Genomic DNA, 288,358 nt, shown 5'->3' with positions numbered 1-288,358 from the left:
GGTGGGTAGGGGGTCCCATAGGGTAGCCAACTTGAGGGAGAATGCCCTTGCAGGTCCTGGCTCTGGGGTTTAATGGGCTGTGACTCGGCCCCAACCTGGCTCTTTCCCCAGGGCCAAGTGTAATGAATCCTCAGAAGACACCAAGGTGGGTCGGGCTTGGCAGATGAGAGGGGCTGCGGATGGAGTGTCTAGAAGTGAGAAAAGGCTGGGGCTGGCAGACAGGCTCAGGGAGGCCAGGGGCGTGTAGAGCCACGCTGAGCAGCCCGGGAGCGCACACCTGCTGTGTGAGCATCTGGGTCCCCGTGTGCACACACTGTCGGACAACGTGACTCCTGGTCAGCCACCCTGGCAGGACAGACAGGGATGTGCAGTCACAAGCAAGAGGCTGATGATCTTGTAAGAGAGTTTCTCACAAGTAAGCAAGGCCGATGACAGTGAAAGAAATGGGAATATTTAACGAGGCGTCAGTCAACGCTGTATGTCACAGAGGAGGGAATTGCAGTTCAGAGAGAGGAAGTGGAAGGTGATGGAGCCAGAATGGAAACCCAGGTCTTTCTAACTCCAGGTAATGAACCCAGACTCCATAATTCACACATATCCTGCTCTTTTTCTTTGGGAACAGCACAGGGTAGGGGAAATGTGAGGGATTGGCATGGATTGGGGAATTGTAGTGACGTGTTATGACACAATGACTGTAAGGAATCAAGCCTGCAACAAAAGCTTAATAAATGGGAGAACCTCACTCTCCCTTCTTAGAGGCTTGGGCCATGAGACATCCATCTCTGAACCCTCATGAGGCCAAATACAGAGAGGGGACACTCAAAAGCATGTGTTGTCTGCTTGATGTATCTAAGACTCAGTAACACCAGTCCCCCCCACCATTGTCATTATTACTGATAAACTGTCCTTCAGTATCTCCCATCCCTTTCTTCCAGACAAATTTTAAAATTATTTAATTCCAAATTATGTTTGAATTACAGATGCAATTGTGCTAATTTTATAAGAAAATTAGGAAAACTAAACATTTTTAATAATATGCAGCTGAAATATCCGGGTACATGATTGGTCTCTATCACTTCTGTCTCTTTGTTTGTCCCAATAAAATGTTATAGTTTCCTTTGCAAAGATATAGTGTAATTTTTATTAAGTTAGGCACTGATGATTATAGTATAGGTAATTTAGTTCTATTACGAATGGAAGCTCTCATAATTTTCCAGTTAATTATTGCTGGTTCAATGAGGTGATTTTTATCGGAGATATGTCTATTTTGTTTTGGCTTCTTTATTAAGCTCTTGATATAAGAATATTCCTAGTAACTGCACCATAACAACGCAAAACTGGAAACAACTCAAATGCACAGCAAAAGAGGAATGGACAATTAACTGTGGTATATTTATGCGATGGAATACTGCAGTTAAAAAAGAGAATTAACTTGTGACCCCTCAATCTCATGTCGAGTGAAAGATGCCAGACCAAAAGAGCAGGGCCTCTATGATTCTATTCACATGAGGTTCAAGAACACACAAGACTAATCTAGGATGATAGAAGTCAAAATACTGGTTGTTTGTAGAGGGATGTTGACAGGGAAGGAGCAAGAAGGAACTTCTGGGTTGATGAAAATGTCTTGAATCTTGATTTGGATTGTGGTCACATGAGTGTTATACATTTTTGGTTCATTTTGCTATGTGTGAATTATACCTCACTGAAACAAACACACACTTAAAATTCAAAAGAGGGTGACACTGACTGGGAAAGAGCATGAGAGAAACTTCTGGGATGTGAAAGTGTTCTATATCTTGGTCTAGATGGTAGATACGTGAGTGTCAACATAGGTAAAAATTCATCAAGCTGAACAAGGACGTTTTGTGGATTTTGTGTATGTTTTATCTCAGTGATAAAAATCTTAAAGGTAACAACTTATTTCTTCACCGAATTTTTTGAACTTTCTTAGTATGCAATAATAATATTCTGCCTTATTTCCCTCTGATTTAATTCATATTATTAATTCTGATTATCAGAATTTTTAAAATATTAAAAATTTAAAAAAACTGTTTGTAAAGGTATTTATCCATGATATTATGATATTAATATCTTTCTCCACCAAAGGATTTTATAACCAACTTGAAAGGCAAATGAACAACTAGGATAACACATGTGCACTGCATAATATCATTGAAATAGAGCTTAGAAGTCAGTATGAAATGGACAATCTCCTCAACAGAATATTGGGAAATGCCCTGAAAGTGTAATTTATAAAAGTGCAGATATCCATTAAAATATGAAAAATGTTTGATCTCAATAATAAACAAAGAAACAAACAAAAAAATATGTTGAGTTGGAGGAGACCATTTCTTCCAAAGCTCTCATTTTGCAGGTGGGAAAACTGAGGCTTAGAGGCCAAAAGTAACAGCAAGAGAGTGGCAGAGCTGGCCCAGGAGCCAGAACTCTTGGTTGCCAAGCGGGACTCAAGTCCTTTGCAGCAAGCTGGCTCCAGAACAACCTCTGCTCTTACCCCACCAGCCTTCAACAAATATCTGTTCTTCTCCAACCCTCAGTTTCTCATTTGTTGAAGGAGCATAACTGTTCCCTGGCAGGGTTGGGTGATGGGAGGAGAAATGTATGGTGTCAGGTTGGGCATTCAGTGATTTGTTTTTCTGTCCTTCTCTGTCCCCCCACCAGCCCTGTAACTGGCTCGTAGATAATCCTGACCAAGGAAATGGTCTTCTAATAATGTTTAGTGTCCTTAAAATCATTTAATCTAAACCACAAAATAAATGTAAAGAAAACCAGAAAATTTCTGATTTTTACCATGATGCTACACCAATGCTTTTTTAAAATGTCAAACACTAAATTCTTTCAAAAACATTTTTTGCTGCTCCTATCTGTCTGGTGTCCTAAGCATATGCTTTGTTTTTCTGTTGCATAGGCCCACTCTGCCAAATAGAAATTTAGGGAAGGGAGTACTTCAGTGCCTTGGGATGAGCAAATAAACCTCAACTGGTTGATCTGTCTTATGACCTCAAGTAGGTGGGGTAGCCTGGACTCACTGCTGAGTTACCCTGGGCTCAAGGCGATAATCCAGCCCTGCTGATAGTCTAGTTCTGGTGCTGTCACCCACTTACTGTGTGACCTTGGGCAAATCACAGCCTGCTTCTGAGCCTCCCTTTTTGTATGCCCCATCTGTATAAGAAGAGGGTTAAAGTAAAACTTTTCATTTTGTGATTCAGTAAAAAAGCCAGTTCAGAGAGCTGCCTTCTGGTCCCTGTCTCTGGAGCCCCAAGCTCCTGAGAAGGGTGGTGGTGCATCATTAAATGGAAAAAATCAGGGCCTATTACAGTCCCACAAGTATTCCTAGTCTGATGAAGCCACAGACACACAAATAGACAGATAACCCAGTGTGATCATAGTGATGACAGAAAAAAAGCACAGGAACTGTGACAGCCCAAAAAAGAAGCCTGCAAGCCAGGCAAGATCAGCAAACGCCTCTTGGAGGAGGGTATATTGGAGCTTAGTTTGGAAGAAGAACAAGACAAGAACAAGAAGTTGCCATTTGACTACGGTAAGGAGAAATAAGCTTACAAGAAGATAAGCTTTGAATGGCAGGCTAGGGAATCACTTTCTTATGAAAAATCCTTATGAACACTGGATGGGAGCCAGGACACTGGGTTTAAGACCCAGCTCTGCTATGAACTTGTTGGTAGACCTTGAGAAGACACTGTTTCTTGACTTCAGACTCAGCATCTGTCTCCCCCACTGAATAGAAATGGTCCAGAGGTGGGAGGAGGAGGGGTACAGTTGCACTTCATGGCTCTGAATTTCTGCCCCTCAAACCCCAACTCAGCTTAACTCAGTGACCTTAAATCCAAAATTGACTTCTCTGACCTCTAACAACGTGCAGGAAAATAAATGTAGTTTGCATCAACTTGGGCATGAGAGACACCTGGTGATTGGTTTAGGCAGATGGGGTTTGGTCAGCTGAGGGTTAACTCTTTTAAGTTGAGGTGCAGGAGTTTTGCTTTCCTTCTTGTGAAATGGGAGCTGACCTCTAGAACAATTGTTTTTTTCTTTTAAGGAAGCCTTCACAATGGAGTGGCCTGTTCCAGGTGTCTTTCACAAAGACATTTTACCAGCCTTCACTCCCTAACAGGGAATCAGGCCACCCTCCACGTTTAAAAGACCAAAGAACAAATTGAAATTTATGGTTGTTGCTGACAATATCATCTTAGAAATGAAGAAGGAAAGAGAAAATCTATGCCCCAATTTGTCCCCACATGAAAACTTAAGCTTCCAGATTCTCTAGGGGACATAGTATAGAAACTAAGGAGCCCTGGTCTTGGAGTCAGAAGCCTGGGTTCAGGTCCTAGCTCTGTGGCTGACTGGCTGTGTGATCTTGGGCAAGTCCTTGCCCCTTTTGTCTATGAAGGAAAAAAAAAGCTAGCTGGACATTTCTAGGTTTGGCATTTTTATGATTCAATGGCATGAAAGACATTTTATGAAAAGTAAGATCAGAGAGGGAGTAATCTCAGAATCATATTCCCAGAGAAGAAAAGAGCAGGTGATTAGCAGTCCACTTTGGAGAACCCCTCCTCCCTGGAGTTCCAATTCTTCACATCCTTCTTGCACCCACGTTTCTCCAATTTACTAAGAAATGTGATTCGTGTAATTTATCCAGATTTGCCTAATTTTTGCAGTGAAAGTGTTGGGCTACCATGACCTACTATGTCCTACACAGGAACAGAAGTCCAGACACCTAACTTAAAAGAAGGCGAGAAGAACCACTGCTCAAGATATACAAGAGAAAAATAAGCTTAATAACTATGTGAGCAAGAGCATGTTGCTAATAACCTTGGAGAAAGTAGGCCTCCCAAAACAACATGGTGGAACTTTGAGCAAAAGTAAAGGCATGAGTTTAAGGACTTGACTTAGGAGATCTGACATCCCAAACTAGATACACAAAATCTAAGATGAAGACTAGCGGAAATCTTTTCAGAGAATTTTTCACAATCACAATTCAACAATCTACTGTTTAGATCTGATTTTCCTAGTAAAATGTAAACTCTAAGAAGATAGGGACTTTGCTTGCCTTCTTCATTTTCATCACTGTATCAACTGAACATTATGTCTTTCATTGGGTAGGTTATTAGTTAATTAATAATTAATGTTCAACAAAAGCAAGGAGGTAGAAGTTTTGAGTTCACATGGTAGGAGTCAATACCACAGCTGGTTGTAAATACCATGTTTATATTTTGACTAGAGAGTAAATATCATAGAATTCTCATTCCAGAATCCTTTGCTTCTATGGTTTCCAGATATTCCAGTGTCCAGATGTTCCAGCTGCCCATCTCCCAGAAATCCAGCTCTATCTCACCATGGAGGCTACAACCTGTAATGGATCAGTGGGTAGCTCACCAGTCTTCTACCTGGTGGGCATCCCCTCTCTGCCAGAGTCCCTCTTCCTCCCTGTGTTTTTTATTTTTCTCCTCTTCTATCTTCTTATCCTCATGGGTAACACCCTGATCCTGGTGGCTGTGGTGGCAGAGCCCAGCCTCCACAAGCCCATGTACTTTTTCCTGATCAACCTCTCAGCCCTGGACATCCTCTTCACCACAACCACTGTCCCCAAGATGCTGTCCCTATTTCTGTTTGGGGACCACTTCCTCAGCTTTACTTCCTGCTTATTGCAGATGTACCTCTTCCAAAGTTTTACATGCTCTGAAGCCTTCATCCTGGTGGTCATGGCCTATGACCGCTATGTGGCTATCTGCCGCCCACTGCACTACCCTGTCCTCATGACCCCACGGACCAATGCTGCACTGGCAGCCAGTGCCTGGCTCACTGCTCTCCTTCTGCCCATCCCAGCAGTGGTGAAGACCTCCCACATGGCATATGACAACATTGCTCACATCTACCACTGCTTCTGTGACCACTTGGCTGTGGTCCAGGCCTCCTGCTCTGACACCACCCCCCAGACCCTCATGGGCTTCTGCATCGCCATGGTGGTGTCCTTCCTGCCCCTTCTCCTGGTGCTTCTCTCCTATGCCCACATCCTGGCCTCGGTGCTTCACATCAGCTCCCGAGAAGGACGCTCGAAAGCCTTCTCTACCTGCAGCTCCCACCTCCTGGTGGTTGGTACCTACTACTCATCCATTGCTGTAGCCTACGTGGCCTACAGGGCTGACCTGCCCCTCGACTTCCACATCATGGGCAATGTAGCATACGCTATTCTCACACCAATCCTCAATCCCCTCATTTACACTCTAAGAAACAAGGATGTCAAGGCAGCCATTGCCAAAATAGCATGTCTCAAGGCCCAGTCTGGGATAGGAGCCCTTGACCTTTAGATGCAGCTAATTCTGCTCTCAGGATACCCAATAACAGTGGCCAGCACAGATTAGGAACTCAATAAATATTCCTGAATAAATAAATTAATGAATATAGAATGGTAAAAGAAAATTCAATTGAGCAGACGGCTTCAACAGTGGTTATCATATTTTGGTCCAGGGCTTTCCCCCTGGTGCAATGGAATGATGTTAATCTTTATATGATATCTTGAATTGTTGTACAAGAATTTCACTACTTCACAATTCAAAAAGCCTTTTCTAAAAAATCTGCATGACAAAAAAGTCTTTATAAGCAAAGTCAAAAAACAAACAACTTACATCACAGGGAAAGGGCAAATATCCAAAATAGATAAAGGGTTCCCAAATTTTTAGAAGAGAAAGTCTAACATTCCAATATAAAAATGTGCAAAATATGTGAAAAGACAGATTACCCCCCCCCAAAATGCAGCAGTCTTTAAACAATGAAAAAGTATTCCGTCCACTGTATAAAAATATTGATAAAAAGAACACAAATTAAAACTGCTCTAAATGCCATTTTTCACATAATCTCATTAGCAAAAATCCAATATTTTTGTGATATGCAAGTAGAAAATCAGAACTGTTATAAATTGCTTGTGAGGATGCAAATTGATAGAGCACTATGGCAATACCCACCTGAGGTGTATATACATTTTCCCTTCAACCCAATGATATCATTTCTAGGAATCTATCTCAAAAATATACTGGCAATAATTCAGTAGGCTACTCATTCATCAATAGGGGACTGGTTGAAAAAAACTATAAAAAAGTACAATGCAGCTATTAAAAGGAAGTGATAAACTCTCTATGTACTGATTTGGTATCATCTAGGATATGCTAAGTGAGAACAGCAAGCTACAGAGCAGTCTTTTTGTAAGAAAGGAGACAATTTGTCTAAATTTTCAGAAAAACCTAGAAGGATGAAACCTCTGAATTAATAAAGATGGTTACCTACAAGGAGAGGGAGGGAACAGGGAGGAGGGGACAGGAATGAAAGCAAGACAAACTTAAATGTACAATCTGACTTTAGATGTATGTACAATTTCTACAGAATTAAAAGAAATCAAAGAGAAAAAAACACAATTCTCCCCCTATTTAAAATAAACAGAAACATTTGACCCTGGATGTCTGTCAAATTAATGGCCTGATCATGAAGAAAATTATTGTAAGAGACATTGAAACAGTGCTTTGACTGTACATCCTAAGAGGGATATAATATAAAAACAAGAAAAATCATAAGAACAACTTAAAGCACATTGAGAAGTCTTTTAAAAATGTTATAGTTTTACTTAAAACAGATTAGATTTAAGTTAAATAGTTCTATTGCCATTTAAAATATTTCATTTTGAAATAATTTTATATTTACCGGGAGTTACAAAGATAGCACAGAGTTTCCACCTACCTTTCATCAAGCTTCCTCTAATTTTAACGTCTTATATAACCATGGTACAGCTATCAAAACTAAGAAACTAACATTGGTAAAAACGTAAACTGCAAGCTTTATTCAAATTTCTCCAGGTCTTCCACCAACGTCCTTCTTGCATTCTAAGATCTAATTCAGGATACCACTTTGCATTTCATTATCATGGCTCCTTGACTGACCGTTTCTTGGTCTTTCCTTGTCTTTCATGACCTTGATAGTTTTGAAGAGTAATAGTAAATTTAAATGCAGATTATTAAGTGAAAAAAAGCCAATCTGAAAAGGCTACATACTATATGATTCCAATTGTATGACATTCTGGAAAAAGCAAAACAATGGAGGCAGTAAATACTAGTGGTTGTCAGGGGTTGGGGCAGGGGAGGGATGAACTGGCAGAGCACAGGGGATTTTTAGGGCTGTGAAACTATTCTGTATGATACTATAATAGTAGATACATGTTATTATCTATTTGTCTAAACCCAGAGAATGTACAACACCAAGAGTAAACCCTAATGTGAATTATGGACTTTGAGTGATAATGTGTTATATAGGTTCATGGATTATAACTAATGTACCACTGGAGTGCAGGATGTTATAGTTGGGGAAGTTGGGTGTGGGGGAGAGAAGGGGGAATGGACAGGGAATATATGAGAATTCCCACTCAATTTTGCTGTGAATCTAAAACTGCTCTTAAAAAATAAGATTTATTAATTTAGTTGAAAGAGCAATAGTCGGGTATTTTGTAGAATATTCCTCAATTTTATATGTCTGACATTTTATCTTTAATGGATTGAGTTTATGAATTTTGGTTTGATTGAGGTAATATGCCCTTCTTGCTACATCATATCGATGGACAAATGCCATCAATATAATTTATTAACCTAGGACTAGTTTTGTTGGGTATATTGTTAGCTTGATAAGAAATGGATAGGGACTTTCCTGGCGGTCCAGTGGTTAAGACTGCACTTCCACTGCAGGGGGCATGGGTTTGATCCCTGGTTGGGGAACTAAGATACTGCATGAAAAAAGAAATGGATAAACTGTTTACCAAAGTGGTTATACTGTTTTGCATTCTCACCAGCAATGAGTGAGAGTCCCTGTTGTTCTGCCTCCTTGTCATCATTTAGTATTGTCTGTTTTTAATTTTCACCATTCTAATAGGTATGTAGTGGTAACTCAATGTGGTTGTAATTTTTTTTTTTTTAGTACAAATTATTTATTTATTTTTATTTTTTGGGGGGTACACCAGGTTCAATCATCTGTTTTTATACACATATCCCCATATTCCCTCCCTTCCTTGACTCCCCCCCCCCGAGAATGTGGTTGTAATTTAATTTAATTACACTTCCCTGTGACAAATGATGCTGAGCCTCTTTCATATGCTCATTTTCCATCTATATATCTTCTTTGGTGAAATCTGTTCAGATTATTTGCCCATTTTTAACCAGATTGTTTTCCTGCTGCTGAATTTTAAGAGCTCTTTATATATTCTAGATACAAGTTCTCTATCGTTTATGCGATATGAAAATAGTTTCTCCTAGTTGGTGGCTGGTTTTTGCATTCTCCTAATGGTGTCTTTTGCAGAACAAAAGTTTTTAATTTTGATGAAGTCCAATTTATCAAATTTTACTTTATGGGTTACACCGTTTGATCATATCTAAATACTCATTGATAAAGATCATGCAGATTTTGCCCTACAGAAAACAAGAAGTCTCTAAAATTGATCTTCTAGAAATTTTATAATTTTATATTTTCCATTTCAGTCTATGAACAATTTTGAGTTAATCTGAGGTAAGGTGAGGTTTAGTTGAAATTTATTTTATTATTTTATTTTACTTTATTTTATGTATAGACATCCAGTTGTTCCAGCACCATTTTTTTTCTTGGTGTATTTCTTTTTTTTTTTTTAAGCTCTTTATTGGAATATAATTGCTTTACACTGTTGTGCCAGTTTTTTTTCTGTACACCAAAGTGAATCAGCTGTATTTATACATATATCCCCATATGCCCTCTCTCCCACCATCCCTATCCCAGCCCTCTAAGTCATCACCCATCATCGAGTTGATCTCCCTATGTTATGTGGCAACTTCCCACTAGCTATCTATTTTACATTTGGTAGTGTATATATGTCAATGCTACTCTCTCACTTCGTCCCAGCTTCCCCTTCGCCCCCCACCCCATGTCCTCAAGTCCATTCTCTACATCTGCATCTTTATTCTTGTCCTGTCACTGGGTTCATCAGTACCATTTTTTTGATTCCATATATATGAGTTAGCATACAGTATTTGTTTTTCTCTTTCTGGCTTACTTCTCTCTGTATAATGGACTCTAGTTCCATCCATCTCACTACAAATAACTCAATTTCATTCCTTTTTATGGCTGAGTAATATTCCATTGTATATATGTGCCACATCTTTCTCCATTCATCTGTTGATGGGCATTTAGGTTGCTTCCATGTCCTGGCTATTGTAAATAGTGCTGCAATGAACATTGTGGTACATGTGTCTTTTTGGATTGTGGTTTTCTCAGGGTATATGCCCAGTATGGGATTGCTAGATCATATGGTAGTTCCATTTTTAGTTTTTTAAGGAATCTCTGTACTGTTTTTCATAGTGGCTGGACCAATTTACATTCCAACCAACAGCCAGCCCCATTTTTATAAAGCCTATTCTTTATTAAATTGCCTTTGCACTTTTGTCAAATATCAATTGATTATAGTTATGTCTATTTCTGGACTCTCTGTTTTGTTCCTTTGGGATATATGTCTATCCTTTCACCAATACCACAGCATCTTGATTACTATAACTTTATACTTACTGTTGAAATTGGGTAATGTGAATCCTTCAACTTTGTTATTCTCTTTCAGAATTATTTTGGCTATTCTAGCTCCTTAGGATTTTTTTTTTTTTAATAATTGGAAAACCACAGGCTTTTTATTTTTAAGATTTATTTTATTATTTATTTGTTTTAACTTTTGCCTGTGTTGTGTCTTTGTTGCTGCACACGGGCTTTCTCTAGCTGCAGAATGCAGGGGCTACTCTTCTTTGCAATGCGGGTCTTCTCATTGCGTGGCTTCTCTTGTTGCAGAGCACCGGCTCTAGGCTTGCGGGCATCAGTAGTTGCAGCACGCGGGCTCAGTAGTTGCAGCACACAGGTTTAGTTGCTCTGTGGCATGTGGGATCTTCCCAGACCAGGTCTCGAACCCGTGTCCCCTGCATTGGCAGGCAGATTCTTAACCACCGTGCCACCAGGGAAGCCCCTCCTTTGCTTGTTGATATAAATTTTGGAACCAACTTGCTGAGTTTTGATTGGGATGGTGTTGAATCTACATATCAAATTTGGGGCATTTGACATTTTGACAATATTGAGTCTTCCAATTCATCAACATGGGTATCTCTTCATTTATTTGGATCTTCTTTGATTTTATCCATCAGTGTTTTGTAGTTTTTAGCCTGTAGATCATGCACATATTTTGTTAGGTTTATATTTAGATACATTTTTTGTGTTAGTCTATTAATATGGTGGGCTTTTAATTGATTGATTTTTGAATGTTGAACAAATTCTTTATTCCTGGGATGAATTCCACTTGATTATGATGTATTATCCTCTTTAAATACTGCTGAATTTGATTTTTGAATATTTTGTTTAGGACTTCTGCATTGACATTCATGAGGGATATTGATCTGTAGTTTTCTACTAATCTCTTTGCCTATTTTGATATTAGGTTAATGCTGGCTGGCCTCATAAAATGAGTTGGGAAGTTTTCTCTCCTCTTCTATAACCCGGAAAATATTCTGTAGAATTGGTATTATTTCTTCCTTAAATATTTAGTAGAATTTTCCTATGAAACCACCTGTGCCTGGAATTTTCTTTTAGGGAAATTTCTTTTTTTTTTTTTTACTACAAAATCAATTTCTTTACTAGATATAGAAGTTTTTCAGTTATCTATTTATTCTTGAGTGGGTTTCGGTAGTTCGTGCCTCTCAAGGAATTTGTTCATTTCATCCAAATTATAGAATTTATAGGCATAGAGTTGTTTGTAGTAGTCTCTTATTATCCTTTTAATGTCTGTGATGTCCCTGCTTTCATTCCCAATATTGGTAATTTGTGTCTTCTATTTTTTTTTCTTGGTCAATCTGGCTATAAATGTATCAATTTTATTGATTTTTCAAAGAATCAGCTTTTAGTTTCATTGATTCTTCTCAGTTATTTTTCCGTTTTCAATCGTATTGATTCCTACTCTATATTTATAATTTTCTTTCTTTTACATACTTTGGGCTTAATTTGATCTTCTTCTTTTTTTTAATTAATTAATTAATTTATGTGGCTGCACCAGGTCTTGGTTGTGGTGTGAGAGATCTAGTTCCCTGACCAGAGGTTGAATCTGGGCCCCTGCATTGGGATTGTGGAGTCTTAACCACTGGACCACCAGGGAAGTCCCTGATCTTCTTTTCTAGTTTCTTAACGTGGAAGATTTGATTGTTGATATGGGACTTTTATTCTTTTCCAATATAAGTATTAAACTCTATAAATTTCCCTCTAGCTACTGCTTTAGCAATTTCCTACAAATTTTGATATATTGTACTTTCGTTTTTTTTCCAACTCAAAATGTGTTTTTAATTTCCCTTGAGACTTTCTAAATCCTGGAGCACTTACCAAGCCTCATCCACTTGGATAGGGCTTGATTCCAGCCTCTGACTCTCCAGCATTATGTGGCTGCTAAAATCTTTCTGCAGCTCTGTAACCTCCCAGCTGCTGTATTCTTCTGGGTCTTGAAGCCTTCCCTGTACATGCACATCTTAGGAGTTGGTCAATGACTTGAAGCGAACTTGTACACACATTCTGAATTTCCTTCTCGGCAGTACTCTCCTCTCCAACATTTTGCCCTTTAATTTCCAGTCTTTTTTGGTAATCCAAATTTCCAACCTGCATCTCCCCCGCCTAGCAGGACTTTAGTTTTCTAATTGAGCTCTATTCTCCAGTCCTGCAAATTGGGAAATGCCCTCAGGTAAAAATCTGGGGTCAGGTGGAAATTACCTCACGAGCCTTCCTACCCTCAAGGATCACAGTCCTTCAAGGCCTGACATTGGTTGTTCTCTGAAGCCTTCAAACAATTGTTTTACACATTTTGTCCAGCTTTTACAGTTGTTTTTGGCAGGAAGATTAGTTCCAAAGAAGGTACTCTGTCATAGGCAAAACTTAAAAGTCCTCTTTGAGGTTTTGAGTTTTTACACTATTGATAGGAGAAACACGGTGCAGCCCCTGGGAGTTTAGAGTGAACCATGCTTTTTTTTTCTGTTAATAACTATTCTCCTTTTAAGAAATAATTCTTGGCCCTAGTGCAGACTGAAAACCTGACAAGGAATTGACCATGGGTCCTGAACAGACCCTTATGAATTGGGTATTAACTTGAACAAACAAAATGTAAATTGGATATGTACAGAAATATCCCATCATCAAGTGGAAGTAAAGTAATAAATGTTATATTAGCGCAAGAAGATCCTGAAGGCACAAGGCAATTTCATGAGTCAGGGTTCAGACTTCCATGATGCACCGTCTTGCTACATTGATACCTTCCCATCAACTCGGCATACAGCCTCATGGGAAATTCCCTATAATCCACTCCCTCAAGAAGAAAAAATTCAGGCCTGATTTACAAATAGTTCTTCAAAATGTGCTGGGACCCAAAAGTGGACTGCTGCTGCATTACAGCCCATTCAGGAGGGCTCTGAAGGATTAACAAGAAGGTAAATCCTGTCAGTGGGCAGAACCTTTGGCAGCACAACTCGTTTTTCACCTGATAGGTTCATCTCACCTGGAAGGTAAAATGGAAAGAGCTTTGGACCTATACAAGTTTATGAGCAATGGCTAAAGTCTTTACTGAGAATGAAGGAACTTAGAACAAGATAAGAGGATTGGTGAAGAAAAGGTCTGGAGAAGGGTTAAGGTAATAGACTTCTCAGAATGGGCACGAATTATGAAGATACTTGTGTCCCACGTGATAATTTACCAAAGGGTATGCAAGGTAAAAAACCTCTCCAAAATCAGCAAAAGTAGGCAAAATTAGGTAGACAAGATGATTCACCCATGGATAGCAATCAAACTCATAATGAGAATGAAGGCTACAGCATTGGCATAAAGTTCTAGGCCCCTGAGAGCTGTTAATAACTCTCTTCTCATTATCAGCAAAGCCTAGGGACAAATCCTACCCCCACCCCTCATATATGCTCTAGGACATGCCAGGGAGTTGATCCCTGAGGGATGGTGGGCCCTCGAGGGAGGACCATCTTGAGGAAAAGTACCCCAGGAGGCCTACCTGGAAGGCAGGAGCTGAGGGTTTAATAGGTCATGACTCAGCCTCTAATGAGTCCTCACATGGAGACACCACAGGAAACACCAGGATGGACAAGGCTTAACAGGTGAGCAGGACTAGGGATGGAGTGTCCAGAGACAGGAAGAAAAAACTGGGGCGCAGAGACAGGGGCAGAGAATGCAGGGTCTATACACCCAGGCCAGGGAGCAGGAAGACTGATTGGGTGTGCACAAGAGGCAGATGCCTGGAATCCAGGTTGGCTCTGCACACATGGGCTGCGGGACCCTGGGCCACATATCCTGGCAGGGCAGGGCAGGGAGTACACTCACAGGTGGGATTCAAACCATATCCTCATCAAGTCATTTTCTCCCACAGGAAAGCAAGGCTGATGACAGCAGTAACCATTGGAAGCACCAGCATACTTTGAGCACTTAGCTGTTCCAGGCTCTTGTGTAGCATTATCTAAACATTCTCTCTGCAAGGATGCACAGCAACCCCAGGAGGTCACAGATGAGGGAAACAAGCTCAGAGAGGGGAAAGTAATTTGTCCAAAGTCATACATGAAAGTAGGAGCTGGGATTGGGGTCCAGTCCTTTTTGATTCACAAGTGCACACACTGGACCACTAAGGCCCACAGGACATGATGAAGGTAAAGCCTCCAGCTGGCGGCAGGTGCTCACTAGGTGGGAGAGCCCTCACCCTCTCCCTTTGGGGCATGGGCCATGTGACACGTGCTCTGGCAGACACAGAGGGGACACTCAGAAAAGGGTTCATCGGATTGGAAACCCCTCAGAGATCGTTTTCTCCAAACCCCCCGCTACACAGATGAAAGAGCAGAGGCTCAGGGTCCCAAAGTCACAGCAAGCAAGTGGCAGAGCTGGCCCAGGAACCCAGACCCTTGGTTGCCAGGCGGGGTTCTTTTATAGCAGGCTGGCTCCTAACAACCTCCGCTCTCACCCCTCAGCAGCCGTGGCCTTGAACAAGGGCCTATCCTTCACCAACCCTCCGTTTCTCATGTGTTGAAGGGCATAACCACTCCCCGGCAGGGTTGGATGCTGGGAGGAGATGATGTATGTCAAGTGCAGCATCAAGGTGGACACAAGGTGATTGGTTTTTCTGTCCTTCCCTGTCCCCACCTGCACTGTAACTGTCTCGTAGATAATCCCAACAGGGAGGACCTGCTGGGGCAAGTTCTTTGCCCTGGGAAACAGCAGCCTTTAGGCCATAAGCCCAGGACTGCATCACTCAGGTGTAGTGTGTAATCCAAAGCCACACAAGAGCCCTAACCTGTAAAACAAGTGTAAGAAGTCCAATCAAATTTGGATATTTCCTGTTATGGGCTAGTTGAATGGTGCTTTGAAAGATCAAATGTTAAATTCTTTCAGAAAGTATTTTTGGTGCCCCTGCTATGCTGGTGATCCAGTATGCCTGTTGGATGATCTAGTACCACCTGGCAATGAAAAGCCATGTGCCACCTCTCCACCGCAGTCTCAGCATCCCTACCTCCATCTGCAAAGCAGTGGGACCAGGAGGGAGGAATGGGGTAGCAGAGTTGATGCCCTCTTAGGGCCTCTTAGGGCCCCTCTGGCTTCAGCCCTCTGCTTTTCTGCCCCTCAAATCCTTTGCTCTGCCTCACTGGGACTGGCAGCCACAACTCCCTGTCTGAGAGCAGAAATGTCCAGGGCAGTGCAGAGCACGTTCACACTTTTGCTAGGTCCTGGGGTCCGACTTCTGGAACATTATTTCAAAGAAAGATTTGCCTTGCCAGACACCAGTTCATAGTCACTCCCTTCACTGTAACATGACAAAGAGCCCCACACCCAGAGACAGGATAGGGAGTACTCAACTTACACAGAGAAAAGCAGAACCACTGCACCAAGCAAACAAGGGAGAAGGAGCCATTCCCTGGTTAATAATTATGATGAGAAGATAGCATGTTGCTGTAAACCTTAGAGAAATCAACCCTCCCTAGCAATGTAGTGACAAAGATGTCACTTTTTAAAAACTTCAAGCAAATGCTAAAAGAGAAAAGAGCTTAGGGGCCTGGTTTAAGAGACCTGATATCCCCCAAAGGACCATATGGAACATCAAAGAGGGGACCAGCAGAAGTTCTTCCATAACACTGAACACAACTGAAATTAGCTAAGTATGTGATTCTTTACTTAATGTCTTTCTCTACCACTAAAATTCCAGCTCCATGAAGTTAGAGACCTTCTTTGTTTTGTTCAACGTATATATCTGGCATATAGCACATGGTTTTGTATATTGTAGGCATTTTTGCCATACTTAACTTTAAAAAGGGAAAAGGGAATTCTGGGAGAGGATGGAGACAGAACCCGTCATCTCTCTTCTAGAGTTGGTTGTAAATGTGTGGTTACATTATACAGTGATCACTATGTAATTTGCATTCCAGAATCCCTGCTCTGGTTTCCAGATGCTCCCACTGCCCACTTCCTGGGCATCCGGCTTAACCCATCATGGAGACCATAGCCTGTAACAGATCAGAGGACTCGTCAACCATCTTCTACCTTATGGGCATCCCTTCTCTGCCAAAATCCCTCTTCCTTCCTATTTTCTTCATCTTTTTTCTCCTTTACCTGCTCATCCTGGTGGGAAATGCCCTGATCCTAGTGTCTGTGGTGGCAGAGCCCAGCCTCCACAAACCCATGTACTTCTTCTTGATCAACCTCTCAGCCCTAGACATAATTTTCACAACTACCGTCCCCAAGATGCTGTCCCTATTCTTGCTTGGGGACCATTACCTCAACTTCTCTGCCTGCTTCCTGCAGATGTACCTTTTCCACAGCTTCTCCTGCTCTGAAGCCTTCATCCTGGTGGTCATGGCCTATGACCGCTATGTGGCTATCTGCCGCCCGCTGCACTACCCTGTCCTCATGACCCCACGGACCAATGCTGCACTGGCAGCCAGTGCCTGGCTCACCGCCCTCCTTCTGCCCATCCCAGCAGTGCTGCAAACCTCCCACATGGCTTTTGACAACACTGCTCACATCTACCACTGCTTCTGTGACCACTTGGCTGTGGTCCAGGTCTCCTGCTCTGACACCACCCCCCAGACCTTCATGGGCTTCTGCATCGCCATGGTGGTGTCCTTCCTGCCCCTTCTCCTGGTGCTTCTCTCCTATGCCCACATCCTGGCCTCGGTGCTTCACATCAGCTCCCGAGAAGGACGCTCGAAAGCCTTCTCTACCTGCAGCTCCCACCTCCTGGTGGTTGGTACCTACTACTCATCCATTGCTGTAGCCTACGTGGCCTACAGGGCTGACCTGCCCCTCGACTTCCACATCATGGGCAATGTGGTGTTCTCCATTCTCACCCCTGTCCTCAACCCTCTCATCTACATGCTGAGGAACAGGGATGTCAAAGCAGCCATCACCAAGATGGCATGTCCCTGGGGCCCAAAGAATGCTGGGGAACCCTGATTCATAGGTGAACTTTATTTTCTCACCAACACAAATAAAAATAGAGGGAAAGTGGGCAATTTAGATAGCCAGATAGAACAATAATTCTCAAAATACAGTCCTAGGTATTCTTCCATTGCAATAAAATAATGATTTTTTTCCTTAACAGAAAAATTGGATTGGATTTTTCTATTCAATTTTTAAGCTGTGAATTCCAAATTTCACAAGATTTGCGGTCACATTTCCATTAATTCAAACAATTTTGATTCTCAGAGACTTAAGTATTTGACTCGAAAGAAATTCAGTTTTTTTCCCTTGTATCTCTTCTTCTAATATTTCTGAATGCCCCCAGGATTGCCGACACACAGATGTGAATCAGCCTTGCCCTTTTTGCTGGAGTAGTAACTTAGAAGCCCCCCTCAAGGAAAAAGTTTGAAACTGCTACCATCTCAATCCTGTTGCCTGAAAATTCACTGCCACTACCAATATGTCAATACCAGTCACATGGGAAAGTTACCTCTGGTGTCTATGCCTTCGTAGTGCCATAAAACTAGCGCATGCCCTTCCTCTAGCTTATGCTTAGGCAAGAAGTGTCCCTTATCAAACCTGTGTGGGCACAAAGGCATTACAGTTCTTTTAATTCTAAGACACACCATAGCTTTTCCATCCGTGACAATGGGGAGCTAAGTATAGAAGTTTCCCCCTATTAGTAGTATGCTGTGCCCAGAACCTCTACTCTTTCTCAAAATACAGCCCTAGGTATTCTTCCTGGCCTTAGAAGCCAGCCCAAGCTCTTTATTCCCTTCCCCTGTGCCAAATTTCCTCTTGAAGAATGTTTTTCACCTACAGCCTCACCTGCTAATTAGCACAGGTATCTCTCTGTATTTCCCTATTTAAAAAGTAGTTTCAACTTTTGTGCATCAAATGACACGATCAAGAGAGCAAAAAGACAACCCACAATGGGGGAAAGTATTTGCAAATTAAGGGATTAATATCCAGAATATATAAAGAACTTCTACGACTCAAAACAACAACAACAACAACAAGACCCAATTTAGAAAAAGGGCAAAAGATTTGAATAGACATTTCTCTGAAGAAGATATACAAGTGGCAAATAAGCCCATAAAAAGAGGCTCAACCTTACCAGCTATCAGGCAACTCGAAACCATAATGCACTTCTACCCATTAAGATGGCTATTATCAAAAAATGGAAAATAACAAGTGTCAGTGAGGATGTGGAGCAATTGGAAAACTTGAAAAATGATGCAGCCACTATGGAAAACAATATGGTGGTTCCTCAAAAAGTTAAATATAGAATTAGCAAATGATCCAGCAATTCCACTTCTGGGTATATATCCAAAAGAACTGAAAGCAGAATCTTCAGAGACATTTGCACACCTATGTTCATCGCAGCGTTATTCACAGTAGCCAAAAGATGTAAACGACCCAAATGTCCATTGACAGATGAAAGGATAAACATATACATACAGTGGAATATAATTCAGCCTTGAAAGGAGTGAAATTTTGATACATGCTACAACATGGATGAACTTTGAAGAATTATGCTAAGTGAACTAAGCCAAACACAAAAGGACAAATATTGTGTGATTCCGTTTATATGAGGTTCTTGGCATAGTGAAATCATAGAAACAAAGTAAAAAAATAGTTATCAGGACCTGGGGGTGAGGGGAAAGGGAGAGTTATTGTTTTCTGCATGTGGACTTCTGTCTGAGATGAAAAAAAAAAGTTTTGGAATGTACAGTGGTGATGGTTGCATGACGTTGTGAACGGACTGAATGCTACTCTATGGTACATTTAAAAATGGTTAAAAGGGCAAATTTTATGTTACATATATTTTACCACAATAAAAAATATTTTAACAAATCGTTTCAAATCAGGCCATAGGTCCCAGGTTCTTGAGCAGCCCAGGGTCTGGCTGCCATTTTGTCAGATGCCCTCCTCTGGACCAATTGATTAGCTGTGGCCAGAGGAAGAGGTATAGAGTTCAATCACATGGCTTGACACAGACACAAGAATTAGTGGAGCAGTTTGCCTTAAAAAGCAGGGTGGGAAGGCAAGCATTTGAAACCTGGTACACTTAGGGGAATCACTGCCCTGTCTGTGTCAGGTAGCTGTTGTGAAGATTTGAGTGAGACTGGGAAACTTCATCTCAAATATCTCTAGACTGCGTCCACGCCTCTCCATCCCACTTCATCCTCCCTGGTGCCGATGTTACTACCTTCTCTCTACCGAAAGAGCACAGCAGTCTCTCCCCTCGTCCCTCTGCCAGTGTGCACGCCCTCCATTTCATAAGTGGCCAGAACGGGCTTTCTGACATACAAATCTGGTCACCTTACCACCCTCAATATATCTTAAAGGCTCTCTCTGATCTGGCTCTACATGACTTCTTTGACTTCACAACTCACCCTTGCCCCCCTCATGGCCATTCTAAATTTCTTTCAGTTTCCCAAACACACCAACTTCTCATTCTCCCCAATAATTCATTCTTCTCTCTTCCTGAAGCCCTCTTCCTCTTTGTGCATTTCAGCTGAAGTCTTAGTCAGGTTTCTCCTGAAACATCACTTTCTCAGGGAGGCCTTTGCTGGCACCTCACCCTGAAAAGTGAGGTAGAGGCCATTTGTATGTGCTCCCATAGCACTTTATAATTCCCCCATCAGGGAACTTTAAAATTTTTGAATATTAGGAGAAAACAGTTCTGAGCTCATTATATCTATTAGTCTGTGTGGGCTTTTTGCTTGTTTTATCTTCCCCTTTACCTCCAAACCCCCAATTCCCATTCCGTTCCCCTTTCCCACTTAAGCACCCACTCTAATATATTTGCTGTATGTCCATAAATATAAGCATATCCTTGAAAAGTAGGTAGTGTTTTTTGTGCATGTATGTATATGTTTAATTGACATAAAAAGAATTGTTACCTGTCTTCGTTTATTTCTTACATTTTCACTGAGTTCTGTTTTTCAGATCTGTCAGTGGTGCTATTTATAGATCTAGTTTCATTGGTTCCTATTGATATGCCATAGTATGCTTTCATCACATTTTACTTTTCTAGTGGAAGACATCTAAGTTGCCTCCAACTCTTTGCTATCACTGTGTCTTGATAAATGTTCTTGTGTGTGTCCTTGTATGAGTCCATAGAGGGTTCTTCCTGAAATATAGAACGAGTCAAACAGATTAGTCACGGGCATACATAAACTTCAGCTAAACATAGTACCTCTTCATTATTTGCAGATTCTGTATTTGTAAATTTGCTTACTCACTAACCCTAAAACCAATAGGCGGCACATTCAGGATCACTCAGAGACACATCCAGAGCAGCAAAATATCTGAGTCACCATGTGCATGTTCCCATTTGAGGTCTGACAAGGCAGCACTCTGCCCTCTTGTTTCAACGCATACTGTGGACAAGTGTCCTTTCCATGATCTATTTTTGCCATGTTTTTAGCATTTTTGTGGGTTTCTGGTAATTTCCCTGTTTAAATTGGTACTCAAGCATAGTGCTCAAGTGGTGTCTAGGGTTCCTAAGCATGAAAGGTCTGTGATGTGCCTTATGGAGAAAATACATGTGTTAAATAAGCTTCATTCAGGCATGAGTTATAGGGCTATTGCCTATAAGAGTTCAATGTTAATGAATAAACAATATATACTAAGTGAGGGTTCTTTTAATTAATTTTTATTGTAGTATAGTTGATTTACAATGTTGTGCTAGTTTCTGCTGTACAGCAAAGTGAATCAGTTATACATATACATATATCCACTCTTTTTTAGATTCTTTTCCCGTATAGGTCATGACAGAGTATTGAGTAGAGTTCCCTGTGCTCTACAGTAGGTTCTTATTAGTTATCTATTTTATATATAGTTGTGTGTATACATCAATCAGAAACACCCATAAAACAAGGTTATGTATTTGATCACATCAGTTGATAAAAATGTTGTGACCAGAGGCTCACAGGAAATTAATTATCTACTCTCTCCCCCTAGTAGAATGCTTGAGTGTATTTGCAGCGACTTTATAGAACATAACTACACAAATAATGAGAATTGACTGTACATACTTCAATATTGTTTCCTAGAATGGATGTGCCTTTTATACTCCCAGCAGTAATGGACTATAGACTACAGTTCCCGTCCCCTTACATCCTCACCGAAATTGGTATTATCCAACTTTCTAATTTCTTACACCTTTATCAGGCTAAAGTGGTACTTCATTCTATTTCATTTGCATCTCTCTGATTACTAATGAAGCATCTCTGTAAATAGTTGGTAGCAACTTGCATTTCCCCTTATTGCTTATTGAGAAATTGCTCATTTTCTTTGGATTTCCTGTATTATCTCATTGTTTTCAGGACTTCCATATGTTTGTTCCTTTTCAGCTTTAAATATTGCAAATATGTGTTTCAAGTTTGTAATCTGTCCTGCATTGAGCAGAAATTCTTCATTTTGATATACTTAAATCCATCACATTTTTTACCTTTTGATATGTGGTTTTTAGCCTTTCCTCACCACTATATCACAGCTATTCCCCAACATTTTCTTTCATTAGCTTCCTAGTTTGTTTTTTTTAAAGATTTATTTATTTATTTTTATTGGCTGTGTTGGGTCTTAGTTGCTGCGCTCGGGCTTTCTGTAGTTGCGGAGCGCAGGGCCTACTCTTCATTGCGGTGCGTGGACTTCTTATTGCGGCGGCCTCTCTTGTTGCCAGCACTGGCTCCAGGCGCGTGGGCTTCAGTAGTTGTGGCTTGTGGGCTCAATAGTTGTGTCTCTCAGGCTTAGTTCCTCCAAGGCATGTGGGATCTTCCCAGACCAGGACTCGAACCTGTGTCCCCTGCATTGGCAGGCAGATTCTTAAACACTGTGCCACCAGGGAAGCCCAGCTTCCTAGTTTTTTTATACTTACATCTTGAATTCATGTGGAGTTCTCTTTAAATTGTAAGATAGGAATTCTGCTTTATTTTTCTTCACATTTGAAGCTATTTTTTCACCAGTCTCTCTCTCTCTCTTTCTCTCTCTCTCTCTCTCTTTTGGCTGCACCTGCACAGCATGTGGAATCTTAGTCCCCAACCAGGGATCGAACCCAGTGCCCCCTGCAGTGGAAGCTCGGAGTCTTAACCACTGGACCACCAAGGAAATCTCACCAATCTCTCCTAAAAAACCTGTCCTTCCTTGTTGTTTTACAGCACCATCTTTATTGCTATCAACTTCCCATTCACCTTGTCTACTTCTGAGCTATTCATTTTGTTCTGTTGTCTACTTGCCTATTGGTATGTCAGTACCATATTATTATACTACTATAGCTTTGTAGCATGTCTTTTTACATATCTGATTCAGGAAGCCCCTTCTCACTTTTCATATTGTTTGAAGTTGACTATTCTTTCATTTAAATTTTGGAGTATGTTTGTAAGCTCCCTCAGAAATTTAGCAATAATTTTTTGAGACTGCATTAAGCTACTGCTCCTACTTATTTGATATAGCTCGCCATTCATTCAAATCTTCTTTTATGTCTTTATTTCAAATTTTTAATTTTTCAACAAACATGGTAGTCATTTTTTTATAGCATAAACGTCATCATTTGTGTTACTATTGTAGAAAGCATTTAAAATTTTTTTCTAGTTGTTATGCTAGAAAAAGAAGAGCAGTTTCTAGCTAGCATAGAGGTTCCCAATCATAGCCCTTGTCACAATGAATTATAATCACCTTGTCATTACTTGTGTGTATTCTCCACTAGACTCCAAGCTGTATGAGTATAGACCCTGCCTCTGCCTTTTCCATCTCTATATGCCCAACACCTCTCATAGGGCCTGGCACACAGTTGTCGCTTAATAAATAGTTCAGCCCTTGGCACGTGGTGTTATTTGACATTAGTTCCCTCCACTCTCTGAACAATCCACATCAGACCCCATGTTTATAGATGGATATACTCATGCCCAAAGAGAGAGAAGATGTGTTTCCCACAGACTCAGAGTAAATTAAAGAAAAAGCTGGAGCCACAGCTCAGGTCTCCTGGCTGAGATGCATTTCATTTCCCTTAAGCTGTCACTGCTCGTTAAGTGCCCCTTCTCTTAATCTCACAGGAAGAACAGATGGCCGATTCTTTAGTTGATGAGTAAAACCAGAGTCAAAGGTCAGTTTTCCTCGAGAGGGTCAAAGGGCCTGGAGGATGTTTCCTGGTGGCACAGAATCCCGAGCTGCCCCTCCCTTTGTTCTCATAACCTCCACACTAGTGGGTCTCGAACTTTAGTGTACATTGAAATTACACTGAGGGCTTGTTCAAACATGGGTTGCTGGGCCTCCTGCTCAGATTTTTTTTATTCAGTTTGTCTTGAATGGGGCCCAAGAACCTGCATTTCTAACACAAGTAGGCACAAGGTAGGCATTCAGGAAGCATTAGGTTTTAAATATCAACCTGCAGAACCAATGAGTTGATTACAGTACCCGTTATATTGTGCAGCATGGCCCTATAACTTTCTCCTTAATTGCAGTGGGAGAAAAACTGTTTTATGCGGAGTCAACTCTTTTCTTTTCTTTTGCCAGGTAATGAAATCCTTCCTACCCAGATTCTTTTTTGCCTTGTTGGACAGGAACTCAGAGCCTTTTTCTCGCCTTCTGTCCCTCTCTTGTTCAAGTGCCTGAAAATATCTATTGCTCTTCTCCCTCCCTATAGATTGATTATTTTTTGTGTTTTGTCCTATTTTACATTGTCTTCGATTTCTAAAGATATCTCAAAGGCTTCTTTTACATAGAATATAAATAACATACATGTATTACATATAAATGCATCAGTATCATTGTGAAGACATCTGCTTAAAACGAAACAATGACCGCCAGAAAAAGTTAAGGACTAGGTACTCTTTTGTATTACGTTTTATTATTAGCAGATTGTCTTGGATAATCTCTAGTTTGGGGGGATATTTCCAACCCCTCAACTGCTTAATTAATGGTAAGTATGGAGAGATGGTGATCAGATACCTGAATAACATGATGGAAGTATTAGGGTAGTACTGAATACCAGGCCCTAGAGAGCAGTTGCTCTTATGGTGCGTTGCAAGAGCCTGGTGCGATTCATTTGTATTTCCGTATCTTACTGGAGGCCTCTTCCAGGGCTGGGATCCCCTCCATTCCAGATGCCAGCAGGCCAGCATTCAGAGAAGACTTCATTGTCTCCAGAAGGCTCGCAGGAGTCCTGGGAAAAGGCCTGGCAAGGTGCCTATTGCCCTCTCCTCTACTCATCTGCCCAGTTATTGGATCCTATCCATGTGAGTAGTCACCACTGGAGGCTTGGGCACCTTGGCCCCAAGAAGAGGAGAAGCAGCCCCAAGAAGATGGGGTGGTATGTGCTCAGAGCGTTGCAGATACACCTTCTAGGATCTGGGGGAGACTGTGAGGTCACTAGGCAGGGGGCAGGTCAGGTTCAGGTTGGGATACCCAGGACAGAAGCTAAACTGGGGACTCTAAATCCACTGCCTACCCCAGTGCCTCCTCATAAAGGTCTGAGGCATCAAAAATGTTCTTTCCTGACTTTAATCCCTGACAGTTCAGAGGTCCCAGGGTCAAGAGACAGGTAGTCTGAACCCAAGCTTCTCTGATTCTGAAGACTCATGATTAGAAAGCCAAGTTTTCAGAGTAGGGTTCAAATATCCTAATATTCTATTATCTTAAACCATTCTTAGAGTATAAGATTCTAAAATTCTCAGATTCATGGTCTATGGTTTAAGAATATAAAATTTTAACTTAGAGACAAATATTGCAAGGAAACAAGAGTAAAAATAGAAAATTCCATGATTTTAGAGATTGTGGATTATTACAGTCTGAAATTCTAAGATCTTTAGAATCTAACTTCCAATGACTTCAAATTCTTAAATTAAGTCGCAAAGTGTAGAAATCTGGAATCTTTAGTTCTATGACTTTATACCTAACTACTGGTGGTATCTGAGCAAATAAATCAACTTTCCAGCCTGCCTGCCAGGAGATGCTTTGCACCTTCTGAGATGGTGTTCGGGGCAAACCTAAACCAAGGTCAAAGCTGCCAACTTGCTCAGTCACTTCCTGGTAAGGCCAGATTGTCTCTACCGCGAACCTCTTCTCTGCCTTCAATTTCATCACTATTGTTGGAGTAGACACCAATTACTTTTTGTGTACAGCCAAGCATCTCTTCCCTTTAGAAACTGCAGCTCCCCACTCCATACAATTCTGATGGTGTCATCAACCACACACAGCATCACCTCCCCCACCTCAAGGGTGGGCATGTGACCCAGTCTGGCTAGAAAATTCCCATACCCTGAACACAGCGACCCTTCCACACACGAGCAGAGGGACTTTTCAAGCAATAATGTACACAGTGGGAGAAGAGCATTGTGCACTCTCATCACCTGGGATTATGAGCTGTAAGGACAGTATAAATGCTGAATCAGGATTTGCTCCTGGTCAAATTTTCCATGAGGTGGAAAGAGCCAGGGCTGGCTTATCCGTGGACATAGTAGCTGCAGCGCTTAAGGCTCACCATATTTTTAGGAACCCATGAAAATGTTTTATTTTAAAATCAGAAGAAGAAAAGGAATACAATCCAGCCTGGATTATATTCATCTTTATAACAATGTAATTGTAAAATATAATCTTTTATATTTTTGTGTAGAGGAAGGAACTCAAAAAGAAAAAATACTGAGGGTCCATAAAAGTTGTAATGTGACTTTGAAAAGAATCTGTCTGAGAATGAGGCCAGCAGGGGAAAGATATCTTTGCGAGATGGAGCAAGGAGAGCAAAGTTACCACGTGAGTCTCTGGGGCAGCCATGGCAGAAACCTAACTCTCCTCTTGGACTCCCCAGTGAAGTGGACAATGGATTCTGCATTGTACTCGAGCTGGTGAGTTGGACGCTTGTTATTTTGTTGGCTTCCTAGAAGCTTCCTCTGTTTGTGGAGTTCCCCATCTTCTGCCACTGAAGCTGCCTTTACTTGCGTTCCAGCTTCCCTTGCAAGTAGAGCCCAAGCATGTGACCTAAATTCTCTGGCCCAACAGAGATTTTGTGAGCTACATAATATCCTTTAGTAAAATTCGTTGCTGATTAAGCCAGCCACAGTTGATTTCTGCTATTTACAAGACTCTACCAGATACAGCTAGTTCGAGCTGGCTTCTGTCCCTTGCAACCAAAAGTGTTCTAATGCACAGCAGAGCCCCCTTCTGCCCCTGCCCCTTTCTCAGGGGACAGAACCAATCCCTGGTGGTATCTTCCCAGCAGTCAAATCTCTTTCGTCCCTGGAGAAGGAATGGGTCAGACTGAGTTCTAGCCAGAGTGGGACCACCGAGACCAGGAAAGCTATAGAGTGCAGCTTGAAAAGTCAAGTGTGATTTCAGGACTTTCCTTTTTCTCCCTAACTCCAGCCTCTTGTTTACCTGGGACCTTCCCTCTGACACCATTTTTAGGAGGTGGAGTGTAAGAAAAAGTGCTTGTTTGTTACTTTCTCCCATCCACAATCACCACAAACATTCTTCCACAGAGACGTGTAAGAGAGGTTCCTCTCCCTCTTCCCAATGACTGAATGGAGAGAAGATAATAAGTAGGGAAGAAAAACTTTTTATCTATTTGGTGTCCTTGAAGTAGAGAACCTAATGACTGTGACAGAAAGAATATCCCAAGAAAAACAGCAGGAAAGTTCAATGAAATAAAGAACTAATTCTGTAGCACTAAATGATGCAGCATATTTCAAGAAAACTTGGTGCAGGAAGATTGATACCTATACATATCTTTTTTAAAAAAGTATTTTATTTATTTATTTTAGGCTGTGTCAGGTCTTAGTTGCGGCACGCAGGATCTTCATTGTGGTGCAGGCTTCTCTCTAGTTGCGGCACGTGGGCTTAGTTGCCCCACCGTGTGTGGGATCTTAGTTCCCTGACCAGGGATCGAACCCGCATCCCCTGCATTGGAAAGCGGATTCTTAACCACTGGACTGCCAGGGAAGTCCCAATACTTATATATATATATTGATTAAGTCCCAATACTTATACATACCATACTCCAAGGATAAAGAAAAACTATTTTGGCGCCTAGGGAGAAAAAAATAATTCTTGTATTTCTCCTCAGCATCATTCAATGTTCCAAAGAGTGAAACAAGGTCTCTGAAGTCATTCGAGCCTAAAGGCAACAGGCAAATATTCTGAAACATGAAGGAACTCAGGAAGAATGCCATCTATGAGTTCTTTATTAAAAACCTACTTCATAAAGAAATCCAGACAACCAAGAGATGAGTCCAAATAAAGAATTCTGAAATAGAGAAGCATGATAAAAGAATACTGGAGAGTACTAAATAATCCACTTAAATGCAGTACTAAGACTCAAGAACGCTTGGGATTATAACTGAAGAATAGAAATTAATGTTATAAACCTTGATAAAGTAAAATTAATTACTAACATTTTTGAGGATCCAAAGGAAGTGTGAACAAGTGTACAGAGTTAATATCTTCTAAAATTATGACTCCGATCTCTTAGTTTTTTATAAATTTTTAATTTTTTAATCACTGTGTTGTTTTTAGGAATTAATATCTCTTGAGCTGAATATACAGTTATCTAACCTTGATCGATATCTTCAGTTTCACTTCAGTTCCTTTTCCTTCTATTAATTTTAACTAAAAATTTAACTATTTATTTATATGTATATATGTGTATATATGTGTATATGTATGTATGTGTGTGTGTATATATATATATGTTTTTCAGATCATTTTCCATTATAGGTTATTATAAGATATTGAATATGGGGAGGAATAAATTAGGAGTATGGGATTAACAGATACAAACTACTACACATAAAAATAGATAAGCAACAAGGATTTACTATATAGCACAGGGAAATATTGATATTTCTAGTGAGACATGTAATAATAAAAAATAAAAGAAGCTTCATTTTGAAAATAAAGACGTTCTGTCCCAGTCATCAAACTAGCAAAACTGCAGGCTTCCTCCCACAATCTCAACCTCAAGGAGCCAAAGAAGAAAAACACCAGGATGCTGAGAAAGCTGTACAAAATCCGTGGTGTGATGAGGCTTTTTAAAACTGGTATATTGGAGGGTGGAAGTATTGATTTGGGGCAGGAGGCAGCCTTGAAAATTTGTAGGAGGAGAAAACAAAAGGGGAACTACTGGAGTTCTGCTTTGAATTCTCTACCATCATTGCCTCAGGACAGACACTGCCTGCCACCCACACCAGCACCAACTCAGAACTCCATTCCAAGTGGCCTCAGCAAAATCAGAGCAGTACAGAAGCACTTCTGAGGAACTGAGAAACAGAGGTGTGAATAACTGACTCAGGCATTTGCCTGGGCACTGTTCCCCTCCAAAACCCCGGAACTAAGTAATTACAGTCTAATTACAGCCTGACCTTAATACTGCTTCTGCCTGTGGGGCAAGGGGGTGACTTGACCTCCTGAGGACTGTCTTGTTGGGGAGGGAGAGGTTGATTGTGGTTTTCTCCAGCTGGGGCTTCAGCTGCTCTGCTTCATCCTGAGCTAACTGGGGGTGACAGAGTTTGGGTCTGGCCTTCCCTCGTATGCATTGCCTGATTGTGCTAAACCAATACCAAGAGGGGAAAATGAACTAGCAGGCTAAAATAGCAAGGCATTTGAGGTGCACAACCATTTTTAAGGGAAAACAATATACTGGGTTATATATTTCAACAATATCAGAAATATTAAAGAAGAGAGACCAAGAATTATAGTTATCTTATTAAATATATGTGTAATGACACAGCAAGACATTGGCAGTGTATAACACAAACAAGGAAACAGAAAAGATCCATACCGAAAAAGTAAAGATGAAAAAGTATAATTAGAAGAATAAAGAATACTATCTATGAAGTTAGCCAAAAAATAGATATAACTGAGAAACCAATAGGAAATTGGAGGACTACATTGAAAAAAATGCCCAGAATTAAGAAGGAAAGAATGAAGAGGCAGAAATATTTGATATTAGATATTTTTCTAAGACCCACTTAGAGATATGGAGAATTTCAACAGAGAACAGGAAATTAGGGTAAAGAACCAGATAATAATTCTAAAATTGAAAAATACAAAAACTGAATGTTAAACTCATTCAATGGATGTGTTTAACAGCAAATTAGACTGTTGAATCAAAAAATGAGCTGGAACATATGTCAGAATAAAATATCCAGAATTAGGCATGAGACAATAAAAGCATGACAAATACAGAAGAGAGTAAGAGATTTATGGAATGAAGAACGAAGGTCTAACAGGTAGCCCCAGAGGCAATGGAGAGAGAAAATGGGGAAGAAGTAATACATGAAGATCTAATGACCAAGAATTTTTCAAAACTGACTGAAGACATCAATCTATATACTCAAGTAATCCTACAAATCCTGATCAGGATAAACAGGCATATCATAATAAAGTTGCTAAAAACCAAAGACCGATAAAAAATTCTTAAAGCAGCCAGAGAAAAAAGACAAGTTTACTTCAAGGAACAACCTTTATACACAGACAGCAGATTTTTCAACAGAAGCAATGGAAATAGAAGATAATGTAATAATATTTTCAAAGTGATGATAGAAAATAATTGTCAACCAAAAATTCTATACCCCATGAAAGTATCCTTTAAAAAAGAAAAAGTCATTTCTTGACAAACAAAACTGAAAGAATTCATCACAAAGGGTGTTTCAAGCAAAAGGAAACCAAATCCTGATGATAGATGGGCAGAAACAGAGTGGGATTACACACCCACCCACCACACACACAATGTTACTTAGCAACAACTAACTCACTCCATGGTCCTTATAATGACCATCTCAAATGCTAGAGCTATTAAGAGATATTAAGCCAGTGCTAATTAAATATCCCATCCCAATTCACTACACGTGTATTGAGTTTCCTCTGCACAGGAAACTCAATACATTATTGAAAGAAATTAAAAAGACCTAAAGAAATAGAGGGATACACCATGCTGATATATTGGAAGACTCACTCAATGCTACAAAAATGTCAAAATTTCCCAAACTGATGTATATGTACAATGAAGTTCTAATAAAAATCCAAGCAGAGTTTTGTGCATGTATGTGTGGAATAACAAACTGATTCTAAAATTTAAATGTAAATGCAGAGAGCCAAGAATAAAAAAGATAATCTTGAGCAGAAGGTGGAGAGGAGGATGAGGATGAGGATGAAAGGGAAAGAAGAAGGAGGTGGAGGAGAAATAGGGAGAAGAATTTGAAGAAAAAAGTGAATCAGGAGGAGGCAGGGAGGAGAAAGGAAGGGGGGGAGGAGAAGGAGGGGTGAAGGATGAGAGAGATTTGAGGAGCATGAAGAAGATCTGATATAGCAAACAGTGCAGTAGAGAATGGGAAAGTGAGCTGACCCTGATTTCTGGGTGATTCTGAAGATCCAGTTAAGAATGGTGAGGCTTTGGGGTTAAGGAGACTCAAGTCCCCAACATCACAGAGTTTTCTGAAGAGTTCACATGCCTGTGTGGGAGAGATTATTCTCCCCATTGTATAAGTGAGCCGAGCAAGGGGTGACCAGGCTGTGTCACACTACGAGTTGGTGGTGGACCCCTAACCATAGAGCCTGCAGCAGAGCTGGGATCCTGGGGAAGGCGGCCAGAATCTGCTCACCTGGGCAGCTGAGCCAGTGTGTGGAGCTCGCTTGTGTGATCTTGAACCAGCCCCTGGCCCTGTCCTGGCCTCAATATACCTATCTGGATAGATAGAGGGTGAGATTCTGTGGTACGGGTCTATGGTTCTGGAACGCTGTCTTCTGTCCATCCCCTCTCTACACTGGGAGGGTGGCACAGAGCTCTGCTTGCATTCAAGGCAATGGAGAGGCCCTCATGGTGGGGGTGGGGTGGGGGGGTGGGGAGGTAGGAGAGAACTCAGAACACAGTGAACTCAGGAAGCAGTCAGCGATGTATGAGGACAAGGCACTCCGACAGCAAAGCCCTTCCTGAGGTAAACAACCTTCCCCTGGGCCCTGGTGGGGGAGGAAAACAAGCCTAGGCCTGGCAGCAGGAGACCAGGGCACCAGTTAAGCTTTGTCACAGCTTTGCAACGTGTCTCTCACCAAGTCCTTACCCATCTCTGAGCCTCGGTTCTGTCCCTGGAAGATGAGGGGTTTGGACCAAGATATCTTTAAAGGCCCATCTGGATGGGGTTGGGGGTGGGAGGGAGACTCAAGAGGGAGGGGATATGGGGATATATGTATACATATAGCTGATTCACTTTGTTGTAAAGCAGAAACTAATACACATTGTAAAACAATTATCTCTAATAAAGATCTGAAAAAAAAAAAAGGCCCATCTGAATCTGACCCTTTGGGATGTTAAAACTTGCTTATGGATTCAGGGATCTCAATATTCTTAAAAAGGGGCTGCCTTCAATGGACATTCTGAATTAACTACTCCCCACTGCATTTTCCTTTGAATCAAATTGGTAACATTCATTCATTCAACAAGCATCTATGAAGAAAACACTATAAGCTAAGCATAGGAAATAGATGAACCAGACAAAATTCCTGTCCTCATGGAGTCTACATTCAAGTGAGGACACAGACAACAAGGGAAGACATAAACAAGATAATTATAGCTTATATAGTGCTATTAATGAAATAAACCATCCCCAAAATACATAAGTAAATAAACCACCAGATACACGGGTGGCAGACCTGCTAATAAGTGTGACTCAGGTAGGTCACTTATCCGTTATGAGTCTCATTTCTTTCTCTAGAAGAATAACAACCCTGGGCTGGGGGAGGGAGGGAGCACAGGGTGATTTTCCTGCTGCGCTGCTGTCAAAGTGAGAGAACCCGAGTTATTGAAGGGGAACACGCCCATGATGCATGTGAGAAGAGCAGGCTCACCCTCAGGTTACAGGGGAAAGGGGAGACTGGATGGGGGAAGGGAGGAGGGAAGGGAGAAAGAACCCGCAACCAATATCACTGAGCACTTGCTCTGGGCTGTGCACTGTATCAGGGCATTTAGGTCGTTATTTCTAAGTCTCATAACAAACCAGCCATGTGGGCATCTCTGTCCCCATTTTATAGAGGAGGAAACATGTTTTGAGAGAGATGATGTGGCTTTATACAGAGGCAGAAAGGGGATTCAAGATCAGGTTTCTCTGACTTCAAATCTGGTGCTGATTCAGGTATTGAAAGATTTTAATGAGATTCAGATAAGTATAATATTGAGACTTTGCATTCTTTGGAAAGGGAATGGAAGAGATGTGTGGGAGCTGAGAAGTTAGGAAAGTCTTGGGGCAAGTAGGTTGTCAACTGGGCCTTTGAGTGTAAGTGGGTTTGAGGCAAAGAAGAAGAGAGAAACAGAGAGCATGGGGCATTGGACTAAGACCTGGTCGCTGGCTCAGGTGGCTCAGGAAAGTTGAGGCTGGAAATGTGGGCTTACCCAATTAAGAGTCCAGGGTCTGTGGATTATGGATTTGGTTCCTGGACATTCAGGAACTGTAGGAGGTGTGCAAACAGGGGAGGGACATAGCACAGAATAGAATTGAAGTCACGAGACCTAAGTGGGGTCATGGTTCCCCCACTTACCAATCGTGTGACCCTGGACAGTTCACTTCATTTCTCTGAAGCTCAAATACCTTATCTATAACATGCCTGACTTAAGAGTTGCGTTCCTCATTGTATCCTCAAGCACTTGGTCCAGGATCCAACCTTTAGCAAGTGTTCAACAGACATTTATTAAATGAATTAAGATTAAGAGCTGCCTATCCCAAAGACCTAAACATAAGAGCTAAAAGTATAACTCTTAGAACAAAATACAGAGGAAAAGCTTCATGACACTGGATTTGGCAATAATTTTTTGGAGATGACAACAAAAGCATAGGCAACAAAAGAAAAAAAAGCAGATAAACTGGGCTTCATCAAAATGAAAATCTTTTCTTCATCAAAGGATATTATCCAAAGGGATAAAAAGGCAACCCACAGAATGGAAGAAAATATTTGCAAAGCATACATCTGATAAGGATTAACATCCAGAATACGTAAAGAATGCCTACAAAACTCAACAACAAAAAAACCCCAAACAATCTGATTTAAAAATTGGCAAAAGGGACTTCCTAGATGGTGCAGTGGTTGAGAAACCGCCTGCCACTACAGGGGACAAGGGTTCAATCCCTGCTCCTGGAAGATCCCACATGCCGCGGAGCAACTAAGCCCGTGCGCCACAACTATTGAGCCTGCACTTTAGAGCCCATGAGCCACAACTATCGAGCCCATGTGCTGCAACTACTGAAGCCCACGCGCCCAGAGCCCGTGCTCCGCAACAAGAGAAGCCACGGCAATGAGGAGCCTGCGCACCACAACGAAGAGTAGCCCCCACTCACCGCAACTAAAAAGAAAGCCTACGCACATCAAAAAAGACCCAACACAGCCAATAAAATTAATTAATTAATTAATTAATTTTAAAAAATTGGCAAAAGACTCAAAGAGACATCTCTCCAAAGAAGATATACAAATGGCCTAAAGTACATGAAATGATGCTCAACATCAGTAATTATTAGGGAAATGCACAGCAAAATCACAGTGAAATACCATTTCATCCATCAGAATGGCTATTATCAAAACAAACAAACAAACAAAGAAACAAAAACAAGTGTTGACAAGGATGTGGGAAAACCAGAACCCTTGTGCATTGCTGGTGGGTCATGAATGTAAAGGCCTTGCCTAGGACCTGGCCCCTAACGAGTGCTCCGTACAGGACAACGCTACAGAGGGGCTGGTGATAAAGCACTTCATACAAAGCAACACTAAAGTTCTGTTCTTAGATGATGAAAGCAGTTCTGTGAGCATCTTTGCACTTGTACTTTTCCTGTAAGTGGACAGGGTACCCCTGAGGTCTACTCTTCCCCTCAGAGGGACCCAGCACAGGACGGATGGGCCTGCCTCAAGCACACACACACACCCCTACCTCCCTTCTCCCCACCTCCCAAGCTTCCGGATGCCCTAATTGGCCTCCAGAGAGGAGACAGATCTCATTGAAAGGCCCTAATTAATCCCTAGAAATCCAGGTCCCCACATTCTCCTCTCACTCCACACCAGCTCCCCAGTTACTTGTTCCAGACAAGAAAGGAACTTTGCAGACTCCCCAAGGAAAGAGAGACCTTGGGAGGGGGTTACACATGTGCTCTGTGCTGACTGTTGTAATGAGGCCCAGGAGACCCTGCCTCATCAAGGCAGACCTGGAACCTGCAAAAGGAGTGTTGAGTACCCTTCCCTGAGCCTATTCTGGCTGGACACCCACACCCAGCTTTGCCCCGGGCTGAGGGCATTTGTGTTCTCATCTGGCTTCCCCATGGGCATCTAATTTTGGTGTCTCTGTTCATACAGCTCTGGCTCTCCCATGGTTCTGGAGGCATGGTCTGTGTCACTGCCCTGGAAGGGCGTCACTGCTGGAGGTCCTGCCCTCACAAGAGGTATTTCCATCACACGCTTCTGCTCCTCCTTCAAGGCCCAGAGCAAACATTCCTCTGTAAGTCTTAGCCAAAGGTCAGACAGGCCACCACACCCTCCTTGGGGCACCCATGGTTTGTGGCTCCTGGCAGAACTCTTAGGACTGCGGGCGCTGGAGCAAAACTGGTCATGTGCATCTCACTCTTCCTGGCCAGACCCCAGATCCAAAAGCACATAGAAGCTGAGACAGAGGAGGCCTCTGTCTCAGTTCTACTCTGCTGTTATCTTTACTCCGAAGTGGATTCTCTGCATTGCCTTCATAGTTGTTATTTAACAACAGGTTCTGTAGTGAAATACATAAAAATTTCCTTACTGCAGGACTCCTCTGAGACTTCACTATGTTCATGACCTTTGTGAATCTCTAAGATTACAATTCACATGTACCCAGTCCAATTGGGGGAAAGATCATTTTAGAGCTTTTTTTTATACCATATGCCCAAATAAACCCTAAGTGAGTTAAAGAATAAAATGTGAAAATTGAAACTGTAAAAACTAAAGGAAGAGTAGTTGTGGACTGTGGATTCCCCAAGCCTGGCACTGAGCCTAACTCACAGTGTTCTGTCATTTTTTCCAGAATGAACACAGAATTGATGATGTCACCAATAGACAAGCTACATAGGTACTTACATATAGGAAACTAATAACCCGACACTTGAAAAAACTCCCTAATAGTGCCACCTAATGTGACATTACTTTGGGCCTGCATAAAAGAGCCTTTCGTCCAAAGCAGTGACTTGTCCATGGCCTTGTTTCTGGAGGCTGTGCCCATCCCTCTTCACTGAGCACTAGCCCTACTCAGCAGTTGCTCCTCTCTGTTTCTGCAAAACTTCTGTGCAAGTCCCTGGCTCACCACCTCATGTCACGGGGTGGAACGTGGTATGCTGGGTGGGCTCCTGGCTGGGGACCTGGGGCCTTGGATTTTGGTCTCAGGTCTGGTCCTAACATTCTGGGGTAACTGGGCAAATCCTACCCCACCCTGTGCCTAAGTCAGATAAAGTTCAGAGACCTGTGCACCCTGACGGAACAGAACCAGCAGTGAGGAGGGGGAGCTCAATCAGCAGAAGCCCCTGCCCCACCCTGAGTCCGTCCTGCTAGGCTGTCTCACCCTGGGGGGGTGGGATAGCTCAGATACTCCTCCTGCCCACACCTCTGGAGTGCTCTGTCTCTTCCACAGTACTACGGCAGCCCATGCCCCTACCCTGGACAGCAGGTGTGGGAGAAGCCCCAGCCCTGGCTCTGCACTGACTTGCTAGGTGGCCACTATCCCCTCTGGACCTCAGTTTCTCCATCTGTACAATGGGGGATTATAGGATCTGGGTCCCCTGTGGGTCGGACATTCTCTGGTTATCATCAGTAGGAGGAAGAACGTGCAGCATCATTCCCACCCGAGGCAGTGGGGGCTCCGCCGAACAGGCACCCTGCGGGGCTTGGATCTCCGGAAGCTTCAGGAGGGGCTGGAGCAGTGGCCTAGGCACAACGCTGACCCCACCCGGTGCTGCCTTCAGGGCCCCGGGGCCTCCAGGTGGCCAGTTTGGGAAGCCCAGGCCTGGTGTCAGGGCTGAAGGGAGGGCAGGGGGAGGGCCTGGGAGAACAGCTTGAGCAAAGGCATAGAGGAGGAGAGCGAGGAGGCCAGCCTGCACGTGCAGACAGCTGGGGACAGGAGGACAAGGCACGGCTAGGTCAAGCAGGGTCTTCAATGCCAAGCTGAGGGGCTCAACGGAGCGCAGCCGGAGCTGAGGAAGGATTTGGCACAGGGAGGGGCAGGCGTGGTCAGATACAGGCTTTATAAAGGTCACTCTGACTGGAGATTAGGGAGGGGGTGGCGGAGGGTGGGAGACCAGCAAAGAGGCTACTGCACTGGTCTCAGAGGAAAAGATGGGTACTGAGGTGAAAGCAGTAGCCCTAATGAAGGCGGGACGGCTGGACTTGGCGGACACTTAGAAGGGGAGCTGCAGAACTTAGCCGCAGAATGGCTCTGGGCCCGGGGCTCTAACTGCCTCCTGGAGTACGCACAGAAATCTTATAGGTGGGAAACTGAGACCTGAAGACCTCAAAGCCCTGCCCCAGGTCACAGAGCAGGAGGGTGGGGACACTGGTCCAGGACACAGGCACCTGGCTACCAGTCCCAGCTCCTCTCCCACAACAGCACAAATTATAGAGGTGAGACTATCCAGTTTCCACAGGTCTCGGACGCCATGCCTGGGAATGTGGAACATCAGGGACCATAGCAGTTCCTTCATATTTGGCAGCATTTCTGGATTTTTTTTGCCTTCCCGCAGCAGGGAGCCTTCCAGTGCTGATGTAAAAACACACAGCCTGGCTGCCTGTAGGTCAGCTCAACCCCCTCAGTCTTTTACAAGGAGAGAGCACAAAGCTCAGAGAGGGAAAGAGAATCACCTTAAGCCACACAGCAAGTTAGTAGCCCAGATTTTCCCATATCCTAGAACAGCTCTCCCATACCCTGGTAAGAAAACCCAGAAGTCCAAAACAATGGGTCTGGAGAAGCAATGGTCTGACCCAAGATCATCACAAGTGGGTAGCAGAAGCAGGACCTTGGGCCTGGGTCAGACCCCCGGGGCCAATGCAGCAGCCGACCTGCTGCCTCCCCTTCCGTGGCCTCCCCTCCGCCACTGCAGCCTGTGAGGAAGTCTGCGTACTGACTCCTTCCCCCAGCCGTCATTGTGCCCCCATCTGTCTTGCCAGGGCCGGTGCTGGGACATCTCCAGGCTGCCTTCAATTATGAGCCAATAAATATGAGATGTGCTAGGCAAGGAGGGGATGCTGGGGCCACCGGCCCCACCCCCACCACACTCCTGCCAGCCTCTGCACCAAGGAAGATTGGATTTTGTGCTGTTCATTTTTTATCTCTAGTCCATGTCGGATGGGGAGATACAGGGCATGGGCAGTGGATAATTTTATTCTTCCCCCACTATCCAGCGCAGCACTGAGATGGGGTATCTGATGTCCTCAGGCAGCCTGCCGCCCTCACCTGGGGAGGTCCCCCACTCTAAGCCACCAGCCCTGGGCTCCTGCTCTCTGCTCGGGCAAGATGACATGCAAAGAAGAAAGAGTCCTGGGTAGGAAGACAAGGGACCTGGGTTCAAGCCTTGGGCCTGCTGCTGACCCACTCTGCGACCTTGGGCAATTGTCGCAAGACATTCTGTGAGGCCCTTCTCTATGCCAAGCCCTGTGCAGGCAGGCAGGGGCCACAGAGAAACATCAGACATGCTCCCTGCCCTCAAGGAGCTGGCGGTCAACTCCAAGTAAACAGACACCATGGAGGGGTGGCCAACGTTGGCAATGGTGTGAAGGGTGAGGATTTGCCAGGAAGGGAGTGGGGGAAGGGGGAGAAAGGAGACGTTCAGGCAAAGGCAGAGGCAGAGGCAACTGCTTGAATGAAACACGGCAGAACGCTATGAGTGACCAATGTGTACTTAGAAACCCATGCATATGCCTGGGGCATAGAGTAGATGGAAGTGGGGAGAAGAGTTTTAAACAGCTGAGTATCGTGATCAGATTTGCATTTTAGAAAAATCTCTCCAATGACTGTGAAAAGCAGATTTCAGTGGGTGGTGATGGAGTATGAAGGCAGGGAGTTCAATGAGGAGGCTGATGCAATGGTCCAGGAGAGAGAAGATGATGTCCTAGATTAGAGCAGTAACAGTGAATCCAGAAATCATCACATCGTCATTAGCATCATTATGATGGATGCCACCGTTAAGTGCTGCCATGGGACAGGCTCAGTGCTAGGTATCTACATCATTGTTTCTAATCCTCACAACACTTCTTCAAAGTAGGCTATTATCCCCATTTTGTAGATAAGGAAATTAAGCCTTGGCTGAATTTAAAAGAGAGTTGCCCAAAGGCACAGAGCCAGTAAGTGGCAGAGGCGGGATTTCCACCCAGGTCTGCCCGACCCTAAAGCCCACGCTCTTTCTACTTCCTGGAAAGAAAGGCACAACTTCCAGAGAGTCTAAGAGGGCATAGAATCCATCTGGTTTCTGCGACCGTTTACATGTGGAAAACAAAGGACTGAGAGGATTCGAGGAAGCTGTGCAGGCTTCTGGCCAGTGAAGCTGGGCGGATAGAGGGAACACAGGAGGAGGAACAGGTCTGGGAGCACTGGATGGGGGTTGGAGGTTGAATTAGAGGTCAGTTGGATATCTGGATGTGGAGCCAAGCCCTGGCCTGGAGACAGAGATTTGGGAATCATTGACAAACAGGTGGTCCCAGTGGTGTGAGTAGATCAGGTCATTAGAGGGAATTGCATGGCAAATGGAAGACTGAGGCTGGAACTTTGGAGAATTCCAACCCTTAGAGGATGAGCGGCAGGAGGATTTATAGGGAATCAGAGTGGTGCAACGTGAGGTCAGCCCAGAAGGAACGGAATTGCTTCTGGAAGCTCAAGGAGTAAGTGGTTCCTGATGCTGCCGAGTGATCAGTAAAGTGAAAGAGAAAAACTGGGTGTAGGGACCAGCAGGTAGCAGGCATTAGGAACCTTGCAAAGTAGTCTTCACGGGCACAGTGTTACCAAATGGTTGGAGGGGCCCATACACACCCTACACATGGCCCTGCGGGCATTTTTTGACCCTGGCACACTAGTGAATCCTATCCAACCTCTCCCAGAAATCCTGAGTCAGGTGAGGAAAGTAGCAGTGTGAGGAAGGGAGGTAGAGGAGAGATGTGAAGGGAAGAAAAAGGAAGATTGAGGGAGGAAGAGAGAAAGGCTGAGAAATGCATAAAGACTGTCAGGGAGGTATAATAACTGAGAACCCACCAAGAAGAAAAGGAGACTTTATTTTGATGCTGTTTTCTAACAAAATTGTAGTTACCAAGGAAGAAGCCATAGCCCCCTGTGGCTGAATGTTAAGTGAGTGAAGAAGAGTAAGAACTATGTGTAGCAAGGGAACTAGAACATTGCAAGTGTCAGTTGCCTTTAAAGACATTTGGGCTGTTGCCTTTGCATTTGACTGACATGTTGGCTGGGTATAATATTACAGTGCATGTGGACAGAAAAGCAAAACTCCAGCTGAATAGAGAAGACTCGACTCAAGGGTAGTCATCAATTGGGTTGTACCAAAGTGCTCAGTGTATGTCTTTGCTCCTCTTAATCCTGATGAAAAATTTGTTGCAGAGCTACTAGAACTGTAACATGTTTTACCATTTACACAACTGATTTCATGTTTGATCCACAGGGGGTTTTTTTTAGGCTGTTGATGGGGATAAATTGTTTTCCTCTGGAAAGGTGGGGGCACAATCTCCATATGCTTAGGTCTGTTTGATAGAGTGGGAAGAGTGAAAGCCAGTGTGAAGAGGGGTGAGGAAGTGTAGACAGCAAGTGGAGAAACTCTTTCAAGAAAATGAGCTGTGCTGTGATAGTGAGGAAAGAAACAGGAGAAGCTGTAGAGTAACATAGGATGGAGGACATTGCTGAGATGGGAAAGTCGTAAACACATGGAATGCTAAGGAGTCAGTGGAGAGAGCACTTAAAGAGGGGAGGAGTGATTGACGGAATCAGTTCCTCGAGGAAGTGGGCGGGAAATGGACTTCAGGGTTTTGAACCAGAGTAGCGCAGCTCCGTGGCCACTATACTATGTAGCACAGTGGTTAAGCTGAAGGTCTAGAGAGAGATGATCTGGCTTTGAAACCTGCATCAACAGGATGGCTTGACTTTGGTAAAGCTACTTAACCTAATGCAAAAGTGTTCGTTCCTTGTTTCCAAAATGGAGATACTGACAATGCCTGTCCCACAAAGTTATTATGAAGATCAAATGAGTTGATACGTGTAAAGTGCTTAGAACAATGCCTGGCACATATTAAGTGCTTGATAAAAGATAGTTGTTAGTGGTCAGTACAAATCAGCTGCTAGCTAACTCATTTTGTAAAGCTAGAGAGAAGGGAGGAAAGATCCGTGTGGCCTGTGGAAACTCCACTTGGAAGGAAGGAAAGCTGATAGAGCTCACACCAGTAGCTTTGCTCTTGGGCTACGGATTTGGAGTTAGACAGAGCTGGATGCACCTCGTTGTACCCGTCAAACCTCAGTGTTTTCACCTGGACAGAGCTCCATCTCAAGAGGGATTGTGATGCGTTCATAACATAAATGGGTAACGCACAAAGCACAGGACCAGGTACTCAGAGGTGCTCAGTGAATGGTGGCAACTTACCGTGATCACCCCCTACACCCTGCTTCCCAGGGCCATAGGCTTAGGAAGGTGGTCTGCTGAGACGGAGAGCAGAGCTGGGGTTGGAGCTTTATGTGTGAGGAAGTTTGCTGGGGTGAAGGGTGGGGAGTGTTGGGCAGTGCAGAGGGTCTGGGTGGAACAATTGCCCCATCCCAGGTCCAGGCTGGCCAGGAGAGGCAGAGAGGCCAAGAAGAGCTGCAGGGTGAGGGCATCTGAGGTCGGAGGCCACCACGAAAGTGAAAGCATGAGGAAGGCACCAGGAGAAAGGTCTGTGGTATGAGAAGAGGTTTTCTGAGTTTCATTCAGTCGAACTTCTGAGCACTTACAGTACACCAGGTGCCAGGTGCGGCACTTTACATACCTGAGCTCATCCGACCCCCAGCCCTCATCCATTGGAGGCTTGTCAGTCCAGGTGCCTGTCCCTCCCACAGGTCTACGAGGGCCTCATGACCACCTGATCAGGTACAGACCATAAATGGTTCTGCAATCATTGGCAAGGCTGGGCAGGACAAACGAGCAGGGCCAATCAGATCACCTCTGTCACTCATATGAATCGGGAAGGATGGGGGAGCATCTGATCGTAAGAAGTGAGGATGGCCATGTGGCCCAGAGGGAGGGACCGTGGAGTTGATCTGTAGCCTTGACAGGTCATGCGTAAACAAAAGTCATGGGAGAGCAGAGCCTCTGAGGAAGGAGAAGCTGTGAGGCAGAGAGGAGAGGGGCGGAATCAGCCTAAAAGTAGTGGGAGGCGAGCAGATAGCAGCAGAGACCCATGGGCAGAGAGGTGCGGAGAGGCACAGGCCCCCAAGTGGCCTCTGTTCCCCACGAGGCCTAGGTCTGGTTCCAGTCCCTGGAGCCTCCTCCTTCCCCAACTCCCCTTTGTCGGAATGAGCTTAAGTGATTTGCTTGGTGGGGATAAAGTATATCCCCATTTTGCAGATGAGAAAACTAAGGCTGAGGTGGGCAATGACTTGTGAAGTCGCACAGCTAGCGGGCTAGGTAGCAGAGCTGGAATTAGGATCCAAGAGCCTTCCTTCTCCAGAGCCCACTGCTCCCTCTTCCTTAGCCCCAAGTAAGCCGGGGCCCCTTCTCTTCATCCCCATCTCTTACCCTCAGACCTTGTTGCTGCTCAAAACCCAGAGTCCTGCCAAGTGGGAGCAGAGTCAGATGCCAGCAGGAGGCTGAGAGGAACAGCTGGACTCGGGGCTGATTTGTTCCCCAACTCTGCCTTCCCCTCAGGGCCTCTTCTTAGGATCCCTCAACCCCTAGTCCCTTTTGAATCTCCCCATCCCACTGGGGACCCTTGGCATTTATGCAGAAAGCACCCACAGTGGCTGGGCATACGTTTTAGGGCTCTAGGGGGAGGGTGAAGGGGCTCGCAGGGTACAGGCAGAGGGGACAAAGGCCAGACCTGAGCAGTGGGGTGAGAATAAGTTTCCCCAGAGTGGGTCCCTGGTCTACAAAAGGCCCAATAATCTCCTTGGAACCTCACAGCTTCCTAGTAAAGTCAGCACTGTAATCCCCATTTTACAGCTGGGGAAACTGAGGCTCAGAGATATTAAGTCCTTCCCATGGCTACATGACCAGTAAGAGACAAAGCTGAGATTTCCCCTCTGGCTTCATGAGTCCAAGTCCAGGCACCTCCTGCTGCTGTAGCTGCCTGTCTTCCCTGGGAATCAGCTTCACTCAGAGAACAGCTCTCACCCTGCTCTGCCGTGGAGCGGCTGTGGCTCTGGGCCAGTCGCCTCCCTCCCTGGGTCTCAGTTGAGTGGGGAGGGGTCCACTAGATTTCTAAGGTCCACCCGCTTGGCTCTTCCAGTGGGTTACAGTCTCCATTGCCCGGCATCATCCAGGCCACTCCCCCTCCTCCCTAATAATTAATCTTCAGCCAACAGTCCCAGCTGCAGTGCTTTCATCATCCAATTACCGGAGTTGCTGGCACAATAAATCTTGGTCACACAAATGCAGGCAAATCTGCAGCTATTTTCATGGCCATTACTGTGCATAGGACATTGGGACTCAGGTCATTTGCCTTTTTGACGTGGAGAGCTGCTCCCCCCTCCACCTTTCCTGTCTTCTTTTATTTCTCATTGGTAGCTGCCACCCCTCCCCCATCCGCTTCCACCCATCATCCCTCTAAGCGCACACTCCTCCCTTCCCCTCGCCTATCCTAACCATGGGCAGCGGGGCCAAGATCAGAAGACTCTATGTGACCCTGGCCAAGTCAATTCACCTCTCTGAGCTTCTATTCCTTCACCTGTAAAATAGAAATAACATTACTGACCTCTTAGTGTTTTGCAAAAACTAAATAACCCAAGTGTGGCACACACCTCACTGGTGGTACATAGGATGGTTTTTGGTGGTATCTTCTATTTTTTTTAATGGCTACATATTTACTTTAATGTGTATCAGGAAAAATATAACTAATACATCAAACGTGTGATCTGAGTATTATTACCTAGGAGTCAGTGAAATTAGGTATATACATAAAACATGCTAAAGAAAAATAGTAAGAATAATACATGGATTTAGCAAAAATCATGGAGGAGGTATGAGACTGAGAGAAGACTTGGAAACCCTGAAATGACAGCTGTGCAGGGCTAACCCTGACAAATACTCGTATTTGTTCTGCTCTCCACCCCACCTTCCTGTGGAGGGGAGCGTGGGGAGCTACAGAGGGCGGGAATCTGTCCTGCTCTGAGCGGCGACCCAATCTAACCTGGGGGGGTGGGCACCTCAGGGCCCTTGATTCGTGTGAGTGCCTGTTCCGTGCAGGCCCGTGATGGGTGCTGGGGACACAGCTCAAATGGCAGGTCCCTGCCCCACCGAAGGTGCCCCGGTCTCCCTCACTTCTGAACGAACCCCTTTCAGGATCCGCCAAGGTTGCTGTCATGACCTTTACCTGACAGGATGTCGAGCAGACCTCCTTCCCCTGAGGCTCCCATTTGCGGAATTGCCGTGCAGGCCCCAAGCTGAGGACCAGAGGCTCTAAGACCACACACGCTCTGTCAGGAGAGACATGAAGCGGCATGTAGGACACATGACAGGATGTAAGAGGGAAAAGGACAGAAGTCAGGGGTAGTCTTGTGAGGAGTGCTCTGTTCGTGCTGAGAAGGTACTACCATGATGGAGATGGAGAGTGTTCCAGAGCTCCTCAGAGAAATGGCTGCATCTGATTGTGGGCAGAAAGCTCGGGGAGCTGGGAACCCGCAGGCTCACCCTGGGGTGGCCTCTGAGCAGCACAGGTACTGGGATGAAGTTTCTGATGGAGCTATCCAGGGGCAGGACTCCCACTGAGCGTGTCCCGCCGCGGTGAAGGGAACACAGAGTGGTATTCCAGGAGGGACTCAGAGGACTCCCTCCCAGTTCCTCTTGGCCATGGGCAGGCATGGAAGGAGATCACAGCAGTTCCCAGGCTCCACACAAAGAACACGCAGGTTACAACAAGGGAGGGATCCGTGGACGGTTCAGATGACCTCAGACCATGTAAGGATGATACTACCCATAGAAGGGGCCAGGCCTTGGGCCTCTGACAGAGCCAAAGGAAAACTCAGCTGCCATCTCTGAGTGAGGTCTTTGCCACGGAGTGGGCAGAGGGGAAAGAAAGCTTTTCTGTACCAAGAAAACCATGCCCACCATCTCTCAGATGACCGCAGGTCTGCCGGTCCACCAGTCTCAGAGCAGGATGGAAGCGGATCCTTTGCGCATGCACACCCAAAACTTCCTCCTCTGGAAAGCCGCCGCCCATCTCAGGGCATCTCAGTTTCTCCTTGGGGACAGCAGAGTTAATAAGTGATGCCTCAGGACAGTTTGGAAAGACTGGCAGAGACTGCTGCCCTGTCACCAACCCCAGGCACTGCTGTTTAAGATTCCAGGTCCTCTGTGGCCAGCAGGGAGTTGGGGGAGATCGCCACCTGGTGGTCAGTGTTGGCAGTGCCATGGAGCTACAGGCAAAATCCTGGTCTGGGAGACCCCAGGCTTAGATCCAGGCTTGACTTTAACTGAATGACCTTGGGCAAGTCATTGCCACCCTCTGAGCCTCACTTTTCTCATCTAAAATGTGGGATAATTATGCCAGCCTTGCAGGGCCATCGTGGGCATTAAACTAAACAACTGCGCTGACGTACCTCTCTTGGGAATGCCCCAGAGCAAAGATTTGATACACCTGGATCTTGTCCTAGTCAAACTCAGAGCAAGGGGTCAGCCCCAGGAGACAGAAGAGGAGGTGAGTGCCCCATATTCAGTTGCAGGGCAGGCATATCCTAGGCCCAGGTCAACCTCTCTCAGACATGGCAAGGAGAGCCAGCCCTTGGCTCCAGCACCCCCAAAGAAGCCAGGCATGGACTCCCCGGCCCAGAGCTCTCAGGCAGTCATGCTCAGTCCAGTCTCAGACACTCAAACCCAGGGTTTCCCAGGACCACCCTGTACTGATTAGAAGAAGGTGCACCCTCTGGGCAGCTGCAGCCTTACAGGTGCATGGCTTGCGGAGCTCTGCACTGACTGGATTTCGGGCCCTACTTGCCCCTTGGCGAGGCACTCTTGTATGACACATCAAAGCAGCAAGCAGCCCTGCCCAAAGGTATCACTTACCTGAGCCCCTGACCCTGAAACCTATCTGCCTCTAGCTGGCAGGATCAACCTCAGCTCCCCAGCAAGTATAAGTATGTCTACAGCTGCAGACCCTTATCAGGCCCCATTTGGCTCAGAGAGGTCTGATAAGGACCTGAGCTTAGTATGAGGCTTCTGCCCTCCATAACTCCTGAAGCACTGGGATACTCACTGGCCTGGAAAGCAAATATGGAACCCTACCCCCAAACCCTATCACACCCTCCTGAGAGTTGTAAGAAAGCCGTTACTCTTCTGCAAAGAGAATCTTCCCATAATGGGTGGAAGGCAGTTGACACACCAGACTTTGGCCTTAAGATTAAGCTTCCCCTTTAGGTCTTCTCTCACTGATTCCTGCTTCCACCACCACGCTGGCCTTTGGGAGCCTTGCTCTCTACTTCCAAGGCTCCAGGTCAACTGTGCTCACCCAGCCATCCTTCAATGTCAATAACCCAGTGGAAGCCAGGCTGCAGTGTTAGATCAGGCTTTAGGAAAGGTTTTTGAGTAACAGCACAAAACGTGGCATGAACCTGGATTGCTAGAATGGCAAAGAAGGTGTTCCTCAGCTCTAGCCTGGGAGCCACTTAATGGCACCTCCTTGAATCCAGGGATCACTTTAACCTAGGCTACCAGGGATCATCCTCTGGGTCACTTAGATGCCATGAAGTCTCAACCAAAGGAGTGAGGTCAGGAAAAGCGGGAGTGTCCTGTCCTGCCTGAGCCCTACCTTTGAGTTTCCAATTTTGGAGGAGCTCTACTTCTCAAAGTGATTGAAACTGGAATGGCCATTTATTCATTCATTCAACAAGCATCTTTTGAGTACCTACTATGCCAGGGGATGGAATCATATAGTGAACAAATGAGCATGGCACCTTGCCCTCAGAGCTCATACCTGTCCATAGGACTTGGCCTTCACATGAACTCCATGGCCTGGAATCATCATTCAATTTCAAAAGCAGGAACCAGAGCTTTCAAGCCAGGCACACAGAGTAGCAGGACATGCACTGCTGCTTCCTGACCATTTTCCGATGTCCTGACCCCAAAGAAACCTGGATCTGGGACCCCTGAGGAGAGGGAGTTAAAGAGAGGGGTACTGGGAAACAGTAAGGAGGACCTTTACCTTATGGCCACAAACCTTTACCTTATGGTCACAAACTGTGACCACCAAGGGCAGAACATGACAATTCAGACCAGGTAACAGGGTCGTATTACTGTCTGACTGATGGATACTAGATGAACATCAGCCATGGAGCTGGCGAGAGTGTGAGTGCGAGGTAGGTGAGTAATAGATGAAGGGGTAAGTACTGTAAGATAGTGCTACTCAAAGAGTAGTCCATGGGCCTGCAGCATCACATTATCTGGGGGCTTGTTAGAAAGGCAGATTCTCAGGCCTCACCCCAGACCTACCGAATTAGATTCTCGGGGTGGGGCGGGGAGCAGGAAATTATTAAAAACTCTCCAGATGATCCATGTGCGCACCTAAGCTTGAAAAGTACTGTTGCCTCACTGTGTGCATGTGACGGTTAACATCACGACTACAGGGGAAGAGCATAACAGTCATGGCAGTTCCCATTTTTTGAATGTCTGCTATGTGCCAGGCACTTGCTAATTTCTAAGTTTAAATACCTTATCTCACATAACCTTCACAACAACCCTTTGAGACACTGTTATTATCCTAGTTTTTAACAGGTGAAGAAATTATAGTTAACTGCCTGAGTCACGTAACCTTTACAAGGCTCAGTTTCCTTGTCTGTGGGTAGGAGACAGTGCCTTGCCTCCCTGGCTGTTGTGAGGATTAGAGACAATGTATGGAGGTCTACCCACATTGTGTGATGGGCTCAGACGTGGCACTGATGCAGCCCGAGGGACTGGCCCACAGTGGGGAACAGCAGAGCCAGTGTTGCCATCTCCAACCTGTGGCTCAATCGGAGACCTGCCCAGCGCCTGTAAGCCCCTGACCTCAGCACTGTCAGCTTCATCTGCTGTCCGGTTCTGTTTACCCATCAAGGGAACCTATGCTCTCATTTTTTATTTTATTCCTAGTTGATGACAACAAAATCTATGTTTAGGATGACTCTGGGTCTCGGAAGGCAGCTGCTCTGAAGGTTGAGGGTACTGGAGAGCAATTTCCAGCTAGATCTAGGCTCCCAAGGAGAGAAATTAATGCATTTCTCTTGAATGAAATAGAAGGGGAAGACCTTTGGTTTGAGAGGCCACTCTGGCAACATTATTGTCACCAACAGCCTGTTACTATCTGCTGAATACCCATCATGTTCCAGGGACTTAAGAGGCACTATCTCTGCTTCACACCAACCTGCAAGGTAAGCATCACTCAGTTCTGCCTCTTATCTGCCATATGACAAAAATATGGGTTTGGGATCAGATCTGACTTCATCACTTACGGGTGTGTGACACTGGAATATATCATATCATTGTTGAATTAAATGACAGAATGTATGTATAACTCAAGACACACAGTAGGCACTTTATAAATGTTACTCCGCTCACATCTTCTTTCCTATACTGTGCTATGCCGGACCCTGTGGTGGGCACGGAGAACAGCAATGACTCAGACCAAGTCCCTTCCTACTTGAGGCTGAGATTTCCCTCTTCTATATACAGACTAGGTCATTCCTTAGTAAGGGAGCAAAGGGTCTGGGGCAAAGTCAGAAGGTTGAGCAAAATTACGAGGTCTGTGGTTTGCTAAGGTTGTGATGGAGATGAGGCAAGACGGCTGTGCAGCCTGGAGTGCCCTACTTAGCGGGCCCTATCTCCCCCCACCCACCTCCATCACCCTCATTTTCAGCGTTCTACTGTCCAGTGTTGCCAAGGAAGAACAATGGGTAAAAGCTCATTTATCCCCTATTTACATGAAATCACACCATTTCCTAAACGCTTTTGAGGATTCACTAGCTCGTCAGATCCACACAACTCCTGGTGAGTGGCAGGGCCGGGAGTATGCCCCTGCTGTAGCTGAAAATACGGGTTCCCAGAGAGGGCCAGTGGCTGACACAAAATCACCCATCAAGTCCGTGTCAAGCTTGAAGACAAAGACCCTGGACTCTTGACTCCTCCTAGTCCAGTCTTTCCTCCATTCATCCCAGTGTCTCTTCTGGTAATGTACCCTTTGGTAATACTGCCAATCAACTTTAGTAGACTATACTGAAAGTTAATTTCTCATGGCTTGTAGTTCTGCTCTAGGTAGTAACTAACAGGTTGTGGTACCAATTAATCAAATTTTCTGTGAGTATGGGAGTTACATTCTTATTTTTAATTTTTTTAAAATTTTTTACGATTTATTTTTGGCTGCGTTGGGTCTTCATTGCTGTGTGCAGGCTTTCTCTAGTTGTTGCAAGAGGGGGCTACTCTTTGTTGCGGCGCTCGGGCTTCTCATTGTGGTGGCTTCTCTTGTTGAGGAGCACAGGCTCTAGGTGCACAGGCTTCAGCAGTTGCAGCACATGGGCTTCAGTAGTTATGGTTCACGGGCTCTAGACTGCAGGTTCAGTAGTTGCGGCACACGGGCTTATTTGCTCTGCGGCATGTGGAATCTTCCTGGACCAAACTTGTGTCCCCTGAATTGGCAGGAGGATTCTTAACCACTGCGCCTTCAGGGAAGTCCCGAGAAGTTATATTCTTTTGGTAGCAAGCATATACATTCAGCCCAAACTGGCTTAAGAAATATAATAAAAATCAAACAACAGTTGGGGTTATATGTTCCTGTAACAGGGAGGACCCTAGTGGATGTCATCAGGACTGTTGCTGCCCGGCTCCAATTCTTTCAGGCTTCTGCCGCATACAGGCATTGTCCACCAGCTGAGGACAAGGTAGCTGTCTGTGTTTCCAAGCCTCCAACCTCTCAGTTTAATGCTTCCAGTAGAAAAGAGAGCTTATCTGAAATGGTATTCTTTTTCCTTTGGATCTGCTATTACTACATCCCTAGGAAGGTAGGGGGAAAAAATCTTAAAGTTACTAAAACTTTAGAGAAGTTTGAAAGTTAGAATTCCCCAAAAGTGTAATAATTTATGTGACAAAGTTAAAACCATGGCATCAGCTCTTTTGTACTCTGTTTTGGTATAAGGATATGTTTTATACTCATTGGATTTATCTATGTTTTATCTACTATTTGAAATGTTCAAAAGCATCAGCTATACTAAATTTGCAACTGGTATTTGTGTTTAAGCCAGTTTAATCAAATTTGCCATTGTTTAAATATTCAAGAGGTGTTCAATGTTTTATTGAATATGAGTCTAAGAAATTGAGCACTAAAGTTTATGCAGTAGTGCACATTCATCTCAAGCCCAGAGGTCCTTCAAACATTAAGCAATCTAACAGAACACACAAAAATAAAATAGATCACTGGATTTTAAAAATGTTTCTATAAATAATGATTGTAAAACAATTTTAAGAGGTAAATTAGCAGTTCTCCGATTTTCATTTATTCTTTTATCTTTATATGACTCAGTGTTATAATGAAAGATTGGCCCATTTGAAAGTTTTTCAATAGTCAACTGGTTTTAAGAGAGCAGACTGACCTACTGATAGAACTTGAGGAGTTATGTGGAAACATCTGGTGAAATTCAGTCAGTGCATTGAGTAGTTCAATGGAACAAACAGTCAAGTAAAAATCATGAGTTAAAGCTATCACCCCACTTCACTGAGGTAAATATTTGTGGCCTCTCCAGCTCCAATTTGAGAATAATCTCAAGGTTATTTTCAAAATAGAAAAAGACGTGCAGTGACAGCACGGGGCTGGTGTCAGAGGTGATTCTGTGCATCCCAGCGCCTCCACTTAGCTAGTATGTAATATGCAGCCAAACCAGTCATGCTCATCTCTGCCCTGCTTCCCTCAGTAGGTAACTATGTTCAAAGGATCATGTGAAAATGCAAAGGATTATTATTAATGAGGTTTTCTGAAAGTAAAAGTTCTTATGAAAAGCAAGAAAGTGCCTCAAAATCCATTTTTTTGAAAGAAGTTGGCTACAAACTACATATAAGTATTAGGATGATAATCATCTCACAGTTTCCTTGACAAAAACAACAAAAATCAGAACCAGCAGCCATCACACAGGTGTAGAGAACAAACACATGCACACCAAGTGGGGAAAGCGGGGAGGGTTGGAGGGGAATGAATTGGGAGATTGGGATTGCCATATATACACTACGAATAGGAAGAAAAATACCAAATTGTACAGTCTAAATATATGCAGTTTATTGTATGTCAACTGTATGTCAATAAAAGTTCTTAAAAAACAAAACAAACAAAAAAAACCAGTAGCCATCAGAATTAAGGTCTTCATTCATCTTCCTTGTTTCAGAGTCACGGTAGTTCTTACAGCACAGAGAGCGTTTCTGGCATGTGGTAGCACAGAGCCAAGGCACGCTCAAACATGCTGAGCCCCAGCATCTCCCTCTGAGTCCTGGAGGCGTGACAGTTATAGAAAATCCAATCAGGGACAAGAGGGGAAATGCCAGCGTAATCAGAACCCCAGGTCAAGGCCTGGCTTTAGACTTCAGCTGTGATCCTAGGACATCCAGGTAGGACCAAGCTCAAGCCAGAGAGCAGCTCATTCCCAGGAAGTGCTGTGACGGGCCTGGATGCAGGCCGCCACAGAGAGGACTCATTTAGGACGAGTGTCCAGCAGGCTGAGAGTGCAAGCCACAGAGGGCCCAACACGCTCCTCCCGTGGGGAAACCTGCCCTGGCCTCTCAGTTAGCTCCAGAAGGCCAAGGGTCTTTGACTCCTTTGTTTATTCAGCATAACTTTACTGCCATCTATTCTGTGCCAGGCCCTGTGCTGGGTGCAGAGGACAGAGAAATGAATCAGACACAGTCCTTACCTTCAGGGAATTCAGAATATGATACAAAAATCATACATTTATAAATAAGTCGTTGTGATTCGAGGTAAAAAGGATGCAGAAAGGAGTCAGATGAACTTGGCCCTCAAGGAGTTCACAGTCTAGCAGAGGCCCAGGGGTCCCAACACAGGTCAGTAATATAGGGCAGCCTGCGGTAAGGACCAAAGAGAGGCTCAGGCCATGTGCTCAGGCAGCACAGGGAAGGATGACACAACAGCCACTGGATGACACAGTGGGAAAAATTCACAGCTTCTTAGAGAAGACTGAGCAGCCTAATGTGGCCAAAGTGGAAGTAATGAAACCTGCTGCCTTGGGGAGGGGGTTGTGCAGCCTTGGGCTGACCTCTGTGGGTCCCTTGGGCTACCCAACAGGCAGGGTGCGAAGGCCTCTTATCTACGGATGCAGCTGCATGGTATCCTGAGGATATCTGAGGGGAGACTGGTGACCAGGAGGAACAGGTCCAAATAACAAGGGCCCACGGTACAGGCTAGGAGCCTAGGAGGGAGTGCACCAGGAGCTAGGGAGCACGAGCAGGACCACAGGTTGAATGAGGGGAGGCAGGTCTGGGTATACACCAGCAGGGGGAGGCCCCTACCCACCGTGCCTTCCTGCACTCCCGGTGGTGGGCCATCTGTGCTGGATGGATCCCTCCCAAGGGTCCAAGCACAGGGTGAGGGCCTCTGGGGTCAAAGGACCACAGCCTACACAGCCCTCTCTTCATGCCGCTAGATTAGAGGCCTCCAGTGTGCTTTCCTCTTTTCTTCACAGCTGCCATCACCTGCCCTGTCTTTTCCATTCTCCCAAGCTGACAGTGGCTGAAATGGGCTCAGTTAGGGGACCAGTATCACGGTATGGGTCCCAGGGCCCTGAAGACCTACGGTAACTGACACTAACAGAACTGGAGTGCCTACAGCTGTTTTTGTTGGTCACTTGACACAGAGACAGTTTGAAGTTACAGGGTCGGAACTTGTCTGCAGCCTAACCAGTGCAGGCTTCTTTCCCTTCCCACACATTTTGGGGAACAGCTCCAGCCTGCTGTCATTTCTTCTTCACAGCAGCCACCACCTACACCATCTCTCCAGCCTGGGCTTCATGTCTGCACCCCTTTCTCTCCCTTCCTAAAGATGTCAGGACTCCTATTCGCCCCTCTGTTCCTCTCTCTGATCCGCATTCTGTGTTACCCCTGTTCCTAACCCTCTTTTCTTGCTATTTCTGAAATATGCACAAATCTCACCTATTAAGAGTTGCATTGCTAGTCACCAAGGAGAAGCAAACATGAAGCAAAGGGGAAGGAGAAAGGGGAGGGCAATTTCGAGATGGATGAGACTTCTTATGACAACTGGACATCTGTGGTCCACACTGGCATGTGACTTCCTTGACTCCCTTCTTGGATGATTCCAAAGAAGTCTTCGTATCCTCATTTTCTCCATCCTTGAACTCTGGTTTTAGAACTTAGCCATCCTCCCTATTCCTATCTATTTGGGTTACCATGCTCCGGAAAGCGTTGCTGAACAAGGATTTTCTAGTAGTCAGAAGGGGACTGCCCTTTCAAACCTCTCCTCTCCTCTTCCCAGTTCTTCCCTGTACCACCAACTCTGCCCCCTCCAAAACACCCACCCCCTCCACTTGCCAACTTGACAGAGGTCTTCTCTGACAGCAGCTTCAGTATATAGAAACAGAGATGAGTATTCATTATTTCACCCAGCAACTGAGTGCTACATGCCAGGCTAAATGTAAACACCCTTTAGTAGGCAACGAGGAGCCAAAAATGATTCTCAACCAGGGAATGGCAACAGAAAGGATCCTGCATCATGCATAGGCACTCAATTACAGAAATATTTAGATAAATGTATAAATGAGTGACTGAATGATCATAACTCTGTATTGGGAAGATAACTTTAGCAAATACATGAGAGGCTAAGGGGATTCTGAAAAGCCCCTCTAAGCCCTGGGCTTAACCCATATGCTAAAGTAGATGAAGTTAATCTCTACTCTCATGCTATAGGGCTCTCTACCATCTGACTGGTATGACTGCAACCCCAGCCTCCTAGGCTGCATTCCATGACTAAGACTTGCTCTCCGGGGTCAGTACTCAGCACGAAATATATTTACCTGATGACTGTTTAAGGAATTATCCTCCCAAAATAGAGACAAAAAAGATCTCTCTCACAACAGAATATCTGTCACAGTAATAGGCTTATGGGGGAAACAATCTAAAATAAGAGCAACCACCTGCTATCGACCGAGAGAACAAGCTCCAGCAAAGTTCAGCCCCAAATCTATTAGACAAAGAGGCATCCCCACTTCACCAATAGTGATTTCAGTAGGTCCAACAAATACACCTGATTCAGAGGTTTGGGAGTCCAGAGACCTTCCTACTGGGGAAGACCTCCACATGTAAAGGAGTGGCTGGACCAGGACAACGTTCTGAGAAAAACAAACTGAGAGGACTTCCCTGGTGGCCCTGTGGTTAAGAATCCGCCTGCCAATGCAGGGGACATGGGTTCAAGCCCTGGTCTTGGAAGATCCCATATGCCATGGAGCAACTAAGCCCGTGTGCCACAACTACTGAGCCCATGTGCCACAACTACTGAAGCCTGCTCATGCTCCACAACAAGAGAAGCCACTGCAATAAGAAGCCCATGTACCAGAACAAAGAGTAGCCCCCACTCGCCACAACTAGGGAAAGCCCCTGTGCAGCAACGAAGACCCAATGCAGCCCCCCCAAAAATAATAATAGTAATAAGAATAATAATTAAAATAAAATAAAAAAGAGAAACAAACTGCAAAACCCAGCAGCTTGGACAAGCTCTGGGGCAGATGACTCCAGGCACAATGAAGATACAACTAAGATAATGACATCAGGAGCTACCATCACCCCAACTTAGAGCCCAACATCTACAAGCTGCATTTATTTTCTTGAATTTTCTCCCTCTTCTAGCCCCATCAACTGTAAACTCCTCGAGGGCAGAGACCGTGGGAAGTTTTGTCCAGTGCTTTAAAGTCCTAACCCATGTCCATGTCCCACTAAGAAACATCTTAATAATGAACTTTATCTTTCATAGGAATCATGCCTTCAGAAACAGTAAGTAGCACTGACATAGAGCTTCTCATTTTTCTCCCTAGGAAATAATGCTTTCTGGATAAGGAAGGGAAGGATGAGCAGAGCTGCAAAGCTGGAGAAGGTAAGTGACCTCATGATTCTACTGTTTTGCCCAATTCCTCTAGAACAGTGAGCCTGCAGAGCTCTGAACACAATTAGAAGGATGTGGGTGTTTTTGTTATTAAAAAGAGAATAATCCACCCACATCTTCCTTTGTGCCATGACACCTGCTTGAAACCTCATACTTGGATAAGTGGCGAGTCGTTTGAAAAGCTGAGTCCTCTGAGTTCCATTTTGAGATAAGAGTCCTATATGCAGCCAGGACTTGCTGATCAGGGAGCATGCAGGCAGTCTGCCTTTCCCAGGGATGGGAAGAAGAGAAATCACAGACCCAATCCTCTCATTTTACAGACGAAGACCTGAGCCCAGAGAGTACAGCTGACATGTCCAAGGTCCCAAAGCAAGCCAGGACTACATTATGGTCTCTCAACTCACAGTTCAGTACTCTTTCAACTGCAGTAGCTATGGTGAGATTTTCATTTTGCTCTTTGGAGAAGGGGAAGTGAAAAAAGGTAGAGAGCAGAATATTACATTTCTGGACTCTCTGCAGACACGGTAGCCTCTGTTATCCTGGCCTCCACTGTCCTGGCTGTGGTGGCCTCCTACAGTAGTGCTTCTATGGAAAGTTGGGTCCTAAGCCAGTCAGCTTTGAGTTGGCTCGGAGTTCCTACCCGGGCTGGTGCAGTCCCCTTGCACGTGGCTCAGGATCTCTCGGTCTGTAAACAGGCGGAAGGCAATCTGCTCACACTCCTTCTTGGTCCCACATTCAAACAAACACCCAAACAAGCCCTCCTTCTCCAGAGCAGCCAAATCAGAGTAGCCGCAGGGCCCATAGTGCAAGATCCAGGGGCGGGACCAGCAGGCGGCCTCCAAGGGGTTCTGGTTGAGGTAGATCCCTAGGTCAACCCTCCGCTTCTTACTGGTTGGGTGTGAGTACAAGAGCCATGATTCTGACAGGGTTGCAGCTTCCAGCTCTAGCCTCAGTGAGCTGTCTGACAGAAGGCTCTGCTGAATGGTAGGGGCATCTTTGCCAGCAGGGTCCTGGCACCCATTTGTGATCTCCAGGGGCTGGAAACTCACCACACTGCCTTGGCAGCCATGAGGGGGCTCACAGAGCTGTCGGCTCAGAGCTGGTTTCTGAAAGCACTCACCATGGTCAGTGCTGAGGGCCTCCGCCCGGCACCTGTTTGGTGTCCGGGCGCTGCAATACAGTACAGGGTGGCCAGCCTTCCCAGTCACCTCTGCCACTTCGCACTCCACTGTCACCATGGGCTTAATAAGCCTGCCATGGTGCCATGTGGCTCCTAGGTCATCACTATAGATCATCAGGGAATGAGGCCTGGCTTTATAGGGCAGCCAAAAGCAAAAGAGCCGGCAACGATTGCAGTAGGCATATGCAGGGACGATCAGCCTCCCCGACTGCAGCTGGATGCCATGACCCGGGCCCACAGCAAACGTGGCCCAATGCTCCACCTCTGGGCCAATGACCTCCTTGGTCAGGTCCCTCACCTCGCTCCATGAATAGCCAGAATCCTGACTGCAGATGAAGCACAGGCGGGCAGCATTCCTGCCTGACACAATCTGCTGCTGCTCAGTGACATGACCCCGCACACAGATGAAGAATAGGTACACAGAGCCTCTCTTCTGCTCCCACACAGGACAGGGGTTCATGGTCCGATGCCCAGGTAATGTGGCTTCCATCAGTGGCTTCAGGGGTTCCCACTAGACAAGGGGAAGAGGGAGAGAGCAGGAGTGAAAGACTAATAGGAAGACATGAGGCTCATTAAAAGCATTAGTGCTTCTCAGAGATAAGAAATAAATGGTGTTAAAATCTATAACATCAAGGCCCAAGTGTTGACTGAATTCTCAAATATTACAGGATAACTTCTCAAGCTGCAAAGAGGCAGCGCTAGATATTGTATGTGCTGTCTCCTCTGTCTGAAACACTCTTCCGCACTTTGTGTACATGCCCAATTCATCTTCCAAAACTCAACGCAAAGTCACCTCCTTTATGAAGCCTTGCATGAGACTCCCTCCCCAGCCCTATCAAAGACAATCAGTGGCTTTCTTTTTGTACACACAGAAGAGTTACAGCACATGTTACATATCGTACAGGCAGACCTCAGAGATACTGCAGGTTCAGTTCCAGATCACCACAATAAAGCAATTATTGCCATAAAGTGAGTCACATGACATTTCTGGTTTCCCAGTGTACATAAAATTAGTATTTACACTATACCATAGTCTATTAGGTGTGCAATAGCATTATGTCAAAAAACCCAATGTACATACTTTAATTTTAAAATACTTTATTGCTTAAAAAAATGTTAACCACCATCTGAGCCTTCAGCAAGCTGCGATCTTTCTGCTGGTGAAGGGTTGGAAATGTTACAAGGATTACCAAAATGTGGCCCAGAGACTCAAAGTGAGCCAATGCTGTTAGAAAATGGTGCCGACTTGCTTGACGCAGAGTTGCCACAAACCTTCAATTTGTGAAAAATGCATTATCTGTGAAGCATAGTACAGTGAAGTGCAATAAAATGAGGTGTGTCTGTAATCTTTTTATGTGACTGGCTCCCTTCCTAGATTATGAGTCTTTTGAAGGTAAAAACCAAGGTATTCTAATTTTGTACTGCCAGTGCCTAGCACATGATAGGTGCAAAATAAATATTTTTGAAAAGAAAAGATACCCCCACCCCCAAAAAAAGAGAAAAGAAAAAGAAAAGCAAGGCAGACAAATATGGAAGTTTTAGGCAAAGGAAGGGAAATTTAAGACAAAGACTTTTTTCCTTCCTCTACTACTCCAGGAGGCAATTCATAACAGCATCAATAAAAACTCAAGCATGGAGTCAGAGACCTAGTTCAAACCCTGCCTTCACTGTTTATCATATGATCTTAGGCAAGTTACTCAATCTCACTTCACCTCCATTTCTTCATCAATTAAATGGTGGATGTAATAACATGCTCACAGAGGAGCTGTAAGGATAAAATGAAGTAATGCCTAATCAGACATAGCACAAAGACCTAATTTCCTTAATATATTTTTAAAACAATGTTAGAAATTAGTAAGAAAAATTTAAAAAACCCAACAGAATTGGGCAAGGAGCAAGATCAGACAACTCAACAGAAAGAGAAAAAAAAAAGAAAAAGAAAGAGAAAGGAAGGAAGGAAGGAAGAAAGAAAGAAAGAAAGAAAGAAAGAAAGAAAGAAAGAAAGAAAGAAAGAAGAAAGAAAGAAAGGCAGATAGACAGAAAGAAAGAAAGAAAGAAAGAAAGAAAGAAAGAAAGAAAGAAAGGCAGATAGAAAGAAAGAAAGAAAGAAAGAAAGAAAGAAAGAAAGAAAGAAAGAAAGAAAGAAAGAAAGAAAGAAAAAGAAAGAGAAAGAAAATGTGAAGAAAAAATACTTCACAAACTAGGTAATTTGAACCAAACTTTCTACTGAGAACTAGGACAGATAAAAAAAAATTAAGACAAAAACATCATTTGAAAGCACCAGAAAGCAAACAAGGCCATGAAGAATTATAGGCCAAGAACTGAAAGACGCTCACTGAGAGACTCTTGACGTGGTATTTTGAGTACCTTTTCCCCTCAGGCATCTCTACTTCTCAAAGTGGTAACTGAAAGGCTGAGAAGCTGAGCAATTCCTCTGATAGCCCCAGGGGCTAGAAGGATAAAAATGAGAGGCCCTGGCAAACCTACCATGCTTTGAGTTGGAACCTTAAAGGGCTAAATCCCAGAAGTACAGATGAAACTGAAGTAGACCAGCCCTCACGAACACCACTCTAGAAAACTGGTTGGCATTATCTACTGAAGTAGAATATAAACATACCCTATAATCCAGTAATTCCGTTTCTAGATATCGACCCAACAAAAAAGCATGCACATAGTACTGAAAAACACGTGCAGAATATTCAGAGCTGCAGTATCTATAGACATAATCGCTAACCTGAACGGGCAACAACAGTAGAATGGATCAATTGATTGTGTATAGTCATACAACAGAAAATTTCACTATGTAACAATGAAAATGAACAAATAAAGCTGTACACAACAATCTGGATAAACCTCAAGAATAATGAACAAAAGAAGCCAAACATAAAGAATCCACAGATTAAAACCAAGCAAAACTAAACTCTAGAGCTATAAATCAGGCTAGTAACTACCTTTGGGGAACGAGAGGGGGCATAAGAGAAGCTTCTGCGGTGCTGGAAATATTCTATTTCTTGAGCTGAGTGGTGTGTCCACAAGTGTTGGCTTTGTCAGTTCACAGAGTTGACATTTATGTTTTGTGCATTTGACACTTATGTTTCATGTTTTCTGTATCTGTTATCACTTTACATTAAAAAAAAATTTTAAGGGGATGTTAAGACTATATACTTGTATTTCCTTTTTTCCGTATGAAGAGGCACCAGAAGGATACATAAGAAACAACAGTGACTGCCTATAAGAGGCAGAGGACTGGGAATGGGATGTATACACCTTTTTATACTGTTTTTATTCTTCAGAAATATGAATGTATTACTGCCCAAAACAAAAAAATAAGATTAAAAAAATTAATTCCTGCATGAATGATCAGAGCATATTATTAAGTAAAGCTCAGATCACAGAAGCTCAGTCACAAGGTCCTTGTGCTAACTCGCATCCTACAAAAGATTCTCCTCTAAGTCTTGTGGCTAAAGGCCATTCAGTCTCTCCTTGAACTAGTATAGGGGCAGGGCACTCACTATCTCTGGGGCAGCCCATTCTATACCAAAGTGCCTTGTACACTGTAAACACTTCAAACATATGTGCCAAAGTCAACTTAATTATTGGGCAGAAGCCCGCCTTGCTCCACGAAGCTCTCCCGGATTGGCTAACGGATCAAAGACTGCTTCCTAAATCCTCTCAAATGGCTTTCCTCCTCTCTGGAAACTACATGCATGAGAAGTCCACATTGCTGTCTGATCTGACTGCATTTTAAACCGATAGAGGCAGGGACCTCAGTTCCCTGTGACTCTCAGGAAATTAAGGCTCAGAAGGCCACCAGCAGGAAGGGGCAGCCAGGCCTGTCCCGAGAAGGAGAGAAAAGGCACCCACAGAGCTGACTCCAGAGCCTCCAAGATACCACCAGAGAGAGGAGATAAAGAAAGCACTGTGGATGCCAGGGAAGAAAAGGACAACAGTGTCTGGATATGGGGACTCCAGGGAGAAGTCACCTTCTATTCTGCTCACCTTCAATGCACCCACTTCAAGTATCAGCTTAGATGCAATGCCCTACACGATAGCTTCTCTGAAACCCAACTGCATTTGAACTCCTAAGGAAACAGCCCACTCTGCATGGACCTGCCTTGTGACACTTTGTGGATTCTGGGTGGGAGTTTTGGACAGTTACATCCATGCACAACTTTGTTTTCTCTTTGCAATTTGGTTGTGCAAATTCTTCCCAAAGAGGGGTTAGAGTCTATCAACTTTTGTATCCCCTCCCTTCACAACACCCCCTGACTTAATGCCTGGTACTTGGTAGGTGCTCAATAAATGTTCGTTGAAGGGAAGAAAAAAGGAAGGGAAAGAGAAAGGAAGAAAGATGACAGAGGGAGAGAGGAAGAGAGGAAAGAGGGAGGAAAAAAGAAGGGATGGAAGGAAGAAGGATCACAGAAATGCTCTCAGATGGAAACAATACTCTATAAACAATGTATGGAGGCTCTTCTCCACGTTCCTCCAGTACATGTCTCCTCTCCCTTCCAAGAGGGTCTGGGAAGCAGATTTAATTTTCTATTGTCACCCTGGGGATAGTGCCCCTGTCTCCTTTAGCACCCTGTGGGGAAACCAATACTTCATGAAGAGCACTGAATATGTGATCTGATGAGAAGTAACAGCTGCAAACTCATTTGGATGATTAATATTGCTCAGATCAACAACCTTGAGCAGGGCCCAGGAAGATTTAAGAAATCCATTAACACAGATACTCCCTTTTGGCACAGGAGGGAAAAAAAATTATTGGGCAGTCTATGGGAAGTCAGAAGCTTAGCCATCCTTACTAGCTGAGAGCAGAAAATGACTTGGGCCAGATATGTCTAACACAAAGCTGATGTGAAGCTGGAAAAAACTGTGAACAAAACATTGAAAGCGTCAGACGCCAAATGATTTCAACCAGGTGGAGCAATGGGACATAAACAAGCTGAGGCTTGACAGAGGTAAAACAAGTCTTGGGCTTAACAATTTAGATGGAGAAACATGATTAAAGAACAGCAAATGTAATGGCCAACAGCATATGAAAAAATACTGAACATTACTAATAATTAGAGAAATGCAAATCAAAATCATAACGAGATCATGTCATATCCATTAGGATGGCTACTATCAAAAAAAAAAAACCCAAATGAAATAAGTATTGATGGGGATGTGGAGAAATTGTGCACTGTTGTGGGAATATAAAATGGTGCAATCACTGTGGAAAACAGTATGGAGGTTCCTCACAAATTCAAAATAGAATTACCACATGATCCAGCAATTCAACTTCTAGCTCTATATCCAAAAGAACTGAAAGAACGGTCTCGAGAAGATATTTGCACACCCATGTTCCATAGCAGCAGCATTCACAATAGGCAAAAGGTGGGAGCAACTCAAAAGTCCATCAACCGATGAATGGATAAACAAAATGGATAAATGAAGTAACAGATTAACATACCATAGGTTTATTCAACCTTTAAAAAGAGGGAAATCCTGACATATGCTCAACATGGATGAACCCTGAGGACATTACACTAAGTGAAATAAACCAATCACAAAAAGACAAAGTATTGCATGATTCCACTTACATGAAGTATCTAAAGTAATCAAAGTCATAGAAACAAAGTACAATAGTAATTTCTAGGGGCTTGGGGAGGGGGATATGAGTTCTTGCTCAATGAGTACAAAGTTATAGTCATGCACTGATGAATACGTTCTGGAGACCTGTGGCACAACAAGGTAATACAGTTAACAATATTGCAATGTACACTTAAAATGGTTAAGATGGAAAGTTTCACATTGGGTGTATTTTACCACAATTAAAAATGTTTTAAGAAGAACAAAAAATGTGAAAAAGTCTTGGAGATTTTAGCTGACCATCTACTTAACATTTATGCAGCTACCAAAAAAGTAAATGCTACTTTACATTAGGCTGCATTAAAAGGATACAAGATGGGATAGCTACCTCACTGCTGAGCTGGTCAATCTATCCTTGGGGTCCTAAGTTCAATTCTGAGTACCATACTTTGAAAAAAGACACTGATATCCCACACCAAGTCCCAAGGGCATTAATCACAGTTTTCAAGGGACCAGAAACCAAATCAAGTCTGTGGCCTGGGGCTTCCTAGATGGCGCAGCGTTGAGAGTCTGCCTGCCAATGCAGGGGACGAGGGTTCGATCCCTGCTCGAGGAGGATGCCACATGCCGTGTAGCAACAACTAAAGCCTGTGCGCCACAACTACTGAGCCTGTGCTTTAGAGCCCGTGAACCACAAATACTGAGCCCATGTGCCGCAACTACGGAAGCCCACGCGCCTAAAGCCCATGCTCCACAACAAGAGAAGTGACGGCAATGAGCCCGTGCACCGCAAAGAGGAGTGGCCCCCGCTCGCGGCAACCAGAGAGGGCCCGTGTGCAGCAACAAAGACCCAACACAGCCAACAAACAAATAAATAAATAAATAAATTAATTAATTAAAAGAAAAAGAGAGAGAGACTGTGGCCTAAGGAGCTGCTAAAAGAACTGAAGCTGTTGAACCCCAAAAATAGAAGACTCAGAGGGTGTGATAGATCTGCTTTCAGATATATCAAAGAGCAGTTCTCCAGAAAAGGGACTTTACCTATATAATGTACAACAGATGGACTTCCCCAGAAGGCAGAAGAAGACCAACAGATAATTATAGAGAAGTACAGATCACCTCATTCCAAAAAAGAAAAAAAAAAAGCTAACAGTTGCCACAGGATTAAGTACCTCATTTGAGGAGTTGTGTAAGTAGACCCTTAATAGAAGATGACTAATGTTATCTTCCTACTATGTAATTGCTATTATTAATTATATTTTGCAGATAACGAAACAGAGAAGAGTCAAGTATTCAAGGTCACAGCCAATAAATGATAGGTCTTGCCTGACTCCAAAGCCACGCTCTTAATCACTAAGCTATTAGTAGATACCAATGGAATACAGAAGATTTCTATATTGGGAAAGAAGTTTGGCTGATAATTCTTCTAACTTTAAGATTCCACAATTAAGGGAGAGAATGAATGTGAATAAAATAAAGACAGAATGAGTTAAGTGGACACATTTGTGAATGTGTGTGACTACTGGGTAGGGAGGTTATAGAACAGGTATGGTCTGATAAAAAATGCTTAACCACCCAACTGTCTGTGACAGAAAGCAAGGCAACATAACCACAGGCGTGGCCTGTCCTGGAGGAAACAAAAGAGATAGAACTCCAAGTTGGGCTGCAGGACACCAGTGATATAAGCAGAGGTTTGACCCTGGGAAGCCATAAGAAAGACTCCTGACAAGGTGTCAGACAGGGAAAGGAAATTCCCTAACGTAAAAACCTTCCCCGCAGCGACATGTGAGCCATCAACTGCAAGCGCAGGGGTTGCTGGCAAGGCCCGCCTTCAACAGAACAGCCTTGGCACTGTAACAGCAAGACAAGGTCTCCCTACGGATGTGAGGTTTTAATGGTGAGATTTCTGTGAATAGAAAAGCAGGGCAGGTTAGGGGGATTAAAGCACCTCTTATAAAAAATGTATGTATGTATGTATTTAACTCTCAAATGCATTTGATCCTCACTTGAGCCATCTCTGAGAGATAAAAGGCAACAGTAAGAAAAATGGGATCTGAACGAACCCTGTGGTTCACAGGCCCAAGGACAGCAACCATTCTCTCCCCCATGAAAAACACAGTAGAAATGTGCTACTCAGGGACAAGGACACCAAGCCCGGTTCTGCCACTTACTAGGTGTGTGCCTAGAAATCACGTTACTTCTCAGCCCCAGTTTCCTCTTGTAAAATGGGGATAATGATGTTTACCTCACATAAAGCACGGAGGAAGAGGAGGAGGACGAGGAGGGGGAATATGGTTGTTGTTATCTTCCCCCACATCTTCTGCTAATTGTGGTCCTGAAAAAGCTACCTACCTGTTGGAACACCAGGATCCCTCATCGGCAAAACTGGACTAACAATGCTTGCTTCTTTCCATGACTTATGAGGATAAGAGAGAACGTGAATGAAAAGCATACCACGTGTTGACCAAACCAAACAAACTGTGGAGGCTTCTAGCCAGAGGCTGAGTTCAAAGTCTGCTTTTACTGCTTTATTACAGCTGTGTGACCTTGAGCAAATAGCAACCTCTCTGAGCCTGTTTCCTCATCTGTAAAATGTGACTGACAATAAATGGTTCCTGCGTCAGAGTTGCTGTAAGATTCAGTGTGACCCTGGCGCACAGTAAGTACTCAGTAAGTGAAAGCACTGCTTTTACTGCTTTTTTTCCTCCTCAGCTCTGACACAAGGCTTTTCCTGCACTGATGGAAAAAGACACAGATGCTGACATGCTGTAAACAATGGAGAAAATGAAGTCCAGGCTCAGATCTGGGATAAGGAGTTACCTGTACTGAGTGACCACTCCTCAAGCCTCGCCTCAACACCAGGTGGAGAGCATCCTCATCCCTGCTCGAGGAGCGCTTCTCTGCAAAGGCCAGGAAGGTGTGGGTGGGGGGCACGTAGAGCAGAGCTGGGATCCGGTAAATGGTCCCTCCCTTGTTCTCCTGCTGGAACAGAGGGCTGTTGAAGGAGCACGATGTCATTTCTTCCATGATCTCTGCAAGGATAGGAGGCAGCTAAATGTGTGTCCACATTCAAACGCCGGCTTGTATACAAGTTCTGCTCTATCATTCCATTTCTGGAGATCACTGGGAGGCAAAGATGTACTCAAATTTTTTTTTTTAAACAAAGGTAACATCATGATCTCAACTGCACAAAACAAGCAATATGCATTCTCATTTAACAAGTCTATCCTCCAGACTGTGGGAATCCTACGCAGCCTGTGTCAAGTGTCTCTCCGGAGACATTCTGTATGTGCTTCTGCCAAGCATTCAGAGGTATCACCAGCCTGGATGGTTTCTAATGTCAATCTCTTGGCTTGGAGCTTTTAGGCCATTCAGGTAATATAAATATAAACCCAAATCCATATGAGGGAATGCCTGTGGTTAAGAATTCTCCGGGCAAACTTTTCCCTTCCATTAGAGCCTACAATAGGAGGCAATCTTCTTTGTCATCTCTGTCAGTAGTAAGATTTCTTTTTCCTACTCCACTCGATCAGAGGATATAGACTTTCAAAGCACCTAGCTTTATGTCAGTTCCAACCAGAGTCTAACCCAGGCAGGCCCATAGTTTCATTCACTGTAACAGCAGGTATACTAAAGCTCAAGCTTCTAGGTTACGTGGGACCAGCAAACATTTAGGGCAGCTGAAGTCAGGTAAAGGGGCTAACTTCTCCAGTTTTCAGTTTACTCTTGGTTTTTAAGCCCCTGGGGATTTTTCTTACTTCCTTGCAAATTCAACTGTAAAAGACTTTGTTATATTTATCCACCGTGACAATTACAATATCATATAGTGAGTGCTACTTTAGAGGTCAACAGGGTACCATGTAGGAAAACAGAAAAGGACAACTGTCTGGGTCAAGGCAGCAGTGGAGTTTGGGAGGGGTAATAAGCCAAGTGATCTCCTGTCTCGTATCCTTACACTCTGAGCCTGGAACATTCAGATAGGCACAGACCTCACTCCCTCACCTCCTTCAGCTCTCTTCAAACATCACCCAGTCAGTGAGGGCTTCCCTAACAACTCCCTTGCCCCTCTCTATCCCTTTCCCCTGCTCTATTCTTCATGCCACTTATCATCACCCATATATTATACTTATTTAATACACCCTACAGAACAGAAGTTCCATAAAGGCAAGGGATATGTCTGTCTTATTCACCGCTACGCCTAGAAACTTGCCTGGTTCTAGACACTCAACAAATATTCGTTGAATGATTGAATGAATGGGTAAACTGGATCTTAAAGGATGAATAGTGGGTTAGCCAACTGAAGGGTGAAAAGGAGAAGGGCAGTGGGAGTGGATATGAAAAACCTAAAGGTCACAGAAAACGCAGTCCCCTATGGGGACTGGCAGTAATCTAGTATGACTATAGGGGAGTGCAAAAGCTGTGAGCAAAGGTGGGACCGAAGGGGTCAGGTGAGTGCAAATCCTGGGAGGCTTTGACACCTTATTAAGGTGTTTGTCACACAGGTAGGGAGCCACTCAACAGTTTTTGGCAAAGGAATGCCAAGATCAAGTACGCATTTTAGACCACGCTAGACCACTCTCTTGGGTAGCCTTCTGGGCAATGAACTGAAGGGGAAAGTTGCACTGCTTTGGGCTACAGCCTCGTAGTGTCAATCAAGACAAGCTTTGTCACTGACAGCATATGAATGATTTATTTAGCATATGAATAATTCATTTCACTCGTTTCTAACCTAAAGCGAGAAGAATCCACAGCTCGCTATCTAAGGGGGTGGGGAGGTGGCCTCCTGAGTCCAGAAGAAAAACCTCCCCTCACTCCAATTCTGGGCTCTCAATTGTCTTCCTCACACTGTACTTGAGCACACCTCTCTCTCCACAATTCAGGCTCTCCTGCCAGAGGGTCAGGCTTTCTTTCAAGTAAAGATCTGTCCTTGGGCCAAGCTGATGTAATGGTTTAGAACGTAAGGTTTGGACCAGGCCAGGCCTACATGAACTTGGGCATGTTATTTAACTTCTCTGTGCTTCTGGATCCTCGTTTATAAAACTCAGTAGAACGGTTGAAAGAATTAAGTTTAAAAGTTTAAGTGGCTTTTACAGGGCCCATGACACAGTATGAGCTCAATATATGATAGTTATTATTTTTAGGCTGTCAATCACTACATACTCTAGTTTTATTCCTGGAAACCTGTGGATGAGGAGGAGGAGGAGGACAGCCACGATGACAATTCCTCTTCTTAAAAGTACTGAAATCCCTCTGCACCTCTGGGAGAGGTCATATTTTAAACTCATAAGCTATATGAGTTAAATATCAACACTATTAATCATCAGACAACACATGACTATTGGTTAACATCAAACCAGGATGTCAAAGGGAGTCCAACTCGAGGATGGAAGATGCCTTAAAGAACTGGGACGGGGAGGGTGGGGGGGGAGTTGAGGGAGGGAGGGAATATATGGGGATATGTGTATAAAAACAGATGATTGAACTTGCTGTACCCCCCAAAAAAATAAAAATAAAATAAAATAAAATAAAAACCAGGATGTCTCTGGGTGATAAGAAGAATGAAGCACACAATAAGGACGCGAATGGGCAGGGAGGACTAGGAAAAAAGTAAGGGAGAGGAAGAGGAGAGAGCACGTACAGAGAAGCACAAGTTCTTATTGTGTGATCTTGCGCTAGTCACTTAATCTTACTAGGTCTTGGATTCCTTGCTTATCAAATGTGGATGGCAATAATACCTACCTAAGACAACGGAATGAAGAACCAGTCAAAAATGTTGTATAAACTTTAAAGCACTATAAGCAAAAGTATTACAAATTCTGCTATCGTCACAATTTCACTTATGGCTTTGCTATCACTGTAACAATCAGAGTCCCTATCATTACTTTTTATTAACTATGCTGAATGTTGATGACAATGGTAACAGGTGGTGACTCTGGCATTGATACCCAAACTATTTCGCGCAGACTATATGTCAGGAGCTATGGACAGAGAAGAATCAGATATAGTTCTGCTCTGGAGTTGTTCATTTTGGCAAAGAACTCAACCTTATTAATTGCTGCTGCATAAAATCACATTCCGATCAAGCCTTCCCTGCTCTTTTACTGGGAGAAGTATAGTGTAGCATGGACTTTGAAGACTGACTTGGCTTTGACACTTACTAGCAAATCAAATTTACCTCTGAGCCTCAGTTTCCTCACTTGTAATGGACATAATACCACCTATTTCTCCAGCTTGAAGAACACTGTAACTTCACAGACTCCCACTAATCCAGTGTGGCAAGCAGCCTCCAGTGAACCCCAGAAGGAGGCCTCCTTTATTTATTCACGCCTAACTATGCATACTTAAGGAGCACCAACAGCAGGTCAGGTATTTGAAGATCCTGTAGTCCAAACCCTTCTCATGGTACACAGGGGAAAACTCAGGCCCTCAGAGAGGAATAAACTCCTCTAAAGCCACTCAATGAGTCAGTAACAAAACCCGGACCAAGGCCTAGGTCTCCTAAGTTTCAGCTCAGGGCTCTCTGCAGCCCACAGAGCCTCTCTTAGGAAGAAAGGTTTTCCCAGGCTCAGCTCCTTTTTATCTCTAAATAAGTCTGGCTGCAGTCGAGGAAAAACAAAAACAGAACTAGCCAAGAATATTTTCCGGCTATATCTGAGACCCTAGCCAACTAGGGTTTCTCTGACCCCATACCCCCCGCAGACTGAATTTCCTAAGCCCTGACAGTGCTGCCGAACCTGTCCCCAGAGTCGCAGCGCCCCATGTTTGGTGGGGGGGGTGGGGGTGGGGGTGGGGGTGGAGGCCCTCCAGTCTCCCAGCCCCACTCACCTGCGCGGGACCCCGGCTCCTCCATCCCTCTCGGGGCAGACCCGGGCGCCGGGTCAAGCCCTCACGTCTCGGACACTGAAGCCCGGGAGAACGACCAACGCTGCGGAGACGGAGACAGGAGAGGGACTGCGGACGCGGAGGCGAACCACGAAAAGTGAAGAAACAGGGCGACAGAGACCTCGAGAGGCCGGCGGCGGGGCTGACCGATTGGAGACATCGAGAAGAGCAAGTAGGAAAGCGGGTGGAAAGCGGGTGGAAGACCCGTGGAAACCGCAGCCAGCCGGCGACTGGGATGCGCCAGTTGGCTGCGGCGGAGAGTCAGCCTCGGCCCCTCGGGCCTGCGCAGCCGAGGACCCGCCCCTCTTCCTCCGCCGCCCGGTGCCTTCGCGGCCCAGCCGGGGCCATCCCTCCTCTTTCCGGCCCGCAGTGCCTTCCCTGCTGCGACTTAGGCTGTGCCCCTTCTTCTCCCGCTACCCGCCCACCACCTGCTCCAACCGCCGCGCAGCTCCCTGGCCCCGCCCCTCGCCCTTCCTCCCGCCCCCCTCCGTCACCAGTCCCCTTTCCCCACGCCCTCACCTATTGGTTGCGGGCCTGTTGATAGGTATCACCGCCCAACTTCCCTGGACAGCTTGAGAGTCGAGTGAAGGTTCCGGATCTCAAAGAGGACTCAGCTGAAAGGTCTAGAGATCCAGAGCACTGGGCAACCCACCCTTAAGAAAATGAAAGTTATATGTTATATACGTATGTGTGCATGTGTATATATATATATATTTTTTTCTTACATGTGTATATATTTTTTGAGAAAAATAATACTATTCGATTACAACCCGTCGAATAAGATTAAAAACCCACAAGTCCATACTGATATGTACAATTGAATAAATATTATAAATAGGGGAGAAAGAACAGCTCTTCCTATAGTAAAATTCCAATTAATGAATGTAGTCCGTGCACCGGCTATTTCAACGCAATATGATTTATGCTAAACGCCTGCTTTCCTTCTGAGTTCGGAATTTTGAAACATGCCGGGCAGAGTGCCCACGTGGCCAATAAAAGCTGGGTGCTGAGTCTCTGATGGGTTCTCTAGGCCAGGGGTCCCAACCCCGGGGCTGCGGACCGGGTACCTGTGTGTGGCCTGGTAGGAACCGGGCCGCACAGCAGGAGGTGAGCCGCCTGAGCAAAGCTTCATCTGCCGCTCAGGGCTGCTCCCCATAGCTCGCATTGCCACCTGAACCATAACTCCCGGTTGCCGCCTGAACCGCCCCCTCCCCATCACACTACCATCTCAAACATCCCCCCCGCCCCCGGCCAGTGGAAAAATTTGTCTTCCACAAAACCTGCCCCTGGTGCCAAAAAGTTTGGAGGGACTTGCCTGCTGGTCCAGTGGTAAAGAATCCACCTTCCAATGCAGGGGACTGAGATCCCACACGTCCTGGGGCAACTAAGCTCGCATTCCACAACTACTGAGCATGCAAGCTAGACGCTAGACAGCTTGCCTGCAGCAACTAAGACCCTGCGCAGCCATAAATAAATAAATTGATTAATTAATTAATTAATTTTAAAAATAAAATATTTTTTTAAAAAAAGTTTGGGGGCCCCTGCTCTAGGAAGAAACACGGCACACATGCTGCATTTGTGTTGCTGGGGGAAAGCGTGCTCCCTCATGAGAGGGAGCGAGCATAAGAAAGCCTGCATATGGATTCTTTCAGACTCGGCCTGCAGTCTTTTTCTCTTAGGATCCAGTGTGTGTCCTTACTAAATACATTGTTGTAATCAATCTTACCCGTGAGTACAACTATATGCCTAGTCCTGTGAGTACTTCTAGCAAATCTCTGAATTTAGGGCTGAATCTGAGTCTTGGAAACCCTCAACCAATACCATACATAAAGTTTTAAAACATGTAAAATAATAATACCATATATTGTTAATGGACATGTGTGAAGAAAATGTACAAGAAAAAGAAATAGCAAATTCAGGATGGTAGTCACTTCTGGTAGTGCAGGAAGTAGGGTGTGATTAAGGATACCCAAGGGACTTCAATTGTATCGGTAACATATATTTTTTTAAAGGTGGCAGTGGGTTCATGGGTGTTCATTTTATTATTCCTTTTTTTAAAAAGATTTTTCTCAAGATTTATTTTATTATATATTTATTTATTTATTTTTGGCTGTGTTGGGTCTTCGTTGCTGCCCACAGGCTTTCTCTAGTCGTGGAGAGCAGGGGCTACTCTTCATTGTGGTGCACAGGCTTCTCTGTGTGGTGGCTTCTCTTGTTGGGGAGCATAGGCTCTAGGCATAAGGCCTTTGGCAGTTGCAGTGCATGGGCTCAGTAGCTGTGGCTCTCAGGCTCTAGGATGCAGGCTTAGTAGTTGTGGCTCATGGGCTTAGTTGCTCCATGGCATGTGGGATCTTCCTGGACCAGGGCTCAAACCTGCGTCCCTTGCATTGGCAGGCAGATTCTTAACCACTGCACCACCAAGGAAGGTCCTCACTTTATTATTCTTCAAAACTTATTATTTGTCTGAAATATTTCACTTGTAAAGACTGGTTCATACAAAGTCCTAGGGTTTTTCACCAGACTTCTTCAAACACACAATCACCAACTTTGGACCACCAGGTCAGTTTTAGAAAAATATCTAAAGCTAATGCCAAATCTCTCTCAATTCTTTGGTGGTCTCAATCTAATGCCCGAGGCAGTGAAGTTTAGTAGCAATCTCTATATTTGGAGGTGAAAAGATCTTGATTTCAATCCTGACTTCCCACTTCCTAGCTGAGTAAGGTCAGTAAGTTATTTAACTTCTGTGCCTTAGGTTCCTCATCTGTAAAAAGGGCACACTTGGCCCCATTCCTCATTCATAGCTCAGATCAAGTACATTCCATTTCCTGTATGAGGACCTCCCAGGCCTCCATGCTAAACAGTTATTCCTCTTCCAACCTCCACAGTGCTTTGTACAGATGGCTTCTGATGAATTTTCTGAGTTTGCCACTTCATCAGCTGCTCTGATTACTGTTAGAAGTGGAACCAAATCTATTCTAATGGTCTCATACAGCATTTAATTAAAGATAATATCCAAGTATACATCAAGCAACAGGATGAGACCAATCTGTAGAACTGACCTCCATCACACCCAAGGGCCTGGACCCAACCAGCTGGAAAAACAACAGCAACAAACAAACCAACCATAAGCCATTAAGATCTACCTTGGAAAGCCTGGTGGTATTCTCTAGTTTATGTAATGACCTTTGTACCCTGCCTGAGGCATTAATCCAAGTACAGCAGATTATATTAGCCATTGCAGACTCTACCTTGGCCCACAAGGAAGTCAAGAGCAATTCTATCATTCGTAACCACAGTGGCCAGTGAGTTGAGAGTCACTCGAATGCCTTCCAGGGCTGAGATGTATTATTGATGGCTTCAGCTAAAGTTGGGAATGAATTTCATGTCAACATTTCTAATAGGATTACTCTCAAATTAGGGATAACTGCCTGCAGAAGTGCATAAATGCGTAGGTCACCCCTCCAGGAAGCTCCCCTCTGTAACCCTGGAGCCTCATGTTGGCGCCATCTCCACAGTCATCTGAAGGCTACATGATCTGCTGGCAGTGCGTCCTTAAACACCTGAAAGTTGATCATGACTCTCCCTATGGTGCAAGACACCATGTTTTGGGAGATGAAGGCAAGTTAATGCCTGGCTTCCACACAGGAAGTACAGTCCTGGGGACATATATGATGTCCCTGTTTACAATTGTTGGGGCCTCCCAAGTAGGATCTACATCATTCAGGGGACACAGATTGACAGTGTCCCTAATGTAACCTGCCCACCTGGGAGGCCTCAGAGTTCCCAGTTCATTTAGAATCATTGAAACCAGTCCTTATTTTTGGAAAGACTGCCTGATGACAGTTAGTCCAACCTATCCCATGCATCCATGCCACCAGTCAGACGGCATCTGTCCATTCCACAGGATGACTGAGCAATAGCTACAAGAATTAGGGTGAGGGACACATGTCTGGAGGTTGTGACATGTGTTTTGCATGAAACTATAGGAGCTGAAAGTACACCTGATGTTTCTGATAAGACTTCTCAGTAGGTTAAAAGGAATGGTTAAAAGGAATCAAACTGGTCAGAGCCATGAGGTGGCGGACAGAAATCCAGCAGTTAGTTGAGTTTAAAGAGCTTGCAACAGTTTGAGATAGTTGTACTAGGCCATTTTCCTTTGAGAGGAAGTCTCCAGGGGTGACTCTTTTTCCAAATGTTATGATCTAGGACTATGTCAAACCAACAAGAGAATCCAGGTGGCTGAACCAGAATTAAGTGTGAATACTCTAGGCCTCCTTTTGGCTAAGCTGCCACCTGGGGGATGTAGCCACCAGGCTGGCCTGTGAATGCTGTTAGGGCAAAGAAAACATCATGCCCAGCAATGGTCAGGGCATATACATTTTCAAAATAAACCTGTACAACAACTCCCAACCCTTCTCATTCTGATCATTACTCACTAAACAGGTATGATAATTAATTGCACGTATCAACTTGACTGGGATAGTCCCCAGATATTTGGTAGGGAACATCACAGGCCTTTGGCAACAGCCCAAGAGTTAGTGAAAATATAACCTGTCTGGTCCCTAGGAATATTGTCTAGGGTAGGAGTGACAGTTTTTTCAATCCAGCCCTTTGTGCTGATCAAGCCCTTACTGTAGTCAGTCTTCCAGAATTGTCACTGGACACCAACAGCTTTCAACTTGACAATCAGTGAACCTGGCCCAGGTATTTGATTGGAGAAATCCCTGTGAATCAAGAGCCCCAGTGAGTTAGCAGCTTTGCTTCAGGTAGCCAAGTGGGGAATAAATTTCCTCTGAAGGAGTAGCTGTCACTTTTTCATATAAAACTAAGATGGTAGGGCTGGCTGCATCACAGAACATGCCATTTCCTCTTGACTAGGGGACTACTGGGCTCCTTTTAGTTAGCTGTCAAGTCGGAGTTAATATGGCCCAAAATGGGGTTATTAGGTCAGAGTTATGAGGCTTCCATGGTTCACATGTTTAGTTTTAGCAATATCTCTGTAGTAGCCTAACAGCTGTCCACCTTTTTAAAAGGATATACTTGGTGCCTGCAAAGTACACTGCTGTCCTGGGAAATGGCCTGAGTACTCCAGCAGTCACTAAGTTTTCAACTGAAGCTGTGGTTTTCGTCTCTTTCCTTTTAGGATTCTATATTATTTTTGTTAGACTACCCAAGAGGAGACAGGGTTCACTTCTCTCTATGCAGCAGTAGCCCAAAATGGGAGACTTAAGAGCATTCAGTTTAATCAAATGTACCATCAATCTCAATAACACATTGACATGAAAGCCACAAAATATTAGTACATTGAGTCTGTTTAGAAGCTCCCCTACAGGTCATTTTAATTTTCCTTTCCCATTGCAAACTGCAAATGGGAAAGTTGGATCCAGGTACTTGCCCCCCATCACGGGAACCCAAACCAAGCAGTCTAAAATAAGTATGTTGCCAGTCACAGCCACAGCCACCAAGAGACTATGCTCTCTCCCAGCCAAGAGCATGGGGACATCACAGGATTGGGAGAGGATAACCTACAGGGGGCGGCTGGGTCAGCGAGAACTTTTCTCCTAACTCAGGGTCAGTGCTGCCTCTTCCCTTGTGTACCTCTTGGCTCCGACAAGCACAGGGATGGCTAGGGACTGCTATTTTGGTGTTTTTTGTTTTGGGGTTTTTTTTTTTTGCCCCCCCGGCACACCACTGTGGATCTGCCCCACAGTCCTTGGCACTTTTGACCATTCCTGTGCTCAGGGCTCCCTGTCCCCATGGGGAGAAGTAGGATGGTGACTTAGATGCTTATATTCAACAGAGCTATAAAAGGGGAATCCCTCACCTCCTCAAAGATTCCCCCAGCATACATAGCTTCTTTCCTTAAAGCAGGACAGGGAGCCAGAGGAACCAGGTCAAGTACTCACTTTTGCTTCAAGTGGTTACCTGCTCGGACTCAACAAACTCCTAATGTTTTTTTAAAAAAATATTTATTTATTTATTGGCTGCATTGGGTCTTCACTGCTGCACGCGGGCTTTCTCTAGTTGTGGTGAGTGGGGTTACTCTTGGTTGCAGTGAACGGGTTTCTCATTGTGGTGGTCTCTCTTGTTGCAGAGCACAGGCTCTAGGCATGTAGGCTTCAGTAGTTGTGGCACGTGGGCTCAATAGTTGTGGCTCTCGGGCTCTAGAGCACAGGATCAGTAGTTGTGGCACATGGGTTTAGTTGCTCCGCAGCATGTGGGATCTTCCTGGATCAGGGATTGAACCCATGTCCCCTGCATTGGCAGGTGGATTCTTAACCACTGCGCCACCAGGGAAGTCCCAACAAACTCCTAATATTTTTGGTCCACTCAAAGCTCTATATCCTTACTACTGACCACACATTTCACCTTTGGGGAAACCTTCAGTCAGCCATACTTCCTTCAGCTGGGGCCACAGGTTTGCTGCCTCACTGTTAAAACATCCTTTCCTCCTCCTGCCCCAAAGAGAATGAGCAACAACCTAAGTACCAGTTAGACAGTGTGTTTCAATCCTACCTTTTGTTGCTTAGCCTCAAAACATTAACACGTAGGACCACTAGAGACCCTTATTCCCTTCCTTGCTTAGCAACAATCGCTACCAGACCCCAAGTTATCGTCTCATATCCTCACCTGACCCATGACCTTTCTCTTCTGGAAAGCCTTGTCTGTCAGGAACCCATTTTTGTTACCAAACTGTCAAGAATAGCCTATGAAGGGTCTCAAATTTTATCCTACTTGTGAACTAACACGTTAATTTTTTTTTTTTCATGGATACTGGCAGATGACATGAGACTCCTGGATCAGAGGCAAAGAACTTTATTACTTATAGTGCAGCAGGTAGCAATGAGCATGTTTGTGCCAGTTCCCCTCTCCCCCTCCTCCAACAAAAGTGACGCAAGTAGGCCAAGATGGATGCCTACACATGCAGTGGGTTATGTCACAGGAAAAGAACCCTAAGCTTGGGGGAGTCAACACTTACAGTCAAGAGAAGGCAAACCTGCACCCAGGGAAGAGACATTACCTCCTCCCTCAAGACGGCTCACTACCAACATGGAGATACAGCCCAGGAAAAGAGTGGTCAGGGTCTTGCATCCATAGGAAGCAAGAATGTGCGAGGATGCTCAGTGCTTATGGCAGACGGCCTCTCCCTACACTTTCGCATCCTCCAGTGGGTCACCTCTGACAGCATTATAAACCAAATCCAGGGCACTAAGAGCCTGAATACTGATACTGAATACTATTCAATACTAATCAAGGGTTTCCCAGAGGAGTTTGTCAGTCACAGGGAAATCTCCCCCAAAGAGCTAAAGCTCCCTTACAGCAGCCAAGACCCACCGCAAAAAACTGAGACCTTTACTGTTGTCTCTGAATGGATCTAAGGTTGGCATGATAAACTGTAGGAGCGGGCTGGCTACAAGACAATCTAATAGCTGCCATCCCTCCTCACCCAAGCAAGGCAGCCTAAGTTCTAACAATTCACCTGGCTCCTGTGCATAGGGAATTTCCCTCATTTCATGCCTGTGGAGGGGTGTGTCACTATAACTGCTGTATGAAAAGAAGAGGAATCTGCTGCGCACCGGGGATGAAGATTAGGGTCAGTAGTTACAATGGGTGGATCTAAAGCTGACTGCCAGATTAGTCAGGAAATCCTCCTGCTCAGAGGAAAGTGAGCACCAACTAGCACACCTTCTGAGCAACTGTCTTTGAACCTACTTCCCAGTACTAAGAGTCTACGACTACCTCCCCAATCCTTATTAGCAGGCAATAATATATTTAAAATATTATTCTGAGAAGGGGGTCATAGACAACACCAGACTATCATAAGAGATCTATGGCATTAAAAAAAAAAGTTGATTATCCTTGTCAATTATTCTTCAAGTAGTTGCGGATATCTAAGAGGAGTCACCTAAGCACATGTGCTTTTCAGCTGGATTGTTAAGAATATTGTATTTAATAACAATAGAGACTATCAGTGGATACAGGAGACATTTTACAAAGAATATTGTGATATTAGCAGTTTCCCCAGATAACTTCCATCAGGGAGACAAGGTTTGGGTCAGGGAAGGAGATGTCTAGCCAGGGGTGGTGATATGAGAGAGAGTCGGTGAGAGAAAGCTCTAAATTGAGTAGGAACTTGGACCCAGAGAAAAATACAACTTGTGTGTATTCGAAGGAACTTTTGTGTTTTCTTCCATTCCCTAAGGTTTTTCTGAAGCAAAAAGATTGTTTCTAAAAATACATAAAGCACCAACTGTCAAATACTCATTAGCAGCTCAAATTGGCAAATGAAAAACATAGCTGTCTTTCCCCACTCTCCTCAGCAGTCTTAAATATTTAGAAGACCTAAGGCCATCCCAGGCAGTGTGAGGAGCTGAGAGTCAAGAGGAAAATGCGATGGATGCCAGGGTTTCCTGGTGGGAGGGGTGCTACAGACCTACTAAAGAGAGTAAAGAACAGCCCAGAAACATTCAACACTGGCTGGAGTGACCACTTGGCTGATGCATGTGTCAAAAGCTGGCTAGAGGTGCTCTGCAGCCTCACAAATTGCACCCATGCTGAGGCTTGAGCCTGTTCAAGTGATAAACTATCAATTGAAACTATAGGCAATTATCCTAGAATACCACAATTGGGTAAGTGGGTGGGTGAGGGTGCACGCAGGATGACCACATGGCTGGGCTACTAATCCACTTCTTTTTTTTTTTCTTTCTTTTCCCTCAGATCTTTATTGGAGTATAATTGTTACAGTGTTGTGCAGTTGCCGCTGTACATGATAATTCTTAATACTAACAATTATAAAAATATGAAATTACGTCAGCCTGTAACATTTACCTTTTTGAAGTATGTTCACATATAGTACCTTATCTGATTTTCACTCAAACCCATAAAACAGACAGAGACAACTTTTCTTATTTCATCAATGTGAAGACTGCACTCACAGAGGCTAAAAGACTAGGCTAAGGGGCTTCCTAGGTGGCACAGTGGTTAAGAATCCGCCTGCCAATGCAGAGGTCACGGGTTCGATCCCAGCTCCAGGAAGATCCCACATGCTGCGGAGCAACTAAGCCTGTGTGCCAAAAAAAAAAAAAAAAAAAAAAAAAAAAGACTAGGCTAAGGTTTCTATAATTAGAATAGCTAAGATGTAGCATTAGTACCCTTTTCTAAGTCCAAGGTCCTTCTCAATTTAGTACACATCCATGCATTTTAGTGCTAATTTTACTGTTTTTGTTTTTTATAACTAATGCTTCTGAATGAAAGTTTCATAATGAGCTTTCATAACTTTGAAGTAACAACAAGGACCAACTCACTTCTTTATCTGTCAAATTGATACTGCCTCAACTGGTTACTGGAGTCAGGGAGAAACATTAAGATATCCATGCAGCCTAAGAAATCCCAAACTGGGGTTTATGGGCAGATTTAAGGGATTACAGCATTCATATTCTTTGTAATCATAAATGTTTTATATGCAGGCATTTCTAGGGGATAAGGAGCCTTCATAATTTCAAAGTATACATTATCTGAAACCTCTTTGACAGGTTCAGACACTTAGTCCTAGCGAAGAAATGATATTTGCCCAAGGTCACAAATTAGAATAAAGTGGAAAAGGCAGGTTTCTTGTCTCTCACTTGAGGACCTCTTTTTCTCTCCCTCTCCCAAACTGACTCCTCCCTTGGGACAATGAAAAACTAGAAGAAAACAAACAAATGTATCAATTAATAGGGAAATAGTTAAATTAAAACTATGAAATATTACAGCTATTAAAAATGCATTTGACCTATGTATATTGACAGGGAAAGTATGTAAGAAATATTAAGTTAAAAAGAAACACAGAACATATCTCAACATAATTCAATTTTCATTAAAAAATATGAAAATACATGTTTACATATGTAAAGAAAATGATACAACTGGTGTGAAAGAATTCCAAGGAGTCATCATGGAGAGGGTTATTCCCTGTCTATATCCATGAGCTTTGGGACCTGTGTCTAACAGTAACTCCTTCATTGCAAAAATACAATTATCTGATTATACTTTCAAAAGCTTCAAGTAGCTGAGAGAGTAGAATTATTACCTGCCGGGGGGTGGACAAGAAGCTCAGAGAATTACATGGCCTACCCAAGGTGTACAGAAATAGTGTATAAAATCCAAGGCTTCAACTCCCTGTCCAGTGATGTTCCACAATCCCCTACCGCATGGTGCTAAATAGGGCAACATTCCCAACTCAAAGAGGAAAATGTGATAACTGGGATTTCTTACAAGCTGATTATAGTTTTAGGTACCAGGCTCAGCTGGAATTGTATTTATATAAGACTACAGGGACAATATTTCCTTAGGTCACTGGTCAACTGCCCAGTTCTCCTCTGACCATAGTGGGAAAATACTAGAAACGATGCTGCTCACAACTCTGGAGCCGGACACAACAGGTTTAAATTCCAGCTCTATCATTAGCCGTGTGATAAATCATTGAATTTTTGTGCCTCAGTTTCCTCATCTATAAAATGGGGATAATAGCAGTACCTACTTTCTTGGGACAGCTGTGAGCACTAGTGAGTTAACACATGTAAGTACCTGGAACACCACCTGGCACAAAGTAAGTACTGAGTGTCGTTACTGTTATCACTGGAAAGCTACTAGTTCCTCACCTATAGGCTCTCAGGGGCCTCTGATCAGTCAAACAGCCTACAAACAAAAGGAACCTATAATAGTAAGACTATTAACATGTGCTGCTCTGTTCCTTCCATCAAGACTATGACTCCATTTTTTCACATCTTCTTTCCTTTTATTGAAAAAAATTTTAGAAAATGACAGTTAATAAAGGGCACAAACAAATCAACAGGGATATACTAGTGGAAAACAGACAAGCTAAAACTAAAAATGCCATTGGCTTCTTTAATTGGTTAAGAGCACAAAATGTAACACGCAGAAAGTCTCTTTTAAACAAATTTAAAAGCTGTGTTATTTTCCCCCATTTCTCCCCAAGTCAGATATATACACACCCACAAAAATGGTGTGTGAAGGAAAACTGTCATACACAAGAAGTTGTATCCTGAATTAAGGGAAACAGCTGTTGAAACGGGAATTAACACAATAAAGTCAGCAACAGGTTAACAATTTTAAAAACTGAGTCTTCGAATGCTGCACGGCACAAAGCTATACTATATATAGTACTGCTAGGTATGAAGGAGGAAGTCTGTACGGCTTTTAGCAAAAGTGCTTTTCCAGAAAAGCAAATCAAAACAATGCAATTAGCACACCAAAGAGGCTATAGCTAGGTATCAGAGCTACAACTTCTCATATCTGAGCTAGAAAATTCTATTTATCCAGAATGGACTAAAATTTCAAGACAAAACAGGGACATTTTTTTAACATTTCTTACTTTATCCATATTAAGTTCTCTGTTTCTTTCTCCCTCACCCCTTAATTCAGCATGATCCAGCCAAAAGATGGCTGCTTTCAGAAGTGGCTATTTTATTTTTCTTTCTGTGGCAAGACTGTCATGGAGCCTGGATATTTCAGGCTCATACGCATCCATGACCAGTGTCCCGCTGTGGTCAAAAAACTTAGCAATGGACTTGGTGAACTCGGCTTCCCGTTGCTGCTTTGTTCTTCCACTGATGAAGGTCAGCTTCAGAGTATACTTGTCATCGAACCTAAGCAAAGATAACAAATCAAAAACCAAGCACAGACATTCAGCCAGCAACAGAGCACCGAGTGTTTTTGAAGAACAGGGCTTAGCTGGCTACTGGTGATGTAAGGGAACATACAGGATTACCGTTTCCAAAAAAAAAAAAAAAAAATTCCAGGGGCACCTTCAGGATACAAGTTCTGATTTGTAGGCACTGCTATGTCTTCCCTGATTTAATTGCTGTATGCTCCTTTACCTTGTCATAAATTGTTAAAACACATGGACCATCTTCTCTCACTTCTGTCCTTCACTTCCTTGTTATACTAGAAGGGTATTCCTAGTAGACACCTCTCCAGCCTCACCTGATTAGTGAGACTAACTTCTTAGTCTATAACAAACATTCCCATTTGTTAATACTATACTTGGGTATAAACTTTTCTGGGAAAACCTTCCCAAACTGGGTTAGATGTCTTGCCTTAGTCATCCACGTACCATCAGTCAATAGTCAACCCCAAATACTGAGTGCCTAACATCTGCTAGGTCTAATGATAGGCTCCTATGCTGTCAATGAAATTACCTACTGAAATGATAATTATGTATTTTTGTTCTTCACTAGTTTCAGGGATTTTTTTTTCTCTAAATTTTCACGTATCACTTGTGAAATTTATTTTTTTATTTTTTGGCCCTGCCACGTGGCATGCAGGATCTTCCCTGACCAGGGATGGAACTCGTACCCCCTGCATTGGGAGAGTGGAGTCTTAACCACTGGACTGCCAGGGAAGCCCCTGTTTTAGGGATTCTTGAGGGCAAGGATTTTTGTCTTGTTTTCTATTCTTAATTTGGAACTTGTTGGGCAAATTTTATTAATAAATGAAGAAAACCTTTGTTTTCACAGATGTTCCCCAATTCCAGGCTGCTCAGACCTTGTTCCCTGTAATCAATCTAGCTCCAGGTTCTACCCTGATCCCAGGGATATCTTTCACTACATGAACTCCAGAGATCCCTTAGCTACACCTTAAGGTATCTTGAAGGCTTTTACTATCTCCACTCACTCAAGAGGGTTTGTAACATCGACCCCTGGCAGGTTGACATGCCTCCCTCCAACTCCACCTGTCTCTGTCTCCATTTAATTAGGGCATATTCAGTGGATTGTCAGGCTGGTATTACCTTTAGAGGAAGCAGATGCTTGAGCCTCTGCTTTTTTTCTGCATGTTTAAAACAGGAAAAGTACCACCTACTTTTTCAGGATCACTGTTATGGTTATAACAGTGCCCATTATCAACCGGTGCTCAAAAAAAAAAATCATAGCTCAATAAATTGTTGTCTAGCTAGTTACTTCCAACCTGGATAGTTAGGAGTAAAGGTCTCTAAATAGTTTCAATACCTCAAAAATTCTTCTCAAGCTCTATTCAACTACTGCTGATATGACAGTAATTTTCAGACTTTGAGTCCAGTTCCATGGCTCTGATGGCAGGACATGATCTAATGCATTTTAAAAAATACTCATGAATTCAACAAATATTTATCCAGGACCAACCATATATGTCACGCAGTTTTAGATGCTAAAGATATACAGCAGTGAACACAAGAGACAAATCTCTGTCTTTTGAGACTATTATTTTAGTGTGTGAGGGAAACAACAATAAAATAAAAATTATGATATTCTTTTAAATATGGAAAGTCTTCACTAAGCAGATGTTTGAGTATAGCCTAAAGAAGGCGAGAGAACAAGCCATCTGGAAAAAGAATATTCCAGGCAGGGTACACAGTAAATGCAAAGGCCCTGAGGCAAGCACATGCCCAGAATGTCTGAAGAACAGAAAGGAGGCTAATGCAAACAGAATGGAGAGGGAGAGGATGAGAGCCAAAGGAGATGAGGAGTGTGTGTGCATGTGTGTGTGGGGGTGGGGGGGCGGTGCAGAGAACAGATAAGTACGCACTTCTAAGCTATGCTTAGGATTTCGGTTTTCCTCTATGTGAGAGGATTTTGGGCTGAGGATTGAGTTGACCTGCCTTACATTTTAAAAGGATGAGTCTGCCCACTATACTGGAAATAGACTATGGGCAGGGAGAGCAGCTGCAGAGGTCCATTAGGACACTATTACAGTAACCTAATTGAGAGATGATGGCCGCAGTGGAGATAGTAAGTGGTTAGAATGAATATAATTAGAAGGTAGAGCTGACAGAATTTGCTGACAACCTATTCAAAGCACTGAGAGAGAGGAGTCAAAATGATTCTAGAGTTCCGGCCTGAGTAACTAGAAGGATGGAGCTGCCATTTATCAAGATAGGGAAAACAGGGAAAAGCAGGTTTAGGTGAGGGACAGCAGAGGTAAGTTTTGGATATGTTAATTCTGGGATGCTTATTAGGATCCAAAGTCAAATAGAAAGCTGGGACATGGCTGGAGTTTGGCAAAGCGGTCTAGGATGAAAATACATATTTAGAGATCTTCATCATTATAGATGGTATTTAAAGTTCTGAAAGTCTGGATAAGATTACACCTAGTGAGTGAATATAGATAGAGAAGAGGTGCTAGGAACAAGCACTAGTGGCATTTCAAATAATGAAGAATCACAGAGGAGACTAAAAGAAGAAGAAAATTAGAAGATTATGGTATCCTAGAAGCCTAGTTTACGAAAAAAAAAAAGCATAACAAGGAGAGTGATCCACCGTTCAAATGCTGCTGACAGGTCACATACTACAAGGAAAGAGAAAAGATAAGCAAATCCATGAGATAATGGGAGAAGAAGAAAAGGGGAGCAGAGAAATGAGAAGACCATGTGAGATGAACATGGGAAAAGAAAAACTTTTTCAGTTGGGAGAAATTACAACATATTTGTATGCCAGAAAGACCCAGCAGAGAGGGAAATATCAAGTAAACGAGAAGGGAAAGAATCTAGTGGACAAATGGAGAGGAGGCTTCAGATAACTGAGAAAGAGGCAGAGTATGATGAGCGCTGTTAAGTGGACAATGATGGGAGACTTTTGATTGCCACTATCTTCCTAAAAACAAAAGAAGCTGACAGTGAAATGGGGGAGGAGGGCAAGAGGTTTGAGGATCGAGAAGGTATGAAAGATCCTCTAGGACAGTGAGAGAGTAACTGGACTACAGAAATGCCACAGAATCTAAGCTAGGTAAAGAGGAAGTGAGACAACGGAGAGAAGAGGGCCAGGGGAAAGGTGGTAGGCTCAATGGATTATGGATGGATGCCACTGGGGCTGAAGAACTGTTGGGATAAGAGAACAAAAAGGAGACAAACTAAAAAAAATATAAAGCAATGGTCAGAAAGCGGAATACTTAAAAATGAAATTACTGAAGATAGTTAGTTATCAGTAATAGCAAGATCTAGGATATGTCCAGGGAAATAAATATTTAAGACATGGTGGAAAACAAGATAATCAGAGAAGAGGAAGTAAAGCTAAGAGGCCAGAGGACTGGAATAATCATGTACCTGGATACTGAAATCATCGATCAAGCCTTCCGAAAGGAGCTATGATAAAGAGTGCCGATGAGCCAGGAGCGATCTCCGAGGAAGGAGATGTGGATCTGTATTTAACTACCACGAGAAGGAACAGAGGTGGCATATTTCCTCTCCACGGGCACCAACGATGTGACAGTTGGTAAAAGTCAGCAGTGAAGGTGAAAAAAAATTGGAACCCTCATACACTGCTAGTGGGACTGTAAAATGGTACAGCTGTTTTGGAAAACAGTCTGGTAGTTCCAATTAAAAAAGAGTTACCATATGATCCAGAAATTCCTCTAAGTATGTTATATGAGAAATGAAAATGTTTGTCCACACAAAAATTTGTACATGAATGTTTACAGCAGCATTACTCTTAATAGCCAAAAGGTGGAAATGACTCAAATGTCCCTTAACTGATAAATGGATAAACAAAATGTGGCATATCCATGCAATGAAATATTATTTGGCATAACAAGGGATGAAATATTGATAACATGGCTGAACCTTGAAAACATTATGCTAAGTGAAAGAAGCCAGTTACAAACGATCACATACTATGTGATTCCATTCGTATGAAATAAACAAACAGGAAAATGTATAGAGACATAGAACAGACTAGTGGTTACTTAAGGCTGGGAGAATGAGAGGACAGAGAGATGACTATTAAAGCGTACAGAGTTTCTTCTGGAGAGGATGAAAATATTCTTAAGTTGATTGTGGTGATGGTTGCAAACATCTTTAAAAACACTAGAAACTACTGAACTACTTTAAATAGGTGAACTATGGTATGGGAACTATATTTCAATAAAGCTGTAAAAAAAAAAATACTTAAGTCAAAATGTAAATAATGAGATCAAGATGTTGCTAGGGTCTAGAATTCTGCAACTCTGCTGTGGTGGTCTGGCACAGGACGCAGATCTATGATGGCTGAGACCAAAATGGCAGCTGTGAGTCCTGCCAGGAGATAAGAATGCAGGTACAACATCAGAACGAAGGTCTGCTCCTCCTCACAGGCATCTCCACAAGTTGGTAGTAAGAGGCTGTTTGGCATTGATGGCGTTACCTTTCTATATGTGAGTAACTGTACTTAAAATCTGAGAGCCTACTATGTGCTAGGAACTGTACCTTGTGTTTTTAGGATAATGACTGACAGCATAAGTTCAGAAGTGGGCTAAATTCACTTTTGGGCTCTATAATCCTGGAATAATTAATTAAACCCTTTGGGCCTGTGTTCTTATCTTTAAAATGGGATGTTCTAAGGTTTAAATGAGACAATGCAGTTGGCACAATACCCAGTATGTGGTAAATGCTCAAAAGATGCTTGCTCTCATGCTTGGTATAGAGTTGACCCTTGAACAATATGGGGGTAGGGGTAGGGTGTTAGGGGAGCTGACCCTCTGTGCAGTTGAAAATCCATGTATAACTTATAGTCACTCCTCCATGTAGGTGGTACCTCTGTATCTACAGTTCTGAATCTGCAGATTCAACCAACCATGGATTGTGCTACTTCAGTATTTACTACTGAAAAAAGAAGCCCATGTATAAATGGACCCATGCAGTTCAAACCCCTGTTGTTCAAGAGTCAACTATATATATCAGTTGGCATCCTCACAACAATTTTATGAGTCATTTTTTACTCTGTTACACCTCAAAGAGTTTACCTGATATACCAAAAGTCACAAGCTAGAAAGAGACAACCTAGAATTTGAACCCAGTTCTGGATACCTAGAAAGACCTTAGGTGTCAGCTGCACAAAGTTACACCCACTGCTGCTCAGAAACAGACTGAATTGTGCTTCTCTGAGTTGCCCAGTGCATTGCTTCAGAGATTCTTGACTGCACACACTGCAGTCAGGATCACAGAAGACACAGAAGGGACTGGGGTTCTTCAAAGACAGCTGACTTCATACCTTTGACCTTTATAGTTATACACACACACACACACACACACACACACACACACACACACACACACACACACACACACACACACACACACACACACACACACACACACACACACACACAGTTTATAGTTCTGCTAATTGGCTCAGTTTATTGACCATAAGGAAAAAGAGAATCATTCTTCATTCTTCCACCAAAGTACTTTTCCCCACAATTTATCTTCAGAGCACTTCTGTGATAATGGAATCTCAGAAGTGCAATACTAGGAAAAGCCTTCTAGTTCATTCATAATCCTTTCTTCATTTTATACGACTAGCGCTAACATCTGCAAAGAACAGGCATACAATAGTCTGCTGATAACGACTAAACACCCAGAGAAAACCCAACATCAGTATTTAAGAATCTGTGAGGACAGTCATACCTTTTGAGACTGGATGACAGTTGCCAGATATCATCAGGATCCATCCCTGTAGGATCTTTCCTGTGGGCCACAAGGAAAATGCTCTTCTCCTTATATGAAGTATATATGGTCAGGATCCCCATCATCACAAAATAGGTTCAGATAAAGTTAAGGGGAAAATACACAAACATACACACAAAAGAGAAATAGCAAACTGACAAACAAGGGCTACAAAAACTTTCATAATGACAGTCCTAAACAAGACGGTTTTGTCGTGCTGTAAAAACATAAAAAATTTAACTATTTCATTTTCATCCTTATGTTTATGCAAGAGAAGTAAGGTTCTCTCTGGTCAGTTCTGCAAAGAACATCTCAAAAAAGAAGAAAGGGAAAAGGTACACAGCATAAACCAGCTCCCATCTTTCCTGTTCAAGGATAACATGTATAAGAAGATCCTCTATTACCCAGTTTGTCAAGACTTGTGTTTATTTCTGTACACAATACAAAACTAATAATCACAGCGGACTTGACCACACTCAGCCAATTTCAAGGGTCATTAAAAGAGAGGAAAACTGACTTCAAATTAGTTTACTATAAGAGTCTCATGCTTTACCAACTGAGCTAGCTGGGTGACTACTACAATTTAGTTTACTATAAGAACAATTACTCCTTACATACATGTAGGCTTATTATTATACTCAGTTTCTGACAGTACTATCATGTTTGAATACCTGTGCCAGAAACTGGCATAAAGAGCACTGTGTACGTGTCATTTAAATTTCACGAAAAGGACAGGCAAGAAAGTATAGTATAAAGTGTACAAGCTTTGGAGTAAAGCAGTCCTAGATTTGAATTCGGGTTTTTAACTAATGTAACCTTGACAAATTACTCCTTACCCCAAGGCTTAATACTGTCACCTCTAAAATGGGGATAAAACTGACTTTTTAGAATTGTCATGAGATTTAGTGATGGTATATACATTTTTAGTGTATAGCACACAGAAGACATTTATAATGCTACTCATTATTATTACGTATAAAAATGACATGATTATAAAAATGGCAAGATCTTGTTTTGTTTTAAACAAATATAACCAAACAAATGAAATTCCATCAAGGCAGTTCTCTTGGGAGGCCATATAATTATAATTAGGTTGCTGTCACTGTTCAAACCTCTTTGGAACTCTTTTGGGAACTATCTCTAGAACCTGTGGCATATTCTTCTGAACTGCCTTAACAGAGAAAAAGTTCATACTGGGATGATTTATCTGATACTAAAAGGAGTCAAGGTACAAATTCTGGGACTATGATTTGAGACCAATTTGGATAACAACACTTTTGATCACGACCTGCTTTATTCAATGGCTTTCTAACTGCATCTGAAGAAAAAACCCCCAAAGTGGAATTTGTAGAAATATTTCAGGTAGTGGTAAGATTGTTACAAAAAATAAGCTGCCTACCAAAATGATTTGTTTTAAATAACTAGTACATAGCAGTACACAGCAGACATGCAATACCATTAAGTGGCTATTTAGAATGAGGTAGTCCTTTATATACTAATACGGAAAGACATTCAATATATATTTGTAATTTGAAAAGTTCAGTATGTACAGACTGACTTGGGGAGGAGGGAGTGGGGACAAGAAAACTATGAACATAGCTTCATATTCCAAATATATTATAAAATCTCTCATTTGATCTTTATAATAATTCTGAGTGTGTACTACCCCTATTTATAAGAAAGCAGAACTCAGACTCCAAAAAGTTAAGTTCTTATTATCACAAAAACAACTTGGAGTTTCAAACCCAGGTTCTCTAGCTCCAGAACAGGTTCTTAATTCCACTGTTACACAAGCCACACCTATACTTCATGCTTAGTAACTCCCAGTCCAGCCCCTCAGCTTCAAGGAAACCTGGCACAGATCTGAACCTCCAAAATCTGATCCCTTGCTAACACAGGTACACCTCGGAGATACTGCGGGTTCCAGACTACCACAATTAAGGGAGTGTTGCAATAAAGCGAATCACACAAAATTTTTGGTTTCCCAGTGTATACAAAAGTTATGTTTACATATACTGTAGTCTATTAAGTGTGTAGCAGCATTATGTGTTAAAAAAAAATCAATGCACATACCTTAATTAAAAAATATTTTATTCCTAAAAATACTAATCATCATCTGAGCCTTCCGCGAGTAGTCATCTTTTTGTTGGTAGAGGGTCTTGCCTCGATGTTCAGGTGGCTGCTGACTGATCAGGGTGGTGGCTGCTGAAGGCTGGGGTGGCTGTGGCAATTTCTTAAAACAAGACAACACTGAAATTTGCTGCATTGATTGGCTCTTCCTCTCATGAATGATTTCTCTGTAGCATGCAATGCTATTTGATAGCAATTCACCCAAAGTAGATCAACTTTCAAAATTAGAATCAATCTTCTCTCAAACAAACCCTGCTGCTTTATCAACTAAGTTAATTAATATTCTAAATCCTTTGCTGTCACTTCAACAAGCTTCACAGCACCTTCACTAGAAGTAGTATCCAGCTCAAGAAACTATTTTCTTTGCTCATGCATAGGAAGCAACTCCTCATCTGTTAAAGTTTGATCATGAGGTTGCAGCAATTCAATCACAACTTCGGGCTCCACTTCCAATTCTAGTTTTCTTGCTATTTCCACCACATGTGCAGTGTCTTCCTCCACTGAAGCACTGAAGCTCTCAAAGTCACCCATAAGGGTTGGAATCAACTTCTTTCAAACTCCTCTTATGTTTGATATTTTGTCTGCTTCCCATGAATCACAAATGTTCTTAATGGCATCTAGAATGGTGAATCCTTTCCAGAAGGTTTCAATTTACTTTGCCCAGACCCATCAGAGGAATCACTATCTATGGCAGCTACAGCATTACAAAATGTATATCTTAAATAATAAAACCTGAACTTTGAAATTACTCCTTGACCCATGGGCTGCAAATGGATGTCATGTAGCATAGTGGTCCCCAACCTTTTTGGCACCAGGAACAGGTTTCATAGAAGATAATGTTTCCACAGTGGGGGATGGGGATGGATGGTTCAGGTGGTAATACCAGTGATGGGGAGCAGCAGAGGAAACTTCACCTGCTTCTCATCTCCTGCTGTGCAGCCCAGTTCCTGACAGGCCACGGACCACTACCAGTCCTCGGCCTGGGGGTGGGGGACCCCTGATGTACAGGCATGAAAACCACATTAATCTTGTTGTACATGCCCAAAAGAGCTCTTGGATGACCAAGTGCATTGTCAATGAGTAGTAATATCTTGAAAGGAATCTTTTTTTCTGAGCAGTAGATCTCAGCAGTGGGCTTACAATATTCAGTACAACTGCAGAGCTTAAACATCTCAAACTCAGTGTATACAAATGGGTATTTCTCCTCTTTCCTCCTGTGTCCCTTCTCTTGGAAGACAATATGACAGCTCAGAGAGTTATCTAAGCCTGAATGCTAGTACAGTGGTCATCTCTATCTTCTCTTTCATGTTTCTTGTAACTAGTCCAATAGTAAGTCCTGCTGGTTCCACCTCATAAATATTCCCCTTTCATCCCCTTGCTGCTGCTCTAATACAAGCCCTGCATCTAAATCAGGCCCCATGTGATGTGTTTATCTCCAGTGTTACTCCCCTCCAGAACATCTGCTAGACTGCCACTAAAAATGACTTTTTTTAAAAAACGTAAGTTTGATTGTGTTGTTCACCTGCTTAAAATATTCTCCACTGATTGTTTCAGAATAAAGTCCCAAGTCCCCTAGCCTAGCAAATAAGGCCATCTAGGATATGCACCCTCTGTCATGTGTCTCATCTCCTACTGTGTTCCCCCTTTGCAGCCTACATCCACTTTCTAAACTGCGAGGGACCAAAGGAGGAAGAAAAAAGGTTTATTAATTTCTCTTAGAACCAAGGCAGGGAGAGACAGAAAGATGGCTGGTCTGGAGCAGTCAGAACACACACATTTATCAATTAAAATATTAGGTGTCTTATATGGGTGTGGTTCATGGTGTCTCAAAAAACAATTACAATGGCAGCATCACTGATCACAGATTTTATCACTATAACAAATACAATGATAATAAAAAAGTTTGAAACGTGAGAATTACCAAAATGTGACAGAGATACAAAGTGAGCAAATGCTGTTGGAAAAATGGCACCTATAGGCTTCCTCAACACATAGGGTTGCCACAAACCTTCAATTGGTAAAAGAAAAAAAAGAAAAAAAAAAGAAAAAAAAATTGCAGCATCTGTGAAGCACAATAAAGCAAAGCACAATAAAGTGAGGTATACCTACACCCTGGAATGAATGGCTTGAAGCAACCTGGTCTAATGGGGTAAGTTCTAGGCTAGAAATGAGAAGAGCTGGATCTCACTACTCCTGTGTGTTTTGCTATTAGGTGCTCACACTTGGATTATAACCTCTACATTAATAACTAAACAGAATTACCATACTGAATCTAAAATTTCAATGATAATTATGACATAAATTTACAGATGCTCACATTTCATAATGTTAAATACCAACATTAACAGGCCCCAAGATAAAAGTGTGCTTTTTGTAGGGAACAGAGAAGAGTATCAGTAGAGATTTTAAAAACCTGTCAGTAGAAAACAAACCTGAGCTTAAAGGATATGATATAACGCACAAAGCCAAAACAGGCTTGGACTCTGGAAAGGGGTGCATATAATCCCAAATCAAAGCCACTATGGCGAAGAAACAGGAGATGGTACAGATGGTGAGGCGACCGTCAATTAGACCAAAATTCTCCACATACTTGTACTTTTCCAGAAGTACCTAGTGAGAAGAACAAGGAATCAAGCTAATAGGAATATCTCCCTCTTTGTACCTGCTTTTATTCTTAATTTCCATGATGAAAGTTATGTTAATCATGTAAATGACCAAATCGTTCTCTCCAATCAGAATTTTGCCACTCTGAACAAAAAAAAAAGCCTCAAGCTGTTTACAAAGAACCCAAAGAAAAAGTTCACCAACTTCTTATACATTTTTTTTTTAATCCTCATCTTCTTCCCTAGAATGAAGCTAAACTTTTCTTTTCCCCTTTAAAATAGAGAGATGACCCATCATGGATGAATGTCCTATATTCCCTAAAACCTCTTGCCTCTAGGCTAATTAACCTCGCCTAGATAGATTACCAAAAATGACAGATTACTAAAAATGACAGATTACCAGTCTTCTGGAATTCAAAAATTAAAGAATTTGAAGAGAAATCTGAGGTAACTAACAATTATATTTTAACATTTGTTCCCCTACATATACTGTAAGGATTTCAGAAAATGCTTTCTGGTTCAGTTCCTAACACTGAAAACTAGTCATTCCAAGTCACAGAAGGAAAAAACCCTGCAAGAGATGTGCCACCAGCTGTATACATACTAACAGACTTCCCCCACCCCAACCCCCGCCACAAAAAAAGTACCTTTTTGGCTGAATCATCCAAAGAATTTTTCACAGCTGATCCATCCCATTTGTCAATTTTTACAGGCTTATCGTCAATCTTCCACTGTAAAACAAACAGGAAAGTTGTCCATTAAGAGACATGGCATGTTACTAACAGGAAAATGAACTACTTCCTTAAGAGCATTCTCAAGTATATATAACATTTATTCTCTCTTCTGATTTTGGACAGCTAAAAGACAAAACACTTGAAAATGAAGTTGAAGGAGACTAGGTTAACTAGAATCAGGTGGTACTCACATGATGCTGCCAGTCTCTATGCTGAAAAGTTGAATATACAAGGCCAAAACCAGAACACCTATATGGGCTGCAGAGACTATAGTGTGAACTATATCCCAACGCATTTTATCCAAATGTGGGAATAGAAAGGAATTCCACTTGTTCATCCTCTCATTCTGTGACCATAAAACTCGGACAATATACATCCATGAACTTTCAGACACTAACAAAATGACAAAGGTCTCATTTAATACATTTTTGTCTGCTACCAACTTTTATATTTTACCAGCATGTCTCAGTTGTAGGAAAACAGCAAAGCCAGTGCAGTCTGTTGGAAAGAACATTCTGAATTAAAAACCAAGTCCTATCACTAGTTAGGTACATGACTTTGGAGAACTTAATATTTATCTTCTGATTGAGCACAAGTTCAGAGATACTGCATATGAGAAATAAAGAGGACCAAACATCCGTAAAATGTGAGAAGATTTTAAAGAAGTGTAGAAATACAATCCATCAAACTTAATTTTGTGATTCTACACACTATTACACAAAAAAGAAAAACCATCCTGTGAAGTTTGTTGGGGGGAAAACCATGTACTAAAAGTCATACTTCAAGAGATTACAACTCAATCAAGGCCTTTTCCCTTTGTGTCTCACAAAAACAAGAATTTTCTTTGAGAAAATTACTAGTGTAAGCATGTTGTAATAATGATTCTCACAGCCTGCCAGCCTACAAATCAAACCTGACACCTAATTTTAAAAATACAAATTGAACCAAGAAGAAATTAACAGGCTATCTAGCTAAAGAGCTCACTTACACTTAGTTTAGTTAATCCCATTTTCATAACAGCAAGCAAAGGAAAGAACCTGTATAGCCAGAATCCATAACAGAATTTGAATTATCTGTGAATCAGTCATTAAAATCTTTTTGGCTCATTCCAAAAAAAATTATGTTCTGAAAGAAACTCAGCCACACATCACTACCTGTAGTGCATCACAGAAAAGAAACTTGCCTCTACAATTCAGAGGCTAATTTCTTGGCAATTTGGGGGGATAAAACTCAGAAGAAGCTATTACAACATGTGCTAAAATAGCCTCAGCTCCAACTCCACTGGTACCTAGAAGGATCTTCAGTAAGTGGAACAGGAACATTTCCAGTGAATTACATGAACAAGAAAATTTATAACTGATTTCTGAAAAGATGGGAGCATCATCCATTCTGTGTACATGAAAAACCTTAGCCTATATCAAAGCAAATAGCATCTCTGCTGTAGAACGGAGACACATCTGGGAAAAGGGCAGGAGGCTGGACATTTTCTATCATTCTCAAAAACTGCCCATCAACTAAAACGTATAATACTGGTCATGTACTCTCTACTGCTATTCAGGGTATTTTAGAAACTATCTTCTTTTCCTCACTCTCATCTTCCTCAACCGCAAGTGTGAATTACCTTCCTTTTGTAGTAATAAAAAGACTAAGCAAAGGTTGGTTTCTTTTATGTTGAACCTCACAGGATAAATTACAAAGAAAAGCTCTGTGCAGAAAAGAATTAATATAGGCCCGAGACTGCCATCTTTATAAAGGCCTGTGTAAAAAGATGGTCCTTGGCTGGCATCTGGGAGATTGGCTAGTAGGCAGTTTCCTACACTGATATTAAAACTTTTCCTAAGTGAAAAAGAGTGGCTCACTGTGCCTAAACTGTCTGTATAAACAATGTGGTTTACGCTAAATATCTGTTTTCCTTCTAGGAACCTGGAATTTTGGCACGGGCTAGGCAGACGGTGCCTATTCAACCAGCCCCTAATAAAAAACTTGGGCAAAGAGTCTCTAGTGAGCTTCCCTGGGAGATAACACTTCACACATATTATCATATCATATTGTTGCTGGAAGAATTAAGCACATCCTGTGGGAATTCAGTGGGCGAGGACTCTTGCATTCGGTTCCTTGGACTTAATCCTAAGCACCTTTTCCCTTTGTTGATTTTGCTTTGTATCCATTTGCTGTAATAAATCTTACCCAAGAGTACAACCACAGCAGAGCCCTGTGAGTCCTTCTAGTGAATCACTGAGCAGGGCGATCTTGGGGAGCTCTGATACACAGGCAGTACTTCCAATTAAGATATAGCAGATTTGGTAACTCTGCACACAATTCCTCTTCCTCTTATTCCCTCCTGTGTATTACAGATACACGTATTTTGGGCACAACCAACAATCACAAGTATTGACTTATTTAGTTATTATTTGCACCAACTTTTACACACACACACACACACACACACACACACACACACACGGTTTAAATAAAGAGTTCTGTAAGTTGTTATGAAAAAAAGTAGCAGTCCTGCTTCCCCTCCCCTTAGGACTCTTGCTATTGTCATTTCCCACTCCCCAGAGACAGACACTAATTTCAACTTCTCTGGCTAATTTTTTGCATATCCACATCTACATCTCTGGAAAAAAAAGTTTATATTATTATTTTCAGTTTTCAGCATTAAATCTATTGATTTTGCATCATGAAAGACGAGATTTAACCACTTCATCCCCTGCCACCACTTTCACATTTATTTTTCCTGCTCCTCCCTCACCACCTTTTTAATGTAGTTTTAGTAGACCAATACTGATTTGGTCTTACATAATACCTTAATTTTTGTTAGATCATTATTTGGAGTTTACCATATGATCATAAATGCTATTCACAGATGAGTTATGTAATGTATTAGGATTACTTTTTCTTTCCTGCATAGCTTTTTGTTTTCCTTGAAGCAATTATTGTTTTTGTTGCTGTTTTTAATCATATAATGTAGTTCTCACCAATATATTCTCAAATCCTCCCTCGTTTAAACCTCCTCTCAATATCTGCAATCATATTTAGCACTCCGTGAATTTCATCTTCCTGGAGAAATCCCTCTTGGAGCCTTCTGGACTGCTTCAATCTAGGTGGCTTTCTTACCAGGCCTGCTGTATAGCTGTTGTCCTAGAATCGCCCTTTACTATGACCCTGGGGTTTCCCTGGGGTTTCCTGGGCTAATCCTCCTTTTCTTAGATACCATGTCTTACTCTTTTTTGGTTTACTATTCCAGAACCCACTCTTTATCCTCACCCAACTCCAGCTGCCCAAATTCATATACTGAAATCCTAAACCACAATATGATGGTATCAGGAGGTGGTGCCTTTGGAAAGTAATTAGGTCATGTGGATAGAGACTTCGTGAAAGGGACTAGTGCTCTGATAAAAAGATATGAGAGAGCTTGCTTTTTCTGTTTTCACCATGTGAGAATACAAGAAGGTTGTCTGCAACTAGTTAAGCGGGCTGTCGATAGACCCAACCATTCTGGCACCCTGATCTAAGACTTCCCATCCTCCAAAACTGTGAGAAATAAATTTATGTTGTTTAAACTATCTTATCTACAGTATTTTTGTTAGAGTGGCCCAAACTGACTAGCATCCTCCTTTTACAGATAACACTAAGGGTTTAAGAAATTTGCCCAAGGTGAAAGCTAGGGACTGGTAAAGCTGAGACTCAAGTTCTCACGATTTCAAAACCTGTGCTCTTTCACTATTCTACACTGCTTCCCACAAAATATTAAGGAGAGGAATTATTAGCCATCAAAACAAAAGGACACAGACCCCTGCAGTGACAGCCATACACAGTATCTTGAATCTTATCTAAGTTATAGCTAATAACATAAAAACTTAAAAATATTTTAATCTTGAATATGCCAACAAAACCTGCAGGATATAAAATATTTGGAATTTTCCATTTTCCTTCATTTAAAACCAGCTGCTATTTGACTGAAACATAGTTTAAAAAGTCCTATTTTAAAGAAACCACTTCCCTGCCACTATCAACATAAAACACTTTATCAAACCAGCACACTTGATGCCAGACCTGGGTGACGAACCATACACAAAAATTATGCTTTAGAGCCCGTGAGCCACAGCTGTTGAGCCCATGTGCTGCAACTACTGAAGCCCATGCGCCTAGAGCCCATGCTCCACAGCAGGAGAGGCCCACGGTAGTGGGGAGCCCACGTACCACAACGAAGAGCAGCCCCTACTCACCACAACTAAAGAAAGCCCGCACACAGCAAAAACGACCCAACACAGCCAATGAAATAAATTTATACAAAAATTATGCATTTGATGGCTTTGAAAGAACATTATTGCAAAGACACACTTCAGTTATGATTCTCCACTGCAAAACTGAATAAAAAGATTATAGTAACAGTGAAAACAGAAGTAAAGTTATGCAGTGGTAAAGACCTCAGTGGATTGCTTCATAAAGTTCCTTAGCTTGACAAAGGGGCAGTAAGACTCAAAGGATTCCTCAATTCACACTGAAGAGACAAAGGATACCACAGGTGAGCTGTGCCAATGGAAGGACCCTGCTTTGATTTTAAAGGAACTGAGCATGGCTCTAAGAGAAATTAATAAACCTTTTTTCTTCCTCCTTTGGTCCCTCGCAGTTTAGAAAGTGGATGTAGGCTGCAAAGGGGGAACGTAGTAGGAGATGAGACACATGACAGAGGGCGCATATCCTAGATGGCCTTATTTACTAGGCTAGGGGACTTGGGACTTTATTCTGAAACAATCAGTGGAGAATATTTTAAGCAGGTGAACAACACAATCAAACTTATGTTTTTTTAAAAAAGTCATTTTTAGTGGCAATCTAGCAGATGTTCTGGAGGGGAGTAACACTGGAGATAAACACATCACATGGGGCCTGATTTAGATGCAGGGCTTGTATTAGAGCAGCAGCAAGGGGATGAAAGGGGAATATTTATGAGGTGGAACCAGCAGAACTTACTATTGGACTAGTTACAAGAAACATGAAAGAGAGAAGATAGAGATGACCACTGTACTAGCATTCAGGCTTAGATAACTCTCTGAGCTGTCATATTGTCTTCCAAGAGAAGGGACACAGGAGGAAAGAGGAGAAATACCCATTTGTATACGCTGAGTTTGAGATGTTTAAGCTCTACAGTTCTACTGATTTCAGAATTTTCTAAACCAAGATAAGATTATGAAAACTGACGGCAGACTCAGAAGTTGAGATACTATTTGAGTTGGAACTACACACCCCTACCTCCCATATGCACACATTTGGCAAAAGATCAGAAAGCAATAAGTTCAAAATAAGAAAAAAATGTTCAATTTGGGGAGTAAATGATGTCTGTCTTGAGAATGCTTACTATCATCTAATTTAGATCCCACTTCAGAAATACCAGGGTATCTTGAAGAGAGATATTATAGCTCCTGGCAACATACTTAATTTTCAATTTCCACCTATTTTTTTATAAAAATGGCCAAGAAATACTGCAAAGAAAATTGTTTGCTTAATAGTAACTTATTATTGGCTGTAGTTATCACTGGAGTTAGGTTGGAGGTTAGAAATAACCACATGTTAATTATGAGCATGAACATTAGTGGCAACACCAGAGTAACTGGAGGTAAGTAGACTGGCTCTGGCTACTTAAGTCTAACATACCTATCAGATATCTAAGTGGAGATGGCAAGTAGGCATTTAGACATACAAATGTGGGGCTCAGAGGAGAGGTCCAGGTTGGAAATATAAGTGTGGAAGTCATCTACTTAAAGATGGTACTTAAACCATGACACTGTGTATCTCTTTGGGATGAGTGTACATGGAGATGGCCAGGGGCTTGCCAATATTTACAAGTCAGGAAGAAAAAATAACAACAATAAAAACAGATAAGTGGAGGAGGAGGAAAACCAGAGTAAGTGGTGTTCTAAAAGCTCCATAAAGAAAATAATTCAAGAAAGCAGTGAAAAATGAGTCAAATACTGAAGGCCCAGGTAACAAGAAAAACCACTATTAAGATCTGACAAGACGGAGGTCAGAAGAGAGAAACAGTGCAGGCAACAGCTAAAAACGGAACCTGCGCCGATACAGGTTATTAATGTCTGTGATACCACTGTGTTATACAGCGGTGAATAAGTAGTTAAAAAAATAATTTGAAGCTTTAAAGGTTACTCCATAAACCCTATAGAGATAAAAAGAATGTTTCTAAGATTGAGATCTAATTCATATATCATAAAACTCACCATTTAAAAATGTACAATTAAGTGGTTTTTATTATATTCACGAGGTTGTGCAACCATCACCATCTAATTCCAGAAAATTTTCATCACCCCCAAGAGAAACCCCATTCCTAAGCAGTCACTCCAATTACCACCACACTACCCCCAGCCTTGGCAACCACTAATCTGCTTTCTGTTTGCACGGATCTTGCCTATTCTGGACATTTCATATTTATGGAATCATTTAACATGTGGTCTTTTGTGACATCTTTTCTCACTTAGTAAAACATTTTCAAGGTTCATCCATGTTGTAACGTGTCAGTATTTCATTCCTTTTTATGGCCAAATAACATTCTACTGCATGGATATACCACACTTTTACGGGTTGCTTCTACCTTTTGGCTATTGTGAATAATGCTGCTATGATCGTGTGTACAAGTTTTTGTATAGACACACATTTTCAATCCTGAGACTAGGAGTGGGATATGCTGAGTCATATGGTAACTCTTCTTAACGTTCATCGTTTTACGTTTCCATCAGAAATGTAGGAGGGTTCCAATATCTCCACATCCTCACCAATGATGGTTATTTTTCTTATTATAACCTTCCTAGTGGTATTTCATTGTGATTTTGATTTGCATTCTCTAGTAACTAATAGTGTTGAACATCTTTTCATGTGCTTACTGGCCATCTGTATATCTTTTATGGATATATATATACATATTCTATTAAAAACTGGGTTTTTTTTTAATTATCAAGTTGTAAGATTCTTTACATAATCTGGATACTAGACCCTTATCAGGTTTATGATTTGCAAATATTTTCTCTCATGCTGTGGACTGTCTTTCCACTTTCTTGATAGTGTCCTTTGGAAACATTTTTTTAATTTTGATGAGGTCAAAATTTTGAGATGCTTTTAAAGTTTAGTTTGCAAAACAGTAATTAAAAGCCTGCATCTTGTTTCTTTAAACACAAACACACACATCATAGTAGTGCCATAATACTGTTCACCCTCTGTCAGAGCTGAGTTAGGGTACAGGCATACTAGCCTGTTCAAGTCTGGCAAGCTAAGATCCCACTGAAGAGAGCAAAAGAGTATATATGACTTAAGGACACATGGTTGGTGGGTGACAAAGCCAAGGCTTCAGCCTAGGTATTCCAACCTCAAAACAGATGCTCTTTCCACTACGACACAGGCTAGCATGTGGTCTGCTCCAGTATGAGGAGCAATGTACCAAGTAAGGTAAGAGTACTGGATTAAGAGCTGGGAAGAAAGGTTCTGGAATTGTAACTAACTTGCTGTGTGGTCTTGGACAAGTTGCTTCACCTTCGCCTCTCCAACAATGTCCATTTCTATAAAATGAGGAGGCTGGAAAAGATGAACTTTAAGGTCTCTTCATTATAAACATTGTAGAGAAATCACTACTGATTAAGCAGAATAGTTAAAAACCAAACAAGAAAAACAACAGCTAACACAAAAAACCTCCTCAGGTCTCAACCTGGATGTAACTGTTGAAACGTAGGGGAAATACATAATCAAATAGCTATGCGTGAAAACGTACAGCTGTCTGGGCCCCACCCCCAGAGAATCTGATTCAGGTCTTGGATGAGGTTCAGAAATCTGTATTTTTAACTAAAACCCCAAGAGAGTCTGATGCAGACAGTCTTCATATCATGTTATAAAAAATATTATCTAAGGAAGCTGAAGTCCAGTGTAACTAGCTACTTAATGGCAGCTAGACATGTTTTGTTGAGTGCTTACTATGTGCCAGAAACCACTTTTTAAGGCGAATACTATTATTATCCCCATTTTACAGAGGAAGAAACTGAGATACAAAGAGATTTATTAACTTGCCCAAGAACATATATATCTGGTAAATGGCAGAGCAAGGATTCAAAGCCAGCCAGCCAGCCAGCCAGCCAGCCAGCCAGCCAGCCAGCCAGCCAGCCAGCCAGCCAGCCAGCCAGCCAGCCTGGCTCCAGAACCTATGTTCTCAACTACTAAGGTATAAAAGCTGTGCTTTAAGATCAGGTTGACAGTTCAGCCAGGAGACAGAAATCCACGTATGAAGTTAAAAGGGCCTGGATATAGCTTCTAGAAAGCATGGTTTAATACTACATGTCAACTTTAATATCCAAAACAATTTTAGTAGTCAAAAAAACCAAGCCAGGAGACAGAAATCCAGCTATGAGGTTAAAAGGATTTGCATATAGTTCTGGAAAGCATGCTTTAACACCACATGTCAATTTTAATAGCCAAAACAAATTAAGCAAACAATTTTTCTTTATAGCCTGCTACGCAGAACAAACTACTTTGATGTATTTTGGGGAAAATAACTTACTGCAGTGATCTAAGCTATTCTGTGATAGAAGCTGGAAGGTTATATTTGCATACCTATTTTTAAGATCAGGAAACTAGAATTGCTTTGTTCTCAAAGTCAGTTTCACAGGAGCAGAAACTCACATCTGCTTAGGGAAAACTAGAAACACTTACATCTCTTTACTACATTTCTTCATGTTAAGCAAAACTAAAGCTGTAAGAAATAAAGTAAGAACCCTCCTAAAAATCAAGACAAATCAATTTAAAGAAACTGTAAGGTAACAGCCTCTTATTCCCACACAGCAAAAGTTTCCCTATTCATTCAGCTTCTGCTCCGCTGAGAATAACATTTCCCCATGTTCTCTTCTTCCACAGTATCCTCAGTTTTCAGACAATTAGAGGCACCATCTTCTAAGGCAATTTCTGAAGACTAGGGTGGCAGATATTAAGTTTTTTCCCCCGCTAAGTTAAATCCTGTAAGTATTTATTCTGTGTTCCTCACTATAGAGAATCTCTCACGGGAAATTGGACAAATACAAATTGGTAGGACAATACAAAATAGTATGTCATATTAAGTTACAGCTTAATTCCATGTGCAATAAATGCTAGAGACTTCAGAGGAAGAACAACTCAAGGTAAGGCTGAAATGAAGTTTTCCAAGAAAATGCACCTGAACAGCTCCGGACCTGTTTTCTCTCTCCTCGGCCCCTCACTTCTTGGTTAATTCTGCCAAATGCTCCTTTGTGAGGCCTTTTCTCTCTCTCTGCTACTCAAGTTAGGGTTCTCTTCACCTTGTCATTCTATTTTTATAGCCCTTTACATAGAACATTTACCAGTATTATGAAACTTAATACTTACCACAAGCCTACAATATGTATGGGCATCCATTGTTTACATAGGAAATTTAAGTTCAGTAATATCACATAACTTATCCAAGACCATGTAGTTTTTAACATGCTGCACTAGAACTCAAACTTGTCTTTTTATATTAAACCCCATATACTAGTATGGTATGAGGTCTTATTAGAAGACTTCTAATTTCTACCACTCCAAACTATTTGCCTAATTTTTCTAAAACCACTCTATATATTAGGCTCAAAAAACTTCAACAGGATTCCTACTCCTACTTCAAGCAATCCATGCCCTTCTCCATCTGATTCTACCTATTTGTCATTACAGGTCTCTTAGAGAACAGTCAGTCAACGCAGTACCTGAGAAACATCAGGCACCAACCGTATACCTTTGTTCAAGGACATTCTTACCTGGCATGCTGTCTGTCTGTGTTTCTCTCTCAAAATAAGGTCCCAGCTCCACTTTCAAACATGAGGTGTTTCCCTAGGGCTCTCACCCCCTTATCAATTAGATCTCAGGGATCGTTCTCTCACTTTAACTTCTGTAAAAAGTATACATGTGAATACCAAATACTTACATGTTTAATATTTTGGGTACATGAGTATACTATATGTAGTATACTCAGCTATACTGAGTACTTTCTGACAGTAGGATTCTTGATTTTTTCCTCTGCCATCACACCTCTGTATTAGATACTATAGCTTACAGAGATCATTAACATATGTCATCTCATTTGATTCCCCCCAAAACCCTAATATTTCAGGTGAAGAAATGGAAGCTTAGTGAGGTTAACTGACTGGCCAATCTTCATACAGTTTGAAACTAGCAGATCTACGTCAAAGCCCAAATCTTATGATTCCCCAAATTCAGGTTCTTCCAAAGGCACACCAATGCCATATACTTTTCAGTAATTACTGCCTTAGCAGACTGTCCCTGTTTAATGCTTGCTGGTGATGATTCAAGTGGAGGAAAGAGCAAGAGCGCTCAATGGAACAGAATGAACACAGACTGTGAGGTGTTCACCCAGCAGGAAGGCAGGATCTGCGTACAAAGATAACCATCAGTTCCCAATACTTTCACATACCTTGGAGCGATTTACCATTCCAACTCCCAGAACATGTTCCTATCTCTTAAGACAAGTTAAGAGTGTGAAAACCATATAATTCAAAACCAATGACACCCAAAAAGAGAAGCAAAAAGATTTGGATTCAAACCTCTCATTATGATCATGTATTCGTTTCTTAAGCACCTACCATGTCTTCAGTACAGAGAAGTCTGAAAGCTGTTTTCAATTAAAGTAAATAATCCTGAGTATTTACTACGTTAAAGACCCCATGCTTAACGTTTCTCATCAAACTGGCCTAGGGCCCTACAATGAGAACTGGAAAGAACCTTAGGGTACATTATGGCTAAGTCCCTCATTTTACAGATGAGGAAATAAGACATAGAGAAAACGAGCACATTTCAAGGTCACACAGTTAATTAGAGGCAAAACCAGTACTAGGACCCAAATCTACACCCAGATCTACATAGCATTTCTCTCAAAATGCTATGCAAAGGGCAAGAAGGGCCAACCCACGAGAAGAATTTTCCTTTTCTTCTTTTCTTTTAAGCCCCTGCTGCTAGGACCGCATTAAAAAAAAAAAAAAACCAAACAAACAAAAAACAAAAAAGCAAAACAAAACAAACCAACTGGATGGGTGGAGGAGTAGGAGAGCCTGAGCAGGCAGCAAGCTCATGAATCCATTCATCTAGGGCACTTGGTGGCAGGCAGAATGGGGGGGAGGGCGTGAAGTAAGAGAGGGGAAAAAAGATAAACTTTACAGGCGTCCTGTCAGCCCGTAGGGGAAGTCAATACTGGAAGTTCAGTATCTGGGGTATCGTGATAAAACGCCTAGAAACTTCACTAAGCAAAAGGCCAAGAGCACTCTGGAATCTGTAGCAGCACGCAAGTGTGCCTGTCGTGAGAGGGAGTTTGGAGACTACTGACTTCGAATAGCTGCTTTCATTCAGTCGAGATTCAATTTTCCCTGCCGGTGAAATGGACACATTCAACAGTGGCCCCCAGCCCCACCGAGGAAACGCGATGGCCGCACTGAAATGTAAGAATAGTCAAATTATCCTAAGAAGCTGTAGTGGCCGGCATTAAGGACCGCACAATTCCGAGAAGGAAAGAAGTCCTAAAGAGGAGAAAGCCCGCGTTTGAGGTGTATAGAGAACTGGCTACAAGCGTCCGTAGGGTTGCCACGGTGGGTTAGATGAGCACTCTGCCTGAGAAGCCGCAGAAGAAAAGGGGGGCGAGGATGGCAACGAGGGCTCGCCGCCTCCCGGGCGTCCCCAGACCTCGACTGCCCCCAGGAACGGACTTCTCACCTTGTCCAACAAACCGCTGCGGCCACTGCCTGTCCCACAGCTGGAGCCACCGCCAGCCCCACTACTGCCTCCGCCACCACCGCTTCTCCCGCCCTGAGCAGCCGCCGCCGCCATCTTGCTTGCCTCTGCGTCTCCCTCCCCTCCTACTTGTCCGAAGCCGATTGGCTGGAGGTGACGGCGATACGTGCCGCGCGGAGTCGATCGGGATCCGTAGTAGGAGCTGGTTGACGTGAGGTTGCCAGCGGAAGTGGCCGCGGGGCTTGCCGGGACTTGTAGTAATTAGAAGCTCCAGCCACCGGTTGCCGCCTACTCGCCCCGCCGCCGCGTCGCGGTTACTAAGGGCTGGAGAAGGTAGTGGCAGGCATCACCGTGGAGCAGCTCCGAGATCCCCGGGAGGCTCGCAGGCGCGCATCCCGCCAGACCGGGACGTCGCCCCCGCGGACGTCTCGGAGGCGGAAGCGACGCCGGAGGCAGGTGCGGATGGAAACTTAGTTTGCTGAGTAGAGTTTCCCTCGTCCCAGACGTGGCGTTTCCCAAGGAGCGGGCAGGACCTGGTCCTTCATCCCTTTCTAGTCCTGTAACTGTACTTACTGGTTCTTTGGTGACTGTCATCTTAGCTGTTAGTATTGTTTTCGTGTTATAGAGAACTCATGCTCACTGAGTGCCTACTGCGTGCGTATATATCCATCCTCTCATTTAGTCCCGTAACGGACCAGTCAGATGAGGAAGCTAAGGAACTTAACCAAGGGTAGATAGCATGTATCAGAACCTAGTTTAGCAGCCAGGTTGTTTTTTTGACATCAAACCCGTGTATGCTCCCTTTGTTACCCCCCCGGGATCTTTAATCAATAGAAATCCATGAGGGGCCATGTGAGGAATTCAGGCAAGGCTTTATTGGGACTCGTTTTGCAGCAAGAGGGAGCAAAACAAGAAACGTGTGGAGCGGGGGGTGTGTGTGTGTGTGCCGGGTGAGCTGGTCCCTTAAATGGGGTGAGGGTAGGGGGAGGATGAGTGGTTGAGGTGGGAGGGGTGGCTTAGGTGGTCTGCCCACCCCCTTGGTGGTGCTGTGTGCAGGGATCATGTGCAGTACTCTGCTTTTGCTCCTAACACGTCAGAAGTGGCAGTTAGCTTTTGGCCTCTTTTCTGTCTTATTCATAATTTGCCCCTGCTGTGCATGCATGCAGTTGTTTTTAGTCCCTTTGAGTTCCTTTGTATTTTGTTGTTCAAGGAGATGTTTGTCCAGGTGCAAGCACTCTGGTAAAGGGTCCCAGGTCCCAGCCTATGTCATCTTTTCCTCTCTGCCTTTACAGTTTTAGGATGTAATTCTATTCTAGATTTTTATTAATTCTTTTTTTTTCTACACAAATTTTTTTGAGCACCAGCATTGCTTGGAACTGTACTAAGGAATACTAGGTGATCAGAAAAGACCTGTTCCCTACTTTTGTGGAACTCCTACTCTAATGATTTAAGAGTTATCACATAACAGGACTTAATACACTATGATCTGTTACACTGCATCATTTATTCTTTTTTACTTGCCATGAAATCCTCATATAAGTGTCCAAATGATTAAACAAATTGAGTACATACTATGGAGTGGTCACTGTTCTGGTCACTGGACATATATTCCTGAGTGACAGGCAAAATACCCATCCTAATAAAGCTAACATTCACATGATCATAATTATTACTAAATAATATTAGATGCAATTTCTTCACCTCTGTGAAGCAATCCAGTCAGATGCCCCTGTAGCTTTTTGTTTATCTTTTTATAACTTATATTTCAAGACCCAGCTCTAATGTCACCTGCTCTGTGAAACCTTCCTTGATCCTTCTTCCTTCTTTGCAGACAGAATGAAGAACTCCATAGCATTGTGTTCATGGTTCTGTTTAGTTCAGTAAGCACTCAGTTGAGCATCTTCAATGGACCAGACCCTGTATGAGGTGCTGGGGATAAAGATATAGGTAGGACCCAGGCCTGGCTTTAGAGAGGCCCATAGCCTGAGGTTGGGGTGTGAGGAGTGGGGAACAGACAGGTAAACAGGCCATTATAATACTGTGTGGCACAGTGCCTCCATTAAGAGGTGGACTGAAGTGGTAGCACAGATAAGGGTCAATCTGAGGAGGGGGATATACAGGAAAGCTTCCTATATGAGTCAGGCAAAGAAGAGGGACAGAAGTGTGATAGGCCAGGACTGGAAAAAGCGAATGTATGCAGATGAGAAGCATTATTCTGTGTGTGCCTGCATGCGTGTGTGTGTGTGTGTGTGTGTGTGTGTGTGTGTGTGTGTTGGAGCTGGGAGGCACTACAATTAGATTGAGATTAGCTGTTTCAAGTCTGAGAGCGAGACCAGAGGTAGCTGAAGCTAACTAGGCAGGCAGTCTCTAAATCTGGAACTGGGACTTTCTTTTTCCCACCAAACAGGTGAAGTTCATACTTTTCTTAGGATTACTTTCTAGACAGTGTAACCTGGGGGTTATGTGCCCTTTCTAGCCCATTAACCATAAATCCACACCTTCTCACCTGGTATTCTCCATAGGAAACTGTACTTAGTGAATATCTTTTCCCAGCTTGTGTCTTATCTTTCAACTTTGTCTTTACTGGTTTTATCACGCATAAGTTTATTTTGTGTAAATGCTCATATAAATGATCCTTTCCTTTCTAATTTGTGATTTGCACTTCCTAATTATGCACTCTAGCCCCACCCCATTGTCCTAAAATTATTCTCTTGTTCCACCTTCCTGTCTATGTCTCTGTCTCTACTTCTTTTCTATCTATTTCTGGGATCTTTAGTCCTTTGGTATTTTTCTAAGCCCTAGGTGAGACACATTTTGGCGCAAAGGGTCACAGTAGGATATAATTAATGAGAAAGTTCAAGAGCTCTAAATGACAGGCTAAGAAGGAGTGCAATATTTATTTTACAGGTGAAGAAACAAAAGAAAAAGGAAGCCAGATCTTTCCCAAGATCAAAGATCAAGTAAGTACTATGCATCAGAACCACCATCTGCATATTCTGTAAGTTACTGGAGTTTTCTCCAACAGTCATCATCTCTAACATTTCCCAGGCAGCTATTTACTCATTCATTCACCCATCTAGCAGATAGGTGTGGTTGGTCACAAGAGGGATTTCCTGAAAGACAGGTTGACTAGATGACTATCTTTCCCATCCAACCATCCATCCATCCATCCCTTCATCTTCCCAGCACATTTTTAATGAGCTCTAGGCTCTATGCTAGACTCTGGGATTATATAGGTGACTAGGTATTATAGGCCCTGTAGCAGGTGGTAAGCTGGTAAGGGGAGAAAACAATTGCAGTAAAGTGATAAGTATTATACTAGGAGAAGTATGGGGTATCGTGGAAACACATAGAAGGGGCTTCCAACCCTTTTGAAGGTGGTCTGGAATCAGGAAATTCACAGTGCCCTGTGTTGAACCAAAGGAGATATCAAGATCACTCATTCCATGGTAATTATGGAATCTATCAACATTATGCGCCAGGTTTTAGGTGAAGGAGTGAAGAGATGAACACCATAGATGCTGTCCTTCCTCTGAAGGAGCTCAGAGTCTAATTAGGGAGATTAGAAATATGTATAAAATCCCTTGGATGCTGAGAGTACCATTGTACCCTTCATTCGGCTCACACATGTTTATTGGGTGTTTCCTATGGAAGAGAGACAGTGAATTGGACATGTTTCCAGACTTGGAGGGTAAGAGACCGTTGAAAGAGCCCCATCATGACTGTTAGTAATCTTATGAGGTAGAAAGAGGTCTGGCCATGAAATACCTATAGAAGAAAAACTCCAGAGTTTACCTAAAGCAGCAATTATTTCCCTCTGGAAGGTACAGTGAAGGCTTTATGGAAGTGATGGCATCTGGCATCTGGACTGGGTCTAGAAAGAAGCTTTTTTTTTTTTGTCCTATTACCTCATTTAATTCTTACAACAATTCTCCGAGGCACAGGTTTTAATCCTCATTTTATATGTGAAAAATCTGAGGCACAAAGAGGTAGTCATTTGTCCAAGGTCACTCAGCTTAGTGGTAGAAACTAGTTTCAAGTGTAAGTCTCTTGTCTCTAGAATTGTTGCCCCCTCCTGCTGCATCCCTCTGCTTTTCATATTTGTCATTTCCGGGAAACATTTTCTCAGGGCAACTGATCCGAGCTCTCCACTCTGCTCCTTCTTTGTACTGAATCTCTGCCCAGACCCTCCACCTCAGGGTCCCACATTCTTTTTTTTTTTTTTTTTTTTTTTTACCTTTAGAGATATAATTTTTTTTTCTTTTTAATTTTTTTTATTTATTATTTTTTGGGGGGTACACCAAGTTCAATCATCTGTTTTTATACACATATCCCTGTATTCCCTCCCTCCCTTGACTCCCCCCGGGTCCCACATTCTTGTCAGGGTCTCCCTTCCCCTGGCCAGGTTCCCAAACCTCTGCTACCCCAAATTGTCTGAAGCTATCCCAAAGCAGATTTGGGAATGAGTGGATTCCTTTAAAGAAAAAAACTCAGTCTCTAAGAGCTCAAGATTTAAAAATTTAGATCTTTGATTAGAGATTTCGTTCCTAAAGGAAGTGGCACTTGAGCTGAATCATAAAGCATGAGATCAGCCAGATGAACAAGATGGAAAGGGCTATTTTAGGCCAAAGGAGCACTAAGAACAAAGGCATGGAAGACCAAATGTTTTGGAGAAATAGAAAATGATTCGGTGAGGGGCTGACTGGAGCTGGAAAGTTTAAAACATAGGTCTCCAGGGGCCTTCAAGACCAGGCTCATGCTTGCTCGGTGGGAATCCAGTCACAAGACTTTTGCAGCATTCTAGGTGGGAGATGATGAAAGATTTAATGAAAGCAGTGAGTGTACTTCTGAGCTGGAATTTTCATGACTCAGTGATCAGTTAATGGAATCCCACTTCACCAGGCATCATATCTGTCAGACCTCTCTTTCTACAGCCCAGCTTGGATCACGGCTCTCCCCAGCTAAGATGTTGTCCATGGCTCTCGGTTACCTACAAGGTGAAGGCTAAGCTCCTAGCCTGGCACTGAAGGCCCTCAGGAGCGGGCACCATCCTTCCCATCTAGTCTTATTGTCCAGGACTCCCAAACACACGTCCTTCCCCTTCCTAGGTCAGGTTGTTTCTTTACTAAGTCAAATGTGCCCACTGCCATGCCCTCAGTTCTGTGGCCCTTCCTGTTTGAAATGCATATCCTTTTCTCTATCAGAAAACTCAATTCATCTCTCAGATCCTATTTATCCAGCTCAAATCCCATTATTTGCACATCATCTTGCCTAAAGTATGAGTGCCCTCTTCCATGAACTCAAAGCAAGGAACATATCTAGTGAACACCTAATATGTACCAGGCACTACCTTTCCAACTTGATCTTCTCCTTGTCTATTAAGTTAAATGTTTTACAGGTTAGGAAACTGAGGCTTAGAGGGGTAGAGTAGTTTTCCCAGTCAACTAGCCAGACAGAGCCAAGATTCAAACCAGGTCTATCTGATCCCAAAAGTGATGCTTTTAAAGTGTTTCACTGAGTTGTGGTTGATTTGAAGCAAAAAACCCAGGGCCTATCTCCCTCGTTATTTAAAGGGCTGGCCCATTTCTGAAGCAGTGAAGTGACCCTCTAGGGCCTTGGAGATAGGGTATATATTGGGAGCGGGGGTCCTGGTAGACTCACAGGCTGTGTTGGGCTGAGAGAGCAGCCCTGTCCCTTCTCACTCCTTACTTTCTTACTTTCCTTACTTGGCTCTCAGGGACATGGCCTCCTCAGGAGTCTACAAACTGGATGATGGGAAGCCTTACCTGAGCAACTGCTTTCCAGCCAAAAATCTGCTTCGGATGCCAGAGGAAGGTCAGGTGACTTCTCTAGTCAGTACCTTTGCCTCACACCCAGCTTCTGCTTCAGAATGTCTCTGACACCCGTTTCTTCCTCTTCAGCCCCTTCACTATTGTTCCCTGCCCCACCCAACCCCTTCCCTTCCAATCCATCTCTTCCCAGCAGCCTCAGGGAGCCTTATATATTTTTTTAATCTTATATATTTATTAAATTTTTCAAATTTATATACAATTTTCAAGGTTACTTTCCATTTACAGTTATTACAAGATATTGGCTATATTCCCCATGTTGTACAGTACATCCTTGAGCGTAACTTACTCTCAATAGTTTGTACTTCCCACTCTTTCACCCCTATTTTGCCCCTTCACCCCCCGCAACTGGTCACCACTAGTTTGTTCTCTGTATCTTTGAGTCTGCTTCTTTTATGTTATATTTACTAGTTTGTTGTATTTTTTAAATTCCATTTTTGATATCATGCAATATTTATCTTTCTCTGACTTATTTCACTTAGCATAATGCCCTCCAAGTCCATCCATGTTGTTGCAAATGGCAGAATTTCATTCTTTTTAATGGCTGAATAGTATTCCATTGTATATATATCCTACAGCTTCTTTATCCATTCATCTGTTGATGGGCACTTAGGTTGTTTCCATCTCTTGGCTTTTGTAAATAATGCTGCTTTGAATATTGGGGTGCATGTATGTTTTTGAATTAGTGACTCTTTTTTTTTGGATGTATACCCAGGAGTGGTATTGCTGGATCATGTGGTAGTTCTATTTTTAGTTTTTTGAGGAACCTCCCCAGTGTTTTCCGCAGTGGCTGCACCAATTTACATTCCCACCAACAGTGTGCAAGGGTTCTTAGGGAGCCTTCTAAAGTGCACATCTAACCATAGTGTTCCCTTCTGTTAGTGACTTCTTACTGCTGGTTCCTTTACCTCCTGCTCTAACCCCCTTATCCTTTGTTACAACCCATTTCCTTGTTTTATGCCCTGTTCCATAGTGTTCTAAAATATTTTCACAGTTTTTTAACATTTTCCCAGAATGTTCCAGCCCTCATTCCAGTTATCCAAACTCCTCCCGTCCCACAAGGCCCAGCTCTTCTCCCCCTTCTTCCTGTAGGCCGTGTCCAGCTACCAGCCCTCAGTGCCCATCCTCTCTTGTCAGCCATCTTCCTGTCTGTGCTTCTTATTTAATGTGTAATCATATTCTGCCCAGCTCCCAATAAAATGGCTTAAACTTGACTCTGCTAAGTAGTTTTTCAAACATTTATCTAGTTAAAGACTCCCCTGGGGCAGGGACCCCTCCTAATGCTGAGCAGAGCCCTGCCAATGGAACACTGCCAAGAAGTGTGGATTGGATTTGTTGCTTCGAAAGGGTAGAGCAAGGAAGAAGTACCCCTAGCTAACCCTAGATGAACTGATTTGCTGGTTATTCTGTACATGGAATAGTAGAAGAATCTTCTCTTCCAGTCTGTCCTCCCCACTGCTCTTGAGTGATTGCATTTTTCATGTAAAGACCTTCTTTGGCCGCCTACCTGTTGAAAACTCTCCCATGGAGCTCTCAGTATGAACTCATGATTTCATATCCACACCCTATCGCACACACATAGATGGACAGATGGAGAAATAAATATAGCTGTATGTATCTGCGTGTGTTAGTATATGTATGTATATTTCCTGGCCCTCTGGGGGCAATGACACCTCAGTCCCAAAGAGCATGCCTGGCGCCTAGATGTTGGTTTCTAAATACAATTCTCCAGTAAACGAAGCCAGGGCTCCTCAGACAAAAAGCTATTTCTAAGGCTGAGGCAAGAAAAATACATATTGAGCCTGGGACATTGTGTGGTGCCAGAAAATAAACCAGTGCTCAGAAAAATGATGGGGGCAATTCAAAAGGACTTAGGTGCCAACCTGAAGGAGCGCTCAGTGGCGAAAGCTGGAACAATATGAGCAGCAAAATAAATAGAGGTAGAATTGGGTTGTAATCTGTAGAATAAGTAAATAGTCATGATTCCATACTGATATAATTGTTATGAATACATAAATAAGTGAGGGAGAAGGAACAGCTCTTCCTTACAATAGAATTCCAGTTAATAAGTGTAGAAGGAATGAAGGAAATAGAAAATCACTTTTTTTTTTTGAAAATCACTATTAAAACATCACAGTAATACTTTTTACAGGCAAAGAACTTCTATGGATGCTGTATCAGTTAGGGTTCTTCAGAGAAATAGAACCAATAGGATATGTATGTTTATGTGTGTATGTGTGTGTAGCTCCTGCAAGTTTTGTCTTCATATACATATATTTGTATATATATGGACGGACACACGTATATAAATTATGTATATATATTTCAATAACTTGCTGGGATTTTATTTTTATTTATTTTTTTGGCTGTGTTGAGCCTTCATTGCTGCGTGTGGACTTTCTCTCTAGTTGTGGTGAGCAGGGGCTGCTCTTCATTGTGGTGCATGGGCTCACTCATTGCAGTGGTAGCTTCTCTTGTTGCGGAGCATGGGCTCTAGGCATCCGGCATCAGTAGTTGCAGCACGCGGGCTCAGTAGTTGCAGTACTCGGTCCCTAGAGTGTGCGGACTTCAGTAGTTGTGGCACATGGGCTCAGTAGTTGCAGCTCGCAGGCTCTAGGATGCACAAGCTTCAGTAGTTGTGGTGTGTGAGCTCAGTAGTTGTGGCTCAAGGGCTCTAGAGCACAGGCTCAGTAGTTGTGGCTCAAGGTCTTAGTTGCTCCAAGGCATGTGGGATCTTCCCCGACCAGGGATCAAACCTGTGTCCCTGCATTGGCAGATGGATTCTTAACCATTGTGCCACCAGAGAAGTCCCTAAATTATATGTTTTTAAGGAATTGGTTTATTAAATGTGGAGACTGGCAAGAATGAAAGCTGTAGGACAGGCAGGCTGAAAACTCAGAGAAGAGCTGATGCTGCACTCTTAAGCCAAAATTTCTTATTTCTTTGGGAAGCCTGTTTTTTGCTTTTAAGATCTTTCAAGTGAATGGGTGAGGCCCATGCATTATCAAGGATAGTCTCCTTTACTTAAAGTCAACTGGTTGTGGATGTTAGCTACATCTACAAAATATCTTCACAGCAACACTTAGATGAGTACTTGATTGACTTATTGCTTACCATAGCCTAGCCAAGTTGACACATAAAATTAACCATCACAGATGCTAGGATTAGTGGGTCAAAGTATGGTGAGAAACCGGATATTTGTATAGTCTTGAGTTATCTTTATTAATTACAAAGGGACTTCTTAGTAGAGAAACTAAGCTGACGCCACCTTGGCCAAGTGATCAAAATAAATATCACCAGTAATAAGACATATTGACATCATGTATGCCCAGACATGTTGTGCTGAGGAGGGCACAGCGTCACTTCCTGTCAAACTGCAAAGCCTTAGTCTAATTATGGGAAAACATCAAACAAACTCAGATTGAGGGACACTCTGTAAAGCAATTGACTAGTGTTCTTCAAAAGTGTCAGGATCATACAAGAAAAATAAAGACTGCAGAACTGTCACAGATTGGGGGAGACTAAGGAGATGTGACAACTAAATGAAATGTGAGATCTTGGATTGGATCCAAGAATAGAAAGAAAACATTAGTGAGAAAACTGACAAAAATCAAAGAAAGGCTGTAGATTAATTACTAACATTATGCCAGTGTTAATTTCTTGGTTTCAACCATTGTATTATGATTATATAAGATGTTAACTTTAGAGAAACTGGGTGAAAGCTGTACAGGAACTATGTATTATTTTTTACAACTTTTCTGGAAGTCTAAAATTACCTAAAAATGAAACTTTACAGGGGGAAAAAAACCTTCCCATGGATACTCTTCCTGCTGAAATCCTACCCCATTAAAACCCAAACTCCTTATTCTGGTCCTCAAGACATTTCAGATCTGACTCTGCTGACCTCCTCAGCCTCATGTCCATCTCCCCACGTACTCTAGGCCTTCCTTCCTAGCCGTGTTGGCAGTTTTGTCTGGCGTCTCTAGGAGTTTGGGCTATTGGGATAAGACAAAGGTCCATGCCCCAGATGGGGGCAGCCCTGGGAAATGAGTGTGTGGGCTCTCAGGCCCAGGGTGGGAATAGGAAGTGGCTCGTATCAGACATAGGGTGGGAGCTGCATCCAAGAGGCAGGATTAGCAGCAGTGGTCAGGTGAGCCCTTGAGGCAGGGGTAGTGGGCTCTGCGGGCAGGTAGCCAGTGGTCAGAGGCACCAAGCTGGTTCCCACAGCTCTGTGCTCTTCTTTTCTGTGGGCCCAATCTTTCATACCTCTGGGTACTTCCTGTGCTCTTCCCTCTGCCCAGTCTGCTTGGTTTTTCCATCTCCACCTAGTCAACTTTCAACATATGAGATGTAGCTCATGCCCTAGGCTGGTATATCCCCGCTCTGGGCTTCCCAGCACCCTTTACATTATTGAGCTCCTTTGTTATATTCTTCTCCATAGCCCCAACTTCTGGCACAAAGTAGATGCTCAGAAAAAAGTCTGAATGGATGATTGCGGGCGGGGGCTGTGGCTCAGGGTTTATTCAGCAACACTCACCATGTGGTACGCTCTGTTCAGGCCTTAGGGATACTGAGATGAATGAACCAAAGTCTGTGCTCTCATGGAGCTTCCACTCTAGGGGGCAAGACAGACAATAAACAGCGAACAAATACAATAATTACAGATTGCAACAATAAACTAGTGATGGAGAGAACAGATTCTAGAATGTTGTCATGATTTTTGTTAGGTGGGCTTACTAGTAAACCTCACATTCTTCTTTTTACTTAACATACATTTTCTTTTAATATACATTTTCTAGTTCTTTCTACAGTGAACATATATTATTGGGTCTTTAAAAAATGCCAACTGTCCTATCATTTTCTTATCCTGAGCTCCTCATGCAACTTTTGCCTGTAATGATAGAATCCAGGGTAAGATCTGGGAGGATGTCGGCCCTTGAGTTGGTGTCATACAATGGGCTTTACACAAGAGATCACAAATGGGGCAGCAACTGGCTGGCCCAGGAGAAACTGATCAGCTCTGCTGAAGAGAGTCAAGGAAGGCTTCACAGAACAGGAAGCACTTTATCTGCAATCTTAAGGAACAATTAAGAGTTTGGAGGCAAAAATGTGGAGGAAACAATTGGGCAAGTCATTCTACTCTTTGAGTCTTAGCCTTTTCATCTGTAAAACTGGGTGCCAATTAAATAAGACAGGTATATAGACGGCCCCCCTTCCCAGCTGCGGTATGGTATCTGGTGCATATTAGGTAATAAGCTAATTTGGTTTTAGTATTAAAGATAAATATTCTGTAAGTGCACTGGTTGTGGGTTTGGAGGAGTTTGCGCCTTTTCACTGCTCTGATCTTCTCAACAGGCCGAGGACACTGGGTAGTGGCTCGGAAATGTAGCCTCAAGAAGAAGCCCAGGGGTGTGGTTGAAGCACCACCTGAAGGTCAGGAAAGCCAGAAGGTTTCTTTTGAGGTTAGAGGAAAGAGAGGATCCCAACAGAAAAACCAAGTGGACACTTCTGGACATGTTCTGGACCAAGCTTTTCTGGTGAGAGTAAATGCATCCTGAAAGGCTTGCAACACCAGGTGATGACTGTCTTGGTGGGGCGTAAGGACTTGCCCTGCTTCCCTCTGATACAATTACCCCCAATCCACTCCAAGCTATTAGAGTGACCTTGGCTAATTGAGTACAACCAGGATGATGAAGGGACCCAGAGTTTTCTCTATATGTGAAGCTTTCTTTACATCCACCTTGTGAGATAGGTATCCCTATTATGTTGTTGCCATTGTGCAGATGAGAAGACTGAGGGCTCAAGAAGTAATATCCCTTGGCTGAGATCCCTCAGCTAGTAATTAAGACTCTGATTTACCCAGGATTAGAACTACTCGTAATTAGAATTCTGGTTTACCGACTGCAAAGACTGTGCCTTTACATTTTATCAGGTAAAAAGTCTTAATTGAGCCAGAGAAGCAAAGCATTAGGTCAGGGGGAAATTGAAAATTGAAAAATCATATTTCAGCACCTAGTAGGGTGTAAAGATTCCTACTCTGCTCTGAGAAGATCTCTCTAGAAGCAGAGGGATTGGGGAGGTCCCACATACTACAACCTTTGTCCTTTGGGTTTAGTGTCTGGCTGAAAGCCAGGGATGCTGACTAGATGTACCCAGTGTCTGGGGCAGGCTTTATGAAGGGGACTAGGGTGGCAGTGTTGGAGACCAGCCAGGTAATTTCATATCTGCTCTATGCAATGCTTCAGTGGCTTTGCAAAGAAAGACATGTTTTGTAAACCAATATTAGTGTGCAGTCCAGTGCTCATAGCTCCCTGAGAAGAACTCCATGGCAGCCTACTTTGTTCCCAGGCTTTGCTTATGGTTCCCAAAAGATAGGTTTCTGCACAGATCAGATGTTGAGACAGAGCTTTAAGGAGGCAGCTGGTTGCCTCTCACCCCAAGGTGGGTAGTATAAGCTTTTTGCAGAGTCCTGTGGAATTTCTTGGATTATTAGGTCCACTTCTCACTGGGATGAGGAAGGCTGAGGCAACAGTACTTCAGGAGGGGCAGAAGCACTTCCCATAGGGCTCTTCTTTTCCCCTTTGTTTTCAGCATGTACATCCCACACTAATTGAGATAGCTTGTTACCTGTGTTGCCACTTTGGGTAGCAGGAGCATCAGTGATGTTTTTCAGGGTAATGGGATACCTACCTGCCTATGAATGTTTCACTGGCACTTCACACTGACCTGCTGTACCAGTCCCCTTACTCCAAGTCCCCAAAACACCTCTTTTCTAGTGTTTACTGCAGATCTCAGTGGTGGCACTGTTATCTACTCAGTCACCAAACAAGTAACCTGGGGTTATCCTCGACACGTGTCTCTCCATCACACCCCCATCCCTGCCATTACCAAGCCCTGATACTTCTGTTAGTTGTCAAATCTGTATTCTTCTCCTCATCTGCATTGCCACCACCCTAATCTGGGCCACCATCATCTTTTATTGGGCTAACTCAGTAACTTGCTTACTAATTTGAACCAACTAGGATGCTTTTCTTTCACATAAAAAGAAGCCAGAGACATTGTTATTGTAGGGTAGGTTAATTCACTGGTTTAATGACTTCTTCCCAGGCACAGGTTCCTCCGTCTTTCTGCTCTTATATCCTCAGCACATTAACTTGGCCTCTTGGGCTTGTTGCCTTCATGATCCTGAGATGGCTGCTGAACTCTGGTCATCACATTTAAAGGATAACATCCAGAGGTAGAAAAGGGATTGTCGCTGTCTTATATCAATTTTTTTTTTTTTAAGGTGAGAAGCTTCCTGGAACTGGCCTCCCACCCCCAGCAGCCAGCATCTCATTGGCCAGACCTGTATCACAAGTCCCAACAGTCATTGGTTAGGGGAACATGGCCACCATGATTGGATTAGACAAAGTCAAGACTTAGCCTGTGGAGCTGGGGTTGAAGGATACATCCACTCAGAGAAATGTGAACAATATTGAGATTCTTTAACAAGGAAGAAGTAGAGAAGTGGCTCTAGAGAAGCCAGTTGACAATGTCTTGTCTCCCTCCCCACCTTTTCCTGTCTTCTCATCCTTTCTGTGTGTGTCAGACGTAGCAATTGTTATAAAATTTTTATAAAATTGCTATCAGCCCCCTGCCAAAAAACCTCTGACAGCTTTCCATTGACTATAGGATAAAATCCACACTCCTTTTCAGATCCAGCTTGGACACAAATGATCTAATGGCCTGCCTCGCCTTACCGTTTTTATCCTCTCAGAAGCACCTTGCTTTCACCAGCCTTGATAGCTTTCACAACCCCTGCCACCTGCTTTCACGGGACCAACTCCTACTTAACACTTAGGTATCAGCTGAAATATTACTTCCTCAAGTGAGTATTTCCTCACTTCCACACTGAGGTTAGGACCTCCTATTACTATTTCCTATAGCATCTTGAACGTCTCCTCTGAAATATTTATTACATTTATAAATGCTTGCTCCTTGGCTTCCATGCAGTTTTAAGCTTTATGAAAGCATGAAATATTTCTTCTTTTTCTTCATTGTCTTTTAAATTCCTAATTCCATGCCTAAACTAAACTAAATGACTTACCATAACTAAATAATTAACTGAAAAAAAGGAATGGGGTTTGATTAAAGAGAAATAGAAGCTCCAGAGCTGAGATTTTCTTCTAGCTTTTTAACTATGAAAGGCAACATATGGTAGTCCTAAGAGCATAGTGTTTAGTGTTTACAGATTTGGATTCAAATCATCGATCCGTCACTTACTGGCTGTGGGACCTCAGGGAAGTCACTTTATCTCTTTTAGCCTTGCTTTTCTCATTTTCGAAGAGATATAATCATACTTATGTCATAGAGGTTAATTAGGATTAGGAGAAAGATTGTTGATATATTTAGCACAGTACATGGCCCAAAGTAGTGCTTAGTAAATATTTGGTGAATAAATGAATGAATGAACAAGCACACAAATTATGACAAATGTATGAGATTGGTAAAGCCCCAGAAATACAGATTTTTTTTAAGAGCCAGGTAGAAGAAGTAGGGCCCAGAAAAGACAGAAGGAACAAAGAGGAAGGAATCCTCCTAAGAACCCCATAAAGTCAATGTTTCCATCCCCATCTTACAGATGGGAAACAGTGGTGGGAGAGCTGAGGTGGCAGCTTGATTCTGAGCAGCTCCAAAGCCTGTGCTCTTTCCACTGTGCCAGGCTGTCCTCCTCAACAGGGAGTCATTTGTGGTCTTGGCCAGTTACATAAGCTTTGTTGGGGCCTTGAGCGCTGATTCTGTGCACTGTGTTCCAGCTGAAGCACCACTGTGTGAAGAATCCGTCAGACCTTTGCAACATTAACGTGAGCGGCCTGAAGTTCTCCAAGGTAAGGCCAGCCAGCAGAGATGTGATTGCGGTGAGCCAGATCAGAGGTGGCTCCTGGCTGTTTGACCACTGTACTTCCAGAGTCCCTGGGGACTGGGAATCTGGTCACAGGGAGAGGGAGGGTCAGACAGGGACTCACTGGGTGGAGACAACATTCACAGACACAATCTTTTGCTGTAAATTTGGTATCCCATGTGAAATGAGTTAAAGGAAATAACTAGGCTTATGGAAGTGATTTGAATGTGCATAGAATTTTATTGGGGTATGATTCATTGTATGACACTGAGTTCCCATCAGAAGAGCCTACAGGAGAAATTTCTCTCAGGTTTCAGTGCCAGGAGTGGTAGCGGTTCTCCCAAGATGCTGGTTTGTTCTCAACTCACAGACTCTGTGACTTATGTAATGAGTCATGTTTCTTTCTTTGCACTGGCTAATAGGTAGCTTGGAGCTAGGTTTGTGGCCTACCATTAGCCAATGTATTGCTATACACCACATATTATGGCATATATTTTTGGTCTGTGTGCCTTTGGTGGCCTATAAAGAGAGATTGCTTATATAACTGCCACACAGCAGTTAAAATGTAACAACATAAGTAAATCTAAAAAGATCTGTGTCTCAACACAAGAAATTCTCAAACAGGTAGTGTTGAGTGAAGAAGGCAGGTTGCAGAATGCCTACAGTATGATGACATTTAATATAAAGTTTTAAAACGTAAATAATGCTAAGTGTGTGGTTAATGGACACATATGCATGTAATCCAAGTGTAAAGCAGGTATGGGAGTGATAATCACCAGTGCAGGACAGCCCGTATCTGTGGGAGAAGAATACGATTGGGAATGGATACGTTAGGGGGTGTGGTGGTGGTCAGCTCTCTGTAGTGTTCTATTTCTTTAAAGAAATTTGAAGCAAAGACAACAAAATATTCAGGTTTATTAAAGCTGAGTAGTGGTTACATGGGCCTTCAGAGTAACATTCACTATACTTTCTGAACATTTTAATTATTTCATAATAGAAAAAAAAAAAAAGCAGAAAAGCCCTTCCTGCCTTCAACAAGTATCTGCTCTTGTTTTTATTCCTTGAGGTCTTGGCTCCTGACAGCAGCTCTGGAGCTTCAGCAAGGCCTCCAGGCAGGGAACTAATCTTGTGTTCTTTGAAATGCCTTCTCACAGGCTAAGGAAAAGGACTTCAAGCATTTTAATTCTGTGATTTACATCAATGCCTCAGAAAACCAGCTGCCTCTAGGTAAGTTTTCTTCCTGAAAACTACCTTCTGCCTCTTGGCTGTCACAGCCAGTCTCTCATGTTAGAACTTGCCTGTCAGTCTACCCATGACTGGCCAGGCATCTCTTTTTTGGAGTGCAGTAGGCTGGGTGCAGGAGAACACACAGACCTGGATTCTAGCCTACAGCTGGCACTAGTGGGACACATTGTAAACTCAGATGAGATAAGTACAGTCAGCCCTCCAAATCTGTGGGTTCCACATCCACAGATTCAACCAAATATGGATGGAAAATATTTGAAAAAAAATTCCAGAAAGTTCCCAAAAGCAACACTTGTGTTTACCATGCACGGGCAACCATTTACATAGCATCCGCATTGTATTTACAACTATTTACAGAGCATTTACATTATGTGAGGTATTATTAGTAATCTAGAGATGATTTAAAGTATACAGGAGGCTGGGCATAGGTTATATGCAAATACTGCATCATTTTATACAAGGGACTTGAGCATCCATGGATTTTGATGTCCGCAGTGGTGATGCAGGATGGAGGCGGAGGTAGGGGATTGGGGTGGGGAGGTCCTGGAACCGGTGCCCTGCGGACACCAAGGACTGTATGTAAGTTTTTAAGTCCCTAAGAGCTCCTATAGGAGTGTAAAGCCTTTTTGTTTATTCAGCAAATCCACAGCGACCCCTGCTGGGTGTTAGGACTATATAACTGTTTGGCTTTTAGAAATCAATGTGTCCAGTTCCTGTTCTGGTTATAGCAGGATAAAGGAAGAGCAATGATAGAGGGAATCAGAAAATCAACCGGGCCTAGAGTGTCAGAAGAAACTTCTAAGAAGAAGGGTATGTAAGCTGAGACCTAAAATGTGAATAGGCGTGACTCAGGAATTAGAAGGTGAGAAGGCATTTCAGCCCAGCAGAGCAGATGTGGGACTGCAGTGCCTGATCAGGGGTCCTGAAGAAGCTTTGTATGTGTGCAAGGGACATAGGTAGGAGAGAATGGAGACTGGAAAGGTGGGCAAGAACTATGTTATCAGGGGCCCTGAGTGACTTGGACTTAATCCTTCAGGCAAAAGAGAGCCTTGGAAGACTTTGAAATAGAGAGGCTCAGGGGTGGCTGTGAGGAGCGTGGATTATAAGATGGAATCCGGGAAACCTGGGAGATGGTTTCATTCTTCCAGGAGAGGGGAGGTGAGGCCTCAACCAGGGCTGTGGCAATAAGGGTGGAGGGGATTGAGAGAAAGAGAGATTCAAGTGGAGGTAGAATAACCAGACTTGGTAACTAATGGGCATGTAGAGAAAGGGAGGAACCAAGGGGATTTACTGAGACAGCACTACAGGAGAGGCAGGTTTAGGGAGAAATAGTATGAATTCCGTTTTTTTTTTTAAGAACTTTTATTGAGATACAGTTAGCAGACAATAAACAGCATATATTTAGAGTGTACAATTTGGTATCCCAATCTCCCAATTCATTCCCCCCCCAACCCTCCCCACTTTCCCCACTTGATGTCCATATGTTTGTTCTCTACATCTGTGTCTCTATTTCTGCCTTGCAAACCGGTTGATTTATACCATTTTTCTATAGTCTACATATATGTGTTAATATATGATATTTGTTTTTCCTCTTTCTGACTCATTTCACCCTGTATGACAGTCTCTAGGTTCATCCATGTCTCTACAAATGTCCCAATTTGTCTACTAACTTTGGGTTTTGTTTGCTCTTCTTTCTCCAGTTTCTTTAGGTATAAGGTTAGATTGTTTATTTGGGATTTTTCTTGTTTCTTGAGGTAGGATTGTATTGCTATAAACTTCCCTCTTGGAACTGCCTTTGCTGCATCCCATAGGTTTTGGATCATTGTATTTTCATGGTCATTTGTCTCTAGGTATTTCTTGATTTCCTCTTTGACTTCTTCAGTGATCTCTTGGTTATTTAGTAGTGTATCATTTAGCCTCCATGTATTTGTGTTTTTTACAGTTTTTTCCAGTAATTGATTTCTAATCTCATAGCATTGTGGTCAGAAAGATGCTTGATACGATTTCAATTTTCTTGAATTTACCAAGGCTTGATTTATGACCCAAAATGTGATCTATCCTGGAGAATGTTCCATGTGCACTTGAGAAGAACGTGTAATCTGCTGTTTTTGAATGTAATGTCCTATAGATATATAATTGTTATCTCCTCTTCTTAGATTGATCCCTTGATCTTTATGTAATGTCCTTTCTTGTCTCTTGTAACATTTGTTATTTTAAAGTCTAGTTTATCTGATATGAGTATTGCTACTCCAGCTTTCTTTTGATTTCCATTTGCATGGAATATCTTTTTCCATCCCCTCACTTTCAGTCTGTATGTGTCCCTAGGTCTGAAGTGGGTCTCTTGGAGACAGCATATATATGGGTCTTGTTTTTGTATCCATTCAGCCAGTCTGTGTCTTTTGGTGGGTGCATTTAGTCCATTTACATTCAAGGTAATTATTGATATGTATGTTCCTATTACCATTTTCTTAATTGTTTTGTGTTTTTGTAGGTCCTTTTCTTCTTTTATGTTTCCCGCTTAGTGAAGTTCCATTAGCATTTGTTGTAGGGCTGGTTTGGTGGTGCTGAATTCTCCTAGCTGTTGCTTGTCTGTAAAGCTTTTGATTTCTCCTTGGAATCTGAATGAGATCCTTGCTGGGTAGAGTGTTCTTGGTTGTAGGTTCTTCGCTTTCATCACTTTAAGTATATCATGCCACTCCCTTCTGGCTTGCAGAGTTTCTGCTGAGAGATCAGCTGTTAACCTTATGGGAGTTCCCTTGTATGTTATTTGTCATTTTTCCCTTGTTGCTTTTAATAACTTTTCTCTGTCTTGAATTTTTGTCAGTTTGACTACTCTATGTCTTGGTGTGTTTCTCCTTGGGTGTATCCTGCCTGGGACTCTCTGTGCTTCCTGCACTTGGGTAGCTATTTCCTTTCCCATGTTAGGGAAGTTTTCAACTATAATCTCTTCCAGTATTTTCTCGGGTCCTTTCTCTCTCTCTTCTCCTTCTGGGACCCCTATAATGTGAATGTTGGTACGTTTAACATTGTCCCAGAGGTCTCTTAGGCTGTCTTCAGTTCTTTTCATTCTTTTTTCTGTATTCCTTTCTGCATCAGTGATGATCACCATTCTGTCTTCCAGGTCACTTATTCACCCTTCTGCCCCAGTTAATCTGCTCTTGGTTCCTTCTAGTGTATTTTTCATTTCAGTTATTGTGTTGCATATCTCTGTTTGTTTGCCCTTTAATTCTTGTAGTCTTTGGTTAACTTTTTGATCTTTGCATCCAGTCTTTTTTCAAAGTCCTGGATCATCTTCACCATCATTATTCTGAATTCTGTTTCTGGAAGGGTGCCTGTCTCCTCTTCATTTAGTTGTTTTTCTGGGGTTCTTTCCTGTCCCTTCACCTGGTACAGTGTCCTCTGCTTTTTGATTTTCTCTATCTTTCTGTGGCTGTAGTTTTCAGTTCCACAGAGGAAAATACTGCTGATACTGCTTGATACTGTTGTCTGCCCTCTTGTGGAGGAAGCTGTCTAGGAGACTTGTACGTGCTTCCTGTTGGGAGGGACTGATGGTGGGTAGGGCTGGGTGGGCGGAGCTCAGTAAGACTTTAATCTGCTTGTCTGCCAGTGGGTGGGGCTGTGTTCTCACCCTGTTGGTCATTTGGCCTGAGGCCACCTAGCACTGGAGCCCACAGACTCTTTAGTGGGGCTAATGGCCGACTCTGGGAGGGCTCATGCCAATGAGCACTTCCCAGAACCCCTGCTGCCAGTGCCCCTGCCTCCTCGGTGAGCCACAGCTGCCCCCCACCTCTGCAGGCAACCCCCCAACACCAGCAGTCTCCTATGGGGTCACTGCTCCTTCCCCTGGGTCCTGGTAAGCACACTTTTTTGTGTGCCCTCCAAGAGTGGAGTCTCTGTTTCCCCCAGTCCTGTGGAGGTCCTGCAGTCAAATACCGCTGGCTTTCAAAGTCTGATTCTCTGGGGATTCCTCCTCCCATTGCTGGACTCCCAGGTTGGGAAGCCTGATGTGGGGCTCAGAACCCTCACTTCAGTGGGTGGACTTCTGCGGTATAACTGTTCTCCAGTTTGTGAGTCACCCACCCAGCATTTATGGGATTTGATTTTAATGAGATTGCGCCCCTCCTACCATCTCATTGCAGCTTCTCCTTTGTCTCTGGATGTGGGGTGTCTTTTTTTGGTGAGTTCCAGTGTCTTTCTGTCAATGATTTTTCAGTAGTTAGTTGTAATTCCGGTGCTCTTGCAAAAGGGAGTGAACGCACGTCCTCCTACTCCACCATCTTGATCCTATCTCATGAATTCAGTTTTGAATGCATTGAGTGAGGGGTGTTTTTAAGGAAGCATGTGACAAAGCCTCTGCCCTTGAAGAAACAGCGTGGTCTGTCAGCAGCATGGGCTTGAAAAACAAAGGCAGCAGACCTATGAAAAGATGCTCAACCTCACTAGTAAATAAAACAGCATCAAAGCACTATATTCTGCCTATCAAATATTGACAAAAATGAGAAGGACCGATGACTGCCAACATTGGTAGTCATGGATAGTCTCACATTTAAGTATAATAAATTGGTGCAACATTGGAAGGTAGTTTGGCAATGTCTTTAAAAATAGTCTAGTAGTTCCAAAACCCCCCGGCATTTATTCTGCAGAAGCACATTTGTAGAAGGATGTTCTTTGGAAACATCCCAAAAGCACATCTGTCTATTGGACTCTACAGAACATTCCAACTCACAAAGCCACCATTGGCCACCCTTGACACCAGGTTCAAAACCACCATAGGCCACCCTTGACACCAGGTTCACTTAGAAGGCTCTGCATAATTCCACACAGTATGCCAGGGGAACAGCGTAAGTGGTTCCTCTTCAGTGGAATTCTCACCACAGTTCATGAGCAGTTCATGTAGCTGTTCATGTGGCCGTCCGTGAGCCATTCTCTGTGGCCCCCAGCTCAGGTCCAAGGCAATGAGACTCTCATTGGGTGGATGCAGGAGCCGCTCTGGCTTAGAAACCTTGTACCCCATAGGAGCAAATAGCTATTGTAACACTGTTCCTGCAAAGGACATGTCCAGTTACAGGCATCCCCACACACAGAGAAGGCCAAAGTGATTGTGCCCCCTTCAGATAGTTATAGTTCATTTATAGTTTCCCTGAGTCCAGATGTGATTTACCAGTCTAGCATCATTTTTACCACAACAGTATTGCCTGATAGCACAGGGACCATACCATTTGTTTCAGGTTACCAAGGGAAGAGGTCTAGAAAGTTAACCCAAGGTCCAGTTCTCAAGCAGAAGGGGAAGCGTGTTCTTACCTTTCATCCAGATAGTCTAGCGACTATCACTAGGGGAATAGTTAAATAAAATAGAGTATATCTGTACTGTAGAACATAATTCAGACATTATGCACATCTGTATGTTTTGACTTGGAACCATCTCTAAGTCCTATTGTTAAGTGAAAAAAAGCGAGTCACAGTACAATGTGTGTGGTATGATTCCCTTTTTGTAAAAAGAATGGTGTGTGTGCACACGCACGTGTGTGTGTTCCAGTATACACATGGTAAATGAGCATTATACATGAAACTTCGAATAGTTATCTCTAGGTGTTGAGATTAAAGGGAACTTTTGATCTTTTATGTTTTTTTTTTTTTAACTTTTTTTGGTGGGGATGTTTTACTTTTATGATCAGAAATAATAAAGATCACTTTTTAAACAGGCTTTGGAGTTAGATTCAGTTCTTGGCCCTTCCATTGACCAGCAATTCTGGTTCTAGCAAATCACTTAGCCTAGCTGAGCCTTGGTTTCTTCAGCAGTGGAATGGAAGTAGTAATTCCTATTTTTCAGGGTTGTTAGAGATTTAGAGTCCACATATGTAAAGCACTTTACACAGTGCCTGGCCTAACCCAATGGGAACCCGGTAAGTGACCACTGCTAATATCTTTCTCTTACATCCTTCACAAGCTACAGTTTCTCTCTTTCTCCTCCCCCTATAGAGGCATTTCACACGTTTCCAGTCTTAAAGGAACTGGAGCTCGCATTTAATGGCATCAAAACAGTCTACGTGAAATATGGAGACTTTAAGTCCTTGGAAGTAAGTTGGAGGTAGGGAGTTTTTGGTGCCCACCTGTTTCCCTGTAAGGAATGAGTGTAAGGAGTCTACTGATTATAACTATTGGGAAGGGGCTCTCTGGGCCTTTATAGCCACCTTGCTTCAGGGTGTCCCTCTGGGGAGGGTGGGGGAGTTGGTGGTGGTGATAAGGGAGTGGGGTTGGTGGAGGTGGTGGCAAATGGATGAGAATATTATTATACCTCCGGCCATGGTACATGGTCTTGGAAAATAAATACCAAAGGTCATGTCCAAAGGAGTCTGTGAAAAAGAGTAAGTTTAAATAGAATACTACAGGAAGGAGAATTTGAGGGGAGATCTGTCTTCAGTGGGGGTTGAGCCATGGAGGTTAAGTGCTAGGCACAGCGGATTGGACCTGCTGAACTAGAGGCGTTATAGACTGATCCCAGAGACCCATCTTGGTGTGAGTGAGCCAGATTGGTTCTAATGAGCTTGGATAAGGTTATGGGCCATAGACCCTGGGATGAGTGTGAAATAAAGTAGGGCTGCTATAAGTTCTAGAGCAGACTCTTGACATTTGTACATCCACAGCTGTTTTGTATTTGAAAATACAAAAAAAATTTTTTTGTACTCTTGGCTTTCTCCTAAATTAAATTTCTCATAGTCATACATTTTCTATACATGTTCTCATACTTCACGTTAATCACCTCTTCAACATCCATGAAAACTTTACGATCATTTTTCACAAAGAAACAAAGCTTTTGTCACCACCTGAGAGTCTGCATACGTGGAAAGTAGAGAACAGTAGAGCTGGATCGAGGTGTGCGGCGGGCATTGGGCCAGGCTCACCAAGTAATGGGCTCTTCCCCAACATGCTGGCCTTCCAGAAGAGCTTCAGAGTCACACCTCAGCAAAAGATCTGCATGTCATGGGCCTTGGGGTTTACCCCAAAGAGCTGGTAACTGAAATTATTTAATCTACAAACATCAAGAGTCAGCCATTCTTCATAACTAACCAGAGAGAGACCTTCCACAAGACTGAACTTTTTAAGAGTTGATGCCCTTTACATGCCAAAGTTATAGGAGAATTTAACCACTTGGGATGGTGATCTTCCTAAAATGGACTATATGTCCTTGCATTTTTAAAGCATGCTGTACTCCATGGTTTCCAGTCCTGTTGACAGTAACAGTGCTTTACTATGATTTCTGACAGGAGTGGTCCTAATGCTTCTCCAGGAAGCAAAGATCTTGAACATCCAATAAAACAGGGAGAGAGAGAGAGAGAGTAAATTTACAACTGATGCAATTTTGTGCTAGGTTAAAAAACATTTTATACAGAGTTTATTGTAGATAGTAAGAAACTGGTTCCAGATGCTCTAGAAATACAGGGAGCCACTTCCCTCACCTATAGGCCTGGGAACTTCTTACACACTTCCATTAATTTGTTATTTTGCTTTTTTAAAAAGTAGTTATTGGGCTCCTGTATGTTGTTCGTTGTGCCAGACATCTTACCTTTCTCTCCCCTATCATATCCAACCCCTACTTCAATTCCAGTGGGCCACGGGGAGGGGACATGACTACAGGCTCTGACCCCACAGCTGACTTACATGTTGATCATAATTGACTTTTTGGAGGCGCTACTTCATAGTTAGCAACTGATGAAGTTTATTTATCCAGCAGACCAGCCCTACCCAAGGGAATTTGGTTACATAAGAGAGCAGACCAAAGTCAAGATGCAGAATATAAATGAGAAGAGGAAATCTCCTGGCCAATCGTTTGTTTTCATCTCACTATGGTTTGCAGCGGCTCTCTAAGAAAAAAGAATAAACCTGTCAAATGTCCTGAATTTGCAGCTCACAGCAGGGAATACTTTGAGGTGTAATAAAACGTGATGTGACTCAGCAGATGCAGCATCCAAGTTAGGAATCTTCTGTCCGTGCTTGCCAGAAAGGCTGTCATCCAGAGTAGAACTCTTCAGGAGTCAGTTTAGAAAAACAGCTTTGTCATGATTTGATTCTCTGCATACAGGTCTGGAAAAGAGTCAGCTGGAGCCCTGCCCTGAAAGTCAGGAGACGTCATTTCTAGTCTTGATCTGCCAATACTCTGCCATACCTCCTTAGCCAAATAACACCCTTTCTGGACTTAAGTTTCCTCCTCTGTAAATTCTGGGCTGGCGGTGAAATCCTGTGATCCACAGTTCTAAGACTGTTCATTTCTTTGAGCTGCACTTCCAGAGAAAGCAGATTTGGACCCAACGTTAAATAGCGCAAGCGGCCACAGCAAGGGTCAGCAGACGTTTTCTGTGAGCGGCCAGACAGTGGATATTTTAGGCTTAGCTGTCCGTAGGGCCATAACTAGTCATAACTGTCATACAGTCCACTCTGCTGTTGTAGAAGGAAAGCAGCTGCAGATAATACATAAGCAAACGGGCAGTGCTGTGTTCCCATAAGACTTTATGATGCTGAAATTTGAATTTTACATAATTTTCATACAGTGTTATTCTTTTTGTGTTTCTTTCCCAAATATTTAAAAATGTACCAAGTGTTCTTAGTTCACAGGCCATACAAAACAGGCAATAGGCTGGATCTGGCTTGCAAGCCTTTGTTTGCCTATTTCCCAGCTAGAACACTGATGGATCCACTCAGTATGGTTGGAATGGAGTGAGACACTGTAGAGTGTGGTGATAGGTGAGCATGGAGAGGTAACACAAGTGAGACCATAGAGAGCCTTGGAAGCCTTGCTAAGGACTTCGAACCTCATCCTATGGATGATAGGAATAGGGATCTATTGAAGGATTTAGAGCTGAGGAGTAACAGAGTCTGAACTGTATTTTAGAAAAACCACTGTGGTGTGGCTGCTGTGTAAAGAAAGGATTGGAAGGAACACATATGAAAGATATTAAGGAGGTAGAACCCATAGGTAGAATCCATTGTTGACTGTCCACATATGTGTTTGAAGGAGAAAATAATCCCCATCGTTATCTATGTGTATCCAAGCCAGCTTTGCAGGTCTTCCTCCTTGAAGGCTTCTCTCTCTGCCCCTGCCAGGTGGGATCACCACTTGATTTGTGAGAACTCTGAAAACTTGGAATTTGCTGATGGCGGCATGAACTTGGCAGTCCTTTGGTGCTGGGCATCTCTCATGGCCTGTGCAGTCCTATCAAGCCCTTTCTATACCGTAGACTCTAGTCATACCCAAACTATTTGCAGTTCTCAGAATAAGCAAGGCTGCCTTCTGCCCCCTGGCTTCTATACATGCTGCTTGCTGTGTTATATGTCTTTTTGCCCTTAACAATTTGGTGACTACTGGCTAGTCTGAGGACAGCTTAAGCATCACCTGCTCTGTGAAGCTCATCTGGACCCCCTGGTAGAGCTCAAACATCTATCCCAGCAGCATTGCTACTTAACAGACACGTATGTGTGTCTAGCTGCCCAGCTAGGCTGTGAGCTCACACAGGGCAGGGACTAGTTCAAACTGAGCCTTCAGTTTAGGGGCCTTGAATGAAGGGACAGCCCTGACCATGATGGCCAACAGTAAGCATTTACTGTGTACCAGCCTCCACGCTAAAGGCTTTAACTACATAATTCCTCATAAAAATCCATTATTATTTCCACTTTATAGGTAAGGAAGCTCAGTTAAGTAATTTGCCCAAGGTCACACAATTAGCCAGGACTTAAACTCAGGTCTACAGAGCCTGTCAAGTACTACAGTGGAGTCAGACCAAACCCAGTCTTCCTCCGGCAATGGCCTGCAGTCAGTTGTTTTTATGTATGACTGATTGTGTTTCACTGGCGTGGCGGATTAAAAACCTTGTCCCAGCACCAGCTGGATAAGATGCTGAAACTGGTCCCATTCAGTAGGCATCAGTGAGTGTGTGTGGGTGGAGGTGTTACCGAGTACTGCTCACCACACAACAGGCCAGTAAGAAATTGTTGGGACAAGGAATGGCGACTTTATTTGGAAAGCCAGCAGGCCAAGAAGATGGTGAACAAGTGTCCCAAAGAACCATCTTGCCTGAGTTAGAATTCAAGCTTCTTTTATACTAAAAGAGGAGGGAGTAAAGTCAGACATTTCCTGGTTCTGGTCAGCCTCCAGAGGGGATGTGTTAATTTCTTCTTTCCTGCAGTCATTCACAGGTGGGCCTGATCGGGATGTTTCCTGTGAGCTAAACAAGGTGTTTTAGCTTAACACTCATTACCTGGGAGGCAGGGTTCCCAGAGATGGGGCATTAGGTATAATTTAAGCTTATTGGCAATATCCCTTCAGTGTAATAGAATACAAAGGTTCCTCACTGTTACAGAGGGAGAGGGAAGGGAGCAGACTTGTACCTAAGAGCTAACGTGAGTGTCCAGAGAGGCTCTTCTAGAAGAGAGAGAACAGAGACTGGGGTGATATAATTTATCTCAATCGACTTTGTCTTTGCAGACAGAAACCCAGTTTCCTGACTGGTCCCCTAGCTCAAGTCAACTATCTCATGAACCTAGGTGGCTAATTAGAAGGTGCTTTATGATGAGGTGACAGTTTGGGTCATTGTCCTCGTAAGCCAGTTCATTTCAACCAGTTTTTTAATGTGCATCTACTATGTGCCACGTTCTATGCTAGATTATAAGGATTCAGTGATACAGTGACAAGGTGCTTCACCTCAGTAAGTTTATAGCCTAGTCTACCACTGTGTGCCAGGACCTGCTCAGACGTCCATGTCCCAATATCCCTTTCCTCAGGCTTATATGCAGTTATCACAGTTACCTGGCCAACTGTGAGAATACCCTCAGAACAGTCAGAGTCAGAGGAGGGAGAGATTCCATCTGGCTGGGGCATTAAGGAATGTTTTATAAGGAGGCAGCTTTTGAGCTGGCCTTTTAGGGCTCGGATTCAGATACATGGGGAGAGGGTGTTGCTGAGTGAAAAGCTCAAGCAAAGATCTCTAGGTGGGGTGGAGCATGGAATGGGGAGGAGTCACTTTGGCCAGCACCGCAGGATAAACAAAGGTGTGCAGTGTGGGAGCTAAGGCTGGCAAATAGGTTGGACTCTAATAGAAGTGATTCTAGTAGATCTTGAAAGTTAACCCTGAGAGTCAGGAGGGTTTTAGCCTGTGGGTGATGGACCCTCCTAGAAGGTTAAAAAAAAGTAGCCAGCTCCCACCTCATGTATGAGCACCTTTGTCACGAGTAGTGCTTCTGTTTCCCCATCTTTTATCTTTGCGCCATAGTTCCTGGACCTTTCCTTCAACAACCTGTCTGCGGAGGCCATCTGTGATCTGGGGATTCTGCCACACCTCCGTGTCCTGCTCCTTACAGGCAATGGGCTCACCTCCCTGCCACCCAGTTTGGCTGTTGCCGAGCAGTAAGTTCTACGTCTCAGAGTCTGTCCCATGTGTTTCCCTCCTGAGCCTTTGTCTGGGTACAGGTGTCCAAAGAAATAGTCCAGAGCAGCTCAAAAGGTCTGTAAGGACAGGCTGTGAGTGCTCAAAGGTAGAATGCCACCTTCTGAAGCTCCCAGAAAAGGCTCTGGTGGGAGCAGAGCCCCAAAGGTTGGGGAGGCTGCAGCTGGGTGTCCCACACTCCTCTGTGCTGTTAGGAGAGACACCAGTGTCTGGAGAATCACTTTCCCTTCCTCTGATTGGTCATTGGTAAGTTGTGGCTATTGGTCTTGCCAGACTATTCCCTTTCATGAACCCTCTAAATAAGCTTTGCATATTCCCATTCTGCACATTTGCTGAGGCCATGCCTTCTGGCCAGAATGTACTGATCCTTCCTCTCTTAATAATAATGATACATGTGTAATGCTTACTATGTGTTAGACACTGTTCTGACACACTTAACATACTAATTTATTTAATCCTCACAACCCTATGAGGTAAGTGCCCTATTATTATCCCCATTTTATACATGAGGAAATTGAGGCACAGATAGGTTAAATAACTCAACCAGAGTTACAAAGCTAATAAGTGGCAGAGCCAGAGTTTGAATCAGGCCCATCTGACTCCAGAGACTGTGCTTGTGACTGTTAACATTCTCTTCTTATGTAGATTCTGTACATATTCTGAGGGCATCTCAGACCGTCCTCTTTTCCCTATCAGAAGCCTTCCCATATTAACCATTTTTAAGTGTACAGTTCAGTGACATTAAGTGCATTCACATTGTTGTGCAACCATCGTCACTATCCTGTTCCAGAACTCTGTTCATCTTGCAAAAATTCCATCAACTTTGATTAATGGACGCGACCCTTTTAAGAAGAATACCAGATAATTCCCTGGATTCCAAACGTATTCCTGTTCGCCCTCAAGGTATAGCTTCAGTCATACCTACTTTTGATAATATCAGTCACCTAGCCAATATAATAAACCCCTCTTTTCCTGCCTGTTGGTTCAGTGGAATGGGGAACCTAAGTGGCCAGTAGTAAACTTAACTTCCAGTTAAGTGGAACTATTCTTGTGTCCCCTGTCAAAGTATTCTTCCCTAGGAAACTAAGACTTCTAACTTAAGAGCTCAAAACTGCAGGAATTAGAAGCAAAAACTGCTGCAAGTGGATTGTTGGGTATAAATATAAGAGGAGCTGCTTTTATTTTCATTCATCATTCCTAGGCCCTTATGTTCTGGTTGTGAGAAAAACAGCATCAGTCTTGGTTGCTAGTATATGTGACACTGCATCCTGTAAGTCAGCACCCCAACCTCACAGTGGGTAGTCTTCTAGCTAGTGCCATAAATAAATTGTCAAAAGACTATTTTGCCATTCTGTTAGGTCAGCTGCTTTTGCACGATGGAGTACATGGTAAAAAATTAAACTCCACATCTGTGAGCCCATTATTGTACTCCCTTGCCATGAAATGTGTTCCATAGTTAGAAGCAATGTTATGTACACTACCAGAATAATGAATAAGACATTCTGTAAGTCCACAGATTGTGATGCTGGACTATGAACACAGTGGTCAGGGGTGGAAAATCCATATCTCAAATATATATTTTTCCTTAAGAAAAAAAATCACTGCTCCGTTTATGAAGGAAGTAGTCATCCTCCTACTGGGTGGCTGGCTAATCCTCCCAGAAAAGGTGCCATGTTAGGGGCTCAGCATTGGCCCCTGCTATTGGCAGGTTGAGTGCTCAGCAGGGGTGGTAGCCAGATGTGCTTTGTTGAGAGGAAGTGTGTAGCCTCCTTCCCTGCTGCCAAAGCCATTTTGCAGGCACCAGAGTATTGAACCGACATGCATGGAATGGGTCATCTTGTCCACCTGATCACTGAGCGCCTCCTCTGCAGTGGATAGATTTTGGGAGCATTCATGTGGGATACAAATATCCTTACACACCCGATTTGTTCTGAGAGGTCTGTTCACATAATTTCCCCTCAGACCTCCCTGTCAGCAGTTTTACATTATTTTTTCCAAACTTTGACTCTTCAGCTAAACCACTGCCCATGAATCAGCATAGACCTGTACTTCTGGCTATCTTGCCAACCAAGTAAAATGAACAATCAGATATATTGCTCTAGGTTTTACCTATTGGGAGGATTTCTCCTCCCCTGTCTTTCAGAGCCACCTTTGTAAGGACTTATAATCCTGCAACAGTCTGGTTAGTATCAGCATATCATGCAAAATCACTTGTAAACGAAGCTGCAGATTTTTCTCCTACACCCAGTGGTCATAGGATGTTAGTTATGGGTTGATGGAGAGGTAACAGTACAGCAGGAGTAGGTATCATGGGAATCTAAGCAATATTAATTCATGCAACTTTTCCAGATTTGCTTGAGCCTAATTTCCAGTGTTGCTTTCACTTGATGGAGTCCTGCACATTCAATCTGTTGAACATCGCAGGACACATGGTCACCTAAATGTCCCATGGTCAGGTGTTCAGTCTCTACCAACATGCAGTAGTAAGCCAGAAACTGTTTTTCATAAGGAAAATAGTTATCTGCAGAATAGAGCATAACTTTGCTCAAAAGTGATTCTGTAATTGGTGCCTTAAAAAGGCTCTATTCATAGAGTGAACGACCATTAATTTATCATCCAAACATAGTTGATAGGGGAAAGTACCGCTATTAATTATTTTGGGATAACAGGTGAAAACTCAGACTGTCCTTGAAAACCATGGTATATGGTAACCCTATCTACACAGCCTTAGACATTTAGAGCGCAGCTTTATCTACTGAGTAATAACATCCAGTGCCCTTGGCCAGAGAACAACTTGTATGGCAGTTGGACCTGTTGCAGAGCCTTGCCTTGCTCTGGATCCTGCACAAAACTGGCAGCCTCAGTAAATGGATCAGAACAGCACAAATGTTTTCTTTGTGTAGCTGCCCAGATCAAAAAAGACCAACAAAGCTTTGTGCCTTTTTCTTAGTAGCAGGTGGTGAAGGTGTCTTTCCCATTGGAGGTATATTCCAACATGCTGCAGATACCTGGACATCAAGAAAATTAATCAAGGTGTCAGTTCCTTGAATTTTTGCAAGGTTTCCCTCCATGCTGTGGCACACTCCTTTCTGAGGCATCTGAGGTATTTGAATTTCCTGCCCATCAGCTCCAATCAACATGTTGTTCTGTGGAATACCAAAATAATCAAGATCCTTGTGGAATAGATTATGATAGGGCTAAAGGGTTTATGTAGCCCCCAGAGAAGAGAACAAAGGTATGCTGCTATCCCTGTCAGGTGAAAGCATAATGCTTCTGGTAGTTCTTGTTCATTGATAAAGAGAAAGAAACATCTGGCAGGTCCTTAGCTCTCTCACAAGTGCTAGGGGCTGTGTTGATGTGCTACAGTAAGAAGAGTCCACATGTGGAACAGCAGCTGAAATTGGAATCACCACTTGATTGAGTTTACAGTAATCTACAGTCATTCTTCAAGACCTGTCTTCTGCACGAGCCAAATAAACAAGTTAAACAGGGATGTCATAGGACTCATTATCCTTCTACCTTTCTAGTCTTTAGTGTTTGCAGTAATCTCTGCAGTTACCTCAGGGATGCATAATTAATTTTGGTTTACTGTTTTGGAAGCAAAATTCCTAGGGCTTAAATTTGGCCCTTCCTATTATAACAGCCCTCACTTTGTTCGTCAGTAAAAACAAGTGTGGTTATTCTGTCAGTTGCTTAGTATGTTTATTCTAATTATGCAAGAACCGGGGAGATAACCACAAACTAGGTTTGTGACTTCACTGGGTCCATTCACAGTCTAAATTTCCATTCTCTCATCGGACCTTCAGAATCCCCCATTTTGCATGGTGGGCCACCCATACCTTTCATATCTGCAGATATTAGCGCCAATTTGCAGATATTTTCTAGTAATCCTTAAAAGCATTGTTCATTAGAACTTTGTGTAACATGGGAAATGTTCTATATCTGCATTGTCCAGTATAATAGCCACTAGTCATATTGAGTTCTTGAAATGTGATTAAGTTTAGTTAATTTTAATTTAAAAGTAAATAGTCAGGAACTGAATGAGAGACTGTGACTCTCCCTTTGGGCAACTCAAATGACTTTTTTCCCCCACCAGATCTAGAGTTTTTTGGTTATGTAGATCACCAATAATTCCAAATCATCTTAATTCATTTACAGAAATTGAAGTTGATGGAAGCTAGTCTTCAGTTCCTGCAAGGACCACATTGTTTCTAGTTCACACTTCCTTTTGGGGTTTAGTCCTCCACCACCGTAGCTTAACACAGGGGCAGTTGATGAGGGCTCTCTTTCTGTGGCACACCCTGGACTCCAGTTTTTGGCCTCCTGGACTAGCAAGGTTGTCAGAATCTATGCTCAGCCTCTTAGCCTGTCACCCACTTCTGGAGCTGGCAGAGAGCCATAGGGGGAAAGTGGCCCCAAATGTTCCATAAATCCCTTTGTGTTTCCTCCCTCTAAGTCATGGTCCCCTAACTTTTCACAGCTTGTTAGTTCCCAGATGCCTTAAAGAAGATTGTTTTCAATGTATGTATTTTGTCTGGATTTTGTAGTTTATACTTAGGGGAGAGTTGGCTCACATTATTTAGTCTGCAGGGCCAAAAAGCTTTCCATTTATTTTGGCTAGGTGCCTAGGTGCCTGGTATGGAACCATTTTAAACTAAACTAAACTAGTTGGATATTTTATGAACCACTCTGATGATCCAAATTTGGGCTAGAGTTTTGCAAGAGGATCAGCCTACCCTTCCCTCTCCCTTTCTCTTTGCACTCCAAGGCAGTTTTCCCTTGGTTGTGGGATAAAAGGAATGGGTTTAGTTCTGGTTCACTCTCTCCTGAGGGTACCGCTCTTTAGGATCCCAGATTCTTGTGGGGGTTTCCAATTACATGCCCAACCTTCTCTTTCAATAAAATCAGCAAATATCCTTAAGGCAAAAGTGGCTTCTTGTGCTCAGTTTCTGTCTCTGGAGTTTTAGATTTTGGCAGACTACTTCCTTACTGTCTTTGCATCTCTTACATGGTTTTATTTTTCTTTTTTAAATTTTTATTGCAGTATAGTTGATTTACAATGTTGTATTAGTTGCAGGTGTACAGCACAGTGAATCAGTTATACATATACATATATCCGCTCCTTTTTAGATTCTTTTCCCATATAGGTCAGTACAGAGTATTGAGTAGAGTTCCCTGTGCTATACAGTAGGTCCTTATTAGTTATCTATTTTATATATAGTAATGTGTATATGTCAACCCCAATCTCCCAATTTATCCCTTCCCCCTCCCTTTCCCCCCAGTAACCATAAGTTTGTTTTCTCCATCTGTGATTCTGTTTCTTTTTTGTAAATAAGTTTATTTGTACCATTTTTTTAAGATTCCATGTATAAGCGATATCATATGATATTTGTCTTTTTCTGACGTACTTCAGTTTGGCAGTCTCTAGGTCCATCCATGTTGCTGCAAGTGGCATTATTTTGTTTTTGTTTTTTATGGCTAATATTCCATTATGTATATGTACCACAGCTTCTTTATCCATTCCTCTGTTGATGGACATTTAGGTTGCTTCCATGTCCTGGGTATTGTAAATAGTGCTGCAGTGAACATTGGGGTGCATGTATCTTTTCAAAGTATTGTTTTCTCTGGATCTATGCCCAGGACTGGGATTGATCCTATGGTAGCTCTGAATGATGGGTCTTTTTTTCTTTTTATACTTTATTCATCATTCTAGTTGTTTTCAAGTGGAAAATCTTATTACATAAAGTAAGGCAAGTCTCTACCACTCTGCACTTCCTATTTCTTTACATATAAGAAAGGGAGAATAAATGTACTCCTGCTTATGTCAGAATATCAACTAAAATAATTATGCTTTGAAAGTGATGAGGCTCCAGACAAGTACTATTGTCATTTTCTTCCTACACATCTGTCCACACAGTATGCTCTGTGGATTCCCATTTTCTGCCGATTTGTTAAATCTTGGTGGTCCCCCATTGTCCACTCTCAACCTACTGTTTTTCATAATCTTTATAGTCTTTCTTAGTGGTCTCATCCTTTCCCAAGTCTTAGTTATTTCTCTACTTCATTTCTGTCTTCTGAGCTATATACCCATATATCCTACTTATCATACCAAACTCATCAGACACATGCCCATGCCAACATCCCCTCCTACGTCCCTGGCCTCAGTGGTGGGCACTGCTCTTCATCTGCTGTGCAGTTGTCCAGGCTGGAAACATGGTCAGCAGTGTGAATTCTTTCCTTCCTCACCTTGCACGACCATTCATTGCCAGATTCTGTGAACTGTACTTCCTAAATTTTTCTTAAACTTGCCCTTTTCTGTCACCCTCCTATTTGGTTTCAGTCTCCAGTTTCTCACCTCCCAATCCACCCTCCTCACTGTCAACCAGAATGATGTTTCTAAAATACACATCTGATTCTATCACCGCCCTGCTTAAGGTCCTTTAGCAGCTTCCCAGCATTCTAAAGATAAACTCCATTAACATTGATTACAGGGCTTTTCATGACTTAACTCTGCCTACTTCTCCATCCTCTGTTCTCTTTACTTTTTTCCATTTCACAACATACCTCACCTGTTCTGAACTATTTGTATCTCCATTTCTGGGTAGATCACAGTCTGGCTGCGTGAGTTAAGGGAATCATATTTGACCTAGTCCATCTTTAGACTGCTCTCTTACTTATTTTGACTGACAGCTGATACTTTGCCTCTCCCATTGGGCCTATTCCCTTTCCCCCTTGGACCTCAAGAGTTGGCTCTCAGGCTTGACCAGCTCAGAGCAGAGGGGCATTGTGACCTCCTTTTTTCTAATCACTGTATTCCTAATAATGCCACTTGAAAGAGCATTAGTTTTTTAGCAGCCACATCATAAGTCCTTTTTTACACAAGCAGGCTGTTAAGCCATGTCTCCCTCATCCTGTGTTTGCATAGTGGGTTTTCTATATCTTATCACAGAAGCCGAAGTGACATTTGAACAAACATTAGAGTTTGCTAAATTTCATCTCCTTTGCGGCAGTCCTTGGTCTAGTCTGTTGAATGATAATTTTAGCCTAATCCAAAGTCTTATGATGTAAAGTAAAAGAAATCCCCTTCCATCATGTAGATAGAGGGAGGAACTGACTAGGCCCAGAGATGCTTGACACCAACTAGAAATCACATAGCAAGCAAAGCAGCAGCACCACCAGAACCAGAGCCCAGGATTCCTGATCTCCACTTCCATGCTTTTTCTAATATGGCACACAAATTCCCATTTCTGGATGGGAATCCAACCCCTGGGCATACTCCTATCTTCTAAAAAATTCCGTTACAGCTATCAGATTTTAAATGGTGTCAATTACTCTGCCAAGAGAAGGTGTAATAAAAATAGCACTCCTCTGAACAGCTGGAAACCTCGGTTTCTCCATTACTGACAGACTCCTGCCACTTCAGAGAGCCCTTCTCCCAGAACTGCTGCGGGAAGAGCTCAGTGGCAGAGTCTGATGCTTCCCTGTGAAGCTTTGCTTCTTGTCTTCTTCACCTGCCTATTCATGGCCCCCCCAATTTTAAGATTCTATTTTAGAGACAAAATGAAACTTCTGTATGTTATAATTAGAGTTGAACTTTAAAAAGGCAAAGTAGTATAACTTGTCACAAGAGACAGGTCAGAGCTAGCTTCTTTATTATGGGGCTTAAGAGGAATTTTTTGAAGGCTTATTTCTTAGCTGTTTCATATTTCGCTTGAGTAAAGATTGGCCAATTATAAATCAACAGAGCTTCTGTGCATCCGCCTGTAATTGCTTTCAGGTAAATTAAAACTTCAGTGTGTGAAGATTGGTCTTTTCAGGAAGAGGAAAAGAGTCATCTGTGACCCTGAAAAATGTCATGAACTAAAGGCTTCTCTCCTTCTCTGTTGAGTGTCTCTGGTCTTTGGACTTCAAGCCTCTTCCCCCACACCTTGCAAGGGCTTTTTTGGAAACCATGTCTGACCTGTGCCTTTTTTCAGTCAGAACTATCACGGTTATAATCTATAGAAATCCATCTCTATTAGAGTAACAAAAAAGGAGGAATTTGCTATAAGAACAACAGGGCATCTAACAGCCGTGCCTTAGGGACATAATGAATGTAGGTCCTGAGTACTGTGGAACAGCCCAGAAGTTCTGTCTCTCAGCTTTCACATCTGCTTCTCTCTGTGATTCACCCCATTTGTTTTTACAGGTGAGTGCCTGTGTCTCTCTCGGCCCCATGATGAGACACACGACCAGCCGGAGCTTCTAAAAATATTACAGCTCCAGCCACAAAGCAATGGTTTGTCTCCCTGTTCCTCTCCCTCTCTCACAGTTCTTAAGAGCATGGCAAATTCCCTCTCCATTCTTTTTTTTTTTTTTTTTTCCCTTGGGCCACACCATGTGACTTGTGGAATTTTAGTTCCCCAAACAGGGTTGGAACCTGGACCCTTGGCAGTGAGAGCATAGAGTCCTAACCACCGGGCCATCAGAGAATTCCCTCCCTCTCCATTCTTCATGGTTTGCCTTAAACACTGCCTTCGCTGGGTCCTCCCCACCAGGGTGGGTGACTCCCATCAAACTTCTTGCCTACCTCTGCTATAGCATTTGTCTCACTGTGTGCTGTGCATCCATCTCCTCCACAAGACTCTAATAAGCACCTTGAGAGGGGGATGTGTTCTTTTTCTCTTCGTATTCCCAGTCCCTGACTCCACAAATGTGTTAAAGAAATTCATGAGTGTGAATGAATGAATGAGTACCCAGCTGGCTGTATGCTCTCTTTAAATTCATCTTTGTAATATTCCTGTCTTCAGGTGTACTGTTACAGTCCTTTTGGACTTTTGAACTCACTGCCTCCCTTTGTCAAGCGCTCTCTCGCCCAGCCAACAGCTACCCTTCCACGTCTCCACCCTTTAATCCACGTAGGGCTTGAAGATGTGATGTGAGAGGTGGGTGCTACAGTGGAAGGGGCTTGGGGTTTGGAGTCGAGTTTGAGCTCTACCACTTTCTGGTTATGAGATTTTGGGCAAGTGACTCTGAGTTTGAATTTCTTCTTCTGAAAAGGAGAAAATTAACACCTGTCCGTCTCAGTGCTATTCTGAGGAATGCAGGAGGCTCGGAAGAAGGGCTGCTTTCCCATGCTTTTATTGTATGTGTGTCTGTGATTTACATATGTGTCTGTGTGTTTGTGACTGGACAGCCCTATGTGTTTGTTTTGGTGTGTGGAGTTGGAAGGATTAATGAAAACATGATGTGAGTCATCTGCCTTTCATATGCTTAAAAATAATTACCTAGGCCTCCTCCACTTGTGAACACAAATGAGGTCACATTGATGGTAGAGCCTAAAATGCCACCACTTCCTGCCCCACCTATGTGATTCAGGACCTCAGCCTGCTAAATCCCACTCTCAGGTGTTTCTGGGAATCCTCAGAGAATTTGAATTTAAGAAAAGACTTCTCAGTCCCATACTGATGTGTGCACTTTATGGAGTCACTTTAGAGAGAGAGCCTCACTGCAGCCAGGGATGGTGCCCTTCCTCCATCTGGCCTGACCCCACTTGGTCTCTGCCAAGGGCATTGTCTCCTGGTGCTTCCATGGTTTCCACTTCTTGGGGTGACAGCATACTTGGGAGTCTGTCCTGACCCCAAATTGTGTTCTTCCTGCAGAATGCTTCCCCTAACTCTGTCACCCTGGTATTTTCCATGAACATTACTAGTGCCCCTCCATCCTGCCCCAACCTGGTCTCACTGAGTCCATCAGCAAATATGTATAACCTTTCTCCATACAAAAGACTGTATGTGTGAGTGGCGTTTGGGGAAGGGGGTCAGTTGAAGAGGGAATTACAGCTTTTGGTCTCTGACTGCAGAGACCACTCTTGGGCACTAGAGAAGTTCCCAAGCTGGTTAGCCCTCTTGATTGATTCCCTATCTTCCAGCTCTTCCTGGGAATGATAGAGCTTGTCCCCTACCCAAGGTCTTTGCACCCACAGGGAGGCATCTGTAACATCACTGACCAGCAAGAGGTACATCCTGAGGTTCCCGGCGCTGGAGACACTGATGCTTGATGACAACAAACTCTCCAACCCAAATTGCTTTGCCAGCCTGGCCGGGCTCAGGAGGTAAAGCTACAAGCCTGTCTCTGCAGGGTCCTCTATAACCCCCGGCCTTGCTCATACCTTGAGTGCTGCTCTGGAAGCCAAAAGGCCTGGGTTTAAATCCCAGCTCCACCACTTATCTCTGCTGTGTGGCCATGGGTAAGTCATCTCCCCTCTGAGCTTTAGCTCAAGCCAAAAAAATGAGGCATCAGTAAAGATATTTCTGATCATGTGACTGGATTATAAGCAGCAAAGAGAAAGGAGGGTAGAAGGAGATATTATCAGAGATGGGATCCTGACCCTAACGGAGGCAACAGAAGAAAAAAAAAAAGAATCAGAAAGATAACTTAAACTCTGAGCTCTACCTGTAGTTGGCCGTCTGTATCTGGGTTTTGTATCCTCAGATTTAACCAACATAGAACCCACAGATACGGAGGGCTGACTATATTCGATTAAAGTAATGAATTGCTGGCATTTAAATGGTTAAGTTTTAGATCCCTGGAAAATTTACTTTGGACTCAAATGCAATTTACTGAACACTTCTTTGTGCCAGGTCACTTACATATTGTCTCATTTAATCTTCACAAGAACCTTGAAAAGTTAGTAAATACTATCCCCATTTTAGAGATAGGGATATTGAGGCCCAGAGAGGGTAAGTCACTGGCTCAAGGTCACACAGGAGGAGTAAGTGTCCAAGTCTGATTCCATGTTCTTTCCCTAAAGTTGCTTGGTAAATGTCCCTGAGGTATCATTACTGCTGTGATTCTGTATTCACTTTCCTTAATTGAAGACTGAAGAAGTTAAGCCTGGACCAAAACAGGATTTTCCGGATCCCGTACCTACAGCAGGTTCAGCTCCGAGATGGGTCTGGAAACTGGGTTGGAGGCAGGGGGAGTCCCCGGAAAGAGCCCCAATCCATGCTGCAGCCCACGCCGTGGATATTTGAGCCCTCAGATGACCAACCGGATTATACTGTACTGCCCATGAAAAAGGATGTTGACCGGACAGGTTAGTGATACCCCTTGTTGCAGAGATTCTAGCCCTATGGAATGAATAAGCTTCCAAGAGTTTATTCTGAAAGTCTGTGACTCCCTGGGGAGCTGCTGCTTTTCAGCTGCTGGAGTGGGGAGATTGCTGTCCTACATGAACTATTTCAATGACTTCCTAACGGTTCTGTCAGTCAAGATGCTTTTACAACGCAGTTACAAGTGGATTTTTTCTTTTTTATCTCAACTAATGAGAAACTGAGAAGTAAGGCTTTCCAGAGATGGTTAATTCTGGGGTGCAGTGATGTTCTCAAGGGACTCAGGCTCTTTCCATCCTCTCCTCTCCATCCTTGGCCTGCATGCTTGTCCTTCTTGCTTTTTCTTTTAGGCTGGTTCCCATTGAGGTCTCAAGGTGGCTACCACAGTTCCAAGAATCAAATCCAGATGGCAGCATTCAGAGGCAGAAAATGAAAGAAATGTTACCTTTATTATACACCAAAGTCCCTTTAATACATGAGTGTATATGTAGATTACATATTCTCCTCCACTGATCTAATTCTCTATTACTGTGTCGATACCACACTTTTTCTGTAACATTTATTTTAAATTGAGGAATAAATTACATAGAATAAAATACAGAAATCTTGAATTTTATATATGTAAAGCTTGAATTTTTACATATATATATACTCTTTTAACTATCATCCATATTACAATATAGAGCATTTTCAGCATCCCATGTGGCACCCTCCCGTTAAGTACCTCCTCTAAGAATAACCACCATTTTGACTTGTGTCACCACAGATGAGTTTTGCCTGACTTGAAATTCATGTATCACTCAACGTTAAGTCTGTGGGATTCATTCATGTTTTTGCTTATATCAGGGGTTCACTGTTTTTTATTTCTTTTATTTATTCCATTCATACCACAATTTATTTACCCTTTTTACTGTTGATAGACATTTTGGTTACTTCTCTTTGGGAGCTATTACAGATAAAGCTGCTGTGAACATTTTTTTTACACATCTTTTGGTGGGCATAAGCACATGCTTCAGTTGGGTATACACCCGGGGTAGAGCTGCTGAGTCGCAGAGTATAAAAGTTCGTTTAGCATTAGTGGATACTGCCAAATTCTTTCCCAGTGTGGTTGTACCAGTTTTCAATCCCATATTATGTAAGAGATTTCCAGTTATTCCATATCCTCACAAATACTTGGTACCATCAGTCTTTTTCATTTTACTGGTTTTGGTAGGTACATAGTGATATCTCATTGTGGTTTGATTTGCATTTCTCAAGTGATGATGATGTTGAGTACCTTTTTAAATGTTTATTGGTCACTTTGATATCCTCTTTTGGAAGTGACTGTTCGCCTTTTGCTCATATTTAAATTGGGTTGTGTGTCATCTTTGTTGTTGTTGACTTGAGTCTTTTATGTATCCTGGATACAAGTTCCTCATAGATCCATATATCACAAAAATCTTTTCTCAGTCTGTGGCTTGCTTTTTCATATTACTGGTGAATTCTGATGAACAGAAGTTCTTAATTTTAATCAAGTCCAATTCATCAGTCTTTACAGTTAGTGCTTTCTATTTCCTGAACAAAAATTTTTTGCCTGTTTCAAGCTATGAAGATATTTTTCTATATTTTCTTCTAGAAGCTTGATTATTTTAGTTTTTACATTTGGTCTATGATCTATCTAGAATTAATTTTTGTATATAGTGTGTGGTAGAGTCAAAGTTAACTCTTTTATGTGGATATCTAATTGACCTAGTACAATTTGTTGAAAAGACTACATCCTTTTCCCCACCGAGTAGTTGGGGAGGCGTTGTGGTAAGGCAGGTGACATTGTATGTGTCTAAGTGACTGTAGCTTTGTAACAAGTTTTGACAACTGACAGTGAAATTCTCCAGCTATGATGTTGTTCTTCAAAATTGCTACAGGTATTGTAAGCCCTTTTCATTTCTATGCAGATTTTAGAATCAGCTTATCAACTTCCACACAAATTCCTGCTGGGATTTTGATCGGAATTGCATTGAACCTATAGACCAAATTTGGAGAGAACTGATATCTTTACAATAGTGCGTTTTCAGATTCATTAAAATAATATATCGCATCATTTTTTAGGTCTTTTAAAATTCTTCTCAACAATGCTTTGTAGGCTTCAATGGCGAGGTTATGCATATTTTTCATTAGGTTTATTCCTAGGTGTTTGGTCTTTTTTATGCTACCATCAATGGTGTTGCTTTTTTATATTTCATTTCCACATGTTTGTTGCTAGTGCATAGAAATATTGAACATGTATCCAGTAACCTTTCTAAATTCTCTTATCACTTTTAGTCATTCACAGATTCCTTTTGGATTATCTATGTTCACCATCATGACATCTACAGATAATGACCATTTCATTTATTCTTTACCAATCTTATACCTCTTATGCCTTTTTATTTCTTTATTTTGCTGGCTAAGACTTCCAGTGATTCAGTTATACATATATATGTATGTATCTATATTTTTTTTAGATTCTTTTCCATTATAGTTTATTACAAGATATTGAATATAGTTCCCTGTGCTATGCAGTAAATCCTTGTTGTTTATCCTATATATAGTGGTGTGCATATGTTAATCCCATACTCCCAATTTTGCCTCCCTCTTCTTCCTCTTTAATAATAGGTTTTCTATGTCTGTGAGTCTGTTTCTGTTTTGTAAATAAGTTCATTTGTACTATTTCTTAGGTTCCATATATGTGATATATGATATTTGTCTTTCTCTGTCTGACTTACTTCACAGTATAATCTCTAGGTCCATGCATGTTGCTGCAAATGGCATTATTTCATTCTTTTATATGGCTGAGTAATATTCTATTGTATGTGTATCACATCTTCTTTATCCATTCTTCTGTTTATGTACACTTAGGTTGCTTCCATGTCATGGCTATTGTAAATAGTGCTGCTATGAACATTGGGGGTGCATGTTTCATTTTGAATTAGAGTTTTCATTGTTTCCAGTTATATGCCCAGTAGCAGGATTGATGGATCACATGGTAACTCTATTTTTAGTTTTTTAAGGAACCTCCATACTGTTTTCCATAGTGGCTGCAACAATTTACATTCCTACCAACAGTGTACAAGGGTTCCTTTTCTCCACACCTGCTTCAGCTCTTATTATTTGTAGACTTTTAGATGTTGGTCCTTCTGATTTGTGTCAGGTGATACTTCATTGTAGTTTTGATTTGCATTTCTCTAATAATTAGCAATGTTGAGCATCTTTTCATGTGCCTGTTGGCCATCTGTATGTCTTCAATGGAGAAATGTCTATTTAGGTCTTCTGCCCATTTTTTTGATTGTGTTGTTTGTTTTTGTTGTTGTTGTTATTGAATTGTATGAGCTGTTTGTGCATTATGGATATTAACCCATTGTCGGTCACATAATTTGCAAGTATTTTCTCCCATTCTGTATGTTGTCTTTTCATTTTTTTTAATGGTTTCCTTTGCTGTGCAAAAACTTGTAAGTTTTATTAGGTCCCATTTGTTTATTTTTGCTTTAAAAATTTCTGTTGCCTTGGAAGACTGACCTAAGAAAACATTGCTACGATTTATGTCAGAGAATGTTTTGCCTATGTTCTCTTCTAGGCGTTTTATGGTGTCATGTCTTATATTTAAATCTTTAAGTCATTTTAAGTTTATTTTTGTGTATGGTGTAAGGGAGTGTTTTAACTTCATTGGTTTACATGTGACTGTCCAGCTTTCCCAACACCAATTGCCGAAAAGACTGTCTTTTCTCTATTGTATATTCTTGCCTTCTTTGTTCTTTGTTTGTTTGTTTTCATTTTACTTTTTAAGGACTTTTATTGAGATATAATTGTGTTACATGAAAATGCATTCTGAGCTCCAAGAAATGCTGACTTTTTTTTTTGTCTTTTTTTCTTTAAGAACTTTTATTGACATGCAATTGACACATAATAAACTCTATATATCCAAAGTGTACAATTTGATATTTTTTTCTTATTAGTAATGTATATATGGCAATCCCAGTCTCCTAATTCATCCCATCCCAACCCCCCAATGTGATTTTAAAAGGGATCATTTTTTTTTTACTTTCTCTTTCTGATATTTCATTGTTAGTGTAAAGAATTGCAACCAATTTCTGTATGTTAATCTTGTATCCTGCTACCTTGCTGCATTTGTTTATTAGTTCTAGTAGTTTTTGTGTGGAGTCTTTAGGATTTTCTATATGTAGTATAATGTCATCTGCATATAATGACAATTTTACCTCTTCCCTTCCATTTTATTTATTTATTTATTTAGGCTGTGCTGGGTCTTAGTTGCGGCACATAGGATCTTTTTTTTTATGCAGCATGTGGACTTCTTAGTTGTGGCATGCAAACTCTTAGTTGCAGCATGCATGCAGGATCTAGTTCCCTGACCAGGGATTGAACCCAGGCCCCCTGCATTAGGAGCACAGAGTCTTACCCACTGGACCACCAGGGAAGTCCCTCCCTTCCAGTTTAGATACATTTTATTTCTTTTTCTGGTCTGATTGCTTTGGCAAGTATTCCAGTACTATGTAGAATAGAAGTGGTGAGAGTGCGCATCCTTGTCTTGTTCCAGATTTTAGCTGGAAGGCTTTCAACTTTTCACAGTTGAGTATTATGTTGGCTGTAGATTTGTCATAAATAGCTTTTATTATGTTGAGATATGTTTTCTCTATACCTACTTTGGTAAGAGTTTTTATCATGAATGGATGTTGAATTTTATCAAATGCTTTTTCTGCATCTATTGAGATGACCATGTGGTTATTGTCATTTATTTTGTTGATGTTGTGTATCATATTGTTTTGTGTATGTTGAACCATCCTTGAAACCCTAGGATGAATCCAACTTGATCGTTGTGTATGATCGGTTTTATGTGTTGTTGGATTCTGTTTGCTAATATTTTTTTGAGGGTTTTTTCATCTATATTCATCAGAGATGTTGGCCTGTAATTTTCTTTTTTGGTAGTGTCTTTGTCTATTTTTGGTGTAAGGGTGATGCTGGCTTCATAGAATGACTTTGGGAGTGTTCCCTTTTCTGCAGTCTTTTGGAAGAGTTTGAGAAGGATAGGTATAAGTTCTTCTTTGTATCTTTGGTAGAGTTCCCAAGTGAAGCCATCCAGTCCTGAACTTCTGTTTGCAGGGAGTTTTTTTTTTTTTTTTTAATTACAGATTTTACTTTTAGTGATCAGTCTGTTCAAATTATCTTTTTCTTCTTGATTCAGTTTTGGTTGGCTGTATGTTTTTAGAAACTTTTCCATTTCTTTTGTCTGTTTTGGTGGCATATAAATGTTCATAATATTTTCTGATGGAATTTGTATTTCTGTGGAATTGGTTGTTATTTCTGCTGTTTCATTGCTTATTTTGTTTATTTGAGTCCATTCTCTTATTGGTGAGCCTGGCTACAGGTTTGTCGATTTTTGTTTATCTTTTCAAAAAACCAGCTCTTGGTTTTATTGGGTTTTTTCTTATTGTTTTTTAACTTCTATTTTATTTATTTCCTCTCTGATCTTTGTTATTTTCTTTCTTCTACTGACTTTAGGTTTTGTCTTTTTCCATTTCTTTTAGGTGGTAGGTTAGGTTGTTTATTTGGGATTTTTCTTGTTTTTTTGTGGAAGGCCTGTATTGCTATGAACTTTCCTCTTAGAACTGCTTTTGATGCATCCCATAGATTTTGTGTGGTTGTGTTTTCATTGTCATTTATCTTGAGATATTTTTTATTTCCTCTTTGATTTTACTGTTGGCCCATTGGTTTTTAATAGCATATTGTTTAGTTCCCATGTGATCTCTCTCTCTCTCTCTCTTTTTTTTTTTTATGTGATTAATTTCTGGTTTCATACTATTGTGGTCAGAGAAGATGCTTGAAATAATTTGTATTCTCTTAAGTTTATTGAGGTTTGTTTTGTGAACTAGTATGTGATTTATCCTGGAGAATGTTTCATGTGCACTTGAAAAGAATGTTTATTCTGAGTTTTGTTTTGTTTTGTTTTGTTTATAACAGCTTAATTTTTTTAAATTTTATTTATTTATTTATTATTTTTGGGGGGGTACACCAAATTCAATCAACTGTTTTTATACACATATCCCCGTATTCCCTCCCTTCCTTGACTCCCCCCCACTCGAGTCCCCCCCACCCTCCCCACCCCAGTCCTCTAAGGCATCTTCCATCCTCGAGTTGAACTCCCTTTGTTATACAACAACTTCCCACTGGCTATCTATTTTACAGTTGGTAGTATATATATGTCTGTGTTACTCTCTCGCTTCATTTTTTGAATGTAGTGTCCTATAGTATCAATTAAACCTAACTGTTCCGTTGTGTCATTTAGGATCTCTGTTGCCTTATTGATTTTCTGTCTGGAAGGTCTGTCCATTGATGTCAGTGGGGTGTTAAAGTCTCCTACTATTACAGTATTACCATCAATTTCTCCTTTTATGTCTGTTAGTATTTGTTTTATGTATTTAGGTGCTTCTACATTGGGTGCATATATGTTAACAAGTGTGATATCCTCTTCTTGTATTGATCCTTTTATCATGATATAGTGTCCTTTACCTTTCCTTATGGCCTTTGTTTTAAAGTTTGTTTTGTCTTATAGGAGTATTGCTACCCTTGCTTTCTTGTCATTTCCATTTGCATGAAATATCTTTTCCCATCCCCTCACTTTCAATCTGTATGTGTCTTTCACCCTAAAGTGGGTCTCCTGTAGGCAGCATACTGTAGGTTCTTGTTTTATTATCCAGCCTGCCACTCTATGTCTTTTGATTGGAGCATTTAGTCCACTGACATTTAAAGTAATTATCGATAAGTATGTATTTACTGCCATTTAAAATCTTGTTTTCCAGTCAATTTTGTATTTCTTCTTTGTTGCTTTCTTTTCATTTTCCTTTTGTGGTTTGATGATTTTCTTTTGTATTATGCTTGAGTTCCTTTCTTTTTGGTTTTTGTGAATCTATTGTATGTTTTGATTTGTGGTTGCCCTAGTTTTCAAGTATGTTAATCCATATCTACTTGATTTAGACTGGTAGTCACATAAGCTCAAACACATTCTAAAAGATCTACATTTTCTTACTCCCCTCCCCAACATTTTGTGATTTTAATGCCCTATTTTACATCTTCATGTTTATCCTTTTGCTGTTCAATGTAGTTATAATTGCTTTCACAGAAAGCAGTTGATTTTCTAAATCTATATACTGTCTTATTTAAGTGATCTTCAGTCCTTTTATATATTTACCTTTTCTGTTGTGATTTTCCCTTTCCTATACATTCTTGCTTCTTTTCTATTTAGAGAAGTTCTTTCAGTATTTCTTTTAAGATATGTTTAGTATTCCTATATTGTTTTAGTTTTTGCTTATCTGAGAAGTTTTTTTTTTAATCTCTTCTTCTATTCTAAATGATAATCTTTCTGGATAGGGTATCCTAAGTTGCAGGCTTTCCCCTTTCAGCACTTTGAGTATATCTTGCCACTCCCTTCTGGTCTGCAAAGTTTCTGTAGAGAAATCAGCTGATGGCCTTGTGGGGGTTCCCTTGTAACTGACTGTTTTTCTCTTGCTGCCTTTAGAATCCTCTCTTTAACTTTTTAACTTTTGCCATTTTAATTATGGTATGTCTTGGAGTAGGTCTGTTTGGGTTCATCTTGTTTGGGACCCTCTGTGCTTCCTATACCTGGATATCTGTTTCCTTCTTTAGGTTTGGGAGGTTTTCAGCCATAATTTCTTCAGATACATTTTAAATCCCCTTTCTCTTTCTTCTCCTTCTGAGAGTCCTATTATGCATATATTGGCATGCTTTATATTATCTCATATGTTGCTTTCATTTTATTTCATTTGTCTTTCTGTCTGCTGTTGTGATTGGGTGGATTACTGTTATTCTGTCTTCCAGATCACTTATTTGTTCTTTTGCATTATTTGGCCTGCTATTCATTGCCTTTAGCTAAGTTTTCATCTCAGCAATTGAGTTGTCTGATTTTGAATGGATCCTTTTTCTAGTTTCTAATTCCTTGTTACAGTGATCCACGTTTCTGTTGATAGCCTTTCTTAATTCCTTCAGCATTTTTATTACCTCCTTTTTGAACTCAGGGTCTGGTAGACTGCAGAGGTCTGTTTCATTGTTTGTTCTTCTAGGGGATTTCTCTTGTTCTTTTAATTGGGAATAATTCCTCTGCTTTTCCATTTTTCTTGTGTATCTCTGATTTTATGAATTTAGGAGAAACAGTTATCTACTCTGGTCTGGAAGAGCTGTTTTCATGTGGGAGCATCCCTGTGTAGGCTGCTTGTGTCCAGTATTTTTGGTACGAGGGCTGTAGTTAGTATGGATGCTTATCACATCTTTCCTAAGGATGTGCTGGCCTTTGTCCCCTTGATAGAGGGGGTGCGTTTGGTGTTGTTGTGACCAGAGCCTGCACCGGATGTTAGGCAGGGCCTTGTGTTTGCTCTGCGGTTGTCTCAGCCCTGTGGGGGGGCAGGGTCTACTTCCCAGTTGTTGGAGTAGAAGCCCCCAGATCCAGTTCTAGTCTGTGGTGTGAGGTAGGTGGGACTGGAGTGCTCCCGCTGGGAAAAGAGCCACTGAGTGTTCTTCCCCAGGAGCTGTCTGCCAAAACCATGTGATTCTGTGATGCCGCCTGCCACCCAGTGTGAGTGAGCACAAAGATCACGGTTGCTGGCATTGCCCTGGGTGGTCGCCTCCACTTAGGAGCTCCACTATTCAGCTCAGGGGTCCCTTAGGCACATGTGTGCACTCACAAAGCTACCGGCACATAAACCTGCAGGAGTCATGCCCCCAAGCCTGCAGATAGTCAGCTTAGATGGCCCTCAGGCCCGTGTGTGCAGTCCCGGTCCCCAAATCCACCAGAGTGAGAACCCACCAGAGCTGCATCTGGCGCCAGCAGTGGGATTGCCGGTAATCAGCTCAGACATCCCTCAGGTGTGCATCTGCATATGCACCTACAAAGTTCACAGAACCCGCGGTGGCCAGAGCCACCCCTGCTGTGAGCACACTGACAATGAGGCTGCTGTGGTGGACCCAGGCCCCTCCTTTCCCGTGTTGACAGTGGGGGTCCTCTGGTAGACCCACCCTCTGTCCTTCATGTGTCCCCAGTTGTGGCCTGGGTCACAATCCAGGCACTTCAGGCTGTCTCCAGGCAGCCAAACCTAGTCCTTTCCTGGGGTCTGTTCTCTGAAGTCCAAGTTTCAGCACCCAATATGCATACACCAGCAGGCATGTATCGCAGGCTGGGAAATGCAACAATGTGGCCAGGACCATCAGTGCTGGTCAATCTCTACACTGTGGGGCTGCAGGCCAACTCCTGCACTCTCCTCTCAGGCCTCTGAATCTCCCTGTCTCTCGTGGCAGATCTTCCAGCTGGTGAAGGAGGTTCCCAGGATGAGGGAAGCTTTCCTCTTTCACAGCTCCCTTCCAAGGGTGCAGGTCCCATCCCAATTCCTCTTCTTCCCCCTTTTCCCTTCCTCCTACCTGGTTACATGGGGATCTTTCTTACAGCTTTGGTTGTATGAGATCTTCTGCAACCTTTTAGTAGGTATTCTGTGAGAATTGTTGTGGGAGGAGGTGAGCTCCACGTCCCTCTGCTCGGCCATCTTGATCTCCTTCTCCATGTGTTTTCTATTTTTTTTTTTTTGTATTTCTTTTTTTTTTCTTTTTTTTCTTTTCTTAGAACTTTTATTGAGATACAGTTAACATACAATAAATTGCATATATTTAGAGCATACAATTTGGAATCCCAATCTCCCAATTCATTCCCCCCCAACCCTCCCCGCTTTCCCCACTTGGTGTCCATATGTTTGTTCTCTACATCTGTGTCTCTATTTCTGCCTTGCAAACTGGTTGATTTGTACCATTTTTCTGTAGTCCACATATGTGTGTTAATATACAGTATTTGTTTTTCTCTTTCTGACTCACTTCACTCTGTATGACAGTCTCCAAGTCCATCCATATCTCTAGAAATGTCCCAGTTTCCTTGCTTTTTTACAGCTGAGTAATATTCCATTGTATATATGTACCACATCTTTTTTATCCATTCATCTGTTGATGGACATTTAGGTAGCTTCCATGTCCTGGCTATTGTAAATAGTGCTGCAGTGAACATTGGAGTGCATGTGCCTTTCTGAATTATGGTGTTCCCTGGGTATATGCCCAGTAGTGGGATTGCTGGGTCATATGGTAACTCTATTTTTAGTTTTGCAAGGAACCTCCCTACTGTTCTCCATAGTGGCTGTATCAATTTACATTCCCACGAACAGTGCAAGAGCATTCCCTTTTCTCCACACCCTCTCCAGCATTTCCTGTTTGTAGATTTTCTGATGATGCCCATTCTGACTGGTGTGAGGTGATACCTCATTGTCATTTTGATTTGCATTTCTCTAATAATTAGTGATGTTGAGCAGCTTTTCATGTGCCTCTTGGCCACCCATATGTCTTCTTTTGAGAAATGCCTATTTAGGTCTTCTGCCCATTTTTTGATTGGGTTGCTTGTTTTTTTGATATTGAGCTGAATGAACTGTTTATATATTTTGGAGATTAGTCCTTTGTCTGTTGATTCATTTGCAAATATTTTCTCCCATTCTGAGGGTTGTCTTTTGGTCTTGCTTATAATTTCCTTTGCTGTGCAGAAGCTTTGAAGTTTCATTAGGTCCCACTTATTTATTTTTGTTTTTATTTCCATTACTCTAGGGGGTGGATCAAAAAAGATCTTGCTGTTATTTACATCAAAGAGTGTTCTTCCTGTGTTTTCCTCTAGCAATTTTATAGTGTCTGGCCTTACATTTAGGTCTTTAATCCATTTTGAGTTTATTTTTGTGTATGGTATTAGGAAGTGTTCTAATCTCATTCTTTTACATGTAGCTGTCCAGTTTTCCCAGCACCACTTATTGAAGAGGCTGTCTTTTCTCCATTGTATATCCTTGGCTCTTTTGTCATAGATTAGTTGACCATAGTCTATCTCTGGGCTTTCTATTCTGTTCCATTGATCTATATTTCTATTTTTGTGCCAGTACCATACTGTCTTGATCACTGTAGCCTTGTAGTATAGCCTGAAGTCAGGAAGCCTGATTCCACCAACTCCGTTTTTCCTTCTCAAGATTGCTTTGTCTATTCAGGGTCTTTTGTGTTTCCATACAAATCGTAAAATTTCTTGTTTCAGTTCTGTGAAAAATGCCATTGGTAATTTGATGGGGATTGCATTGAATCTGTAAATTGCTTTGGGTAGCATAGTCATTTTCACAATGTTGATTCTTCCAATCCAAGAACATGGTATGTCCCTCCATCTATTTGTATCATCTTTGATTTCTTTCATGAGTGTCTTATAGTTTTCTGAGTACAGGTCTTTTACCTCCTTGGTTAGGTTTATTCCTAGGTATTTTATTCTTTTTGTTGCAATGGTAAATGGGATTGTTTCCTTAATTTCTCTTTCTGATCTTTCATTGTTAGTGTATAGAAATGCAACAGATTTCTGTGTGTTAATTTTGTATCCTGCAACTTTACCAAATTGATTAGGTCGAGTAGTTTTCTGGTGGCATCTTTAGGATTTTCTATGTATAATATCATGTCATCTGTGAACAGTGACAGTTTTACTTCTTCTTTTCCAATTTGGATTCCTTTTATTTCTTTTTCTTCTCTGATTGCTGTGGCAAGGACTTCCAAAACTATGTTGAATAGTAGTGGCGAGAGTGGACATCCTTGTCTTGTTCCTGATCTTAGAGGGAATGCTTCCAGTTTTTCACCATTGAGAATGATGTTTGCTGTGGGTTTGTCATATATGGCCTTTATTATGTTGAGGTCAGTTCCCTCTGTGCCCACCTTCTGGAGAGTTTTTATCATAAATGGGTGTTGCATTTTGTCAAAAGCTTTTTCTTCATCTATTGAGATGATCAATTTATTAATATGGTGTATCACATTGATTGATTTGCGTATATTGAAAAATACTTGCATTCCAGGGATAAACCCCACTTGATCATGGTGTATGATCCTTTTAATGTGTTGTTGGATTCTGTTGGCTAGTATTTTGTTGAGGATTTTTGCATCGAAATTCATCAGTGATATTGGTCTATAATTTTCTTTTTTTTTCATATCTTTGTCTGGTTTTGGTATCAGGGTGATGGTGGCCTCATAAAATGAGTTTGGGAGTGTTGCTTCCTCTGCAATGTTTTGAAAGAGTTTGAGAAGGATGGGTGTTAGCTCTTCTCTAAATGTTTGATAAAATTCACCTGTGAATCCATCTGGTCCTGGACTTTTGTTTTTTTGGGAGATTTTTCATCACAGTTTCAATTTCATTCCTTGTGATTGGTCTGTTCATATTTTCTATTTCTTCCTGATTCAGTCTTGGAAGGTTATACCTTTCTAAGATTCTGTCCATTTCATCCAGGTTGTCCATTTTATTGGCATATAGTTGCTTGTAGTAGTCTCTTGTGGTGCTTTTTATTTCTGCGGTGTCTGTTGTAACTTCTCCTGTTTCCTTTCTAATTTTAATGATTTGAGTCCTCTCCCTCTTTTTCTTGATGAGTCTTGCTAGAGGTTTATCGATTTTATTTATCTTCTCAAAGAACCAGCTTTTAGTTTTATTGATTTTTGCTATTGTTTTCTTTGTTTCTATTTCATTTATTTCTGCTCTGATCGTTATGATTTCTCTACGTCTACTAACTTTGGGTTTTGTTTGCTCTTCTTTCTCCAGTTTCTTTAGGTGTAAGGTTAGATTATTTGGGATTTTTGTTGTTTCTTGAGGTAGAATTGTATTTCTATAAACTTCCCTCTTAGAACTGCCTTTGCTGCATCCCATAGGTTTTGGATCATTGTATTTTCATTGTCATTTGTCTCTAGGTATTTTTTGATTTCCTCTTTGATTTCTTCAGTGATCTGTTGGTTATTTAGTAGCATATTGTTTAGCCTCCATGTGTTTGTGTTTTTTACAGTTTTTTTCCAGTAATTGATTTCTAATCTCATAGCATTGTGGTCGGAAAAGATGCTTGATATGATTTCAATTTCCTTGAATTTTCCAAGGCTTGATTTATGACCCAAAATGTGATCTGTCCTGGAGAATGTTCCATGTGCACTTGAGAAGAATGTGTAATCTGCTGTTTTTGGATGTAATGTCCTGTAGATATCTATTAAATCAAGCTGATTTATTGTGTCATTTAAAGCTTGTGTTTCCTTATTAATTTTCTGTGTGGATGATCTGTCCATTGGTGTAAGTGGGGTGTTAAAGTCCCCCACTATGATTGTGTTACTGTCGATTTCCTCTTTCATGGTTGTTAACATTTGCCTTATGTATTGAGGTGCTCCTATATTGGGTGCAGATTTATTTATAATTGTTATCTCCTCTTCTTGGATTGATCCCTCGATCTTTATGTAGTGTCCTTTCTTGTCTTTTGTAACATTTGTTATTTTAAAGTCTATTTTATCTGATATAAGTATTGCTACTCCAGCTTTCTTTTGATTTCCATTTGCATGGAATATCTTTTTCCATCCCCTCACTTTCAGTCTGTATGTGTCCCTAGGTCTGAAGTGAGTCTCTTGGAGACAGCATATATATGGGTCTTGTTTTTGGATCCATTCAGCCAGTCTGTGTCTTTTTGTGGGTGCATTTAGTTCATTTACATTCAAGGTAATTATTGATATGTATGTTCCTATTACCATTTTCTTAATTGTTTTGTGTTTGGTTTTGTAGGTCCTTTTCTTCCCTTATGTTTCCTGCTTAGAGAAGTTCCTTTAGCATTTGTTGTAGGGCTGGTTTGGTGGTGCTGAATTCTCTTAGCTGTTGCTTGTCTGTAAAGCTTTTGATCTCTCCATCGAATCTGAATGAGATCCTTGCTGGGTAGAGTTTTCTTGGTTGTAGGTTCTTCTCTTTCATTACTTGAAGTATATCATGCCACTCCCTTCTGGCTTGTAGAGTTTCTGCTGAGAAATCAGCTGTTAACCTGATGGGAATTCCCTTGTATGTTATTTGTCATTTTTCCCTTGTTGCTTTTAATAACTTTTCTCTGTCTTGAATTTTTGTCAGTTTGACTACTCTATGTCTTGGCATGTTTCTCCTTGGGTTTATCCTGCCTGGGACTCTCTGTGCTTCCTGCACTTGGGTAGCTATTTCCCTTCCCATGTTAGGGAAGTTTTCAACTATAATCTCTTCCAATATTTTCTCAGGTCCTTTCTCTCGCTCTTCTCCTTCTGGGACCCCTATAATGCGAATGTTGATGCGTTTAACATTGTCCCAGAGGTCTCTTAGGCTGTCTTCAGTTCTTTTCATTCTTTTTTCTGTATTCTTTTCCGCATCAGTGATGATCACCATTCTGTCTTCCAGGTCACTTATTCGCCCTTCTGCCTCAGTTAATCTGCTGTTGGTTCCTTCTAGTGTATTTTTCATTTCAGTTATTGTGTTGCATATCTCTGTTTGTTTGCTCTTTAATTCTTCTAGGTCTTTGGTAAACTTTTCAATCTTTGCATCCAGTCTTTTTTCAAAGTCCTGGATCATCTTCACTATCATTATTCTGAATTCTTTTTCTGGAAGGGTGTCTATCTCCTCTTCATTTAGTTGTTTTTCTGGGATTTTAGCTTGTCCCTTCATCTGGTACAGCATCCTCTGCTTTTTCATTTTCTCTGTCTTTCTGTGGCTGTGGTTTTCAGTTCCACAGAAGGAAATACTGCTGATACTGCTTGATACTGCTGTCTTCCTTCTTGTGGAGGAAGCTATCTAGGAGGCTCATGTGTGCTTCCTGATGGGAGGGACTGATGGTGAGTAGGGCTGGGTGGGCAGAGCTCAGTAAGACTTTAATCCGATTTGGTGGGCGTAGATAAGAAAACTTTAATCTGCTTGTCTGCCAACAGGAAGGGGCTGTGTTCCCACCTTGTTTGATATTTGGCCTGAGGCTAGCTAGTTGTGGAGCTTACAGACTCTTTAATGGGGCTAATGGCAGACTCTGGGAGGGCTCACGCCAATGAGAACTTCCCAGAACCCCTGCCCCCAGTGCCCCTGTCTCCTCAGTGAGCCACAGCTGCCCCCCACCTCTGCTGGCAACCCTCCAGCACCAGCAGGTAGGTCTGATTCAGTCTCCCATGGGGTCACTACTCCTTCCCCCTGGGTCCTGCTGAGCACACTTTTTTGTGTGCCCTCCAAGAGTGGAGTCTCTGTTTCCCCCAGTCCCGTGGAAGTCCTGCAATCACATCCCACTGGCTTTCAAAGTCTGATTCTCTGGGGATTCCTCCTCCCATTGCTGGACTCCCAGGTTGGGAAGCCTGACGTGGGGCTCAGAACCCTCACTTTAGTGGGTGGGCTTCTGCGGTATAACTGTTCTCCAGTTTGTGTGTCACCCACCCAGCATTTATGGGATTTGATTTTAACATGATTGCGCCCCTCCTACCATCTCATTGCGGCTTCTCCTTTGTCTCTGTATGTGGGATGTCTTTTTTGGTGAGTTCCAGTGTCTTTCTGTTGATGATTGTTCAGCAGTTAGTTGTAATTCAGGTGCTCTTGCAAGAAGGAGTGAACGCACGTCCTCCTACTCTGCCATCTTTGTGTTTTCTATTTACCATGTTTTTTCCTTCTTTTGTGCCTGCTTGTGAGCACTGATTGAGTTTTCTTTTAAGTCTGCTTTTTCCTCTAGTTGTTTAAAATTATACATCTAATTTCCATTTCAGTGGTTACCCTAAACCTTTTCATGAACATGTGTAAACTCATCTTTGTCTGTCAGTAGCTAGAATCAACCAAATCCAAGTGTTATTCTTTTTTTTTTTTTAATAGCTTTTTTATTTGTTTGTTTGTTTTTTCTTTTTTTTTGGCACACGGGCTTAGTTGCTCCGTGGCATGTGGGATCTTCCTGGAGCAGGGATCGAACCTGTGTCCCCTGCATTGGCAGGCGGATTCTTAACCACTGCGCCACCTAGGAAGCCCCAAGTGTTATTCTTTAATAAGAAAAAAATCTTCATGTGTATTTACCTACTCTACCCTACCCCATCATTTCCCATAAAGTAATAAATACTAATAATGATTTGAGTAGTTTTAATTTTTTTAAATTATGTGCCAACAATTCTTTACACTGAGAGATTGAACTCTTAGTTTTACTTACTTCTGTGCTCACCACAGCTGCTCATATCTCAGATCTTCCTCCTTACACTCCCTGTTTTGTGTCTGTGTATAACTTAGGAGCAGAGGGTTGATTTAATAATAAAACTCAGGTTATTAGCACTTTAACCATTAGTCTTTCTAAAGCTTCTCTTGATCTGTTTTATTTTTTCTCCTTCATTCTTTTTTTTAAAATTTATTTATTTATTTATTTATTTTTGGCTGCCTTGGGTCTTTGTTGCTGCACACGGGCTTTCTCTAGTTGCAGAGAGCAGGGGCTACTCTTTGTTGCAGTGCTCGGGCTTCTCATTGTGGTGGCTTCTCTTGATGCAGAGCATTGGCTCTAGGTGTGCAGGCTTCAGTAGTTGTGCCACAAGGGCTTCAGTAGTTGTGGCTCGCAGGCTCTAGAGCGCAGGCTCAGTAGCTGTGGCTCATGGGCTTAGTTGCTCCGCTGCATGTGGGATCTTCCCAGCCCAGGGATCAAATCCGTGTCCCCAGCATTGGCAGGCGGATTCTTAACCACTGTGCCACCAGGGAAGTCCCTCCTTCATTCTTAATCCCTACTCCCATTTTCATATAAGTATCCGGTTTTTTGCTGGGTGACTTTCCCTAGATATATGGATGCATCTTTGCAAAGTATATATTATTTTGTTTTTAGTTTATGTAATGGTAATATGCTGTTGAGCTCATTCCGTTACTTAATTTTTTTCACTCAGCACTTTTTAAAAGATTTTTCTTATTGCTGTATGCCCATCCAGTTCTTTCCTTTTATCTAATGCATAATATTCCACACTGTGTTCTAACCACACTTTATTCATCTGTTCCCTTGCTAATGGACACCTAAGTTGCCTACCTTGTGTATGTTTCTTGCATATACCCCATTTGCCAGAGTTCTTCTGGAATATTTACCTAGAAGTGGTTTTGTTGGATCACAGAGTATATGCATACATAGTTTAACTAAGTGCCCCCTGATTGTGCTTCAAAATGGTGGCTCTAGTTTACAGTCACACCAGTAGTACATCAGGGTGCCTATTTCCTTACAACCTTGTCTGTGCTTGATATTCCTCAACTTTTTAATTGTTCTGAGTTTTGTTATTTTGGTAGGTATAAAGTGATATTTCATTGTTTTAATTTCCATTTTTCTAAATATTGGTGATGTTAAGTTATTTCTTCAATTACTTAGCCATTTCGTTTTCAACTTTTATGAATTGCTATTTCATATACCTTGATAGTTTTGATATTTTCAATTTCTTCTTTTATTCTGTCATCCCCTGTTTGTGTATTTCATCTGTAATGGTAGAGATGACACTTTGAAGAGAAATTCTTAATTTTGATTTACTTAAATGTATTAGTTTGCTAAGACTGCTGTAACAGAGTACCACAGATTATTTGGCTTAAACAACAGATATTTATTTTCCCACAGTTCTGGAGGCTAGAAGTCTAAGATCAAGGTGTTGGCAAGTTTGTTTTCTTTTGAAGTCTTTCTTCTTGGTTGATAGAGGGCTACTTTCTTGCTGTATTCTCATTTGGTCCTCCCTTTGTCTGAATTGTCTATGTCCTAATCTCCTCTTCCTTACAAGGAGACCTTTCTTATTGAATTAAGGTCTATCCTAGTAACCTTATTAACCTTCATTACCTCTTTAAAGGCACAGTTTCCAAATACAGTCACATTCTGAGGTACTATAGGGTTAGGACTTTATCATGTGAATTGGGGAGGTGGGGAGGGGGCGACACAGTTCAGTCCATCACACCAAATCTATACAGTTTTTTCTTATGGTTTATGCCTTTGGGTTCTTGTTCAAGACGTATCTCCCTTTCTCATAGTCACAAAGATAGTTTCCTATTCTGTATTGCTTTTCATTTTGCTGATTGAATGATTCTTTCAAAAAGGGTTTGCATGTAGTAGATTTTTATCAGCCCACAAAATATCCAAAATTACCTTTATTTTGTTATCATAACTTGTGTGCTAGTTCGCTGAACAGAGAACTCTAGCCTTAAAATAATTCTTCCTGGAAACTTTGAAGATATTACTGCATTGTCCTCTAAATCATTGTTGCCAATGAGAAGTCTGATACTAATCTGATCCCCACCCCTTTACAGGAAACCTCTTTTTGCTCCTTGCAATCTCTTAAAATTTCCCTTTTATCCTTTGGAAATTTGACAAAGATGCATCTGGGTGTGCAAGTTCTTTTTTGTTTATCCTGTTAGGTACTTTAAGTGTTCTTTCCGAGATGGTTTCCTTCATGTTGGAAAAATTTTCTTTATTATCCCCTTTCCATTCTCCATTTTATGAATTAACTCTTCAAATGGGTCTTTTCTTCTGTACAACACATTTATTAAATCTTTTATTTAATTATCATACTTTAAAATTACAAAATTATTAATAGTTTCTCTTCCATAATAACCAATTGTGTTTTAGAATGAAATAGCCTTTAGAATTCCTTAGAGGACACTAATTATTCTATTCAAAGTTTTTCTTTTGGTTAAATTTTGTTTTTGTTTTCAGATGCTCGTTCTTTTATATTTCATAACTTTCTTTCATACTTGTTAATTTTCCTCAAATATTAGGAAGTGCTTGATTGTACATCTTTCTCTTGAACAGTCTCCAACCTAAACCTTAGAATGCATGTTCTGGTTTCGAGAGTTGCCTCCTGTAATTGTGGGAAGGGCCAGGACATGAGTTTGGATAGAGTGTACCTCAGCTCATCTTTCTAGATGTGGGGCCTCTCTGTCTCCCCAGAAGATCACTGCTTAGCACCTACACTTGTGACCATGGCCCATCCTTCAGCTAACTCCTGCTTTGTTCCTTGTGCAAACCTTTCCCAAATTCCTTTCAGACCCTTCTCATAGGAGCTGTTTATGCCATGTGGTGTTCCACCCATAGTATTGCTTATTTCAGTTTCATGTAACCTTCTCTGAATAAGATCATTAACATGTGGAAGGGGTCCCATTAGTCAGGGCAGAGGTGAGCAGTTCCTGCACAGGATCCAGTCCCAGCAGATGCTTTGCTTTATTAAGTTGAACTCGGCTCTTTATTGGCCCATCTTAGTTTTCATTCTTGGCCCATCCCAAGAATGAAATTGTTCTGCAGCCGCCTCCATACTTACTTCTCTCTCCTGCATTCGCTGTCTTAACACGCTCTATTTCTACTAATATAACAAATAATATTTTCAAATCCTCTGACAGAATATCTTTTACATACATTTTTCTCTTCTAAGACAGTTGCTTTGCCTCCTGACCAATACTGACTGCCCAATAGTTCTGAGGCTTGAAAGAGCTCGCATGTTGCAAAGTCAGGAAGAAGGTCAGTGTGGCTGAAAAATAGTGAGTGAGGGGCAGGGTAGCATGAGATAAGATTGGAGAAGTAGGCAGGGGCACATCAGGCAGGATCTCAAAAGCCTGGCCAAGGAGTTTGAATTTTGTTCTAAGTGCAAAGGGCTTATTACCTGACACATGTCACAGCTGGTTGCTCTTCCCAGTTAGCACTGAAGCTCAGGACCAGTGAGGACCCCCTCTAGGAGGCGCCCTGCTGCACACAACGGGTGGCAGATGCAGGCCCTCTGGGGGGTCAGTTAGTGCTCTCAACAACCTTCATTGTGTTTCTTCTTTATTTCAGAGGTCGTATTCTCATCTTATCCTGGATTTTCAACCTCAGAGGTAGGAACTGCCTACTTTATATTTGTGTCCTTGAGTTAGAACATTAATTTTAATGAACAAAAATAAGTTAACAAAGCCATGAGAGGAATTTACATATATAACACTGAGGAAGCCCATTCACTGAATGCATATTTACTGAGTACCAACCACGTGCCAGACATTATGATGGCCTATGGAGATGCAGCAGGGAACTCAATGGACAGGTCCCAGACCTCACACAGCCCACAGACTAGCTTCCATTGTTCTCAGACGCTGTTCAGTAGTAGTGGTTGCTGCCTTAAGTGATCAGGCTGGCATTGAAGTGAGACTACCACCAGGACGAAGCCCAGTAGCTCCCTAACAAGAGCTCCCGCCCCAAAGCTAGAGTGATCCTGGCCAAACACACCACCATCTGAGGTCAATCCTTGGTGTCACAGGCTTAGACACTTGATTTTTGTCAGCACAGAAAATTGTCTTTTCTCTCAGGGTAGATGCTCACTAAGCAAGCTCACGAAGACTGATGCACTAACTAAATATTCATTCATTCATTCATTCATTCATAGTAAGAAGTACCACTATACAGTTAGCCATCCTGCATCCTTGGGATATGACTCAGTGTACCCCCTCCCTACAGATACAACTGGGTGAGAAATTATATCAATTGCTATATTATTGCCACTTGACAAACCAACACAATTGTTAACTTCAAGCAATAGCAATTTATGATTTTTCACAATTATTTGGGTTGGTTAGGTGGTTCTACTGGTGTTTAGCTGGGGCACATTCATGCAGCTAGCTGGTTAGCTGGAGGCTGGGTTTGTGGCCAGCTGGCATGGCTTGGCATCTTTATGTTGTCTTTTCATCCTGGACTTCTTTACAGATGGTGGCATCAGGGTTCCACGAGAGCAAGGCTCTGAAATTCAAAAAATGGCATTTTCTGTTGGTCAAAGCAAGTCATAAGGCCAGTGTGATACTGTAGTACCATTCTGATGCTAGCCACCTGGAATTAGCATGGATCCCACAAGTTAAGGGCACAGTCCCCAGCAAGACTGACCTCCCTTCAGGCACTAGCTGCAAGTTTGGGGGTCCCCAGGCTATTCGTACTTGTGACCTGCTGGCAATAAATTTTGGAGTTCCCATGATCCCCTCAGGTTCAGTAATTTGCTAGAACAACTCCTAGAACTCAGGAGAGCACTATACTTACAATCACAGTTTAACTGTAAAAGGTACAAATCAGGACTAGCCAAATGAAAAGACACATAATGAGGGCTGGGAGGGTTCGAAACGCAGAGCCTCTTTGCCCTCTTACTGTGGAATGAGTGCGTGTCACCCTCCCAGCACACCTGATGTGTTCACCAACCAGAACGCTCACCTGAACCTCAGTGTCCAGAGCTTTCATTGGCGTTTCATTACATAGCCGTGATTGATTGACTCACTGGCCATGTGATTGAACTCAGTCTCTAGCCCCTCTCCCCTCCCCAGAGGTCAGGCTGGCTCAAACCCCAATCCTCTGGTCACATGGTTGTCTTTATAGTATGGCCAGCTCCCATCCTAAGTCATCTCATTAGCGTGAACTCAGGTATGATCCAAGGGGTCGTGAATAACAAAGACATTCCTATACCACGCGGGAGCTTCCAAGGGTTTTAGAAGCTCAGAGCCAAGAACCCAGGACAAAGACCAGACAAATCCTTTATTATACAGCAGCCAGTCTAGTTTCAAAGGATTAGAGATACAGACTCCACGTCTGAATGGGAGGAGTAGCAAGGTCACACTGCAGAAGGGCATGTGTGAGGGATAGAAGGGCTTGTGGCCACAGAAGCCAGAGATAATTGGTAGGTTGCTTCGTGCTCAGATCCCAAGTGTGTGACATCTGAGAATGTAGAGAGTGAGATGAATGATTTAAACTTTTAGTGACCTCTCTATCAACATCAGATACACCCCCTCTAAGACAGGGCCCTCTCTGTCACCAGCAGAGCCTGTCATGCCCCCAGGTCAGGACATTCCTGCCCCTGGACAGGGCTAGATAACCCCCAACCCCCTCTGGCTTTTTCTTCTCTGTGCTCCAGTCTGACTTGCCCCCTTTGGCTCACACGGCCTCGCTCCAGTTAGGGAATTGCGCAGTTGAGGAGATGCCTTATCAGACTGCCACCACATTCCACTCAGCCTCTTGGAGATTGCATTTGGATTTCCTTGAGAGTTGCCAAGCACCATCACTGGTTTTTGTTATGCTCTCACCCATGACTCACTCGTCTCACTTATAGGTGTACAAGTTGGACCCCAGGAGGGGACAAAATATTTGGCCAAAAGTAGGAGCTCCACAAATGGTCATTAAATGAGCAAATGAAATGTAAGTGACCTGCTCAAGATTACATAGCAATTAATGGATCTTAGATGACTCTAGTTCATCTGAACCCAGTCATTAGCCCAGCATCTACCCCGTGATTTCCTTTGGCTCCATCTAACTGAGGGAATCAGTGAGTGAACTGAGTCTGGCATGGTTCATCCAGCAACTTCCATTTTCTAATTGATGGAACATGTTGACCCTGAGGCAGGCTGAGTTGTGCTGAGAGACCATGACACTGCAAGTGAGCCAGATGCACTGGCCACACCCAGGCCCCAAGGCCTGCCTGAAGTCATCCAGGACTTAGCTGTTGTTTTATCCTGGAACAGGAGCCTCCACTGCAGGATGTGGACTAGCCCATCAGGGCAGGTGTTCAAGGCTCAGGTCACTCCTGCCCTGTCTCCTCACTAGGAAAAGTCTCCTTAACAATGCAAGCACGTGCCCTTTTGCCTTCTGGAGAAAAATCTTAACCCAACTGTATTAGACGGGCAAGTTCAGGATAAGCCACTATAGGGCAGAAAGTGGGAGGTGGGAGCAAAGAGCCTCTGCTGTCTGCACCACTGCTGTACTGTCCTTTGGCTTCAGAGAACTCGAAACTGGAACTTTGGGTGCCAGAGAACTAGCTCACCATGTGACATCAGAGAGCCTGGAGCCAGAACTCCGGGCTCTCGGGGGCATCCCCCCTTATGACCCTAGATGTCTCTTTTGGCCCAGCCCCTCTAGAATGGTCATTTTCTCCACCACACTCTCTAGGAAGGGTCTCTGGACCCATTTCTTTATCACCAGGGCACTTTGACTTTGACTTTCTTTTCCTTCTAAGACGGCCAAGATATGTGCACTTCCTCCCATATTCGAGATTCTTCCTGTGAAGTCACTGAAGGCGAGGAACCAGACGCTGGCGCCACCCTTCCCAGAGCTGAGGTACCTTAGCCTGGCCTACAACAAGGTGACTGTCTGCTTCTCTACCTCTTTCCTCAGGGGCACAGATGGGAGGGTGGGGTGTCCGCTGCCCTGAGCTGAACATTCCCTGCGTCAACGGTATGCAGGCTCAGGAATTCTCAGGGTGGGGGTTCTCAGGGTGGGGGAAGCAGAGGGCATGCAGGCTGAGACAGGAGTCCATCCATTCAGTCACAGATATTGATTTGACACTTACATGTGCCAGGCTTTGTGCTAGGCCCTGGGGATACAGCTGTGCAAAGGAAGATTCAGCCTCTGCCCTTGTGCAGCTTGTCACCTACAGGGAAGACTGCTGTGGGACAAATAATCACAATATAGGCATGCTCAGTGTTATGAAGACATTCACAATACTATGAAGTATGTGACAGGGCAGGGGGTCTCACTTACTGTTTGGCATCAGGGAAGGTTCTCTGGAGAGTGGTGTTTTAGCTGAGATGGGAATCAGTGAGTTTAGTGAAGTGAAGAGTGAGGGTAGAGTGAAGTGAGAAATGTTCTAGCCTAAGGGAACACAGATGTAAAGTCCATGGATAGATTTAACATGTGTTTCCTGAACATGTCTTATGTTAACATGTTTTTCCAACAGCCATGTCCTATAAAACTTCCTGTAAACCCCGTTAGTTGAGCCCTACTCAGGTGTGAAATGCAGGCAGTTCACTGCTTACATTCCTTCTGAGGCAAGTGGTTAGTACAGCCAAACTTCCTAGGTGTTTTCTTCTAAGACTTATAATTTTAGCTGTAACATTGAGATCTCTGATCCATTTTGAGTTAATCTTTATATATGTGTGAGATAGGGGTCCAGTACATTCTTTTCTATGTGGATACGTGGTTTTCTCAACACCATTTATTGAAAAGACTGTTCTTTCCCTCCTGAGTGGTCCGCTCACCCTTGTCGAAAATCAGTGGACTGTAGATGTATTATAGGTTCTCCTTTCATTCTTGAAACTGGTTATTTGTGTCTTTTATTTTATTGATCCAAAATAGTTAGAAATTAGCCCTTTTATTGACTTTTTTAAAAAAAACTAAGCTACATGTTGATTTCTTTGGATTTCTCTATAGTCTGTTTTCCATTTCATTGATTTCTGCTCATAACTTTATTCCTGTCCTACTCACAATGAGCTTAATTGGCTCTTCTTTTTCTAGATCCCTACATAGTATAGTATTAGATCACTGATTTAGACCTTTTTTTTTTTTAACTTCATAGCATATTATTTTCAGTTCAAAACATCAGGCAAGATAAACTATAGCATTTAAGGATGCAAGCATAGGTGGTAAAACTACAAAGCAAAGTTAAAAAGTGCTTAAGTAAAGTTAGGAGTAGTTAACGTTGGAGTGTAGAGGGAGAATGGGGAAGAGCACATGAGGAGGCTCCTGAGGTGCTGACACTGTGTATTGTTATTTTATTGACTGGCCAGACCTTTCTTCTTTTTAATATAAGCATGTACAACTGTAAATATCTTCTGTAAGCACTGTTGGAGCTACATCCTATAAATTGTGATTTGTGTTTTGATTTTCATTCAGTTAAAATATTTTGTGTGTGTGTGATTTCCTTTTTGACCCATGGGTTGTTTAGAAGTGAGTTGTTTAATTTCCAAGTATATGGAGCTCTTCTGTTTATATTTGTTGAGTTCTAATTTAAATCTTTTGTGGTCAGATAACATAATCTGTAAGGTTTCATTCCTCTGAAATTTATTTAAACTTACTTTATGGCCCACCCTATATTCTAGCTTGGTGAACATTCTGTGTGCACTTAGAAAAAAATGTATATTCTGCAGTTTTGGGTGATAGTGTTCTGTAAATATCAATGAAGTTAAGGTGGTTGGCAGTGTCACTCAGATCTTTTATGTACTGTTGTTTTATTTGTTCTATCAATTATTAAGAGCAGTGTGCTAAAAAATCTCCAGCCATGATTATGGATTTGTTTATTTCTCCCTTTAGTTCTGTCAGTTTTGCTGCACATATTTTGAAGCTCTGCTCTCAGATACATATTCATTTAGAATTTTTATATCTACTTGATGTATTTATCCTTTTATTATTATGACTTGTCTTCCTTTGCCTCTAATAATACTCCTTGTCTTAATGTCTATTTTGTCTGATTTTAATATAGATGCACAGCTCTCTTATGCTTACTCTTTACATGGTGTATCATTCTGTCCTTTTACTCTCAATCTATTTACAGTTTTGTATTTAAAGTGCATCTCACTGAGACAGCATATAGTTCGTTCTTGCGGGGATGCTGGAGCATTTTTCCCAGTGTTCCTGCTCTGTCCTCATCTTACAGCCTTTTCTGTGTTCCTACACCTCAGAGAGTTTATCTCCCCACTCTTTTTCCTCCCCTGCAGTAACTGCTTTTGCTTGTTACTTAGTGCTCGCTAGTCTGCTGGTAGGGGACCAATGGGAGGGCCCAACCCCCATCTTAAGTAGGCCCTGGGTTCCTGTATCTCAAGGATGGACCTTCCTCAGTGGTCCTACCCCTCTCCCAGCAGTAGGCGACTTCTAATGTAATGGGTCAGGTGGAATTCCTCCTCTACCCCAGGACTAGCAAGTTTTAATTTTTTCCCTCCCCAGATGCAGGGCCCTGGGCCCATCAGGGTTTGCTGACCTTCCTCAGCAACTTAAGGCTTTTGTTCACTAGGGAGCAGGGTTGGCAAGGCTTCCTGCCTTTACTATAGTGGCAGCTGCTCTTCTCCTCCAGGCCTACACCCCAAGGAAGGCTTTCTCCAATCTCCCTCACTGTGTCCAGTCTTTTGCCCACAAGTGGGTGTGAATTCCCCTTGTGTCTGCATCTCTTAGGAGTTCTATTCTTTTACTCTAGCCCACACTTGGCCTTTAGCAATTCATTAAAAATTTTAGCTGATTTCTCCTTAAATACTTAAATGACACTCACCATCACTTCCTCCTACGTTCTGCTACAGGTGAGCCAGTGTCCGTGTTCCATCCCTCCTTGGAGGAGCCCTACTTCCCTTAGATTTCAGGCCACTTGATTGCCCCGAGACCTTAGCTCTCTGTTGGACTCAAGAAAAGTTGTACAGTTGTAGGTTATTCAATTTCTATCTTGTTGTTAGGAGGGGAGCAGCGGTCTTTCCATTTTTCTACATTTTCATTTGAGTTTTTAAATATTTTTCTTTATGGGAGTTACCACCTAACTAATATCTTTTTGTCTATGATCAGTTGTCTACTGCCAGAATATAGGTTCTTTTGAGAGCTACGACTTTGTTTTGCTTACAACTATATCATCTTCTCAAATAGCATCTGATACATGATAGGTGCTCAGTAAGTTTGTGAGATGAATGAGTGATGTTTTGATTGTGTCAAGGAGTATTCAGGCAACCTGTGTTGAAATTAATATTCAATTTATTAAAGTTAAAAAATTTTAAACCAATTATGCCTTCAAACAGAACTTATACATCTAGAGTATTCACTTAGAAATCTAGTAATTTTTGTGCCAAAAGTAAAATACTCACTCACTCTACTTTTAACTAATACTTACTTCATAAGTTTGACAGATTGCTATATTCACCTTAACCCAGTGAAAAATTGAGCAGAAATTTCAAGGTGTCATTGGAACCTGTTATTTCCAGGGGCATTAAACTCACCTTATGAGGAACAGGCTAGCCTGATGGCCAAATTCTGCTTACGGTGTCAGCCAGAATCCTAAGCCCATGTCTTGCATCTGGGACTTAATTTCACGGAAAATATGACACACATGCTCTGGATATCTTTCAACTTTCCATCAGTTTTAATTGTCACTTTCTTCAGCTTTTCAGCTACCTGATTTGGATGGATGTAATTTTGCATCCTGACAATTAAATTTTCCATCCCACATTCTGTTGTGACTGCTTTTTGACTACTTGATTTGCACAAAAGCCATTCTGCACCCTCTTTAACCATCATTATATAGTCATTTATTAACACATATTAGGTTTCTTCATAGGTTCATCTTCCGTCCCTCTTTTTCTATGGTCTAGATAAGAAGTCAGCAAACTTTTTCTGTAAAAGAGCCAGATAGTAAGTATATTACTCTGTCACAACTACTCACCTCTGCCCTTGTAGCACAAAAGGCAATACATAAGTGAACGAGCCTGAACGTGGCAATGTTTTTTTTTTTTAGAACTTTTATTGAGATACAGTTAATGTACAATAAACTGCATATATTTAGAGCGTACAATTTGGTATCCCAGTCCCCCAGTTTATTCCCCTCCCAACCCTCCCTGCTTTCCCCACTTGGTGTCCATATGTTTGTTCTCTACATCTGTGTCTCTATTTCTGGAGCATGGCAGTGTTCTAATGAAACCTTATTAAACAGATAGGGGCCCAGATTTGCCCCACAGGCTATATCTGCTCACCCTGGTTTTTGTATATTCTTTGGCTAAGAGTGATTCTTACATTTTTAAATGGTTGAAAAAAAATCAAAAGAAGAATAATGCCTCACAACACATTAAAATTATGTGAAATTCAAATTCCAGAGTCCATAAATAAAGTTTTGTTGGAAAAGAGTCACCACACTTATTTGCTTATGAACTGTCTAAGGCTGCTTTTGTGTTACAACAGCAAAGTTGAGTAGTTGCAACAGAAACCATATATCCTGCAAAGCCTAAAACATTTATTATCTGGCCGTTGTCAGAAAAGATTGGCTGACCCCTGGTCTAAATGATCAAATGTCGGAGTCCTTCAAGGCCTACTCTGAGTCCCTTTTCTCCTCTCACTCTGTGTTTTCTTCTGAGGCTGGCTTCACATCCCCATTACCCATGACCAGTGCCTCACAAACTTATAACTCCTTTATACCCAAGACCAGTGTATCTACTGCCTACTTGAATTTCTATGTGGAGGTTTAAAAGGCACCTCCAAATACACATATCCAGAGTGAAATAATGATCTTATAAATTCAAATTTGGATGTTCTTCCATTGTTCCATATCTTAGTCAGTAGCTGAGTTGCTTGAGCTAGTGACTCCATTCAGGTACTTGAGCCAGAACCTGCTTGTCATCTTTGATACTTCTCTCTCCTGTACATGCCTCCTCCCCACCCATATCTAATCCATTTCCAAGTCTTGTCAAATTTAGGTCTTCATATTTCTTTTTTTTTATGGAATTACAGCTGGTTTACAGTATTGTGTTAGTTTCAGGTGTACAGCATAGTGATTCAATATTTTTGCAGATTATATTCCATAGGTTATTACAAGATAATAATTCCCTGTGCTATACAGTATATCCTTGTTGCTCATCTATTTTATATATAATAATTTATGTCTCTTCATGGGTGGACCTAGAGACTGTCATACAGAGTGAAGTGAGTCAGAAAGAGAAAAACAAATATCATATATTAACACATATATGTGGAATATAGAAAAATGGTGCAAATCAACCGGTTTGCAAGGCAGAAGTACAGACACAGATGTAGAGAACAAACATATGGACACCAAGTGGGGAAAGCAAGGAGGGTTGGGGGGGATGAATTGGGAGATTGGGATACCAAATAGTACACTCTAAATATATGCAGTTTATTGTATGTTAACTGTATCTCAGTAAAAGTTCCTAAAAAAAATAATTTATGTCTCTTAATCCCATACCCCTAATTTGCCCTTCCTTGCTTCCCTCTCCTCTTTGGTAACCATGAGTTTGTTTTCTATATCTGTGAGTCTGTTTCTGTTTTACATGTACATTCATTTATATTATATTTTAGATTCCAATGTAAGTGATATCATACAGTATTTGTCTTTCTCTGACTTATTTCACTAAGCATGGCATTTTCTAGGTCCATCCACATTGCTGCAAATTGCATTATTTCATTTTCTTTATGGCCAAGTAATACTAATAATTTACATTCCCACCAACAGTGTATGAAGGTTCCCTTTTTTCCACATCTTCTCCAACATTTGTTATTGGTAGACTTTTTTGATGATAGCCATTCTGGCAGATGTGAGGTGATATTTCATTGTGGTTTTGATTTGCATTTCTCTAATTATTAATGATGTTGAGCATATTTCATATGACTGTTGGCCATCTGTATGCCTTTGGGAAAATGTCTATTCAACTCTTCTGCCCAATTTTCAATTGGATTGTTTGTTGGTTTGTTTGTTTTCGCTGTGCCACCCAGCATGCGCGATCTTAGTTCCCCAACCAGGGGTCGAACCTGCGCCCCCTGAAGTGGAAGCACGGAGTCTTAACCGCTGGACTGCCAGGGAAGTCCCTTTTTTTTATTTTGCTTTATTTTTGATAATGAGTTGTATGAGCTGTTTCTACGTTTTAGATATTAACCCCTTGTCAATTGCATCATTTGCAAATATTTTCTCCCATTCCACAGATTGCCTTTTTGTTTTGACAATGGTTTCCTTTGCTGTGCAGAAGCTTTAAAGTTTAATTAGGTCCCGTCTGTTTAGTTTTGCTCTTATTTCTTTTGCCTTAGGAAAATGATGCAAGAATATATTGCTGCAATTTATGCCAAAGAATGTTCTGCCTGTGTTCTCTTCTAGGACTTTTATGATTTTCAGGTCTTACATTTAAGTGATTAAACCATTTTGAGTTTATTTTTGTATATGGTGTAGGAGAATGTTCTTTTTTTTTTTTTGGCTACACCACACCACACAATGAAAAGCGCAGAGTCTCAAATACTGGACCTCCAGGAGGTTCCCAAGAGAATGTTCTAATATTAATTTTTTTTACACATAGCTGTCCAGTTTTCCCAGCACCACTTATTGAGGAGACTGTCTTTTTGCATTGCATATTCTTGCCTCCTTTGTCATAGATTGACCATAGATGTGTGGCTTTATTTCTCAGCTCTTTATTCTGTTCCATTGATGTATGTGTTTGATTTTGTGTCAACACCATGCTGTTTTTTTTTTTTTAATTTATTTATTTATTGGCTGTGTTGGGTCTTTGTTGCTGCACATGGACTTTCTCTAGTTGTGGCTAGCGGGGGCTGCTCTTTGTTGTGGTGTGTGGGCTCCTCATTGCTGTGGCTTCTCTTGTTGCGGAGCACGGGTTCTAGGTGCGTGGCCTTCAGTAGTTGCGGCGTATGGGCTCGATAGTTGTGGCTCATGGGCTCTAAAGCACAGGCTCAGTAGTTGTGGCACACAGGCTTAATTGCTCCATGGCACGTGGCACTTTCCTGGAGCAGGGTTCGAACCTGTGTCCCCTGCATTGGCAGGCGGATTCTTAACCACTGCACCACCTAGGAAGCCCCACCATGCTCTTTTTGATTACCATAGCTTTATAGTATAGTCTGAAGTCTGGGATGGTTATACCTCCAGCTTTGTTCTTTTTTTCCTCAGGATTACTTTGGCAATTCTGGGTCTTTTGTGATTCCGTATAAATTTAGCATTATTTCTTCCAGTTCTCTGAAGAAAGTAATGGGTATTTCGATAGGGATTGCATTAAATCTATAGATTGCTTTGGGTAGTATGGCCATTTTAACAATATTAAATCTTCCTATCCTCCAGCGTGGAATATCTTTCCATTTCATTGAATCATCTTTAATTTCCTGCATCAGTATTTTAGTTTTCCAAATACAGGTCTTTCACCTCCTTGGTTAAGTTTATTCCTAGGTATTTTTTGGATGCAATTTAAAACAAAATTTTTGATTGAAATGTAATTGCTATACAATATTATATGTTACAGGTGTACAATATAGTGATTCATAGTTTTTAAAGGTTGTACTCCATTTATAATTACTATAAAATAATGTCTATCTTCCCTGTGTTGTACAGTATATCCTTGTAACATTTTATACCTAATAGTTTGTATATCTTTCTTCTCTGCACCTATATTGCCCCTTCCTCCTTCCCTCTCCCCACTGGTTGCCACTAGTTTTTTCTCTATATCTTTAAGTCAGCTTCTTTCTTGTTATATTCACTAGTTTCCTGTGTTTTTTAGATTCCACATATAAGTGATATCATACAGTATTTGTCTTTCTCTGACTTATTTCACTTAAAATGACACCCTCCAAGTCCATCCGTGTTGCTGCAAATAGCAAGATTTCATTCCTTTTTGTGGCTGAGTATTAGTCCATTGTGTGTGTGTGTGTGTGTGTGTGTGTGTGTGTGTGTGTATCACATCTTTCTTATCCATTCATCTGTTGAACTTAGGAATTCAGTTGCTTCCATACCATGGCTATTGTAAATAATGCTGCTATGAACACTGGGCTGCGTACCTTTTCAAATTAGTGTTTTTGTTTTTTTCAGATATTTACTCAGGAGTAGAATTGCTGGGTTAATGGTAGTTCTATTTTAAGTTTCTTGAGAAACCTCCAAACTGTTTTCCACAGAGGCTGTACAGTTTACATTCCCTCCAACAGTGCATGAGAGTTCGCTTCTCTCCACATTCTCTCCAATAATTGTTATATTTGTGTTCTTTTTGATGAAAGCCATTCTGAGAGCTGTGAAGTGATATCTCATTGTGGTTTTGATTTGCATTTCGCTGATGATTAGCGATGTTCAGCATCTTTTCATGGGCCTGTTGGCCATCTGCATTTGCTCTTTAGAAAAATGTCTGTTCAGTTCTTCTGCTCATTTTTTAACTGGGTTGTTTCTTTTCTTTCTTTTTCTTTCTTTCTTTCTTTCTTTCTTTCTTTCTTTCTTTCTTTCTTTCTTTCTTTCTTCTTTTCTTTTCTTTCTTTCTTTCTTTCTTTTTTGATGTTGAGTTGTATGAACTATTTATATATATTTTGGATATTAATCCCCTATTGGTCATAGCATTTTCTCCTATTCAGGAGGTTGTCTTTTCCTTTTTTCAATGGCTTCCATTGCTGTGCAAAAACTTTTAGGTTTGAGTCCCATTTGTTTATTTTTGCATTTATTTCCTTTGCTTTAGGAAACAGATCCAAAAAATTATTGCTGTGATTGATGTCAAAGACTGTTCTGCTTTTGTTTTCCTCTAGAAGTATTATAGTATCCAGTCTTACATTTAGGTCTTTAATCCATTTTGAGTTTATTTTTGTATATGGTGTTCAAGAATGTTCTAACTTCATTATTTTACATTTAGTTGTCCAGTTTTCCCAGTACCACTTATTGAAGAGGTTATAGTTTCTCCATTGTATATTCTTGTCTACTTTGTCATAGATTAATTGATCATAAATGCATGGGTTTTTTTCTGGGCTCTCTCTACTGTTCCCTTGATGTCTGTTTTTATGCCAGTACCATAATGTTTTGATTACTGTAGCTTTGTAGTATTGTCTGAAGTCAGGGAGCATGATTCCTCCAGATCTGTTATTCTTTTTCAACATTGTTTTTGACTATTTGGGTTCTTTTGTGTTTCAATACAAATTTTAAAATTGTTTGTTCTAGTTCTGTGAAAAATGCCATTGATATTTTGATAGGGATTGCATTGAATCTGTAGATTGCCTTTGGTGGTATGGTCATTTTAACAATATTGATTCTTCCAACTCAAGAACACAGTATATCTTTCCATCTGTTTGTGTTGTCTTCAGTTTCTCTCATCAGTGTCTTATACTTTTCCAAATACAGGTCTTTTGCCTCCTTAGGTAGGTTTATTCCTAGATATTTTATTCTTTTTGATGTGATGATAAATAGGGTTGTTTCCTTAATTTCTCTTTATGATAATTCATTGTTAATATGTAGGAATGGAACAGATTTCTGTATATTTATTTTACATCCTGCAACTTTATCAAATTCATTGATGAGCTCTAGTAGTTTTCTGGTGCTGTCTTTAGAATTTTCTATGTGTATTATTGTGTCAACTGCAAATGGTGACAGTTTTACTTCTTCCTTTCCAATTTGGATTCCCTTTATTTCTTTTTCATCTCTGATTGCTGTAGCTATGAGTTTCAAAACTGTTGAATAAAAGTGATGAGAGTGGACATACTTGTCTTGTTCCTAATTTTAGAGGAAATGCTTTCAGGTTTTCACCATTGAGTATGATGTTAGTTGTGTGTTTGTCATATATGGACTTTATTATGTTGAGGTATGTTCCCTCTATGCCCACTTTCTGGAGAGTTTTTATCATAAATGGGTGTTGAGTTTTGTCAAAAGTTTTTTCTGCATCTATTGAGATGATCATATGGTTGTGATTCTTCAGTCTGTTGATGTGGTGTATCACACTGATTAATTTGCAAATATTGAAGAATACTTGCATCCCTGGGATAAATCCTACTTGATCATGGTGTATGATCCCTTTAATGTATTGCTGGGTTTGGATTGCTAGTATTTTGTTGAGGATTTTTGCATCTATGTTCATCAGTGATATTAGTGATATTGGCCTGTAATTTTTTTTTTTCATATCTTTGTGTGGTTTTGGTATCAGGTTGATGGTGGACTCACAGAATGAGTTTGAGAGTGTTCCTTCCTCTGCAATTTTTTGGAAGCGTTTCAGAAGGATTGGTGTTAATTCTTCTCTAAATGTTTGATAGAATTCACCTGAGAAGCCATCTGGTCCTGGACTTTTGTTTGTTGGACTTTTTAAAATCACAATTTCAATTTCAGTACTTGTAATTGGTCTGTTCCTATTTTCTATTTCTTACTGATTCACTCTTAGAAGATTGTACCATTTTAAGAATTTGTCCATTTTTTCTAGGTTGTCCATTTTATTGGCATACAGTTGATTGTAGTAGTCTCTTATGATCCTTTGTATTTCTGTGGTGTCAGTTGTAAGGTCTTTTTTATTTCTAATTTTGTTGATTTGAGCCCTCTGCCTTCTTTTTTTGCTGAGCCTGGCTAAAGGTTTATTAATTTTGTTTTTCTTTTTCAAAGAACCAGCTTTTAGTTTCATTGATCTTTTCTATTGCTTTCTTTGTTTTTATTTCATTTATTTCTGCTCTGATCTTTATCATTTCTTTCCTTCTACCAACTTCAGGTTCTGTTTGTTCTTCTTTCTCTAGTTGCTTTAGGTGTAAGGTTAGGTGGTTTATTTGAGATTTTTTCTTGTTTCTTGAGGTAATGCTGTATTACCATAAGCTTCCCTCTTAGAACTGCCTTTGCTGCATCCCATAGGTTTTGGATCGTCATGTTTTCATTTTCCTTTGTCTCTAGGAATTTTATTTATTTCATCTTTGATTTCTTCAGTGATCTATTGGTTGTTTAGTGGCATATTGTTTAGCCTCCACATGTTTGTGTTTTTTACAGTTTTTTTTTTCTTGTAGTTGATTTCTAATCTCATACCATTGTGGTCAGAAAAGATGCTTGATATAATTTCAATTGTCTTATAGTTACTAAGGCTTGCTTTGTGGTCCACCATGTGATCTATCTTGGAGAATGTTCCATGTGCACTTGAGAAGAATCTGTATTCTGCTTTCAGATGGAATGTTCTATAACTATCAATTAAGTCAATGTGATCTAATGTGTTATTTAAGGCTAGTGTTTCCTTATTGATTTTCTATCTGGATGATCTGTCCATTGATGTAAGTGGGGTGTTAAAGTCCCCCACTGTTATTGTGTTACTGTCAATTTCTTGTTTTATGGCTATTAGCATTTACCTTATACATTGGTGTGCTTCTATGTTGGGTGCATATATATTTCTAATTGTTATATCTTCTTCTTGGATTGAACCCTTGATCATTATGTGGTGTCCTTCTTTGTCTCTTGTATCAGTCTTTATTTTGAAGTCTATTTTGTCTATGTGAGTGTTGCTACTCCAGCTTTCTTTTGATTTCCATTTGCATGGAATACCTTTTTCCATCCCCTCACTTTCAGTTTGTGTGTGTCTCTAGATCTAAAGTAAGTCTCTTGCAGCATATATACAGGTCTTGTTTTTTTAATCCATTCAGCCACCTTCCTATTTGTAATTTTCTTGTTTCTATTTGTGGCCTTTTCTTTTCTGCCTAGAGAAGTTCCTCTAGCATTTTTTGTAAAGCTGGTTTGGTGGTGCTGAATTCTCTTAGCTTTTGCTTGTCCATAAAGCTTTTGATTTCTCCATCAAATCTGAATGTAAACCTTGCTCTGTATTCTATTTTTTTTTTCTTTTCTTTTTTTGGATGCCCCACATGTCTTGCAGGATCTTAGTTTCTCAACTAGGGATCAAACCCATGCCACAGCAGTGGAGGCACAGAGTCCTAACCACTGGATCACCAGGGAATTCCCCTAGTATTCTTGGTTGTAGGTTTTTCCTTTTCTTCACTTTAAATATATTGTGCCACTCTCTTCTGGCCTACAGAGTTTCTGCTGAAAAATCAGCTAATAACCTTATGGGGATACTCTTGTATGTTATTTATTGCTTTTCCCTATTGCTTTTAATATTTTTTCTTTGTCCTTAATTTTTGTCAACTTGATTAATATGTGTCTTGGTGTGTTCCTCCTTGGATCCTTTATGGAACTCTCTGCACTTCTTGGACAGAGTGTTTCCTTTCCCATGTTAGGGAAGTTTTCAGCTATTGTCTCTTCAAGTATTTTCTCAGGCCCTTTGTCTCTGTCTTCTCCTTCTGGGACCCCTGTAATGTGAATGTTGGTAAGTTTAATGTTGTTCTAGAGGTCTCTTAGACTGTCTTCATTTCTTTTTTTTTTTTAAGAACTTTCATTAAGATACAACTGACATACAATAAACTGCATATGTTTAAAGTGTACAATTTGATATTTTTTTCTTGTTAGTAATGTATATGTGGCAATCCCAGTCTCCCAATTCATCCTGTCTTCATTTCTTTTTTCTTTATTCTGTTTTTCAGCAGTGATTTCCACCAATCGGTCTTCCAGATCACTTATTTATTCTTCTGCCTCACTTATTCTGCTATTGATTCCTTCTACTGTATTTTTCACTTTAGTTATTGTCCAGCTCTGCTTGTTTGTTCTTTAAATCTTCTAGCTGTTTGTTAAACATTTCTTGTATTTTCTTGGTCTGTGCCATCATTCTTTTTCAGAGGTCTTGGATCATCTTTACTGTCATTACTCTGAATTCTTTTTCAGGTAGATTGCCTGGCTCCACTTCACTTAGTTGTTCTCCTGGGGTTTCACCTTGTTCCTTTGTCTGGAACATATTTCTCTGCTGTCTCATTTTGTCTAGCTTTCAGTGTTTGCAGTCTCCGTTCTGCAGCCTGCAGGATTGTGATTCCTATTGCTTCAGGTGTCTGTTCCGTGGTGGGTGAGGTTGGTCTAGGGGCTTGTGTAGGCTTCCTGGTGCGAGAGACTGGTGCTGGCCCACTGTTGAGTGGAGCTGGGTCTTGTCCCTCTGGTGGGTAGGGTCATGTCAAGGGGTGTGTTTAGAGGTGGCTGTGGGCTTAGGAAGACTTTAGGCAACCTCTTTGCTGATGGGTGGGGCTGTGTTCCCACCCAGTTAGTTGTTTGGCCTGAGGCATCCCAGCACTGGAGCCTGCAGGCTGTTGGGTGGGGCCAGGTCTTGGTGCCAAAATGGTGACCTCCAGGAGAGCTCATGGGGATGAATGTTCCCCCAGGCCTCTGCCACCAGTGTCTTTGTCCCCACAGTGAGCCACAGCCAATCCCCACCTCCCCAGGAGACCCTCCAAGACCCACAGATAGATCTGGCCCAGGCTCCTGTGGAGTCACTGCTTTGCCCTGGGCCCCAGTGTATGTGAAATCTTGTGTGTGCCCTCCAAGAGTAGAGTCTGTTTCCCCCAGCCCTGTGGAGCTCCTGCACTCAATCCTCTCTGGCCTTCAAAGTCATATGCTCTGCGGGCTCCTCATCCTGATGCCAGACCTCCAGACTCAGAACTCTCAGTCCTGTGGGAGAACCTCTGCAACATAATTATTTTCCAGTTTGTGGGTCACCCACCGACCAGGTATGGGATTGGATTGTTTCATGAAAGTGTCCCTCTTACCGTCTTATTGTGGCTTCTCCTTTGTCTTTGGATATAGAATATCTTTTTGGTAGGTTCCAGTCTTTTTCTTCAATGGCTGTTCAGCAGTTAGTTGTGATTTTGGTCTTTTCTTGAGAGGAGGTAAGCTCAAGTCCTTTTACTCTACCATCTTGTCTTTACACTATCATACTAGGTCATGATTACTGTTTTTCTTATCATATTTTACATCAAATTGTTTTGTATATGTCTTAACTGCTTGTTCTGGACATAGATGATTTTACTACTTTTGTCTTTTAACCTCCCTACCACCTTTGAGTATGGATGATTTCCTACATTTACTAAATGTTTTCCTTTACTGGTAAGCTTTTTTATTTCATAATTTTCTTGTTTCTGTTTGTAGTCTTTTATTTTTCACTTAGAGAAATTCCTTTAACATTTGTTATAAAGCTGGTTTAGCGGTGCTGAGTTCTTTTAGCTTTTCCTTATATGTAAATCTCTTGATTTCTCCATTCAATCTGAAGCATGGCCCTGCTGGGTAGAGTATTTTTGGTTGTGCCTTATTCCCTTTCATCACTTTAAATATATTGTGCCATTCCCTTCTTGCCTGTTAAGTTTCTGCTGAAAAATCAGCTGATAGTCTTATAGGAGTTTCCTTGTATGTTATTTGTTGCTTTTCCCTTGCTGCTTTTAGTATTCTCTCTTTATCTTTAATTTTTGTCATTTTAATTACAGTGTGACTTCATGTATTCATCTTTGGATTAATCCTGTATGGGACTCTGTGCTTCTTGCACTTGGATGTCTGTCTCTTTTCTCAGGTTAGGGAATTTTTCAGTTATTATATCTTCAGTTATGTTCTCAGTGCCTTCCTCTCTTCTCCTTCTGGGATCCCTATAATGCAAATATTTGTGTGCTTGATGTGGTCCCAGAGGTCTCTAACTGTCCTCATTTCTTTTTATTTCTTCTTTTTTTTCTGTTCAGTGGCAGTGATTTCCACTACTCTTCCAGCTCACTGATCCATTCCTCTGTGTTACTTAGTCTACTGTTGATTCCTTATTGTATTTTTCATTTCAGTTATTGCACTCTTCATCTTTGTTTTGTTGTTCTTTATATTTTCTAATATAAAGTTTAATATTCTGACTTCTCTCTCTGTGCATCCATTCTTTGTCCAAATTCTTTGAAACTGAACGCTTTCTCAGGTAGATTGCCTGTCTCCACTTAGTTTTTCTTCTGAGGTTTTACCTTGTTTCTTCATCTGGAACATGTTCCTATTTCACCTCATCTTGCCTAAGTTGCTGTTTTTATTTTTATGGATTTGGCAGGGTGGTTCTGTATCCTGACCTTAGAGAAGTATCCTTTTGTTGGAGACGTCCTGTGTGTCCCAGCAGCACACTATCCTCTCATCACCAGAGCTGTATGCTCTAAGGATTCCCCCACGAGTGCTATATGGATCTTTCTGTTGTGGCAGGCTGACTGTGTGCATGGCCTGAGTTTGTGGGTGGTCTGCTAGACTTAGTTGGCCCCTGGTCCTGTTGGTTGCCCTACCCTGCCTTGTGTGGAGGCTGCTGGTCATTGGTTCATAGGACCTGGTCATGGGGTAGCTGACTGCAGAACCCTGGGGTACCTCAGGGCCAGCTTACTGGTGGGCAGAATCAGGGTCCAAGAGACCTCAGTCTATTGTGTGTCCACTGGTGGGTGAAGGAAGGTTCTGGGGCTAGTGCTGGACTACTGGTGAGCCCAGCTGTTTCCTGGGGTCTGGTTGTAGGGCCCAGGGGTCCTAGAGGTGGTGTCAGATTGCTGGTGGGTGGGGCTGATTCCTAACACAGTGGGTTGTGGGGCCTGGGTTATCCTGAAGCACATGTTGGCCTGCTAGTGGGTGGGCTAGGGCCCAGCCATTCCAGGGCAGGATCTGGCCTACTAGTGGGTGGGCTGGTTCCACAGGCTGCAAGGCTGTGGTTTTCTTGTGGCTGGTGTCTACCTGCTGGTGGGTGAAGGTGGGCCTGACACTAGACCAGGTTCTCTGGTGTGCAGGGCCAGGGTCCAGCACGTCCCAGGGTAGGGTCTGACTTGCTGTTCGGCAGGCCATGTCTGCAGACTGTGGGGCTTCGGTTTTCTTATGGGTGCTGTCTGCCCACTGGTGGGCAGAAATGGGCCTGAGGCTAGAGAAAAATCCTTGGAGAGTGGGGCTAGGTCCAAGGGATTATGGGGCTGGTGCCGGTACATTGGTGGGTGGAGCTGGTTCCCAGGGCCTCAGGTCTAGTGCCCTCTGGTGGGTAGGGCTGTGTCCAGCTGTGAGATTCTTAAGGCAGCTTCTCTGCTGGTGGGTAGGGCTGTGTCCATGCCTAGTTAGTTGCTTGGCCTGAGGCATCAGTACTGATGTCTGCAGACTGCTGAGCCAGGGCAGGACTGCATCCTGGGACTAATAAACTAGAGGGAAGGTTCTAAAATGGTGCTTGCCAGCACCAGTGTCCACGTGGTAGAATGAGCACCCTAAAACGGCTGCTTCCAGAGCCCCAGGGTGAGCTCCGTTTGCATCCTGCCTCTCCGGGAGACTCCAAGATCAGCAAGTGGGTCTGACCCAGGCTCCTACCAAATTACTGCTTCTGCCCTGGGTCTCAGAGTGTGTGAGATTTTTTTGTGTGCCCTTTACAAGTGAAGTCTCTATTTCCCCCAGCCCTCTGGCACTCCCTAAAGTAAGCCCCACTGGTCCTCAAAGCCAAATGCTCTGGGGGCTCATCTTCCCAGTGCAGGACCCCTGGTCTGGGGAGCCCAGCGTGGGGCTTGGACCTCTCACTTCTCTGGGAGAACCTCTGTAATTGTAATTATTCTCTTTATGGGTTGCCCACCCAGGGTTATGGGACTTGACTGTGTTGCCACTCCACCCTTCCTACCCAATCTCATTGTGGTTCCTTCTTTATATCTCTAGTCATAGAAGATCTTTTCTGTTAGGTTCTGGTCCTTTCCATCAATGGTTGTTCTGTAAATAGTTGTAATTTTGGTATGCCTATGAGAGGAGGTGAGCTCAGGGTCTTTCTACTCCACCATGTTGGCCAGTCCCTGGTCGTGAATGGATGTTTTTATGTGGGAGCATCCATATGTAGACTGGGTGTGCCCAGTGTCTTTGGGGTGAGGGCTAGATTTGATGTGGATGCCAGCCACATCTTGCCTCAGGGTGTGCTGGCCACTAAGATACAAATGTGGCTGGTGTTAGACTAGCTAGAGCCTCCAGCACGATGTAAGGCGGGACTTCCTTTCTGCTCAGTGGCCACCGTCACTCTGTCAGGGGTGGAGTCTGCTGCCTAGTTGCTGGAGCAGAAGCCCTGAAGGCCCAGCTTGAGCTGGCCCTGTTTCCTTTCAGTGTATGTGTTTTTCCTTCTCCCCTCGCTGGGGCCTTTGCCCCAAAGGAGGGAAGTGTTGAAGTAAGTGGGGCTTGTGTGCTTATGAAAGTCCAGTGCTCTGCCTGCATAGGCATCTGCAGCTCCCCTCAGCTACAGTCCAAGTCGTGTCTTTTCCCCTGTTATGGTTGACCCAGATCCAGTGCAAGGTTGTGGCACAGAGTGGGCAGGGCTGGAGGCGTCACTACGCTGGGACAGGGGATCCCAGCGTTGTGACTGCGGGAATTGAAGCTCTGCGCAGCTGTAGGAAGTTGGGCTGTTCTGAGTTGCTATCTGAATAAGTGCCAACCGTGGCCACCACCTCCCCACCTAGACCGCACTCCAGGCCCCCAGGCCACCTCTGTGTCCCTAGATGGAGTCTTTTCCCAGAACCTGACTCCCCTAGATCCAGTGCCGGGCTGTGGCGTGGGGCTGGGGTGTTCACTCAGCTCAGGCTGGGGCGTGCAGCGGGGGAGGCAGCAGCTGCTCGGACAGACCTCTCTCCGCCCTGTCTGGGGGCAAGCCAGCACCCACGCGCTCCTCACAGGCGGAGTCTAGGCTTCTTCAGCCTTTCTGTCTGTCCCAGCATTTCTCCACGCAGCCCAAGGGGGCTTGTCTCCTCCCACGTGGGACCCCAGGACTGGGACCCCCTGTCTGTGGCTCGACCCGCTCACTCCCCAGGGTGGTGTCCACCCGCGCAATCTCCCTGTTCCTCTCAGTACCCCCTCCCGGGGCCCAGATCCTTGACCAAGTGCTTTTCTTCTCATCCTGCCTGATTACATGGGAATCCTTCTTGCAGCCTTGGTTGTTTAGAAATTCTTCTGCCAGTTTCGTTAGTCTTCCATGAGACTTGTTCCACATGTAGATGTATTTTTGATGTATTTGTTGCGGGAGGTGAGCTCTACATCCTCTTACTCTGCCATCTGGCTCCCCATCCTGAAGCAACAGCCTAGGTTCTACTATTTCTAAAAATTCATCTAATAGGTTCTCTAAGGACCTATGGTCTGGCCCATACTTGCATCTCCAGCCTCATTTCGCACCAACCACCCTTTCTCTCTGCTTTTAGTCACACCAGCCTTCTTTAAATCCTTCCAAGAGGCATTTCTGCTCTTTGCTGTGAGACCTTTATCACATTCTTCTCTTTATATGAAATATTTCCTCTCTGCATTAGAGTAAGTAATACTAGCTGCTGCGACAAACTTAGAAGTGTCAATAACTGAATATAAAAGCTAAATTCTTGCTTATACAAAATCCATTGTGGATATTCCTGGTTGGTAGGTGGCCTTCCACATGATCCTTCAGAGACCCAGGCCCCTTCTGGCCATGGTTCTGTCATCCCATAGGACCTTAAGAGTACTTTATTGGATCTTATGCAACGGGTGGATAGATGGTTGAGTGAGGAGAGGGTGGTGAGAGACGTGGAGAATCCTGCAGGATGTTTTGAATGGGCTATGCCTGGAAACGGCATTTATCACTTCCACCCAGGTGGCATTGGCTAGAACTGAATCATATGCCTACATTTAGCTGCCTAGGAGGCAAGGAGAAACAGTTTAACTGTGTGCCCAGAAAGTAGAGGGAATGGTTTTGGTTAATACAGAGGTTTCTTCAACACGTACTACATCCCCCACTGCAGTCACTGATTACCTCCTGCCCATCCTTCAGATCTCAGGGACGCCTTCTCTTACCTCTGTGACTAGGTCAGATCATCTGAGTACTTCATACGCCTCTTCTGTGGCACTAACCACTGTTGTAAATTGACACTCCTTTGTGTTACTGTTCCTTCAGTGCTTGTTTCCCACTAGGTACCGTTCCTCGAGGATAGGAATTGTATCTCTTTTGCTCAATCCCAACCCAGTGCTTGGTACAAATAGTCATTCGGTAAATATCTATTGACCGAAGGAACCAAAATGAAAGAAAATGAATAGGTAATTGCCCTGTGGGCATCTAGTACTGCCCGGTGAGGCTCCAGAGGAAGTCAGACTGAAGTACCATCCCACTCCCAGCCCTTAGTGCTATCTGTGGCTCCCAAGTCTGACTCAACAGCTTTCAGTGTGTCCAAGCATCTGAAAGGCCACTGCCCAGCTCCTAGCCCCTCTGATACTATTTCATTGCTAATAGACACCCTGCCCAAGGTTGTCCCCAGGTGTTCCAGCCACTCTTCTCAACAAGGATTGTGTATTTTTGCCCTTCAGAGGCTGGCCTCATAGGGATAGAGTGGCCTTGGGGCCCCAGACGGCCATGAGGCCTGCCTTACCCTACTGGCTCTGCTTATCCCTTAGATGTGTATGTCCCCCTGACCTCCTGTCCCCCATCCCTCCCGAGATCAGTCCCCAGAACAGGCTTTGGTGAAAGAGACTTATCAGTGCGGTTGACAGACTGACAGGGTATATAGAGGTTGCACTGACCGGAGGTAAAGTGTCAGACAAATCGTATCCTGAAGTCAAAGTCAATGCCTTGCCAAATTTCTGGGCTCCTTGCAAGACAAGTGCTATATGCATTTGTTCTTATTGTTTTGTCACTAGCATCCTCAATACTTGGTATAAGCTACCTATCCAGTGTGGAGAAGGGGAAAAAATTCTTACCTTTCAAACGTGAAACAGTGATAGTGGAATTTTGGAGAGGAGGGCAAAGGTATTCTGGGTGTGAACAGGTGAAATTGCAGGGATAAAACACTACGCAGCAGTAAGTCCTGTCCCCAGCAGCCTCACTCCCCCAGCCCCACCCCCACCCAGACCTAGCAAACACGCAGCCCTGCATTGTGGGGCCTGGAAGCACTTGGGCAGAGGTGTGGGGTGGTATTGATCTGATGCTCTCCTGCGTTCCTTACAGATTGCAAAGGAAGATGCCATCCTGCCGGTAGCTCTCTTCCCATCTCTCTGCGAGCTCATCTTTCATAACAACCCTCTGGTGGCCCATACACGGGGTATGGTACCCACAAACCTGCCCCCTGAACCCAGTCCCCAAGAGGCAATGTGGGCATCCTCATCCCTACCTTAGTGCCAAGCCCTGCTCTGCATCGTGGGTAGACAAGGTTCATAGTGCACTGGGGGCTGTAGAAAACAACAGCACGTGCTCTGCACTAGCTCATCCTGACAGCAACCCTGTGAAGCAGGTATTTTTGTCCCCATGCACAGTAGATGAAACTGAGGATCAGAGAGGGTCACAATCTACCCAAGGTCACACAGCAAAAAAGAGGCAGTGCTGGGAATGGACTATAGAATTATCTAGATCCTGTGTGAGCTCTGTAATGACATTGTGCTTTGTGGAACAGGTCTGTTGTGACCTTACTGCCTACTTCCCCGTTGGGGAGGAGTGTGAGGCTGAACTGCAGAACCCTCCCCACCCAGAGCACACTGAATGCAGTAGATGCTGTGTCAGTAGCGGAACCCACTGGACAAGATGCAGCAGCTGGAGGCATTTTAGAATCCTGGGCCCTGGAGTGATACTAGGGTATTCTAATCTCTGCTCTACACTGTCTTCATTGTCTTGGGCAAATTCATGAACCTCTCCGTGACTCCGTTTCCTCACCTGTCAAATGGTCATAATACAGCCCCTCCCAGGGCTGGTGTGAGAATTAAGTAAGTTTATACCTGTACGTGAACAGTGCCTGGCACACAGCAGCCCCCAGTAAATGTCAGCTAACAGTAATCTCGTTTTCCCACCATGGCTCCAGGGGTCCCTCCACTGCTAAAAAGCTTCCTCCAGGAGTGGCTGGGAATCCGCTTAATTCGAAGGAAGATGGTAAAGGCTAAGCATCATATTTTGATGCCTCGGAAAGACTCTCGGAAGGTAAGCCTTCGAAGACAGGACCCCCAAGCCCAGGGGGAGCTGAGCCTATTTTAATGCCTGCAGACCAGCCTGGCAGCAGAGCTGCTCCCTCCCACAATGCTGGGATCCCTCCATTAGGTTTGTAGTAGCCGCTTTGTCTTCTCTTTCCCTCGCTCTCTTACGTACAGTTACACTCAGGAGTGACGAGACCCAAAAGTCAGAGTAGGAAGGGGCCTGGGAGGGCATTGTGTCTGACCCCCTAATTTTACAGAGAAACTGAGGTCCAGAGAAGACTCTATGGAGAAACGGGGAGAAATCAGTCAGAAGGCCCAGGTGTGAGTCTGGCTCCATCATTTTTCATAGCTGCCTGAACTTGGGCACGATTTCCACTCTCTGAGCTTCAGCTTCCCAACTCTAAAACCCCTCAGAGCTGCTGAGAGGACTGGATGAAGCAACAGATATAAAAATACTTTATAAACTCCCTAAACCCTACCAATGCAAGTTATAGTCACCGATGGCAATCAGGAATGGCTGGATCAGACCTAGAATACGCATCTCCTGTCTGAATCTTAGGAGGCATTTCCTAATGTTGAGAGTGGTCTGCTCCCTCAGTACCTCCCCCAGCCAGTGGTCTGAGACTTGCCTTCTAGGATGCCATAAAGTAAGTCAAATCCCTCTTTCATCCGAAAGATTTCAGAAATTTCTGTGAAATCCTTCTCCCTCCCGACCTTTAGTCTTCCTGTAGCCAAAAGCTGGACTGGGCATTGCTGATCCCAAAAGTTAAGTGCAGTTATTCCCTGGCCACTCCCCTCCACAGTCTGCCTCTGTACACCCAAGCTCTTGTCTTGAGCCCTCAGAGGACCAGAGCAGCATTTAAAACCAGAAATGGAAATTCAGAGGGTTTCTGTCATCTTTCTCCTTGTCCGTTTCCTCCTCTAAGGATCCTGCCACCTTCCTTCCCATCAGCCAGCTGGGGAGGGGCAGAATCAGAGTGAGCCGGATGCTAAGTATGTAATCCTGCCTCCCACGTGCAGAGCACCCATGCTGAGACTTGCACACGCACTACCCCGTAATCCTCACCACAGACAAGGAAACAGGCTCAGAGAAGTGAGATAATTTACTTGTTAAAAGGTAGTGTTGGGGTCCAGGGGCACCGCTACAGTTCCAACTAATAGAAGATAAACACAAATATCAGTGGCCAGGTGAGAAGGAAGTCAGTGCTTTGTGAATCTAGGCAAACACCGTCTAACCTCTAGTGCAGGCTAGACTGAAGAGTGTGGTGTGGTCTGCAGGCAGGTTGGAGATGCTTACATGTCCCCGGTGTGCTGCAGAGTTGGGCTGGATGTACAGCCTTTTACTCACTCAGCTACACAGACCACGTTGCTGGCCCACCCTCATTCTAGGCATGGACAGGACAGGGGGAAAATGGAGAACCTGCCAGAACCCACCCAATGTGCAACCAAAAAGCCGTGTGAGTCCTCTGTGTGTGAGAACACAGATGGGAGATGAAGTGGTCTGCCCTTGATGATCAGTAGTCCAGGCCATCTGGGACACAGGGCCCAGTGACTCTCAGCCTCTGACCAGTCAGGTTATCCAGGCTTCCCTCAGGAAAGTGGTGGTAGGATAGAGAGGGAGCATCCCCAGCAGTCCTCCAGCACAGACCTGTGAGAGGGAGGAATAACTGTGGCCCCTTCCCCACCAGCCAGCAAATGGCACTTGGTGTTTTGGACATGGAGGCATGGGTTCTGAAAAAAGACTCTGAGTCCCTCAGGCTTCATGTCTGAACACTGAGATTTTACATATTTCAAAAAGGAAATATTTTCTTAAAAAGAATCCTATTTTATAAAACAGTCATCCTTCACACCCCCTAGTTTGTTAGGTACATTTGTGGACACCATCTCATTTGGGAGAACTCTGCAAGATAGTCAGGCAGGGGCTATTCTCCCATTTTATAAGCTCAAAGGATAGACTGTGCTTGAGATCTTTCCACTGCACTGCATGGCCTGTCAAAGTACAGATATAAGTGGACCAAATACCTTTGAGAAGGAATAAAAACAATCCACCGTGTGACTAGCGAGGGGAAGCAGAAGTAAGCCCAGCTGCGGGAACCTGGGCACATGGCTCTCTCCTGGCAGATGAGGCAAAGGAGGAGGGGGAAGGATGACAGGCTTTTGCTAATTAAGGAAGCTGGGCAGTTCACTGCGAAAGAAGTTATCTCCTTGGGTCTAAACCCTGAGAAAGATTTGCCTTATGGATCTTTATGTAAGGTGTAGGGACTGGCAACCTGAAAGGGACCCGGTGCTGCTGCCTTCCAGAAAATGTGGGACCATCTCCCTCAGGCCCTCCTAGGAGACCCTGAAGAAAGTCAGGGGCACTGTGGGCCACCTTGATCAGAGGAATGAGGCTACTGAAGACCAGAGTGTTGTGGCCAGGGATCCAGAATGAGGCCTGGAGCCTCTGCCACTGAACAACTCTGTGACCTTGGACAAGTCATTTTACCTCTCTGGGCCCCCGTTTCCTTATTTATAAAATGAGGACATGTATTTACTGGGTAGTTTGAGGTGTAAATAAAACATGTCATGTACAGGGTACATCGTAGATGCCCAGTAAGTGTGATTTTGTCCCCTCCCTCCCCCGTGAGACCTCACCCAGTGCTTTAACCACCAAACCAGTTGGCCTTAGGCTGGTGATGTCCAGGAGGAGAGATTCTGATTAGAAAGGAAACCAATTCAGCCCTTCTACCATGACAGGTGAAAACCCAAGTCCCAAAGGTGCCAAAGCAGCCTCTGATTCTCCATCACCCACCCGTGACCACAATCAAGCCTTCCTCAAAGGAGATGCTGGAGTCAGAGGCAGAGCCAACTAAAGAGCTGCCCCCTACCAAAACCGTTTCTGTGGAGCGAGAGATGCCCATTGAGGGCCCAGAGGGCCTTCCCCTGTCCCACCGGACCTTCGTGCCACTGCCTCCCATCTGCTCTGACTCCACTGAGCATAGTGAAGAGACATCCCGCTGGAACGTTGCTGCTGGTCGCCTCAGCCCAGACCAGCCATCAGATGAGGACACCAAGAGCACAGAGTCCATCTTCTTGACCCAGGTACCTGGACTCACCGTCTCCTGCCCATCTGTTCCCAGCTCCCATGGGTTCCTGTACAACCCTTAAATGGCTGGACTGCTTTAGGCAGCTGGCACTAAGCACAAGGCAGATCTGGAAACCAGCACCCTTGGCAGGGCCTGCAAGCCCCTTCTGAGAGTTCCACTGATCCAAGGCTACTGATATGGACACCCATGGGGACAAGTCATGGTCCTGTGACACAGATAGCATCTGGGATTTGGCTGGGGCATTGGTTCAGATCAGTTTCTTGGAAGGGTTTGCTGCTACCTCTGCCTGTCACCTCACTTCTGATGTTGCATCTGAACCCTGCGAACACAGATGGATGAGACTTGGGTCCTGCCCTCAAGATGTCCTCAGTCTGATAGGGGAGATGGACAGGAACGATGCATGCAGTCAGTGCTGAGACTGAGGAAGACTCAGGGGCTGGGAGCCTAGAGGAAGGAGGGATGCCTTTGTCCTAGACCAAGAGGACTTCCTGGAAGCAGTTCAAATGAGCTGAGCTTTGCAGGCTGAGTAGGAGTTAACAAGGTGAAGACCTGGGCAGCAAGGACATTCTGGGCAGAGTGAACAGTGTGAAGCAGTGTACAGAGGAAGGAAATTGAAATGGTATGTACAGGAACCATGAATGATTCAGTGTAAATACAGTAGAAAGGTGACATGTAGGAAAAGGGAGCTATAAGGCTGGAGGAGTTGGTAGGGCCTCACTGAACTTCTTACTGTAACATTTTCCTCCCTGATCTTCCTGCCTCCAGTCTTGCCCCTCCAGTCTGCCAGATCATTCCAAGATGTACATCCATCCATAAATCATCTCTCTATCCATTCATCTCTTACTTGTTCCACAGATGACTTATAGTGACATACAAATTCATACAGTATAAAAGTATCTTTATGAACTAGATCAGAACCTTTTTGGAACAAAACAATATAAATAAACAAGTACTAAATATAATTGAGAGAGTTGGATAAAAGGAAGATATGGACAGGAAAGGAAATAAGAAGTGTAAGGCTAATTCTGTCACTCAAATGTGTACATCATGCACTGCCGCTCTCATGATAGAGGTGTATTGCCAAAATGCAATTTGAGCTTCCTAGTGGCCTAAGCAATAGTCAATTATGAGTCACCATGATTGAAAAAAACAGTCTTTTCCCCCGCTTGCCTAATTGCCCAGGCTATAACCTCCAAAACAATGTTGTCTTTTTCCTCCTGATCTTAGCAGACAAATGTTCAGTCTTTCACCACTAATTATGATTAATTGTGGGTTTTTCATAAATGCTCTTTATCAGGTCAAGGAAATTTCTTTCTATTCCTAGTTTGTGGAGTATTTTTTATCGTGAAGCAGTTTTAGATTCTGCCAAGTGCTTTTTCTGTGTTTGTTGCGATCATGTGGTTTTTGTCCTTTATCTATTGATATGGTATATTACATTAATTGATTTCCAGATGTCAAATCAACTTTGCATACCTGGGCTAAATCCCACTTTGTCATGGCATATAATCCTTTTTATACATTGATGGTTCAGTTTGCTAGTATTTGGTGGGTATTTCTGTGTTTGTATTCATGGGGATATTGGTCTGTAGTTTTCCTTTCTTGTGATATCTTTCCCTAGTTTGGGTTTCAGGGTAATACTGACTTCAGAGAATAAGTGTTCCCTCTTCCTCTTTTTTTGGAAGTGTTTGTGAAGGATTGGTGTTAATTCTTTAAATGTTTGGTAGGATTCACTACCGAAGCCATCTGGTTCTTGGCCTTTCTTTGTGGAAAGTTTTTAAATTACTAATTCAATCTCTTTACTTGTTATAGGTGTACCCAGATATTCTATTTCTTTTTCAGTCAGCCATAAGTTTTGTTTTTGTTTTTTATAAATTTATTTATTTATTGGCTATGTTGGGTCTTTGATGCTGCACACGGGCTTTCTCTAGTTACGGTGAGCGGGGACTACTCTTCATTGTGGCGAGTGGGCTCCTCATTGCAGTGGCTTCTCTTGTTCAGAGCATGGGCTCTAGGCATGTGGGCTTCAGTAATTGCAGCACATGGGCTCGATAGTTGTGCTCATGGGCTCTAGAGTGCAGGCTCAATAGTTGTGGTGCATGGGCTTAGTTGCTCCGCGGCATGTGGGATCTTCCTGGAGCAGGGATTGAACCCATGTCCCCTGCATTGGCAGGCGGATTTTTAACCACTGTGCCACCAGGGAAGTCCCCTTAAGTTTAATAAAGGGTATAACTACATTCCTACTGGTTTTATAAAAATGTTTTTATAACACCATCATGGTAAGGCTTAAAAAGTGAATCCAGACAGTGTTCACTCACCCCTTTTAAAACTCTTCCGTGGCTTGCCATAACAGTGAGGATAAAGAAAATACAAACAAAACAAACGACCTCAGCTTGGCATTTAAAGGTCCTTACTGACCTGGGCCCTGCTTATTGCTTCAGCTGCCTATCTCTTTATGGTACCCTCCAACCAACCACACCAATTTTTTACTCCCCGCAAATGCAGTTTGCTGTTTCTTAACTATGCAGCTTTGCCCATGCTATTCCCTGCCTGCAAAAGTCTTCCTTTCTCATCACCTGCAGTCCACCACCAGCCCCCCCCCCCACCACCCCCAAACCCCCGCCTGGGGATGCCTCTCCTGGTTACGACTTAGCTCAGGCTTAGGCAACAATCCCTCCAGCAAGCTTCCTGGCCCCCCAGGCTGGTCAGGGCTTTCTGTAGGCTCACCTAGAACCTTGTGCTCCCTTCTGTTACAGCACTTATCACAGTGTATGGTAACTGTCTACTTTCATGTCTGCTTCCTCTCACCCCAGTCTTGGTTCTTGCCCTTAACAGGATCCAGCATGGGGACCCACACAGAGCTCGGAAATGTTAATGGAATGCATTTTCTTTCTCTGCTTGGGCACAGGTCAGTGGGCTGTCTTCCTCCATCTTCCAGAGGGATGATTCAGAGATAAAGGAGGAAGACCAAAGACCACCACCCACAGAACTCAGAGGGGTGAAGAGGACTCAGAAGAAGCTCCCATCTGCCTCCTTCCCCAGGAAGTGCCATGGCTACAAGGAGCTGCTGACAGCCAAGCCTGATCCGGCCTTCACTGAGCCGAAAGGTATGTGAGAATGGCTCCAGGGCGAGGGGCCCTCTCCATAGCCCAGAGCAAGTCAGGGCAAAGCCAAGGCTGGTGCCAAGCCACTTTTCCAGGCCAGGGTGCTATCTTCTGTCTGAATGTCTGTCAGAAGGTCCCTGAGGGTGTCCTGGTTTGAGGCCCTACTTGTCAGGACCCCTGGCCTGGACCTGGACCTTCACTGGCTCTTGGGGAACCACAGCTGTTCAGAGATTCCAGCCAGTCTGGACCCAACTGCTTTGGTTTGAAAAGTCTTTCCAAGAAGGGTTTGATGAACAAACACCCAGACTGGTCAGATTCCCAAGGCCCTCCAAAGTGAACACCCCAAATCCTCCCTATTTGGTTTGAGACAAGGGAGACAATACCTTCTCTGACCCCTGATTTCAGACGGATGTGTTATCTGTACTGGTGCTCAGCTGTGCTCTGTCGGGTGTCAGTCTCTACAGTTAATGGGTTACCTGGGGTCACTCCCTTTCCCCACTCCTGTGCTGTTTTTCCATTAGGATCTGTGCACATAGGAAACAAGTATTCACTGAATCAATAATGGAACTTCTGGCACCAGAACAGGTCAGGGCAGAATATGGGAACAGTGTTTTCTTCTTCGAGCCCCTCATCCTTTTACTCAGGGCTGCTATGAAATGGGGAATGAAGAAATTAGGGGAGGCATCCAGGAGGAGGGGGCTATGCCCTGACCTTGCCTTTTTGCCCTAGGAATCCAGAAGAATGCACAGGCCTTGCAGCACATGTTGAAACACCCACTTGTGTACCGCTCCTGCAAGCCCAGGCTGGACCCTCTTCAGAAACACTATGTTCCCAAGGAGAAACGGGTAAACCTTCACCACACTGTATATGTGAACTGCCTGTCAGGACCCCACAGGTACAGAGGTGGCTGTCACCTTGGGACCTTCAAAGAGCCATGTTATTCCCTAGTGCCCCCAAGTTCTCCCCTGCCTGTCATTGTGACTGTATGAGGGAGTGAGGCCATGAAAGTCTGAGCATAAGACTGGGATAACACTCTGCTCTCTCACCTCCCATCAGACCCAGAGGATCCCTATTCCACCCCCACGGAAGACGCAAGCCCAGCTGCTGGATGACATCCTCATTCGCATGCGGGACCCCCGGAACATGACAGAGGCGCCACTAGGTATGGCTCTGGCCCCCAGTCCTCATCTGCCAGGATCCAAGATCTAAAAGTTTACTTACCTGCTGGTATAAGGCAAAGGGCTTGTGTTGGAGCAGGAAGGGCCCTTAGCATCTGCCCCAGACCTTCCTGTGTGCAGATGGAGAAACTGAGGCCTGAGGGAGGCAGAGAGTTGCCTGAAGTCACACAGCATGTTACCAACGGCTTGAGACAGAATCAGAAGGGCATACATCTGGCTTTCTAGTGCCCAAGCTGGAGAGGCCATTTTCAGGCCCTTAATTAACATCCTGTTCCCACCCCATCCCACTTTCCAGGGGGCTCTGGACCCAGTCCCCGCTGCTTTGGGCTAGGTGGGACCCAGGGTGACCTTGGTGCCCCTCCTGGCTTTTCTCCCTGCAGGAGCTGTCCTGCGCCAGCGGACAGAGCAGCGGCTGGTGAACCAGAAGCAGTACCTGGAGGCCAAAAGGCTGCTGAAGGAGTTTCGTGCACGCTACCGGCGACTGGTGCGCTGCTCGCTGCGGACGGTGTTTGGGGCCACAGCGCCACCCCAGGTCCGCCCAGCACTGAGCGAGGGCCAGCCTAAGTTCGGGCGCTTCCTTGAGTTCATGGATGAGTTCTGCCAGGAGCCCACAGCCAGTGACTCGAAAGGCTAGGGCTGTGCACAGGGCCATGTGCGCCACTCAGCCTGCGCCCCACACCCTCCATGAAGGCGCCACGCCCTTGACCACTCCTTGGGACAGATGCGGGCCTCCAAGCTCTGCTCAGCCTCGCTCGCTGGCCGCAGAGAGTGGGGAGCTCATCAGGACCTCCCCTCCCTGGGCTGGGCTGGGCAGGAACCGGCACCTGGCCCAACAGCAATAAAGAGTGGGTGCATAGAGCAAGAGAGCCTTCATTCCTTTTTGGAGCCTGGGCCAGGTTGTCGCACTGGGGAAAGAAACCCCAGCTGATGTGCATCCCTAGTCCTATGGGAAACCTGCCTGAGTCACACAGAGTGATAACACTGTGTTATCCCACAGAGCTGGGATAAGCACTAGGACAGAAAACGAGGTTGATGAAACAGAGAAACAGCACAGAACCTAAGGCTCAGAGAAGTTGGTGACTAACTTGCTCACAGCCAGGAGAGAGAGAGAGTGTGTGTGTGTGTGTGTGTGTGTGTGTGTTGGGAGCAGGGTGGGTGCAAAACTGAGGCCCCTAAGATCCTGAAAGCCTCTCGGCTTTCTCTGTTGGGCAGCTTTTTCCACTGTGAGGGCAAATGTGGGGAGGGAGAAGAGAGGACTGGGAACTTCCTTATTAGTTGGCCAGACCACAAAGTTGGGACAAGTTGAGGGGAGGGCTTACATGGAGTTTCCCAAGGTCTTCTAATCCAGGACATAAACTGAAGTCCCATATGCAAATATAATGTGATGTGGCTCTAAAATAGACTCTGGGACTGTGCAAAGTCAACCTGGACTCAGGGGTAAGTAAGCTAGTTCTGGCCAAGGCAACCTATGAGGTTGCCCTATTCTTGTGAATGCACAGTAGTCAGCACCTACTACAGAGGAGGGGCAGGAGAAGGCCACTGGGGCTGAATCCTGGAGACGGATGCTGGGTGTGACCTAGGCACCTGGCCATGACTGCTCCTAAGACTACTCTCCTGGAGGTGCCTACAATTCAGACCTGGGGAGCAGGCCTGCAGTTCCCAGGGTCCAGGAAGCAGTGGCTTAAGGATTAAGGATCCACAGCAAGGCACAAACTCTTGCAACCTAAAGTGCAATTAAGGCGATTATAGAAATATAGTCTTATAGCCACAGATCTGTGGTGCAGTATCTGCTGTATTTCAAGTGTGAGATTATTAGGACACAAGTGTTCGCATATTATCATACTTAACCACAGACACTTATGTGTGGCCATTTACATATTTACACCAAGCTGTGGTCATACCAGACACACACATTCAAGTTCAGACCGTCACAAACAGTCCCATACACATATCAAGTTACAAAGTCAGTTACATCTCACTCATTCACACAGGCACCCGGACAGATTCAGGTAATACAGTGCTACCCTCAGCAGCACGCGTGTGCCAGGGCACGTTGCTGACTTACCATGGTGGCTCTCCTCGGCCCAAAACCACCCTTCTGCTAACGTCAGGAAGGAGAATCCACCCCATCGTTCACACTGTAAACCTTGCTAGGTTCAAGTTCGGGAGATCTGGAATGCTCCCTTCAGCCAGAAACACTATCAAACCATAAGCTCTCAGGCCTGAAAGCCTCCTGGGAACATCCTATACTAGCCTCAAGGCAGGAAGCCTCTTGTAATCTCCCCAACAGATCATTCAGCTCCTGCTTGCACATCTAGTGACAGGGAGCTCATTCCCTCCAAAGGCTGGGAGTTTTTCTTTGTTGGGAAAACTACTGGATGGCTCTAGCCATTGGACTAACATCTGCCTAAGTCCTTCAGGAGTCCTAACTCTGCTTTTGGGCCCAGAGTATATCTCCTCTCTCTGCCCTGCCAGGCCAGTCTTTACTGATACGAGACTATCCTGAAGAGGCTATACCCATCTAGGCCACTCTTAACTTTCTCAGTTATGCCACATGGGATACCATCTGAATAAACTGGTTCTCCCATCATTCTGAATGCTGAAGCAAGACATTCCAGTACAGGGCACCTCCCAGAGCAAAGATAGCACCAAAACTCAAACACACATAGTCTAAACTCAGCTCAGATTTGCCTGAGATTGCTCTCCAGAGATAAGACTTTGACTAGAAACAGAACATTCGTGAGTTTGCTTTACTGTATTCTCAACTTTGGCCTCTCCTCAACCTGGCAAACCTACACTGAAAAATGCACTTTGGTATTGTTTAAATAACACATCATCCCACTTGATCCCTTGTTGGCAGAAGCATCTCTGACAGGGCGTGCCCTGTTCTTAGTCCTCTGTCTTTGTCAAAGTGCTCTTTATGAGGAGTTGGAGAGGAGGCAGGCAGCAGTGGCAGTGCCAAGGAGCTAGGCCCCTGTCTCCACTCTAATGCAGACAGCAGGTTGACTAAAACCAAAACCCAAACCATTTTCTATTTCTGGGTGGGAGGGGATAAGGCCCTAAGAACAACTGTTTATATGAAGATTAAGAGTAAATAGCACATCAGTCACACAGACAAAAAGATCCATTAGTTGGCATTTAAGAGGATCATTTTTCCCTTACATAGTTATCCATTCTCATTAGAACTTTAAGGTTCGGCTGGAGGTTACAGGTTGAACCCACTGAGGGAAAGCCCCTGCTCCCACTGGTGGCACAGCTTGGAGAAAGGGCAGGGCCTACAAGGGAGAATCTGCTGCCATCTGGAGGGCCCAAAGCTGCTCTTGAGTTCTCAGGGCTTGATCTTTGAGGAGTACATTCCCTGTCTTTACCCCTTATTAAATGAGAGGAAAGGAAGAAGAACAAGCCTGGCCTTACCTTGGCTTTGTTCAACTAGTTCGTAAGACACCAGAAAAGGTAGAAAGGGAGACTGCCCCGAGTTTGAGGTTGCCTCCCATAATTACTGAGACAAGGCATTAAGGAAGCATTTACTCACAAAGCAAAGTGTTTAAATATTTTTCTTAGGAAAAAAAATACTGATAATACAAAGAACAATGTGCAGATTCAGTCTTGGCACGTCTTCATCCAATGTAACCAATTTCTAAACTGGTGACTTCTGTATATATCTTACTGTGGGTAATGTGTAAAGATGCATATCTGGATCACCCTTGTAGTCTATTCAGCAGCCTCTTTTCCTAGACTCCCACCCCCACCCCTCAAAAAAAAAAAAAAAAAAGCAGACCTGCTTTCTCACCGAGTCACAAGAATTTATAAGCAGCTACACTCACTTCTAAAAGCCACGCCAAAAGACCAATCTGTGGGTTAATGAGGAAAAGGCTGGCTGAGAAAAGTTAAGTCCCCAAGGAGTTCTTGATTTTCAAAGAAAAGTGAAGGGTTGGCTGGGTTCTAATCCTTGGTAGTTAAAATGACGCTATTCCAATCAAAATATTCACTTCCCAAGATTTCACATTCACATTACTCTCACTATGGGGGTCTTCCCTACCTGGGTGTGTATTCAGGAGATCTGGGTACATTTTAATTCTAACTGAAAAAAGCAGGAAGAAAAAGCTGTTAATCATTTGGGTGTCCCCCACATTAGCAGAGGGAGGAGGGGGAGAGAGAGAGTGTGTGTGTGTGTAACTTAGAGGACTATTCATTCAGACCCTAGACAACTACAGTACAAAATATGACACAGGGCACTGAACCTCAAGTTCCTCATTTCTTAAAAGAAGAAGGGCATCAGGAGGGACAGTATGACTTGGATAATTTCCATGCCCATTCCAGCTAAGATTTTATGATTATGATCCAGCCTTCATTTTCTTTCCCTTCCTCTCCTGCTGACCTTCCACCTCAATGGAAAGCCACTCAGGAAAAAAGGAAAGGAATCCCAAGTTTCTGCCAGCTCAGGTGAGAGATCTGTTTGGGGGAAAGGTTAGTAGGTTACTAAGCTGAAATGTGAGCCTCCTCTGACCATGTCAATGACCCACAACCTTCCTCATTTCTTGGGGCTTTATGCTAAATGCAGCTCCTAAGGAGATGCTATTGTCCTATAATCGCTGGAGGAGAAAAATCATTCTCCTCTGGTAAAATTATATAAGAAATGGAAAACAGTATTGCAATCGAATTCACAAATACTGATGGGAGTATCTAAAACATTCAAGGGTGCTTGACAGTACCTTGAATGGGCCATCCAAGATAATCACCATGGCCTTTCATGAAACAATTAACGAACTCTCCAGCCACACATAAATTCAAATACATTCCAGTAGACACTGAGATCATCAAGAGCAGGGATTGTCCTTTCCATCTTTATATCCATGACCCAGCACAGGGCTGGCACAAGTTCAAAGCTCAGGAAATATCTGTCAAATGGAACGAAAAGGACGAACAGCACAGCCTTCGGTCATCAGCCTCACCAATCAAGCACAGTGGCAGCTTTCCATCTTAGTTTGTCAGTTTGCAATCACATAGCAATTAATTAAGCAGCTTTAATCTCTTAAGGGCATTTTCTTTAAGAGAAAATGAACAAAAAACACAGAAGGCATTCATCACCAGTGCTTCCTCCAGGCAAAATTTTAAAGATTAAATTTAAAAAAATAAATGAAGCCACTTACAAAAGGTTTTCCTGGGAAACTTCAGCCAAGAAGAATCAACCTTCCAAAAAGAGGCAATTATATGAAAGGGGCCAGGGGCTAGATACATAATCCCCAGATCTGACATCAACCCAACACACACAGATGACTTCTTCCAGCAATACAATCAACAGATCATGAACACATTCCCAAGTATCTTTCCCACTTAATAAAAAAAGGGCTAAGAGCCCCCTTCTCAGGGCATCATGTTTCTTGGATTTCCCATCAGAATGACCTCCATCCTCCAACCTCTCATAAGTTCCCCTTTAATAAGAAAAAACACAGAATGCATATACACAAGGAATAGAGTTAGTAGAACATGGGAAATTTCTATCGTGAATCAGATTCCAATGATTCGTGAGAAATGTTTGCTTTGTGAGATAATGTATCTTTCATTCTAGCTCACAAACCCTCCCCATCATTCTGTTTTCCTTCCTTGTCTTTTTCTCCAAAGAATTCATGTCAACAAATCCATTTGTGACCAACTTCACAATCAAGCAACAGGGGAGGGAAATTTTTCAGAAAGAAGCGTTCAGGTTTCAGTTAAGTATGGGAAGCATCTTAAAATACAGATAATACCTTAGTGGTTTTACCCTCCTCCAAAGCCAAGCAGATTGAAGATTAAGCCTCCTCCCTCTTTAACCTAAACTGCTTTGCCTATATTTCAAGGACTGCTGCTCAACTGGAAGTTTGGAAACAACTGTCAATATCATTTGAGGCTCCACAGTAGGTGGTCAGTAAGCTGGATCCCGCTTTTCATTTGCCTAACAAGACATTTTCACTCTGCACCTGACACTAAAACTTGTTGCTACTGCTAAGCAATTTCTTAAAGTGAAAGTATCACTTTGGGGAAATATTTAAAATATATATCTTTTCTATTAAAAATATTTATCTTTTTTCCAAAAACAAAAATCAGTTCCAACTGAAAAGTGTTTTTCAAATTATTGGAGATATAGAAAAAGGTGACATGTGGAAAAATAAGTGTCTTTGCTACTACCAATGAGACTAGCCTTCCAGGAACATTTACTAAGATTGAAAAGGAACTCCATGAAATGGCAGTAACTGATGTCTTCTCTGAGGGCATCTAGTAAGTCACCCTCCCTGTCCTCTATAAACCAGAGCCAGCTCTCCTATCTTGGGCACCAATATGCCCTCCAGCAGCCTTTGGAGGGCATATGTTGCTGGTAGGACCTAAAACTGAAGTGGTATGAATATAAAGTAATGAGATTGATGTATATTTTCTAAACACACATCTGCACGTGTGCACACAGACACACAGAACACAGAACACATACATTCAGGTGAGTGACATTCCCCACCAAAGTAGTCACTGAGGAGGTTCCGCATATCTCGATGATTAACAAAATGCTTAAAATATCTCTGGAACTCCTCTTTGGGAACTGTTTATGAGCTGCCCAAGAAAATGGCTCTGACTGCTTTACTGCATCTCATTTCTGACTCCAAACCTTGTAGATAACCTACCTTCTCTTCCAAAAGCTTCAAATAGCTTCTGACTAGTTTCAAACTAAAATCTCTTTCCTATAAACCCCAAAGATTAAAGATTTGCTGAGAAGGGAGGCAATCTCCTGAGAAGAATCAAAAGTAGGTGATATAGTAAATCCTTTGTGAACTTGATAAGTGCGTCATTGTTCTGGATCTTAGCTTCTGCCTTAGTAAGAGGAGGAAGTTGGAATAGATGACCATTAACGTCCTTTCCAGTTCAAACATTAGATGTCTAGGTGTCTCTAGACTTTGAGGACAGTTCCAGAAATGTTTTCACCAATGGCAACATCATTGGAAAAACTATGCAGCATCCTGCTGAGGTCACCTGAGGAGGACAACATACATTGGGATATTATAAGATCTGAAAGGTTTGTTAAAATGCCAGTCACATGACTTTATAGTAACAGCTCATACATGCACAGGGAATGCCAGCCCACCTGAAATTCCCTAAAATCATCTTAATCCCTACTCTCAATGAGCCCAGATGGGCAGAAGCACCAAGCACCACCAGAGATGCAAAAGACACATGGTGTCAGCTGCTAAGGAAAATAAACCCCAAAGGTCCATGGGACTGAATTTACCAGCTGCATCCAGCTAGATACCTTGTTTACACAGTAGGGAGTTTCAGTATTGTTCTTGCCTGACTTCTGGGCAAATTTTTTGGATTTTAGATCAACACTGCAGATAACTCTTGGCCATACTGGAAAGTAATAATGAAGTCCAATCGAAGTTTATCTAACAGAGTGGAACCCCAGGAAAACAGAAGACTATAAACTGTAGGGATGGGGATAACTGCACAGTATATGTTTACACTTCCAGTCAATTTCAATTATCTGCATGTGGATTTTGCACAATCAATATTCAAAGCCCAGCTAGCTTTCTCTAGGCTCCCCTGGTATGTCCTTGGATTGCTGTCCATTATGGCAACCTCTTAAGTGTGGAAAATCCATGGGATTTGTTGTTGGGAGACCCAGCGGTCAGTCTGGGCTATGCCCTTAGTAGTTGAGAGAACCTGAACATCTGCACTGCAGTTTCATCATCTAAAAATGGGGCTAATACCATTTACATGTTAGGTCTCCTGAAAAGACCAAATTAAACAATGACTATGAACGTGGTCTGTCAACTATATAGCATTAATCAAATGTTATTTTTTAAACAAGGAATGTAAATTAATTTTTGTAGAAGCATAAAAACTGATTTCATTAGGTATTATTTACTTGTGGCAAGGGTAAGAAGTAGGGGGAACATAATCTTTTTGGATCTGCCAAAGAACTACACTGTTCTACTTTGAAAAAAGATGGAACTAATTTTTATCTGCAAAGCTGATTTAAACAACACCTACTGAAAGAAGTCAGGAGGTCTATCAGTTTGAGAAGGTATCCCCTTCTTCCTCTACCATTTCTAACCCTGGCCATTGTGCTCCTGAATCTCATTCCAAGCAGGTGCTGCCAGATTTGGCCCAGAAGCCCTAAGGGGTGAGTCACTTAGGGGGTGAGGAGTGCTTCTGGCCTGGGTCATAGGGAGGCAGAGATGCAGTTCCCTTGGATATATACTACAAAGGCCCCAAAACCTCTCAGTCGTATTAGACAGTGTTTTGCCATTAAAAGAAACCCAAAGTGAGAACACTCATTTCTTCAGGGTAAATGATCAAGCCCAAAGACCTCTGAAAGATAGGTAACACTGTTCATCAGGTGTTACTTGGCCCCAGCCATGCTACTGGACCGCAAGAGATACTGATCCACGCTTCCTTTTCGCCGACTCACAGTCCGTCTCTCATTGTCAAACATGCGCTGCAACTGCAGGGCCAGCTGCCGGTCCTCTTCCTCTTGCTGCAATTTCTGCTCCATCTCTCGCAGTACTGGGTCTGTTGGGACCAGACCCACCTCACCACTGCTTTGTCGCAGTTTCTTAAGTGAGCCATTTTGTTCCAAGTGCTTGGTCTTACAGCGTCTTTTCCTGCCCCGACGCAAGGAAGGAAGTGGCTCCTCACCTAGGTTGTCTGCCAGAACACCATTATGCAGATCAAAATGATTCACTGTCTTCAGCTGTTTCTTTGTTTTGAGGACCCCACCCAAAACACTGTTTTTAGGTAGCGCTGAATTAACTGCTGAGGTTTTCACAGCTGTTGTTATACAGGTTTTATCTAACTTGGCATCTGGGGATGACCCTAACCCTTCAAACTGCTCTTTCTCCAAAGAAGTCCCACTGGCTCCCACTTTGAGTTCTGAAGAACAGCAGGTTTCCAACGGGATCTCAGTGCTCCTTTTACTGTCACTGCCCTGTTCTGCTTTTGTCTGGCTAACAGAGGGGAAACAATCAAGGTCAGTGGGGGCAGGTCCTGTATACTCAGAGATTACTTGCCCACTGGACAATCTTGTATTTAAAGCCAGAAGAGACTTCTCCTTGCTAGAATGGGTAACTTCAGAGACTAGTAAGTCTTCCCCTGTTTCTGGAGCCAGGGAGGTGAGGGTGGCTTTCGAAAGGGTCTTTTTGATCTGCCGCTCCTGAAAGATCTGTTCCCACTTTTTGAGGATCCGTGGACTGGCCTCATAAGAAGTCTGCTTCTGCAGGCTTCTGTTTAGGTTGCGGGGTGTTGATTTGATGATGAGGGGACTCAGCACACGGCCATCAGGGAGTCTTTTGGGAGGAGTACATGGTGAGCAGACAATGGGCTTGAAATGGTTTAGTTCTTCGGAGATGCTATCATTGCTCTCAGGGCTGATGGAGCGCTCTGGCTTATGCAGGGAAGCCAAGGATGAGAGGGAGCTGAAGGGCAGACGCTTTTCAATAGTTAAGTCAGGGGCCGAGAGGCAGCGGTTGTTTTGGGTAGACAAGAGGACGCCAATGATGGGGTTGGAGGCTGGGGTCATGGTTGTGACCTGAAAAAGATTATATATATATACACACACACACACACACATATATTTTTTCTTCATAATTCCTTCTTGATGGTAGAGGGATAGGGAGGAGAAGGGTGAGGAAAGGGATAAAGGGTGATATAAGCCTAAGAAAAGTGGAAAATCTCTAACCTAGAATGCAACCACAATTTGAAATTCCTACACACTTGAAACAATTAATGAAATTGAAAATTTTAGGAAAAAAACTCATCTAGAACTTTTAAATAGGTTCTTCTAGTGGCCCTCATTCCACCCATCTGGCTACTAATTCAAACTCTCTTCCTTCACATCAATTTTATAAAATTCTCCAACATAATTAGTATGCCTAGGACCCATTCTGCCTCTTCTCATCTGGAATAGTTTCTTTTGTGGCCATGTGCAGGTTACGGGATAGGACTAGAGAGCCCCAGAAGCCTGTATCTGAGCTCTACCTTGGCTTTGCTGGTTGGGGCTGCTCTGAGTCTGTTCTTTGCTCTGTCCTGACCAGTGTCACTGCAGCTCTGACTCCTTTCCATCTTGGAATTTAGGTTCCTAAAAGAGAATAAATAAAAGACAAATAGTCAAAAGTAGCCCACAATTGCTAAGGAAAAAGAATGACAATCTCTTTTGTGCTTTCAAAGCCACGCAGCTACAACAGAAAATGAATTAACTTATTAACAAAATACATTCTAAGAATGAATTCTGTCCAAAGAGAGAGATTTCTCCAGAGAAGACATTTGGCTTAAGCCTTTGTTTCCAAACTGAGATCCTGCCTAAATAACACAAGATCAATTGCTATTTCACTCATGCTTAGAGAGATGTAGGGACACCTCACCTTCCTTAATAGAGTGGATACAGTATTAAATCACCTTTACAAACAATACATTTTCTTCCTTTAATTAGGCTCAAACCTCTCCTCAAGCAATCTAAATCAGCCATGAAACAAATATTTAAGTACTTATAAAATGCATAGCAATGCACTAGATTCCTATGTAGGGAGAAAAATTAAATATAATCTCTCCCCTCATCCATTACATTTGAGCTTCCAAAGACTTACATCCTGGTGATTTAAGAGATTTCAAGAACACATGGTGTTTTGTTTGTTTGTTTGTTTGTCTGGTCTTATGCATGTATTACATTATGACTTTACAATACAAACCAAAAACCAAAGTACTTGTATTATAACATTAATCTTACTGTGTGAGAATTACGTACAGGTGACTGTCACCTGCCCCATAGACTGTAAGCAGAACTTCTTGATTATCTTATTATTCACCTTTGTTTTCTCTTCTCCACCTCTTGCCTAATACATGTCTGGTGAAACTAATGTTTTTACAAACGTTTGCAAGAGGTATTTTACCTGTGATACAACTCTGTTTCACTGATGAGCATTATCTGAGCGCTGGAAACACAGGAAAGAATGAGGTACAGTCTAGGTCTTCAAGGAATCAGAGTCCAGTGAAACAGACAAATTATTCAATATAATACAGTGAAATGGTACAACAAAAAAATTGTGCCTAAGAATGGCATAAAAGAGAAAATTATTAAATTACCGGGGATGGAGTGAGAGCAAGGTTGGAAAAGCCTTCCTGTGACACATGTATTTTGAAGGATAAATAAGAATTTGCCAGAAGATATGATGGACACATAGCCATGTGGATGATCCCAAACAGAAATTATTTCCTTGAGTGTTTCTATTTAGCTCTGGAACAGAATAATCATATCTACTCTTATGAGCAAAAGATTTAAAATTTTACTATGCCAGATTAGTTCAGAGAAAACTTATAAAGGAGGTAATAAGGTACATTCCCAGGGTGCCTCTCCTCTCCCTACATCTCTAGTGAAGGCCTAGCTTACCTATTTCAGCATTTGTGTTATTCCTCCCACTCAAACCTCTCTCATCCTATGTCTCATGGCCACATCACCTTGCTAGATGGCTCCAAACTGACGAACTACTCTATGCTATGGCATTAATAGGAGAAAGTGATGGCCAACCTGGATCACATGTTTGCATTTTACGAAGAAAATTCAACACTGAACCAAAAAATAAAAATAGTGTGAGAGTTGCACCATCCGGTGGGAGGTGTATTTTGGAGCAGGTAGGAAACTTCAACATTACCCTATAAAGGCAGCTGCTTACAAGTCAGCTTGGCTTCTATTTTACCTAGAATAGTACTGAAATTCATTTGCATTCCCAGAACTCACACAAACTGTCAGTGGTGCAAGTTACCCAGAAGTAAACTGTATGGTAGATTAAAATGCTGGGGTGAATAACATTTACTTTGGGTCAAGAAGAATGGATACATCGGAGCTGAAAGAAAGAGCATTACTATTTCAAATATGTGACTTGTTTCACATAATTCCACTGGAGAAACAAGTACAAACTTAAAGGAAAAGATTTTCAACATAAGAAAGAACTTTGTCACTTTCAATAGTAAGAGCAGTTCAATGATATCTGCCTTGGGAAGTAGTAAGCTCCATGTCATTAGCGGTGTTCAGACTGAGGCTGGATCTATACTTTAAGGTCCAAGCATTGCAAAATTTAAAATTAGCTTAATACAGAAGATGGTGGAGTAAGAGGACGTGTGCTCACTCCCTCTTGCAGGAGCACCAGAGTTACAACTGACTGCTGAACAATCATTGACAGAGGGATAATGGAACTCACCAAAAAAGACACCCCACATCCAGAGACAAGGGAGAAGCCACAATGAGACTGTAGGAGGGGCGCAATTGCATTAAAATCAAATCCCATAAATGCTGAGTGGGTGACACACAAACTGGAGAACAGTTATACTGCAGAAGTCCACCCACTAAAGTGAGGGTTCTGAGCCCCACGTCAGGCTTCCCAACCTGGGAGTCCAGCAACAGGAGGAGGAATCCCCAGAGAATCAGACTTTGAAAGCCAGAGGGATTTGATTGCAGGACCTCCACAGGACTGGGGGAAACAGAGACTCCACTCTTGGAGGGCACACAAAAAACTGTGCTCACCAGGACCCAGGGGGAAGGAGCAGTGACCCCATAGGAGACTGAACCAGACCCACCTGCTGCTGTTGGAGGGTTGCCTGCAGAGGTGGGGGGTGGCTGTGGCTCACCAAGGAGACGGGGGCATTGGGGGCAGGGGTTCTGGGAAGCACTCATTGGCGTGAGCCCTCCCAGAATCTGTCATTAGCCCCACCAAAGAGCCTGTGAGCACCAGTGCTAGGTGGCCTCCGGCCAAAAGACCAACAGGGTGGGAATACAGCCCCACTCACTGGCAGACAAGCAGATTAAAGTTTTACTGAGCTCCACCCACCCAGCCCTACCCACCATCAGTCCCTCCCATCAGGAAGCACACATGAGCCTCCTAGATAGCTTCCTCCACAAGAGGGCAGACAACAGTATCAAGCAGTATCAGCAGTATTTTCCTCTGTGGAACTGAAAACTACAGCCACAGAAAGATAGAGAAAATCAAAAAGCAGAGGATGCTGTACCAGGTGAAGGGACAGGAAAGAACCCCAGAAAAACAACTAAATGAAGAGGAGACAGGCACCCTTCCAGAAAAAGAATTCAGAATAATGATGGTGAAGATGATCCAGGACTTTGAAAAAAGACTGGATGTAAAGATCGAAAAGTTTACCAAAGACCCAGAAGAATTAAAGAGCAAGCAAACAGAGATATGCAACACAATAACTGAAATGAAAAATACACTAGAAGGAACCAATAGCAGATTAATTGAGGCAGAAGGGCGAATAAGTGACCCGGAAGACAGAATGGTGATAATCACTGATGTGGAAAAAAATAAAGAGAAAAGAATGAAAAGAGCTGAAGATAGCCTAAGAGACCTCTGGGACAATATTAAACACACCAACATTCGCATTATAGGGGTCCTAGAAGGAGAAGAGAAAGAGAAAGAACCCAAGAAAATACTGGAAGAGATTATAGTTGAAAATTTCCCTAACATGGGAAAGGAAACAGCCATCCAAGTCCAGGAAGCGCAGAGAGTCCCAGGCAGGAGAAACCCAAGGAGAAACATGCCAAGACACAGAGTAGTCAAATTGACAAAAATTCAAGACAGAGAAAAGTTATTAAAAGTGACAAGGGAAATGGACTGGAGAACTCGAGGTATGGGAGGGGGCGGGGGGTGAAGGGGAAGCTGAGATGAAGCGAGAGAGTAGCACAGACATATATATACTACCAACTGTAAAATAGTGAGTGGGAAGTTGTTGTATAACAAAGGGAGTCCAACTCGAGGATGGAAGATGCCTTAGAGGACTGGGGCAGGGAGGGTGGGGGGGAATCGAGGGGGGGGCGTCAAGGAAGGGAGGGAATATGGGGATATGTGTATAAAAACAGTTGATTGAACCTGGTGTACCCCCCAAAAAAATAAAATAAAATAATAATAAAAAAAAAAAAAAAAAAAAAAAAAGTGACAAGGGAAAAATGACAAATAACATACAAGGGAACTCCCATAAGGTTAACAGCTGATCTCTCAGCAGAAACTCTGCAAGCCAGAGGGAGTGGCATGATATATTTAAAGTGATGAAAGTGAAGAACCTACAACCAAGAATACTCTACCCAGCAAGGATCTCATTCAGATTCCAAGGAGAAATCAAAAGCTTTACAGACAAGCAACAGCTAGGAGAATTCAGCACCACCAAACCAGCCCTACAACAAATGCTAAAGGAACTTCTCTAAGCGGGAAACATAAAAGAAGAAAAGGACCTACAAAAACACAAAACAATTAAGAAAATGGTAATAGGAACATACATATCAATAATTACCTTGAATATAAATGGACTAAATGCACCAAGCAAAAGACACAGGCTGGCTGAATGGATACAAAAACAAGACCCATATATATGCTGTCTCCAAGAGACCCACTTCAGACCTAGGGACACATACAGACTGAAAGTGAGGGGATGGAAAAAGATATTCCATGCAAATGGAAATCAAAAGAAAGCTGGAGTAGCAATACTCATATCAGATAAAATAGACTTTAAAATAAAAAAATGTTACAAGAGACAAGAAAGGACATTACATAAAGATCAAGGGATCAATCCAAGAAGAGGAGATAACAATTATAAATATACATGCACCCAATATAGGAGCACCTCAATACACAAGGCAAATGCTAACAACTATGAAAGAGGAAATGTAAGGCAGAAATAGAGACACAGATGTAGAGAACAAACACATGGACACCAAGTGGAGAAAGTGGGGAGGGTTGAGGGGGAATGAATTGGGAGACTGGGATACCAAATTTTACACTCTAATTATATGCTGTTTATTGTCTGTTAACTGTATCTCAATAAAAGTTCTTAAGAAAATTAGCTTAATACATATTAAAAAAAAAAAAACAGGCTATGCATCCATTTTGTCAGCAATAACAGTCACATTTAAAGACACTGGCTACACGCCCAAGTTATCAGATGTACAAATGACAACTACCTATTGCTGGGGAGAACCTCTTCACATGCCGTCTAAACTCTATTTTGGTGAAAGAAAAGGCCCAGGAAGGAAACTCACACTTGCAGCACTCAAGCACACAACAAGGACACCTGAAGTAGTTTCTGACAATCTAAAATCTTTTTGGTAAACCTCAGTACAGCTGAAACTATCACTGTCTCTTCCATTCATTGGATCAGCATACTTCACTGAGCACCAATTTTGTGCAAAGCACTTGAGACAGGTTGATGAAAAGATAATTTTGACCCACAGAAGTATTCAGTCCCTCAAGTTCACCACAACATACCACAAATGGGCTATAAGAGAGCATTAATTATATAACTAAACTCTCCAAGCATTTTCTTTTAAGAGTTTCATAATTTTATCTCTTACATTTAGGTGTCTGAACCAGTTTGACTTAATTTTTGTATATGGTGTGAAGCTGGAGTCCAGCTTCATTCTTTAGCACGTGGATATCAAGTAGTCTCAGCACCATGTGTGAAGAGACTCTTCTTTCTACCACTTGGCACCATTATAGACAATCAGCTGACCACAAATGTATGGGTTTATTTCTGGACTCTCCATTCTATTCCACTGACTGATATAGCTTCCCTTATTTCAGAACCACACTCTTGATTCCTGTAGCTTTGCAGTAAGTTTTGAAATCAGGAAGTGTGAGTCGTCCACCTTTGTTCTTTTTTCAGGATTGTTTTAGCTATTTGGGATCCTTTGCAATTCCATATGTGAATTTCAGGGTCAGCTTATTCACTTCTGCGAAAAAAGAGATTAGAACTTTAAATAGGTACTGTAATGAAGATGTAAAAAAGGAACTGGGAAGTACTACCATATTAACAATATTAAGTCTTCTAATTCATGAGCATAGAAAATCTTTTCCTTTCTTTAAGTCTTAATTTCTTTTGACAATGTTTTGTAGTTTTTAGTGTAAATATCTTGCACCTCCTTGGTTAAATTTACTCATAACTATTCTAGGTTCTTTTTTTTTTTTTTTGATGCTACTGTAAATGAAATTGCTTTCCTAATTACATTTTCAACATTGTTCACTGTTAATACACAAAAATGCAACTGATTTTTGTGTGGTGATCTTGTATCCTGCAACTTTGCTAAACTTCTTTATTAGCTCTAATAGTTTTTTCATGAATTCCTTAGGATCTTCTACAAATAATACCATATCATCTGTGAATAGAGATGTGAAGGGAAGACTACTTCTTCCTTTGCAATCTGGATGCTTTTCTTTTTTTCCCCAGTTTTACTGAGATATGTTTGACATACAAAATTGTGTAAGTTTAAGGTGTACAATGTGTTGAGTCTGATATACATATATTGTGAAATGATTCCATGGTAAGGTTAGTTAACACCTCCATCACCTCAGATAATTACCATTTATTTTTTGTGGTGAGAACATTTAAGATCTATGCTCTTAGCAACTTTCAAATACATAATACAATACTGTTAACTAGATGCCCAGAAATTACTCATCTTATAACTGGAAGTTTGTACCCTGTGACCAACATCTCCCCATTTCCCCCACCCACTGGCAACCACCCTTATATTCTCTGTTTCTGTGAGTTTGGCTTTTTAAGATTCTATATATAAGTGACATACAATATCTGTCTTTCTCTCTGACCTACTTCACACAATGCCCTCAAGGTCCCTCCATGTTGTTGAAAATGGCAGGATTTTCTTCTTTCTCATGGCTGAATTATATATATACACACACACATACATAAACACACATAATAATAATATATTATATTATATAATCACATTTTCTTTATCCATTCATCCATGGATTGTTTCCATATCTTGGCAATTGTCAATAATGTTGCAATGAACATGGGAGTGTAGATATCTCTTTGTGATCCTGATTTCATTTCTTTGGATATACACCCAGAAGTGGGATTGCCAGGTCATATGGTAGTTCAATTTTCAATTTTTTGAGCAACTTCCATACTCTTTTCCATAGTGGCTATACCAGTTTACATTCCTACCAATAGTGCACAAAGTTTCCCTTTCTCTACATCCTTGCCAACACTCATCATCTCTTACACTCTTGAGAACAGCCATTCTAACAGGTGTGAGGTGGTATCTCATTGTGTTTTTTAATTAATTAATTAATTGGCTGCATTGGGTCTTCATTGCTGCACATGGGCTTTTTCTCTAGTTGCAGTGAGCAGGGGCTACTCTTCATTGTGGCACACAGGCTACACTTCATTGTGGCGGCTTCTCTTGTTGTGGAGCACGGGCTCTAGGCATGTGGGCTTCAGTAGTTGCAGCACACAGGCTCAATAGTTGTGGTGCATGAGCTTAGTTGCTCAGCAGCATATGAGATCTTCCTGGAGCAGGGATCAAACCCGTGTCCCCTGCATTGGCAGGTGGATTCTTAACCACTGTGCCACCTAGGAAGTCCCCTCATTGTGGTTTTGATTTACACTTCACTGATAGTGATGCTAAGCAACTTTCCATGTACTTGCTGGCCATCTGTATGTCTTCTTTGGAAAAATGTTCAGTTCCTCTACCAATGTTTAACTGGATTGTTTGCTTTTGAATTGTATACGTTCCTTATATATTTTAGCTATTAACCCCTTATCAAATACATAATTTGCAAATATTTTCTCCCATTCCATAGGTTGCCTTTTCCTTTTGTTGACTGTTTCTTTTCTGTGCAGAAGCTTTTTAGTTTGATGTAGTCTCACTTATTTTTGCTTTTGTTGCTTAGTGTCATCTCCAAAAAATTTTTCCCAGGCCAATGTCAAGGAGCTTTCCCCGTTTTTTTCTAGGAGTTTTACCCTTTCAGGTCTTAATGTTTAAGTCTTTAATCTATTTCAAGTTAATTTTTGTAATATAAAATAGGGGTCTAATTTCATTTTTTTGCCTGTGATTATCCAGTTTTCCCAACACCATTTATTGAAGAGACTATTCTTTCTCCATTGAATATTTTTGGCTCCCCTTTCTCATATTAGTTGACTATATACGCATGGGCTTATTTCTGGGCTCTAAATTCTGTTTTGATGGTCTATGTGTTTATTTTTATGACAGCATCATACTGTTTCAATTATTATAGCTTTGTAGTACAGTTTGAAATTAGGAAGTGTGATACCTCCAAATTTGTTCTTCTTTGTCAGAATTGGTTTGGCTATTCAGGGTTCTATACAAATTTTAGGATTGTTTTTGCTATTTATATGAAAAATACCATTGGCATTTTGATAAGAATTGCACTGCATCTATAGATGGCTTTGGGTAGTATGGATTTTTTAATATTTATTCCTCAACCCATGAACACAGGGATATCTTTCCATTTATTTGTGTCTCTTTCACTTTCTTTCATCAAAGTCTTACAGTTTTCAGTGAACAGATCTTTCACCTCTTTGGTTAAATAAATTATTCCTAACTATTTTTGTTTCTGATGCTATTGGGAATGGGTTGTTTTCTTTCTGACATATTGAATTGTGTGCAGAAATGCAACTAATTTCTATATGTTGATTTTGTATCATGCAACATTACTGAATTCATTGGTTAGTTCTAACAGGTTTTTGGTGGAGTCTTTAGATTTTCTTTTCTTTAGGATGATATAAGATGATATCATCTGCAAACAAGGATAATTCTACTTCTTCCTTTCCAATATGGATGCCTTTTATTTGGTTTTTTGCTTGATTGCTATGGTTAGGACTTCCAGTACTATGCTGAATAGGAGGTGAGCGAGCACCCTTGCCCTGTTCCTGATCATAGAGGAAAATCTTTCAATCTTTCACTGTTGAGTATGATGTTAGCTGTGGGATTGTCATATATGGCCTTTATTAGTATGTTCCCTCTATACCCAATTTGTTGAGAATTTCTATCATGAAAGGATGTTTGTATTTTGTTGAATACTTTTTCTCCATCTATTGACATGATCTTATAATTTTCATCTTTCATTCTATTAATGCGATGTATCACATTTATTGATTTACCTATGTTGAACCATCCTTGCAACCCAAGAATAATACCGCTTGATCATGGTGTATGATCCTTTCAATGTGCTGTTGAATTTAGTTTGCTAATATTTTGTTTGGAATACCTGAATCTATATTAATCAGGGATATTGACCTCTAGTTTTCTTTTCTTGTAGTCCTTATCTGGCTCTGGTATCAGGGTAATGCTGGATTTGTAAGATGAGTTTAGGAGTGTTCCCTCCCCTACAATTTTTTGAAAGAGTTAGAGAAGGATCAGCATTAAATCTTTAAATGCCTGGTAGAATTCACCAGGGAAACCATCTGGTCCTGGGCTTTTCTTTGTTTGGAGGTATTTTATTACCGATTCAATTTCACTACTCGTTATTGATCTGTTCAGATTTTCTATCTCTTCATGATTCAATCTTGGTAGGCTGTATGTTTCTAGGAATTTATCCATTTCTTCTAGGTTATCCAATTTGTTGGTGTATAATTGTTCACAATAGTCTCTTGGGAGTCTTTGCACTTCTGTGGTATCAGCTGTGATGTCTCCTCTTGCATTTCTGATTGTATTTTTTTTTTTTTTTTTTTGTGAGCCTTTTCCCTCTTAGCTTAGCTAAAAGTTTGGTAATTTTATCTTTTCAAAAAATCAGCTCTCAGTTTCACTGATCTTTCCTATTGTTTTTCTGGTTTCCATTTATTTCTCCTCTGGCCTTTGTTATTTCCTTCCTTTTGCAACTTTGGGCTTAATTTGCTCTTCTTTTTCTAGTTCCTTGAGGTATAAAGTTAGGTTGTTTGAGATCTTTCTTTTTTTAATATAGGTGTTTATCACTATATATTATGCTTCCCTCTTAGAACTGCTTTTGCTGCATCCCATGAGTTTTGGTTTCCATTTTTGCTTCTTTCAAGATATCTTTTATTTCCCTTTTGATTTCTTCGACTAATTGGTTGTTCAGGAACATGCTGTTTAGTTCCCCTATACTTACAAATTTTCCAGTTTCCCTCCTGTTATTCACTTCTAGTTTCATACCATTCTGGTCAGAAAAGATACTTTGTATGATTTCAATCTTCCTAAATTTGCTGACTTGTTTTGTGACTTGTATGATCTATCCTAGAGAATGTTGCATATGCACTTGAGAAGAATGCATATTTCGCTGCTGTCGGATGGAATGTTCTGTATATGTCTGTTTGGTCCATTTAATTTAAAATATAGTTCAGTTCCAACATTTCCTTATTTTCTGTCTGGGTGATCTATCCATTGTTGAAAGTAGGGTGCTGGAGTCCTCCACTAATATTGTATTGCTGTCTATTTCTCCCTTCAGATCTGTTAGTATTGCTTAATATATTTAGGTGCTCTGATTTTGGGTGTATATATATTTATGGCTTTTATCTTCTTGATGAATTGACCTCTTTTTCATTATATAATGCCCTTCTTTGTCTGTTGTTACTATTTTTGCATTAAAGTCCATTTTGTCTGATATAAAAATAGCTACTCCCACTCTCTTTTCCCAGTTTGGCTTTCATTTGTATGAAATATCTTTTCCTACCTTTTTCACTTTGAGCCTATGTGTATCAGTAAAGCTTAAGTGAACCACCTGTAGGCAGCATATAGTTGAGTCTTGTTTGTTTATTCATTCAGCCACTCTATGCCTTTTGATTGGAGAATTTAATCCATTTACTTTTAGAGTAATTATTGCTAGGTAAGGATTTACTAATGCCACCCTAGTCATTGTTTTCCAGCTGTTTTGTAGTTCTCTTGTTCCTTAATCCCTCTCTTGTGGCCTTCCTTTGTGAATTGATGATTTTCTATAGAGGTATGCTTCAATTCCCTTCTTTTTATTTTTTTTGTGCATCAACTGTAGGTTTTTGCTTTGCGGCTATCATGAGGCTTACATAAAACATAGATATAGGAGTCTATTTTACGGTTGATAACAACTTAACTTCAATCCCATACAAAACTTTACCCTTTTACTCTCCTCCATTTTGTTTCTGATGTCACAAAACACTTGATGTCTTTTTATATTGTGTATTCATTAACAAATTAGTTGAGCTATAGTTATTTTTAATACTCTTGTCCTTTTAACATTCATACTAGAGCTAAGTGGTTAACACATCACCAAATTACATTATTAAAGTATTCTTAATTTGACTATATACTTACCTTTACCAGAGTGTTGTATATTTTCATGTTTTCATGTTACTAATTAGTATAATTTTGTTTCCACCTGAAGAACTTCTTTCAGCGTTTCTTGTAAGGCAGATCTAGTGGTGATGAACTCCCTCAGCTTTTGTCTGGGAAAGTCTTTACCTCTCCTTCTTATCTGAAGTGCAACTTTACTACATAGAATATTTTTGGCTGGCTGTTGTTTTTTATTCTTTCAGTGCTCTGAATATATCATCCCACTCCTTGGCCTGTAAGTTTTCTGCTGAGAATTCCACTGATAGCCTTATAGAGGTTCCTTTGTAAGTTATAAGCCTTTTCTCTTGCTGCTCTTAAGATTCTCACTTTGACTTTGCTATCTGACAGTCTTTTATCATAATGTGTCTGTTGAGCTGCACCCTGTAGGCCTGCCAGCCCTGTACCTGCTTAGCCTCAAGACTGAGGAAACAGCCCAGAGTCAGCAACAGAGACATCAATGGTTTAATGGCATTAAAGAGGGATCTTACATGTCTGAAGCAAGGTCCTGGAGTGACACCTCACTGTGTGCAGCAGACAGTGGGCAGGAGATAGCAGTGGTCTTCACTGCTAGGGGAGAGGGAGGTTACCAGTTACAGGGGAAATTGATGTCAGGTTGGCTCATCAGTTACCAGGGAAATGAGCAGGGGAGCACACCCCACACTGCCCCTTTGATAAGCTATCATGGTGGAGATGTTCTGATCTAAAAACTAGAATAATCAATAGATAGGGAAGGGGTTCAAGTATGTAGGCATTAACTGATTAGGCTCTATGATTATGAGCGAAGGTCAATCACATGAGTAGGGTGTAGGTGAAGCAGGGACTGGTCGACCCGGGGATGTACAGAGAGCAAGAGAACAGCCATCTTGGGTGGCCAGATCACACAGTGTCTTGGAGAGAACTGCTTTAAGTTGAATTTGTTTGGTGACCTATAAGCTTCACAAACTTAGATATCCAAACATCTCCCCAGATTTGGGAAGTTCTCAGCTCTTATTAATTTATTTTTTTAAACTTTATTTATTTTTAATTTATTGGCTGCATTGGGCCTTTGCTGCTGCGCACAGCCTTTCTGCAGGTGCAGAGTGCGGGGGCTACTCTTCATTGCAGTGCACAGGCTTCTCATTGTGGTGGCTTCTCTTGCTGCGGAGCACAGTCTCTAGGCACACGAGCTTAAGTAGTTGTGGCACATGGGCTTAGTTGCTCTGCGGCATGTGGGATCTTCCTGGAACATGGCTTGAACAATTGTGTCCTGCATTGGCAGGTGGGTTCTTAACCACTGTGCCACCAGGGAAGCCCCTCAGCTCTTATTAATTTAAATTAGCTTTCTTCCACGTTCTACCTTTCCCTCTCTTCTCCTTCTGGAACTTTAACAAATCACACACTGTGTCTTTTATGGTAATACATAGATCATGTAGGCTTTCTTCATTCTTTTTCAGCCTCTTTTCTTCTGTTTGATCCATTCTGTTGTTGATGCTCTCAACTGCATTATTCTGATGCACTGTATTCTTCCACTCCAGAATTCGTTTGCTTCTTTTTTATTACTTCTATCTCTTTGTTAAACTTCTCTTTTTTCTATATATTGTTTTCCTAAATTTGTTGATTTGTCTTTCTATGTTTTCTTGTAGCTCACTGAGCTTCTTTAAGACAGCTAATTTGAAGTCTTTATTGGATAAATCATAGATCTCCATGTCACTGGGATCTACTACTGGAAGATTGTTGTGATCCTCTGATGCGGCCATGTTTCCTTGATTTTTCATGTTCCTTGAAGTTTTGCACTGCTGTCCTCACATCTGAAGTAGTAGTCGCCTCCAAACTTTACTAACTGCCTTCTGGAGAGAAATACCTTCCATCAGCCCTGGTAGGGATTCTGAGATTTTCTCAGATCTTCTATGGATACACCAGCCCCTCACTTGCTCCCTCTTGCGGCACAATTCTCAAGCCTGTACAACTTCTCTTGATCTTCCAACACACCAGGCCAAGAGCTGACAGCCTCCATTTTGCTTTCCCAAGGGCGGCAATAAAGCTCGTTTGTGGTCTCTCCCTTGCCCACAGATTCTAGCTGGCTTTCTACACATGCTTACTGGTCAACTGCCAAAACTCTCTCACTGTCATTGGCAGCATGCACAGGGAGCTGGCCATAGGGTGGAAGAGTGTGTGAATGAGGCATGTGGAGTGATGAGAGTGCCCATGGGCCAGTTGGGAGAATCCACAGGAGAGGCATCCCCAGTGACTTGTGGGTGGAGTCTGTAATGTAGTTAGTAAGATCCTCACCCCTTTAATGCCCTCTGAGAGTCTGCTGCTATCCCAGCCTCTTCCTTCCCCTCAGTCATGCAGCTCATGATTCAGTAATCTGGTTGAGGCAGGAGAGAAATGGGCTTCTTATACATTTGGAGAAGCCAGGTGCTCACTCACATGCTCTTACTATCTCCCACAGGGGCAATTACCAGCCAGGAAAATCTCTCTTGAACCTGAGCTCTGCTGCCTTGGGGGAGGGGTGATGCAGGTTAAGTCAAAGTGTTCCTCTTACCCTCTCTAATGCATCAAAACTTGTATTTTTTTTCCCCCAATGCTGTGCTAGAACTATATTCATAAAGGATATTGGTCTGTAGTTTTCTTCTCTTGTGATGTCTGCATATGGCTTTGGTACCAGGGTAATACTGGCCTCAAAGAATGAGTGAACTGGTAAGCGTTCACCCCTCTTCTTATTTCTGAAAGAGTCTGAGAAACATTCATGTTGATTCTTCTTTAAATGTTTGGTAGAAACACCAGTGAAACCATCTGGTCCTGGGCTTTTCTTTATTGGATATTTTTCGATTACTGGTTCAGCCATTTCACTTGTTATAGATCTACTCAGATTTTCAATTTCTTATTGAATCAGTTAGGTATTCTGTTTCTAGCTAGGTACACAGTATTCAAGTCTTCTGTATCCTTTATTTTTCATCTATACAGTCTACCCATCATTGAAAGTGGGCATTAAAGTCTCCCAGCTATTAATATTAATTATTTCCCTCAATTCTGTTTTTGCTTCATATAATTTATGCATCTATATTTAGGTGTATATGTGTTTACAGTTGTTATCTCTTCTTAGTGGGTTGACCCTTTTATCATTATACAATGCCTCTCTTTGTCTTCTGTAATAATTTGTGTCCTCAAGTCTACACTGTCTGATATTGTATAGCTACTCTAGTTCTCTTTTGGTCACTGTTTGCATCTTTCATTTTCAACCTACTTCTGTCTCTGGATCTAAAGTGACCATACTATATTTGGACCATACTGTTTTTAAATCCATTCTGCCAGTCTCCGCCTTGGAGAGTTTAATTGGAGAACTTAATTTATTTACATTTAATGTAATTACTGATAAGGAAGGACTTGTGCAATTTTTCTATTTGTTTTCTATATGTCTTATACCTTTTTTGTTCTACAATGCCTCCGTTAATGCCTCCTTTTGTGTTAGACATCTCCTACTACACCGTTTTTATTTCCTTCTTATTTCTTTAATTATACACGCTTCAGTTATTTTCTTAGTGGTTGCCCTGGGGTTTACAATTAACATTGTAATTGAAAACAATCTATTTCAAATTAATGCCAATTCAATTTCAACAGCATATATAAACTTTGTTCCTATATAACTCTATTCCCCCAATGTTGTTACTGTCACATGAAGAGTCACAAAAATCATGAATGTGAAAATATCATGTAAACCATCAACATAATATATAGCTATTATTGTAGTATTTCGTCAGGTTAAAAGGCTTCAACACTGGCTGAGAATAGTCAGCAGTACACTTGATAATGTTCCTAAGATTTAAGAGCTCAAACAATAACTTTATTAGAGGAAAAACAGAAGAAGAAACTACTAAAAAACAGAGGAAGTAACTACTCTTTCCACCTCTGTGCACATCCATTTCTATATCTGCAAACCCTAACACAGTGCCTGGCACACAGTGGATATATTCAATAAATTTCTTATAGGTGAATAAAAATATGTACAGAAATGCCTATGACCTCCTTAAGGAAAGGAAAGAAAACGTCAACATTTATTAGGAATCTATTATCTGTCAGGCATTGTGTGTTTTAAATATAGTGTATCTCGGGACATCCCTGATGGCACAGTGGTTAAGAATCCACCTGCCAATGCAGGGGACATGGGTTTGAGCCCTGGTCCAGGAAGATCCTACATGCCACAGAGCAACTAGCCTGTGCTCCAGAGCCCACAAGCCACAACTATTGAGCCCACGTGCCACAACTACTGAAGCCCACATGCCTAGAGCCTGTGCTCTACAAGAGAAGCCACCACAATGAGAAGCCAGGCACTGCAACAAAGAGTAGCCCCCACTCACTGCAACTAGAGAAAGCCTGCGTGCAACAATGAAAACCCAATGCAGCCAATAAATAAATAAATAAATATTTTAAATAAATAAATATATTGTATCTCATTGAATCCATATATAAACCCTATAAATCCTCAATTTACAGGCAAACAACTGAAGGAAGTGATTTTTCCCAGGTCACACAGCTGAAGCCAAAGTTTCAACCTGTATCGCCAAGATTCTAAGGCCTGTGTTCTTTCTACCACAGCATACTGATCTTACATTCTACTCTACTCTGCCACAGAACAGACCCAGCACGCCTAGGGAAGTTCTCTCTTCCAAACATAATGAAGTCATAAAGAAGAGAAAGCAGCATTGTCTGAAAGGCATCTAGCTTAAAATTTCTGCTGCCAAGGGACCAGATGGTTTCTGGGATGTCTAGTTAAGCTAAAAATACCCACAACCACAATGCATCTGACTTACAAACAAAGAAAAGGAGGAGCAGCCAGTATAAACATGCAGCTGGAAAGCTAGAATATTTAATGCTTATAAAACACTGCTTAAAGGGTTTTCAAATGGTAATACATGATATAAAACATTAGACAGCTCATGTTATTAACTGCTCACTCATCACTCTCTGTCTCTCACATACCCATACCACATTAGTTTCTTAATCAAACTCGCAGGTTTGGCAGAGCTTAGTCCCACCAAGAAGCTGAAGGCTGGAGAGGATCCTCCTCCCAGCCGCTAGCCTGAGTGTGTGAGGCTTCCCCACCCCTACACACATACTTGAATAAAAGCAGCAGCTTCCTTCGGCCTAGCTGTAGCTGCCATGCACTCAGAAATGGGTAAGATTTTGTTACAAAATCCTTCCCTTGTATATTTATTATTGGGTTATCTGCCTTGTATACACTAGCATTCTTTGTTTTTTTAAAGTGTACAATTTAATGGTTTTTAGTATATTCATGGAGTTATTTAACCATCACCACAATTTGAGATTTCCATCACCTCATAAAGAAACCTCATAACCTTTAGCTATCACTCCTCCTCCAGCCCTAAGCAACCACTGATCTACTTTCTTTCTCTACATATTTGCCTATTCTGGACATATACTAGTATTTGTTTGCTGATAGACAGAAACATTGTTTCCACAGCTGTATTTCAAAAGGCCTAAAGTAGTACAAAGGATTTGAGTCCCCTTAAACAACAGGATAAATGGACAGCTTCTTACCCACCTCTGTACAACTTCATATTTTTTTTAGAACAAGGCAGGGTATGCATTATTTAAACAGAGGAAGGAAGCTTTCTGTTGCAAAGGCAGATCATTTCAAGACAAAGCTCTAAGCACAGAGTCTTTTGTCACAGGGTTCTGACAATGGTTTGCTAGAAAGAGCACAGGTTTGGAGTCAAAAGAGACCTGAGTTCCAATTCCATCTCTGTCACTCTACTGAGGTGAGAAGTTCTGGAGCGAGTTACTTAACCTCACTGAACTGCATTTTCCTCAGCTGAAAAACGAGAATGTTATAAATCTTATAGGATTAATGTAAGAATTAAAGGTAATGAGGTATGTATAGTACTGAACATGGCAGGAAGCCCCTGGAAAAAGCTAGTTCCCTGATGCCACCCCTCACCATCCTGCCAGACCCCTCTAAAAACCACCAGTATATTCCTATTTTAGTATGGCAGAGAGATTACTGACACCTCTAAAACCTGCTCCTTAAATTCCACATCACTTCTACTTAAGCTATCTTCCTTTTCCATCCACACTCCTTACCTTTAACAAGATTTGTCCTCTTAACCAGCTCATCCACTTGATTTGTTTCCATTCTTTTATCCATTGTCCAACACACACACACACACACACACACACACACACACACACACACACGCCCCAAGCCATCATCAAGCCTTATGGTTTCTTTTAAATCACTACCTCATTTTTCTCTCATAGTCTCCCTTTCCCTCATGGTTACTGTTTGGACTATCCCACACACATAACCTGCTAAGCCTAATCCTGAGATTTTTAGAACTCACTAACTGCCCTTACCCCTTTCCTTTTCATGCCCTGGCTACATTTCCTCCATACTTTAAAACCCTGCTCTATACCACTTCTGGACACTTTTATTTTAGAGATGAAAAGAATCTTAAGAAATCATTCAGTGAAATCCCCTGCCCAGCAATATGTAGGGCATAACAACCCACATTTTACATAAATGATACAGAAGGAGGTCAACTGATCTTACTCAAGCTTACACCATTACTTCCCTAAAACCTCCTTAGACTGGCTTCTCCACCCTCACCTCTCTGGCTTGCCTCCTTTCATCAATTCTAAAGCTAATTCTCCAGTATTACATCATTTATGTGTCTGATCTGTCAATGAAAGCATCCATATTTTCATTCGTTCATTTTAAAAAAGAGGAACAAGTCTGCATATTTCAATTCACTCCAACACTGACTGGGCATGCAATTAATATGACTGAGTCTGCAGTCAGTCTCTGTCTCTCTCCCTCCTGACACACACACCTTAGAGGAAACACAGACACTTCAGGTCTCTTTTGTTGCATCCCACTCTGAACCACAGACTCAGGCTTAAAGTATTCGGACATTAGAAAACAAACTAATGTAGTTAATTTTGACTTAATTAAGGCTTAATTATTACTCAGTATAATACAGATATTTCTTTTACAGAAATAAAAAGGATCCTCAAAGGCTACTGCTAATGCATTAAGGGGCTAAAGGTAACTTTACTATAAAAGCTTTACCAATGTGGTCATTAGAAATGCCCCCAATCTTTTTTTTTTTTTTTTTTAAGAATTTAGTCTGTTAAAGTTTAACTTTTTTTTTTTGGTGGGGGGGCTGCATTGGGTTTTCATTGTTGTGCGAAGGCTTTCTCTAGTTGTGAGCAGGGGCTACTCTTTGTTGTGGTGCATGGGCGTCTCAGTGTGGTGGCTTCTCTTGTTGTGGAGAAGGGGCTCTAGGCATGCAGGCTTCAGTAGTTGTGGCACATGGACTCAGTAGCTATGGCTCGCGGGGTGTAGAGCACAGGCTCACTAGTTGTGCCACACGGGCTTAGTTGCTCTGCAGAATGTGGGACCCTTCCCAGACCAGCGATTGAACCCGCTCTCCCCTGTGTTGGCAGGTGGGTTCTTAACTACTGCATCACCAGGGAAGTCCCTAAATCCCATATTAATCCTATGGAATCTAGTCTAAACAACAGCCACCAGCCAATCTGTTTCCTCCACAGCTCCCAGAGTCTTCCCTCCTAGAGACACTGCAAGTTGGACAATTATGACAAAGCCCCCTTTAACCTACTCACGGGCACAAGACCTATCTCATTAAACAGTCCACAAGTATTTATTGAGCCTCTAGTGTGTGCCAGGCATTGTATTAAGTACTGTGAATACAATGGTGAACAAGATTTTTGTCCCTTCTTGCAAAGGATTTAAAGTCTAGTGGGAAAATGGGCAGAGGCAGCATAAGGATGTATAAGAAGGCCATGGGGGACAAAAGGGTATAGTGGAAAGAGCCAAGAAATCTCAGTTCTACCTCACTGTCCTACTATTCTAGCAGTTTAAAATTTGGCAACCCATGGTCTCTTGCTGGGCTTTAGTCTTCTCACCCATAAAACAAAGGAATTAGACAAGATAATACTTGATATCCTTCTCAGCTTTAAGAGTTCTAAAAGAAGATGATAACAAAATAGCAGCAGCAATACTCACTGAAGGCTTATCATATGCCAGAAACCTCACTAGGCACCATTTACTTAAGATATAGTTTTGTCAATATGAAAACAGATTCGTATATGCAGAAAACAAATAGGTGGTTGCCAAAAGGGGGGTTGGGAGTGGGAGGTGCCAGGTGAGGGGGTGGAGGGTGAAATAGGTGTATGGGATTAAGAGGTACAAACTTTCAGTTAAACAATAAGAAGTTATGGGGATATATATAATATGTAGCATAAGAAATATGGTTAATAATATTGCAATAAGTTTGTATGGGAACAGATGGTTACTAGACAACATCGTGATCATTTCATAAGGCATGCAAGTATCAAGTCATTATGTAGTACATGAGAAACTAACATAACATTGTATATCAACTATTTCAATAAGAATAAAAAACAAAATAAAATAAGATAGTTTTGTACAGAATGGCAGTACTGGCATTACTGCATCATTTTCTTTTTTTCATTTTTTAAACTGGAAGGAGGACAGACAGTTTGATTATATTTCTTTTTATGGTTATACCCTATTCCCAAAAAAATTTTAAGTGACTTTCAGTAAAAACACACAAGGACTGAGCCTTAATAGATAATAAGGACCACATTAAATAATAAATATGAGAAGAGTATACCAAAAATTATTTTTTTTAATTATAGGCCATGTTGGAAGGCCATGATAACTGAATTGAAAACTCTGTCATAATCCTAAACTTCCTGACAGCCAAAGCAAAGAGGAAAATGCAACTGGACATGTAGCCCTTAAAAAGACACTAGCTCAACAGAGAAAGTTTTTCCAGGCTGAGCTTTTAGAATAACTTGTAACCAGGTTTTTTGTTTGATTCTTGTAGTGGTAAAGAGGGCATAAGGAATGAAGGGAAACAAATTTAAACAAATAAACCAGTTTTTCAGATATTTAAAATAAAAGCTTAACTTTATAATCATACATCTTATGGCTCAAGTTAATTTTTTTCATTTCACATATATTTTATGATTAACTTAGAAATGACCTTGGGTTAACTATTACTCTATCTGCTTATCTGGAAGAAGTTTCATTTTCAAAGGGCTATAGAGCTTTATTCATAGTGCTGCAAAACATTTTTTGTTTTGAATGTTTCAAATGAAAATAGACTGAGCTGTTGGCAAGACTCAGACAGAATCTACTGATGGATTCCTTGTAGAATAACCATCCTATCAGGCCTACTCACTCTTACCTCCATGCTTTTGAGCTTAAGAAAGAAAAGTTTATAAAGTAGATAAGTAAAATAAATGCAGATAACCTATTCTTCTGCTATTGCTTAACAGATAGAAAAAATGCATTTGAACTATCCCAAAACTATTAACAATGGTAATTCTTTTTTTCTTGTGGTAAAATATATATAACATAAAAGTTACCATTTTAACCATTTTAAGTTCATAGGCAATGCATAGGCATTGCTCTGCAACCATCACCACGCTAATTCTTTTTTAATATATCCATACGCCTTATCTCATTATCAGCATTAACAACTTCGTATTATTTTCCTAAATATCATTTAGAGTTGAAACTTAATATTTTCTTAACTAAGAAATAAAACATGTTGACTAAATAAGAGATGCAATTCACAGTACTACCATAATAGATTTTCCAACCTAAAGTTTCTATGACATCAGCAAACTATTTCCTAAAAAGATAACCCTACCAACCAAACCCAAATAATTTTTTTAAAAAACTATACTAATAACTGAACTTAGCCCACAACCTTGGATATTTGGAAAAAATAAATGCTGAAATCCATAAATGCATAATACTGATTGCAAAGATTTCTTAACAACAAATGTTAAACGAATATTTTCCTATAAATTAATCCCACTGTGACTCACATACAAACTAAGGGCAAGGAAGGGCCAAGGAGCAGGAAAAGAAGATATACCACAGATATTCCAGATCCACACATAATCAAAAGCACACCCCTTTGTACAGACTTCACATTTTGCCCTTTAAAGAAGAATTTTTTAAGTTTCTTGCTAGGCATTTCTAAGTAACACTATATTAACCTTCTACCCACTTTAAAAGAATGAATTACAAGGGTACAGATTGGAATTAGTAATAAGTAGTTCACCTATCCAGTGTCCACTCCAATTAACTGGGGCAATTTGGCCTTGGCATCATATTTGGGTTTAATAAAATTTTCTTTTTTTTGCAAGTAATTTCAAATGAAGAGAGATTAATTAATCACAGATTGCCTAAAGGAACATTTATTTGTTTCAGGGGATATTTATTGTCATTTGAATAGAATTAATGATATGATCTTTTTCTCTTTTTCAGTAGATTCCCCTAATAATCATTAAGATACACCCACTATAAATGGGGAAAAATCAATACACACGTTCAGCAGCTGACAATTCTTAGTCAAGCAATCTTGAATTTTTTAACTTTACAGGGTCTATAGTTCAAGCTCATATGCACAAAGCAACAGTTTCATCATCATCATAAATGGTTAAGTACACTGGCTTACATCTACGTATTGGGTCCTCATTACATCAGTCAAGCTTCAGTGGCTACAACACAGTGGCCATTCAACAAATGTCAAATGAGTGAATAAACAGTTTAGGAAAGGACCTTCCTGGAAGGAGTTACCATCATCCAGAGAAGGGGAGGCATTTAAGGGAAGGAGAGGTTTACTGAATTTTACTCACAGAAGTAACAGGAAATACACAATATTATGTAATAACCTATATGGGAAAAATCTTGAAAAAGAATATACGTATATGTATAACTGAATCACTTTGCTGTACACCTGAAACTAACACAACATTGTAAATCAACTATACTCCAATAAAATTAAAAAAAAAAGAACAGGAAAATCAGAACATATACAAAAGGGATTCAGACATAAAAACATCAGGGATCAAAATAGTATGAACTTTATAACATTCTTAAGCTTGACAGATTTTTTCGGTCATATTTATTAGTGAGTAGCAATAACAAGCCTTAAGATAAAAAGGGTCCAGATGTATGTCCATAGGAACAGCAAGAAAGAGAGGTCCACTTCATAGTGCTGTGGGAAGGAAGAGAAGAACCCTAGAAATAAGGGTGAGCAATGCCAGCTTTAAACCAAAAAAGACAACAAAACAGTAAAGATTGTGTCTTTTCATATTAAACAGAGGGCACGGTATGTAGTAGCTGTTCACAAAGTCTGAATAAATGATTCCTTCCAGCCTTCCTCCCTTCTTTGTTTCTTCTTCTCTTTCTTTCCCTCCTATCTATCTAGCTAGCTAGCTACCCTTCCTCCCTCCTTCCCTCCCCTCCTTCCTTCCTTCCACCAAGCCCGTCATTATTCTTGCATCACCCAACAACCATCCAATTCCTCCTTCCTTTCCTCCCCAGGGCCTACAAAGTCTAACGGATAAAGAGATTCCTTGACAAGGATCTTAAAAACTTCTTAGTTTGCTCTCTTGAAACCTATCAATATATATTTTAGTTCCAGGCATTGAAAATAAAACTCAACTCTGGCCTCAAGTTCCTACTAAGAGGAAAAAGTCCACAAAGAAAATCCATGGATATTGTCTTCAATGGATATTGAAGAAGGCTTTGTTGTTTCCTCCCAGAAAAGAAAGCTCAACTCTGCAGCAGAGTAATTAGCACAATCGTATACTGAGGATACCAGAAATGGGTAAAATTTACTTTCTTTAAAAATTCAGGTCAGCCCCTTATTCCTAATCCATATTTGAAAACCAGTTCCCCACTTTTCCCCCACTCCCCCTCCCTCAAAGTAGCTACAACAAATACTTTATCTCCCCCAGTCCCTTTTGTCTCATACCCCAAAATGAAAGAACCCTGACTGAACTCCGTATCAGTCTCTTACCCTGCCAGGAAAGCTAAGGAGTAGGAGTTGTTCTTGGAAACAAATGCCGAGCGGTGTGTCTGTATCATCTTGCCTCGGGAAGGTTCTTCATTCTCTGAATCTGAGAGACGTGCAGGACACTGGCAGGAGACAAGGGAGACAACACTGTCCATTTGAGGTTCCCATGGAATCTCCCATAGCTATTGTTCAAATCCTTCTTTCTATTATATGTCACTTCTGAGTTCCAATCCATGTTTCCAACTGCCTCTTGGGATCCCAATGTGGATATCCCAAATGCAGCTCAAACTCAATATATCCAAAATCAAACTTATCATTTCTCTTCTCTAAGTCCCCCTACCAACCCAGTTAGAAGCCTCAAGGTTATCCACGACTCTTTCCTTTCCTTTCTTCAAAATAATAATAACATTGTATAGAGGTTTTGAGTACCCCAACACACCCTAATATTTTATTTCATTTACTCTTTAACTAGCCTCACTAAGAAGGGATTATTACCTTTTACAGATGGCAAACTGAGGCTCAGAGTAGTTAATTTGCCTAGGATTGTAAAGTTAATAAGTAGTTAACACTGGTACTTCAATCCAGAGCATCTGTCTCCAAACTGCCTCCATGTTATTTCTACTTTGCTCCATTCTACTCCTCAACTGTCTCTCAGATCTAACTCTTCTCATGTATACTCACTGTCACTGCCTTTCCTTAGATTCTCATCATCTGCCTTGAATACTGCAATAATCTACTTATGGGCCCTGCTCTCTTCAGCCTTTCTTCCCTCCAATCGCTTCCATACTATGAAGCACACAGACAGAATCCTATCACTTCCGTGCTTAACTGCTGGTGACTTCAGGATAAAGTCTAAATACCTCAGCATGACCCAATCACCTTCAGAAACTAGATCTAATCTTCTTTCAAGTTTTTCTCCCACCAGTTCCCATACAGGGAACTCCTTGAGCTCTACTGAAATCAAGCTACTTTCTACATGTACCATCATAGTCTTTCAAAACTCCTATTCTTTTGGACATGCTTTAGTATTCCCTTTGCTTAAGATTCTCCTCCCACATTCTCTGCCTATAAAATACTCATTGACCTTTCCGAGGCAGCTTAAATGTCACTTTCTCTGCAAGGGCTTCCAAATACCCCTAGATCAGCTTTTTCCATCATGCTGACACTCATTCATTTACCTTCATTTATTTTAGAGTCTTTTTTTTTTGGAGTCTTTAAATTTATATTCGAAGTTTCTTTTACATGTGCCTTTTGCATACAATATATGAGTATTTACTCATGATTCAATATGAGTGTCTTCTTTATAGAGGGAGCAACTAATCACACTAAACTGTGGCTTCTTATTTAGGAGTCTGACTTCTGCTTTAGACAACAGACTCTTTGAGAGCAAGTGACCACCTTTTCTTTAAAACTTCTGATATCATTATATAGTACGTAAACAAAAAAAAGTCTAATCTAATGATTAACCAGTTTTCTAATTATTAAATGATTATCAAAGTTAGAGTTGCACACAGAGGCATGCAAGGCACCTTATGGCTCAGAGTACCTTGTATTCCTTAAATGCTTTGTTATTCTCTAGGCTGATAGACACATTCATACAATAGGCTATGTTTCCAACAGCCCTTGAGAAAGAGTTGAAGGACTATAATTTACAGAGAAGCTTTTTAATTCTGTAGGGTATCTATCACTCCTTAAAGAAACCTGTTTATAAACTAGTCACTGGAGAAACTTTAACAGCACTAACTCATTACCAAATTTTCTGGGAAAAAAGAAAAAGCTTTGACATCCATAGACTCAACAGAGGATAAATAACAGCAATTTTTGTCTATTTAGGCCTTTCTGCATAATCAATTCAGTATCAAATAAAAGAATGTTCAAATTTCAGTTCTATTACTTAGCTATCATTGTCACTATAGGTTAGTTGCTTTATCTTTCTGAGCCTCAGTTTCTCATCTATAAAATTAGGAATGATCTACTACATATATTGGAATAAATCATTAAAAACATAGTGCATTAGCTCACAAGCAGTAAGCACTCAACAAAAGATAGATTTTGTTTATATCAATTTAAATACTATTAATCTTTTAAGAAAAAACTTTGGTATTATAATAGGTATATACTAGAGTCCTTTTAATTTTTGAAAATAAATTTACATTATTATAAATAAATAATTATATAAGTAGAAGGTACCCCGACCCCCAATTCCTCAATATTTCTACCCCACAAAACCTAGAGCCATAAGATAGGAAAATATTTACTCTCATCTTTAACTTTGGATAAAAAATAAGCTTATAGCACTATCGATTCCTAAAATGGAAATCTATGAAATGATATTTTTAAAAAACGTTGTGCCTAAAAAAATTAAAAGAATGATAATACCGAGAGTTGGCAAGGGTGTGAGGAAATTAGTTTAGCACAACTGTTTACTACTGGTGGGAGTATAACTATATACAAACTTTCTGGAGGTCAACTGAATAATAAGCACCAAAAAGTCTTAAAAAGCACACTCTCTTTGATCTGATCATTCCACTTCTAGTAATTTATAAAGAACGAATGAAACATATCGATTTCATCACAGTGGTGGTTTAAGAGAGCAAAATATCAACAGGAGATTAATTAAACAAATTAATTAGATAAATTCTAAAGAGTAACTAGCAGACCATTAAATAATGATATGGGATTCTTTATTTACATGGAAAGACATCCACAACTTAAAATTTATTAAAAAAAAGGTTATAAAACAGTATGTACACTGGGTTGCATTTTCTGAAAAGAAAAACAATATATTTTACACATTTTTACACACACACACACACACACACATAGAAAAGAAATCTGGAAGGACATTCACCAAAATGTTTATGGGAATTAATTAGCTCTAGGTTGTGGGATGACAAGCAATTTTTCACTTTCAGCTTTATAATCGTTGGTATGGCTATAATTGTTACATCAAATTGTTTTCCAACAACTTGCACTATTGTTGGTATTAACTGTACCATAACAAATCATAATAAATTAAACATCATGCCTATTTTATTTCCATTCTGAACAAATAACAGATAACCATTTCTAGAATAAGTACTTTTCTTCCTCTATTTGAATTCAATTTGATAAACACGTATCAAACATTTGTGATGTGCAAGGTACTATGGGAGATTAAAAAAAAACGGTAAGACACATTTCCTATACTCAACAAACTTACAAATCAAGTAGATACACAAACATACAAATAACCATAATGTAAGGAAGAATGAAATAAGTCCTATAAAAGAAGTGAGGAGAGGAAAGTTGAGGGGGGAGAGAATGGATGATGGGAGTAGAGAAACAAGTAAAGAATCCCTATAGGTTCCAGGAAGGTGACAGCTTTTGAACTGGACATGAAAAGATAAATAGCCTTTCAACAGGTAAGGTCAGTGGTGTTTCAATGAGATGAAATGCAAGAGCAAGGATTCTCAGGAGGGAAAGCACAGATTATATACTTTGGGGAAAGCAAACAGCTCTGTTCCGTAGAGTTCTGGGATAAGCAAGGATGGAAAGATAAGCTAGAATGTTGGGGTGAAGAGTTCTCATTTAACACCACAGGAAATGGGGAGCCACTGAGGTTTTTGGAGCAGGAGGGTGAAATGAGCAGTCCAGCTCTAATCATAATACTCTCTCGATAAAATATAATCCTTCAGCTGGCTTTCTCCTGAGACCACTTGAGCTTCTCTTCAGTCCCAATTTGAATGTATCCTCAGCTAAACTAAATGAAATTATTTGTTCAACACCAAAATTTAAGACATATTTAAAGTAAAATTGTAAAAGTCTTCAAAAATATAAACTACAAAAGCAAACAGAAAAAAGGTAAAAATCACAAAAATCTAAAACTTGAAGTGTTCATAGATCCAATTTTATTCAATGCACAGGAAATTTTGCAAAACTGGCCACTGCCAATCAGAATTTGTACTTCCTGATTCCTTTTAAGATTAAATTTTAGGTTGATGTAATTAATTTCTACTTCAAAGATTGTACTGGCAAAAGAAAATATAATTAGAGCAATTTCCCCTCCTTGTTATAAATTAATACTAGAGATCATTTCCTAGAGGGAACCTGGATCTGGCAAGGCCAAAAACAATAGGTTCTTTCTATCAAAGGACCATAGTAAAGAGTAAGCTCTCTTTGTCAAAACTGGTTTGTCCTGAAAAGAAATGTCTTTCTGGGCTGTTTTCCCTGAGGACACTAATAGACAGTTCTGCTGGGGTGAAAAGGCAGAGTTCGCAGACTTTAGAGACCACAAACAACAGTTGGGGCTATTAGTTAGAAGACATATTACATGCACAAGACTATCACATATTTTATTCTTGCCTTCCTACATGAACTGTATTCTCTCCAAAAGCAGTCTTTTTCCTTTTGTAGTTCCCAATGAACAGAGTATTGAGAGTACATAAGCATTTTGTATTTGTTAAACTGAATCTTTTAGAAGGTTGAAATGCAAATGCTTGTTTTTAACAATAATTAAATAATAATAATTATTATTAAAACTGGGGACAAAAAGCCCCACATACATATTGTCAGTCAACAAATATTATCAATCCAAGAAAGCTTAAGTAATCTCAATTTCTGAAGTTCAGGAAAAATGCCTAGGCAAAGAGTAAACCAAAAGCATAGAGAAATTAAGTAACCTGCCCAAAGTTGTGCAATCTGTTACAATTCCAGGACCTGTTTAACAGGTAGACTTCTGGTCTAGAGACTTTTGCCCCCCTCTATTCTGCTATGTTGTCTGTCTTCATATATGGTAAAGCTTTATTAAATCCACCTAATTAAAAATACAACCTGACATACTAAAAGCCTGAATCATAAAACATTTTAACAGACATGACTCTAAAGGTATGCTAAGTACATACAGCAGGTAACAGAAGATGTCCAATCCAATATGAATTACTAAAGAAAAAAAAAAAAACAATTGTAATCATCCATTTGAGCCGTAATCAGTGGATCCTCCAAAAGTGCTTTCTTGTATTAGTTAAATATACAATTTACAACCTTTTCCAGTAATTTGCTTGGTAAATAAGTAATGAAAAATATCAGGCAAGATTTGGCCCAATTAGAAGTCTAATCAGGTTAAGTTTAAACTAAGTATCTAATCTAATATTGAGGACCTACCTTGTATATAGAACTATGCTTTCTGGGGCATTAAAGAGTAAAGGGAAGTAAAATACAAATTTAAAGGAAATCTAGTCGAGGATATAACACATACAGAACTGAAATGTCAAATAACACATAATTCAAAATGACAATATATGTATAAAACTTCCTGCAAGTAGTATATACTATACTAGGTTTCTCCTCTCACTCACCTTTCTTCCCCACTGTTCCCCCTTAATCTTTCCACACAAGTCTCACTGTTCCAGTCACAAACCATTTTCTCCAGCTCTCCATCTGGATGCTAAGTTCTTCACTATTCTTAAGTTGCACAGTCAATGACTGTTTCTATTCACCAACAAAGGTTTTTCAGATCCATGCCACCTAGGCTAATTGCTGATTATGAGGAAGGTGCCCATCAAAAAGGTGATCTACTTACATGCTCTAGATTTGTCTTCAGTACTAATGGCTCATCCTTTTTTTTCTGTTCATCCATTTTCTTTTTTCCTATTTCTGTATCCTCTGGTAACAGCTTGTGGATTTGATCTTCAGAGGTTTTCTCCTCTTGTAACTTTTCCTCTCTCAGCTAAAAATACAAATCACACCAAGACAGTAGTTTCAGGCAACTATAGACTTAAAAACGTCTTTTACTGAGTAGTCTATTAGAACAAACAGGGAAGTTTTGAATCTATTTTCTCATTGGATATAAACCCTCAATTTTTAAGTAAGTCTACTTTTACTTGACTCTTGCCAAACATTCGATTCATGGCTTAAGATTTAACTGCTCTGCATTCTTGAGCAATATGAAATCACAGAAGCTAAGATAATACACATAATCAAAAAATAAGGTTTACTCATTTAACCAAAAAAGGCTGAATCTAAAAACTTTCCTTATTCCCATAAACCAGATATAACTGCATTGGACAAGCTAAGATGTAGGACACAGAGGGCCAGAGAAGTTGGGCTAGGCAGACCCTAGGTAGGTCTTTGGGCCTCCTGGCAACAGAAAAAATGGCTTATCACAGTTCCAACATCCTACAATTTATGTGGATCTTGTGATCCACAGGACAGGTCAAGATACAGATCTACAAAGAAAGTAAAGGCAGACTAATATGCTCCTCATTTGGGGGAGGCAGCATGGCATTATGAAAATAAGATGGGTTTTGGAATTAAAAACCTGGGTTCTAGTGGTTCTGTCACTTATTTACCAGCTATGTAATCTTGGGCAAATTAACCATCATATGCTCACCTACAAAATACAGATGATGCTACTTACTTTGCAGATATTGTTGTAATAAGTAAATGAAATAATAATACAAAGTATTTACTGTAGTATCTTGCTATATACTTACAGTGTATCAAAAGTTCCCTTTCCTAACCTTCCTTTATTCTCTTTCCATTGCCTAGGATTTTAATAAAATTTAAATGACAATGTATAATATGAAAGCAATCCTAGGCTACCAATATTTTTAATCATACTTGTAAAAAAAAAACTAAAGAACAAATAAATATTTTTCACTGGCTGTCAACTCAGGGTTAAAAAACAAAATCAACAATAACAAACAACAATAAAGATTTAGTCTTATCTTTCCAATTTCCATACATATGATTTCAATAAGCCTGAACTAGTCTTTAACATGCTGGGTCTAATTCAAGAGGTTATGAACATGCAAAGTACACCATAAACAATGTTATGTCAGGAGGCGATTCAAATGAAATAATGTATTCCCAACTCTGCCCAAGTCAAACAAGAACACAAGAGGAAGAAAGCTAATCCATAGCTAGGTAGAAAGCAAATCTGAAGTCTATGCTTACTGCCCACATGAAAGATCAATGCCTTTTTTTCTAATTAATTAATTAGTTAATTAATTAGGCTGCCTTGGGTCTTCATTGCTGTGGCAGGCAGGGGCTACTCTTCACTGCGGTACTTCTCATTTTGGTGGCTTCTCATTTTGGTGGCTTCTTTTGTTGCAGAGCATAGGCTCTGGGCATGCGGGCTTCAGTAGCTGTGGCTCACAGGCTCTGGAGAGCAGGCTCAGTAGTTGTGGCCCACGGCCTTAGCTGCTCTGCCGCATATGGGATCTTCCCGGACCAGGGATCGAACCCGTGTCCCCTGCACTGGCAGGCAGATTCTTAACCACTGCACCAGCAGGGAAGCACTTCAGTGCCTTTTAATGATCTTAGATGAGAAATTCTTATTCAACATTACCACAGGCTGCAAAGAGGCATTTCACTTTTAGGGGACAGAGACGTAGAGTGGCACGAAAGAAAACAGGTTTTGGCATCACATTATCATTTACTGAACCCTGTCAGGTGCGGAGCTAAAACCCTGTTACATTATCTCATTATCTCTACTTAAAAAAATACAAAACCCAAAAAACTAAGGTTTAAGAGTGTTCAAATCTATGTTTATCTCTGTGGTTCTCAACCAAGGATAACTTTGCTTCTCAGGATACATCTGGCAATGTCTGCTAGCATTTTTGGCTGTCACAACTGAGGGGATAAGGTGTATGGTGCTACTGGCATCTGGTGGGTAGAGGCCAGGAACTGCTACCAAACATCCAAAATGCATAGGATAGCCCCCCAAAACATATACATACACAGATGTTGCTATTTTTAAAAAACTAAATATGTTGGTGTTTTCTCTATACTGGTTTCTGTAGATGCTATTTTTTTTGTCCCTTTTGATGGTTATTTATAAGGACTTGAGAACTTAATCTCTAGGAAAGAGTTTTTATACTCAGGGAAAATGGCTCAGACGGTGTCAGCAAACAGCATATCAACTTGAAAAAGAAGTATCAAAGCTGCTATTTATTGAATTCTTCCATGTTTCAGGCATTAAGTTTATAGAGCTTACCTTATCATTATCATTTTACAGACAGAAAAACTAACACTCAGTGGTTATTTCCTGAAGTCGGTGTTTGAATATTGAAGAGCTTAGATTTTAAGGCAAAGCACTGGCTTCAAATACTAGGGTTTCTCAACCTCAGCACTACTGACAATTTGGGCTAGATAATTCTTTGTTATGGGGAGCAGGCCAGAGTCTGAGCAGAAGGCTTATTCATGAATACTTTATGGGGAGCAGGAGTTCAGGATGGAGTAGTATAACAAGGAGAGACAGCAAGCCAATAAAAGTGGTTGGCCTAACAGTTGGTTACAGAGGACAATATGAGAAACTGTACGAAATGCAGCTCAAGACTATCGATCAGAAGTGAGAAAGGGGGAAGTATACACACACACACACACACACACAGACTCCCACCTCCTGCTGACCAAAGTATGCTCCACTGGATGTTAAATATCGCTGACACTGGCTTGTACAACTCAAGTAAGTTCCCATGGTAGACACTGCAACAACAACCACAGAGAAACCCTAGAGCTAAAAGCAAGAGACAAGCAGTAGGAGCCAAAATAAAAGAAATCTCAGATGGTACCAAGTGAAGCTGCCCACTACTGTAAATGGAATGGTTTTTACTGCCTCCATTTTTATTTTTTTAACTTACATTTATCTATCTACCTACTTACCTATCTATCACGTCTGCCTATCTATCTACCTATCTATCTATCTATCTATCTACCTACTTACCTATCACATCTATCTATCTATCTATCTATCTATCTATCTATCTATCTATCTATCTACTTACCTATCACGTCTATCTATCTATCTATCATGTCTGTCTATCTATCTATCTATCTATCTATCTAACTATCACATCTGTCTGTCTGTCTATCTATCTATCTATCACGCTCAGCAGCTAGCTAGCTATCATGCCCAGTAGCTCACAGGATCTTAGTTCCCCAACCAGGGATCGAACCCATGTCCCTTGAAGTGGAAGTGTGGAGTCTTAACCACTGGACTACCAGTGAATTCCCAAAAATAAACTTTTAAAAATCAAAGCATTATATACAGTGTACAAGTCATTAACATAAAGCATGATAAATTACACAAAATAAGCACATCCATGTAACTACCACGCAGATCAAGAAGCACTGCCAGTACCCCTTGTGCCTACTCCTCACCCCAAAGTAACCATAATCCCAGCTTCCAACACCAAAAAAATCATTACACCTATTTCTGAATTTTATATAAGTGGAATCTTACATATGTATTGAATCTGTCTTCCTTCAGTCAACATTCCATTTGTGACATTCATCCATGCAGGTGCATATAGTAGTTTGTTCTTTCTCATTGTTTTATGGTATTACATTGTTTGACTACAAAACAACAATTCTATTGTTAATAGATATTTGTGTAGTTATTAATTTACAGCTATTTACAAATTAACTGCTATGAACATTCTTGAATATGTATCCTGATACACATACTGTTCTGCAGGGTATATTCTAGAAGAAAAACTGTTTAGTCATAAAGTATGGGTACACTGCCACAGTTTCCCCAAACTGGTTGTACAAATCCTATCCCAACCTGCAATGTAGCAGAAAGACAGTTGCTCTCAACCTTGTTAATACTCAGTATTGTCTATTCCAGACATTTCAACATACATATATTGGTACTGCATTATGACTTCAATTTGCATTTCTCTAATGACTAAAAATCTAGAGCAAATTTTCATGTGTTTCCTGACTATTTGAAAATTCTCTTTTATGAAGTGCCTATTCACACTGTTCCCCTTTCTCCTTTAAAATAGTTGGGATTTTCCCTAGTTATTTGTAGGAGTTATTTACATTTTTTGGATATGAGGCAATTTTGAAGAAAAAAAATACATAAAAGATACAGACACACACACACACGTTTTTCCCCCTCTCAGAGTAGCTTGCCCTTTTCTCTCTCTTGGTAGTGCCTTTTGAAGACAAGAAGCTCCAGGTTTTAATGAAGTTTAACATTAGTGCTTTTTATATCCTATTTAAGAAATTCTCTCATGGTATCCTTAAGGAGCTTATTATTTGACCTTTCACATTTAGATCCACAATCCACTTTAAATTGATTTTTAAAAAATCAACTATGTTGGGACTTCCCTGGTGGCACAGTGGATAGGACTCTGCACTCCCAGTGCAGAGGGCCCAGGTTCGATCCCTGGTCGGAGAACTAGATCCTACATGTATGCCACAACTAAGAGTTTGCATGCCACAACTGAGGAGCTGGTAAGCCTCAACTAGGGAGCCCATGAGCTGCAACTAAGGAGCCCACTTGCCGCAACTAAGACCCAGCACAACCAAATAAATAAATAAATATTTTTTAAAAAATCAACTATGTTAAGGTATAACCTACATATGATAAAATGATCACAAGGAATGCAAAACTCAGTGAATTTTGACAAATGAACATATCCATGTAACCTTATGCCTAATCAAGACACAGAACTTTTTTTTTTTAAGATTTATTATTTTATTTATTTATTTTTGGCTGCCTTGGGGTCTTCGTTGCTACGTGCAGGCTTTCCCTAGCTGTGACGGGGAGGGGGGTGGGGGGGCTACTCTTCATTGCTATGAACGGGCTTCTCAGTGTGGTGGCTTCTCTTATTGCAGAGCACAGGCTCTAGGAGCAAGGGCTTCAGTAGTTGTAGCACGTGGGCTCAGTAGCTGTGGCTTTCAGGCTCTGGAGCTCGGGTTCTGGAGCACAGCCTCAGTAGTTGTGGCATATGGGTTTAACTGTTCTGAGGCACGTGGGATCTTCCCAGACCAGGGACTGAACCTGTGTCCCCTGCATTGGCAGGAGGATTCTTAACCACTGCGCCACCAGGGAAGTCCCAAGACATAGAATATTTTTAATACCCAAGAAAGTCACTTCAAACCCACTAGTAGGAATTCCCTGGTGGTCCAGTGGTTAGGACTCCAAGCTTTCACTGCCGAGTGCCCAGGTTCGATCCCTGGTCAGGGAACTAAGATCCCACAAGCCTCACAGCATGGACAAAAACAAAGACAAACAAAACAAACAACAACAAAAAAAACCCCACTAGTAATCAATCTCCCACCCTACTCAGCCCTAAGCAATCCTTAATCTTATAACTATGACTACAGATTAGTTTTGCCTGTTATAAAATCACACAGCATGTATTCTTTCATGTCAGGATTCACTCAAAGCATATTTTTATATTCATCCATGTTACTAAGTTTATTATTATATTCCTTTTACTGATAAGTTATATTCCATTGTATGAATATACCACAACTTGTTTATCCATTCAAGTATTGTACATTTGGGTTGTATTTAGTTTGGGGCTGTTATGAATAAAGCTGCTATGAACATTCGTGTCTTTTTGTGAACAGATGTTTTTATTTTGCTTGTCTAAACAACTACAAGTGGAATTGCTGGGTCAGATAGTAAGTATATGTTTAAATTTATAAACTGCCAAAATGTTTCCCATGAAGGTTATACCATTTTATACAGTCAGCCCTCTATATCTGTGGGTTCCACATCAGTGGATTTAACCAACCACAGATAAAAAATAAAAAATCAATCTGCCTTTGGTGGAACCCATGTACACCAAACCCGCAGATACCAAAGGCCAACTGTACTCTGCCATTTTACATAACAGACTTGAGCTTTCATGGATTTTGGTACCCATGCGGTTTCTGGAACCATTCCCCGCAGATACCGAGGGAGGATTATAATCCCACTAACAATGCATGAGAGTTCCAGCTTATTTACATTCTCACACTCATTCAGACATGTGGAATTCTTAGCCTTTTAATTTTAGCTATTCTAGAAGATGTAGGGGATATCCTTTATGTGATTTTAATGAGTGCTTCCCTGCTGGTTAATTATGTTGAACATCTTTTCATATGTTTAGTAGCATGTCTTCTTTTGTGAATTGTCTATTTTCAATCAAAACTTTTAACCTATTTTTTTAACCTTATCATTAGGTGCAAGAGTTTTTTTAAAAATTCTGAATAAAAGTCTGCTGTTAGATGCACATTTTGAAAATATTTTCTCCCAGTCTTTGCTTTGCCTATTTTCTAAATGAGTGGAAGTTTTTAACTTTAATAAAATTCAATATATCATTTTTTTCTTCTGTGATTAAGATTTTTGGGGTTCTTGTCTAGTAAATCTTTGCCTACCCCAAGGTCAATTATTTTTTCTTCTACATTTTCTTCTACATAGTTTTAGTTTTTACATTTAGTTTATGATGCATTTTGAATTAATGTTCATATATGGTATAAAGCAGAGATCAAGGTTAACTTTTACTTATTCATAGAATATTCAGTTTGTTCCAGCACCATTGCTGAAAAGACTGTTCTTTTGCCTTTTGAATTACTTTTGTGCCTTTGTGAATATCAACTGACTATATACGAGTGGGCCTATTCCAGGACTATATTCTATTCCATTGATATGTCTTTTCCTCATGCCAACATCATACTGTCTTGATGACTATCATTTTAAAATATGCTAGTAAACTCCTCCAATAATAACAGTCATTATTTACAGACAACATGATGCTCCATGTAGAAAATCCACTAGAATCTACAAAAAAGCTACTAAAACTTCTAAATGAGTTTATCACAGCTGTAGGATAAAATATCAAAATATAAAAACCAATAGTATTTTTATACACTTGCAAAAATCATAATAGCACTTCCAGTAATATCGAAAAATGCGAAATACTTAGGATAAATCTGACAAAAGATCTGGAAAGTGAAAACCACAAAACATTGCTGAGAGAAACTAAAGAAGACCTAAATAAGTGGAAGGATAGTGTTGTCATGTCTGAAAACTGGACTATTGAGATGTCAGTTCTCCCCAAATTGATCTATAGACTTAATGCAATCCCAATCAGAATGCCAGCAAGCTTTCTGTAGAAACTAGCAAGCCAATATTAAAATTCAGATGGATATACAGAGAACCAAGAAGCCAAAACAACTCTGAAAAAGAACAAAATTGGAGGATTAATACTAATGAATTTTAAGACATTATAAAGTTACAGTAATCAAAACAGCATGGTATTGGTGTGCAAATAAACAAATAGATCAATGATACAGATACAATATAGAGTTTAGAAATAAACCCACAAATATATGGGTAACTCTTTTTTTTTAATTAATTAATTAATTTATTTTATTGGCTGTGTTGGGTCTCTCTTTTTTTTTTTTTTTTTTTTTTGCTGTGAGCGGGCTTTCTTTTTAGTTGCGGTGAGTGGGGGCCACTCTTCGCTGTGGTGCACAGGCTCCTCATTGCCGTGGCTTCTCTCGCCGCGGAGCACAGGCTCTAGGCGCATGGGCTTCAGCAGCTGCAGCACATAGGCTCAATAGTTGTGGCTCACGGGCTCTAAAGCGCAGGCTCAGTAGTTGTGGCGCACAGGCTTAGCCGCTCCGCGGTATGTGGGATCTTCCCGGAGCAGGGATCGAACCCGTGTCCCCTGCATTGGCAGGCGGACTCTCAACCACCGCGCCACCTAGGAAGCCCGGGTAACTCATTTTTGACAAAGGTGCAAAAGGCAATCCAATGGAGAAAGGATAGTCTTTTCAACAAATGGTGCCAGTTCAACAAATGGTGCCAGAATATCTGGAACATCCATATGCACACCATATATAAACGTTAACTCAAAAGGGGTCACAGAGCTAAATGTAAAGCCTAAAACTCTAAAACTTCTGGAAGAAAACACAGGAGACAATCTTTGTGACTTTGAGCTGAGAACAGAATTCTTATATATAACACCAAAAGCAAAATCCACAAAGGAAAAAAAATGTATAAACTGTATTTTTTGAAAGTTAAAAACATCCATGCTTCAAAAGGCTCTAAGAAAATGAAAAGACTGACATACGCTGGGAGAAAAATATTTGCAAAGCATATACGTGATAAGACTTGTATCCAAAGATCTTTCAAAATTCAACAGCAAGAAAATACAAATAAACACATGAAAAAATGCTCCTCAACATCATTAGTCATCAGGGAAACACAAATTAAAACCACAATGAGATACCACTACACACCAATCAGAATTGCTAAAATTAAAAAAACTGACCATACCAAATGTTGGCAAAGATTGAGAGAAATCAGAGCTTTCATACGCTACTGGTAGGAATTAAAATGGTAAAACCACCTTGGAAAAGTTTGGCAGTTTCTTAAAAAAGGAAACACACCTACCAGATGATTCAGCCATCTCATGCCTAAGTATCTACCCAAGAGGAAAAAAAATTTTATTCTATATAAAGACTTGCACATGAATGTTCATAGTAGCTTTATTTGTAATAGCCAAGAACTGGAAACAACCCAAATGCCTATTAACAGGCAAACAGATAAATTGTGACATATCCATTCAATGAAATAGCACTTTGCAATAAAAAAGAATAAAGCAGGGCTTCCCTGGTGGCGCAGTGGTTAAGAATCCGCCTGCCAATGCAGGGGACACAGGTTCGAGCCCTAGTCCAGGAAGATCCCACATGCTGCAGAGCAAAGCAACTAAGCCTGTGCGCCACAACTACTGAGCCTGCACTCTAGAGCCTGCGAGCCACAACCGTTGGGCCCATGTGCCACAACTACTGACGCCTGCACACCTAGAGCCCGTGCTCCACAACAAGAAAAGCCACGGCAATGAGAAGCCCACACACGGCAAAGAGTAGCCCCCAATCTCGGCAACTAGAGAAAGCCTGCACATAGAACAAAGACCCAATGCAGCCAACAAATTTAAAAACAAAAAAAAAAACCTAATGATACACATAACTAAGTGAATGAATCTCAATATAATTATGTTGAGTGAAAAAGCCAAACAGAAAAGCATAAGCAATTTATGCCAAAAAGAAAAAACAGATTAATTGGACGTCATCAAAATTAAAAACTTTTGTGCAAAGGACACTATCAAAAAAGTGAAAAGACAGTCTACAGAGTGGGAAAAAATATTTGCAAATCACATATCTGATAAGGATTTAATATTCAGAAGACATAAAAAACTCTTACAACAAAAAGACAAACAACCTAATTCAAGATTGAGAAGACTTGAACAGATATTTCTCCAAATAAGAGATATAATATAGTCAATAAGTACATGAAAAAAGGCTCAACATCATTATTCATTAAGGAAATGCAAATCAAAATCCAATGAGATACCCACTAGAATGATTATTTTTTAAAAAATTAGAAAATAACAAGTGCTACCAAGAATGTGGAGTAATTGGGGCCCTCATACATTGCTGGCAGGAATGTAAAATGGTGCAGCTGATGTAAAAACAGTTTGACGATTTCTCAAAAAATTAAACATACCACTACTCCTATGACCCGGCAATTCCACTCCTAATTATATATCCAAAATAAAACAGGGAGTCAAACAGATACTTGTATTACAATGTTTATTGCTGCATTATTCACAATAGCCAATAAATGGGAACAACCCAAGGGTCCATCAGGAGATGAAAGGATCAACAAAATGTGATATATGCATACAATGGGATAGCCAGACATAAAAAGGAATGAAGTACTAAAACATGCTACAATGTGAATGAATCTTGAAAACATTATGCTGCGTGAAATAAGCCAAGTCACAAAAGGACAAATATGATGTGATTCCACTTACATATAAGGACAGATATGATATGATTCCATTTACATATCTAGAATAGGCAAATCTGTAGAAAGAAGGTTAGAGGCTACTAGGGGCTGGGGGGATGGTGAGATACTGATTAATGGGTACAGGATTTCTACTTGGAGCGATCAAAATATTTTGGGAAAAGAGAGCAGTGAAGATTGCACAACACTGTGAATGTACTTAAGGCCACTGAATTGTACACTTAAAGTGGTTAAAATGGCAAATTTTATGTCATATATATTTAACAGCACTTAAAACTTTTTGTGTGTGTCATATAACCTATTACATAAGTATCATGAAGTTCCAGCTAGCTTTCTATCCTTTTAGATACTATAATAAACAACTTGAATGACAGGTTCACTCAAATCAATATTCTAGTAGGAGGCTTCAACTAATCCTCTGATTAGAATCAGGGAGTTGAATTGTCTAACAGCTAAACACAAGGGCAAAAAGAATTCCTAGCCATAGGGCAAGGCTCCATCAAAGGAATAGACTGTTGAGCTCACTAGACTTTTAAATCTTGTTCATGCAAGGGTGTAGGTGCCTATAGAATATTTGAAGCTGATCCATATGTCTTGAATAATACTCATTTCACCATGAAAAATTATTTATCTTCATAACTGTAGAATCTGAGTGATGGGTATACAGGGGTTCATTTTATTGTTCTTTTTTTATATTTGTTTAAGTATTACAAAAATTAAAAATTTAGAAATCACTTATAACATCCATTACGCAAGTTCACAAACCTCAGGTGCTGGGTGATTATAGCAATAACTGAAGGGCTTATAGGAGCCTATGCACAGAAATTTCTGATTACAGTCTTCAAATGCTAAGTAACTACTCCAGAGTATATATTCCTCATTAGTACTTCAAATGTTAACTAGCCACCTTTAGAGTTTAGAATAAAACACATATATATACCACACTGTTTCAAATGAAATATTTTAAAATACATTTCATAACACCCAGAACATACTTCTATCATGGATTTTTAACACAAACTGCTTGTGTCCAATTGCTTGTTTTCAAATTTCTCTTCCCCCAGACATGAGCTTCTTTCAACCTGAAACCATGTCCAATTCATCCCTGATTTCCCTTTTCCCACTTTAATTCTAGACATAGGGCCTGTATTCAATAAGTTTGATTCCACAAATATTTACAGAGCACTAGAATCTATGTGTTAGGTATTGGTTTTAGTGCTGAGGATATAGCCCTGACCAAAAATGACAAAGCTGTTTACATGGGGCTTATATTCTCTAAGAATGTGATTGAAATGAAAGATGTGATTAGACTAACCAATTTTTAAAAGGTCTTCCAACAAATATTCTTTGCAATACAAACGAAACCTATTTTAGTGACTGTACCAGTCCCCATGCTTGAGGAGCTTCTCTCAATTCCACAATAAAAGGCAGGCAACCTGACAGTGCCATGAACACAGGGGCTGGTGGGAAGAGTGCTGCTCAATGGCACTTTTTAAAAAAATTAGATTTCACTGTTCTCATTAAATCTACATGCTTATCAAGACTCCCTCCATCCCCAACCAAAGATAATGTTCCATATAGCTGTCCCAGACTAAAGAAGAATTTATTACTAATCTAATACAGTCACACACAGAATGTGCCCTTTCAGTGACGGCGCAGATGACAGCAAGAGTTCTCCTCTAAATGGACTGACAATGATAGGATTTTCTCTCTAAATTATAGCAGAGCTTTCAAAGATTAAAATACACAAATCTTCATAACCCCAGCCTGTTTGCCTGTATAGGAAACTATCAAGTTGTAACAGCATTTATCATACAACGCACACATCAGGCCTCACAGGTGTTCGACAGCAATCACTGATGCTTCTTCCACGTGATGTCTTCGGTTAGCCTAAAGGTTTGGTTTATTTTGTGAAGCAAACCATTCATCACTTTTATCTTCTGCCATTGCGTCATCCAATAACTTGCTTCCCTCTGGATCCATCTTCAAGAGTTCTCGAAATGCTTCATCCCCCACAAAGCAAACTTCATGCCCATCAAGGTCAGTCAGAATGATCACTTGCACCACTGTTTTCCCTGGAGTGTCCAACTCATGAAGGGAGTCAGAATCTTCTGGCTCTCCCTCTTTATCAAGCCTTCTAAGTCTGACAACTCTTTCTGGGGGCAAGAAAAGGCAATTCATCCAAAAGCTGCTGCATGATCACTGCCCCCTGGATGCCCTGCAGCTCCAGCTTATAATGGTTATCAGCGTAGCCCAGCAAAGCCCTCTGCTTCTTTTCATTTTTTTCATAAATCTTCATTCCCAGTAGATTAGACCACTAGTTCAAGGACTTCTGAAAATCAGACACTGATAGAGTTACTTTTAATACAGGATCTGACTGAGGTGGACTAGGGTTCTGCAAATAGAACTTATACCTTCCACGGGCTTTGGTTTCAAAAACACCTTCTACAACTTCACTGAGTGGCCACTCCAGCTCCCTGGCATTGCTGACAGCCTGGCTAGAAGCAAGCATGATACCCATGAAGTCATTGCCAAGCTGTAGTCTCTGATGCCATAACTGTAAGTCAGTTCTGCAAGAAAATGATCATCCTCAGGTCCAAATCCCACCATTGTTTGACCCCATTTTCCATCATAAGGCCTTCATCCCCAGGACATCACGACAGAAACACACCATCTGGAAAGAGTTTCCCACTTTGAACATGAAGTACAGAGCCCTGAGAGTCACCACCTACACCACCCACCTGTCACACGTACAGCACCACACCACCCAGAGATGACGCCAGCACAGTAATCCCAATGGCACTTTAAAGATTAGAGGCTCATGCATCCATGATTTTCTCATTTTCTTATCTAAATTGGTAAAATGGCCTACCACCCAATGATAGCAGACGACAGAAATAATTTGTGAGTTGTAGAATCTTTTAGCATCATGGTGTTTCCTTGATCTTTCCCCTAACACAAAACTAATAGATTTTTTCTATAAAATATGATTATATATGAAAACATATATTAAATTATATGAGTTACACACATATAACTTATTTCCTACATTTTCTAGTTATCTCTGGGCCAAAGGTTCTCAAACTTGGACTCCGGACCCTTAAAAAGGATTCATAAAAGTAGTGATGGAAATCTTTAATTTTCAATATATTTTTAACAATCTAACAAATCACACACTTATAGTCCATAGGGTTCTACCTACTAAATACCACCACCTCAATAAATAGGTTGAATATATTTTTGTTGCTTATCTAAGGTTTATTCTTTAATAGAAGATATTAACAATATTTTACATTGTTAAGGGGGTTATAAAGAGAGTATAATATAAGCTGATAAAGTTGGGGACCACTGTTTCAGAAGCACTGCTTCAGAACATGATGAACTTGTTGGATATTCAAATTAGTGTCAGAACATTTCAATTTACTTTAGTATCTATGGTGATCAATGCTTTGTTTCTTCCATCTGGTTCCCAGGCTCTCATTTGATACTAAGAGTTACCACTTATTATATAGGGTCTAATTGGTGACCATGGCTGATGCTGCCCAAAAAAAGAAAATGTCTGCTGTAAGTAAGGACTACTTGAAGCTTCCATCTCACAGCATCCAGAAATCATAGCAAATCTTACATACAAGGCAAAAGCCATGGTTTCTATTTGAGCAATCACATAAATATCACCAAAGCAACCATATGCTCTTATGATTCCTACCTGATTTTGACAAAATCACACTGATGATACTGTTACTCTCTTCACTTTAAATTCTTTTTTTTGGCCCACGGGCTTAGTTGCTCAGCGGCAGGTGGGATCTTCCTAGAGCAGGGATCGAACCTGTGTCCTCTGCATTGGCAGGCGGATTCTTAACCACTGCGCCACCGAGGAAGCCCTCTTCACTTTAAATTCTTAAACACATTTCAGTTTAAATGTTATGCTTAGAATAAAATATATTTAAATATTTATGCCAATATATCATTTTAATCTTCTCTTTTATGTAATAAAGTGTTTTAAATTACTTCAATATAGGTTTTAAATATTATACGTGCTGTACAGAAATGCACATAAAATTAACTTTAAACATTAAAGTTTATACATAAATTGAACCAGCAGATACTAAGTCATATGTTTAGCTGCCAAGCTAAAAGGCTAAATGAAGGGGAGTGCACTCACCTAGTAGAAGCGTAAAGTAAGAGCTCTAAGTCATTGATCATGAAAAAGTAAAGACAGGTCTTCACTGCCCAAAGTTCAAGAAAAATGGGAATTCATTTATGGTTCACACCACTAACTTTCCAGCTTCCAACCATGACTTTTTAATAGTCAGCCATTTCTCACTCACATGAACAAATTAAAAACTGATGGTAATGGAGGGGGGTTACTTTGTGCTAGATTTTTTAAAAGTCCAAATTTTAAAGAATAATTCTTATATATGGATTACTATGTGCCGGGCACTATTTCACAATAACCCTATAAGCTAGGTACTATGGGGTCCATTTTACAGACCAGGAATCTAAGACATGGAGAGATGGAACTAATTTGACCAAATTCACATGCAGAGCCAGGATTTGAATTTAGACAGATGGCTCTTAAGACTTTAACACACTGTCTCCCAGCGTAGGGCAAAATAGCCACATCATTTGTACTGTGATTTACTGGGCACCTGAAATTTTTTAAAAGTTTGAGATAAACAAACAAAAAGTTGACTCTCAGATGTAAGTAGCAAATGAGGCTTTAAACTCTCATCTGAATCCAGAAAAATAAAACCAAGCTTGCAATTTTACTGAAAGTAGATTACCTATGAACCTTTACACAAATTTGGATAGAGATGGGAAATTTTAAAAATCTTGTGGAATCTTTTTTAAATATCGTATTATTTTCTCTTTTCATGAATTTATTAGCCATTTAGTTTTTTTCTGTTTACATGTTTTTTAATAACTTTTATTGAGATATAATTGACATACAATAAACTACATATATTTAAAGTGTACAATTTGATTAAATATCGGATTTTTAAAAGATATTTCTGATTCCTGAATGGTTTGGCTTTAAGCAAAATATTGGCATGCATGTAATATATTATAATGATATTTTCTGTTATTCTATATAGCCATTAAAAATATTGACATGGGGCTTTCCTGGTGGCACAGTGGTTAAGAATCTGCCTGCCAATGCAGGGGACACAGGTTCGAGCCCTGGTCCAGGAAGATCCCACAAGCCGCGGAGCAACTAAGCCTGTGCACCACAACTACTGAGCCTGAGCTCTAGAGCCTGCGAGCCACAACTATTGAGCCCACGTGCCACAACTACTAAAGCCTGCGTGCCTAGAGCCCACACTCCGCAACTAGAGAAGCCACCGCAATGAGAAGCCTGCACACCACAATGAGAAGCCTGTGCACGGCAACAAAGAGTAGCCCCCGCTCTGCACAACTAGAAAAAGCCCATGTGCAGCAACAAAGACCCAGCGCAGCCAGTAAATAAACAAACAAATAAATAAAAAAAATAAAAAAATTAAAATGTTGGCATGGATCAAAATACATTGATATGTAAAACTTCATATGAAATGTTAAATAGAAGGTCAGTAAAAATGGCATGTACTGTGTGATCCTAAATCTCTTTTGTAAAAAGTCTTAAGCTTAAATTTATGATAAACACTTTTTCCTTCCAGTTTTATTGAGATACAATTGACATATAGTACAAGTTCAAGGTGTAGAGCATAATGGTTTGACTTACATACATCATAAAATGATTACCACAGTAAGTTTAGAGAATTATCTATCATCTCATATAGATACAAAATTAAAGAAAAAAAATTTTCCTTGTGACGAGAACTCTTAACAACTTTCATATACAGCATACAGCAGTGTTAATTATATTTATCAGAGTGTACATTACTTATTTACATCTATGTGAATAAGGACATTGTGTACATCCTTAGTACTTATTTATCTTATAACTTGGAAATTCATACCTTTTGACCGTCATCATCCAATCCCCTTTCCTGTCACCTCCTGCCTCTGGTAACCACAAATCTGATCTCTTTTTCTATAAGTTTGTTTGTTTTTGAAGTATAACTGACTTACAACACTATGTTAGTTCCTGTTACACAACACAGTGATTCACTATTTCTATGCCCAAAATGATCACCATGATAAATCTAGTTATGATCTGTCACCACACAACGACATTACATAGTTATTGACTATATTCCCTACACTGTACGTTTCATACTCGTGACTCATTTGTTCTGCAACTGCAAGTTTGTACCTCTTAGACTCCCTCACCTATTTCTTTCCTCACCTCTCCTTTCTGGCAACCACCCGTTTGTCTTCTGTATCTGTAACTGTTTCTTTTTTGTTATGTTTGTTCATTTGTTTTGTTTTTTAGATTCCACATATAAGTGAAATCATACAATATTGGTCTTTCTCTGTCTGACTTATTCACTTAGCATAATGGAGGTGGGGGATATTTGGCAGAGGATGCACTACCCCCATTGTATTCCCAGTTCAGTCTGTTTCTCCACAATGTTTCCAAGTGTCTGGGGGATCCTACCTCTTTGCCCCCTTTTCCACCTCCCTTTGTGCTCTGGAGGCCCAGAGGAATCGGTAGCTGCGACTGTGTTACTCCCTTCTCTGCATATAACAGTCAGAACAAAAAAATAACGTTCAAAGATATTTTGGCACAAACAGCGTGATCTACAGGAAGAAGATACGCATTTTGCTCCAACCCATGAGATTCCAAGGAGAGAGACAGCCAAGACAGTGTAAAGAAGAATAGAAAAAAGATTTGATAAATATTATTAAGGGCATAAAAGTTGAAAGTATAGAAAATGTACAAGCAACAAAGCCACCCAACAGAGGACAACTTAAAAGTTTTGCAGCTACAACTAGAAGACTTAAAAAAGCTCCAGAAGATGTCCCCAAAAGAGAAGTGAGTCCCTGAGTCCTGAGTTGGTGGTGGCTGCAACTGCTGTTGCAGACTCTCCCTTTAGACAAGCAGACGACCAAGTGAGAGCTACTCCAACGGCACAAGGAAGACTCAAGGGCACAGAAAGAGGGAGAAAGACCTAAAATTAGTTTCAGTAACATCATATCAGCTAAGAAAGTTGCCAGATCTGCCACAGCTAGAGTTAGTACAAGACTAGTGCATCAGATGCAGTTTGATGAAGGAGCTGATGATGATGTTGGCCAGAAGAAGACCGCTGATTACAGAACAAGCTTTACAAAAAATATATTCAAGGGGAAGAGACTTAATATTTTTGAGCTTAAGGCAGTTACTAAAGAGGCACCTGACACACAGAGACAGCACCTTCACTTTGGAATGTGGAATTTGCTAGCAGTTAGCCACAGTCAATGAATAGTCCTTTCAGAATGATTCTTAAGAAATGAGACAATGGACAAAAGAGGGGGACCTGTGGGAGTTCCCAATTAACAATGAAGCAGGTTTTGATGATAATGGTTCAGATTTTCATGAACATATATTTCTGGATAAATACCTGGAGGATATTCCAAAACAAGGATCAACTCACCACTTCATGGAGCCGATGACCTGGCCTTTCCAAAAATCCATATCTGAGTGTTAAGCAGAACACATACAGTGGTTTAAAAATTATTTTAATGAAAAACAGGACATTCTAAAAGAGACTGGCATACAGTTCAACTGGAGACCATGGAAACTTTTATTTAAAGCTACTGGAGATTGGTATTATAACCGAATAAAATAATTTGACTAGGAAAAAAATATGATAAACATTTAAATATGGTTATTAGGTGGCAGAATTACTAGTAATGTTCCCTTTCTCCTTTAAATCTTTTTATAACTTGAAATTTTTTCTTTCTACATTTTACAGAATTTTATAATTCTGCTTACTTTTGTAAGTAAGAAAAAATAAAGCGATTATATTTACTCAAAGCTTTACTAATCAGATATTTTAAAATATTTTACTTTGTACTAGGGACAGAAGAGTTGCAACTGCTTCTAGAAAATTCTTTAGGTTAGCTTTCAGGTAGCATTGAAATGATTTTATTTAAACTAGTATGTAAACCATATAAAATATTATACTAATGTAGTAATCTTATAACTACTGATCATCTCCTCTCGTAAGTGAAAGAAACAAGGAAAAACAGGACATTACAAATATAACCTGAATAACCTGCAATTCTAGTTAAATTTGATTATGCTTTGAATTTCCCAAATGTGTTATTTTCTTTGAAAAGCATATAACTTGATAAAGTCACTTCTCCTTGTCTAGGTAGTTGTAAACAGCAAAAGGAGAAAATACCCACGTTAACATTTTCAGATTGTGAACATCCTATATAAGCTGAACAGTTGTTCCCTCATCCAGTCAAAATTAAAACGTATTCTCTTCAGAGTTTTTCCTTCTTAGTACCATACAGCTTACCGCTCTTAAAAGATGTACTAGGAGATTCTGTATTTATTTATTATTCTAGAAAGATGCACATCAGCACATGCCCAAAGCAGGCATTTCCTCAAAGACTACATATTAATGTTTCAGAGGAAGAAGAAAAAAATAGAAAACGATGTAGTAAAAAGAACTCTAGAAATCTTAAACTACATCTAGTTCTATCATGAACCAGCTGTATATTCTTACACAAGTCATTTCTCTTAAAAGAAGGGGCTCTGAAACTGGATGGTCAACAATTCAATTCAATCAGTATGTAATAAATACGTAAGTGCAAGATATGTTAGATGTGATGGAGAGTTAAAGATTAAAACAGATTCATCTTGAAAGATTTTACAATCGAATAGGAAAAAAAAAATTTTAAGCAAGCAAACAACCTCCTGTTTCTATGGTGCAACAGAACATATTTTAGTAAATACAAGCTTCTTTTAAAATAAGTAAATTAAAAAAATAAAGGAAAGGCCAACTCAACATTCAGCTCATGATGCGTGGCACAGCCAAACAGAAGTAGGTGAAATGTTCAAGCTTTAAGAAAGTACATTATATTTTACAGCTAATGGCAGAGAAATAATAAAAGGAACTTTAAAGATATATTATTTCAAACTTTACTTACCTTAAAAAAATTCTTTCAGGACTTCTCTAGTGGTGCAGTGGCTAAGAATCTGCTTGCTAATGCAGGGGACACAGGTTCAATCCCTGCTCCAGGAAGATGCCATATGCCGTGGAGCAACTAAGCCCATGTGCCACAACTATTGAGTCCATGTGCTGCAACTACTGAAGCTCGCATGCCTAGAGCCCATGCTCCGCAACAAGAGAAGCCACTGCAGTGAGGAGCCCGTGCACCACAATGAAGAGTAGCCCCCTCTAGCGGCAACTACAGAAAGTCCATGTGCAGCAACAAAGACACAATGCAGCCAATAAATAAATTAATTAATAAGTTAATTTTAAAAAATTCCTTCAGAAAAGTTAATGTCTGCCTTATAGAGTCATTACGCACTTCAGTAACCCATTGACCATATCTGACTACTCTGTGCTCTGGCTAAGGACTAGAACTGCATGCTTACTACTTGAATGATTCAGCCAGCAATGGGGAGAAAATACTACTCAAAAATGAACCAGTGGTACAGCCACTATGGAAAACAGTATAGAGATTCCTTAAAAAACTAAAAATAGAACTACCATATGACCCAACACTCCCACTACTGGGCATATACCCTGAGAAAACCATAATCCAAGAAGAAACATGTACCACAATGTTCACTGCAGCACTATTTACAATAGCCAGGACATGGAAGCAACCTAAATGCCCATCAACAGATAAATGGATAAAGATGTGGCACATATATACAATGGAATATTACTCAGCCATAAAAAGGAAAGAAATTGAGTTATTTGTAGTGAGGTGGATGGACCTAGAGTCTGTCATACAGAGCGAAGTAAGCCAGAAAGAGAAAAACAAATACTGTATGCTAACCCATACATATGGAATCTAAAAAAATGGTACTGATGAATCCAGGGACAGGGCAAGAATAAAGACACAGGTGTAGAGAATGGACTTGAGGACATGGGGTGGGGGGCAAAGGGGAAGCTGGGATGAAGTGAGAGAGTAGCACTGACATATAACACTACCAAATGTAAAATAGATAGGTAGTGGGAAGCTGCTGCATAACACAGGGAGACCAAGTCGATGATGGGTGATGACTTGGAGGGCTGGGATAGGAAGGGTGGGAAGGAGTCGTGGGAGGGCGGGGATATGGGGATATATGTATAAATACAGCTGATTCACTTTGTTGTACAGCAAAAACTGGCACAACAGTGTAAAGCAATTATATTCCAATAAAGAGCTTAAATAAATAAACAAAACAAACAAAAAACCAGTGATGAGGGAGAAAAACAGAAAATAAATAGGTTAGTAAACCAATTCAGAGAAAGCCTAAACCACTCATGTGATCCACAGAACTATCAAAAGCAGTTCATCTTTCCCACTACAGAAACCAGGGAGATAAGCAGTCTAAAAGCAAAGGCTGTTTTTTCCCCTGCCTTCAACCTTCAACCAATGATTCAAAGAAGACAAGAGCATGCTGGATTATATGTTTCTCCAACCTAACATAAAGCAACTATTATTTAACCATGTGGCCAAAGTTAAGCACCTAACAAACTGTATAAGCAGAAGAAATAATGGTGTAAATAATAAGCTTAATGCAACCAATAAATAGAATTTATAGGGATGAATCAATTATTTCAAAATACAAAATGACTAACAGTCAATCTTATTATATAGATTAGAAACATAAAAAGAGATCAATATTGAAATAACTTCTCCTTAAAAATTATTTTTTCATTTCAACATATATTTACTGCAGACAAGAATATAACAAGGATATAAATATTCAAGAATAAATACAACAAAATTCTCTCCCCAATCAATGTAACAAGATGGAAGACTGAGCACATGCTAATACTCTCCTTCTACTTAAAACACCATAAAATGTCAGAAAACTTCTTTTTAATAGAATACATCTATAAAAGCACAGAAAAAATAGCATGCCATTAGCAATCAAGATCAAAAATATCCAAAAGATGGAACTAGTTTTCACACCTAAACGTTATAAGTAAGCAATTTACAAAAAAACCTATAAATGGCCAGTAAGCACAAGACGCTCCTCCTCTCTAGTAATCAGGGCAATGTAAATTAAAACAATGAGATATTTTATTCAGCAGATAACAAAATATTAAAAATAATAAAGGCTTAGCAAGGATTTAAAGAAAAAGGACTCTCTTTTACTGTTAGTGAAAGAGTTAAGCTGAAAAAGTCTTTTGAATATCCACCAAAATACAAGGTATATATACAATTTGACCACCACTTTCACTTCAAGGAATCTAACTTAAAGGAAGTATTTGCTCAGATATGTTCATGTATGTTTAGTGCAACATCTCGTCAAAATTGGGGGAAATGGGAATCAATTTAAATAATCAATGGTTAAGTGAATTATGCCTCATCCACACTATGAAATATCATTCAGGATGAAAAAAGTACGTATATGAAAACACCTGCTGTCCCTCCAGAAAAACACACATATTGATACCAAAAAAACAAAATCAAAAACTGGCTACAGAATAGATCATATTATTCCTCAAAATTCCTAGCTTCTTTGAAGTATTTATCATCAGACTGTAATACCCACAATCCCTCTTTATGGTAGTCACCTGTCAACTCCCCTTATTCACAGAAAAGCTTAGCACCTAAGTTTCTGCCCAGCTACTCCAGTGATCATTCCTGAAGATTTCAATATCAGTATATTCTCTCAGTTTCTTCATTTCCTTCTAGATAAATCTTTTCTTCCAACCTACTTCAATCACCCCCTCCCATAATCATACCCTAAACTTTGTCATGTTCAATAACTAAACTCCCATCTCACATTTAAACCTCTCACATTTAGACCACCACTTCTAGGTTTCCAGCTTTACTTACATGCTAGTCACCCTACTTTTATAATTCTTTATCACCATCAAAACTTTCAGTCCACTGACTTTACCACTCTCATTGTCCATCATGTTCTCAATTCCTTCCTCAAATAACCTCTTTAAAATAACCATGGCCCAAAACTACAACTTCTTTGTATACACCTTCAAGTCCACTGCATCATTCCCTGTCATACTTCTGGCAAAACCCTAACCCTGGTTAAACCCAACCCATTGCTTACTCCAAAAGTGTTCTAATCGGTCTTACTTCCATTCTTGCCCCATGAAGCAGAGACAGCTAGCTACCTACCCAGTATTCCTTCTTTCATTCAGTACTAAAAGAACCCTAATTTTACTTAGGAAGCTAATGTATCCAGCTAAAACACTATGCTTCCCAGCTTTCCTGGCAGCTAGAGGGAGTCTGTGACACTAAACTATAAAACATAGGTGAAGTCGCTGGGTGGGGCTTTGGAAAAAGCTCTTTTGAAGACCCAATTCAGCTGACATATGCCCTTTCACCATACCTTCTGTCTAGATGGGATTCTAGAGAAGGATCAACCATCTTACATCACAAGGAGACAGGCACACTTGAAGATGTCTAAACAGAAAAACAAAAGAAGCCTGAACCCCTGATGTTCTGGAGCTGCCATATCATTCCTGGACAGCTTACCTCCAGCTTTTTTGTTACTTGAGAAAAATAAAACTCCTAATTTATTTGAGTCATTATTTTGGGGTCTCCACTATTCACAGGAAATACAATTCCTAACTCTTAGGTCCATTACAGCTTATTCCCCACACAACAACCAGAAACGTTTTAAAAGTATAAGTCAGATCATATAACCAGCATCTCATTACACTTAAAATAAATTTAGGGTCCTTACCAGACAACTAGGCCCTTCTTTGATCTTGTCCTTCTATCTCTCCCAACTCATATCTTACCAAATCCCCATACCACCCTTCCACAACTTGTACACTCAGTTCCAGCCACAATGATCCTTAAACAAGCCAAACTTGTTTCCATCTCAGGGCCTTTGCATATGCTGTTCCGTTTGCCAGGAATGCTCAAACCTTTATACTTGGCTTGTTCCCTCATCTCTTTCAGGTAGCAACTCAAATGGTGCCTTCTCTGAGACTCTCCCTGATTACTGTATCAAAAACGGTCTTTTTGTATCTCAAGTTTCCCTTCCACTCCCCTATAACTCTTCTTACCCTGCTTTATTAATATATATTAAATTTTTTGCTTATTTACTGTACATCTTCCCCACTAGAATGAAATCTCCCTGAGGGCAAGAACCTTGGGTTTCTTCTTCATCATCATATCCCTAGTACCTCACACACAGTAAGGACATAATAAATATCTGATGAATTAATAAATATACACCATGATCTCATTCATACTAAAAAGGACTAAAGTATATGTGTGAGTGTGTAAGTGTTTGAGTGTGTGTGCGTGTAAGTATATAAAGGATCTAAGATACACACTAAACTGTTGACACTAGTTACCTCTGGGGGTGAGAGTGGAAAACAAGAAAAAGAAGAACTTTCACATTTTGCTTTGGATATTTCTGCATAAAGAAAGACAAAATTAACTGTAACACATGGTAGGAAGAAAATTTTAAACATATTTAGAAATATAAACCTATTTTAGAATCATAAAATTTAGAAACTCATAGTAACCTCAGCAAGCATAATGCTACACCACGGGTAGAGGATGTATGATTAGTAAGCAAACATCTTTTAAAAGAACTAGACTTATGGGAATAAAATTTCCTGTTAACTTTTTATAGCCTTTATATGCAGTTTATTGTATGTCAATGGTATCTCAATAAAAGTTCTTAAAGAAAAAAAATCATATATTAAAAATCCAGCCTCCAAAAAAACCAAACAAAAACTTTTTATAGCCCTTATTACCATCATTTAAACAAAATAATAAAGTATACTAAATAAAAAGTGTATTATACATCAAATTAGTAATGATGAGTTTTGTAGAATTAATTTCCATCGCTTCCTCAGTAGAAACTTTTAAACATCTCCCCCCCTGGGATTCCTCTAGATAATTATATATTTGTTTTGTTTCAGAAAATATGCATTCTTTTTTTTAATATAAATTAATTTATTTACTTATTTATTGGCTGCGTTGGGTCTTTGTTGCTGTGCTAGGGCTTTCTCTAGTTGCGGAGAGTGGGGGCTACTCTTCGTTTTGGTGCATGGGCTTCTCATTGCAGTGGCTTCTCTTGTGGCAGAGCACAGGCTCTAGGCACGCGGGCTTCAGTAGCTGTGGCTCTCGGGCACTAGAGCACAAGCCCAGTAGCTGTGGCACACGGGCTTAGCTGCTCCATGTGGGATCTTAGTTGCAGCATGTGGGATCTTCCCAGACCAGGGTTTGAATCTGTGTGCCCTGCACTGGCAGGCAGATTCTTAACCACTGCGCCACCAGGGAAGCCCCAGAAAATATGCATTCTAAGAGACATCTTTTTCATCAAGTTCTCCATCCAAATGTCTAGTGTCTTAATTTTTTTTACTTTATTGAGGTATATTTTTACATATTATACAATTCATCCATTTCAAGTACATAGTTCAATGATTTTTCGTAAATTTACCAAGTTGTGGAACACACCATAAATCAGTTTTAGAACTCTTCATCAAAAAAAAAAAAAAAAAAAAACTCTTCATCACTGTAATACAACTTACGCTCATTTACTGTTAATCCCCATTTACTGTTAATCCCCATTCCCACCCCTACTCAATCAACCATTAATCTACTGCCTGTGTCTATACTTTTGTCTATTCCTAGACATTTTCTATAAATGGAAGCATACAATGTGTGGTCTCTTTTATCTGGTTTCTTTCACTTAGCATCTTTTTGAGTTCATCCATCTGGAAGCATGTATCAGTGGTTCATTCCTTTTTACTGCTGAATAGTATCCCATTATATGGATATGCCATATTAGTTTCTTTTGATTTTATGACTTGGATTTCCATTTTCCAGGTTATACAATGAGTGTAGGATAACTTGGGTATTTGGGGTATGGGTGCAGGGGGAAACCTATGGTTAAAGTTTATTTAACACAAATGACATAGGTGAGTGTTTTTCAAACCCAATTCAGTTTATATAGAATGAGATTGTCCTAGCTTCACTCAACAATATTATGCTACCAGTCACTTTCAAAATCATTTTCCTATCCCTCCCTCCTAACAGGAACAAAAGAATATTTCTCAAGGTTTCTTTCTCTCTCCCAAGGCTTATAAAAATCTCTACACTTACTATGCTTTCTGCTTTACCTCCTTTTTCTACCTCCAAGTCCTTATTTTCTCATTATCTTCAAGCTGATAGCTTTAAATTTTCCATTTTCTCCAAATTCCTTAAAAGTTATATTAAAGCCAAATATCTGCATATTCTGGAATTTTATTTAAGAGAAATCTGTGGTTCTCTTGATATAGTCTCTGAGAATAATTTCTTTCTATGTAGAAAAAAGCTTTGTAACTGATTAAAAAAAAAAAAAATTCACAACACCAATATAAAAGGAACATGAGGACCCAAGTCAACATCTGACACTCTCATTTAAAAGATCAAAGAATATATAACAGTTTTCTATTAACTCTTCTCTTTAACATGACCTTATTAAATACTGATTTTTTCATTCAATCCAAAATGCCACAATAATGTTATTGTCTTACCTCTGTTTAATGATGATGTCTGATTCAGATTAAGTGGATTATCTGCCTTTATAAAATATTAAATATCTACATGTAGAATGATTATCTAATCATTTATGAACTTGGGTAAGGGATGGTGGTTCAGTGAGAGGGCTGGGGAAGGATGATACAAATCTTATAACATACTTCTTATTAACAGTCTTGTGGAAGTCTTAATTTTCCAAGTGATTCTCAGACTATTAGCTTGAAAACATCAAAAATAAGATGATGTGGACACAGCTAAAAGCCTTCTCAATGGTAAACGTTCTCTAACTAGAAAATTATTCCACTCCCCCCTTACAGTCTAATTTACAGTTCTTCTGGAGCACTTAAGAGAGTGAAAGCAATAAAAGATAACACCAGCTACATGTAATTAGAGGAACCTTGCAAGATAAGGAAAAATAAGACAAGCTATTATTACCAAAGCTTAAATGTTAGCTTTTATCTAACATTTAAATGCCAAGAATACCTCTCTTGGTAGCCAGTTATTGCAGCAGGTGTGAGGCCCTGTGAGCTACATTTTCATCTTTGAAAGGACAGCTTAAAAGGCATTCTGAGTTAAGGTTTACTCTACTTCCATTATAGCTACAGAATCTAACTAGACCAGTATAAGGTAGGGTAGAGAAAGATAGGCTCTGCGTTATAAATTTTAAAACTCCCTAGTAAATCAAAACTCCCATTAAGCATTCTTTAATGTCATCGCTTCAACTTACTTGAAGAAAATGAATGGCATAGTAATATGTATACTATACCTTTCTCAGGCTTTCATATTCCTCACGAAGTTCCCCAGGCTTGCTTAATTTGATTGGTGCTCTGAATATAAACTCTGGAGGAAAGGGAAAAGAAAACACTTTTTAACAGAACTTTCTAGGAAGGAACCAAGATCTTGTCCTACTGCTGCCCCCACATCATAAACCACATAAAAATTGTGGTCATCTTCCACAATTAGAATATTCATTCATTCATTTAACAAATACTTATTAAAGAGTATAATAAACCAGGCACAGTTCTAAGCACTGGGGAGAAGCACTGAACAAATAAAGTCCTTGCTATCATGGAGCTTACAATAGTGTGGAGGGAAACACACAATAAATGAACAAGTATCTGTATATAATACAACTGGTGGTACTAAGGGCTATGGAGGAAAATAGACACAGGATGAAAGAAAAAGATTATGTTATCAATATATAGAGTGGTATGAAGGGTCTCACTGATAATGTAACATGTTAAAAGACCTCAAGGAAAACTATATTTAAAGCTCTTGGTTCAATGTTACCAAGTCACATTTTAAATAAGCTGAAGTTTTACTCATAATACTGTTTCTTTCTAATTCTTTTTCAACATTGTCAACAGACTATCTTCCTGTATACAACCTATATTTTCAGCATATAATCTGATTTTTTATCCTCAAAGCCTTCAGTGGTTTTGATCAGCTTATGGAATAAAGTTAAAATTCTTCAATATGTCACTCAAGGTTTTCCAGAGACTGATCAAAACTTTATCTTTCTAACATACTGTATCTCTCAACACTTGACTATCTAGTTACAATATATATGTCATATACTTCTAAACCTTTTATGCTGTTTTCCCAACTGAAATTCTATTTCCTCCCCTTCTCTATACATAGTTTTAAATCCAACATATCCAGGCCCAAGGAGGCACACAATACACGTTGCTTATATAAACAATAAAAATCCAACTTAAGAACAGGAATAAAAGATAAGTACTAAATGCTATCAAAAAGGAAGGAGAAAATACACACTTCTGCCTCCTTAAACGTACATGACACTTCTGTATACCCCTATGTATATTTAGTGACTTAAAGTATTTATTTTAAGACTTACTAATAACTCTACATCCCATTCAGGTTGATATTTGTCGTAGAAAAGTGGGCTCTTCAAAAAGTTGACTTTTATCCTTTTTCAATTGTCTTAACCACTCTAGAAAGACTCATATACACCAGAGAAATGTGGAATATACTTAGACAGAAACACTGGACCTAATACAGATGTAGAAAACAGTAACTTAAAGCTCTACCAAGCAGCAGAGAATTATTAGACCCTAGGCTTGGGGGCAAACATTCCATCACCTTCACCCACTTAAAAAAAAAAGTCCTGATGACTATTTTAATCATATCTCTTAAGTACATTTCTAATTATAGGCAAATAGTATTTAAAACCAGATGCTTTTAAAAAGGAGAGGAAGAAGGGAGAGAAAAGCAAAATCCTTAAGGCACTTAAGGCAAAAAAATACTTTTAATCCAGTTATGGAGAACCTATTATCTGAATGATACTTCATATATATTTTCCCAGTGAATCTTCACAGAAACTTTATAAGGTAGGTATTATAACCATTTTACAATAAGAAAAATGAGAGGTTAATGACTTGCCCAAGGCCACAGAACTAGTATATGGCAAAATTAAGAGAAAAGAATTAATAGGTATAAAGAGGGAAATTCTATAATGATGAAAAAGGCAACCCATCAAGAAGCTATAATTATGAACTCATATGAACCTACAACAGAGCAAAAAAAAATAAGATTATAAGAGACATTAATCCAAAATATAGTAAAACATTTTAACACACCACACTTAAAAACAGATCAGGCAGATCAAAACGTAATAAAAATATTAAAATACTGAATAAAATTAACAAACTTGGTTATATATATTTATGAACTCAAACAAAATATATATTTCTTAAAGCAAACAAGGAACAATTAAAAATATACTAGGTCTCAAAGAAGTTGCAAAAAATTTCAAAGAATTTTTATGATACAGACTTTGCTCTTGGATCTTGGCTGCCATTTTCCAAGCCAAGTTCTGTAGCTACCTGGCTGATTACTTTGGATTAGCCAACATTCTTTCTCAATAAATTCCTTATCTGCTTAAATTTGCCAGAGTAGATTCTGCTGATTAAAAATAACAACCTCTGACTGATTCTATTTTTCACATGGTACTATGAGATGACTCATAAACAAAATTCTATTAAAACTGGTTAAGAAAAAAAAAGAGAAAGAGAAATTAATACTAAGAATAAAAATGAGGACCAAATTAGAGATATTGAGATGAGTTTAAATCTCCAATGAACTATTAAAACAATGTTATAATGAGTGATCTTGCACATATATCATTTTGCATGTCTGCAAGAATATCCATAGATTAAATTGCTGGAATCAGAACTGCTGGATCAAAGAATATGTGCTTTTGTAATTCTGACAGACAATACCAAATCACCCTTCATAAAGCCTGTACAGATTTACAGTCCCACCAGTGATGCATGAGCGTACCATTTCCTCACACCTATTCCAGCACGAGTGTTGAAATTTTTTAGCTTTGCCAATCTAATTGGTGAAATTCTGTATCTTACTAACTTAATGAGTGAAACTGAGTACTTCTCATATGTTTGAGTAATTTGCATTTCCTTTGATATGAAAAGTTATATACATTTCCTTTACTCCTGTTGGAGTTAACTTTTTCTTCTTGATTTGTTAAAGCATTGTCTATGTAAGGAAAATAATCCCCTTATGCCACATGAATAGCAATACTTTTCCTAGTTTATCATCTGTCTTGACTTTGCTTATAGTGGTGATTTTTGTGTAGTTATATTAAACAGACTTCTCCTTTATGGCTTCTGCATTTTGTATCATATTTAGAAAGACCTTCCTCAGGCCAAGATATAGTAACAAATTCTACCACAGTTTCTTCTGGTACAATATATAAGATTCTTCTTGTATCTACTTTTTAAAACTCTAAATCTATATTTTTATTTGGAAGCAACATAAGGAGCACAATCTTATTCAGGCTTTTAATAAGTCTACTATCCAACACAAGGGACCAAAAATATTTTAGTGATAGACTAATAAAAATCATCATAATTTTTACTTACTGTTAGAGAATATGCTTTCTCTAAAATAGTTCTTGCTGACATTTAGAAGAAAATGTCCAAAGAGCTTAACATCTTCATTAATAGTGTAAATAATACAAAATTAAAAGCCTGATCCCCAACTTAGAAGCTTCTAGGATAAGTCAGCCCAACTTCCTCTTCTATTAAATCAGAACAATAACCTATTATGACTGGCAATTATGAGGAGCAAATGAATATGAGAGTGAAAACACTTTGAAAACTATTTTCATCCAGTAGAGTGGCATGCAGTAGAATTAATAACTATAAAATTATCTCTGGTGTTGGTGAGATAAAGAAATGGTAATTTGGTCTGATTTATTTACAAGTACAACTTACAAGAAACAAAGATAATGACCCAACTGCTTTGACACATATATTATATGAAAAGTTAAATTCACTTTGGGATACTTACTAAGAAATCTCAAAGTTCACATATAAGTCCAAGTAGGAACTCGGCATACTGACTGAAATATTACTATGCCTTGACTCATTTAAGAGTAAAAGAAATGGCAGGGGTAGGAGTGGAGTACTAATTTATATTCACCCAAATTAGTACTGATATAGATTAGCTCACTCTTGGATTAAGATTAACGATGTTTAATGCTTTAAAAATGCAAAATGCTAAACAGGCACTTTTTGCAACTTTTTCCCCCAGTAGGACTGTGCTATATTAACTGGCATCGTGCCCAAAAGCTCAAAAAATTTCACAGTCAACACTGTAACTCTTGAATACAAAAACAGTTAAGCATAAAAGGTCATGAATTGGTCCAATATGACATTAACTTAAATATCTAAGTCTATTTCCTATTTTAGTAATGCCCTCTAAAAATGTCAACAAGGCAAAAAAAAATTCCATTTTTTTCCCCTATTGGCTTGCAAAAAGAAGATATTAGGTTCTGATACCTGCTCCATCAATTAAGTGAGAGTATTTAGAAATATCAAAGCTTCTCTTTGCCTTGGTCTCATCTATCAAATGGAAATTAAAATACTGGCCAAACCTACCTCATAGGAATGCAGAAGACCACAATTAATGAAGAATCCCTATAATAAATAAAAACAGCTAACATTTAATAGGAGCACACTATATGCTAAATGTTGCATACATACACACACACAGAATGCAGAAAAAACTTAACAATAGCAGGCCCAACTGCTATTTTTAAGGCCTGCTTACAGGGCTGGCTCTTGGCTGTTGCCTAGGAACTTGGATTTCAGGAGCGTTCTCACCCTCTCTGATTAGGTACAGGGTCGCTGTACCTAAACTGTTTGTAGAAACAATGTAGTTATGCTGAATACTTTCTTTCCTGATGGGATTCTGGAATTTTGGTACATTGCTAGGCAGACAGTCCCTACATGATCTGCCCCTAATAAAAATTCTGGGCACTAAGTTTCTAAGAAGCTTCTGTGGTTAGCACCATTTAACACATATTGTCAAAACTTGTTGCTGGAGGAATTAAGCACGTCATGTGAGACTCAACTGAGAGAGAAATCTAGAAGCTTATGCCTGGTGTACTGTGGATTTTGTCCCATGTACCTTTTCCCTTTGCTGATTTTAATATGTATCTTCTGACTGTAATGAATCATAGCCATAAGTAGGACTATATGCTGAATCCTGTGAGCTCTCTTAGTGAATCACTGAACCTGAGGCAGGGTGGGGGACAGGGGTGTCTGTCTTAGAGCCCTCCTGAGACACATACACACATATCATGGACTAAGATTTCTTTAGATCTCAATTTCTACTAGAGAAACAAAGTCAACACATTAGATAACTTCTAAAGTTAATGATTCAGCACAGGCATACCTTGTTTTATTGCACTTCACTTTCTTGCACTTCATTGTGGTTTTTACAAATTGAAGATTTATGGCAACCCTATATTGTCAGATGATAATTAGCATATTTTAGTAATAAAGTATTTTTAAATTAAGGCATGTAGATTGTTTTTTAAGCCATGATGCTATTGCACGCTTAACAGACTACAGTAGAGTGTAAACCTAACTTTTACGTGCACTGAAAAACCAAAAAATTCATGTGACTTGCTTTATTGCAATGTTCACTTTCTTACAGTGGTCTGGAACAAACTCAATATCTCCAAGGTATGTCTGTAATAATATTTTTATTTCACTTTCATTTACTACTCAACAGGTTTCTCTAAATTCTAAAATACTCTATTAAAGTTTAATATAATGGGTAAAAATGCTATTAGGATTTTAAACTTACATAAGAGTAGCTATAACATTAAAATAATTTCTTTGAAGGCATATGAAATATGGTTTCAATCCACCTGGAAAAAGGTCAGAAAAATGAAAATCTCCTCTTTTAAATGAAAGTCTTTTACAATGTCTCTTAAAGCTTACTGGAGAACACGTATACACTCAACATTATTAATTATACTAAGATATTTATCAATCATAATTAACCTTTTGGTACAGAAAGAACACTCATTTATAGTAAAATAGTTCCTGTCTGCTGATGTAGGACTTTACTTTTCTTAATTTTGTCTTTACTTCCTTCTGCCTTCCTAGAATCATGTCAGCTCCCTCCACTCCAAAAGTTGAAACTGTGGTTGAAACGCCTGCAATACTATCATAAAAGCAGAGCAACAGGAGAAAACCTAGATGACTTGGTATGGTGATGCCTTTTTAGATAACAATATCAAAGACATGATTCATAAAATAAGTAACTGATAAGCTGGACTTCATTAAAATTAAAAATTTCTGCTCTGCAAAAGACAATGTCAAGAGAGTGACAGACTGGAAGAAAACATTTGTAACATGTATTTGATATGACTGTTATCCAAAATAAACAAGTTCTATCAAAACAATCAGAAAACAACCTTTTTTTTTAATGGGCAAAAGACCTCAACAGACACCTCACCAAAGAAGATATACGGCAAAGAAGAAGACATGGCAAATAAGCAAATGAAAAAATGCCCAACATCATACGTCATTAGGGAATTACAAATTAAAACAAGATGGTACTGTGCCCCTAATTAGAAGGGCTAAAATCCACAACACTGACAACACCAAACGCTGGTGAGGATGTGGAGCAACAAGAATTCTCATTCATCTCTGGTGGGAGTGCAAAACGATAGACCCACTTTGGGAGGCAATCTAGTAATTTCTTACAAAACTAAACATAGTTTTACCACATAATTCAGCAGCTGCACTCCTTGATATTTACCCAAATGAGTTAAAAACTTACATCTACATAAAAACCTATAAATAAATGTTTATAGCAGCTTTGGTCATAACTGCCAAAACTTGGAAGCAACCAAGATACCCTTCAGAAGGTAAATGGATAAACTGAGGTACATACTGTGAAATTAATTAAAGAAACCTCAGCTAAAATTAGAGTAGGGACAAGCCTACAGGGGGGAAGCACTCATGCCCCACCATGTATCTGTCAGTTACTCCAAATAGGAAAAGCCATACACCTGGACCTGTGACAGGAAGGTGTTACTTACTTTACTATCCACCAGGAAAAAGAAAACTTCTCTCCACCCAAAAACAGTTCCATCAATCAGATATGCAGCAGCTCAACAAAAGAGAAGCCTCCATACTTTGAACTCCCAGCTTCCTCCAATGCACTCTTTGATTATTACAGCCCTTCCCAACTCCCCTCTTTTCCCTACAAAAGCAAATTCTGCTTCCTTGTTCTCTGGATTTGCCTCTGGTCTGCCATAGTTTGCATATCCCGAATTGTAATTCCTCTAGCTATTCCCAAATAAACTCACTTTTGCCAGTAAAATAACTGGCTATTGTATTATGAAAGTTGATAATCCAGACAATGGAATATTATTCAGTGCTAAAAAGAAATGAGCTTTCGATGCTGATGAAAGAAATCAGAGATGACACAAACAGATGGAAGGATATACCAGGTTCTTGGATTGGAAGAATCAATATTGTCAAAATGAATATACTACCCAAGGCAATCTACAGATTCAATGCAATCCCTATCAAATTACCAATGGCATTTTTTCACAGAACTAGAACAAAAAATTCTAAAATTTATATGGAAACACAAAAGACCCCAAACAGCCAAAGCAATCCTGAGAAAGAAAAATGGAGCTGGAGGAATCAGACTCCCTTATTTTCAGACTATACTACAAAGCTACAGTAACCAAAACAGTATGGTACTGGCACAAAAACAGAAATATAGATCAATGGAATAGGATAGAAAGTCCAGAAACAAACTCACACACCCATGGTCAACTAATCTACAACAAAGGAGGCAAGAATATACAATGAAGAAAAGACAATCTTTTCAATAAGTGGTGCTGGGAAAACTGGACAGCTATGTAAAAAAAATGAAATTAGAACACTCTTTAACACCATATACAAAAATAAACTCGAAATGGATTCAAAACCTAAATATAAGGCTGGACACTATAAAACTTAGAGGAAAATATAGGCAGAACACTCTTTGACATAAAGCTCAGCAGTATCTTTTTTGATCCACCTCCTAGAGTACTGAAAATAAAAACAAAAATAAACAAATGAGACCTAATTAAACTTAAAAGCTTCTGCACAGCAAAGGAAACCATAAACAAAACAAAAAGACAAACCACAAAATGGGAGAAAATATTTGCAAATGGAACAACTGACAAGTGATTAACCTCCAAAATACACAAACAGCTATGTCAAAAAAAAAAACAAAAACGAAAAAAATAAACAACCCAATCAAAAAATGGGCCAAAGATCTAAATAGACGAGTCTCCAAAGAAGACATACAAATGGCCAAAAAGCACACGAAAAGATGTTCAACATCACTAATTATCAGAGAAATGCAAATCAAAACTACAGTGAGGTACCACCTCAGAATGGCCATCATCGAAAAGCCTACCAACAAAAAATCCTGGAGAGGGTGTGGAAAAAAATGGAACCCTCCTACACTGTTGGGGGGAATGTAAATTGGTACAACCACTATGGAGACCAGTATAGAGGTTCCTTAAAAAACTAAAAATAAAACTATCATATGATCCAGCAATCCCACTTCTGGGCATACATCTGAAGAAAACTGTAATTCAAAAAGATACATGGCCCCCAATGTTCATAGCAGCACTGTTTACAATAGCCAAGACATGGAAGCAACTTAAATGTCCATCGAAAGATGAACGGATAAAGCAGATGTGGTACTTATATACAATGGAATATTACTCAGCCATAAAAAAGAATGAAATAATGCCATCTGGAGCAACACAGATGAACCCAGAGATTATCATACTAAGTGAAGTAAGTCAGACAGAGAAAGACAAATATCATATGACATCCCTTATAAGTGGAATCTAAAAAAATGATACAAATGAACTTATTTACCATACACAGAGTTGCAGATGTAGAAAAAAAACATGGTTACCAGGGGGAAAGGAGGGGAGAGGTATAAATTGGGAGATTGGTATGACATAAAGACACTACTATATATAAAACAGATAACTAACAAGGACCTACTGTATAGTACAGGAAACTCTATTCAATACTCTGTAATGACCTATCTGGGAAAAGAACCTAAAAAAAAAAAAAAAAGAGTAGATATATGTATATGTATAACTGATTCACTCTGTTGTACACCTGAAACTAACACAACATTGTAAATCAACTATACGCTAATAAAAATTTTTAAAAATAAAATATAATTATGATTAAAAAAGAAAAAAAAAGAAATGAGTTTTCAAGCTATGAAAAGACATGGAGGAACCTTTAACGCATATTTAAATGAGAGAAGCCAATCTGAAAATGCTACATACTGTACATCTCCAACTACATGATGTTCTGGAAAAGATAAAACTTTAGAGACAATGAAAAAGATCAGGAGTTCCAGGGATGGAGAAGGTAGGGATGAGCAGGCAGAGCAGAGGATTCTTAGTGAAAAGGGCAGTGAAAAGACTCTTTCTAATACTAACAATGGACAAATTGCATTATACATTTGTCCAAACCCATGGACTGTACAATACCAAGAGTGAACACTAAGGTAAACTATGTACTTTGGGTGATTTATGATGTGTTATTGTAAGTTCATCCTTGGTAACAAATCTACCATTCTGGTGAGTAACAGTGATAATGGGGGAAGCTATGTATGTGTGGGGGCAGGGATCATATGGGATATCTCTGTACCTTCCTCTCAATTTTGTTGTAAAACTAAAACTGCTCTAAGAAATAAATTCTTTGGTGGGGCGGGGGGAGAAGCACAGCAACAAGATGTCAAAAGAACCAAAAAATATAACATCACCCTCCTTAGTCCAGAGGAATTAGTCCCAAAACCCACCAATCCCTCCACCAGAATCTACAGGGATTTTCAAGTGTTTCAGTAGCACAGAAACAACCATTCACCCTTACTTCACCTCACAGAAAAGAAATACTAGAAACTATTTCAGGTGTCACCGAGCTGCTGAGTATCTTAGTATTTATAAATGAATCCAGTGGTGGAAGTAGTTTCTTAATGCCTGTCCTCTGACAACTACAGTTGACCCTTGACAACACAGGTTTGAACTGCGCAGGTCCACTTATAAGCAGATATTTTTTTCAATAAATACATACTACAGTACCATATGATCTGCAGTTGAATCTGAGGTTGGTTGAATCCACTTATCCACCAGATTTTCAACTGTGCAGGCGAGTCAGTGCCCCTAATCCCCATGTTGTTCAAGGGTCAACTGCACCATGTTTAAAAGGAAGAGAAACTCTCTAAGGACATAATACCTTAAAAATAACAAACACCTGTGGCTAGTGACCAAAGCTGAGTATTGCATTCAGTCTAATGTGAACTGTAGAAGCAGCTATACTTCCTTGATGGTCCTTCCTGAAAAGGATTTGCTCTAGGGTGGGGTGACTGGTCATTAACAAAGGCAAACAAACAAAACAAACTATAAGACTACTGCATCAAACCCTCAGGAATAAAGTATCATTGTCAAAGCATCCACACTCAATACAAAATTAGAAAAAGAACCTCACTGAACTATACTGGGAAGACGCTACCCCCAATAACTTTCAAATCCAAAGGTAAACATCCTTTGGTACCTGGCTATGCTTGAGTTTTTACCCCTGTAGGTTGTGCAGCAGAATGAAAAAGAACTTTGGACTAAAGAGTCCCAAGACCTAGGTCCTAATTTGAATACTCCTACTTATTAGCTATTTGTCCTTGGGCAAATAAAAAAAAATCTCTGTGCTAATTTCCATTTCTACCTCTATCACCAGTATCGTTCTGATGACTGGCAGTTATATAGCACTTTCATTATGCCAGGTCCATTTCTAAGCACTCTATATTTTTAACTCATCTAATCTTCATAATGACCCAATGGGAAGATGCTATTATCCCCATTTTACAGATGAAGGAACTGAAGCACAGAGCATATAACTTGCCCAAGGCTACACTGCTGTAAGTGAAAGAGCCATGATTTAAATTCAGGCAATCTGGCTCTAGAATCAGTGCTCTTACCCACTATTCTTTGTTACCTCTTTAATATTAAAAAAAAAAAAGAAAAAAAAATAAGCTGAACAACCCTATAGGACAATGGGCAAAGGACAGACAGTTTATAAAAAAACAGACAGTTTATAAAAAAATAAATTCAGGTGACTTATAAACATATTAAGATATGCTCAATTTCACTCATTTCAAGATATTAAAGCTTCTGAAACAAAACATTTTTATGTATCAGATTGGCAAATATCAAAAAAAATTTTATGAAGAGTTAGATAGAGTATTCGTTATCTTAAAGATATATCAGACATGTGTACAAAGATGTACATACAAGAATATTCACTGCAAATCAATCACAATACTAAAGACTGGAAATAACCTAAATGTCCTTCAATTTCAGACTGACTGAATAAATTATCAGTGACTGAGATACAATGAATCCTTTTCTATACTGTCAGTTTTTATTCCTGGTTTGGTTTGTTGGTTTACCAGCATTTTTGTTAGAATGCCATTCATTGTGTTATGAATAACTATAAAGGCTATGGATGGTATTATACTCCTACTGAAGATTCACCAAGTTCTCTGACATGCAATCAGCCTGAGGGTGGATCACCTCACAATCCATTTAGGACATAAGCTGATTCAAGGTTGACTGCAGGCTTTGTAGAAAGCTCGTTTCACCCTAGTTTGTAGCCCTCCAAGGATCCAACTGAGAGTCTAGGGTATCTACCAAGCCTGCCTTCCTTGGAAGGTCCTGAACTTTTTTCTCTTCAACACCGAAGAACTGCTAAAAGAGTGCTTTGCTTTTCATTAGCCTTCTGTGAAGCTTCTTAGCCTTTTACCCTGCACAGTTAAAGAATCTGCAAATGCCTCAAGAGAAAAAAAGCAGGTGGAGAGGCGGGGGTGAGTGGGGGGGGGAGGTGGGGGGATGCACCTCCCTTCTCTCTGGGATCTTGGCCTCTCAAGTTCTGGTTGCCTTGGAAGCCCTGAACTATAATTTTTGTATCCCTAGCCCCATGAAGAAAGCTCTGCTGGCTTTTTTGCCTCTTAATAGCTATACTCTCCCTTTGCCAAGAATCCACAAATGTCTGAAGTCTTGGCTGCCTTGGCAACTTACCAATGCCTTCATATAGATTTTTTTTTTTCTAAACCAGGCTTTTCTAGTTATTCTCAGCAGGAGTTTTGGTCTGCTACAATCTGCTCCATCATAGCCAGAAGCAAAATCTACATTCTTCATAAGCAGTGGAGAAGACAAGATTTTCATCATGAAACCACAAACCATTACTGAAGAGGGAACAAGCAGTGAGAAAGAAGACAAAAGGAGAGAATATTCTTTTGAGAACATCAAGAAAGGAATTTTAAAAAGGTAGAAAATGTGTGGTCCAAGTCCTAAAGAAACTTACAATCTTACTAGGGAATGAAAAACATACAGGAGTGAAACCACTGTAGAATGTCAGAGTTATAAAGCTGAGCACCTGAGTGCTGCTCAGAACAGCATGAGGCACAGGTGTACAACAGTAAAGAAGAATGAATCAAAGTAGATCTTCTACAACAAAACCTATGTAAGTGCAGAGAGACACAGGAAACAAGAGGCCATTATCCACATTAATCTCAAGGTTACATGCTTATTGTACCTACCAAACTTCTGAACTACCTTCAAATGGAATATTCGAAGGGAAAACTTTAATGTTAAGTTAAGCATACCATTTAGAAGTAGGAAGGTGGAAACATGAGGAGTGAACCACAAATATGTTCTAAAACCAAAGTGCTTTCCATTTTATCTATTTTTTTTGGTTTACTCCTTCTAACTCTCCAAGAGTGCAGATAACAGCCAAGTACCAACTGTCTTAAACTAATACAACTGCTCATTTACCTACTTGCTTAAGACAGTAACAATTTACAGTAGGCAATATAAAGAGTGTCTACCTGGAAAAAAGAGGAAATGCACAGAGAAAAAGTTAAAAACTAATTATGTTCATATCCAATTTTAAGGCTGCTTACCTAAGTACCACAATTAATACCACAGATTACTACTAGAGTAACTTCAACTCTTTTAAAAATATCCTTGGCAAAGAACTAATGAAATCAAAAAGTCATAACTCACATACCGAGAACTTAAAAAATGTTTGTAACTTTTGACCTAATAATTTCTAGGAATCTAAGAAAATAATCTAAAATATAGAAAAACTTTTACATTAAAAAGATTTTCATTGCAACACTGTTCATAATTGCAAAACAAAAACTGAGAATAACCTAAATGTCCAATATTGAAGGAATGATTAGGCTAATTATGGACAGTCCACACAATGTACTATTATCCTGGCATCAAAATTATATACAAAGATTTTTTAATAATATGCAATATTGCTTTAATTAGATAGGAAACCATTTATATTAAATGACAGATGCAGTCGCCAGACTGAATATGCCTTATAATTTCAAACATGAATATTAAATATAGAAATGGAAATAAAGGGAAAAAGAAATAGCAATATAATTGTAGAAGTCACAAAGGGAGAAGAAAAATTACTGATAACATATCAAGTTATCATACATAAGTGTGTAAGAATAATGGAAATCACTAGAGATTAGGAAGTTAAAGAGGGAAGTGAGCAGTGAGGACAGAGGAGGTGCTGCGGGAGGAGAAAATAGGCATGAGACCCTTTCCCTAAACCGCTTATTAATATAGCTTATTACCTAAGACAAAATCATAAAAAGTTGTAAGGAGATTTAAATAACTACAGAGACAATGACAGATGCAAAGTCACAAAACGAACAATCGCCAAATGCATCTTACAAGCAAACATTGCAATAGACATCTGTAGGAGCAAGAGAACAAGGGCTGGGAAGGAGAGGCAAGGCTTTAGGAAGGTGGGATGAAGCTGAATCTAACTGGTAAAACTTAGATAAGTTAAAAGATGAAGGGAAACATTCCTGGTGGTCCAGTGGTTAAGACTCCACGCTCCCAATGCAAGGGGCCCAGATCCATCCCTGGTCAGGGAAGCATGCAGCAACTAAGAGCTCTCATGCTGCAACTAAAAGAGCCCACACACCACAATGAAGATCCCGTGTGCTGCGACTAAGACCTGGTGCAGCCAAATAAATAAATTAAAAAATTTTTACGTCTTTAAAAGAAAAAAAAAGATAAAGAGGAATGCATGTGAACAGCAAAGCATGACCAAAAGTGTGATAACACTACTGAGCTGCACACTTAAAAGGTTAAGATGGTAAGTTTCAAGTTATGTTTTTTACTATAATTTTAAGTGTGAAGGCTGGATAGTAAATAAATATGTTCTGCTAGAGCAGAAAGTTTATGTAGGAGAGTTGTATAGCCAGAAAGGGTAAGTTGGGGCCAAATTATAGAGAAGCTTCAACACTAGACTAGGGAATCTAAACCCATCCTGTCATCAACAAGGATAATACTACCATATTTAATCTTATTAATATGTTAAAACTATTAATAAACAATAAAACTTCAGTTATCCAGCATGCTTGGGGAATAGGGTGTTCCTTAATGTGGTAACAATTCCAAATTTGGGCAGGATCTTCCCCATACACAGTTATAGGACTTCACCATCCACATGTGTTTGCCTGATAACTTTCATTAAGTAGAAAGATTCCAGGCTGTGGAGGCCAATCAGACTCCATCACTTATCAGTGTGACACTGGGCATACTACAACTTCTCTAGCTCTCAGTTTCCCTACTTCCCAAATAAATTGTTATAAATGATTAAATGACATGATTTAAAGTGATGTCTTGTACAATGCTGGATATATAACTGATATTCATTAAATGTTAGATACATCCTTATAAGGAAAAAGAAAAATTCTACTTAATCTTTTCAGGGATAGAAATTTCTTAGAATTGTAGGAAAGTATAAGGAATTCAAAGAAAAAAAATGGCATCAGATTTTTTTCTCTATATATAAGCAGGGCAACTAGATAGTGCTTATTAACTGCTAATAAAATTAACGATAAATATTCAAATTCCAAGTTGCATCTTACTTCCTTAGCTTAAAAAATTAACCTGATTTGCATCTTGATCTGGAAAGAATAAGGAGTCTTAAGCAGCCTAAGACTGTGTAGACTTATGGCCAGATAGTAAATATTTTCGGCGTTGCAGACCAAAAGACAGCTGCTCAGTTCTGCCATCGTAGCATGAAAGCGGCCACAGACAATATGAATAAGTATGGCTGTGTTCCATTAAAAATTTACAAAAGCAAGCAGTAGGCTGAATCTGGCCTGCTGAAAGTAATTTCCTAACCCTTGGTGCTATAGATTGAATGTTTTTGTCCCCTACAAAATTCATACTTTGAAAACCTAATCCCCAATGTGATGGTATTTGGTGGTGGGGTCTTGGAAAGGTGATTAGGCCATGAGGGCAAAGCTCTCATGAATGGGATTAGGGTGCTTATAAAAGAGACCCCAGAGGGCTCCCCTGCCCCCTTCACCAAGTGAGGACACAGCAAGAAGATAGCTATCCATTAACCAGGAGGCAGGCCCTCACGAGACACTGAATCTACCAGTCTTGATCTTTGATTTGCCACCCTCTAGGACTGTGAGAAATAAATTTCTGTTGTTTATAAGCCACCCAGTCCATGGTATTCTATTATTACAGCCCAAACTGACTCAGACATCTGGATTAAAGACAAAGTAAGAGAGTAGAGATCAACAGAATTTGCAAAAGCAGGCATTAAACAAGTGTAGAGTCAAAGTGTAAGATTCCTTATTGAATCCAGAAATGGCCCAAACAACAAGGCACAGTAAGGCAGCCCACACTGGATCAGCACAGTCAAAGCATGAGGCACATGATACAGGTCACAAAAGCAAATGTAGGTATAGGAATGCTGCAGAGATGAAGGCTGTGCAGACCTAGGAGACCAAGACCATGGGGTTGTCCCCATCACTATATCCGCCACCACCCTGGGCAAAAGCTTTGGACTTAATTTCTGCTCTTTTTGAGGTGAGGAATCATCCATAATAGTCCACAAGGTGGAATGATACCAAAATTAGAAAAAGTGTAGGATTTGGAACCATATCAACCTGCATTCAAATCTACTACCCACTGGCTTTGTATCTACCAGTATTTATCCTTGCTAAGCCTGTTTCTTCATCCATAAAATGGGAGTGATATCTACCTTAACAGGGTTGTTTACCTCATCTAATCCTCCAGTACCTTCTTGGCACAGATTCTGTGTATGCTAAAATGGTAGCCTAACTGGCCTGACTCTTAACACTCTGTCTTTCTATTTATCTTCAACACTGCTTCCCTAGTTCTTTATAAAGCAGAGACTTGACCCTATCATCCTCCTGCTTAATAACTTTCATTGGCTTCCTTCTGCCTCCAAGATTTATAAACAAGACCCAGTCTACCACTCCAGCCACATTTTCTCATATTCCCTCAATACTCTTCTCTCCCCAGCCTTCACACCGTATCACTATTCCTAGATATGCCAGACCCTGTTTCTCTATATATGCCACTTCCTGTTTCCACAGTGTTTTTTCTCTTTTTCACTATATGATAATTAGTTCAAAGCCCTGTTTATTGCCCTCTCCTTTGCAAAGCTTTTCTTATTTAACCCAGAGAGAATTACATTAGCCTTCTGTAGGTCCTCACAACATTCCGCACTTACCTCAATTGTACTATGATTTATTACCTGTGTTATAATTACTTGTTTCTGCCTCTGATTACCCAAACTAAGAGGTTTTGTTGAACCCATGGGATGACCTCTAGGTATGTGTCTCAGTATAAAACAATGTCTTAAAAAATTTTTTCTGTTGAATGTACCAATGATAAAGTGCTTTAATACCAGCACCATTCTGAACTAAGATCTTTTAAAGAATTTGTTGTCTGAATAAATATCAATTTGTAAAGCTTTATAATGAAGGCAAAAGTAAACTTTAGTAAAGTCCAAGTAAACTCCAAATCAACAGAGTCCAATCTTTTGAGGTTCTATCATAATAGTTTTACAGCACCAAACACTAGATAAAACAACAAGAGAAATGGCAAAACAGAAGTAAAGGGAAAACAGGTCCACTACTATTAAAAAAAATAAAAACCAAAGCTGGATACAAGTTGTCTTCAGCCTTAAAAATTTAACTGTACACACATGTGATGAGGAAGACTGGCTTGACAGCAGTTAATGAAAAAAAAAAAAAGTTATGTTGCCTACAGACTCAGGATGAGCAAGGCCAATGCAATCTTTGGCAGTATTAATAGGAATTTAGCATTCAGGTGGAGAGACAGTAAATCCCACTACATTTTGCACTGGTCAAGCATTATTTAAAGCATGAGGGTCAATTCTGAGTGGCATATCTAAAGACGAAAAGAAGGGTAAAGGAATCATGATATATAATCCAAAATCTTTTTTTAAGGATTTTCTAAGGACTCGTTTTCCTTTATTAAACATTTACTGAGTATCTAACACATTCTAGGTACCATATTAAGTGCTGAGTACACAAAGACATAGTCCCTGACCTCAAAGAGTTCAGTGTAACGCCAGAGACAGACACGCAAACAAGGAACTGAAGTCCAGCGACATGACGAATACACATACTCACGTGGTGACACAAAGGAAAGTAATCAACTCCTATTTGAAAAAAAAATTCACAGAGCACTTGTTTCACCTCAGTATAATCTGACAGGATAAGAGGGAAGAGTATTCCAGGCAGAATAGGTGACAAAAGGTCAAAAAGGTTTCAAAAAGCATTATATTACAAGAACTCTAAGCAGTGTAGTATGACCAAAAATTTGGGAGAGGGTGAAAGAGGACCAAAGAGATGAATCTGAGATGTTTAACCTAAAAATTTAGATAGAAATAATCATGGTCTTTAAATTTTTGAATATTGAAATTAGGGAAGAATATTTTGATTCACTAGAAACTTAACTTTCAAAAACAGAGAGCAACTTCCAAAAATAGAGAGCAATGAGTACAGTCGCCAGAATGGGAGAAATATCCCTACTCATGTATAAGATCAGCATTCCCCTGGTATTCTAGATCTCATCCCTAATTACTAATGATACTGAGCATCACTCCAGATGTTCTATTGGCCTTTCACTTTCCCTCTTCTGTGAAACGTCTATTCAAATCTCCTCACCATGTTTCTAATGAGGTGTCTGCCATAGTGATTTGTAGCTCTTCACATATTTTGGACATTAATTTTTTGTTAGTTATTACACTGGAAGTATTTTCTCACATCCTGTGGTTCATCTCCCTACTTTATCTTTTATCATACAGAAGTTTTGATTTTTAATATGACCAAATTATCAATCTTTTCCTTTATTCTATATATTTTGTTTGTATAAAGAATTCATTCTACCCCATTTTCATAGATACTCCTAGTATTTTCTAAGTTTTATAGTTTGACCTTTTATCCATTTGGTATCAACATTTTGTGTATGGTGTGAAGTAAAGAACTATTTTTTCTTGTTTTCTATAAGGTTAGTTAACTACCCAAAACTGAAAATATCTTTGCCCCACTGATTTGTAATGCCACCTGTCATCTACCAAATTCACATATATAAGGACATGTTACCGGCCTCTTTAATTACTTTTAAAACTATTTAACCCTGGTTCAGTGTTCCTGGCCACTAATCACTTGTATTGACAAGTTCCACTAAAAAAAATAGAAATTAAAAAAAAAATTCCCTTCTATTCCAAGTGTTCTAGCTTTTAAAATAATAAATGAATGGTACATTTTGTCAAATGCTCTTTTGAGCATCTACTGAGATGATCATATGGTTTTACTCTAGTTTATTAATATGGTGAATTACATTAGATTCTTAATGTTAAACTAAATTCTCATTCCCAGAATAAATACTACTTGATTGTGATTTTTTAAAAATAAATACATTACTAGACTAGTGCAGATTTCACTTGGAACTTCTAAAATCTACATTCATGAGATTGGCCTATATTTTTCCTTTCTTATACTGTGTGTCATTTTGATATCATGTTGTAAAAGCCCCCCAAAATGAGTCTAGAAACATTTATTATTCCCTGGAATGGTCTCCACCAGGATTATCCAATCCTTCAATATTTGGGTAACCTGTAAAACCATCTGTGCCTTGTATTCCTTTAATGGATAGAATTTTTCTCCTGCTTTTTACTATGAAAATGTCTCAAATATTTATTAGAGAGACCAGTACAATGAACCCAACATATCCATCACCCAGCTTCAACAGTCTTATTTCATCTATTTCCCTAATCTTTACTTGTCCCCCTCCCCTTTAATGAATTATCTTGAAGAAATCCCAGACACTATATCATCTTAACCTAAAACCATTTTAGCATCTCTCTTAAAAATAAGGACTCACTGAAATATGTAACCAGAAAACTATTTCACACTACAAATTTAATAATCTTTAATACCAAAAAATACCCAGTCAGTACTCAAATTCCTACCAAATATTTTCATACAGTTTTTCAAATCAGAATCCAAATTAGTCCGTACACTTAAAATGATTGTGTCTTTTAAACTGCAGGTTTCCCTTCTAGGTATTCCTTTTTTTCCCCTTCTTCACATATTTGTGGGGGAAAAATGGGCCATTTGTCCTGTAGTTCCCCTCAGTCTGGATTTTGCTCACTGCATAATTAATATGGTGATTTTACTATTACTTAGTGGGTAGATTTTACTATTTGTTCGATTTCTTTTGTAGTTACATTTCTATTATTTTCTACTCATTCTTGACTCAGCTGTGAGAGGTTGTATTTTTTAGGAAACTATTTTATACAGTCTTTCAAAATCACAGGCATAAAGTTTTCCATATTCTATATGTATGCGTTTTTTTAAATCCTTACCATATGTGTAGTCGTATTCCGTTTCATTCCTAATGTTATTTATGCTTTTTCTTTTTCCTTGACCAATCTTGCTTGAGATCTGTCTATAATATAGAGTCTATATTAATATCTTCAATGAATTAGATTTTATTAATCCTCTTCACTGTTTTCTACTTCATTAATTTCTATTCTTATCTTTATTCTTTCCTATCTTCTACTTCCTCTGGGTTTAATCTGCTGTTACTTTTCGAGCTTCTTCAGTTGGCCACTTAATAATTTTCAGCTTTTCTTCTATTCAAAAGCCTTATAGATTCTAGGACATAAATTTTTTCATATTAATATTGCTGAAATTGGGATGTTTCTTACAATCAGTCTTACAATCACTGTCAGTCGGACAAGCAGTGATGGCGCCACTGTCATTGCTTATATATGTATTAACATAATTAAAGAATAAGCTCTCAAAAGTAGTAGTTATTTGGTAGTTATTCCTGGTGGCATGACTAGACAACTGTTAACTTCTCAATGTTAGTCAATAAACCTATTACAGACCATCTGACAAGGAAATATCAGTCTCATCTAAAAATCTTCTGTTGATACCTTCTGGCCAGTTCAAGAAAAGAACAGGATCAAAATTTGTTGGGTGCCAGCAGTTTGAAAGAAAATGCTGGAGACAGCTATGGAGCACTCTTTTAAGAAATGTTCTGCCACCAATGCTCTCAATGACATAGGGAGCAATACTATGTAGAAAAACACAAACCTCTGTGATTCTGTCAGAAAGTGATTTAGAAGAGTCAGACTCTGCATATGAAGTCACAGAAATATTCTAATTTATTACATCACTTCCTTTTATAAATATATTCATGAGTGATATGCTAAATCTATATCTAAGTAAGCTTATAAGAGTTCTTTCAGTAAGTATAAAGCTTAAAACTCTAAGTGATAGGAAAGCACTGTATTTGGAAAGTAATAGTCCACCTCACAAATGATGACAACTTAAGATTCAATGAAATAAGATACAGGCACTTAAACTGTCCTCTTAGTATTGCTTTAGCTGTATTCCACCGATTTTGACATAGTGTTTCCAGTGTTATTTAATTCTAAATATTTTCCAATTTCCATGATTTTGTTCTTCATTCATACATTTTTAGTTTATTTTTGCTTTTACTTTTTAAATTTCTAAACGTGGACAGAAGGTGAGGGGAATCAGTTATATTTGTTATTAATCTCTAATTTTATTCTATTGGGGTCAGAAAACATGGTTTATATATCAAGCTTTGTTATTTGTTGAGACTTTCTTTGTGCCTAATTACATAAATATTTCACATTTGATTAAAAAGAATGTATACTCTCTAATTTGGGAAGTGTATGGTTCTATATATGCATAGTAGATCAAGTTATACATTGCATTTGTTTTTAGTGGTTATCCTTAAATTTTTAATACACATCTGACTGAAAGCCTAAAGTTAACCTCTCTATCCTCCTCCTGAACTATATATAACTCTTTAATGCTGATCACTTTCCCTCCCAGCTTACATTTTATCCTCATCTGGTATTTTAGGTCCACTTTGGTTTTAGCCTCAACAAATCATAATTATTTTTGTTCTATACAGTCAATGCTTAGTTTACCTAACCAATTTCTTTGTTCATCATGATTTCTTATGTCCTTCTCTCTCCCCTAAGTTATATTTCTTTCTTCCAGAAGTGCATTCTTTCATGTAATAGTTCTTTCAGAAACAGTGTGGTAAATTCTCCATATTTTTGTTCACCGGATAATACTTTTATTTTGCCTTCACTCTTAAACAATAACTTAGCTGAGTATGAAATTCAGATCTTTCTCAGCCCTTGGAAGATATTATTCAAGTTTCTTCTGGCCTCTCTTTTTAAGAGACATCTGCTCTCAGTTTGATTCATGCTCTTTTGTCTTTCCTTTCTGGTTGCTTTTAAGTGTCTTTAGTGTTCTGCAGTTTTATTGCAATGTATTTAGTTGGGTTTGTTTTGGTTTGCTCACTTAATTCTTGCTAGGCCCCCATAAGTCTTAAACCTAAAAATTCATGTCTTTTTAAACTAATTCCAAAAACTTCTCAAGTAATCTCTTTAAATTCCATGTCTCTCTCATTTTATCTTTCTCCTTCTGGAATTGCTATTAGATGTTGGGTCTTCTTGCTTAGTCTTTCATTTCTCTACCTCTTTCATATTTTCCTTCATCTTACTGTTCTGCATTCTCAGGATTTCCTCATATCTAACTCCCAGCTTACTAATTTCTCTTCAACTGTGTAAATTATTGCTTAACTTATTTACTGCACATTTTTTAAATCTCTCTGTACTTTTCATTATGTTTCTTTTTCAAATGTATGTTTCATGTCTTATTCATTTAATGGGATGTCAATTAATTGTTTAATGTCTTTAGTCACCTAAAATATGGTAATTTAAATTATCTTTCAAACTGCCATTCTACTATCCCAGGTCTTAAAAGCTATAATTCTCCCGCCTGTAATATCTGCTGACTCTGGTTTGTGGTAGAAAATTGTTTCTTTGTGTCTCACTTTTAATTATAAACTCATCTGTTGGGTTTATTTCTTCTGTGAGAATTTCTTGTCACCCAAGATATGAGTACCCTTTCAAGTCTTGTTTTTCCTTTCTCCAGGTGACACAGGGGTATCACTAGCTTGGAGCCAGCTTTTATATTAATTTCTCAGCATGGGGATACCTGAACCATAGAATATAAACTTAGGTCCCAAATATGAGCAAGGCATAGGTCTTGTGCTTCAATTTCTCAGGGAAGATTCTTTCAATTTCCTCTTTGTATAGAGCCCAGGCAAACCAAGACAAGATTTCTTATTATTCCCATATGTCAGTGGGAAGATTTTTCTCTAGCATATCCTTTCACCTAGGATGGAGCACATCAAGAATCCCAGCTTGATGCAAAAGTCTTGGTTTTGGTTCCTTTTTCCACACAGTTTAAAAAAAAAAACTCAATCACTAAGAATAAAAAACCAGAAATAACCCCTCACTCTGTTCTTTCATCTTTGTCCAGGGCAACACAGCATGAGCTCAAGGGCTTAATGAAGTTTTGGTTTTTAGTTCCATTTTTGTTTTTGGAACCTAGAGATTTTCCTGTCTTTCCTGCAAGCTCAGAAATGCCTTTAAAAGACCAGTTGTTTATCATCCAGCTTTTCTGGATATTTGTAGCAACAGAGTCTTCAGTTAATCTCACCCATCTTGCTAAAAGAAATCTGGGATCTCCAATTGATTTGCTACATTACCCCATAGGAGTGATCTCTCTAAAATGCAAAGATGCACTCCTCTTCGAAACTCTTCAGTGGATCCTCGCTTCTTAGCATTGCATTCAAAGTCCACTATTATCCAGTAACTGCTTATTTCTGCAATTCTGCCTCCTTCCACTCTCCCACATGTATTCTATGCTCCAACTACCCATATTTGCAATCCCTAGCACTCTCCTTTTGTTTCATATTCCTATGCTTTTAAATGTATTGATTTCCCTCAGTTTTATCCTGCCTTCATCCACCTACTGAATACTCATGGTCAAGTGTCTGCCTTTTACTGAAGCCATTCCTGACCCATCCAAGCTGGGTTCTCTTTTTTCGTGAAAAGAGCTAACATTTGTTGAGCTCTTTATAGGCTAATAACTCATTCTAATAACTCATTTAGCCTTGACAACAGCCCTATGATTTTGCTACCATTACTATCCCCATTTTCAAAATGAGTAAACTAAGGTACAGAGAAGTTAAGCAATGTACCCAAAGACAAACAGCTATAAATTGCAGACCTGTAATTTGAACACAGAGAGTATGTCTCCAGCTCCTGCTCCATTAACTTGCTCTCTTAATATATACTATAGTGCCTTCTACAATTATATCTTGCATTAGTTATTGCATTTATTACCCCACATTCCAGTTACATGTTTATAGATCAATCTTCTCAACTACAATGACCTTAAGAGACAGCATTATGCTTTATTTCTATTTGCAGCCCCAGTGCCTAGCACACAGAAGGCCCTCACCTCAAAATGGGTACTAAATTAATGAATAACTAAAGGAAACATCCCCACAGTCACTGCTTTACTCCAGTCCCTCTTCATTTCTTGTCTGAACTACTAAAATAGTCCCCTAACTAGACTCCTTTCCTCCAGTTTCTATTCACATCTTTCCTCCACACTACAACCAATACTGTCTTTCTAAAGCATATGACAGTGTCATTCCATTCCTTAAATATTTTTAAGGGCTCCACAAGGTCTATAGGATAAAGTCCCAAATTCCTTCAGCATGACATACCATGACCTTCATGATCCAACTTCTGTAGTTTCTTCTCTCCTCCTTCCCTACTGGAGTCCCACATTCTATCTATATTTAACTTCTTGTCAGTTTCTGAATATGTGAAGTGCCTTCATGCCTTTGTACATGCAGGTTCTTCTGCCACGAATGGCTATCTCCTCCTCCCTCACCTGGAGAATTCCTATTCTTTTCCCAACGCACAAAACAAATGCCTTCCTCAAGTTTCCTCAAAAGACTGTCAGTTTAAAAAAAAAAAAGACTGTCAGTTATTCCACTGCTCTACTCTTCTTGGCATTATGCATTTACCTCACTTACCACTTTGTATCACTTTTTGATAAGGTGTGTTTCCCCAACCAGGCTGTGGAATCCTAAAGGACAGGAACCATGTCTTATTCATCTTTTTTACGGTATTATCTTACACAAGTGTGTGCCCCAAATCTCACTGAATTAGTGCAATGAAATTTGGCAAACATATCCTACATCCTACACTAAAGCAAACTCAGAAACAAATGAATTCAAGGCAGGCAAGTCTTCTAAGATTAAATGGAGTAGAAATATGAATGAAAAACAAACACCACCTAAATTGCTGCTGCTCAATCCTGAATTCTATAGAATGGAGCTATTCTGTCAACAGTAACAATGGCTTAGTTTATGAGGTAATCTCATCCTGTTTTAAAGAACACAAGGCAAATATTTCCACATTAGTAAAACACATAAGGACACTCAAATTCTATAATATGTGTTACTAAGGATAAAAGTTGAGTCATTTTATATATTTTAAGACAAATCCCTTCAGACAAGGGAAATTCCTGTCCTTTTACACTACAATCACATGATTTCATTATTCACTAGTCCTAAATGCAATTTAGGTTGTACACATAGCAAACAGTGTCTGCCAACTGAGTAATAAACCATAACTACTTGTTTTTCACAGAAAGAGGAAAATTTTTAAATGTATAAATGTTAACCCTAAGTGAACAGGCAGGTTGGAGTGGGATAAAGGGAAGGAATAAATGGGGCACTATTCAATTTCTTTGATTTATTCAATTTTTGAAATGCACTTTTAGCACTACAAATAGAAAAAAAAAATTAAACTGCCAATTTGAAAGATTCATTAGCCTTTGTCTAGCTTTTCTCTTCAATTATTTCCCATGGTAAAAAGAAAAAGAACTGTCCTAAAAGGGGCTTGGTTTCAAGTTCAAAGGCAGCATAATCTAGAATAATCATCCTTGATTTCAAATCAAAAGACTAAATGAATTCTTAAAATTAATTAGTATCAATGAGGCTTAAATGTTCTTATAGTTGCAAATCTACCTATGTACGGAGGTGGTAAATTTTCTTTTTTTAAAAAAATCAATGGACCAGGACTGTTTCTAAATTCAGAATACAAGCTCTAAGAGGGAGGGATCTTTGAATATTTCATTCACTGATGTCATCTAGAACAGTGTCTCTGGCACAGAGTAGCCACTCATTACATACTTGCTGAGTATTGCTCAAAATGGTCCAAATACTTAATATGTCAATACATACAATGAGCTACAAATCCTCCAAGAACATAAAGTTGAACTCTAGGTTCATTCTGAAATGATCACTGACTTAGCCTTCAACACACACTGCTGCACAATCAACTGATACTGTATCCAAAAGCAAATTGACAACGTATCTTAGAGTGAAACATTTAATACAGAAGTTACTAAGGTTCTGAACTCTAAAGCTTGCCAAGAAGGTGACAAAAAAAAAAATCACCAGCACAACCAAAATTTTCAACACACACAAACTCTTGCACTCTTTTCAGAAAAAACTCCAAAATTCAATTCCACTGAATTCCAAAAGAGCCATGGGGCTTCTAGAAATTAAAAAAAAAAAAAATTGTAAGAATTTCACTTAAACACCAGTGAATTTACTACAAAATTTCATTTCCAGTTTTATAAAGCAGACCTACCCTTTCTTTTATCAATTGACCTAATTATGCCAAAAGAATATTGCTAAGCAATATACTTGTGAATATACCTAAAATTGCTAATTCTGTTGCTGTTTCCCACTCATAAAAGTGTGATGTAAATCTTTATGAAACTGGTATTTTTACTTTCTCTATTAAAAGCCATCACGAACATTTTAACTGTGAATTAGGCTATGTTTTAGCGCTTATTTAAGGGTTAGCCTTTCAGCCCTTGTTATCTGCTACTAACCTACAAAGACCTGGTCACTCTCTTCTCTGTTCTGGGCCTCAGTTCCCTCTTCTGTAGAAGGAGGTACCTGGGTTAAAACAATAGTTCTTAACCCTTTTTTTTTTTCCGCAACCCTCTGAGAATCTGGTGAAAGCTACAGGTGAACTCCTCATAAAAATGTACATATACACTGTATAACAATTTTATGAACAATAATTTATAATGGCAAAAGATTGGAAACAACCTAAATACCCACCAACAGATGATTAAGTAAATTATGTTACATTCATTAAATGAAATTTCTTGTAACTATAAGTAGAATGAAGAAACCTTCTATGTACTGATATGAAAAGATATCCATCTTGTACTGTTATATGAAAAAAAGCAAGTTACAGAACAGTGCATATAATATATAACCTTTTGTGTAAAAAGATCAAAAAATAAAATAAATATATTTCTATTTCCACGTATTAGCATAAAGAAACTGTGGAAGAATCAAAATGAATCTCTGGTGAAAATGGGAACTGAAGAAAGGGGTAGGAGGAATCTTTCCAGTGTATACTTTCTTATATTTTTGTTTGAATCAGTGAATTGCCTATTAAAGTTTTAAATTTAAAAAAATATTGCATATAAACTCAAGAGGTCTAGACAACCTGCTAAAGCTAGAAGATTATTCCCAAACCCTGTTCAACAATATTCTTCTATAATGTTTTGACGTAACAAGCATGTAATTATATACACTCAATGATCCAACAATAAGAACATATAAGGAAAATTATTTTTCATGATGGTCCTCATACAAACATATAAAGTAATTGGTGGATAGTCAGTGACTCAACAGAACCTAATCTGGAATCTCATTTTATATTGTTTTTCTTTATCCCCGATACACAAATTATTTCAAGAAAAAAAGTCTGCACAAATCAAGTCATACGCCCTCTCATGGTTCAAATCTCAGACCTGATATTTCACAAGGGAGTCCAGGTTTTGGAGATAGAAATTTCTACCCTACCTGACCATATAATCAATAGAACTAGTAGGGAGACCAAAGATATACTGTCATTTTTTTAACCATAATCTTAGAATTTGAAGCAAATTAAACAGCATATGAGCTCATTACACAGAATCGACAAATTAGATGATGTTTGGGGAGGCCATCACCCCTTATCTGAGCAGGAATCAGATGGAACTGGGTTTTAATCCTTGGGCCAGTTACTTAACCTCTCTTGGCCTCAGTTACAGCTGTAAAATGGAAATAAAAGTACCTATCTCATAAGGATGTTATGAAGCCTAAAAGGAATAATAAGGAACATAGAAAGCAAGACAGAAATAAGAGCAAGCTATCCTAGGACAGTGGCAGTCTGCCTGCTTGAATCAAAACAGACAGCATTCTGGAACCTGTAGCTTCTAGGGACCGCACTTTCATATACAAGCAATGCCTCTTTTTCCTTACTGAAAATAATATATAGTAGAATTCTTAACACAAAAGTGCAAATATCTGGTCTTTCCTAATTGTTTTTTGAAAAATCTCTTCCTAGGTAAGCTCTTATCAAAAAACTCTAGCTGTTGTGTTGACTGGGTGTGTCTCAAAGAGTCCGAAGATACAACACAGTTTTGTTTTGTGTTTTCAACAGGGCACTTTCTATGTCAAGCTCAGCACCAAAGAGTGGCAGGCTGCTGGCGGGAGGGGAGTGGAGGCAAAGAAGTTGAAGACAACAGTCCTTCAACAGACTTCTAATTGCCAGGAAAATAGTAGGAAACTTACACGGCCATCGAGACGGAAGCAGCCTCTGCCAACCAATCTCCGCTTCCAAAACTTTTAAACCCCATCCATTTTTTGTAGAGCACTATTGGAGCTCATTATTAGTATTATTATAAATATAAGTAGCCGTCGTTTATTACTTCTCTACGTGCCAGGCTTTTGCTAAGTGTGCGTTTTTCAAGATCTTGTGAAAACTACACATATGAGCTCATACTCTCAACCCACTCTACCCTCAAGTCTGAAAAGCTCCCTTCACATCCTCAAAATCAATCTGCCCCTTAAACTCCGTAAAGGCCACAGCTCTCACTGACCATTCTGGCCCTGGAGTCACATCTTCACAAGCAATTCAACCCCAAGCTCTTCATCCAACACTAAACCAAGCGCTTCTCGGATCCTCCACAGCCCCTGCGAAGTTCAGTACCCTCCTCCACTCATCAATTCCAACCTGGCCCTAACTTGTTCCAAGAAATGCTACGGCTCCTTCCAAACTTCTGACTCCAAATCCATCGTGCCCGTACTTCATTCCGAAGTTCAAAATTCTGAAACACATACTGCACCTGGGCTGAGGCCGGTTCCAACCCCACGAGAACTCTCCACGCCCGCTCCAGCAGGGCCTGGGACCCCCCACCCGCTAACCAGGCCAGGCCAGGACGCGGCGGCCTCGCTCCGGACCCCAAGGGGAGGAGGGGAAGCTCCACCTGGCTCCGCGGGCGCGGTGCGCGGCTCCTGCTCCGGCCTGGGCCCCGCAGCGGCCGCGCCCCCGTCCCGACGCGGGCGGCAGCGCTCGGGTGGGCCGCGGCGGGCGCGCTCGCCCAGCACCTCCGCGTCGGCCTGCCAGTCGTCGCGGGCCCGACGGCGGGCCCAGCCCGGGCCGCGGGCGCGGCATCGCGGGCAACCCGGGCCCGCCGCGTCGGCGGCGCGTTGGGCGCAGCCTCGACACAGCGAGTGGCCGCACGGCAGGGCCGCCGCTTCCCCCGGGGTCTCCAGGCACCCGGCGCAGTCCGACTCCTCCGGCCGCGGCGGTGGCGGCGGCTGCAGCAACGGCGGCGGCAACACCAGCAGCGCGGGGCCAGAGGCCGGGCCCGGGGTCCCAGTCTTGGCTGCCGCCATCTCGTCACAGCGGCCCCGCCGACCCCGCCGACTCAGAGCCGCCGCCGCCGCCGCGGAAGAGGCCCGCGTACTCGGACCTGCCGCCGCCATCTTGTTTCCCGTTTGTAGGGAGAGTCGGTTGCGAGGGAGAAGAGTAGAGGGCGGGGCAGTGTGCGGCGGGCAGCGCTGTATACATATTCATGAGGGGCGGGGCTCCAGAGAAGGCTGTCCCGGGACCTGGTTGGCGGGAGGTGAAGCCTTATTAATATTTATTAGTTATTCTTTATATACCTGGTCTTCGGCTTCGCCTTCCAGTCTTTGCAATTTCCTCTTCCTGAAGCGAAGCTAAGTTGAGAACTGAGAGAATTTATCTGGAAACTCTGAGCGATATTAAACTTTGTGAAGTAATTACACTTATTTATCCTGCAATACCCTGATAACTGAGGCTAAAGTGAGTGGGGAGCATGTGAATTATCCAGAACCCTGCCTCAGTGCTTCATTTAATGTGGGAAAAGCTGTTGTGACAGACCAGTCCTACCCTGACCAGCCACTAACTGCCACAAATAGCAGTTCTTGACAGTCCACATCTCAATGTACTCTCTTCAGATTCCTTCCCGAAACTTCCCTCCCTTTCCTGGGGTTTTCTCCCCCGCCCCCCCCCGACTCTTTCTCAGACTCCTTTCTTGAGCCCCCCACCTTGTTTGGGGCTTAAATGTGGGTATTCCTCCAAGCTCAGGCCTCAGTCCTATTCTCTTCTCACTCCCTTCCCTATATTGCCCCGCAGCCCCTACTCCACCTCACATTTTCTTCCGGCTGAAACTCCCAAATTGGTATCTGCCGTCCAGACCTCCTGAGTCCAGCCCTGCATAGTCAGCTGCCTGATGGGAACGTCATCTTGAATGTCTGCATCCCTCATGTACCAAACTAAAGTCACAGACTTCCACCCTTCTTTCAAAACAGCTCTTCTTATTTCCCTCATTCTAGTAAAGGTACTATTCTCCCAAACCTGGTCATCTTTACTTCTCCCTCATCTCCCACATCTGTCAGTTCCTTAGTCCTGTCAATTCTCCCACCAAAATGACCATTTTCCTACCTATCCTCTCCTCTTTATCCCATTCCCACTGCCCAATTCACGTCTCATCATCTCTCACCTAGATTATTGCAGTAGTTTCTATAAACTGTCTCCCTGCCCACAGACTCTTCCTCCAATCCATCCTCCATAGCTCTTAGAGTTACTTCCTAAAGGACAGCTCTGACCATGCCATTCCCGCTTCGTTTAGTCACCGAGTGAGGTGCTCAGACTTTGGTGCCAGTCCTTTTTCTGGATACAGAATGTATGGGAGAAACAATGACTTCCCTCTGACAGAGAGATGGTTCTGCTACAGCAATTCTCCCACCCTTTGCTTTTTTTGCACTAAAGTAGATTTGGAGCAGAAAAGCATTAAGCAAATGGCATTTCCTGTTGGGAATCTTTATAGGGAAGCACAAGTTTTGTAAGGAGAGCAAAATAAAAAAAAATAACATAATGTAATGGAAGGCATCAGAGGCCCTGGATTTCCATGAGATTGCCTGGAAACAGTGCCTGAGCTGATAGTAAACCGGTCCAAGGCAGAGTGATTGGTGGAAGTCAGAGAGCAGAGAAAAGAAAGAAGTGGAGTCCCAAAATGAGAACCAGATGGCTAAAGGACAGTGAAGAATTGAAAAAGGGTCAATGAGTAATTGAAACAAGGGCTTGTGTGCACAGAGGCCCAGACAGTCAGAATCCTGCCAAACACAGAAATATGGCCTCAGCCAGGCTGTCCTTCATCCAGAGGTCCTCTTCACTTCGCTTCCCACTTGAGTTTCTTGAGGACGCTTTTTCCAGATTCTGACAAGGAAGGCCTGTGGTCCAGAGATCAAGCCAATTACTATGAGAGACAGGGCCCTTGGTGTGGGCTGTTCACTCTTGACAGTTTGGGGCTCTTAATCTGCAGTCCATTTACTATTGGAGAAG

At 41.1% G+C, this 288,358-nt stretch overlaps 6 protein-coding genes, 1 non-coding gene and 2 pseudogenes across 21 annotated transcripts; 4 read left to right on the top strand and 5 right to left on the bottom strand.

Annotated features, from left to right (window-relative positions):
* The first annotated feature begins 5,369 nt into the window (after positions 1–5,369).
* Positions 5,370–6,341, top strand: LOC130860866 (olfactory receptor 2AT4). Its single transcript, XM_057749408.1, has one exon. It carries the CDS (start codon positions 5,370–5,372, stop codon positions 6,339–6,341), a length of 972 nt encoding a protein of 323 aa, XP_057605391.1.
* Positions 6,342–16,569: 10,228 nt separating this feature from the next.
* LOC130861180 (olfactory receptor 2AT4-like) lies at positions 16,570–17,532 on the top strand. Its single transcript, XM_057749784.1, has one exon. It carries the CDS (start codon positions 16,570–16,572, stop codon positions 17,530–17,532), a length of 963 nt encoding a protein of 320 aa, XP_057605767.1.
* Positions 17,533–52,864: 35,332 nt separating this feature from the next.
* On the bottom strand, positions 52,865–68,865 carry NEU3 (neuraminidase 3). The gene is made up of 3 exons (XM_057749783.1): positions 68,402–68,865; positions 64,397–64,608; positions 52,865–56,513 (listed from the first exon to the last, which is right to left on the bottom strand). The coding sequence occupies exons 1-3, from the start codon at positions 68,424–68,426 to the stop codon at positions 55,434–55,436; spliced, it is 1,317 nt and encodes a 438-aa protein (XP_057605766.1). The 5' UTR covers positions 68,427–68,865; the 3' UTR covers positions 52,865–55,433.
* Positions 68,866–79,319: 10,454 nt separating this feature from the next.
* SPCS2 (signal peptidase complex subunit 2) lies at positions 79,320–103,272 on the bottom strand. 2 transcript variants are annotated; one of them, XM_057749894.1, is made up of 5 exons: positions 103,135–103,272; positions 91,291–91,374; positions 90,491–90,650; positions 85,872–86,007; positions 79,320–80,106 (listed from the first exon to the last, which is right to left on the bottom strand). In XM_057749894.1, the coding sequence occupies exons 1-5, from the start codon at positions 103,246–103,248 to the stop codon at positions 79,920–79,922; spliced, it is 681 nt and encodes a 226-aa protein (XP_057605877.1). In that variant the 5' UTR covers positions 103,249–103,272; the 3' UTR covers positions 79,320–79,919. The 2 variants fall into 2 exon arrangements, with proteins under 2 accessions (XP_057605877.1, XP_057605878.1); XM_057749895.1 differs by lacking the exon at positions 79,320–80,106 and adding an exon at positions 80,136–81,563.
* Positions 103,273–103,480: 208 nt separating this feature from the next.
* XRRA1 (X-ray radiation resistance associated 1) lies at positions 103,481–193,694 on the top strand. Of its 14 annotated transcripts, none has more exons than XM_057749944.1 (19): positions 103,481–103,608; positions 106,060–106,112; positions 108,890–108,987; positions 114,357–114,538; positions 117,797–117,868; positions 119,037–119,109; positions 125,107–125,204; positions 130,389–130,522; positions 140,527–140,655; positions 141,422–141,639; positions 161,317–161,357; positions 164,498–164,623; positions 184,524–184,617; positions 185,368–185,483; positions 188,213–188,557; positions 191,468–191,666; positions 192,393–192,508; positions 192,720–192,825; positions 193,222–193,694. In XM_057749944.1, the coding sequence occupies exons 3-19, from the start codon at positions 108,894–108,896 to the stop codon at positions 193,473–193,475; spliced, it is 2,397 nt and encodes a 798-aa protein (XP_057605927.1). In that variant the 5' UTR covers positions 103,481–103,608; positions 106,060–106,112; positions 108,890–108,893; the 3' UTR covers positions 193,476–193,694. The 14 variants fall into 14 exon arrangements, with proteins under 14 accessions (XP_057605927.1, XP_057605931.1, XP_057605930.1 ...); XM_057749945.1 differs by lacking the exon at positions 103,481–103,608 and adding an exon at positions 103,647–103,753; XM_057749946.1 differs by lacking the exon at positions 103,481–103,608 and adding an exon at positions 103,689–103,711.
* Positions 146,030–146,102, bottom strand: TRNAR-CCU (transfer RNA arginine (anticodon CCU)). The gene has a single exon. It is a non-coding gene; the product is annotated as a tRNA-Arg (tRNA).
* A 789-nt stretch (positions 193,695–194,483) lies between the features above and the next one.
* Positions 194,484–286,497, bottom strand: RNF169 (ring finger protein 169). Its single transcript, XM_057748256.1, has 6 exons — positions 285,975–286,497; positions 257,707–257,780; positions 231,366–231,512; positions 225,809–225,927; positions 202,841–202,940; positions 194,484–202,391 (listed from the first exon to the last, which is right to left on the bottom strand). The coding sequence occupies exons 1-6, from the start codon at positions 286,474–286,476 to the stop codon at positions 201,207–201,209; spliced, it is 2,127 nt and encodes a 708-aa protein (XP_057604239.1). The 5' UTR covers positions 286,477–286,497; the 3' UTR covers positions 194,484–201,206.
* On the bottom strand, positions 243,093–244,013 carry LOC130860286 (glyoxalase domain-containing protein 4-like; annotated as a pseudogene).
* On the top strand, positions 247,827–249,097 carry LOC130860150 (28S ribosomal protein S31, mitochondrial-like; annotated as a pseudogene).
* Positions 286,498–288,358: the final 1,861 nt, after the last annotated feature.

Source organism: Hippopotamus amphibius, chromosome 9, assembly GCF_030028045.1.
Source record: "Hippopotamus amphibius kiboko isolate mHipAmp2 chromosome 9, mHipAmp2.hap2, whole genome shotgun sequence".
Classification (NCBI taxonomy): Eukaryota; Metazoa; Chordata; class Mammalia; order Artiodactyla; family Hippopotamidae; genus Hippopotamus; species Hippopotamus amphibius.
This window is presented reverse-complemented; position numbering and strand designations above follow the sequence as displayed.

Bases quoted from the DNA above. Each gene is read 5' to 3' on its own strand.
- SPCS2 (XM_057749894.1), bottom strand. From the start codon at position 103,248: ATGGCGGCGGCGGCTGCTCAGGGCGGGAGAAGCGGTGGTGGCGGAGGC. The intron at 86,008-90,490 runs CATATCCTTTAA...ACTTTATCTGAA, and splicing joins TTTGGCTTTGTGCGTTATAT to CCTATTTTGTGATGATGGGG. The intron at 80,107-85,871 runs GTATGACTGTCC...ATCTTTGCTTAG, and splicing joins CTGTCATCCAGTCTCAAAAG to GTTCGATGACAAGTATACTC.
- RNF169 (XM_057748256.1), bottom strand. From the start codon at position 286,476: ATGGCGGCGGCAGGTCCGAGTACGCGGGCCTCTTCCGCGGCGGCGGCG. The intron at 231,513-257,706 runs GTATAGTATACA...TTGTATTTTTAG, and splicing joins AATATGAAAGCCTGAGAAAG to CTGAGAGAGGAAAAGTTACA. The intron at 225,928-231,365 runs GTAAGTAGATCA...GTCTCCTGCCAG, and splicing joins TGAAGACAAATCTAGAGCAT to TGTCCTGCACGTCTCTCAGA.
- NEU3 (XM_057749783.1), bottom strand. From the start codon at position 68,426: ATGGAGGAGCCGGGGTCCCGCGCAG. The intron at 64,609-68,401 runs GTGAGTGGGGCT...CTATCCTTGCAG, and splicing joins GGAGCCGGGGTCCCGCGCAG to AGATCATGGAAGAAATGACA. The intron at 56,514-64,396 runs GTAACTCCTTAT...CCCCTTGTCTAG, and splicing joins GGAGTGGTCACTCAGTACAG to TGGGAACCCCTGAAGCCACT.
- XRRA1 (XM_057749944.1), top strand. From the start codon at position 108,894: ATGGCCTCCTCAGGAGTCTACAAACTGGATGATGGGAAGCCTTACCTG. The intron at 140,656-141,421 runs GTAAAGCTACAA...CCTTAATTGAAG, and splicing joins AGCCTGGCCGGGCTCAGGAG to ACTGAAGAAGTTAAGCCTGG. The intron at 184,618-185,367 runs GTATGGTACCCA...CCATGGCTCCAG, and splicing joins TCTGGTGGCCCATACACGGG to GGGTCCCTCCACTGCTAAAA.
- LOC130860866 (XM_057749408.1), top strand. From the start codon at position 5,370: ATGGAGGCTACAACCTGTAATGGATCAGTGGGTAGCTCACCAGTCTTC.
- LOC130861180 (XM_057749784.1), top strand. From the start codon at position 16,570: ATGGAGACCATAGCCTGTAACAGATCAGAGGACTCGTCAACCATCTTC.